The 249,631-nt window shown below is 44.8% G+C and overlaps 1 protein-coding gene and 1 long non-coding RNA gene across 2 annotated transcripts; one reads left to right on the forward strand and one right to left on the reverse strand.

Annotated features, from left to right (window-relative positions):
• The first annotated feature begins 15,672 nt into the window (after window positions 1-15,672).
• Window positions 15,673-225,746, forward strand: LOC119174024 (plexin-B). Its single transcript, XM_075894819.1, has 39 exons — window positions 15,673-16,387; window positions 52,725-52,779; window positions 93,535-94,133; window positions 95,102-95,583; window positions 95,959-96,358; window positions 96,453-96,629; window positions 98,020-98,148; window positions 103,662-103,762; window positions 130,470-130,617; window positions 139,746-139,905; window positions 141,548-141,644; window positions 142,398-142,506; window positions 147,990-148,118; window positions 149,828-149,920; window positions 158,532-158,616; window positions 159,681-159,853; window positions 168,048-168,193; window positions 170,815-170,920; window positions 191,716-191,852; window positions 196,426-196,602; window positions 197,390-197,486; window positions 198,365-198,418; window positions 198,518-198,751; window positions 201,407-201,583; window positions 206,666-206,909; window positions 208,882-209,024; window positions 209,432-209,562; window positions 209,678-209,737; window positions 209,884-209,958; window positions 210,186-210,252; window positions 211,129-211,275; window positions 215,213-215,366; window positions 216,527-216,688; window positions 218,654-218,838; window positions 220,419-220,579; window positions 221,815-221,962; window positions 222,402-222,542; window positions 222,635-222,709; window positions 224,039-225,746. Exons 3-39 carry the CDS (start codon window positions 93,705-93,707, stop codon window positions 224,144-224,146), a joined length of 5,841 nt encoding a protein of 1,946 aa, XP_075750934.1. The 5' UTR covers window positions 15,673-16,387; window positions 52,725-52,779; window positions 93,535-93,704; the 3' UTR covers window positions 224,147-225,746.
• On the reverse strand, window positions 198,143-231,638 carry LOC142817656 (uncharacterized). Its single transcript, XR_012895281.1, has 3 exons — window positions 231,479-231,638; window positions 229,182-229,359; window positions 198,143-198,524 (listed from the first exon to the last, which is right to left on the reverse strand). It is a non-coding gene; the product is annotated as an uncharacterized LOC142817656 (long non-coding RNA).
• Window positions 231,639-249,631: the final 17,993 nt, after the last annotated feature.

Below are 249,631 nucleotides of genomic sequence, written 5' to 3' on the forward strand. Positions count from 1 at the left end.
GACGATTTTGATGATGTTTCTAGATGCAGATATCACAAGACATCAACCTCTTGAACTGCGCCGATATTATTGAACTGCGCCGATATTATATATGACTGGGATGAGCTCATTCCTGTAGCGTACCTCATGACACTAAAATATTGCATCCTTCCTTACAGCGGGGCGTTAACATATTCTGAAAAAAAAAAAAACGAAAGCTTTAACAGATACGGTACTCTAATAGAAGGAAAACGTGCTTTAATCATTTTCTCCACTACTTTTCTGAGATTTCTGCAGCATGAGTTAGTCAAGAAACACCGAGGTTGAAATTGCCATGGTATTGTAGCTGAAGCATTGAAACGGACAATGGTTGTACAGTAAGAGAACATCGAACAACACAGAAATAGAGTGTTACAAGGAGTTTAAACAATGGAAATACAACTACCGCGATGGGCTTATGTGTTCACAGATTCACAGGGAGGAGAGAGGATACTGACCAAGCTTGCTGTGCAAGGACGCTCCAAGACTACAATGGGCCTTCGCAAAACAGTGCTCGAGTATTCCCAGGCGTTAACGAATGGCCGAATACAGACATTCGTCATCGCCACGTTTGCGGACTGGCGGCGCCATTTGTGCAAGCCGGGGCACTTAGTCATCGCCTTAACGATGACCGAAGGCTATAGCCTCAGGGCACCAGAAAACAATCTCCCGTTGTTAAGAAGGCTGCTTACGGGGCCCTCATCACTCCAGTCGCAACCCCATCACGTGACCAAACATGCCAAAAAAACGAGGTCTACCACGCGCTCTTTTGGCGCTAGCCCCGCAATACACATAGATAACGGCGTCTAACGAAACACACAAAGCGAGGGTCCAGAAGGGGCTCGAATGCCTCGCGAAAGTGCGGGGGCGTCGCGGCAAGGCGATGCTGCTTATCGCCGTCCTCCCGCCTCCGGGATTTTTGTCGACAGCCGTCGATGATTTACGGGACCGCGTAGCTTCCCGAAACGAGGAGAAGGGGGGGGGGGGAGAGCAACAGAGAGAAACGCGCCTTTCATAACTCTATCATTAGTTGTAGATAAAGATAAATCCCGAAGAGGGAAACTATGACGGCCCGAGAAAGCGACGGTCGAGGTTGAGTAAATCACGCTTCGACTTGCCTACTTCGTTGTGTCCCGATCGGGGGGCGGAGGAGAAGGCAGAACGGCCAAATAGCGCCGGGCTGGGGATCGCCTAAACGCGATGGAGATGGCCAGAGGGCGCCCCCGGCATTCTTTTGATAAATAGCCCCGGTCATAATTCAGAAATAAGAGCGCGGCGACCATGGGCCGACTTTTCAGGGCTCGTACAGAGGAACAGTGACACGACTGGCGAGCTCTCTATTCTCCCTCGCGACGCCAGCCGAAAGGAAGATCTGCCAAAGTGGCGGGCGGGACCGGGAGAAGGCAAGGAGCGACGATATGGGATTGGAAAGAGATGCGAACTGCACTGTCCCTCTATCGTCATCATCTCTCTTTCTTCTCCATCCGCGTTCACCGCCTCTCATTCCTCGGGACGGAAGGGTGGAGATATGCGCCCTCGTGTCCCCCTTTATTCTGAGGCGTTCCGCTTGTCCGAATGCGGTTTCCGCTTCGCGCTTGGCTACGTCTTTGCATCTGCATATCATTTCTCAGTGCGAGCGCCAACAGAAGCCAAACTTTCCCCTTCACTGTTTGTATTTTCCCGCAAGGTAGTAAACTCGTCTTTTCTGTTCAGCGTTTTCTCCCCGCATCCCGTTCCTATTCAATACCTCTTGTAGACGTTGTTATTACTGCGTTTTCGATCTGCCTTGCATGTTCCCTCAGATTGACCGTGTCGGAGGGGCCACGACTTGGCCCAATCTCAAAGGTTCCAAGTCGGGGTTCGTGGACGTTATTGATATGCTCCCGCTTTGTAACCGTGTCAGAGCTGGGCGCTTTCATATGGAGATTGGACTGGCTAGATAGCGGCCAGTGATTCCGAGGCGCCATGATTCCTGACGCCGCTTGTTTATGACAGGGCTTGCGTATGGCGAGGCCCGATGTCAGCGCCCAAATATTTTTGCGTATTCCGCGGTTTTGAAGAGGAAAATGCCAGCATAAAGTAAACAGAAAGCGCCTACGGTTGATGTCTGCTTTCTATTCCGACTGAGACACTTCTTGTGTTAAAACATTAACATAGCGGAGGAATATTATGCGAAGTTGATTGTTGCATCAGTGTGATATTTTTTCCCACTGAATATGCCGCGTAATAGAGTTTAGAGCATAATAACCTGTGCAACTATAATTCAGTATAACTCACTGATGCCAAATAACTTTGTTAAAAGTTGTTGACACAGTTTCCTGTCTCTATGCGTCAATATTATCTAGTTAAGAAGCGGGAGTTAAATGTTATATTCTTTTTTTACTATAATAGAATGGCTTGATAAAGAAAAAGCTGAAATATCTGAAGGCTTTCGCGTCATAGGAAGATGCTGCCGTTTGTAACGTATTCACCCTTTACACTTTACGACGCATAAACGTGGGTGTCGGGAGTTATGCTCCGGAGCCACAAGTAGTAGACAAATAGTACGATTTATGACGACGGCATATCAGTTACGCAAGTTTTTCTCATCGATATCGCAAATGTCACAGCGCCTGGAGTCAACAAGCTCTACAATGATGACCTATATGTGTTCGTTTCTTGGCAAAATATGCTCGCTAAAGCACATAATGACCTAACAAACTTTATGTAGCTATGCGATCAATGGCCCGGGGTCTAAAGTCATGAAGCTTTTAGCCCGTCAGTGTGATTTTCCATTAGGTTGGGTGCTTCCTGTATCGAAGTGTAGGACATGAAGATAGACTTTGATTTGCTCTTTTAAACAAGCCTCTTGTAGATTTGAGCACATAGTTTCCTATGTTCGCAATACCTTAATCACTGAAATATTACGAATACAGACAATTAGTGAATAGTACAGTTAGTTCATACAGTCTACGAGGTGCATTTGAAGCTTTATTGTTAAACGATTATCTTCCATCTGATATCATGTTTCGCAATCATCCACACTGTCAGAAATGCAACCAGAAGCATCTGTAGCGTAAGGTAGTAAACTAACAAATATTACTTTTGGCATACTATAAAGCAGCTCGATAAAGTGATGCAGAATAAAATTCAGCACTGTGTACCGCCTATTTTGTGTTGTTTATTCTCGAGCTGTTTTAAGTAGTGTGTCTTCGTAACTAATAAGCTTGGCTAACCACAATTTTGATGCATTATTTGACCTAATAATCGCCTTTGAAGTGTATACGTATCCCTCTTGCGTTGTAGTGACACACTTGTTGAATATGTAATGATGTCGACACAAAAATCGCCAAAAAAGAAGAACTTTATTTGTAAGGGCTTTGGACAAGGAGTCATGAGCTCGGTGGGTGGAGCCCCAAAACCAGGGCTCCACTGGCTGCTTCGACCTGCATGATGTGACCCAGGAGCACGAGCTGTACATCTGGCTCAGCGCTCGTGAGCTGTGCCTCCCATCGCGCGAAAGCATTATAGAAATCCCAGGTATTTTGTTATAAGTGACCAATTTCGATAACCCGAATTTTCTTATTAACTTGCTCTTTTTCTTTTTGTCTTTTGTGAACTATTTCTTCAAACTTGCAAGATCTGAATTCAACATTCTCGTTCATAAGCGTGTTTCACCATTGTATGGTAATGTTTGTTATGACATTCGCTAGAATTTACAGTTGCGAACAAGTTCTATATATGAAACTGAAGATCGTTCCAGGTGATCACTTCGTAAACACCGGTTGCATAAATAGCATCGTCGTCACGACTGACCATGGGTATATGTACTAAACCTTTCTACTGATTCTGCCCTGGGACCTGCTTGCTAGCTTCACGCAGAAAACCGCAATATCACATGCTTCTTAGAGATACCACTTTTTCTTGATATACAAATGACTCGCTTCAATGTGCCTTTCACCACCACCTCCTCCGGTTCCTCGTTGCGTGGTTCGCAGAGGCGAGGCGACCAGACAGCGAGCCGTGGCACTGATGGGAAGCAGACGATCTGTCTCCAAGCTCTATTCGCGAGCGGGAACGTCTTCATTTCCTGCACGACGACTTTATTAATGACGTAACGTCAACCCACAAGTGGCACTTCCCTCCTTTTTTATTCTTTTTGTCTCTTTTATCTTGGAATGTTCAATGGAACTTCGAGGATATGAATCCCCTCCATGTGCTATTTCTTGCCTGCTATTCTACAAAATGAACAGCCGCTCGTTGACCGTTGCGCTGCTGCTTCGTACTAAATTGGGTGTCAGGCTCTCCTACCACGTCCCCTACCTCCGTGTTGACCTCACCCGCACGGGTATAAGGGCCACTTTGAGAGCCCTCTGTTGGGTGCCTGTTGTACGAGCGTCAGGGTGACGCATTTCGCTTTTTTTTTTTCGCTATACTTCTCCAGCTTACGTGTCCATGATTTTAGGAGGTATAATATGTTTCTGCGGTTCAGTCGCTGCTGTGTGCCACGTGCTGCATTCTTTCAAGAGATACTGGCAAGAATCGAACGCTTTTTTTTTTCTGACTGTCAACGAGATATCTCCTCTTCTCTTTTTTATTTTTATGAGATTCTCTTGGTTTTTTTTTTTTGGCGCTTACTGCAGCACGCTTTCTTTTTTTTCCAAGATTTCTGCACACTCACTGTAAAATTTTGTGCTCGTGTTAGACCTTTTATTTCCCGATTTCCGTCTATCGTTGCTTCTTACTTTCTTGACATTTTTCACTCGAAGACCTTTCGCACAGCCCTTTGTCTTGAAAAAGCATGCACATTTTGTGCTTTTCTTTTGTAACAGCTCACTGCTCTCGTTCAGAACCGTGCGGCTCACTCGCAGGCGCAAAGAGGGCGGTCCCTTTCTGAGTGATACGTGATGCCTCGGCTGCTCGCTGTTGTCGAGCGCCTCCTGTCAGGCGTATATTGCTTTCCGGCGTGATTTGTTGGTGCTCGAACGTTGGCGCTGTCGAACACTTTGTGAAACAGAAGAAAAATGCGGAGCTTGATTCGCTTACAGGACACTCACCAAATACAGCGCCAAAATAGCCCAAGAAAAGAAAAAAAAAATGCACGCGACCAAGAAGTAGAGAGGAAGGCGAGAGCATTAAGCGAAAGAGCCGGGGAAAACAGGAAAAACAGGAATAGATAGCACGTCTTTGTTTTTTCATGAACCCTTTTTAATTTTGTTTATTATTTGGAGCATTACTTCCCAAAACCAAGCTATGATTATAAGAGACGCCGTAGCGTATAGTGGAGGGCTCCGGAAATTTTGACCATCTGGTGTTCTTTATCATGCACTGACATCGCACAGTGCGCGGGCTTCTAGCATTTCGCCTCATTGCCTCATAGCCGTCATTGACTCAAGATCACTTCATTATTGACGGCTACACCCACATCCGGTATCCAGCCTACCCTTATTGATAATCGCCTACCTTGCTGAAGTTCGAAAAGAGCCTTGTCATTCCTGCTTGCTTCCTTGATTTATTATACCTAAGTTAAGGGCACAAGACGACTTACCTAATCAACACTGCATTGCATGTCATACGAACTGCTTACCAAAATTCATGAATGCAAGAGTTTTGCAACGCACAATATTGTTTATCATACCCTAGCTTAGAGGCTATGCATGTCATGAGCGGTAATTCGCATTCGTGATGACGTCAATCAATATCTAAAAAAATTTACACATAGATAGATAGATAGATAAATAGATAGATAGATAGATAGATAAATAGATAGATAGATAGATAGATAGATAGATAGATAGATAGATAGATAGATAGATAGATAGATAGATAGATAGATAGATAGATAGATAGATAGATAGATAGATAGATAGATAGATAGATAGATAGATAGATAGATAGATAGATAGATAGATAGATAGATAGATAGATAGATAAAACTCACCGGCCTTGGATCCCTAACCACTGCCGGTGACTGCCACTTAGCCATGGCATGTGTGACGTCATGTGCTGTGTAAACAGTACAGCGGCGCCGTATTATACAACCTCAACCAAAGCTTCAGCTTGCAATCAAAACGTTGGCATTCGGAGCCTACCTGATCATAAACTTAAGATATAGCTCACTTGCAGGCGCATCTGAGACTGGAACAAAAAAATTCACTGTAATGCAGACGCTGGCATAGCAAGCCGCTTGTTACGTCATGGCTCGCGAGCATCTGAGGCAATGAAATGGTTTGTATTAAAAGAACATTGATACTTTAGAAAAATATAATATGAAAATCTGAAAAAAAATTACTTAGTTTCACCCCGTATTATAGTCTGTGCACAAGGAAAAGATGCGACTGAGAGATGCGAGCGGAGCGCCAAATGAAGGGTCAAATGCGTCGTCAGAGGCCAGCGTCCAAGAAAAGTCTTCCTTTGCCGCCGGTGGACCCTTTCTCCGGTGTATTGGACAACGTACGACGTTGTTCGTCGCGACATTCGCGGTCCATTTATCGTCGGCCCATGTAATTCGATTTGTTGTCCGCAGTGGCCGAGACGCTGCTCGCCTATCGATATCGGCCCCGCCCGGCTGGACTGCGCCTTGTCGCACAGACTGATCGCCGCTGTTTACGGCCTGTACTGCAAGACCACGACAAGGCTCCTTCCGTTCTCGTATTGGCCGCCCTATTTCATTCATTCTCCTTGTTTCGTTTCTATCGTGTCCTGTCTAATACACGAGCTCTGCTCTTCTTTCGCTCGCTCGGGTATCTGGTCTTCGACGCCCACGCGTAATGTTGTTAGCCGATGTTAATGTGCGCGTTTCCGGCATCTGTCATCCTTCGCCAAGTCATTGATTGCCTTGACCGAGTTCAACTTCCAGCAAAAAACGGGCAACACGGTCGACGCCTACGTGATGACACGATACTATCCGAGAAGCTGTCATCTGCTATTACTTTAACCTGTCGTTATTTCTTATTTTCTTTGCGGGCCCAGCGACAAATGGCGCGAGATCGTTTTGGCTGAATGCAGTGCGATGATGTGGCAGTGAATGGGAGCGGTAATGATTCAGTTGTGTTGCCGTGGAATTTGTGCAAAGAGACTCAGATTACGCGCACAGCAATCTCAAGAAATAATTTTTTACTGGATCAGGAGTGTGAAATACTTTTCATAATGATACCTAGGATTTCACGTGCCAAAACCACAATGCCACTGAGGCACACTGTAGAGCAGTGCACCGGAAATTTCGACCGCTTATTCTTTAACGTGCACCCACGTGGCGCAGAATACACGGGCGCCTAGCTTTTCACCTCCATCGAAATGTGAGCGTCGCGACCAGCATCGAACACGCTACATTAGGGTCATTACAGTCTGCCTACTACTATTGTATCTACTGATTTTTTTCTTGTTTGGTTTGCAAGGTGTTGCAAGCTGCCCATCACAAAAGGCGAGCGCATTGCTCAGAGTGAGTTTTCAGTTATTCCTTCTTCCTCTTCTTCTTCCGCCAGTTTCACTTTTTTATTTTTTTAAAGTGGAGAATTTCTTAGTCACCCTCTCCCCCACTGCGCATGCTCGCGCCTCGCGTATCGTGCCGCATGCTTTCATCTCTCTCTCTCTCTCTCTCGCCCCGTCGCACTGGTCTAGTGGCTAAGGTACTCGGCTGCTGACCCACAGGTCGTGGGTTCAAATCCCGACTGCGGCAACTGCATTTCCGATGGAGGCGGAAATGTTGTAAGGCCGTGTGCTCACATTTGGGTGCACGTGAAAAAATCCCAGGTCGTCGAAATTTCCGGAGCTTTTCACTACGGCGTCTCTCATAATCATATGGTGGTTTTGGGACGTAAAACCTCACAAATCAATCAATCAATCATTCAATCAATCACTCTCTCTCTCGCCTCGCAGGGCGGACGCAGTCAGCGTCTACAGGTATAAACTGACTGCTCAACCGTTCACTGGCCAACCCGTATATGTAGGCACTGCGTTGCACACAAGCAACCCACCACTCGTTGAAAGCAACGCTTCACCTTCATTCAATAAATAGGAATCATACAGACGAAATAAGAATTAGGCATTCTCAACCCGCACCCTATTACGCAACACTCACACGACAACCCCCCCCCCCCCTCCTTCTGCGACACATTTACTCGAGTTGCCCCGTAGGAAGATGCGGGTGGCCTTTTTTTTTCTTTCTCGTAGCTAACTCTTATGTAGAGCGGCGTTATACGGCATATGGCCACGCACACCAACGGGAATTATATATACAAACAGCAAGTGATAACTCGAGCGCGTTGTTCAGTGCTTGTATTGTACCTTGGTGTTCGTGTTCGTCTGTTCACCGAGTGTGCGCTGCCATATGCCGTAATTATTTACCAACTAGCCCACAAGTACATTTTATTCTACAAAGTTGAGCAGTAAAAGACGTTGAAAAAATAAAAAAAACGAGGAAACAAAAGGAGCTCAGAGCTATTATCTCTGAATTTCTGAAAGTCTTAATAACTCATTCAGTGATTTCTCTTTCAGCCATTTCGCGCCAGTTCAGAGACACGTTCTCATGTGATTTTTTTGCACCACTCGTCTCCGATGCCGGGAGACTGTCATCGCCAACGGTGGAATTGCCCATTTGACGAGGCATCTAAGGTGTTGACTTTGATACTATAACCCTTGTATTTACAAATGATTGATTGATTGATTGATATGTAAGGTTTAACGTCCCAAAACCACCATATGATTATGAGAGACGCAGTAGTGGAGAGCTCCGCAAATATCGACCACCTGGGGTTCTTTAACGCGCACCCAAATCTGAGCACACGTGCCTACAACATTTGCGCCCCCATCGGAAATGCAGCCGCCGCCACCGATATTCGAACCCGCGACCTGCGAGTCAGCAGCCGAGTACCTTAGCCACTAGACCACCACGGCGGGGTGTATTTACAAATGCTTCTCGACTCTAATTTCGTCCTTCACTTGACTGAGTAGATATACGGCGCCGCTGCTCGACTGGAGTTGACGCTGCGCTTTAGAAGAATCACTGCATATTATCGCCGATATACAGTGACTTGGTCTGCCAAGAGACGGCGCTCCCAATGACCTTTTCAAGTCAAGGTGAAGCGTTGAGTGAAGGGGCGTTGTAGAATACGGCTGTGGGGCTTTCTCGCTACGAGAAATCAGCTTCATAAAGTATTATTGTGTTATTAGCTGTGCGCTTGCACAATTTTCGTACTTAATTCAATTATCATCTTTTTACTTTACTGCCTATGCAGAAAATTGACCGGATGCTGATGTATGAGTAACCTTCCGGCCTTCGTCTTTACGTATCTTTCTTTCTAATTTGATATGCCTTTTACGCACGTTAGTTTACTTAGGTTGGCTGTAAGCGCTTATACGATTAGAAAAAAAAACAAAAGAGAGTAAGAGAAACCGAGCGAGGGACACGAATCGATAAATGAATTGGTTGATGTTCGGATGAAACGACGTCGACTCGTTTCGGGACAAACATGCGAATGGCCCCTTGAAGGAATTGAGCTGATCTCTCTACGGAGTCAGCACTTTTCTCTCCCCGGCGGGAATGGCAAGTGCTCATGCTGAAGTTACTTCTTTTTCTTTTCCTTTTATGAAAATATCGCATAAAACTCTTTAGTCTAGAAATACGGAAACGCAAAAAGCTAAGAGCTAAGCTGTTTTTTTTTTCATAATTTCATCGTGTTACGCTGTTTCTCCAGTGGGCCGGATGCTGCGTCAATTCCCTCGGGACGCCTCCTGACATCGCGATTTCTGAGTTGCTCATCAGTAAGAGTACAGAGAAGCGCTACAACAGTATTTCAGGCGACGCTATATATAAAAACGAAATCAAGCATGCACTCTCTTTTTCTAGGAACATGATGCAATTTAGTTTCTATGCGAGAAAATATGCGCGGAGGGAGATGAGTTTGTTTCGGTAATCAGTAAGTGGATTGCTGCGACGCGGCCCCATATTTTCTTGTGTGTTACAATTTGAATACGGCTGCTGCATATATTGTGAACACAAACTCTTTTAGACAATTCGAAAGTCGTGGTTAGTGTTCGTTCGAAGTTCCCGTACGACAACTCCACTCCTGTGGTAGCTCAGTCAATGAACAAGCATGCAAATATTAACGATCAATGTTTTATCGAGCAACGCCAGGGCATGAAGCTTCTGCGAAAAAAGTTTAATCGATAAACCTTGCCTTTAACAAGCACATAGGGAAAGAAGTATTAGCGAGCACACACGATAAGCCAGCGTGTGTGTTCGAAGAAATTTCTCCTCTTGCGTACGTGTCTTTCTAGGCTGGATTCATCGAGCATTTAGGCTATATATCAACAGGCCCAGTATCAGACTGTTGTGCGAAGAAAGACCCTATTGCGCGCAAGCTATGGAATAATCTCCAGGGTTCCCGTCTTGTGCGCTATCTTAACAGAACGATCTACAATAATCGAAAACCTTCTCGAAGAAATTAATGGTGCGCAGTTTTCGCTGAGCATTCCTGACAGGCTTTGTGGGCGAATACCGAATCCAACAAAAGAAAAAAAAAGAAACATGCGTGGTACCATGCAGTCTCTTCTTGAAAGTATATCCGTATTATCGATGTAAGACTGCGTGTAAGAAGCGTGGAATCGCACCAGTCGTCATGCCACGTGAATTGCTTTACTGGTAGGTGATTAAAAACTACCAATGCATTACAGAGGGCTAAGCATCATCAGCTACAGCTTCAACAAAGCGGGTTGCTAGCCAGTTGCGCGTATTGCCTCACATACGTGTCAGGGGCACTACGCAACCATGATTGGTGGAGGGTGTCCTGATAGCAGCTAGTTACCTCACCGATAAACAGGCAAGGGTGCGCTGGAAAGTGTGTACGTGCGCACGGCGCATCGACATACCACTCGGAATAGCGGCGGTGAAGAAGCGAATAATCGAGCGTCCATGTACGCTGTCGTCTTTTATGAAAGGGAACACGCGAAACCGTGGTCTGTGCTCTGCGGCGGCTGCCTACAGCGCCATCAACTGACAGCGAAAGAAAACAAGTTCGCTTTCAGCGTCATCTGTTGGAAAAAAATATTAACAAGTTATGGCCGGTAGGCAAGCGCTGCTAGATTGCACTCCATCTCGGCTCACGCCTGCAGTGCGTAGTGCACTGCCAACATATCCAACGTTGTGCGCGACCACGGCGCAAGCTGCAGTAATCGCCCGATATCGCTGAAGGAACGTAATCTAGCATCGCTTGTCTACCAGCCATGACTGGGTTATCTTGCTTGGCCATAAATGACGCCATAAGCGAACGCACTTTCTTCACTTCTCGGTTGATGGTGCTGTAGGCAGCCGCCGCAGAGCGCAGGCCACGCGTTCGCGTGTTCTCTTTCATAAAGGTTGACAGTTTACTTCAGATTGCAGGCGACTGCGCAAATACGTGAAGGTGCCTGAAAAGGAAAAGGGAGCACAGGAGCTGTAGCCAAGCGGGGCGAAACTGAAAGTCAGGGCGCTCTATCGGTAGATTCACTGCCGAAAGCGAGAGTGCATCGGCATATCCGGTTGACCCATCCCGATATCCTGATGCCATGGCTTTATCACCAGCTTCAGCAAAGCTATGCTGCTAGCACTACTCCTCGTCAGCGTCGCTTTCACCACTTTATGCATTTGCAGCCACACCGTGGTGGTCCAGCGGCTAAGGTACTCATCCGCTGACCCGCAGGTTATGGGATCGAATCTCGGCAACGGCAGCTGCATTTTAGATGGCGGTGAAAGTGCTGTAGGCCCGGGTGCTCAGATTATGGTGCACGTTAACGAACCACAGGTGGCAGAATTTTCCTGAGCCCTCCACCATGGCCTCTTTCATAATCATGTGGTAGTTTCGCGTCGTTAAACCTCACATATCAATCAATCAATGCATTTGTTTGCCCACGTAGTGAAAATACTTTCAGATGCATGCGCTTTATGCATCGCCTAGGCTACCACCACTTTCGCCTCTGACAAGCAGTGGTGGTAGAAGCACGGCCAGGAGGTGGAAACTCTCTATACCTCCCATGTATATTTGCCCTCGGCAGTGGCACCGCCGCCTTTACCACTGGCGGTTGCCGGGCATCCTACTAGACATAAATGACGAGCAGCAAATTTTTTCATGACGTCAATGGTGACGTTCTAAAATAGAGGGAAAGTACGAAAAATCGAGGGCAGGAGGGTTGCCGCGGAAGCCATCATTTGACACTTCGCATGCAAGTGGAATACACTCATGCCTTCTTTCAGGTCTGCTTGGGCAATGCGGCCATTCGTAAAATCTTGTTAGTCTTTTTTTTTTTTAATTTTGCTCGTGTTTCCCGAAGATGCGAAGGTTAAGTTGACTGATTTCTCAGTAAGGCGAAACTTGATCAGCACAATTAAAATGATGAAAACTGACATACGGACGTAATGAGAAAACGTTGAACCCAGAATATCCCAACGAATGCGAAAACTATCAAAAATCGTAAGTAGGGCACGTCGTATTTGACTCAATCACGTTTGTTATGATGGCGCGCATAGTTTTCTTACAGAACTTGAGCAAGTTCAGTCCGAACTGAAGTTCAGAGGCACGGAGAGGCTTGAAGCAATCTCAGAAGTTTTTTGAAGGACGTCGCTGTAAACAGTGTTTCGTCAAGTTCGCTTCTTGTCTTCGTGAGAGAAGCAGCGTTCCTTGACGAAGTTAACATGTCAATGGCTCCAGCGACATTCTCTGTAACAATTTTTAGAAGCATTCAGTCCATCACGTGTACTTGAGTGACGCTTTTAGAAGTAAAGACTCAGATATTTTGAAACCGCGGCTACAAGAATTTCGCGAGCAGGAAGCAGTCTTTAATTACTCGACATCATTTGAACTACACGATGTAAAAGAAACTAAAACTATGTAGCCGAGCCAACTCGAATTCAAGCCTTTCAATAAATGCATTTTCCCGACAAGAGTTCGGCTGCCGTCTTCACCAATCAGTCAAGCGACACTTGACGTCCCTGTCCTTCCTCATTTATTCCTCCTCCTCCAAGCGACACTGCTCTTCTGTCAGTCCAGTCAGGCTTCCAGACAACTGGGTTCAATCATATGTACTCAGGCAAAAGCAAATACGTGCTCAAATATTAGACCCAAACTCTTGTGCTCACCCGTCGCCTTTAAGAAATGCTGAAAAATCTCCGCGTAATTAGAAATCTCCAGGTAAGCACACCGCAGAGCCGTGGAAAACATTTGCTGCCCGATGAAGCCATCTTCGACAAATGCATGGTTGACTTGTCCGGCGTAGCTCACGGCGGCTTCCCTTCTCTGCCCTCCACAACTTGCTGTCTTTATCTTTCCCGTGGTTGACACGCCAGCCGAACGAGATAACTGAAGGAAGGAAAATTGGGAGGAAAAGAACGGCAGGGAGGTTAACCAGCCTATAGGCAGCCGGTTTGCTACCCTGTGCATGGGAGGAGATGGGGGAGGCGAAAGATAGAGAAGAGAGAGGGAAGAGAGATAAACGCAGCACATTCGGCAGCACAGGCGCGCACACTCAGTCATAGTCCAGTCTTGTCTTTCGTGGTGTGTGACATTGCTGTTACAGCAGCTTGTTCAAGTCCGTGTCGCGTAGGAATTTTAACAGAGCTTTTGTCGCCTTCTGTTGCAATGTCTTCTCTCGGGCATTTGAAAGAATAGTGGCCACAGACGTTTGGCTGTTGTCGATGCGCGCAAGGACGGACGCCAGTGAGTGTCTCTGAATTTGATACAACGGACAGTCACACAGGATGTGGTGTAGCGTCTCTTCGCAACGACAGGCATCGCAGAGAGCGTTGTCGGCCATTCCTATGACAAATGAATAAGATTTTTTAAATGCGACCCCAGGCCATAAGTGATGAAGAAGGGTGGCTTCTCTTCGGTCGAGCCCAGTGGGCATGCGGAGAGCCATCAAAGAGGACAGGTGGTGTTGACGATTCGTCTCACGTGATCCAACTTCTATTATTGCTGGTCGAGGGGCCCGAAGGAGCGGAGGCAACCGCAACGAACGCAAGTCAATCCCTTCCCGCGCTTCTCTTTATTTATAATTCGCAAAATAAAGAATAAGAAAAGGGCATATAAAGAGCAAAGAGGTTATTTACAGCGGTATTCATTTTTTATTTGTAAAAACTGGTGAAAGCCAATAAATAGGAACATTCACATCAACTTCACTCCGTTCAACCGGATCTTATGACAGCCGGAAACCAGTACGAGTGCGCATGTTTCTTAAAACCGAAACCAGCGATGAGTTTCCTGCCCCACCATAGTGGTATAGGGACTAAGGTATTCGGCTGCTGACCCGCAGGTCACAGGATCGTTTCCCGGCTGCGGCGGCTGCATCCTCGATACAGGCGAAAATGCTGTAGGCTCGTGTGCTCAGATTTGGTTGCACGTTAAAGAACCCCAGGCGGTCGAAATTTCCGGAGCCGTCTACTGCGGCGTCTCTCATAACGATATGGTGGTTGCGGGATGTTGAACCCCACATATCAATCAAGCGATGTCTTTCCGGAGCCTGGCACGGCTTCACTCGAGCCAGCGATAAAGCGAGCATCAGTCGGATACACCGATGCACTCTTGCAGCCTGCAGTGAATATCTTGATAGAGCCCACTGGCATGCAGTTTCGCCCATATTGGCCTCATCTCACGTTCTCCCTTTTAATTTCGAGGCCACTCCACACCATTGCGAAAGAAGTTCCTACTGCTGCGTGTGCCCCAAAACTCTGCAGATGACAAGCGGATCCTGAATTTTGGACGCAGAGCGTGAGAAAGGCTGAGAAGTTAGCGATGACCACAAAGCCTTGAAAAATAACTGACGTGGCTCTTTTGCATTTGCCTAAGCCGAATAGAAGGTGAAAGCCGTGTTTTTTTTTTCGCTCGACTAAATCAATCATAAATTTCCACGCTCTAAAATATTTCTGCACCTAACGTGATTTTGCACTTCCTTCAGGGTGAGATGCATTCAAGTTAGACGGGCCTCACGTGATATTGGGCTGTTTCCGTGCTCGGCGCACTTTTGACCAAGCGACGATGTCTTCCGATGAGGTCATCGCGTAACCGTGTTATGACTTCATTATGACGTATGGTATATAACTGTCAGTTCAAGCGCATGGTTAAACAGAAAGAAAGAGAGGACACTAGCCCAACTTTCGATTTTCTTGCAATTCATTATGACGGCTGAGATTTTGGTGATGTGTGCCTTCGCGACGGACGTCACAATGTTACGGCACTGACGACGTCATGTTACATTGTGGTCACAGGAGTTTTGGTACGCCATCGGCCCATGCACATGCGTATCACGTGACTTTTCACCAACGTTTATTATTCGCTTCTTTTGGCGTCATTTGTGTTTACGCCATCGTTTCGCGATTCCTGGCTTAATCTCAAAACTTGTTGACTCCATGAGAGATTTGACCTTTAAAAACAGACAAAAGTCCTGGAGTGAGGTGTTAGACAGGTTGATTTTAATGCCAAGCATATGTACTTACTCTTTACAGCTCATTTGCCCTAGTGAGTGCCACCAGTTTTTCACCTTCTTTTGTTATAAGAGTATATCACCTGCCGAGATTTTCTTTTCTATACGCTACAAGCGTACTTGAAGTGGCGCTTCGGAAGTGTATTTCAAATCTGCCCCTCGATTTTGTCCAGCCACGGTGCACTGGGCTGATTAACCACTATTACTCATTGCTTAACTCTCTCATCATAAATAGAAGAGCTGTGCCTGGCCTAAATAAACGAACTCTATGCCTCAGCGAAACTTTATGCGAAAAGCATGTTCCTTACTTGGAAATCATCTGCTTTTATTATGCCTCAGTGTGATGAAATGGCCGTTCCACAATACTTCGAGCACTCCAATCTCTTCTCTTTAATGTGCCTGCAAATTATAGTTGCTGTTTCATTTTCCTGCCTTAGCTTTATCGTCATTCGTTTGTTTCGCCGCCCTATACGCCTCACCACAAAATGTCGCGAACACGCGGCCTCCGACGCTTCAGATGCGCGGAGTGTAAAAAGCGAGGCCAAACCTCCTCTCCCATTTGGTCGGAGCCTCTCCCCAGCAGCTCCCGTCTTCCCTAGGTCAGTTCCCTAACAGGGAATGGGATTGATCCCGTCCCACTCGAGGGTCGCTTTCTCGCCCGAAAGCCTTCTGGCGCCGAGTCAGTTCGCGCGCGCTGTCCACACGGGGAGCGCGGGTGCCTCGTTCAGCTAGTCGTGCTATTGCCACTATCGTCGCCGGCTCGCAACGGGACCACGCCGTTCGGTTATCGAGCGCCTACCCTCGTCGCTGGACGGCATTTCTTTTCTGATCACCTGTGCGGTAACGGACAATGCTTCGTCGCCAAGCGAAATGCCCGTGATGAGTTCACAGAGATCGCCAGAGGCTTCTACTCACCGGCTGAAGATGCCGTAGTCAAGCGGTACGTACGCACACACTTCAAATCGCTCTGGTGACGAACGTGTGCAAAAGACTATCCCCGCACTCAGTCTATGTGTAAAGAGTCAAGTGAAGCACAGGCACAACTTGGAAATCATTACTTGATTTAGTGTTGCCGTGAAGGGGTCTATGCATTTCCGAAGTGTGTAAAAAGCGGGATTCTCGAAGAAATGTACAAGTACATGCAAATTACACGCGCTTGTTGATATGTTTTTATTCAAACTGAAAACAAGCCTGTCGACGCTGTTTTATTTCTTATGCTTTCTTCCATTGTAAGCGGTGTAAGCTTCTCATCAATTGTCGAATATAATAATAGTTCAGGCTTCTTTTTGATAAAGTGGCTGAACACGAATTCTTTACTTCCGCATGTGTGCCATAAATCATCCTGATACCAAAAATATATTATCGTGATTATGGTTCACCAAAAAGCAGCATTTGTACATCGCAGAATTTCTCTTTCTCACGTGTACAGTACAAAAAAAAAGCTGCAGATTACTGTCCTCTCGTAGATAAAGTCGTTAAGAATATAAACGGGTATTATAATTGGACATGTAAATGACGCGATTGCTTACTTGCACACAACGCCATGTTCGTAAAATAATTACAGCATTGCCATTGGCCTTCTCTCTCTCTTCAGTGTGGTTTAGTTTGGACCATTGAGGACGTGTTTCTCGTCCTCAATGGCTCGCTATTTCAAGCGTACGCTGTCTTTCGTTCTTCCAGGTTGTTTTCATTGCGTATATTGGTGTTTTCATTGCGTATAAGGTGATAACGCTAGGGACATCGGGCAACGCTGTATAATGCAGACTGCTTCGTTACAATTCAAACTGAACTTTCGAGGCCACCTTGTAGTTCCCTCTTGTATCGCGTTCCGTTTGACGAACAAATCAATGGATAGATCAGCGGTCATGTGGGCCACATACCAAGGATTCGTAACTCGGCCACCTTATTTGCGTATTCTCTTCTTTTACGAGCCTGCTGAAGCACGGATATACAGATTCACGTGGCGACTATCCATTTCGCGACAACGTCTGGCTGGCAACTCAGTCAGGTTATGATTCTAGCGGGACCGAACGATTTGTGTTGCACAATATATGCTTCAAACCTTGAGTTTAGCATATTTCATTTGCTATTACATAGTAAAAAGTCATGAATTTAGAGTAAGGCTGTGAACCATGCGGGATTCACACACATTTTGTCCATGTTGAGTTTCTGTGCACGATCGCCTTCCGGTGAAGCAAGACACGGTGACACCCTGAGCACATGTTGACAAGCATAACGACTGATTATTCACTATACGTTTGCGCTCGTAAATTTCCAAAATCTCCAGAAACGGCATGTCCAGATTGTCAATTCAAAGGAGACTTCTGAAAGCAGCCGACCATCTTGATTGCTGACTTCCATGACAGAAGAAATGCCTTTAAGACATTAACTCAAATCAAATAAAATTAGGTTTATTTTCTTTATGTCGTACAAGGAGAAAGGACTGTGAAGAAAAAATACTGTGTTTGAAACAGCCTCAATAGTTCAAAGCCCCCCAAAAAGCAAAAAAAGCTAAATAAAGAATGCGTGGGTTCAAAATGTTTTTAAATAAAAGGGGTCTATTACACTGCGCAATGGTAAGACGGTGTGAGGCGTCTGAGCTAGCTGACAGTAAGCCATTCCACAGAAACTGAACTCCGTTTTTAGCTATATATCTGAAATGCCTAACGGCTTAAGCGTTGAGCTTCATGAACACCTTGAAGTAACCCTTCATTCCAAGAAAATAGGCGAATATTACGGGGTCAAACTACTGTGCAGATTCTTTCTTATGCTTTTTGGGCACCGTCAAGTACTCTGCCAAAAATTACAGCCTTGAGTCTGACAAAACTGCTCTTCCTTTGCCGTATCTTGGGATCTACGTCGCTTAGTGATTGAACACTTTCTTAAGGAGCACCGGAATCTACGAGCGCTTATGAAGGAACAGCGTGAGACCGTGCTGTGTAATCTCCAGCTGAATATTCATCCATCTCTTCTTTACTCCTCTTCTTTTCTATTTCTTTCTTTTCTATTACTCCCCCTTTCCCCCACCCCAAGTGTAGGGTACCCAACCGAGCGAAGCCTGGTTTACCTCCCTGCCTGTCCTCTCTTTTTTTTTTCTCTCTCTCTCTTTCTCGAGTCAAGTAGCCGGAACATTCGTCTTGAGATCACATGTGCCCAATCGGATCGGCGAGGCAATGCTTAGTACTAATATTGCCAAAGTAAGGCTTCAAGACATTAAGCGTTTTTTTTTTCTACAACCACTCTGGAGAAGCAATGACATTGTAAAGCAGTCTACTGTCTTCTTGTGCATCAATTATATTAAGAAAGCCTGACATCTTCTTTATGTCTCCAAGCATGAACAAATTTTAGTACCGTTTGTGCACATTAAACGGGAAAGAAGAACGACTACTGTCCATGGTATCACTTATGGTTTCGCATTTATTTAGCACAAAACAAAAGAACAAAAAATGACTTATTTGTAGCCCTCACAGCCACAGCCGAGATGAAGCGTGTCATCCCATATTGAGGCTCAGTGGTGTGCCGTAGTCAGAGATAGGTCCACCTGTTGAAAAGTCAGCATCCCGGAATGCGGCACTTTCGTTCTGTTTACGACTGGCCTCGAGATCTCGGAGTGGCGCCCTTTCGCGTGTGACGTCAGTTTGTGGACTCCGCTCTCAACCGCGCTGCAGCAGCCACTGCTGCTGCGCGCAGATCGTCTGCTTCTGGCGGGAAGTTTGTCGAACAAACAGGCTCGCGAGGGTCGACTAACGTTTTTGACTGCAACTATGATTTTTTTTTTTAGTTGCGGCCCAGTCTACAGGGCCAAGAAACCTCCCAAGTGGCCGACGAGCACGCCGATGTCACCGACCGCATTGCTGATAAGTGGAACTATGTGTGAGTGTTCTCACTCACACATAGTTTCCGCCATGCAGTACTAATTAGTTCGAATGCTTCTTTCAGAATTTCAATAGGCATCTCTTTCCCCATCGTCTACAAGCATGTAGAAAACAGCTTCCAAAATGTCGTGGTGTCTGATCGAGGGCACGCTGGTGTATGACGCAGACCACGTTGTTGAATGCGTAGTCGAGGCCGTAAATGCAGATCGCATCACCGTCTCGGCTCTGGTCCTGCAAACACGTGGGCTTGTCAATTCACCACACAACGTCCCCGTGGCAATCGAATGCTGCGCAATGGTGAAGTACTGCTTCGTGCCTCAGTGGGCTGCATCCGCCCGTTAAAAAAGTCGCGAGCTAGGCGCTAGAGAAGGGCACGCCTGCCCTTCTCCTCATTATATATATTTTTTTCTGCAGTGCAACGATAGTGACACTGAACAAGAGGTTATGTTTGATAATCACTGATTTTGCCCACTATGACATTCGCAAATAACACTCGAGATAATTACTGCAGAGCAGATGTTTCAATTGCTGCTTCGGCAGTCAGCCGTTCATTCATGGCTTAAAATTCTAAGCGGCATGAGATTACTAAATTTCAGATAATCGCGCTCGAATTCTAGCTATGGGCGTCGGCAGGACGCAAGCATGCGTGCTGTACCACAGTAACGGGAGTCTTGAGTGGTGACTATAGTGTGACTCGGGGAAGGCGCAAAGTCCGCCTTATTGCACCCCTTTGCCGATGTCAATGACTGCTGTTTGTCTCAGTAATGTTTTTTTTTTTCAGTGAGAGTGACATCACAAAGCAGTTTGTAATAATACCGCACATGACCGTCACTTGGGTATCAGAATATGACAAAAACTTGTTGCTGATTCTATGTACTGCGCACAGGGCCACAAATATTAACGTGGCCAAGGCAAGCTGGGGGAAGTTGCGTTCACCCACGTAGCATACCGAAAAGCTTAAGGAGACACTGTATGCAGTGCGTGCACTGCCTTATGTGACAACGTTTAGTGAATGTGCACTAAACAGTGACAGTAGGTCTGCCTTATGAATTTATGGCAAGCAGTGCGCTAGGTGCGCGCTTGTCTAGATCAGTAAACTACGTACAATATGTGTGTACACCAACCAAATAAAGCCCTAGTCTCATATGTCTTGCGCTGTTCAGCTGCGATCATGAGGCGCGCTTAGGGTGCGTTCACACTGAGCATTCCGGCTGCTGAAAGAGCAGCGAATCCGATTCGGCGGCGGGGCACTCACTCTCCGCGCCGATCGTTCTCGGACCAATTTTCGTGGCGTTTGCCGCCGAATCGGTCGCCACGGACCAATAGGAGCACTAGTCAAGGAATTTTGAAAAATGGTGGCCCTGCCCTACTCACTTGTCATGTCGAAGTGCACGTAACTGAATGTTGTTATGAACGGGAGTTTAACCCACTGTGTGCCTACTTCACCCCCCTAGTACTGAGCTTGTCGTGGTCTTCATGCAATACAAGACAGCGACTTGCCATAAAAGTAAGCATTACTGCTTCTTCTTGCTTCTGCGCATGAGAATCATCGAAGACTACACCACCGGATAGCTTAGTGGCGTTTGCGAGCCGCGACAACAAGCGGGTGACACTGCATTCATTTCGTGTTCGCCTCGTGGTAAATGGTATATTCGGCGTTGTGGGCGCGTCCAGTGCGAACGACTCTGCGTTTCGGCGGCAGGAGAATTTCGGTGCTGTAGAAAGTGGATGCTTCAGCGTGCGGCATTTTGTTTAGGGACCTTCGCGGTAGGTTTCGGGGCTGCACCTCACTCTCGCCCACGCTTGTTGCCTACATGCAATGAATGGCTGAAGTATGGCGAGGCACTGAAACGCGGCTGCAAGCTTACCTAAAAGTGGCGCGTTGGGTGGGTATAGCAAAAGTCACTGTCAGCGAAATGCTTGCTGCACATGGTCGATGAAGGCATGGGGCACTATCCCTTTCTGAGTTCGAAAATCCACTTTTTCCATAGCTTCAGGTCCTAAGGATAGTTGAGAAAGCTAACGCCCTTCTGACGGGTGGGTGATCATATAGAAGTACATAACAGTATTTTGCGCATCTCGCCGCAGAGACAAGCGGCCGCAGTTTTAAGAAACAAAGCGCTGTGCTTTTAAAATGAACGTTAACAGCGGACACCCACGGTTAGAACAGCGTCAGTAGCAAAGATCATAGAGTTTCATAATATACACTAGAGGGAACTCTGGCGCTAGTGTCTATGGGATATGCAACGCACGGCGCTTCAGCGAGCATGGGGATGATGGGTATTACACACATTTGTCTAAACTTCATACTTCCGGCCTGATTTTGGCTCCGTGTGTGTTCGTGTGGCTTGGAGCTGTTTTCTCACGAAAAAAAAAAATCTGCAAATGTTCAGCGACTGTGCTTTACGACCACATTATTTTAGACTTACCCTTCCAAATTGGGTAACAAAGTTCAAAAGGTTTGAATCTTTATTTCAAAACAAAACTAAAACACAGCAATGAACGAAGCCACAAGTACGATTCGCCGCCCGCAAGTACAAAGACTAGACAAATGTGCGTACTGCCCATCACCCCCATAGTCGCTGAACGATCGCAGCGCCAGAGTCCCCTCTAGTCAATTTTAAGAAACTCTATGGCCAAGATAACCAATTGAACTGCTTATTTACTACGATGGTGGTTTCTATACAGCGCCACGATTCGAAAACACGCGAATCCCCGAACTGGGGGTCATACAAGCGCGGTTCGCTGCGCCACCATTGGTCGCACACCAAGCCAATGCTCACATGTCACATCCCAAAAATGTTTTCATCTATCGGCATGCGTCCTCATCACCGAGTCCTTGCTTACTCGGCGAGCATGCTGCTATATTTATCTTGTTAATGCTTTTCCGTCGCACACACCTACAACTTTTCCTCAAGAACTAAATATCCAGAAGTATATCGAATTTACAGTGTCGCTTCCGGTGTTACATTTTAATTACTTCATGAAATCAGTGCGTTCGCTCTGCGGCGTGCACCTGCAGTGCTATCAAAATTATATTACTTACCTTTATCATCTGTTTGGCTGTGAAGTGCAAGCCTTTTTTCATACTCTTGATGGGAAGCCCTTCCACAAGGCTTTAATGCTGTCTGGCACCTCCTCGCTTTCTCAAAGATTCATATTTTTCTTTCTTACAGAACAGACTCCTCGTGCCTTAGTTTCTCCTGCTAGAGATGCGTCGCTGAGACGTTCTTTTGAACTTTAAAGCCATGAAACACCATTTTTACCCCAGAGTGGTCATTTGTAGGTGCCATATTTTTACAGCTCTTGCCTTTCTGTATCTGCACCGCCGACCGGTTAGAGAAGCGGATGCTAAGGCAAAATTTCGTCGCCTAGCTTCCTCAAAAATGCGCATCACGTACACTTTCGTCACAAACTCTGTTATTGCCTCTGAACATTTTCAGACTCTAGTGTCTTTGTATTGACACTGCTAGCAAAACAATGAGTCAATAATAATTCCTGAATTCTGTCACTTCTGTAATCTGCATGGCCAATCTTTATTACAAAGAAAATAACACAACCTTTCGTGTCACATTTAGGCGATGCCTCTAGCACTGATTAAACTGGTATATTATTGACCTGCTTCGTTGGGAAGTATTCCACGTCTCCTTGGTAAAACCCAGAAGTATGATAAGCCTTCTTCAAAATGCCTATTTCACGCATTCTGATCTTCGTCTCCAGTTTATTCACAATTATGCGACCTCGCTTCATAAGTTGATTATTTATATAAAATGGGGCAGCCTGTTACCAACATGAAGAAATTTCTCTACCTGCCCATCATATTCTCTTGCTGGAATATATCTTAATGCGTAGTCACTTGTATTCGGAAAATTGTGCTACAGTTTCGTTGCGTTCTAGGTCTTGGTGGGGCGGTGGGTAGAGGCGTCTGTTCGTTCTGTACCACTGCAGAAAGGCCCGTAGGACGTGATGAAATACTCTTCGTCTTCGGCATCGGGTCGTTCCGGTTCCGAGGAATGTGCTCACAAAGACCGGCGGCTAGTTAGCGCGTTTGCCTCTGTATCCGCCTCCTCGTTCTGTATCTGCGAATAGGTTGCTGCTCCGGGACGTCCGAGCACTCTAGAGTCTTGCTTTAATTTCCCCACCTCTTCCCCCTTTATGCAGGACCAACAATAAAGTTGTTTCAGTCACTCACGCTGCAGTTTCGTCGCACTTGGTTGCTTTTGCGGCATGTCTTGTTTCTGTTCTAAAACTGAGGCTTCTCTCGCATCCGAATATTTCTTGTTTGTGCAAGACACGTGCTCGTTACAACAGTGCCGTCACGTGTCCGAAATTCTGCACAGTGAAAATTTACAAAAGTAAGCAGCAATACTTTTTCCGGTGATTTACAGAATAGAAGGAGGAATGAAAACAACAGGCAGGGAAGTGAACCACGCACATGTCTGGTTGGCTACCCTACGCTGGGGGAATGGGAAAGGATAGTAAAACATTAGAGAGACAGAGAGAGAAGAACAAAAAGATACATGAAAATTGTCAGTAAACGGGCTGATGCGTATGCAGCGGTGGCACTATACAAAAGTAAAATGCGTTCACTTAGGCCCCTATTTTTTAAGGGAGAGTATACAGCGATATTCAGGTGGCAGTGCTTACAATATCTTGGTGGGAGTTTGAGACTATATCGCAACAGTCAGCGTACACTGAAGAGAGGAAAAAGATATATAAGGCAGGATATTGGAAATGCTCTTAATATTTCGATTTCACAGCGCCTGTGTATTCAAGCTCAAAATGCAGTTAAAAAGACACTATCGGAAAAGTTAAGTCGATGTTAATTACTGAAATAGCTGTTCAGAAACCTCGTAGTGCTAAGAAAATTTTTATGTTGAAATAAAATCACGTTGTAGTGGTCTGAATCACGTCAGCACACTTTAAGTATACCCGCCTCAAAGTGAAAACTTTCATGGCACTGTTACCGTGCACAACGTTACCCAGCTTTACTGCGCAGCCGCTAACAGTAGTAGCAGCAGGGCAAACGCAGCGGGAGCCACAGTAGCAACATTGACATTTGAAAAATTTCTCGCATGGCTTCCGAGGTGGCCGGTGTGCTAGGTTCAACTGGGCTCCGTTAGATGGCATGATCTGTCCATTTTAACCAGGCGAAAATTGAATGTTTGAACAACTCGCGCCATTCCCCATAGTAACGTCCGGCTCTTTTTTCCATTAATAACAGAAACGAGCAAGCAGCAATTCATCATGTCTCTTGATGCACGGAAGTTTCTTTATTCAGTGTAGCTGGTTCGATTGCAAATGATTAATCGTATGCGGTAACTCTGACGTCATTGGAATCACTTTGCGAATGTACTACTCGTGGCGGATGCATTCTCGTGCATTTACTTCACTTTTTTGTTAAGCATACGGCCCTCCTATTGATAATATTGTCGTTTTAGACGTTGTCATACATTAACCTTTCACTCTGACATAAACTGTTATTTGACTTCGGTGGCCCTTTAATGTTCCTTTTTTTTGTCGTAATTAGGAACTTCCGAACCGCTGTCCTGTCGCGGGGAGGCCATGAGAATACGATCACCAGCACTGCCAGTGATCTCACACGTAAACAGCCAACCTGTCGTTAGCAGCTCGCGTTTCGCAACTGATAGTTTTGGTCTCATAGGTCTTTTATGACTTCGTGGCTCATTATAGCATCGATAACTGCTCATCTTCAGTAAGTTTCCTTGTAGTGCGCGTAAACAACAGGAAGAAATGGGGGCACATGCAGACAGACACAGCGCTAACTTCCAACATAGTTTATTCTCAGAAACCAGGGAACATCTCATTGGTGCAGCAGATTTCCAGACGTCTACCGGAAGAATAAGGCATGAGAATGAACTCTGAGGGGGTCGACGTTCTCAAGAAATGTAAGCCTAACCATTCAAAGTTACCGGTTGAAATAATGGCTTCATACCTTCGTGAAAATTCTTTAGCCGTAGTACCAGCAGATAAAGGGGGATTTGCAGCGTTTTCAAATGGTATGTACGAAGAAAAAGCTAGTAATGCAAATAAGGCTGTGTTCATACACCTTTGTGTTCAAACACCGCTTAGCTTAAGCTAAGCGGTGTTTTGAAAGGAATTGGAAAAAGTAGAAGTACCACTCTGGATGTATTTTTTAGTGCCAAGACGCATAAAAAAGGCATTCCATTCAGTGTAATTGTGTCAGAAAAGGGCACGTGGCAGAAGGCTATTGCAAGTTATCATTTAGACAAGCTAAAGATAAATGATCCTTTCATGATTGAAGATTCTAACAGAGTTCTTACATTCGTAGAAACCAACTCTGGTAAAAGACTTAAGGCCTTTTCAGCTAACATAAAGAACTTGTACTACTCTTTGCCGCAAAATGAATTGTTGAGTTGCATTCAGTCATGCACTCATACATTTGGGGACGTTAAAATTAGCACGGAAGCGGGCACTACATCTGACCATTTTTTTAAACTTTTAAGCATGTACCAAAAATCGACCTTTGTTGAAAAAAATGACATCCTGTACCTACAGAAACAAGGGGTCTGTATAGGATCCAGCTTAGCGCCAATTTTGAGCAACCTATATTTAGCCAAGATAAACAAAGACTTGTGTGTTCGCCTCAGTAAGGCAAAAGTTGTTAAAATCATTAGATTTGTTGATGATTATTTGTATTAGTAATTGTTTATTAGATGACTTTGACGCAGAGTGTTCCAATATTTCTACTCTCATACGCGAGTGCCTTTGTCCACTAGAAGTTACATTCGAGATTCCAGTGCAGGGAAGTATTGGGCTTTTAGATGTTGATTCTACCTTCAGTGATGACCTGTCATGCTGGTGCTACAGCCCCAGGGCAAATAAACCATTGTTATCATATCACTTAGCCCATTCAAAATTAGTTAAGAGAGAAATTATCAAAGCGTGTTTCACAAACGCACTTAAAAAATCATGCGTTCACTAGCTGTACCGACGAAGCGTTCAACTTGCGGGCTGTGCGTCTTCAGGATTCCGGTTATCCCAGACAGGTTTTGGTGTCAGTCGCTGAAGGAATATTGAATGAAGTGCGAAAAGATAGTAACCCTGAAAGGAGGCAAGAAACCTGTGAACGAGAGAAAAAGCGAACGGCAGTGATTCCTTATATCCACCAGTGGTGGCACATTCCAACAAAATTCAATGGCGTAGGGAAGCTGATGTTAGCGCCTTATAAGCTGATAAGTCTTTGCAGACAGTCAAAACCAGCGAAGGAGTTTGTTGCCAACTGCCAAGTAAAACACAGAAATAAGTTTGTCGAATGTGGGACATCAGGCATCTACGCCACTCCCTTGACTTGTGGAAAATGGTACGTAGGGCAGTCAGGGAGATGCATCAATGACAGGTGGCTTGAGCACAAAAATAAAGTAGGAAAAATTGCTAGTGATGGTTTTCTCGCGCCACATTGTAAACAGCATCACTTTTCCCTCATCTTTAAAAAAAAAACCAGAATAATAGCCATAAGCAAATGTGAAATGTCTTATAAAAGCAGCTGAGCAGATTGCGGCCCTTGGCGATATGTGTGTCAGCCAACCGTCGTTAGCACTGCCAGAAAAAGAGTTAACGTATCTGCGCAAGACATGAGATTATCAGTGTGTGTATGTACGGCTGTACTTATATTTTTTATATTGTTCCTTTGTTCACGTGCTCACATCACTGTCACTCAACAGACAAGTACATAAATGTTTTCTGCTTTCTTAGAATAAACTATGTTGGAAGTCAGCACTCTGTCTGTCGGCATATGCCCTCATTTCTTCCTATTGTTTACGTGGGCTACAAGGAAACTTACTGAAGATGAGCTACCAACAAACCCGCATCGCATCTCTCGTGATAACTGCTGCCCGGCTCGCCCTATTTTTCTCGCTATTGTGAATAATAACGCGTTTTTCGGGTAAACTACTTCACCATGACTGGTTTTAGGCAATGTCTTTGTGAGGCAACCTGTGTGGTCACCTTGTGTTGAAACATAGCCGCGCAGCAAAAAACTTTAAACCTCAAAATCGGCTTCGAACTTTCAGTCATTGTGAACATCGGTATTCGTATGCTATACTCTAACCCTGATATAAGATTCCGTGCAGAATTGACCCTTACATTAGATATGGGAAACAGCTTTTTTTTTTTATGGCAAAATGCCAATGTTAGCTGACGTGAGATTGTGAGTATGAGATCCCTGGTGTAAGCAATCCAATTTGCACATTCACCAGCGTATTCCTGGCATAGCGATCGATCGATAATCCCGTAGAACATTATGTTGGAGGTCATACACGCCATTTTTTTCTAACGCTACGCTACCCATTTCCCACAACTCACTGTTCTGGTCCTTCACGGAACTAAATTTCAGAACTGCGGCCCGCTAGTTGCTATGAGTTGGAAGACTCCTGGCATGAGGAATTGCAGGCGCTGGACGTTTTCTGCACCTAAACAAGGTTCCTTTGGTGAAGCGACAACATTTATTGGCGTCGCCATGATGACGTCACATATTCTGGCATCTCGAATGTTGTCACACGGTGACGCCGTCACGCGGTAATGGCTTTTCGCATAGTCTACAAACCGACGATCAATTTTTGCAACTTATGAAACACTGACGGATTTCCTCTTAATAAAACGCAGACCACTGCTCTCTATGGCGGTGAGGGATCATAGGCTTAAACGGAGCAAGAACGTGAAGCTCGAATCAGACGTATTTCTTAGTGACTACGATCAAAGATTCCCATTGGCGGGAACGCAACTTAAGTTTGCAGCAAAATACATATGTCCGCATACTGCATGTGCTTGCGCAGATAAGTTCTCATGCCTTCTTTCTTTTCTGTCTTTGTGCGCGTCTTCAGTTGTTAGTAGGCGCTTCAGTCTTGACTTCCTTCTCGCGTGCGTTTTCGGATGCCCTGTCCTTTTTACAATGAGTTACACGTGTTTTACTTTTCACTCATCACTTTCGGAATACATTAAAGAAAAAGGAGCATTATCTCTGAATAAAAATGCTACATATTTTGTTTGCCGCAGAGCCCGTATTAGCAGCAAATGAGTGACAATTCCCAGCATGAAGAGGCTGTAAAATTTGGAGCCTTGGTGCTGGCATAATACCTCATTAGTGGAGCCATTCATGAGGCTAAAGTGCCTCTCTAATGCATCGAAGCTGCGCAATGCTCGCAGACTAAGATAGGGAGCCATGCGAGATAACAAAGACAACATCAAGCAAGAACAGCGAGAAACAAGAGAGCATTTCAGTTCAAAGACAATGGCTTCTAAAAGCACGCTTCTTTGCTGGCGGGCTTGCACTAAGCGTTTCCATCTGGGCCGGACTCCCATAGACTTCCAAAGTTAATGTGCAGCGAGCGCAATCAATTGCCGGGTGGAGCGAACGCATCTCGCAATGACAAGACTCCGCTGCAGAGCAGTGCTGCTCTTAGTGCGCGGTGATTATGTTTCGCTGATTCAATTACAGCGCAATATCGGTGCTGCCGGAATTTTTCCCTTGCTGCAACCACCGCTCTTCCTTTTCCCGGTGTTTCTGTTGTCTTTGCTGCTATACGCCGTTCCTGTGCTACATTGGCTCGACTAAGGGGATGGTCCGGCGATAATAGATCTGGCTTAATGCATTGCTTCTCGTTTTTGCTCTAGCCTTACCCCATGGCACTCTTATGAGGCTCGCTAAGTGAGCATATTTCATTTCGCGAATTAACAACCCTCCCTCATTTACGCAAACCTCCCTCCACGCTCCCGTCTTCACCCTGTCAGCTCTGGCTCTTTGCGAGTGTCGCTCTCCTAAGCAAATGGATTCGCCTAATACAGTGGTGCCTTGCGGGGGAAAAAATGAGTCAAGGCTCGCTTATCAGGCTTACCGTTTTCTTGTCGTGGGCAGTGCAGGTGATTGATGTTCATTAACACCATTTGCAACTCGGAATGAACCCTAATGAAGAAGTTAAAGTTGTAATTCTAAAGGGTGACATACACCCATTATTGTAGTACGTCGTATTGCTAATTGGGAAGGTAATGGCCTGTCGCGGTATATATATATATATATATATATATATATATATATATATATATATATATATATATATATATATATATATATATATATATATATATTACTTCTAGTTGAGATTCATGTTCGGATTAAATTACTAAGTTATCGCGAAAACAGAATAATTCATATACAAGCACAACAATATCATAATGACTATATATAGAGAGATTTGAAGTCGTTGGTGAAGGCAATGTTGATATAAAAAGGTCGTTGTTGACTCCTTAGAACAAGTACCCGGTTCAAATCACCATGGTCATCCATCAGTTACTTTCTCACGATATTATCTTCTATAGCACCTGCGCATTTACTCAAGTCGCTTAGCAGACCTATAAAAATGCTTATTCATGATCGCACTGTATAACAAAATCATTGCGTATTTTATGACGCAATCGAGAGTCTCAATCGAATATATGGTAACTTTATTTATCCGCTCACAAGCTGCGGGTTCATTTCAGTGAGCGAACTTTGAATTATTCGCCTTTATTAAGGCTTCACTGACAGTTCGGTTTGTTCCTGCAATAACAGCGTACAGCGGGAAATTGAAATTTACTGGACTGTTAGCTAATACATTGTGCGTATACTATAGGCCCTTTTTTAACGTATTTCCGTGGTGGTGGATCTATAGTTCTTGTAGAAGTTTTTTTAAATAGCCGACTAAATGTCTCATTTTTTCAAATATTGCAGCTGCAGCCCATCATCACAGTCCCAATCGTTGCGAAAAGCGCAGCCAGGAGGAGTCAGGTTGGCTAATCTTGAACAGCAAATTGTACGAAATGACGCTAAAAGCTTTGGAATTAGAAACGCTCATAATATGCACGCTCATACGCACCACAGAACCCTTTCCCCATTCAGTTCGTCATGAGCGTTCACGTAGGCCAGTGTCTCCAAGGAAACGAGTAAAACTCATTATTTGAACTTCCACAGCTATTTTTAGCCTTATTTATCTACTACCAGAACGTGCTAATGTCAACTGAAAATAGGCTGTGCCTGAAGAAGGTTTCGTGTCACTCGCAAGAACATGTGAGTCGTGAATGCTTTATCTGTCAAAGAGAAACGGAAAAAACATAGCAGACAGAGCATAAACAAGTTGGCTAAGAAACTTTCATTTGTACCTACGGGCGCTGCAGCAAAGCAAAGTCGTGTACCCCCAAGTGCTGTACCCGGTAGTCGGCGAACGAGATTCAAGCTCTTCTGGCCAATTTATCGCATAATTATGCATCCTCAAGAGAAACGCACTTTCAAGGCCCCGAGTAAAGAATAAAGCAAGCCTGGTTACAGAGCTAGCAAAGCGTGCAGCCTTGACGTGCTCGACAGCTTACCCGAAGGTTCAAGTTCCGGCTGAATTTTGGTAGAGGCCAAATACCAGGGGCCCACGTGCTTAGGGGCACGTTAACGAACACCTGGTGGTCAGAACTTGTACTATGCAGCTCACTTTCAAATACAGTGTGCTCTTGCTTATTTACCTCAGCCTCTAAATGTTTCTCTAATGCCCTATATTCTAAGGCACGCGACACGAAGTTTCAAATACCATTTTTTTTATTTGTGAGCATATCACCACCTCTGCATCAGATCTAGTTTGCTGGACAATCAAAACACCATGTGACTTTTCCTACGAATGTTCTCACCGGCAAAGGAAGCTTTATGGTAGCTTTATCTCCTTGTCTCTTCATTAGGTATAGGTTTATTTATTTATTTGTTTATTTATTTTTAGGATACTGCGCACAAGAGGCCTAAGCAGGGTGAACAATATACACACGATTCACTCTAAATAACAGTGAAGCAAGCTTAAAAAACTACTTTTGACTCCATTTAACTCTTGCTATAGGGTGGAGGCTTACGACAAAAAATAAAGTACAATTGAACCACTTGGTCAGAGTATAATTCTAAGAAAATGAAACAGGTATTTGCGTTATTCGAATTATACACGAGTTACAGTCGTTCGACAATTGTTTTGGTTAATACCCCTTCCTTTTTCCCAGCCTATACCAGGTTCACCCGTGGATAGCCTCCCCGACTTTCTTCTTATTCTTTCTCTTTTGATAATTTTGTTCCAATCAGCTACTGTGTGTGGGAAAACTTGGCAAAAATTTCAGTCTTCGCAGATATTGGCGTTACAGAATGAGGATAGTGGTGCCGAGTGGGTCTTCTTAACAAGGGGGGTATGACGTATGCTGTGGGGTCAATCTTATAGTTAACTGTGTCTGAAAAAAAACTCTAGTCGAAGGCACCGCTTTCACTCCAATCAGGCTGTACTATGTCGTTCAAATATTATTCATTAAAATGAGGACATGAAAGTCGAGCGTGCTAGTCGTTGCAGAATAATCACTTTCGGCCGAGATGAATTCGGCCTCAACGCTCGCGAGTGCACTCCGGCGTCCTCGTCGTGGTCTACAACACCGAGCTGCCGACGCGGTGACGTCGTCTCCTGGGTAGGAAATTATACGGCGCGGCCTGTGCGCATTCGAAGAAGCGCATTAAATCTCCAGCGCCACGATAAACCACCGCGTCGCCTCGGAACGCGGCCAGATTCGGCACAAGCGGAGATGCTGCACAGTTTGTTCTGGCGTTTGCTCCCTTCTCACCAACAGAAAGAGCGAGTCATCTACGCCGTAGTAAAACGAAGATGAATGTGAGTGCGAATACGTAAGCCGGCTGCAGTTGAGTGTGCAGTTGTCGTGAAACGAGTTTGCAGCCCGTTCCCCAAATCACCGTGCTGGGGTGAATATAAGCACTTTGGCTCTGGGCTATGCCCAACTTTTGGCAGCGCAGTTCTCGGGCAGAAAGGTATTGACAAGACTATGCCTTTAGCATCGATACCACAATTTGTTTAACGTGGTAAATACGAAAATTAATAAAATAAAACTTGACAAATGCATTCGTTAGAGTATAAGCTTATGTTCAGTGAGCGAGACTAACATTGCTCTAACTGAAACAAGCCATGCCCAATGCTTCTGATAAAAAGGAACAGTGTTTCATGTTCAATTACAGCCGTGTTCACTTGGCACTCGAAAGAAATATAATCTGCATGCAGTACATTTGCAAGTCCACAGTCAAAATAACACTTGGGCATTTTCAATGGACGTCTTAAAGATAGCATCATCAAATTGAAATAATCAGATTTGACGAATACAGACTCAGATGTGTGCTTTCAGAGCTATGGCTTTATCATTGTAATTATTTACGGTGGGGTGCTGGTGATTTTTGCCTAGATTGCTTTGCTTAAATGGATCAATATATATTTCCTTTCGTGGGAATTTCATGTTTGTTTTGTTCAGGATGTGTTATCTTACTCTAAAATGCTGTATATGCTTAACAGAATGCGTTGTTGGCTGAGAGGGTGCATTTTATGAAAATAAAAGCAGAGCGAAAAAAGCCGAGACACAAGCAACAAGAAGACGGAAGGTGGATGTGTATGCGCCTGCGTTGATCTTTCTGAGTGCGCGAATGACTGTGGCATAAGCGGAAGTATTTGCTGTCAAATATATTTAAAACTGATAAACTCGGTAACGGGCTGTACTAATATGTTACGAAACAGTGCAAACGACGGGATGAAGGATATACAGGACATATCGCTGTGCTCTGTAGATACTTCGTTCGCGCCGTTTTGCCACAATATTCATAAACTAACTAGTCCACGAAAAAGCCCTAGTGATTTGCTGAGACTTAGAACATTCTTAAATCTTATACGCTCTTAGGTGCCATGTCCTTGCTTTGTAAAGTTTTTATTTCTCTAACAAAATAACAGAATCAATTCAAAATAAAAAACACTGCCAATCTCTAGCTATAAATAGTCACTGACAAACGCCAGTCATTACAGCACCAAAATAGCATTGCTGTGGCGAAACAATGTTTGAACAGAACGGCAACTGTTCCGACTGAAATCGAAGCCTGGAGGTGGGGAGGGTGATCTTCGATGAAGTAGAAGGATGGCGAAGTGGGAAGCGAAATCTGCTCGCACAATCTTGGGAAAAGCGTTTGTTGCTTTCCCGCTCTCTTCACATTGCCGCACTCCGGCTGGACCATTCCTCGACCATCTGTGTTTGTTTACCATATAGCTTTTAGTGGGCCGGCATGACCAGATGAAAACAACACAACCAGCGGCCGCGAACCGAGATCCTCGGCCCGGCACCAAGAGCAGGCCGCGCCAAAGGCGGCCTGCTACCACTCCGTAATTACATCGCACCCGACCGCGGGATTTGGGATCGGAAGAATAAAAAAACGAAAACGAAAGAGCAGAAGGAGCAACGCAGCAGCCACTTTGCGTGGGTGAACGAGCCGCTCTCGAGACAGCGCTGATGGAACGTCTTTTGAGGACGAAGCAACTCCTGCCTTCTGTTGCCAATTTTCTCTCAGCCTGTTCTAGCTTTTTGCAGGCCTTCTTTCTTGGCACTTTTCGCGCCGACAACCATTGTTTCTTCTATTCGTAGTTCGTGACTCCTTTGCGCCCTCTACGGCTTCTCTCCGTCTCTTCTCCATTCGTCCTTCTGGTTCGCCTCGCCACTTACTTTTCACCGTTCCATAGTCGCGCCTCTTTGTTGCTCCGCAGCAAAGTGGCATCCTTTTCTCTAGACTGCAACGCTAAAGCCGCGGTGCTCGCTAGCAGCACATTCGCCCTTTCGGTTTTTTGGCACATGTTAATGGCGACGCTCAATGGAAGGCTCTCGTCGCTGGAGTACTGGCGTGTTAGCCCGGCACCGACAGTAGCTCGTTGGCTTAATTTCATTAACAAGGTATCAGTGAATGAGACTGATGGCCACCTAAGCAGTAAGTGGACTTCGTGAGTGGTTTCGAAAGCGCAATAAGCCAGAGCGAATCCACTCCCGGTGAATTATATGATGCAAATCACGAGGTACTGATGATCATTATTCACAAAGAAGCCACAATCAATCGATCAATCAATATTATCATTTAGCCCTATGTGAGCTTCGAAGGTATAGGTACTATCCTATGGACAATGAGCAATAAAATTGGAAAATTGGTGACCCGTAATTCTACATGTTGTCCTCCCAGTGGATCGGTGGACATATCATGGATCGGTGGACATATCATTACATAATAGACAGAGATAGAAGGAAAGAGATAAAAGGTTGTAACGAGGTACTACACATCTTGATATATATATATATATATATATATATATATATAAATATATATATATATATATATATATATATATATATATATATATATATATATATATATATATATATATTTGCGGCTGGATTCGCCATGGGAACTACGTGCCAGTCGTGCACTATATAGCGCAGCTATTTATGAAGTGGATCTGCATGACTGACCGTTCGTGGCCTCGGAAATCCCACCGCGTGAACGCTATGTTCCCGCTCTCTTGTTCCGCATTTACAGCAGCTGTCTGACGTTTGTTTCGCGATGTAGACAAGTAACGATCATCATCATGCCAGCACGGGCCCTCTTCGTCATCTTCTGCTTCGCTCCACGAACACGTGTGCCCAGAGTAGGCTTTCCCGTGGCACTGATTAGTTTGGCGGAGATTGCAATAACTCGGACATGTGGGAGAATGAGTAGTGAAGGAGAGAAGACGAGAGAGAAAAAGCAAAAGATGCCTCGACAAAAAAAAGTGAGAAATATAAAAAAACAGAGCTAGAAATAGACACAAAGAGAGCTAGAGATGGTAAGAAACTGACACGAAAAACATAAAGAAGAGACATGGATCGAGAAAGAAAAAAAAAACAAAACAAAGAACGACAGAAAAAGAAATAGAGAGAGAGAAACGAACATAAAAAAAGTAAGTGATACATAGAGAGAAAACGAAGGAAGCTTTTTGGTGCTGTGACTGCCAAGTGATCTCCAATCGAACCCGATCGATACCTGGCCGATACTCCAGACTTACAGTGTGATCCTGTGAATACTTCGTGCATAGGCGTGTGAAAGTGCGTGTGCCCAGTCAAGCCAGAACCAGCAAAGTGCCGACCAGATGTGATCTGTCCCAGCCTTGCGTGACTTGGAGCACGGTGCGCGAATTTTTACAGCATGGCAGAAAGAAAATGAAGACATTCGATGGAATAAAACAAATATAAACAAACGACAGCCTTTAAAAGCAAATGTGTAGTCAGAGGGCGTCACCGTGTACGACGTTGATGTCTGATATCCATGTATAGAAGCAGAATACACCTGGACAGAGATACATTAATGCTTTGTTAGTTTCCACTAGTGTCATTGGCGACACACAATATGTGTGTTTCACAGCCGATAGTTTGCACCACACGTTTTACGACATGACGCCCGACTATATTGCCACGCCGAGCCACACCTCTGCGGTAAGTTGAAAACTCGAATCGCCGGTGCGTTTTATTTATTAATTTTTTTTATAATCCAGCAACTGCCACTTCGCGACAACAAGGCTGAACTACTTGTCTATAGTGACCGTCTGCGATATACCGGCGGCAGATGGCGGCGCCTGAATGAAGACAAAGCTGTGCTCAGTGACTAATTTGAAATTTCGCTGGTACTAATTACTAGTCACTTAAAGCAATTCATCATTATAAAATGGCACTACAGAATGACAGAAACAATGACCATGGCCAAGGAACGCCGCACACATCTGTTGCAGGTGATAACTGAGATGATTTTTCCGCTTTGCGCCGTATGAGGGTCGGTCTATCTATAGAATACCTAAATTCATTGCTTGCGTGTGTTTAAATAACCACGTATTAATCTATTGGTCGAAGACTCGATAAAAAAAACTCACACTCTTACGCTCTCATATAGGTTCCTTTACGTAAACTCCTATAGTGTACCGATAACACTAAAAAAAAAACATCTGTGCTTCCTATAATGCACCGTTTTAATGTTTAGTTTATCCTTAACTACAAATATATGTTACAAACCTTAGCTGCGCCAGACGATTATTCTAGGTTTTTATTTCGCTTCTACAGTACTTCGGCCTTTGCGTTGCATGTAAATAAAAGAAATCATCACTGAGATTCCATGATCCTCGCACAATATCTGGTGTCTAAGCTCCACAAATAAATGTTTACAAGTTTGGCGATGCAGTCGTTGTCCCGGGCCCCACTTTCAAGCATATAGCAACAGTGAAAAACGCACTAAAGATCCCCCGCACTAGGGGCATCACACCTGCAAGTAACGATCGAAAGGCGCACGCTTCAGAGGGGAGACTTGAAAGTTTGCGAAAGACTAATAAAGAAAAGGGCACGCGGCGCTGGCAAACAAAGCTGCAATGTTGCGACATCGGGGCGAACACAGTAAGTCCAGCACAGAGAGCGCGCGCTGAAGCTATCACAAATATAAGATGATTTTTTATATGTTCTATTCATTTGTTCGTAAAAGGATTTGAGTAAAAAAAGCACAAAAACCTCGGAGACTAAACTCAGTAAACGTCCGAGAATAAAGGGAGAAAAAAATAACGTCACTCGCAATGAGACAGCGACCAACAGTGCTTTTAAATTTTATTTAATGCTGCCTAGTTTATGATTTTAGAGCTATTCCGAGGTTTGAGGGATTTTCTTTCGGTAGCCAACCATGATTGAGTTATAAGCTTCGTTCAATTGAACATAAATGTGCAATAGTGATAATATTGTTACTCTTAATCACCTGAAAAAAAAATTCCGCCATATCCACGAAGTGAATGATGATGAGTGGGCGAAGCTCCGGAGGTAAACCTGGTAAACCATGAATCCTCTGTACATTTTGCCCACTCGATTTTATTACATCGCTCCCCCTAGCGTACGTCGCCGCACTAAATCGAACGATTGCCTTCAACCAATGACACGCGCCATATGTGACATCATTCCTATTTTATAAGATCTCGCGTCTTTCATCAACTACAAGTACCGCTTTCTAGTTTATAACATCTTGCATCTTTTCATCATCAGCTACAAGTACCACCATCTAGTAAACACTACAAGAACTAAACGAGAGGTGGCTAAATACAGGAGACGGTACCGCCATCTAGTGAACACTGCAAGAACTAAACTAGAGGTGGCTACATACAGGGGACGGTACCGCCATCTAGTGAACACTGCAAGAACTAAACTAGAGGTGGCTACATACAGGCTACAGGGGACGCACAGCCCACGCCCTAAGGAGCTTCGCCCCTAAAAAAAGGACACGAATTTGTGTGTGCTGCTAAAAATGTCATTGAAAGACTACATATTCCTGCCGGCCATACTACATGAGTCCTGGTATCATCTGCGGTCACCTGTGGCGCTGTTATCGTACCATTTCCGTCCTGCCAGATTGCAATACCATATCTCCAGCAGAGGAATTTTGAAGACTATAGTCTTTCTTCGAATATTTCAAAGCAGGAATTTTGGTCAGTCTGTTTATCTATGTGTGTCTTTTTGCTTCTGTCATCCAATGCAGTAGAATGGCTAAAGTTTAACCCCTTCCTAAATGACCAGCCTTTTGATCAGGTTTTGACGTTCATACGTGCTGGCGTTGTCAATAAAAAAAAAACAAATATTACGCACATTTTGGCGCATCAGTACGGGATCATTAGGTAGCGTGTTACTTTATTTCTCAAATGCATAGATACGCAATTATAAAAATCGCGGTGCTTATTACGCTGCGCTGCCAATGCTATATGACCGAAAAAACGAGCGTTTCCTACGATTCACTAAAACTACATGGTGCTGCTACCTACCAATGACTTTGCATTCTAGAAAAACTTTGTTTGTTCGAATGACTGCAAGATGGCGTCTATATCTCACTAAGCGCCTATTCGCCTATTTTCTCGTGCACAACGTCAAATAGACATTTTATTCTCCCTCTCAGGACAGAACTCTATCGTCTTTCAATGACATTTGCCAGTGAAGCACGCTAGTTTTTTTTTTTTGTGCATAGCGTCCCATTTTCAGCTCAGTGTAAGAAGCATTAGTCTTTGGCCTTACGTATCTATATATTTTCTCGTAAGGGAACACACCACGCTGTACTTTTATATTGATGATGTGCCTCAGATATGCGTAATATTTGCTGTTTGGTCGGTAATATTCAATAGTACGAACGCAGCCACCAGTTCAAGATGGTTGGCTGTTCAGCAGGTGCTTAAACTTTAATCGGATGGTTGAATGGTGTGACAGGCAGACAGACCAAAGTCTGTGTTCAAGTATCCCCCCCTCCTCCGCAAAAAAAAAGAAAAAAAAAACTATCGCGTTTTAAAAAGATGGCATATCTACGGGGGCGAAGCGTCCGTCTATCTGTGTCTGTCTTTCTGTCCGTCCGTTTGTCTGTCACTCACACTAGTGCCACCTGCTGAGCGAGTCACACAACTAGCAGGTTACGACCCAGTCAAAAAGACATGTACAAACATACCCACGACTTTAGAAGCTCCGCCCCTAAAAAAAAGAAAATTGTTACCTTTCCAGGAATATTCTGGGGATGAAAGGACGTATATCCTGACCAGGTCCAATGAAATCGATTCGTACAACATGAAGCTGTAGCACGTACATCCTGTGAAGAAAATAAAGAAGGAGAGAGCGTGGGAAATACGGTTGGATTCATTCGTTAAGCTGCGACTGTCACGTGAAAACCCTCTTTATTGTTGTTGTTGATGCCGTTGCTCCTGTTGTTCAAGGTGATCAACCGCATGCACTTCCATCTTGCTAACATGTATTATACTGCTCCAGGAATAAGCTTTCTTCGCCATAGCGAATTAGCTGAGCGATCTTTGTGCCACCTACCACTGGTCTACTCTGAAGATTGGATATTGCCGAACTGCGTTTTACTGCTGAACCGACCAGATTAGTGTTCCGAACAAGCAAACCAAAAAACTGCATTTACAGATGTTCTTTTTTTAATGAAGGAACGGTGCTCTTGACAAGCACAGCATTTGTAAAGACGGCATTCAGATACTTTTGTTATTTTGCTGAGTTTGGCGCAGAGAATATAGTGTGCATAGAGCCTACAAAGAGGTATATAGCTTGGGTAGGCATACGATTAAAAGACTGCAGCAATCGCCGTCACAGATGATGACGAACACCTCAGAAAAAGGTTGCGACAATGCTACTACATGACAGGAAAAAAGCTGTAAAGAATTCTCATATTAACCAATTCACGTATTTTGATAGATTGTGCATTTTACTTATCCCCCTGGCTTGCAAATTTTGCCGTGAATCTTGACAAATATAATAGGCGGGGGCCTTAATGTATACCATTCAATGTGCATGAGGTACATAATGCAGACGTTCTTTTAGAAAAGTGCCCCGATAAAAAAATACCAAGCGAATCTCAGCTGATCATTAGCCAAAAATACATTTAATTTACCCTTTAGGTGACAGGTTGTCGGCCTGCTTCCTCCCTTTGTCATGGGAGCGTGTGTTTTACGTGCATCTGAATGAATCAATAAATCAGTGAATAAAACATTATTAATTATTAAGGTAATAAATATTTGTTGATAAATAATAAACAAATATTTAGGTTCTTATTAAAAAAATATCATTTTGCTGGTAATGGTCATTCCGGGAGAACAATTCTGTAATAAGTCGTTGGCTTATTCTCGTTACGTTTTTTGATCACAGAAAATCTTTTTAAGTCAAATTGACCGGATAAATAAAGCTGCTTTCACACACTTGGCCATTGCTTCTATAAATTAACGCCTTCCTATAAAGCAGACAGCAAGCTTGGATGTCTTACAGGAAAGATTTTAATGTCAGGAACGTTGCAATAAAGCAATGTAGTTTATTTACTGGTAAACGGCGTTGTTACTCGCAGCCACCGAGTCATAAGATCTCAACACATCAATCAAACATGAGGTATCAGTACATACATTCTACAACAACGAAGCACACGCAATAACAACAAAAAAATAACTGAAGGTACTATCGATATTTAATCATATATGACTATGCGCGTAATGGCGTCCGTGTAAACAACAGAGAAAAAAATTACACGCTCCTGTGTAAAAGAACGCGCGTGGCACAATGTGAAGCCTGTCGTTTCGCGCATCGCCCGTGTTGGTTCTTCCGCCATTTTCGCGCTCCAGTTCACCATTCTTCAGCGCACTTTGTTTTCGAACTCTTTCACTGACGTGTATAGGCGAGCCTCCGCTAACTTTTCATTTCTCCGAGCACTGAACGGCAGGAGCTTGCGGGCGTCCATGCGGGAGGCTTTTGCAGCGCGCGTCGAAAAGTCGTTTATTCTCGACGCCTGCTGCTGCTGCTGTTGAGGGCTGCTCGTTCTCGCAGCTTGGACGACCCCCGCGTGAAGCCGCAACCAACGCTCGCTCTTCGAGAACTTCTATTTACCTATCGACTTTGCGTCTCCTCGGGTTCCTATATTACCGCCCTAAGGGGGGTGTGAGTTCGCGTCTTGCGCTTGTTGTCGTCAGCCTCAAGCTTTTGTGTTCCTTCTTTTATTATTTTCAGCTCAGCCCCTCCCACTTATTCCTCTCTTCTCTAAGTTCTCTCCTGTCTGAGACACGCTGTTTAACCGAGCCTCTTGTTTTCTCTTTGCTGTTTGTATTAGTGCTTTTCTTTTCTCTCGTTTTGCTTGGCCAGGACGGATGTCTTTGATAGCGCAGTAAACAAAAGTTCGGCGGAGCGGGACCTTGCATCGAGGATAAGGCGGCGACCACGTCGTGCGTTTGACGTGAGCCGTATTGCGGACGCCTTAGTTTGACGGCATTCTCGCCTCGTGCCGCCCTCTTTCTTAATACTACTGCGAAGCACTGGACGCCGAAAATCTCGGAGAACTTAAGCGTGGAAGCTTTCACACTTTCTTAATTCCGCTCGCTCCCAATCTGTTCTTGATCCTTCCTTGTTTACGTCATGTCTCACCAAACTTAAGTGGCTTACGCGGCAGGCGGTGCCGCAAATTTCTGTTGTTCGCGCATTATACGCGTAATTCTGCCGTGTTCCTTGCTCGCACAATGTTAGCGAAATGTTGTGCAAAATGTTTGTTCTTTGTTGGCGCGGAATTCACGAAGCGTTTCCTTTGCAAGTGATCGATGCTTTAGCCACGGGAAAAGCGCCTCTACTAGTAACGTGATAGCGTTAGTGCTTTCGTTTCGCAGCAAATGTGGCGTCGGTGTCTGCCTCGTTCTTTGTGAGTGAAATCACCATGCAGATGAACGAAAATTGGAGAAAGATGCGAATGAAACAAATGACAAGAATTTTTTGGTATGAAGTAATAATCGAACCCATGCCGACGGCGTGGCAAGCAGCCCCGCCGCGGTGGTCCAGTGGCTAAGGTACTCGGCTTCTGACCCGCAGGTCGCGGGTTCGAATCCCGGCTGCGGCGGCTGCATTTCCGATGGAGGCGGAAACGTTGCACGCCTGTGTACTCAGATATGAGTGCACGTTAAAAAACCCCTGGTGATCGAAATTTCCGCCGCCCTCTAATATGGCGTCTCTCATAATCATATCGTGGTTTTGGGACGTTAAACCCCACAAATCAATCAAATCATTAAAACTGTATAGCCAGCAGTGCAACCACAACTGACATTTAACGAGCACTAGAGTCTACCTGAAAAGTAGTTCCGAGAACTGGCGTCACTTTGACGTAGAATGCTTGATTGCCACGCAGAATGTAAGGGTTCGATTCCTGCTGGGACGCTGACATTTGTTCTTTTCATTCGTCGGGTCAACGCTGCCGATGTCAGCTTTTCCTGGCACATAGACAGTGGCACATATACGCCCGTCGGTATGTCCACTGTCTGGCGCGAAGTGTTTGACGACGTATGCGACGGGAATGTGACATTATTCGTGTGGAAGCAGTAGAAGCTGTATGTAAGCATTAGGTAGAAGCAGTACGACGGAAACCTAGCTGCAAGAAATCAAGCCATCGCCGGCAACTGCGAAAGTATAAAAGCTTATTGCGAAGAGTAGCGCAAGAACTGGTTTGGAACAAATTGGGACAGGAAAAGAAAGATGATCACCTGCAACTGAATTTCTTATAAAACGCACTTCTCCCCGCGAACGTTCAGAACTCTAAGCATGATCCGAATACCTTAAATTTCTTCTAATACAGGTCATAAACATTGTTATGTTACCGAAGTGAAATAGAAATTTTATGGTAGGCAAGATTAGCAGTGATGCAGATTATCTATCAGTGCGCCGTGACTGTGTTTCAGTGTCAAGAAACTCGAATTCTTTTCTAAAAGGGGAAAAAGTCCCCCCCGCCGCCTCTTCTAGAAATCTTATGCATATAGTTTTGTATGATTTGTGGTACTTTGTTATCTTACTTCTTAGAGACATGACACTAGTCCACAGAGTGAAGATTAAAAGTCTCCGCCCAAATACTTCATACGCGCAGATGATTAACCAGCGAACCTCAAACGTATGGGCCACAGGTATTCGCAGACGTCACTACCGAAGCCGAAGTGGGCTCGAAAAATTCCTGTCAAAAGCGGGAGTAGGAGCCGCCGAACGCGTTCCCGTTATTTCTCCGTTGACACCATTCTGCCCACAATGCCGTTTCCTCGGCTCGCCGTTGATGCCTGCGTTCTGCTTCGCAATTTAGCACTGCTAGGAAGTCTGCCATAAAACCCAGTAATATAGAAAGTAACGACAGTCTCGTGCACTGCGGGGCTTTCTCCCTCCATATATTCTCACGGAAGAGGCCAAGTATCCTTTCCAAACATCCTATTCCAAACGGCCGCCGTTGTGACACCGCTGCCGGACGGTTTTTCGGTTCTCCTAGCCATACACAGCTTTCACTGAAAAAATATCCAGTGGGTTTAGGCTGTCAAATCCTCGGTGTGCAGTTGCTGATTGTGCTTGACAACCCGGATGTGTACATGTGTGCGGACTACAGCATCGGCCTGGCGAACACGAATTTCATCACGTGTGAGAGTTGAACTCTGATCGCGAGCTCGGCTGCGAATGGATGCACGATGACTCGGATGGTGCAGCCAGTGGCGCGAGCGCGTGGCTACGACGTGCAGAACGACGCAGCTGGCGGCGCCGCCAGGGCAGAAGTTCCTAGTAACGTCAGCCCAGAGACACTTTCGTTCGGTGAGCCATATGTACAGTTTTCGCTGTAAAAAAATATTTTAATGGCACTGGCGCATGAAGCTTCATTGTGGAAACGTTTCACAACGAACTCAGTTGCGAGACAGCTTCTTCTTGTCCTGTATTCATTTCTTTCCAGTGGTGAACTGGTATAAAGAAAATGTAAAGAGATGCCCAAACCATCAAAAAAAGAAAATTAACCAAACAGACTCTTTTAAGAACAAACGAACTTGCCGGATTCTTAACACAAGTTTTCTTCCGAAACTTGCATAGTGCTGGCTTCGCAGGATCTAACATGTGCAACAGCTGATTGTTTTTTCAGAAAACTCGCTACATATGTCGAAAACAATTCTAATCGCAAAATACGCGCGGTCAGTTAGAGTGTCATACAAGTACAGCCTGCCCATTGAGTTCGCGTGGTGCGAGCGGCCTGTAAGTGTATGTGCGCTTGAGAGGGCTTCGGTAAAGGTGGTGTTCCGAGACATTTTGGGGGCTCGTTATTATCTTCTCGGAGCCTTCTTTCTTTTTCTGTGCACACTCGATGGCCGCATGCGCGAGCGAGTACTCAGCAACCCATGGAACCACCACCGAGGAAGCTCGTCTCCTCCCTCGAGACCCCTAATTCTCTCTACGCGTAACTGCGGGTGTCCGGAGTGAGGGAAGCATTCGCTGCGCATACGTCACACTGCAGGCACGTGCGCTCCTTCGTTTTTCAATTATGCAAATAGCTACGCGCCGCAAGCTATCTCCACATTCTTCTTTGCCAAGCTTTACTGCGAATGAAAAAAGAGAAACATTAGCGTACGGTGCCACGCCCAGAGTTTTCTTCGTAAAGCGTAAGCTATCATCTCCTAGTCTGTATACCTTCGCGCCTAAGCAGGCGTACACTTAAGATTTACTTTTGTGCAAGATTCTGCTCGAGTCTTTCGCACGTGCATGTTTGCTTAGCCAAGCTCTAATGTGTCCTGCCTAAACTTTCTTTTTTATTTTCTGTAGTTCTTTCTGCAGTACAGCTCTAATGGAGGCTGTTAATAATTCATGGCTATCGAGATAGGCGCTCTGTCAGAGAACGTTAGCTGCTGCACGTTCTATCCTTCCAGAAGTTTTTCGTACTCGCGGTCCCAATTTCGCTTTCTTGACGAAGATTCATTTCCTAGAGTTCTCGTCTCTTTTTTTCTTGATATAGAACCTAAATGTTTGTCTTTCATGTTTGCTGCGCGAGCATAGATTTGCACAATAGCTCCGGCAGATTTCGAGCCAGCCTTAGCAAGGTGTTGTCCCCACAATATCGCCACAAACTTTCGTTTTGCTCTAGTCCTTTGAGGAATTCCCACATCAGCCGTCGTCGTGTTGACACTTCCACCACCCGAAATCGACTCGGTTTGAAAGAGTTTGCAGAGCGCAGCTTATTCAATACCCTCGATATTCCTTTCACACCAAGGGCAGAAAACTCAAGCCCAAACTCAAACGCTACGGAGGAGATATGCAGCTTTGGCGTCATCGTGATCCAAAGTGTGGGTACTGATCGATATATATTTATATTACGTGGGCGTGATGTATCTGCAAAGATTTAACGATTCTCCCAATGTTTCAGCAACCTCTTGATTTTGAACGCTAAGCGTACTCGCAAACAACTACCATTACTTAGAAGCTTGAATCCTTTCATCCCGATGTTTCGTAACGATGTCTCACGCACCAACGGTAGTGATACAATCTGCCGCCAGGTTACAGTTCTCGTCTTGCGACAGCAATATAGTTGTTTTTGTTTTTTTTTCTGTTACGTTTCATCACCGTGAACGGGGTTTCTTTAAGAAGACAGCCTTGAAAAAGCGGGGACGGGCGCGCGACAGTGCACACACGAATAAGGTTGTTTTTCGACGAGGACGTCTTTTGACGAGTTTCCGCACCGTGAATTGTATAGCGAAGCAGAGCGGGCACAAAATAGTTTCGAGTCTCAGATGCCGGTGACATCGGCTTCCCTTTCAAATCAGCTCTGACAAGAAAAGCGCGCCTCCCGAATAGGGAAGGGAGAGCTTTAAGTAATGTTATGTAAGGGCGAATTTGTTTCTTTTTATTACATTCCTTGGGCTTTGCGTATCACGAAACCTGTATTTGGATTTCGTACTGACCCGGGTGAGTTTTTTTTTTTTTCGGTGAAACTGCCGTCGCATCGAGTTCGTTGCGGGGTCAAAGCCGCCTGCCTACGAAAGAGAGCACGGATGAAATTGGGCCCGCCACCCATATTCTGTCTCTTTGCGTGCTTTTGTTTTGCTTTCTTTGCAGGTTTGTTGCTTTTAATGACCCTGTTTATGGTAGCGTAGGTCTCACTGAACGCAGTACAAGGGCTGAAAATGCGTTCGGCAATTTTGTGATGTCATGTGCAGTGAGGAATTTTTAGGTGTTTGTGTGAGAGATACTTCTTGCTTTCTTTTTAATCACCAACCACATTAACAGAACAGGAGGACAGCTTTTTTTGTATCCTAGCTATCAAAAGTGCGCCATCAATAACTTTTCCAAGTTTGGACAACGAACACCTATACTCATCAGTAATGGAACAGTGGTGAAATGGTGACGGGAATACTGAAAGTTTAGCTGTTCCATAGGAATTAATCGGGAAAGTACGGCATGGAGTCATGATGATGAAACAAAACAAAGAATTAGAGAACACATATGCCAGCGTACGTTATTTGCAATTTTCTTGTGCGTGGCATTGTAGACCATTCATTGTGTCGTGAGGCAAGAATGATGCTCGTTTTGATAACTTCAGCATCTCACAAATTTGACGCAATTTGAGTAATTTGTAGAAAGTGTATTATTTGCACATTTCATTGAAGTTTGTGATCCGTAATTCGCTTGTATTGACCTTAACACTCCATTATTTCGCCATTCCGTCCTAACTTGTCATTATATTCAGTGTTATTTCTTGCTTGGCAAGTGGCGCAAGTGCAGAAATCACGTCGTGACTAAACTAAACCTCGGCTCGAAACACGACGGTCTTTTCGTTCTTACGTAGGCTGCAAGATTATGTGTATTCCCGTCGTTTCCAAAGCAGTCCAGGAATAGTGTCGCAAAACTTTTTTAAGGGGGTTGAGGCACTCTTGCACAAAAAGACAAAGAAATGACAGTGGCGTAAAAGAAAACTTCTGCTTCCCTCTTCAAGCTACGTCTTTGACCTGTTTTTGTAGCTACTGTAGGGCAATGTGGGGCTTCGCTCTCCCTACCAGCAGGTTCTATTACCGGCCGATTGTGCCCACACCTGCTCGTACCACAATGCACATTAGCCGTCCCATTGGGTGGACAATGACAGTGGTAATGTCACACACCAAAGCTTGATTGATATGTTGGGTTTAACGTCCCGAAACCACCATATGAATATGAGAGACGCCGTAGTGGAGGGCTCCGGAAATTTCGACCACCTGGGGTTCTTTAACGTGCACCCAAATCTGAGCACACGGGCCTACAACATTTCCGTCTCCATCGAAAATGCAACCGCCGCAGCCGCGATTAGATCCCGCGACCTACGGGTCAGCAGCCGAGTACATTAGCCACCAGACCTCGGCGGCGTGGGACACATCAAAGCTGAGGCTTCCACATGACATTGTCCCATTTACATGTAATCATGGCTATATTTTTTTGCTTTTCGTTTGCCTTGCTTAAGCACCCCGAGCTGCTACATTGTTTTTCAATAAATTCGGACCTTCTCGTAAGTGACATTTCTTTCCATTCAGACAGTAAGGGCGACGCGGGTGGCACTACGAATTTTCAAAAATACACGAGAGCAAGCCATTATATACGCTAGAATGTTCCATGATGCATTTAAAAAGACGGACTCCTGCAGCAATTGATCAGATTGTCATGATCGATCGACGACCACACTTGTTGCTACACAACGAATGCACTTATAGTTTTGCACAGCGCAACACTTCGCCCTATAAAATATGCCGGCTACTGATGCCGTGTTTTTCATCACGTTAACAACGTGACCGCAGATTTCCGAAGTATTCCTCAGTTTCAGACATTCACTAGGCTCAGTAGAGTGCATTACTTATTAGTAAAAAGTATTTGGTGTTAGAAACATCACAATACATGCACTGGCTCATAGCCAGAATTTCGGTGGAGAAGTGGGAGAGGGGCACATGTTGAAGGCTTTGAAAAACACTGATTTTATTATTTGTTTTCGGTAAAGAACACCCGACTATCCAAATTGGGAGGGGCGGGGGGAGCGCAAGTTACTAGGGCACTCTACTGAGCCCCACTCCCTCCGTCCTGACTACGGGACATTTGCGATATACATGCTCTATAGAATGCAGCCGCAATTGAATGCATGATATGGCGCTGAATAACTTCAACGACACGGGAAATCTCCAGCGATCTGTGCCCTTCAACCAGTTACTGTTATTCTAGCAGTAGTATTTTAGCGGTACACCTCGACCCCGACTACTTGGAAAGAAAAAAAAACATAACAGATTACACTCAGTTGCAAAGTAAATTGAGAAAGAAAACCGGCCACACTACAGCATGTTTCTTCGAGCATTCCAACCACGTTATAGATTCGAAAGGCTAACCACCGTATTCACAAACGCTCCTCGACTCGACTTTCACCCTTTCCTTGACAGAGTTGCGCACTGCGCCGCTGCTCGGCTGAGAATGACACTGGGCAACTCAAGAATAGCAGCTAGTTATCACTGATATGCAGTGACTTTCCCTGTCTAGAAAGGGTGCTCCCATCGGCTTTTTCAAGTGAAGGTGGAGCATTGAGTGAAGGGGCGTTCTGGAATACGGGGGGAAATGTTCCAAAGAGTGAACTCGCTGGACGAATACAGTGCAAATTTTTAAAGATCCTTGAAAGAAAAAAAAAGCGCTGCGTAGCCTTTATGTCACAGTGACTCTTGTGACATCCGCATTCGACATAGTCGGCTCACCTTTAAGGGTTGCGTCACAGCTCTCAACCATTATTGCGTCATGTGCCTTGGACAAGTATTTGCAATCGTCTCTGTTACACCTTCAAAAAACAACAAATGCTAAATCGTTTGTGGGTTGAAATCGAGCCAGTGGCCTTGGCGAGCACACGCAAGGTATTGCGCTCGTTCACTGGCAGACAGGCGCGCAGCGCACGCATGCGTGTGCACAACGGGCACCGATCGCCTGCTGGGTTAATATTTATGCAAGCTACCCATCACCATATGGAACCCCAGTATTTCGCAAATGATTGCGTATGCAGCTGTTCACCGAGTATCGAACGCGCTCTCTTTGCACGTATGCCATGCGCTGTTCAGTATAGGATCCGCAGGGTCAGAAAAAGCACAATCACAAAAAGAAGGGAAGGTCGTTACGCGAAGCCCACTTAGTTCACATTGTTCTCAGTGTACTTTAGGAGCCGCTAATATTTTTTTCCATTACATATGTTTAGTTAGTCAGTCCAAATTTGTGGGGTCTCGCACGGAGAGCGCCATGCTCTTGGAGTGAACGGACACAGTATAGACGCGGTCGAAAAGACGAAAACAACACACATTTATTAAAGACGATAGTCTTTCTTGGGGTACTTCAATGCAAAAGTTCTGGTCTGTCTGTGTGTACTATTGTCTGTTTGTCCACCATAACGATACCCCAAACGGCATCAAACGCTACCATAAACGGCCAACCTCATTTGCAGTGCCCACGGTTATTGCTCAAATTTCAGCAATCATATTTGTGTGATTGTCAATTAAAAAGCAAATATCGCGCATATGTGAGGCACCATAACAGCTAGTCAATATTTAGCATGTATGTCTTTACACTAGAGAAGGCGTACATGGGTTGATTTGATTTATATGTGGGGTTTAACGTCCCAAAACCCACCAGGCGCGTACATGGGTAATTCTAAGGCCCGTAGCGTTTATCACTCTGCGCTGACAATGCAACGTGATGCTCAAAAAGGCAAAAGTTTTCAACATTTTGCTAAGACGGCACGGTGGTGACATCTATCCGTCACTTTGCGTTCTACACCTTATCGCCTCCAAGACGGGCGCGCACGCCTTCCTTCGTTTTCGAAGATGACTGCCAGATTGTGCTTGTGTATAACATGCCTCGATGCGCTCGTTTGCCTTCGCTGCACGGATCAAGACTCTCTAATGCAGCACCTCCAGTACACAATTCAGCGATTTTCTCGCGCAGAACATCAAACAAATGTTTTGTTGACTCTCTCCAGACGCAAGGCCATCGTCTTTCGACGACATTTGCAGTGAAACATGCACATACGGAGCCAATTTCTAACTCCTTTCAGAACGACGATATCACCAACCGAATTAATATACATCAACTGAGATCAACACACTAAAACAACCTTATACAATTTTTCACAACACTCAACAACACAAGGCGGTGAACGTCTGACTAACCACGAGGGCCCACGGCAGACGATCCGCGGTGCCGTGCACCGCGGACCCACCGCAAGACACAACTGCTCACGCCACCCGCCAAAGAGGGCCAATAATTTCCCATGTGCCGCAACCCAGGCTTTCCGCCAGGCGTCACTGCCGGCGTGACTGCGCTGTTTGAGTGAGGCCAGGACGGGAGTATTGCGAACCATGAAATATCGGGCCAAATACGAAGGGGTAGACACGGTATGCAGTGCATGTGGAAAGGAGGAGGAAACTGCCGAACACTTGATAATGTTCTGTAAAGGGCTTCACCCTATAGTTCAGGATGATGGCGCAGAGTTTTTCAAAGCACTGGGGTTTAGGGACAGGGAGGGCAAAACAGACTTTAAGCGGGTAGAATTAACTAAAAGGAGGTTATCTGATTGGTGGCTAAAGTCAAGGCACGAGTGAAAATTAAACCCTTCACTGCAAAGTACGAATCCTCAACCTCACTATTTAAGGAAAAAAAAAATAAATATTGTTTTTAGTTTTTTAAGTATTACAGCTTGGTGGCGCTAACCACCGCCCGATCTAAAGGGTACAGCCATATCCATCCATCCATCGCTCACCATGATGGTTGTGATACGCTCGCGAGTGCAACGCCACCTACCGCTTGGTAGTAGTGATCCCTCAATGCGGCCTATGCGCGCGCTATTTGCGTTACGAGGTGCAAACGACCTTACAGGGAAGTGTTAGCACCCCCACAAAATATGTTTTCTTACTCGACAAGAACTTACCTAATCAATAATAGGTATATTCTGGCATGACTCAACTGCGCTATTTTCAGCGACGTTGCTATTACATCGTCACTTTTTCCCCAGTCATTAAAGAAAGCACCCTAAATTTGAAAGCGAATGCTCAGAAAATTTTGCCATACAGGAAATAGAAAGAAATAAAAACATGTTGTGTCTATTAGCAAGTTCTCAATGTACAAGGGGGAGAATACTAGTGGAATTGTGCTTTTTCCTCCTTGCCACTCAATTAACTGAGTCTTTTTTTTTTGAACAAAAGAAGGAAAGAGGAAAATTTTCGTAATTTAGATATTTCCGCTGTTTTTCACTCATAGTGAGTGTCTCGTTCAGCAGACTTGATGCCTTCGGGTAGTATCCGAGCGAAGATTCATCAGCTGCCAGCTGCTAATCAGATTATGTGATAGTTCACGCCAAGAGGTAAAGAAGAAAGTTCCATACTCGCCATCACGGATACTAGCGGTGCTATCTGACACTCCCACGTTTAAATGCACATGTATAACCCATGAAGTGGATGAGGGCGAGGGCGCCACTGTATAGAGCATCGGACGCGTTATTATAAAGTCGCAAATTTGGTCCGTGCCGGAGGCAAGTTATCTTTTTGTCCACTTTCAGTTTTTCACAATTACGTTACAATTACTTCTAATAACGCCTCCTACACTTACCTTGACATCATTATCTGTCATTATCATGATGACAAAAACTTTATTAGGTCCAGCAAAGATGTCAGGGAGAACCCTCGCCACCCTGCTACTGCCACGTAGAGGCCACATTGACATTTTTCCCAACGAATAGGCGTGAAACAGACACCACGAAACACACATACTTCACTGTCTTTCGTATTCAATGAAACTTCCTTTATTTTACTGCGTCTGCGTCAGAAACGTTTCTGTCATTTATCTTTATATTACCAGACGTGGAAATCTCGACTAGTTCATGGCGGGCCGGCAACGGGTAGCCACAGCGTCATAGTCAAAACACGAGTGCCCGTGTCTCTTCTTCACTGGCGAGACGATGTAATCGAGAGCTCTCAAATCCTCCCCTCACACTCGTTAGCCCGTGCTGCGCTCTCCGCCTCGGCAGAACGCCTTTTCCTCCGCGCGAAGCGTCGTCTGCGAGGCGGTTTCTCGCGCCGTCTTCTCTTTCCTATCCGTCTTCGGGGACGTTTAATTAGCCCGAAAGCCGAGAGGATCGGCCAGCCATGACACCCAGCAGGCTCGTTAGCGTGTGCACTGCGCGAGTTTCCAATGCTCGGAGGACTGGAATTCCGACAAATTAGGTCGTCGCCGCGTCTGCACATTTGTCGTCGCCCACACCTTCTGGCTGGCCTGGTGTTCTATTTAATTCTTCACAACCTTTCGTTGCCTTTTATACTGTTTCACTAGCTTGCTTTTCTCTGTCCGTTTTTTTTCTTTAGTCTTCTTTTTATCAGGTGGACAATTTCTTTTATTCGAGGACTCCGATTCCCTGCTAGTTATTTGAATTTTCATTGATGATGCTACATGAATGTGCCGGTACTATTACCTGCTAGTCTGTACTAGTCCATACCCCTTCATACTTTTTTTCTGGGGCTGTTATGAGAATGCTGTTTTCTTGCAAACTTGTCCCGCATTCATTGCTTCCACTTGAGCAAATACAACAGCGGGTACAGAAAGGCGACTGCAAGAGGTCCCTCACGTTGCGATACTCCCTCTGCTCAAATTCCTTCCTGTAGCGCAAGAAGGAAGTTTGAACAGCCAACAACTAGGATTATATATCACTCTCCTGGCCTTCTTCTTCGCAAGTAGGCCTCCCTAATTATGAATATCTGCTATCAGTATATGAAAACTTTTTTCCGGCATTACAACAACACAACGCATTGTCATGGCGCAGCACTGTTAGAGGCAGGAATGATATCATAAGATAAAAGCGGGTATGATGGATACTTACTAATAAAGTTCTTCCTTCTCAGTTTTTCCTCATTTCTGCTAATAATTTTTATAGCCCTTACTCCTGACCCTCGCAGTGGTAGCTAGCTTGCTGGAGAATACAGTAACCTGCCGGTCTTTCCACTTTGTATATCCAGTGCCGCAGCCAATTTTTTTTTTTGGGGGGGGGGGTGAGGTTTATACCTATAATTTATGTACATAGAATTTCGGGTACATTTTTATGTGTGCGTGCTTATATAAATATGCAGAATTGAAAATTATCGCGGAAGGGCGGAATTAAGATGTGAAGTTTCTAATTTGTGTGTTTTTATTTTACAGTTGCGAGAATTCGTCGGAATGCTTTCCACCATATCGTGAACTGCTGACAAAAAAGGTAAAACACAATGTTAATAAACCAGTCTTGTAGAACAGGTAATGTGTTGACTTAGATTATCTGTATGTAATCGGTTATTGTATGCGTGTTTATCCAGTAGAAAAGTCATGAATGTCTGTTGAGCATGTAGAAATAACGTAAAACCAAATCATTCGGCAACTGATGCCAAAGAGAGGCAGTAAAGTTGGCGAGAAATAATAACACCACTACACATCATTTAGAAAGTTGCAAACTGGAACTTTGAGTGCAGCTTTTGAAAGCGTTCTTGAGGGCAACACCTGAAAACAGCCGACGTATAGAAGCGATACTCCGCGCATACGTCGATGAAGTCCTGGTAGAGGTTGGAGTTGCAGTTTAATTAATAATGTGGCTTCTCGGGTTAGTTAGTTCATGGCATTCAGTTTTCTAAAACTAACTAGAGGGGACTCTCGTGCTGCGACCGTTCAGCCACGATGTGAATGATGTGGACTTGCCTAGCCTTCGTGCTGGTGGCTTCGAACACACCTGGGGCTTTGTTTATTGGTGTGTTTGGTTTCGTTTAGAGTAAAAGAACAGACTATTTTTAATTTCGTGCCCCGATTCAGATTGGTGAGCCTAAAATGTTAAGATGGTGAAGTATAACTGCTGCACATTTTCTGACTGTTATCTCATGATGAAGCGGCTTTAGGCAACGCGAACCCAAACAGAGCTGAAAGAACGAAGATTACGCAAGTTTGTGTACCGCCCATCGTTCCCACGCTGGCTGAAGCGCTATGCATTGTAGCTTTCATAGACACCTGCACCAGCGTTCCCTCTAGGGAGGAAACTCTCATGGTTCATAGCATAAGATGAAGACTCAGCGAGGTGAACTTCCAGCTGAGATTACGCTTGGCTCTATGTGCCTTTGTCATTCGTGTCTGTTCACGCTGCGACACCTTTTTGGTCATCTTTAATTAAAAAAATGCGTAGGCGGTCTAGTTTTGTTGCATCCATGGAGCTGATTTAGTCCATAACGACACCACAAGAAAGCGCTTTCTTGTGGTGTCGTTTTGCTCTAAATACGCACTATGGTATCGTTAATTAGTTGTGTTCAACTCTGATAAAGATAATGGGAACGTTACGTGCCGATAATAAGTGTGAATGTCAAATAGGCATTCACAATTGTAACGTTAAGCTGTTGCACTCCATGTAATACCTTAGAGGTGTAGAGATAGCCTACGTGTGAGGAGGGCATGTTAACCCTTCCACGTTCACGGTAGGCAGCAGGGTGTGTGGCCTTCCATACCCTCCCAGCTATTTCCCTCTATCTTTGAAAGGACAGCCTTTGTCAAAGTTGGCCTTGCACTGCTGTGAGTATAGATCCATTCCATGTTTGTAAACACAGGTAGGCCGATGTCGACATTATGGGGCAGAATTAGAGCGACGTCCGCACGTAGCTTCCGCCATAAGCGCTGAGGGCTGCGATGTGCGCCTACAAACAAATCTAAGTTTTGAGACACGACCCACATCCAACCGTGACGCAGTTCGTCGGCATACCGTTTTCTTTTTTATCGTTGCTTGACTGAGAACACCACATGCACCATTGAAAGCCCAGCAGAAACTGCGGTAGGCAGAGCGTCTTTTGCCTACCAAGACAGTGCGACCGCATTTTCGTGAAGTAAATCCGGTGAAATTTGTCTATAGGTGCACTTCTCTTCCGTAAGAAGCCAAAGTGCTCCTACTTTATAAGAACCAGATGAGACACGTGAGCTCGTCAGAGCTGTCTTATTTTTAGAAGCGTAAAGGCATACTTCCGAAAACCAGAACAAAAAAGCTGGTGATAAATGTTTAGCTAAACCATCTCTTGCGCTAAACAAGACAGAGATAAGGTACCTGGCCGCGCAGATCTTTATTTTGTTCGCTCATCGTGTGGTCCTGCTTCATATTATATATATATATATATATATATATATATATATATATATATATATATATATATATATATATATATATATATATATATATATATATATATATAGAGAGAGAGAGAGAGAGAGAGAGAGAGAGAAATGCCGGCACAATCATAACCCATAAACTAGATGGGGGGAGGATAGCCGCCGTGGTTTCGCTCAGTTGGTAGTGCATCGGACGCGTTATTCGAAGGTCGCAGTTTCGGTTTTCATTCTCTTTTTTGTTCTAATAATATCGTCTTTTTCCATTAGCATAATTATCTATCAGTCCTCAACAATATTGTTTCTAACGAAGAAAAAGAAGCCCTTAAGGTCACCCTTCTTTCGTGTGTGTGTGTGTGTGTGTGTGTGTGTGTGTGTGTGTGTGTGTGTGTGTGTGTGTGTGTGTGTGTGTGTGTGTGTGTGTGTGTGTGTGTGTGTGTGTGTGTGTGTGTGTGTGTGTGTGTGTGTGTGTGTGTGTGTGTGTGTGTGTGTGTGTGTGTGTGTGTGTGTGTGTGTGTGTGTGTGTGTGTGTGTGTGTGTGTGTGTGTGTGTGTGTGTGTGTGTGTGTGTGTGTGTGTGTGTGTGTGTGTGTGTGTGTGTGTGTGTGTGTGTGTGTGTGTGTGTGTGTGTGTGTGTGTGTGTGTGTGTGTGTGTGTGTGTGTGTGTGTGTGTGTGTGTGTGTGTGTGTGTGTGTGTGTGTGTGTGTGTGTGTGTGTGTGTGTGTGTGTGTGTGTGTGTGTGTGTGTGTGTGTGTGTGTGTGTGTGTGTGTGTGTGTGTGTGTGTGTGTGTGTGTGTGTGTGTGTGTGTGTGTGTGTGTGTGTGTGTGTGTGTGTGTGTGTGTGTGTGTGTGTGTGTGTGTGTGTGCTTTGAATTAACGCGCAGTCAGTATGCGCTTGTCTTGCAAATTTCCTGGTCTTGTCTTTTTTTCGGGCTATTTATCCTTCATTATTTCCCAACTCAACAACACAGTGTCCTTCAAACTCCGTCTTTCTGTCTCTTAGTTACTTAGCCTCGAGCAAGTTCAGCTTTGTTAGGTGCCAAGTAGCTTAGTAAAGAAGCTTGGATGAGTAGGTTGGGAGGGGGTGGGGAGGGGGTAGTGGAGTAGGTGCGAGTTCGAATCGGAGCTCATGATTCCGGCATTAGTCATCGCCAGCTCGTTCCCGGCTTCGAGGAATGTGTGACGGGTGCACTATTGGATCGATCGTTTCACCCCGAGCTCTATCGTGCCCTGGCTTTGTACGTTCACGTAGCCAGGATCCCGCGGAGACAAAGGGCAACTGTTGGTGAAATAGGAAAGGCCCCCGAGATGAGAGAAACGGGATAACGCAATAACGAAGCAGGAGTAGGGATAGGAACAGAGTGCGCCTGCAGTCGCCGTGAAAGCGAAGGCGCATAACGCGATCTGCCGGCATCGAGGGGAGAAGGTCGAGCGAGGGCGCGATTCGCTTCGGCCGGCGGCGTTGCTTTGGCGGCGTCTCTCGGGAAACGCCGTACGCGCTGGCACGCGCTGCGTGGCGCCGTAGCCCGCTGGTGAGAGCCGGATAAATGGGAGCCGAGTGAAAAAAAAAACTACATAAAATAAGAGCTTACGTTAATCCACCCACCAATGAGGCCATTTTCTCTTTCGGAATCATATACTTTCCTCGATATTTCTTTACCCGACCCGACTAACGTGGATATAAAGTTGCTTTTTTGTTTTGACGTCAGAAAGCAGGCCCCATTAGCTTTGTGTGTTATGCAAAAGCTTGAATGTGTCACTTATGTACCCGAACAGGCAGCAACATACTTTGATATCGAATATACCTATAAAAAACTACGCGAAATTTCACGAGCGTACCACCTTACCACAAGTACCCCTCTCCCGAAAACTTGTACTGATGTCAAAAAGAATATTTGGAAGCGTAAATATTTGAGCCGAATCTACGTTTGCATACTCAAGAAACATTTTATTTACGTAACAATTGTTCGATCTAATCATCTATCAGATAATAACAAATGAACTGCTCGCCAATTCAGTGCATGAAAGGCCCTTGTCTCACAAAAACTTCCCTTCTTTTCATATAGTCCGTCTTAACATACTTGACTGCTCTACATATGTATACAACATACTAACCTAACCTAATGTGTACATGAAACAAATACGCACAAGTGCTGTGTGCATAAAATGTGTTCTTCAATATTATATTATTATGAAAAAAGAATAAAAAACTTGGAACAAAACGATATGAAACAGCATTACTAACGCGCTAACATTAAAGAGCTCGTTTCGCAAAAACCCAGTGTCGACATCATTGGTGGTGAACGAAAAGCCATCTAATGTATGGCTGAAAAATCGAGTAAGATAAACATAAAATAAATAATAAAAACATTCGGCTGTAAGCGAAAATCGAAACCAGGTTGTCTGCGGGGCGAGAGGGTGTTCCACCACAAAAGTACGTCATTGCGTCAAAGTGCACTTTAACAAATGAAAGCGCTCTATGAATGGTATGTAATTTAAACAGTCTTCCTAACGCATGTAATATTTTGGAGCACAATCTTAGAACCACACAAGGCGTCAACACATGTCATGTGCGCAACAATTGCCCACCCATAGCAAAGTGTTCAGCTGCGCAAGTGCACGTGACACCTTACAGAAGCCTAGTGGGCATTTCGCCTATTAGCTAAAGGACTATGACGTAGTGTGCACTTGGCAACTGTACGCTGAGTAGACCAGAGGCGTAGCTTGGGCCCCATGGCACACTGGGCCTGTGACCCTCCCCCCCCCCCTCTGACCAAATTGTTTTCGCGCTCTTTCGCCCCCCCCCCCCCCCGTCTACGCAAAAAAAAAATGATGCCTATGGGCCTGCAGTAGACATTCTGGGAAAGCTTATAATGACCGACGTTACGCTTGAAGGCAACGCTGTCCGATTATGCTGTCCCGTTTTAACCTTAAACATGGAGCTCAAGCGTACTTCAAGTTTTATGCCTCAGAAGTTCAGCTTCGTAATGTTGTAGTAGAATAAGCATTAACCGCGCCATCGGGAGACATTAAATGGCCAGAAAGTTGTATATTTTTTTATTCATATTTGGCAGAATATAGGAAGGTAACTTCACATGTATTCTAAGTGACAGTTATGGCCTCGGACATACAGATTTACTTAATTACTTTTATTTATTTATTTATTTATTTTATTTATTTAATTTTTTATTTATTTATTTATTTATTTATTCAGGAGCCTGCTTGAAGTACAGGCGGAGAATATTAGCACTGCTGCGATAAAGAGGGTGTGTCCCAGCTCCCTAGGAACTGAAAGAAAATTTACTGTGAGCACATCATTTTAATTTCACGCGCACAAACCGATTACCGCCCCATGTATGGATGTTTTACGACACGATACCCCCCGAAACATCAGAAATAAACTGCCGGGACTGATGCGGAATCGTGCAACCCGCATCCCCCTGGCCTCCAAGCTGGTAGATCATCAGCCACACTCGGTGGCTTGACGGTTGGACCTGTGTAATGCTACCGGCCTCGGTCAAGGGCAAGATGACAGCCGAGCTCTGGGCGCGTCGGGTTCCCTGGCATATCCTCGCGGGGCCAGAATGATTGCAATAAGGTGCCACATGGGGAAGCCGGCGCGCCGCAACATTTTCGCTTAGGAGCTCTACATACTTCTGTGCAGCACAGCAGATGCCGCGAGGCCGACGTGATATCCGCCTTGTTGCCCGATGGCGTCTATGCCGTTATAAGGATCGCTTCGTTGGCGACATGAAGCACTCACGATATCAGAATTCTTACTAAGACGCCCACTCGAGACTTGAAACAAAAACATTTTTCTTTACCCCTGGCATGATTTTGACAGCTATTATATTCTTTCTTCCAATCTGCAAGTTGACAAACTATTTTTAGAACATTTGTTTGACGTGCTTCATAACCACGTGTTATATACGTCACCACGCAATCGCAAAACCGGATAAGAATAAGTCTCCATCGTAAATCCCAATCGGGCGAGCTAATTTTATTTTTCTGAGGTATTTAGAAGAATACCACGACATGTATAATTATGCTGGTCAAACACACTGAGTAGAAGTGTAACATTCCATGGCTTATGTTTCGCATTGGCAAAATATGAACTCCAAACTTCCCCTGAGAGAAATGTGCTTTTTTATTGGGTGGCGCAGTGGGCTAAGTTATATTGTTTTACGACGAATATGCGAATGTGCTACGCTGCTATGCAACGATGTAACATGACACTTGCACCACTCACTGAGCATTGCACGAAACTATACGAAACAAAAGGCTACCCTTCAGCTCGTCTCGAAGTAATGCCAAGTGTGGGTCGCATACAGAAGCGTCGTTACACGTTGTCTGGCAGGACGCCTGGAAGCCGTGAGGGAGGGTACCCTGGCAGATGGAACGCCTCCAAGCGTCGTGCATTGGGGCTGTCTCGCCAGCTTGATGGCTGTGTCGCGCCTTGTTCAAGCCGGTGCACCAGGACGGACAAGGTGGCGCAGAGCTGGCGGGGAGGCGTTGGACCAAAGAGAAAACAGGGTTGGCCGACACCCGAGTGGTTTGCGGGGAAGCCCAACACACCGAACCAGAAGCGACAGGCCGCTCTCGCTAGACAGCAGAGCGACAGCTTTGTTTTCCCTGCTTGAGAAGGCCAGTGCTTGTAGCCGCGGATTCCAATCCCAACTTGAGCGCTAAGCGCCGCACAGTGGTCAGGATAGAAAGACGGGAAAGGTCCGTGTGAGGTGGTTTACTGTTGCTTCTTGTTTTCTTTTTTTTATGTTTTATTCCTTTGAAGCTTAGTGAAGGGCAAGAAAAAGGCAAAACGTGGGGCAGGGCTTAGTGCAGAGATGGGAGAGAGCCCTCCGAGATGACGTGCCCCCGCTCGGACTGCAATCGAATGAATCAGGACCTGGCGTTTCTGAAAGGTCTGCGTGGGCTTTGTCAAAGCCTGGCTCGGACGGAAGTGGGCGCCGCGAAGGGAAAACAAAAAACGTGCCCCTCACCGTCTCGTCCCTTCTCGCCAGTTGAGCTCAGCTGGCGCACGCTTCCGCTTTTTGGAAAGAATTTGGTCAGTCGCTGTCACCATCTCGGTTTCAGAGGCGTTGAGACGAGGACAGCTTTTCTTTGATAGATGCGTCCTATCTCTTGGGAAAACTCTCAAAACTTTCTCAAATGTATTTGTAGTACTTTATGTGCAGGCGACCGACGAACAGGCAACTCTGTCTCTTTCAATACACTTCGCGTTGTGAAATACCGTTCGAAATTGTAATTTTAAGCTTTTTTCCTTGCCTAAAAAATCATCTTCCTTTTGTTTTATCTCTGATAAAAGAAATAATGAAGCTAGCTAATATAGACATTAATATTTTTGTATTATTGCGCTTGAAAAAAAATTCAGAAAAATGTACAATAGTGACTCTGCGGAATATTTCATTTTGCCGGTCCTTCATATTCTCAGAGAAAAGCGCACGTAGCCCACTTCCCATGTTTGATCTTCATAGTACGATTGTATATTGATGAATAATTTTTATCTCAAGATATGCGACGGGGATCGCAGTGCATCCTGTGAGCCGACGATATTCCTTCCGCTAGTTGTTTAATAAGTAAATGCGCTTCTTTGTTGTCGAGTGCTACGCTAACATTCCAGCGTCAAAAAGAAGGCTGTAAGGACAGATCCTCACAGCCTCCTGCCCCATCTTGGTGCACGCTTAATATAAATACGATCGCCTTACCAACCTCCCTCACGAGATGCGCATGGGCGCTCATCCTGAAAAGCTGTGACCACTATCTGGACTGCACGCATGCTGGTCTATAAGTCTCGCCTATACCGGGTAAAAGCGACGTCATTTTCACCCTCGCATGGCTCCTCTTTCCCGCCATCTAGATCTCTTTCGTGACTGTAGAGCTTCGAAAGGCTGTCTGTTTTCCCGTTATATTAAGCTTCACAGTCAAAGATGCTTTATTTAGAAGTGAAACCTTTAGTGGCGCTTAATTACCAGGAAAGGAAGTCCGACCCAGCGCTCAACTCATTGGAGCAACAGCGTAGCGGAAACAGGGCGGGCACGTTACAACGTTACCCTTTCTTCTCTCCCACGTACTCAATGGTGATGCTCTGGTGAGCTGCTGCAGCTGCGTGCGGCTACTAGGAATAGTCGCAGTGTCTTTCCTCCCGCGAGTCTCTCGAGACCATATTCATCCCGAGGCACTAACGCCGCGTCCCTTCACCGATGGATGAATGCATAGCGCTGCGCCAGCTTTCCCGTCCAAGCAGCCGAGAGAGGTGTCCACTGATGACGCACACGCTCTCTCCTTTAGCGCTTTAAATGCTGAGTGGTGTAGTGTAGTAGCGGCCCCGAGCGGCGTGGTTGGAAAACTTTCACGCACGAGATCGCTTAGGATGCGTGTGTCCGAAGCCGTCACGCGAGAGGCCGGTTTTGAATTTCCGGAGGGCGGTAGCACAATGCACGGCGCTCGCGCGTGTGCGTAGCTGGGAGAATCACGCCATGGCACCGCGCCTCCTGCATTCGCAGGCTTCACTGCGCACCCTTCCGTCTCCGTTCTTCCGCGGCACGAACAAACCCGCGCTGGAATCAACGACACTGTGGCGGGAAATTCGCTTCCGTTGCGCTGCCTTCGCGCGCCACCCAGCGTCGCTTCCTGCCGGTCTCCAGAGTAGGGGAGATGGTAATCGCACCGACTCCTGCTCCAAATGCTCCGGCGTAGAGAGGTTTTAGCGCCAAGAGATGCTCGCCATCACGGTGTTTCCGTGGAGCTATGGTGCGCCTGTCGAGTGCCCCGACGAAGTGAATCATGCGGCACCAGAAAATGTTTGAGCGTAGTTTATTCCTTTGCTTTTGTGTGTCTCATAATCATATCGCAATTTTGTGGCGTAAACATCTGTTTAATCAAGTGCAGCACCAGGTCGAATCGAAAAAGAAGTGCCTGCTTCCACGAGCAAGTCCGTGATCACGAGTACTTACAGCCAGCAATCGACCAAAACGACTGAAAATAAATATAGTTCGCGATGTAGAACAGAAGTAGAACAGAAGTAGTGATGTAGAACAGAAGTAGTCAACAGAGTAACAAGAAAAACAAGAACCTTGCTTTCAATTGCATAGAACGCAGTTGTCTTGTCTCGTCTCCTTAACATTCGCGCTTTCAGAATGGTCAAGTGTGTTCGATCTCCCGATGAAGAGACCACTCGCAGTCGTCGACAATAGTCGTGGGAAACAAGCTTACGCACGGCAAAGGCTAATATGACATTAGAGTACAGGTGCTTAATGCGGCGATTGGCGGTCAGATAACTGAAGATTGTCTTACCGGAAACATTCATGACGATGTTTTCATTGGCGTGCATCTAAAGCGAAGACTTCTAATAACAATAAGTGATGGGGTTTACGCCTCTGCGTAAAAACAACGCCATGATTTTAACAGACGCTGCTGTGGAGCACCCCGGAAATTTAAAGCACTTGGGTTTCCTTAACGTGCACCTGAATATAAATACACGGGCTTTGATCACTTTCGCTTTCATCGAAAATACAGCCACTGGGACCTAGATTCGACCACGCCATGATTATTGCATGCTTTGTAAATGTGTCAATAAAAGTGGTACGGTCAAAACGCAATGAAACTATACTACCACATCAAAGCTCTGCAAAGAGTGTTCAAATATGAGGATTCATAAAAGCTACCTGAGTACCTTGCAAAACAAAAGAAATACCTGACGAAGGGAAGGCCACCAACTTCGCTGTTTCATCTGCGTACGGAACATGTTGAATTTTTTCCCTGTAGCGAAAATCTGAAGGTGGTGTTTGGATAATAACATAAACAAAAATACCAACACATAACACAACCGGAATTGATTTATTATCGTATTCATAATGCAGCCACACAATGCCAACTGAATATTCTATCTATGTGAGTGCCAGCACACACTGATATAGAGAATATCAAGCTCTATAACTACTGACGTATGCTTTTACACCCTTTCTCCGGAACTGTTAGGTCTTCCGGAATAAAAACATGAGTCTCTCGACAGTTTACAAACGACGTTTTGAAGACATTGACGACATGAGAGCCCTATGGACGCCCAAAAATAATAACCCCGCTTTTTACAAGTAAACCCAACACAAACGAGGCAAGAGAAAATACAAAAATAAAGCAATGCGGAGACCGGAGGACGACAATGGAAAAGCAGGCAGGCGCTGCCGTGCTCCCAAGAATTTCTTCGCACGGACACTCGTAGTATTTGCTCGTTCATCGTCGCTAACGACTCCTCTTCTCGCGGGCTCGAGTCGGCTTGCTCGCAATTTGCGAACTTAGAGGGTTTCTATTTTCTCTTCTTTTTTCCTTGTACAGGAGAAAAAGTGAGAATGACGCAAGATAGAAAAAAAAGTATAGATGAGTTGCCTGGAGGTAACGGGCGCTGATAATGACGCTGGCATATTTAACGCCGCAGGCTATTCGTTGCACGGTGCACGTGGCAGAAGAGAACCTGGAAGCCATCGATGTACTTGCGCTCCTGTAAAATTGATTCAATCTCCACCATCACCGGTCTTGACGTACAGCTTTCTTTCCTCCTTCTTTATCATTGATTTCCTCTTTGTACAAGTTTTTTGTTCACGGTGCCGCCTTCAGAGGGGTAAAAAAAACATTGTGTTCTTTACATTATCTCATTGCCTGGTGGCGTAGTTCGCACCATTAATTACGGCACTATCATTCACCGTGCTTGGCCGATTGCGCTTAGTAGTTTAGTGGTTGTGAGGGCCTTGTGTTCATCTGCCCTTACACGTTATTCTGATTCTTTTCATTTGATGCGTGCATTTTTTTGTATTAGATACACTGTATCTGACGAGTGCAGTTTTTGTTCAGTCCACTTGACTTTTGCCTCGGGGGTTTCTTACAAGACGTTCCTTCGTATAGCCGGGTGACTCGCTTACGTTACATATCCCAAGACGTGCCCCCGTTGTTCAATACAAAATGCACGTATTTGTACGTTTAAAGCAGTGTCCTATACATAATCCGCTAAGGTGCAGCAGTGCTCAGCTGCTCGCCAAATAGTCCCGGGTTTGATAACGACCATGGCGGTAACCCTTTAAGAGAGGCGAAATGGTATAGGGCCGTGTGATGTGTGGTGCGCGTTCAAAGTGCGCGCCTTCGAAAAGTGCGCGTCACGAAAAAAAAAAAAACAAAAGGAGAAATACCAGAGTGCACGTGCGGGGCTGCTTAAACAAGAATGACGACGTTAAAGAGCGTCGAGCACGAGGATGCGTGGCAGGACGTGAAGTAAACAAAAGGTAAAACCTCCAATGGGCAGCGAACACGGAGATTTCAAGGCCCAATGGCTTGACCCCACGAGACAGCAGTATCTCCAATGAGAACGAGACAAGTGGGCCAGAGCTGAAGCAGGAGCCTGAGCAGACCAGAGCAAGGGGAGTTCGAAGAAGACGGGGCAAGCGGAAGGTCGTCACCGGACCGGGCGCTGAAGATGGGCCGTCGGGCGTAGGACCCGAGCCTGCAGGTCTTCAACCGGCCGGGGCCTCCTGCCGTCGTGTTCCCGCTCCAAAGGACCGTGGCCATCCGGTCCTGAACTCCTTTCCAGGGCCTGCGGACTTTGGTTCCGGCAGGCGAGCTACAGCCGTCGGGCTCCGGGCCCGAGCTGTGCGCCCAGCTGCTTGACTAGGTCGACCCTAGTTCCCGGACGCGTCGCCACCAGCCTGCGTTCTCCCGTCTCCGACGTGTCCACGCTCCTCAAGCCGAAACCATCACGATTTGGTAGGGCTTTTCGACGTGTCGCCAGCAGCCAGCGTTCCCTCGTCCTCGTCCAGCCCACGCATTGACGCAGGAGTCACGGCGTTCCGGTTTCTCATCACCGCCGAAAACCAACTTGTGGGTGAGACTGCACCGATACTCTTGCGCTACTCCCATCACTCAGCCCCTTTCGAACGTTAGGTTTAGTTACTGACTTTGAACGTTCTTGTTGGGTGTTTACAGATGTGTTTCGTCATGTCCAGTCAACTGTTTATTAAGTGTTTTGTTTTGTGAGGAATCTTTGCCTTTTTACTTTTCCATTAAACTTTTTGTGTGTTTCTTGGAAACCGAACGGCTTTGTCCTTATTAGAAAAACTCTCTGAGGCTCAGCCCGGGAGAAAAACAAATCAGCAACAAGAACCTCGCATCACAAATTGGCGTCCGCGGCGACAGGACAAAGTCGTTTGTTTTTCATGTAGATTTTTCGACGCGATGAAAAGCACTTCGGAATTATTAGATCTGGCGGAGAGTATAAGTCTCAAGGGAGCGGAGTTCAAGGAGTGGTACGACAAGCAAATGGCGCAAGCGCAAGAGGAACGGGCTGCGATATGTGACGCTAAAAAGCAGCAGATTGCATTGCAAACACACGCTAAGAGAGAGGAGTTCGAGCGAGAAACACGGGCTAGGAGAGAGAAGCTCGAGCGAGAGACACGCGCTAAGAAGGAGCAGCTTGAGCTAGAAATGCGTGAAAAGAAAAGGCTGCTCGAGATAGAGATGCGCGAAAAGAAGAGACTGTTGGAACTAGAATATGAGGATTTGCAGCAGTGGCTTGAGAGGGAAAACGCTGAATATACGTGGTCTGAGAGCCAGAGTAGTCAACCAGTGGATGAGGTGTGCTCTGAAAGCAGTTACATCGGGAGCGATTTGAATTTACGTGAGACTGACCCTGTACCTCGTCATGACCTTTCGCTAGAGAAAGAAACTCTGAAAGAGTATGACAGGGAGGTAAACAGCCAAAAGACTAGGAGACTCGATAAGCTTATTGAAGCGCAGGAATGCTTCGTGAGCATGGAACAAGAACGTTCCATTCAGAGTAAAGGGTATTTTGAAACCTGTGAGAGGTCAAGCGCACTTTATTCAGAGGTAGGATTGCCTCTGAATAGCTCCGCTGAAGGAGCAATAAAAGGTCTCCTAGGTAATGCCGGCGAATGCCATAATGAAAGCTCTGATGTAGCAGCTACCTATTGTTTTGGGCCACTGGAGATAGCAACAGACGCTACGGACATGGTTTTTCACCATGATTATAACTTGCCCATACAGAGAGATGGCTTGTGTTCTCGGGAAATTGTAGATGATGCTTTTAGAAGAATATTGGAGCAAAATGCAAAAGCACTTGTTGAAGAACAGAGAGTAGAGTTGCAATGTAGGTCAGCTATATGTGACAATGAGGGTAATCACGATGACCCAGGCAGAAGGGTTGAAAGTATTGATGAACAAGCAATACAGAAAGCTGAAGGGATGGAAAGTGAACCAGAAGGCAGTAATGGTCCAGCAGGTTATTGTACGAGGAAGGACGCCGACTGGTGCTCTTTGGCATCTTCGGTTGAAGAGGTCGCTTCTGTTAAGATGTCTCAACGATTAGCGGCTTACGAGCTCAAGCAAGGCGTTCGTGGGAAGGATGAAATGATTCAGGCGTGGTTGTACTGGTGCGCCTGGAGGCAACGCCTCCGACTGGCATACAGACATTCCAGCGTGTATGCTTGTGATTTCGAGGTTGGGAACCTGGTGATACACAGCTTTAGGTTCATACGAGCTTACGGTCGAGAATTCTTCCACTGGCTTCCGATTCCTTACTCTTGTCAAATGGTTAGAGCAGTTAAACGTCTTGTACGGGACGCTATAACTTAAGCGTCAAATTCGATTTCCCGCTGGTTTCTTTTGGATCTTGCTTGCGGACCATGGAAGGGTGTTGCTTGTAAATATTTGAAGAAGTTACATGCAATGTAACATTAACATGATGTATAGTTTTTGAGATGATAGGGTATATATGATAAAAAAAAAAAAAAAAAAAGGGGTGGTGTACTACTAATTTGGGGATTTTCACAATCCGCTAGATGTGTCCATACTTTTTCTCACTTCTTGCGTATTTTGAGGTTAGTGAATGTGGACCTTTGGGCAATGCAGTGAACTGTGTGGCGGACATATGTGGGTAAATTGTGGTGCAGTGCGAAACGTGCACTCAACGGCAGTTTTTTTTTTCTTCTCGAAAAAAAAAAAAAAAACTTTTCTTATTGTTGTTGGTTGAATGTTACGTTCTGTGGACTCGGTGTTTCGACGTGAGACATGTCAACGAAGAAGCAGTGTGGTGCCATCGGTGTGATGTGTTGAACTGCGTGGTGCAAATATGTGGTGTAATTGTGACGTAGTGCAGAACGCGCACTCATCGGCAGTTTTTTTTTCTAAAAAAAAAAACTTGAATGAAAGGGGGGCGTATGTGATGTGTGGTGCGCGTTCAAAGTGCGCGCCTTCGAAAAGTGCGCGTCACGAAAAAAAAAAAAACAAAAGGAGAAATACCAGAGTGCACGTGCGGGGCTGCTTAAACAAGAATGACGACGTTAAAGAGCGTCGAGCACGAGGATGCGTGGCAGGACGTGAAGTAAACAAAAGGTAAAACCTCCAATGGGCAGCGAACACGGAGATTTCAAGGCCCAATGGCTTGACCCCACGAGACAGCAGTATCTCCAATGAGAACGAGACAAGTGGGCCAGAGCTGAAGCAGGAGCCTGAGCAGACCAGAGCAAGGGGAGTTCGAAGAAGACGGGGCAAGCGGAAGGTCGTCACCGGACCGGGCGCTGAAGATGGGCCGTCGGGCGTAGGACCCGAGCCTGCAGGTCTTCAACCGGCCGGGGCCTCCTGCCGTCGTGTTCCCGCTCCAAAGGACCGTGGCCATCCGGTCCTGAACTCCTTTCCAGGGCCTGCGGACTTTGGTTCCGGCAGGCGAGCTACAGCCGTCGGGCTCCGGGCCCGAGCTGTGCGCCCAGCTGCTTGACTAGGTCGACCCTAGTTCCCGGACGCGTCGCCACCAGCCTGCGTTCTCCCGTCTCCGACGTGTCCACGCTCCTCAAGCCGAAACCATCACGATTTGGTAGGGCTTTTCGACGTGTCGCCAGCAGCCAGCGTTCCCTCGTCCTCGTCCAGCCCACGCATTGACGCAGGAGTCACGGCGTTCCGGTTTCTCATCACCGCCGAAAACCAACTTGTGGGTGAGACTGCACCGATACTCTTGCGCTACTCCCATCACTCAGCCCCTTTCGAACGTTAGGTTTAGTTACTGACTTTGAACGTTCTTGTTGGGTGTTTACAGATGTGTTTCGTCATGTCCAGTCAACTGTTTATTAAGTGTTTTGTTTTGTGAGGAATCTTTGCCTTTTTACTTTTCCATTAAACTTTTTGTGTGTTTCTTGGAAACCGAACGGCTTTGTCCTTATTAGAAAAACTCTCTGAGGCTCAGCCCGGGAGAAAAACAAATCAGCAACAAGAACCCTGCATCACAGGCCGTTAATTGTGCAATATCAGTGCCCGTTAACGAACACCAGATGCTCGAAATTTTCAGAAACCTCCACTACCGCGTCTCTCCTAATCATAACATTGTTTGAAGATGTAAAATTTCAGACATTACAATTAGTGCTATATTTATTATTGTTCCGATGCACTGCGTTCGTCAACTCCAAACGTCGTGAAACTGATACCTTCCTCGGCGTTGCTACCACCTCTTAAATTGGCGGATAATTTGTCTCACGCTGAGAATAGTTGCAGCTGAGAAACAGAAGATCAATGAATTAGATCACATGAAAAGAATCGCTACACTTTGCGGTGCGCTAATGTACCGTTAACTGACGTTCTTGACATACGTGATTGAACAAGTGTGGTGATATGTACGGCGTGCGTATTCATGAATACGTGCGTGTGTATAGGTGCAGGTGAGCTAAATGAGCACTAATGCACAAAAAGAAGGAAAAAAAGGAAAGATGGAAGTGAGTGAGTGTGAGTGAGTGAGTGAGTTGTCGTAAAGACACACATATATACGCGTGTAACGTGGCTTAGCACGCATTACATATACTAACACTCTTATGGTTTTTGAACATTAAGCCAAATATCAAAACGCTAAGCAAAAAAAAAAGCAGTAAGTCATCTTCGTACGCGAACCGGTTAACAGCATAGAAGGAACAAGTATAACAAAGCAAAATAAGCTGTATAACTTCCATTCACCAAATAGTAGCAAAATTAATTAAAATTCTCCCTTATTAAATGTTCTAAACTCCTGTCCTACATAAAATAGGCCTATATAAGGTGAAGGTGTTGGTAGCTTAACGCCGAAAAAAACAAACAGAAACGTGTAGTATTTTGGTGCCAGAGCAAGCACAAATAACTTCCCACGAATGAACTGGAATGGGGAGCGAAAGCTAGAAAAATAAACCCGCTACGCCCTCGCTTATCTCTGCTTTTCTGCCTCACGGCGCGATACGATTGTTCTTTGAAAGATGCGCTCAGCTGTGCTCCACATCGGACTCACGCCTGAACGGTGAGCGGAGCAGCTCGGTGATGGAGCGGATCTGTCGTGCAGGGACACGAGCCGACTTCTTCGCCAGCGGCATTTCGAAGCAGTCGCCTTGAGAGGACGTATCGGAGAGGAAGAGAGAAGCTCCGTGGAGCCCTCATCCGAAAGCCACTGAACACACCCCGCGGCACCCGCAAAACTCACGATCGTACCACGAGCTCCTCCCGCCTCTTTCTTTTACACCGCCAAGTAAACAGAGCTCCGCGAAGGGCTCACCCTTGTCTCCGTGTGCGTATATATAAACTACATCAGCTGCCGGAGCTCACCGCACGTTGGGGAGCGTCCCCCAGCGTTGTCTGCGTGGGTTGCTTGTCTTCGTCCGCCTCATTGGACCGCTTCCCGAATGTCATCCCCGCAGACGCACCGCAGTGAACTGTACGGGTGGCACCGTGGTGAGACGGCTTTTGAGGAAGTGGCAGCTAAGCCGAAAATAATTTGAAGGATAACTGGGTGGTTGTCTCGCTGTTTCGACGGGAGACGCGTCGGTAGCGGCTGTCGACGGCGAACGAGCATTATCGCGCGTCGTCGCTCTAGCTCCCGCAGCGTTCTTCAGCGAGTCCCTGTTGACGTTTCAGCCGTCGGTTCGCCATTCCTTCGTTGCTCGAAACGAAGAAAAAAAGGAACGTTTTATTCCTCTTCATTACTTGTTTTTTCGCAGATATATACGTTTTGAGCGCAGCAGTTGCGTTCCTCGGCTAAACTAAGATGCGCGGTTTCATTTAGCGGTATAATGTGTATAATATATGAAAGACAATCGAGGTACACAGTACTGTTAGATGCTTTTTACTTTCTTTTTAAGCAGTTCGCTTGTGGGAGAATTGCAAGTTAACGTTTGAGGCACTCAAAGGACGTTAGCCACGCGACGTTTCCGGGGAGCATTCTTTACAAGGTTCTTGACTTTCAATTTATTCTGCCATCCCGGGTTTTAGAACCTGAGTGAGAAATGAATGGGCTCTGGACGTAATAAAAGAGACGTGGAGCAAGCGTCAGTGTGATCTTTGCATGGGACGGAGTTCGTTTCTTTCTCAGTCCCGTGCCGTATCAAGTTCGAGGTGCATTAATTTGTTGCAAAACATTACGTGTGTAAGTGAACGCTCCTGAACAAGTAAAAAAAAATGAAAATACCTGTAGGGGAGTAATACAACCCAAGGTTTATAATAATGCAATCACTACCTTAACTAAGCATGACAGTCTAAAATAACCCGGCCGAGTAAAGTACATGCATTCCTTATTTTTTTCATCCGCGCAACCATGAAGACGACACGATGGTAATTCGACGACAAAGCCGTTGGTGCTTCAGGATGCTTCATGATGATCTAGTACCAGTGCGCTAGCCATTCAGGATGACCAACAACATACAGCACCAGTTATAAATTATTCTTGCCTCTGCGTAAATTGCTTTAGGAAACCGACAGCTCATAAGCTGGCATCAACGTAAGCTTTCTCAAAACTGCACACATCTAAAGAGCCCATCCGTGCATGTGAGGGAATAGAAATGCGGAGGGGCAATACTTCGGAAGCTGAGTAGATGGAGCAAATGGGTCAGCCACCCTGGAGCCACATGAGGCTGTGTCTGTCGCGTAATCGTATTCGCCCATAGACCATTAACAAGGGTGTGGACCCCTAATGAACACCGCTCCCACTTGCGATATTAGCGCCCTTCTCGTATTAAACGCTTTACTAATCATCGCTAGCCCCACGTACTGTGGCAGCGCCTAATGCGTGAGGGCCTGACTTTCGAAAGCTACGCCTCCTGCTGTCTTCTTCGCCCGACAGCTTTGTGCCAATTGTTTTTCGCTTCGTTCGTATATACATTGTCGTCTGCGTTACGCATGACATTTTCTTGCTAAAAGACTCACACTGCACCAGATGCTTCTACAGTCTTCTAGAAAGAGTTTTACATCTCGTGGCCACCTCTTGATTTCATCTAGGGTGTCGGTCACCGTCGTTTGTTCTCTAATCCAATTTTCTCTATGTGACCTATTACGTTTATCGTTGTCCGTCCCGACACCCGCTGCATGTTTCTTAACCTCAGGAGTTTCTCAGTTATACTGCAGATTTCTGCCCCACATGATAGTACTGGAATACAGAATAGCTGTACACTTTCTGCTTTACAAACAACAGAAAATTATCTGTAGTAATTTTAGCAACAGGTACCGTTAGTGCTCAAGCCTATCTTTATTCTTGGGCAATTTTCTTTCGCATGAGAGAACATTTTTGCTATAGTAATTGACTCAGTTTTACATATTATTGTGCAAATTCAAGGGTCTGGTTCCCAATCAGGGACTCTCTTTCGCATTACCAAGATCTTATATCTTAGATCCGCTATCTCATTAAGATAAGATTGCGACAGCATTCCTAATTTAACAGAAAAGAGGTGCTAAAAATTATGCAGTTATGCCTCCACAGTCTTTCGCACGTTGTTACTCTCAACATTCAAAATAGCCAATAAAAAGGATATTTTTAAAACCCACCATTTCAGCTATAACAACGAGGCGATAGGTAATAACAGTACGAAATAACGGAGCAACCATCAGTACACAATTCGCAACACTGACATCATCAGAATGCTTCAGTAAAAATAATTTTCTATCAGATATGCATGAACTGTATTTGCGCATCCACTAATACTTTTTAATACTTCCGATGCTTTCTAGCGTCTTAAAGCAATCAGCGTATCATATTACGGCTACGACCACGATGATGTCTCAGTAAACCGAAGGACCTTTCATCTAACGTAATTATCTTTCAAATTAGTCGATGTACCATTTCAATGCCGCAAACACATTCAAAAATGCTAGTGGAAGTGGAATCATGTTGCCCGCTTCTTTATATCCTCTGTACACAGAAGCAACCTTTCCCTTCGCATGCGTTTCTCTAAAAGTGCACTCGAGAGACCACTATTATTGTTCGTTTCTAGCAATCGCTGTAATATTCCAGGGGCTGTTATATATGATGCATGTGGGAAATTGGTGCTAAAACGAGAGGGCGTAGACATGTGTACGCGATGCAGGACTTCTGTATTTGTACGTTTGAGCGAAATTGGCGCTATAGAGACACAAACTGGACGTTAACGACATTCTACTCTTGTTTGATAACAAGATTAAAAGACGCTGCAATAACACGCCGTTCTGTCTTATAAAAACAAAACAAAATGAAAACGAGAAATAAAAAGTTTGAGAACATATTTGCTGAAAAACTCGCTTAGTTCGTGACAATTTTTGTCGCTCTTGAGCCCTTTCGTTTCTGTTTCTCCTGCAAACCATGTCAGAGATAACAGCACGACACGTTGAAAAACAATACGTTGCCCGTGTGACGCGTCTTAGCAAAAGAAAAACAGAAAAAAAACTCGTGTTTCGTTTTGAATTTTCGGGGAGTCCAGAAAGTGAGACAAAACAGCAGTTCCTGGAAGGAGAAGAACTCACGACGGATGTTTCAGGTTGATAAGCACAGGCTGGCCTCAATGAGAGCCAGAATTGCGCTTTCGCTCTCTAAGGTATCTCTGCAGAAAGGATGTTGAAGTTTGTGAGAAAAGAATCACAATTTTCATAACAAGGTGCGGCAAACCTTTTATTTCACAAAATTTGTTGTTGTTTTTGTCGCTTAAAGAAGTTTTTCTTATTGCAAATCTTTGCATTTTTTGTTCAGACAATTAAATCATCGTCTTTATCTGTCTGCTAGAAACAGCAGACGACAAGTTAACGTTGTCTGTTTTTTTTATTGCGATACAATTGTATGGACAATTTCAGCTGATTTACGTCGCTGTTGCCGTGTCCATCACCGTCATGTCCCGTATATATATATATATATATATATATATATATATATATATATATATATATATATATATATATATGTGTGTGTGTGTGTGTGTGTGTGTGTGTGTGTGTGTGTGTGTGTGTGTGTGTGAAAAATAAATTAAATGAAGAAATCTAAGGCAGCCACCAATGGTTCGAACCAGCGACTCCTCGCTCTCAGCTCGCTGTAATAACCAACTTGGCCATGCCGCATGCCACTCATACTGTCCATCACACTAACGGCAAGCTATCTATATACAACATTCTGCACTGGCTTACTGTCAATGGACTTATAAGAAGATTCTTGAACAAAGCATGTACTTCGCTTGGACAAGTCTTACTGCTTTCCCTAAACAACGAAACCGATGGCTTGATTATTGGAGGGGCCAATGGGTTCACTGAAGCAGATACAGTTGGATGAAAAGGGCATTATAAAATGTCTGCAGTTCCACTTTCACTCAGAGGCGACAGGCAAAATTACTCGCATCAAGTCCAGGACTAGTCGAAAATGCTGGTCCTGTCAAATGCCTGTGAATTCAGTTCGCATCGAAATGCGCACTGCCATTGTCACTTTAGACCCACAAAATGAGCTTGCGGTCCCGGATGAGTTGTGGTGGCGCTTGCCCGTTAAAACATCGCATGACTTCGTCGTCGCAACAGCGAACGTCTCATCAGGAACCTAACGGAGTGACGTCATGAACTTCTTGCTGCCCAATTTCCGTACGGTGTGCCTACACGACGTGCCGGTGATAGTCAATGGATACTTTAAACATAATGTGCTTCGACGTGAAAACCAGTGGCTTGTCACGTTTCTCGATGACAAACTTGGACTTCGCCTCCTCACGGACGTCGCGAAGTCAACTACTCACAAAAACACCTTTTTAAATACTTCAATTATTGCATCACAGTGAATTCAAGCACAATCGACTATGTTCACTACAATTCGCATGGTTTTTAAGTCTCCTTGCCTTGTTTCGTATAATATCCCGGTGTTCCTATCACATTAATTACTTGTAAATTACTATCACATTGTTACTTGTAAAGGTCAGCTGCCTGATTTTTCTCTCGTGCCCTTAAGCATATACTTAGAAGTACTCTTTGCAGCAGAAAACTCATCAACTTCTTAACTACAACGTGGTCGAGAGACAGCTAATGAATACACACATCAATGCAAACTTGGTACTCGATAAATCACTAGTCACTGTGGCGATGAGCCTACAAAGCGACGAGTTTAGCGATATGCCAATTTTAAAATAATGTACAACTTTCTTCACTAGTGATAGGTGTAGAAAAATGGAAGCAGCAAGTAAATAGTAACAATATAAACGCAACGCTTCGGCACATGCGGTGTCACTCTATGGAGCCTGAGATAGCTTCCTCGAGAAGGCCACCGGGTATCAGTTTAATAGAACAATTGAGGTAAGCAGCTTATGCGTGAGTGATTATAAAACAGCTAAACGAGAATGGCTTACTTTTCATAACTACTCTTGATAAGGCTTCTATTGCTGCCTTTACAAAAACGTGGACGCTGTATTATGTTAGCCATGGTTTATAAGTCATTGATGTCAGCAGTGAAAGCTTAAAATAGGAAAGCAGAAAGGAAAAGGAACATTAAAATGAAAGAAAGGCAGGATGGTCCACCAAACACGCGCCCGGTTTGCTATCCTACACTTGGGGAAGAAGACCGATGGATTAAAAGGTGGTGAGATAGAAAGAAGGTAGCATAGAAAAAACACTGCTGTGCATCACGTTGCCCTATATGCATACGAGTAAAGGTGCCTGCTGAATGCTTGCTAGTACTGGACGTAGACTGTCCAGCACATGTTGTACAGAATGAGCACATGCCGACGAACATGCGAACTGTGTATAGGAGACAGGGGCGGTGCCAGGAACACACGACAAGCGAGTTCGTCCTGGCGGACTGGAATGCGGATATCTCATGCATTCTCTTTCTGAATATGTTTGCTCTTGGAAGGGGGGGGGGGCGTAGAAAGAAGGGTGATAGATAATCCTAGGGGTGTTGAGAATTTCTGGCGGGTCAAAATTATGTGCGCATAAAAGCATTCATAATTCGTCACAGGACAAAGATGTGTTTGAATGTTATTATATAAACTACTTCTGGTAAAATCATTCACCCCCTCTGTACCACCTTTATGCACACTGATGGTAATGTAAATAAATAAATAAATAAATAAATAAACAAGAGCTAGCAAGCAAGTGCCACAATTCAACGAGTTGGCCACAAAACGCAATGCAAAGAAAGAAAAAAAGAAAAAAAGAAAGAAAGAAAGAAAGAAAGAAAGAAAGAAAGAAAGAAAGAAAGAAAGAAAGAAAGAAAGAAAGAAAGAAAGAAAGAAAGAAAGAAAGAAAGAAAGAAAGAAAGAGACTCGTGCGCTCAAATCATGCGGACTCAGTTACCTGTCAAATTTACGTCGTCAGGCCCATTTACTAACTCAGCACGTTGTTCCACTGAATGCTGGCCGTAAAGAAGTTGAGAAGATTTTCATGTCCTTCACCGGCAAGTCCACGCGATGTCAGCTGGAACGTCGCTTACGGTTTGAAAAGCACGATAAGGAAGGCACAAGAGACAACAAGGATAGCGTGATGTGTGCAAATAACGTCAGCAGAGAAGTGCACCGAGTTTTGGGCAAGGGAGTGAAAATCTAAACGACTGATTTGCACGATCAAGTTCTGTTCAAGATCTTGACTTCTATGGCCTAAAACGCAAACTTATATTTTGATACATCAAGACAAACGGCAGTCAAAGCGCCTCCAAGCCGAATGTCGTGACTATAAATAGTCCGTCAGAGCAGTTTGTATAAACTCAGTGGGAAAAAAAAAGAGTCCTTTGTTTCTACGTTGTGACTCGTTCGCGGAGTGTCAAGGCACGCAAACGAGGACGAATACAAAGAAGTATACGACGCATCAGAGGCGGCATTCGAAATGAAGTCGCGCCATTGCCGCTGCTAGATTATTTGTGCTTATATGAGCTCGTGTGTATCTCATTGAGGATTAAATTGCCTTTTCCTGTAGTTGCCATGATGAAAAAAAAAAGGCCGGCATAAAAACACATGAACCACTTTGTAATGAGGGCTCAGGGCTGCACAACTTCCAGAAAGCATTCCCCGTCCTGTATGCCGACGTGTTCATAATGAATGGGACTTTAGCGTTAGCCCCTCGCACAACTTTTCTATGCAGAATTGAGAGCGACAAGATTCAGTCACAGTGCGTCAGCAGGATGGCCAATATTGTGCATGCAAATTCAGCAAACATGAACAATAGTAAAGAAAATGAGGACGTTAGTTTTATAAATTCTGGTGGATCTTGTTTATTCAGTTAATATGTCAATACTCATCAGTTCATAACCGTCTGTATAACTTTCTTATCAATGAACATTAGTGGGTCGATGACAAAGATGAATAACCCCATAAAAAACAAAAATAAAATCATTCGGGTTTCTAGCTTCTTCCTCGACGTCATCATTGGCAAGCTTTATATGTTATTTACTATTTAAGGTGTTGAGTTGTTTTACTTATCATAATAAAAGTAAGCTAGAGGCTTGCTTAAAAGTAGCGTAACTTTCCGGAATATTCGAGAAATATTTCACCGAAGAAAGGTGTGCAATTTAACAAGAAAAATTACCTGTTGAAGAAGCACTAGAAAGCGTGCAATGCAGGCGCTTGTACTGTAAAAATAAATAAAAACAAGCAAGGGCCCAGTGAACATTACGCTCAAATACCTTCCCGTTTGAATAATGTTGAATGATTGACGAAGAATCTTACTGAACGAAGTGTGCTCGAAAGACATACAAAAGATCTGGAGGGAAAGAATGAATCAATTTGCCTGATTAACACATATATTGAGAAGGTAAAATCTCACTGACAGCGACGGCAGATAGAGGCGCGGTCACGAAGTTATTTATTTTTAAAAGCGAAATTTGTAAGAGGCCTTACAGTGAGTCAAGGCTGAAGATCATACATGTTATAATAATTGCGGCAGCAGCAGTGACCATTTCTTTATCACTGAGGGAAAATTCGTGCTCACTACCACGAAAATAAAAAAACAAAGGGGCATACAACACAGTCGGACTGCTTAAGGAGACAGCCTATACACTATCATTGTTTTTTTTTTCCTTTTCCTCACTTCTCTTTTTCTCTTATGATTGTGTTAACAAAAGTACTCCATGTTATTTCTACGTTAAAAGGAACTGCCTATTGCTGGATGTTCGCGTTGTATGAATCCCGTGGTCACTAGAGTAACCTCTTTCTTGCCGGATTCAATTAGCACTAACGTAAGATACGAAAGGTGACCCCAGCTTTGTTGCAGCCAGTCGACAATCCCGCGCTCGGATGTGAGTCGGTGCTGGCAGAGAAATTATCAGAAGGCTGTGTTCCGTGCGCTGGAAAAGGAAAAGAAGAAGAAAAGCACAGTGAAGCTCCCAAGACAGGAACGGTGAGCCGAGGAAGAAACGAAACCGCTGATAAGGGATCTTTTGCTTCGCGAGCCCTCGACCGCGAAGCGGAAATGTCACACCCGTCAACCGCAGATGGCTTCTACCCAAGCAGAGCTGACGGGCGCGGTCTTCGGCTCGGGTAGAGCCAGCTCATCTCTCCTCGGAAATATGAACGTCTGCGAGCGGGTGGTGCCATTTCAGGCCTCAGTCCTCACTCCCGCCACACACAAAAAATAATAAATACAACATACCAGCTGATATCATTTTCGAGAGAATTTAACGTCTCTATAGGAAGCGTATACGTATAAGGCCGCACGGAAGCAAAATCTAAACAATTTCGCGAGTCACCTCGCTCCCAGGCGCTATCCATTTTATCACCACCAACCATTCGTCGACTAGACTGTATATGAAGATCATATGAGAGATCACGGTCAATCAATGATTGCTTCGTTTTTATTCACCAGCTGCTTCGTGAATGGAGTTGCAGAAGAGAATGCACCTGTTGCAAGTGCCATGCAGTTTTAATTAAACACATGCACACGCCAGCACGCACAGTAAGAGATAGACCGAGAATGAAAGAGCTGCTTTCCAAACGTAATACACGCTTGGAGGAACACGCCGCTTGTCCGGTCCGCGGAGCTGCGCCCCGTCGTCCCAGAGCGAAATCGCAGAGAAGATTCCACCCGAAAACGTGGTCGGATGATGGGTGGCGTCTGTTGCCGACACTGCTCACGCAAGAGTGCACCAACGGGGAGACGGCAGCGGTTGACGTGCTTTGAGGCGGCACGCGGCTTTTATGCTACTTGATTCCCACGTGTCTCTTGCTTGATTATATAAATGAAACGTTGTATCCCGCGCGGTGCAACTGTACCGTACGCAGCAGAGCACTACGTAAAGGTTTTTTTTATATTTTGATTTACACGCTCTTTTTCGCGAAGAAGGCTTCGCATATCGGCCCCCACAAGTACAACAAGGACCAGCCAGGCTTTGTTCATACAGGCGTTATGTGTGCGTATACGGCACGTGAAAGCGCGCGTGCGAGCATGGTACGCACGTGGTTTTCGGTGTCAGAAACACGCAATATTGCCTTCTGTGTTGCCTAAGCTGAACAAAAAGGAAGCGAAGCACCACACCAGGCGCTCTACTCGGGAGAGAGCGCAGGGAAACCGGAGAAAAGGATAACCGGAAACGAGAAATCGCGGGAGAGCGCGGGAGCGGAAAATTGGTTGTACCGCAGCAAGACTTGGCGCCACCAATGGCGTGTGCGCACGGCCGTTATGCGTTCCGCTTGTGTACCGCTCCTTCATTTTATCCTTTGCCCCTAGCACAAGCGTAATGTCGCTGCTTTGGTATTGTTGCACCTTTGGAATGACGAGGTCGAGATGGCTGCTGCTGTTGCCGACGCGTGCTCCCGTATCAGCTCAGTAAGCACTCCAAGGAACAGTTGTAATAATCTCATTAGCGTTCATCATGGCTTCGTACGTTTCTGTCTGGGCTCACCAGATATTTGCCTTGTGTTTTCAGAGGCCGTTCAGGCACGTGTGTGTCGACGGCAAAGACAACGCCCTTGCGTCTTCGACGTGCAACGAAAACTCTTATAAGTTTTATCAAATACATCATCAGAGATTTTGTACTCCAGGCGGGCCACGATAAGCTATTGGCTTATCGTGACCAAGAAACGAACATACCGGCGAACTTACAAGAAACGAACATGCCTGCGACTAGTTTTGCTCTTTGCTAACGCATGCATGAAAGTTTCGAAACTCCATAAACATGACAATAGGCGTGCATGAACATTGATGCAATGAGTGATACGGAACAGTGAAACATGGTAGCGAGAAACTTAAGTTAGTAGGATTTCAAACTGGACAAGCTGAAATGCACGATTTTTATACATACCGGGATGAATGAAATAACACATAAGATGGGTTGGCTAATAAATAAAGTATTCAGAAGTAAACAGCAGATTATATGTCCCTCAATCTCTCTCTTACACATTTACACACGCCACTCTTGCAATCCTCAGCCAACAAACAGTCTTCCACTAGAGATCGGATACCAAGAATATTGCCCAGAGAGTGTAACTTTGCATCCAAGGTCAAATCCTCAATATTTAGGAACTGTCACTTTGCCATCACATAGATCAACCAACGGTTCGTTTGCACGCGCTTTACCACATTTCATTAAAATATACACACCTGCTATATGCAATGTTCAATTTTTTTTCTTTTTGCATCTGTTCTCCTATTTCTGCGAACTAGATTACACCCGCAATTGTGATCAAGCACGTCATAATCATGCAAGATGTATGTGTCTGCGTGGTCTCTTCGAGTGAAATATATCATGTTCCGCCAACCACTTTTAGCCCATTAATACGCTTGCCCATGTAATAAGTGGCGTTGTTAATGGTTGACAATAGCGAACAACGCTTGTCCAGTTGGCGCTGCATGTTTACTAAGTAAATAAACAGCCCTTAAGACTCAGACAAAAGGCGAAAGACGGTGCTTGCTGCGTTTGTCTTTTTTCCCGTCGGACGCGCTGCTTAATCACTTCGTAAACAAGCGGTTAACGAACTATGGACCCTTATCGAAAATCCGCCTTGGCTTCAAATAGTATTTCCTGCCTATAGGCTAGTCTTTGTCGCCTTAATCTACGAAGTGTAGTAACTGGTCTATTAACAAAAGTCTTGTTCATTTGAGCCTATGCATGTGAGCTCACAGACGCTGCCTGGACGTTTCACCAGCTACCTTATACTTGGCGAAAAGTACGGCACTCCACTGCCTCATCCTTCGTCCAGCCAAGAACTAACGCCGTCTCCGGGCATTAGCACGGTATTCTCACCGAACAAAGACCCGCGATGGCTGCTGGTATACAACAAGCGAGTCGTTTACAGGTTGCTCTCCACATTCCGGGTTGCTTAGAAGTGTTTGCAAGGGGAGTAATTTGGCCCGCTCGAGGCGACGGTTCGGCATAGCCGAGTGTGCTAACGACTGCCTGTTTCGCGCACGACAGCTTCGCTCAAGACGAACGCCCACGGTGGTCTCTGCGTTCGTGTAAAACGGCCTGTTTTACCGAACCAAGCATCACGGCGTCGTATATACTCACCCGGAATCTTCTTCTCTCATCTGCATAGACGGCAGCACTCTTTTTCTCAACGGCCCACCCTCGACCGTGGGCGCGAGACAAGCGTGGTCGTTAACCTCGGTTCGCTCGCCCAAGTTTGCACTCTATCAGGCAAGCAGCGCGCCCCGTTAGCCGCAGCTGCTGTACAGCGGCGACTGCTTTTTGCTAGCCCTTGCAGCTCTCGGCGTTGATGGCATGCGCTGCCCCGCGCCGACCGGGGAGAAACAAAGAGCTCTTTTTGTGCGCGCTCTCCCGCCGGTCGGTGAAAGCGCCTATAGAAGCGAGAATCTGTCAGCACGAAAAAGCGTCGTCCTCGCTTACGCTATGCAAATGCGACACCCACTCTTCAGAATGCCTCGCTACGCTGGGCTCTATAGCGGGTGCTGCCGTACTTTATCGCATGCTTGTCTCCTAGTTTGTGCGCCCCGCCGCGGTGGTCTAGTCGCTAAGGTACTCGGTTGCTGACCCGCAGGTCGCGGGATCGAATCCTGGCAATCTCGTAGTCGTATGGTGGTTTTACGACGTCAAACCCCACAAAGCAATCAATTCAATTAACGGCACCGATAGTTGATCCCTTTGTTAACGCTACACTCTTACTTTTGTTCCACATATATGTTCCAGATAAAGCAGTCGTAAACATACGTTAACCGTAACCGTGACATATGTTTACCACTATTATGCATGATTTATAAAGGTTTGGGGATGTATGACGTTCGGTCAGCATGTGTCAGTTCATCTATAGCGTTAGCAGACTATGAAAATAAACATCTGTGTCGCCATACTCATGTTCTAGATAAGGAGTGCATATTTATACCCATGTGATCAGATAGCTACGAGAATAGAGGTCGACCATTTTTTTTCAAAGTCTTAAATATGAAGTTGGGTGGTCTACGTCAAGCGAAAACCGAAATGAGTTTCACCAGTTATGTTAGGACAAGCAAGATATCAGACCCATTGTGGCATGGTTACATGGAGTTTATGTTCTGGCTGTACCTGTAACATAAACCATTGTTTGTCGCGTACAGCATGTGCCTTCAGCACTGATTCGCTGAAAATCTTTTTTTTTAAATATGGTTGGGGCGAAGAAACAGCAGAAGTTGGATGCAGGAGCGCTCACTGTATCTATTTGAGAGACACTGGACAGAGGATCAGGCATGAAACTTGCACCTTCCTTTTTTTTTTTTGCTAAGCGAGCTCTTCGTTGATGCAGGGCTGCAGGTTGAATGGGGCATTTGCCTCCCTCCAGGAAAAGCATCGCTCAGTTGCTCTGCTACAAAATGCGGCCTGGAGTAGCAAGCTAGACGATAAACCAGGCTACATATCCGGGAATATCTTATTGTTATCTCTCTCTCACTTCTACACTGCATCATTTGCTATAAAATTGGGACGCTCTGCAGACAACGTGCCAAACGAGGGGCACTGGTGACACAAGCTTCTCGCTCCGTTTCTCATATTCATAGCCTTATTCTACGAAAAGCTGCCCATGCGTAAAGAACTCACCGTGGAATTATACTGAGCACGCTACAGAGCCGCTCGGGCACTTATACATTCCGGAGCTTTGCGCCTTTTCGGAACGTGCCGTTCGTTCACCTATTCTCTCCCGAAATTGCAAGAATGACGACTGTGCAGAGAATGTCAGAGATTGCGCTTCGAGAGGTCTCTGCTATGTCCTCGCAAAATCTGATTGTGGTGGATGAACGCGCGCGCTGATTCTCCTGCTGGCTTCTTTTCAGTATGTGTTTTCTTTTCGCCTACGTTGTTTCGTTTTTCTAAACGCATTGAAAGAATTTGGGGTGTAACCATACACTCGTGTGTCCTTTTAGTGAACGATGGCTAGCATGGAAGATTGCGAACTCAGCTGCTGCGTACTGTTTTTTGTCATTTCACAGCTTTTCTCGGCTCTTTATTTAATGTCTTTGCTTGCTTCGAGGCTCGTAACAGAGCGTCTATGGAGAGGATAATCTCATTTTGTATTTAAAAGCATGCACCTGCGACAGAAAGATTGAAAATATTCTGAAAAACGCGTTCGATTTTGTCTCTCACGCTTCAAGCCCAGCATCGCAGCCATTCTGTTTTCAAAGGCCGTCGGTCGGTGCCTCTCTCCTTGTTCAGAACACGCATACGGGTCTCCTTCGTAATTGCACGCCCTACAGATGTTGCGCTAGAGTAATGAGCACAAGCTTTCTTCTACCACTGAATATTTTAAGTGCTCGTTTGTATGTATGTATGTATGTATGTATGTATGTATGTATGTATGTATGTATGTATGTATGTATGTATGTATGTATGTATGTACGTATGCATGTATGTATGTACGTATGCATGTATACATGTACGTATGCATGTATGTATGCATGCATGTATGTATGCATGTATGCATGTATGCATGTATGTATGTATGTATGTATGTATGTATGTATGTATGTATGTATGTATGTATGTATGTATGTATGTATGTATGTATGTATGTATGTATGTATGTATGTATGTATGTATGTATGTATGTACGTACGTACGTACGTACGTACGTACGTATGTATGTATGTATGTATGTATGTATGTATGTATGTATGTATGTATGTATGTATGTATGTATGTATACGCACGCATGCATGTGCAGTTTTTTATGCAGAAAGAATAAAAGTATATAACAAGAGAGACAAGAGGGCAAAATCCCAAACAAGGCGTGGAAATAATACTTCAGTATGACGTTCTGTTGGGCCAGTTCATGTTATTACGACCAACGTTACTAGATACTTTTGATTACAACAGTGCTGACTTAGCGCAACTGAAGCAGTAACAAGATGACGAGTTCCTGTGTGGTTTGTCCTTTTACGCTATGGAATAATTTGTGCTGCATCAACTTTATTGTGATAGAACAACTCACCGTGTGTGCTGAGCATACTTAAGGAAGTCTAATTTCTATTAGTGGTAAGCTTGCTTGTTTGTTTACCGCTTTAAGCTGTGAACCGTCTAAATAAGACGAAGCCTAATCGATACGAAAACTTTCTACAGAATGACGAAAATCGACTAGCAGACATGCCCGCCTGTAAAAATCAATAGAAAGGTGTGCAGGAGAATCAAAATAAGCTTTAAACTGGGCGCTACGTAGCCCCCCTGAGCCTTTTCTCTCGAGCGATGTGCTTCGTGTCCGTGCATTTAAAGCAAGTGGCGGAGAGTTCTTTGCTCGTTTGTCAAATGCGAAGTTATGTTTACAGGCTAAATTACGCACTGATCTAAAGACACTGCATCACAAGTTATACGATTATTGCAAGTGAACTTTAATCGAAGCAGCGTTTCTTCGAAAAATTCACTTACAAAATGTATGTGGCAGGGTTAGAGTGTACTTGCGTTTTAAAGCTAACGTATTCCTTCTTGTAATCATTTATTGTTTAAAGCAAAGTAACAATATGTACGACAGTGTGCAAGCACAAAGTAAAAAACAAAGTACTGCAAAAACTGTGTGCATAGTTGGTGTGAACACCTCTGCAGAAATACTTACTGCGCGCGTCCATGCATCATTGAAAGTTATTTAGCTCTGTTCTCTGTGTGAATGAAATCCCGACGGCAAGGGAATGTGTTTCATAATACAGGATTCATCCGTCATAGTGCGCAAGCAACCTTGGGCAATGGGTTCGCTTGACGCAACCATCGTCTCCTTTGTTTCACTTAGGTTGTTTTTAAACGGCCACGTGCCTGAGAAGCATTCAGGTTGCGTGTGCGGGAATCACCACGCGGGGCTCCAGGAGAAACGTGTTGTTCACCTAATTGGCCCTCGTGACTCCCCACAACGTGCAGTAACTCGGATCCCTAATTTATCTTAGCGTTGGTGTTGCAAGCGTTTGAGGCGGCGCATTCCCAGTCTCGCTCAACGTGTCACTGTGTAACTCGCCCCGGCCGTGAACGATTGTCGCCCCCATCGGGGCACACATTTTTCCAACCCTACTTACGCCCAGTGGTCGGCACCGCTCGTGCATTAAGGTTTCATGTTATACTGTCCTTGAGCTTTTTTCTGCCTCTTTGACGACAGAGAGTCGGTGTGGCTGCTGAATTTCGCCACAATGTGGGCTGGCATTTGGTTACACTGATACCAGAGTGCAGATTGGGGTCATTGTTCACCGAGCAGAGTGCAGATTGTGTACCTAAACATGAGGCAGAGACTTTCGTTATCCTTGCCGAAAGGAGAAACAGTAATGGACCTAACGCTATTTCTTACTAATAGCGTGCACTATGGCCGAGAGATGCTGCATTATTGCAGGTAGTTACATTAAAGGGGCAAAAACGATTAGAAGAAGGCGTTGTCAATTACTGCGATGGCACGTAGTGATTTTGTAACAGCCGCTGGAAGTGCGTGAATGGTGCCATATGTTCTCAAGTTATTCAGTTTTTTTTTTCGTTTGTTTCGCCACCAGGTTTTCAAACCCACGATATGAGATGAGAAAACAGGCGTAGCCGCTGCACAAAAATGGCGTTCACTGATATATGTTAAAGTGGAAGCTCAAAGTATGCAATGATGGCAAATCGTGAGCCGCGAACATTTAATACAATGGCGAGAGCAGAGAAAGATCGACAGTGTGCCAAGATTGTGCCCTGTATATATATATATATATATATATATATATATATATATATATATATATATATATATATAGAAATTGGCTTGAGCGGACAAACGTGCGAAAACTTTTATTGCTCCTACGTTTCGGCCGGGGTCCGGCCTTCGTCAGGGAATACATTGCAAATGTCAACGTGCAGTCCGTAATACGTGCATATGACGAATCTTCGCTAGACAAACCTATTGACAGCTCAACGCTAGCCTCTCTTTTAAAACTAATTCTGCAACTAAATAACTTCGAATTTAATCAAACTCACTATGTACAGACGAGTGGCACCTCGATGGGCACGAAGATAGGACCGAATTACGCCAATATATTCATGGGCACATTGGAGGACAGGTTTCTTGCCACGTGCACCCTAAAACCGTTATACTATAAACGCTTTATTGACGATATCTTTTTGATATGGCATCACGGGGAAACTGAACTTTTGTCTTTTCTGGAAAGCTTTAACAATTTTCATCCATCAATCTCCTTCTCGCTCGCCTACTCAGCATCAAACATAAACTTTCTGGACGTCACGGTATGCATATCAGGTGGTAAACTAACGACAAAGCTTTACAGAAAGTCGACTGATAGACACCGCTACCTTCATTTTGAAAGTAGCCACGTAAGACACAACAAGACAAGCATACCATACAGCCAGGCGCTCCGTTTTAAAAGGTTGTGCTCCGCACAATCTGACTTCAGGGATAATTGTGACAAGCTCAGTGATGCACTAAGAAGACAAAAGTACCCACCTCAGATAATTGACGATGCCATTAAACGTGCTAATGAAGTGGACAGGAGCGTGCTCCTCCCCTCCAACAAGCCTGCTCAACAGCGACCATCTACAAACCTCATATTAGCGTATTCCGCATCAGCACCAAACGTTAACCACATCCTACGAAGGCACCACAACATTCTTATGCAGAGCGACCGTCTCAAAAACATATTTTCGGAATCGCCACGGGTAGTCTATCGCCGGTCAAGAAACTTGCACAATATGCTGACTTCATCTGTACTAACTCATCTTGCCCATTCAGGTTGCCACCCTTGTGGCAAACCACGTTGCAAGGTTTGCGTACACATGACCACCTCTATTTCAGCCCACAGTTCGGCGTCAAATTTCACAATGAAAATTAATGGTGATTACGATTGCGATACAAGTAACTGTGTGTACCTACTTGAGTGCTCAGTCTGTAAGCTTCAGTACTTAGGCCACACAGCGACACCATTCAGACTGCGGTTTAATAACCACAAGGCGCATGTCACAACTTTTCCTAACCTACCCCTATCTAAGCACCTGAATGCGACAGGACATTCACTCGATAACCTAACAGCAACCATATTAGAATCTGGTTTTAAGTCTCACCATGAACGGGAAGCACGCGAATCATTTCTCATCTACAAATTTAAAGCACTGTCATTCGGCATTAACGAAAGCGCAGGAAAGCTCACGTTCCTGGGCGCACGTTCAGCAACGGGATCACTATGTCACGGACAAGGCTAAATTCCCTATCACATGTCTGCAGCTTTCATCAGTTTTCAGCCTGTTACATACAATTCTGTTATATTTCGTTCTCATGAATGCCATGTATCTCACTTTTACCAAAGTTTTTTTCAAATCACCATCGCCACATATTGCTGTTCTCGTTGCTTTACATCTGTTTTTTTGTTAATTCTTTTAGCGCATTGTTGCTGGTTGTTTACCTATGTTTCTTGTTAGTTCATCAAGTTGTTTTAACGCAATATTGTTAAATGCATTCGTGGTACATTATCACCCTTGTTATGTTGATCCTTTCCGTGACTATGAAAAACGCCTTTTTTTGCTGCGCAGACTTCACCGTATGTTATCATTTCGTGATATAGTCTTGTCATTATCACATCGTGCTCTTCCGCATGTTGATTTGTGTGCCACTGTCATATATGTGACATTTGATATTAAATAGACACGTGTTGGGGGCCCCCAATGTATATAAGCAGCACGTTGACATTTGCAATGTATTCCCTGACGAAGGCCGGACCCCGGCCGAAACGTAGGAGCAATAAAAGTTTTCGCACGTTTGTCCGCTCAAGCCAATTTCTATTCATCACTGGATTCACAGAAGACACTCGCTGGATATATATATATATATATATATATATATATATATATATATATATTCATTCATGTATTTATCATCGTTTCGTTCCTTGTCCTAGTGCGATGATTGATAAACACTAGCGTGCTCATGATTCAGCTAACGGCAAGGACATCTACAGCGCTGTATGGTTTAGAGAGATAACAAAATAAAAGCGAATAGGAAAGTAGAAATGTAACACAACGTCGTTAAACGTGCAAGTTCCGCGCCTACATGTCTACCTCTGACTCAATGATGGGTGAATGGCATAAAAATGCCGAGAACAAAAGCCGTAGTGCATGGAACAAGAGATAACGACCAAAGAAATAGGAGAATTGCTTTTTGAGAGTAGTGTCAGGCGTAGTTGAAGCGCTGCGCCCACCCGCTGTTGCAAACGTGCCGTGGTTGCTGAGCCGCAGCTCTTCGGTGCGCGTTGCACAAATCCGACGATACGAAAAAATTGCGCGCGCGAGATTCCATTTTGCGCGGGCGACATGAACGCAGTGGCAGCGCGATAAAAACCACTATGGCTAATGGGTTCCCGAGGCTACAGTTTACGTCGGCGAACCTATACAGTCTCCGCAAGACGGTTTGCTTCGAGTAACTCAGATCCTCTCTTGGCGGCAGCGTCTTTTAAACGTTCTTGCGCCTTTCTGGGCCGAAGGAAAAAAAGAAGTGGTGCGGCTCCAAGGTGCGCGTCCTATCTGCGAACACTGTGTCACTTCGATTTTTCCTTGCCTGCTGCCCCCACATGCCCGCATCTTTCTGGGCTCGAAAGACCGTCCGAAGGGGTCTTAGCTCCCGCTCGCATCTCTTCCAAGACTCTATCCCGAATCGATTTATATATGTCTTTCGTTTCATTTTGCGTTGCTTCAAATGCCGTTACTTGCTTGAACGTATATACATCCCGTTGATCAGCACAATAGACGGGCACTGCGCAAACACACGGGCAAACCATCGGAGGTTTTACGGCTCGGAACGTACTTATAGGCTTATTTCGCCAGAAAAAGTATTGCAGCTATTCCCGTTTCGCAGCGACTATAGGCGTTCTATACTGGAAGGGAAAAAAATCAACGAGTGGGGGACAGAAGTAAAACAAACAGAAGCAAAAAAGTACACACGAATATGCTTGGCTCTTGGAGAAGATAGCGCTTTTAACGGAGTCGTTTCCCGTCCAGGAAATTCGAACCTGCCGCGGAAACGCCCAGCCACACTTCAGAGGAAAACCATCATTGTGTTTTATGGCCATCGGCAGCGGTTATTCTCCGCAATTCCCAACGCTAGCACGAAAAAAAAAAAAGGCGTTGCAAATGGCAAAACGAAGGCAAGCCCTGCTCAGTTTGCATTATCACGCCTCGCTGCCTCCACCGCCATGGCTGCATGGTGTAACGTGCACAGGGTAGCGCTATGAAGCAGCGGTTTGTTACTGTAAACAGCGCAATTTATCGCCCCGTGCTGACGCAATTGGAATAGATGCAAGCTCACGCATCCAGCCCACCGTTATTCACTTATCTCCTTCCGCGTGTTTCCCCTTTGTTTATGATAAGATTATTATTTGTGTTCTCCGGTTTATTCCGTATTTTGATGGTAAATATTAAGTGTTTGATGAGGCAGCGGGGTGGCTCTTGTCATCGCTGCTGCGCTAGCGTGCGTTGTTTACGAGACTTTATTGCGCCGTAACGCTGGACAAGGTCTTCAGGCTGGCGCGAAAGTATATACCTTCGACACAGTAAGGCTTTTTCAGCAATATTTTACGTGCACTATTATTCTACTTGGACTCTCTCGAGTGGGCTTGTTTGGCTGCATGGACACGTGCGGAGCGCCATCTCGGAAAAAAACAAAAACAAGAGAGCGGGGTTCATCATTTATGGACCTGTGTATGCACTGCATAAGAAGGCAAAGTGAAAATGCGACCTAGTGGTGCTTTGTAGTGTAAAGACAAGACGCAAAAAAATAGAAACTTGAAAGACAGCTTCGCACAAAACTAGTTAAAAGTAAGAGAACGAGGGCCAAGAGCTCCTCACGCTGCCTACAGCAGCTTTTTTCTTGGCCCCTACCATTGTACAAAAAGTTTGCAATGAATATAATGAATGAGTGAATGAATGAATGAATGAATGAATGAATGAATGAATGAATGAATGAAGAGTGGAACTTAGTGCTCTTCCTTGTTTGCGTATACTTTAGGTTCTAAGCACATTTAAGGGTTCTAGGCCTGTCCTTATAGTAACGTTAGGCCTGTCGGGGTCTTCTGTCTCCACGGTGTGTCATGCAGTCATGGTTCATCATATCGGGTAGGCGTCACAATGGGTGCATCCCACTACTATGTCAGGCTTATTAATGCTTTTCTGCTATGTCATTTTGCATATGTGGCGGCAATGTATGTTTGGAAGAGACCGGAAAGAGACAAGCTTAATACAATAATTAGGAGAGTGGCAAAGAATGTCATTGGGCTCCCCAACTACACCCACACAGGTCGACTCCTGCAGTTGCGAGTTCATAATACATTGGAAGAAGTCGCGGAAGTGCAAGAAAGCACACAGGTAATTAGGCTGTCTGGCTCAAAAGTAGGGAGTATGATTCTCGCGGATATGGGTATTCCACCAGCTCAGATTGAGGCTCTGTACCAAGGTTTGACGAATGATCAGAAGGAGAATATCATTGTTTCGCCTGCCCCACGGATCACGCATCCTCAACGAAATGTCGGAAAGAGAAGAGCGCGCGTTCAAGCCCTTCTCCGCCATATTGCGGATCTCGATGGAGGTGCCTGTTTCATAAACACCGCGCAATATGATGATCAGAGAGGCCGATTCACGGTAGTGGCAATCAACCACAAAGGGGTTGCCAATTAATGCGGTGTTGGGTGGGTTTGATCTTGTCAACAATTTGCCTGTCACATGTTACCAGGCATCTGTCTCCTAGGACCCGTCAGCTTATTCCACAAAACTTCAAGCCTATAATTCAGCCAGGGCATCTTCTGGTAAATAGAGATAGTTCAGTTCAATTGAATATCATCATGCAGTTGAGAGCAGAAGGCAGTGAACAATACATCTTCTCGTCATAACCCAGACATATTCGGGCTATAATCACGTTGTACGGCCACCTGCAGCTGTTACGTTTAAGAAGATTTAAGGTTTAGCACTAACTTGAAGTTAAAACGCGAATCTGTGAAAGCGAGGGAACGGAAAGAAAGTGCGGTTTTATGAAAGCTGGCAACGCCTTTTAAGAATTGTTGTAGTGGGCCGACAAAACGTCGATTTAGCCCGAGATGTTGGTTGGGTATGGGAGAAGCGCGCGAGCAAGTCGATGCACGTTTTACGTGAGCTGAAGATAAATAGGATGCAGAAACGCAACGCGCCCAAAAGAGCAGCAGCTGTGTGATCGGAAATACAGCACAAGGTGAAAAAAAAATCTGGTGCAGCACATTCAGCGGAGAACCCTAAGACGTAGAGGAAATTGGGAAAAGTACAGCCAAGTTTGGCGCAATGGCCGGACCGTCTTTCGATCGGATATTAAAAATGCATCAGTCGTTCGAAACAATAGCAGCTGTCGTGCTATGTAACCAAGATAAGAAAAATTCGATCTGTGGTGCCCAGTTATTCTGAGCTGGGTCTTTTGATTCCTTCACTTTCTTTCCCGCAAAAGAGTCCCGCCTTGGTCGGAGTGAAAACGACACTAGCACCGTTACTTCTATTCGAAATTTATTTCCGTCATCTCATATCGCTGACTTCTCACTTTAAGAGCAACTCCTGCAAACTCAGTTTTTTTAGATATACATTTATTTCTATAAAATAAAAGGCCATACCAAGGCAGCAAAGTGGTAACAAAGTGACCATTTCACACATGAGGACAAAACGTGGCTGTAGGATTGATATCTCACTGACTAAGGTACCCCGGTAGCAAGATTACGCTTACACTATGCCTCGTACCAGGGTTAACAGAGATGCTACATATGTGGGCCTTATGAGAGCAGCCTGTGAAAGTATATGTGCAGCCAAATGCGTCTATGCAGACTACCCTTGCCTTTCCTGCGTCACATACAAATATATAACCTTCGTTAAAAAAAAAAGAAAGCCGTAGTCGTGCCATGTTCTTAGATGCCTCATCAAACGGTATTTGAGGCGGCAGAAATGCTATACCATATAACAGAGAAAGGGCACTACGTTATATTTCAGTGGTTGCCAAGTCACTGTGGAATTATCGGTAATGAACGGGTCGATCAAGCTGCCCGCTCACCCATGGAGAAGACAAAGAACATTCAATACCTCTCTCAAGGACGGACGCTGCTAGGAAGCTCCACAAGCTTGCTCGCCAATGCTTCATGTCACTTTGAAATGAACCTCTTTATACGCATAAAAGATTACAATCCCTTGATCCTCCGTTAAGCTTACGGCTTCCAACAAAACTTCGACGAGGTGACGCTACTGCTATGTGCAGACTACGATTCGGCGTCGCGTTTACCCGTGCGTACGCGTTCCGCATTGGGATGGCCGACACCGCCACTTGCGCACACTCCGGAGATGAAGAGACGATTCGACACGTCCTGTATGACTGCCCCGAAAATAATTTAGAAAGACAATACCTTTCTAATGCACTAAACAAGTTAGATGACCAGCCGCTGTCAGAAGAAAGTGTACTGCGCAATCGTCATGACTCATCATCACAGAAGAAGACTGTGCAAGCGCTACTTGGCTTCTTGCGAACTACTGTCCTGTCGAAACGCCTCTGCGTGGATTGATTTTGTGTGTGCGTGCGTCTCCGTGTTTTGATCTTATTTTTTATTTTTCTCTCTAGCGTCTGGTTAACCTTCTTACCTCTCTTTTTCTTATTTCTTTCTCTCTTGACCGTAAGCGTCGGCAACTGTTGTCGTCACGATGGCACCATAATAATGTCACAGACACCAAACTTTGTGACGTCATATTGACGCATCTTGAGTCGACTGTAACGTCACGTGACGCCAGTCTCATGATGACACCATCACATGGCACCATAGCTTGGCGAAAGCTGGTATGATCCAGGAGACAATTCGAAGCCCCGTGAGGTGTCTCCGATCTCATGGTAGCGCAGCGCAAGGTCACATTATATGCAGAGAGCTTTCGAAGTGTGGCGGAGTAGTATCAATACGTAGACTGAAAAGACTGTGGCTTTCTTTTACCTTCGTATCGTATTTAGTGAACACATCAGGAACTCTGCAAGTTTTTACCTCCTTTCGCTTCTATCTCTTATTCTCTGCTGTCCTGTGTTAACCTAGAATTGTCCATGTCACTGTGTCAACCTATAATTACACATTATGTGGATACGGACACCAGCGGCGGCGGCGGACAACATGCAACTGCGCGTGACCTGAAAATGGATCTCATAACAGCTTTCGATGTAAAAGAGTAATAGTTTTCGCTATACATGCGCAAATTGTATGGACACTTTAAATACGCCCTATGAACCTTTTCTACTTAACGTGCGCTGACAGCCAGCATGAAACTACTTGCTATGTACGCTTGGCTTTCCGAAAACCTAATATGTTGGATGAAGTTCAATAAAGAAGATGAGCTCAGAATTTTAAATCAATATAATATAGGTATTTGCCGTGAAGTGCGACCGAAAGAGGTAAGACAAATCCTGCCGGCTTGTTCCTCACCAACTCAGTTTTCAATATGGTGAAGCTCAAAACACGATGAACTGATTTAAAAAATTTAGAGAAGCATTGAATTTCGAGTGAAACGTACTCGCAACTGCCTCCTGTCTGCAACATCTATGACGTCGCAAACATGTCACAGTCAGCTGTCACCTCATATGCGGCTGAAGATTGAGGTTGGGGGCCACGAGTCTTTCTGTAACAATAACGTGAAGGCACATGACGGGACAATTGGAAAGCAAGTAGTGGAGATATAAAAGTGCGTATTGAAACTTGTATTGAAAGTAATGCAATACTTAATACCTCTCAATGTGACCTGTTGCATTTCTGCCATTTGATATACTACTTTTGCGGACGGTGTAGCGACCAATATGTAGGTCTCGCATGGAATAGCAAAATATGTGCGCCGGTGTATAGATTACACTATTACTGCAGAAAGTGACTCTGTTTCGAATACCGAATAAATAGCCTCATTCAAAATGTGGCAATTTCTAGATTTTCAAAGTACGTAGTTCATTCGAATCCGAAAGAAGAACTTCGATTTATATTACATGAAGATCTAAAAGGAAAAAAAACGCGTTATTTTATTGTCATATTCTCTTGTACGGAAGAGAGAAGCAAATAATACGGGAAGTGGTCTAACTATAGTGCAAACAGTCTATTTTTGCAGCTATGATCTGACCGAAAGTCTTACGGCGTTTTGCGTTTAAACTGGTGTTTTTTTGGAAGACTCACTCCCCCTCCCCTTTCCCACTCATCCTTCGCAGGCTGTTCACCGACAGACCTATAGGTGCACGAAATCAAAGGCACACACCACTTGATCACGTGGCAAAATGCGTTCGTGCACCAGCGCTCGACAATTAGGCGTCGCGGGCAAACCGCCGGAGTGAATTGCGGAAGACAACTCGTGCCTATAACGGCCCCTCGTGTCCAAGACATGCGCTCCGACGACAGCCCTGCGCGCCGCAGGCGAAGTGCCCGTCACGAATGTCGACAGTGTCGGGTGACGCCGTCGTTCTTCCTAACAACGATCGGCTCGACGCTAGCGGTCTCCCTTATTGTGGCTACCGTCGCTGCCGCGGCAGTATTGGCGCCACCGGGCCTTAAGAAGCCATCACCGCCGCAGCAGCTGCCCAATGTGCTGGCGTCGTATACCACGTTCAACGAGACGGTGAACTTCACACACTTCGTGGTGGACACGGGCACGGGTCGCGTCTACGTGGGCGCCACCAACTGGCTGTACCAGTTCAACGCTTCGCTCGAACTCGAGGCCTCGGTGCAGACGGGGCCCGTCGAGGACAGCGTGCTCTGTTCCCCATCGGACTGCAGTGGCGTCGAAGCCGAGCCCACCGACAACATCAACAAGGTACGCTGGAGATGCTGACGCACTCAGCTGGACACATTATGTGGCTAAAATAAATTACGCATCGTCGCACTAAAGTTGCCAAGCCTTCTTTGTTTCCCGTCAACTTCTTTCTTTCCTTTCTCCTCTCTTTCTTTATTTTGTAGGTATTTACTGGTTTCTTTTTTATTTAAATATTTTTCCCTAGATTCGCCTTCCCTTTACTTCCTGCTTCTCGCTTGCTTCCTGTTTTCTTATATAGGTAGTTTTGCCTGCGTTACTCCAAGTGACCACAGCATACAACAGTCCGGTGCACTCACGCGAAAGAGAAGTTTTGTCTTCGAAGCGAGCGCATGCTCAATGCGACAGACTGATATATGCTACACGCACGTGGTTTATATTTGCTGGCCTTACGGCAAGCGACGACGAGAGCATACGACTGCATGCGAAAGCACACGACCACCCGACGCCTTGAGGCGCTTCGCATTTAAAAAAATTGCCACCAACACCTTAAAGTTAGTTGCAGTGTGACACTACACATGCACGCCTACGAATGAATAATTGATGACTCCCAATAAAAGTTTGTGGTAGAGAAATCGAAATAACGAGGCCACTCCTGAAGGTAACTTATGTAAGCTTCTCTTTATTCAGCCAGGTGGCGTTAACATACTATGGCATGAAGCTTCATACTTCGAATATGTGAAGTATGATAAGATGAAGCAGATATTTACTCGAAGAAATGAGGAAGGAAAAGGTCTCATCAATATCAGATTCAGATACTAGTGCAGTACAAAGCCACAAAAAATAACCAATTTCCCGAGTGGATAGGCCGAGTTTTAGGGAGACAATATAAATCAATATTTTTTGTCCTTTCATCAATCGCAGACGCGTGCATGCCCCCTGCTTTTCTTTAACAATAACTTACCGCATGAAGGCACTTTCTTGTCATCCCTTTATTCATCGTACAACTTCATCTGTTTGCCCATTACCAGGTGCTGGTCATCGATTACAAGGCTCGCAAACTGATCGCCTGTGGTAGCATACACCAGGGAGCCTGCCGCCGGCATGACCTCGATGACATCACGCAGCAGGAGGCCCTCGTCATCATTCCCGTAGCGGCCAACGACCGAAACTCGTCCACGTACGCGTTTGTGGGACCGGCGCACTACCACGGGGGTCGAGGCCCGTCTCGAGTCATGTACGTGGCCACGACCAATAGTCGCCAGGGCCCGTACCGGGACATGGTGCCGTCCATCTGCAGCCGGAGCCTCGACGTACCCGGTGGCCGTAGGGGCACCCTCGGGGGTTCGTCAGACCAACCATTATTCGCCATCATCGAGCAGTCCTTCTCGGCAACAGCGCGCGTCGACATTGCAAATCACATCAAGGATTACTACCTCGTCCACTACGTGTACGGCTTCCACACAGAGCACTTCGCCTACTTTGCCACTGTTCAACGGAAGAGCCACTTGAGGTACGTGCGTGCGGTTCTGTTCAGCGTGACCTCCATCAGGACGCCGTTTGCAAGACATAGCAACAAAAATACTCTTTATTGCTAGTTCGCGTACAAGTTTGAAATGCCAAGTAAATTACGTGCTGTCAATGCGGCAGATTCAATATTTGTTGATGGTATGACGGCGTTTTGCATTGTGTGCAAAAGGCATGGCAATGAATTAGAATTGCAACATATTTGGGTCATTCTTTTAGGCATAACGGGCAAAGTGAGTGAGCAATCAACTAAAGTGAATGCAAGTATTTAAACGACACGTCAGAATGCATTGTGTTTTTTGTTGATATTTTGAGCTTTTATAGCACATACGCATGCTCATGTTATCCCGCTGCAACGCAGGGCATCCGAAGAGCTGGGCTACGTCAGCCGACTAGCCCGCGTCTGCACCTCGGACCCGGCCTACAGCACCTACACCGAAGTGACTCTCCAGTGCCTGGGCCCAGAAGGCACTGATTACAATCTTCTCACCGACGCTGGTGTCATGGCGGCCGGTGAAGACGTTGCCGATGAACTGGGACTTGAGCCTGGTTCCTCGGACTCTCGAGTTCTCGTCGGCTTGTTCGTCGTGAGCGCCGACCACACAACGAGGCCCAGCCGTCGGTCCGCCATTTGCTTGTTCTCCATGACAGACGTAGAGCAGAAGTTCACCGAGAATGTCCACATGTGCTACAATGGCAGTGTCCTCACCAGAAACATGGACTATATCGCAGGAAGCATCAACCAGTGCCCGGAGCCCGGGGTGAGCGCATAAAATGGTCACACAAAATTATTTTACGAAAACCAACTTGCATATATTACTCAGCTATAATGCTGTTTGCCTTCTACTTTTACAGAAAGCAGGAAACATCCTCAACTTCTGCAACGAGACAGTAAAGCTAAATGGATCTGTTCCAATTTCTGCGAGGGCTGCCATCACGTATCCCAACGACACGCTGACATCCCTTGCCACTGTTCTTGTGGGGCACCATAACGTTCTCTTCGTTGGAACTGCTGAAGGTACTCTTAAGAAGGTACGCTTTACATCTTGTACATCTAACTCGAAAACCCATCACCATTTTCAATGAACACCAGAATAGTACGGGTGGCACAGAGTAAAAATGCTTCATGTGACAAACAAAGTTATATGACATTGAAGGGACACTAAACAACTAAACGATTTTAAGCGTGTTAGTAAAATACGATTTCGCAATCCAGAAAACTCCACTCTTACCGTGACACGATTTTTAGTAAGCGAGAAAACGTGAGAACGGAAAATGTGGTTGGCGATGCCACTTAGCGATTCCCGCACAAACACAGGGATGTAACAAATTTCGAAGTTGTCCACTGGGTCTAACGTAGCTTCAAATCGAAAAAAAAAAATAACTACGTCGTAATCTGCGGCACCGAGAGACCTAACATACCAGGTATCGGAACATTTCATCTAGCCAAAGTTGCGAACATACCAAAAATCTATTTTGAATTTTTTGACGTCATGTGCGGTCATTTTGGCGCAAAATATTTAAAAAAAGAGCCCTCAACCTTGGTTATCACGGCTAATAATGAACCTATGATAGTGAAACATATGGCATACGAGTTTCCAGAATGCAGTTTGCCAGTCTAAGCCAAGTCATTATAACTCTTTAGGGTTGCTTTAATGAAACCGCTGCTGTTATAGAATGTGGATGAACTAAAGTTTCGCTGACAACATTTTTGTTACAGTGATTGCCTGTTCCACACGCACTCTTCCGCTGTTATATTAATTCAACTTTTCACAGCCTATTTATTTAACTGATCTTTGTATAACGATATAGGCATAAGAAAATTGTTAGTATTTGTTATCTAATTAAAGTTAATCGAATTGTTTTAGCCTTGAAACATTGACTGCCACCAAATGATAGTAGCAACCACTAATTCAACAGAGAAACGATGTCATTTAAGCTCATCAGAGAGCAGGTTATGTTGGTTTCAAGCTAGTGCGCGGAAGTGCAAAGCCATTGTTTTGGGACGTTAAACCCCACATATTAATCATCGAAGTGCAAAGCCATTGGAACTATGTGACCATACGTGTGTTAGACCACGCAGCAAACTGAAATTTCTGCTGCTCAATATTGGCTCAATACGGAAACAGTCAATTGCATTCAGCTTTTGCACATCGTGTTACCGCCTTAGTTCCACGTTTTATTCAAAGCACGGCATTGAATACTCGTGCTGATTTTGTTTGCGTACAGTGTCACTACATGCTGGTGCACTTGGTCGTAAACGTAAATTTTGAGTGCTACTATACACATCAAATATTAACAACAACATCTATTGACTTGCACATATATGCTGTCTTGCCTTCGACTCATGATGTGGTGCTTCTGTGGTTATCCGCTTTGGAAAGCAATATTTGACAGCGCTCATTTTTCTTCTTTTTCTCAGATTCTTGTTACTGGAGCCACGGCTGCTGAAGAGTTTGAGCAAGTGCCATTAGATCCCGGGCACAAGATTATTCCACAGATATACGTGGACGCTACTCAGAACTTTCTCTTCGCTGTTTCTATCTACAAGGCAAGTAAAGCACGACCATGGTGACCTACTTTTTCATTTGATAACGAAATGAAGGTGTTGTACGTTACAACAGCATGCAATAATTTGAGTAAGAGGAAACACAAACAGCCCTTGTAGCACTACATGCTTTAAATTACCAAAAAGACTTAAACTTGAACATTGTACCACGCAGCTAACTACAAAAAACAAGACGAAGTGTGTAGCCTTAAGGAACAAACAACAGGGAAGTTGGTCCAGGAACTAACGCGCGTTAAAAGCAACTTAGTCTAAATCAAGAGCAAATAATGGTCATGAGCAGGGCACGTACTAGGAAGGCAAGATGACCACTGGTTGGGAGTAACAAGATACACTCTTGAGAAGGAAGCGGGTGACGAGAAGACAAAAAGTTGGGTGGGCAGAAGAGATTAATAAGTTTGGAGTATAAAGTGGCAGCAGCAAGAACAGAACTGAATTGACTAACGGAACATGGGAGAGGCAGTTAATTGTCCTGCAGTGGGCGTTGTCACGCTGCCGATGGTGAAGATTTTGTTGAGGACATTAGGATTTTAGTAACAGTGTGGAATGTCAACTCGAGGAAAGCGAATTATTACTGTACGTGAGAGCTAAAAGTATAACGATACTGAGAAGCTTAGCGTAGACTTTTAGCAAGTATGAGAAACCCAAAAAATTTGACTTACCCCTTCTGAAAGCATGTATGCATACGCCCGGCGCATGTAATCTTTGGCTGAGGAGACATTACGAAAGTTTGAAAAGCTTGCAAGATATAGAAGTACAGCCTTGTTGGTAGCGCATAGCAACAATCTTTAAATGCTGAAGCAAGAAAGCACGAAAAAGGCGGAACACAACACACACTGTTGAAGACGAAAGCCTGTTAAGCAGTTGCCTCAGTTTAAAATTGTGGTGTTTGTTTAGCCCATGTGTTGTGTCCTTTTAGCGCTTTGGTGCCTAAAATGTGTTACCGGAGAAGCCCGCACGAGGAACTGCGACACATAAAATGCTTGCCAATAGAGGTTAGGCATATCTGTAATCACTCCGCAGTCATGAAAAGTGCCTATAGAAAGTGAGAATCCGCATCTGCTGCTATCAGCATAATATAAAGGATCACGTGTATTCATCAGTTGTTTCAATATCTGACGAGAGCCTACCTCATAGAAGCAGTTCAACTGTGCAAAAAGAGTTATCATTAGTAACAGGAGGAAGTTGTAGTGTGGAGCCCGCTTAAGGTGCATCAAAACATGAGAAAACTAGTGGTGAACAATAGGGCAAGCTTCGTATATTCGCACAGGTATCATCAAAACTCGCAGTAAGACAGCGAGTTGGACCAGCTGTGCAGAACGACTTGTTATTGGGCTAGTTGGCGCCGGATCAAATTTATATTGTAGCGCAAAAAACGACAAGACGGACACAAAGAACCACACACTACAACCTAATGAGGTGTGTCGTTCTTTGCGTCGTTGTGTCGTTTTTTGCGCTACATTATGGATTTGGGCCAGTTGGCTGGGATTCATCGTGAACTTGGTTTACAGTGCAACGCTGGAAACACGGACACAAGAAGGACACAGCGCCGTCTTTTCTTTTTCTTTTGCTCCTTCCTAGTGTCCGTGTTTCTAGAGTGCGCTGTAAACGGAGTTCATGATCATCGAATCTTACTCATAAGCAGCATCTGCCCACCTCCCAAACCGGGTTGGTCGAGTCTGACAGAGAAAATAAAACCAAATTAAACTCTTCCATTAATATAACTATGCAAATGAAGCGATGGCATGCTTCTCTTAATGACCTTCCATTGATCTCCGGCTTTCCGGTGCTAAAAGTGGTATGCAAACAGTTTCTTGAATTTAACATACGGCTGTACTCCGTCGACATTGTCGTCAAATAGCATGTGTTTCGGGCGGATTAAAATAGTTGGAGATGTTCGACTCATTCTACATATTGGTAATTTTGCCTCCCCCCCCCCCCTCCGCCCATCCTCATTTGCACGCCTGTGTCGTAAGCAGTCCCACTGACCACACTGCCACTATTGTAACGAAGAGTTTTTTAAAAAAACTTACTAGCAGAGCCTACCCTGCAGATATTTGTTCAGCCCAGCCTACTCAGCAAACTTTGCGCGCTCTGCTGTGTTTAGGGAGCCTGCGTCTTGGGGTCCGTATCTTCGAGATCAATTTAATAATTTTACCACCTAAATTTCACCACCTGAGCCAGAACCCAGCGAATGCATAGCCACGATAGCGCAATATGAGAGCGAGTGTGCCGCTCGGAGAGCTTAGGTGACGTAAGTTGTCGATTGGCTACCATCAGCCGCGACTGACGTAACACTGCACAGTTTTAGTGAAGGAAGGAAGGAAAGAAGAAAACAGGAGAAAGGGCAGGAAGGTTAACTGGGCACATGCCTGGTTGGCTACCATACGCGGGGCGGGGGGGCATAAAGATGAGAGAGGGGCAGAAAGAGGAGGGAAGGGCAGACAAGAAAGAAATGCTCAGTAAGTGTGCTGACTCGTATGTGTATCGGTGGCACGACACAGCATTCAAACAATATTCCAAAACCTATCATAACGCAATATTGGGAGCGCAAACTAACGGGACACAAAAGAGGAGACAAACTAGACCACCTATCAACCCTTGTTCAATTCGAAAACTACTCGAAAAAGTTCAAGAACATTCAGCCAAGGCGCGCACTGAGTGATAACACGTGCAACGGCTTTAGTCAGTGAAGCCTGGTCACAACGAAAGAAAGAAAAAAAAGTAGTACGCGTGTCAACAAAGAGACTGCGTATGAGGGAGAAAGAAGAACTTGTGAAGGGAAGCAAGGTGTCCCTTTAAATCTGGTGCGCGACTCCGGCGCAGTGCAGCACAAAGCGCTTCGCTGACCTGTGTCCAAGAGTCCAAGGAGAGCGCCGACAAAGCGCCGCGCGGCGCCTAATGGACGGCCTCCTCTCTTTCCCTTCAGCTAGGTCCGGTCAAGCGGCGAACACTGACTGCACCGCCCACGCGAAGCGTGTCAGGTTCAACACGGCTCTGCTCTTAGCCGCGGAACACACTGAGCGCAGCTCCGTTTGAAACTCCACTCGGGGAATGCAAAAGTTGCCCGCCTCTCACGCTTCACGCGCTACTTGTATTCCTCTTTTTCCTTCATACACACGCGTGCGATAAATACGACCTTTGCAGCACTTCTGCCGTATTTTTTTTCCCTCAGATGCTCAAAGTACCACGCTTTCTTTCTTCTTGTTTGAGGTTTCTCAACTTTGGCTTATTTCGAAGCGAAAAGCATGGTTTGCCATTATCTTATATCGACAGAATTTGGCGATTCAAGTATAAGGAATGTGGAGAACCCTAATAACCGAAGTATATAATAAAAAGCTATGAGAAAAAGAGGCGCCCGATGCAACAAAATTTGTCAGATCCTTATTTTAAGATTTGCCTATAATGTTTTTTTTTTACTGGATAATGTTTTTACATGTGCTGTTTGCATTGAATACGGCTCATTCTTTTCAATAGTGAATGATGGCAAGGGGACACAAGGTTACTTACCAAAATAATCAATTCACGGTCCCTTGACTACATACACACGTGGCTTGTGGCCCTGCACAGAGGGAGAAGAAGCGAAAGGAAAAGCTGCTACTTATTCATTGTGGTCCATATGGAGAAGAGTCAATGAGGTCACTTGTCAAATACTGCATGTAGACACACTATGTCATATGAGAGAACCAATCAAAAATAACCTTATTTACACTGCCAGTCCAATTCAACATCTTTTAGAGAAAGTTGCAAGCATATTGATAAGTTGACACCCTTACTTAGTAAATTAGTAGAAAGGGAGACGTTGAACGATCTTTGGCAACTCATGTAAAAACATGACTCAGCACTTTCCTTGCTTGAAGAGATAATCAAAAGTGTTTCCTCTCTACATTTATCATCGCTAGTGCATCTCTCCGTTCGACCTAAAAGATAATAGATGAACTAGACAGGTAGCAAACGGATTCACATTTAACCACAGCAAAACAAGGATTGTTTTAAGGGCAGTGATCATACAAAGAGAGTGGTCGCTGTAGCTTGAAGCTACGTATAAACGTTTCTTTTATTTTTTTTTTTCGTGAACGCCGTCATTTTGTTAACAGGCGGCCCTTTTCTGGTCTGGCAACCCATCTGGCATGCGGGAAGCTCGCTGTTTGCATAGATGTTAAGGACGCTGCGGCGGTATTACCATTGTTTTTAGTTTTTACGTGGTGAATTTCGATTACAATGATGCAGGTTCTCTAGAAAATAAGTCTATGAGACGTTCTGACAAGTTTGAATTCATTGAGGGTTTATTATACTGTACCGCAAACAAGTCTACCTTTGCCGATGCAGTATATACAGAGCACCGACTTTCTGCTCAAAATTGCGCAATATTTTGTGGTCTTTATTTTGCAGGATCAGCAACAATACCTCGAGAGCGTAGCGACAATCTTTCTTGAGCTGTAGTCCTCCACTTTTCTAACAAGATTTCTTTACGCCACGCCGTCACATCGGCCGCCGCTCTTGCATGAAGCCGTGTGTTGGAGTGTAGCGGTTCGTCTTTATTTCGAGGCATTTATGGTTTTTGTTAACTGCGCACTAACTGTTGTCTAAATTGTGTCTCCACTCTCAATACAGTTCTTGCATCAAACGGCGCTGACGGGCCTGCGCATCCCCCATTTATATTTTTTAATCACAATATTTGAGTGACTCCCAGTGCCGTAGTACATTAAACTGCGATTGAGAGAAATGTTACGTAGGGTTGTTTATTGGGGAAAAATTTTTATCGTTAGAAAAACTGTAGGCTGCGTACCTTCCGTTCATAGCCAAGGTTGAGCATCGGTGCCGAAGTCGTTGCGGGTCTTTCGCGTGAGAAGAAGTGCTCTGAACATACCCGAGTACCCGCGGAAGGTACAAAGTTTTTACTGTTCAAGTTTACAAGCCATAGAAGCCGCCGCTCTTCGTCAACAGGGCAACGATGCAAATTGAAGAGTGCACAGCCACAAAAACTCCGCGTCTGGTGATGCACATGGCATATTTCTTCCAACAGCAGTTTCCTTTCCCTGTAGTTGTTACTGCACCCAAAAACCGTGCAGTGGTTCCCTGATCACCAATTCTTGGCCGCCATAGCAATGAAGAAAAACGAAATCCGCTGATTGGCTTAATACACGGCAAATTGCCCGATAATGCCACACATACCAGCATCAACCCACACACTCCAAGCCGTCACGCGCATGCCAGAGAGGAGAAATGCATTTGTTGCCAGACCAGACCTCCTTTCCCGATGCAAAGGTCTATACAAGTGTGTGCTATAGTGCCTCAATATTTGAATACTATCCAAAAACATTTTGAGTCGCATCTCAGAAACATTGTCATTCTCGAGGGGTGAACAGACATGTTATTTATTTGTCTCTCTCTTTTAGCCGAAAAGCCACATCACTTATTATGTAAGACACATTGTTCTTGATGTTCTGCCTGTGTGTTACAAGTCTTGTGGTGACGGCAAGCGATTGTTTTAACAGGTCAGCAAGGTTCGCATCGAGAAGTGCCAGCAGTACGAGACCTGTGAATCTTGCCTCGCTTCCCGCAATCCCTTTTGTGGCTGGTGTTCTCTGGAAAGGAGGTCAGTTTCAGATTTGCCGTATTTTCAGCTTTTACGTTTCGTGACCCAAAATGTCATATTCAAATGAAGAACCACAGCATCGGACAAAATACAGCACTTGTAGGTCGCCTGTTACTAACTTGGACATAAAATGTTGCCCTCACATTTGATATGGACGCTAAGTTCTACACCATTAGGGGTTGTACATGCAAAAAGCATGGTATTATTATGAGATACGCCAATGTGAAAGATTTGTGATTAATAACAGTGTCTTGACGCTCTGGAACAACCGATTTTTATGTCAGTCATTACGTCGATCTATGGTCCTTGATGTTCATTGCATTCCGGCCCAATAGACATAAGGCGGCCGAGACCAGGTTGAACACTCCCCCCCCAAGTGTTTTTTTTTTTTTACAACAAAAGTGTTATATGGCAAGGAAATACAACAAACCGCCCGGCAGCGGTGTCACGAGTAGTCTCCATTGCCTTTGTTATCAGTTGCGTCGTTCGCTGCGTCGTACCGAATGTCGCGCGCCAATGAATGTATTGTGAGTGACGTCACTAATCCCGTCGCAGCAGTGGCACCGAGTGCGCGTGTATTAATTTCTCCTTCCGCAGGGGTATGTCACGCACAACTCTAGAAGAGTGCTGACAGTAGAAACATTTTTATTGATATGTGGGGTTTAACGTCTCCAAACCACCATACGATTATGGGAGACGCCATAGAGAAGGACTCCGAAAATTAGGCCACCTGGGGTTCTTAAACGTGCACTCAAATCTGGGTACACGGGCCTACAATATTTCCGGCTCCATCGGAAATGCAGCCGCTGCAGCCGGGATTTGATCCCGTGACCTGCGGGTCAGCAGCAGAGTACCTTAGCCACTAGACCACCGTGACGGGGTGACAGTAGAAACGTGATAGTGCTCGCTCTTGCCGGGCCAATGGTGCAGCCCGGGCACAAAAGCAAATTGGCAGATCCCACGTACTGTGAGAATCGATTATACGCGAAGCACGAATGAAGAATGTTAATATGTCGCTTTAAAGACAGCACAACGTTACGAGGCGGACGTAATTTATGCCCCACGCGACTTCCGTGTCATAATTATCATGTTTGGACGTGCATTTACCTTCGTAGTCTATTAATGTCACGTGATACCAATTTTGGTATGTGGGGACCTAGCGAAACTGCCATGAGCACGCTATCAGAATAGCATGCTGTCATGTTTTACATGACACGCATGTCATGATCATCCTGTTTGGACGTGTCATTTAACTTCGTTGTCCATTCACACCACGCATTACCAAATTTGATACATGTGAAGCAAGCGAAACAACTGCAAGCGCGCTATGAGTGTAGCTTGTAGTCATGTTTTACATGACACGCATGTCATAATTATCACGTTTGGAAGTGTCATATACGTTCCTCATCCATTAACGTCGCGTAATACCAGATTTGGCATAGGTGAAGCTAACGAAACAACCGTGAGCGCACCACGAGCGTGGCGTGTAGTCATGAATTACAAGACATGCATGTCATGATTTTCACATTAGGGTCTGAACTTTTATGTTCACCATGCAGTCATGTGATCCGATGTAAGTTTTGCAATATGTCATGTGAACGAAACAACCGCAAGCGCAGCAAGACAAATAAATGTGAATCATGACATTCATGACATACATGTCACGATTTTCATATTATTACTAGTCACGCGTTCGCCGGGGCGAACGGCCTCTTTCAGTGAGAGTTTCTCCAGAATCACATTGACTTCGGCTGCGTCGTCTCTCACCGCCTGTGGTTCGAGTATAACCAGTGTGATTAGCCCATAGCGAGACGCATTTGACCGTTTATACACTCCTCCATCACCGTTATCATGCGAGCCACAATTCGCTGCATGGTAAATAAACACTCTGGTAAACCCAAGCCAAACGTGTGTGAAACCTGATTAAAAAGTACGAATATGTAACCAATAATTGTGAAAGGGTTCAGTGCCACGTCGGGTTGAACCCAATGATAAACACCGGGACTACACGTTTCAGCTTTCGCTGATTAAACATTGAGAGAATAAATTTATAGACAGGCAGGGAGGTCAACTAGAATTGCAGCATCCGATTTGCTTCACTGCTCTGAGGGGAGGGTGAAGAAAGAGGAGAAGGTAAGCGAAAAGTAGACGTGCAAAAAAAAAAAAAGAGCGGGGATTTTACTAGAAGCTAAAGTCTCAACGTCAATAGCTATAACATACATAACCTGAAAGCTCGAAATAACTGGCGATATGTTTTGCGGTTGTTTTATCACGAAAGCTATCATTTTAAAGAGTTGTACCGAATATAGACAGCACGTATTATACTATCACAAGCACAGCCGAGGGGAGTTGGGATAATTCAAATCACTCCCCTCACTTCCCTCCCCTGGTTGTGTCAAAAAGAGGAACGAGGTAATTGAATGTTGTACCATTCTCGCTACCGGGACAACTTTTGTTTTACGCGAGAAATGACAGTAGGGTAATTATTTAAAGTTTAATGCGTGAACGGAAATGTGTTTTGTGGTAGGAATAGTATTATTTTATGAAAGCGATAATCTTTAGCTTCATCAAACACTGGCCTCGAAAAACATGGCGTGCAGTACAAAAACCCAGGTTACCTTAAAAATATTAGATAAATATCAGCATACGACAAGGAATGATAAAATGATAGCTTTCGTGATAAAATCCAGGCGTGGTAGTTGAGCGTTCTGCCACGAAGGGACGCCACTGCTTGAAACTAATTTTGAAAGATGCATGAATTGTGTTCGGCGAGGAGCAACGTTGACATACGCTATAGTGCTGCGTGGCCGAGGTTCAGAATTGGACCAGGTGTCATGCCATGTGAATTGCCTCACTGAGTGGCGTTAAGCTTCCCATCCTTTACGAAGGGCTCAGCCATCATTCTCCTTCTTCGTCGTCATAATCATAATGTCACTCAAAATCAACACACTTCACATGTACGTAGGTGTGCGTATTGAATGACATATGGGCAGTGGGTACTTCGCTAAAGGTACATGTTTGTAAAAAATAAAAAAAAAACAAAGTCAAAAGTCGCCACATCAGATGTCCACAAGGTCAGTTTATAGCATAACGTATGTATTCGCTCGTTGTGGCTTATTTTCGTTGCGAAAGTACAGCGAAGTTCTGCCTGCGTGTTTTACAAGAGGTTAAGGTCTACTGAAATTGCGCTGTGTTAATGTATTCCAGTTTCAGTAGATTTTCGCTTAATATGGCTTCCCTCATTGAACTTTTTGTGTTCTTGGTGTGTACAATACGGAACAAATATGATTTGCGCTGCTGTTTCGCAACTGTCGGGTTCCTTGAAATATTTTCAAGGAGCGATTTTAGGTCTCTGGATGACAAGACAGCAACCACCAGTGCCACGCTCTGGGATATAGTGGTTTTGAGGCGTAAAATGTCACATGTTATTATTTTGGGATCACGGTGTATACAGGTGGTTCATCACATGGCGCTTCTTTCCTAAGTGCTGCGAATAAAGTGCATAATAATAATTCCTCTTGTACAAGGGAAATCCTACCTTGCTGCAATAAGAATTCCAGATCATGTAATGTTCTGAGAAATACTCAGATAGATATTTTAGCACGCAAAAAAAAACATCATTGCTGTCGAAATGATGCTAATTGAAAAAAAAAATAAGAGCACCCTTTATATTCGGTACTCACTGGGGTTATAATTTAAATATATATTTTCTTAGTGGGGCTGAAGAACATGCATTGCAGCAAGTGTAAATATCATACTATTTTTAATATTGCGGCAACATATGAATCTGAAGTATATCACCGTTATGCTTTTTGACCTCACTTTTCCAAGCATACTTTCATCAACACAACAATGACGTGTGTACCCAAACCTTTGCCTACAACAGACCTATTGTGCGAGTGTCCGCTTTAAGAATTCTATTGTAAAGAAGATGCGGCTTGAAAACACAAGAAGCCAGTCAGGACACAGCCTCAGACGACTTCCTCCTTGTGTCCGTGTTAGCACGCTCTGCCTCGTTTAGAATGAAAACGTATACTAACTTCCTCAGCTCCCTGTTATTTGAAGATTTCTATATTTAAATATACTCGTCTCCTCGATGGTTCCGATTTTCTGGTTTGATGTCCAAACTTGCCTTCGACTTTGTACTAGAAAATTAATTAATGCACATTACCCCATGCGTTAACACAAAGTCGCGAGTATTGCAGTGTACCATGCCATATAGTTAAACGTAAAAGATTAACGCGAGTGTCCGAAATGTATGCCCATTTTTATCACTAATAGATGTACAGAAAAGAAAATATGACCGTACTGGGTTAAGATGCAACTTGTATCACGATAAAGTATCGCAGTTCGCTGGCTTATCTTCAGACAGCGCACTGACAATCACACTAAGACCCGAGAAATGGGATAATCAGGGTTAACAGTGGGAGTGCCTCAGACTGGCTGGCCGACGTTTCGATAGGCAGTCTTATCTTTTTTTTCAAAGGCGCTGTGTCATTCTTGGCGTGTTAGTTTTAAAAGGGTTAGTGGTGACGTCAATTCCTGGTGGTGGCGCATGTCCCTGTTACAGGGCACCTTTGAAAAAGTTAGGTCATCGTATCGAAACGTCGGCCAGCCAGTCTGAGGCACCTCTACTGTTAACCGTGATTATCCAACTACGTTGTTTCCATCTTTCGGCTCATATCTAGACTTAAGACGCTAGAAAGAACTCACAAGAGCTCGTGTCATAACTCTTCCTTGTGTCTTCGCGTTGTGCTTGGTTTTTAAATGAGGCTATGCCAACTAGCCTAAATTGCTGCGCCGTGTTAACTGCCATCGAGCATCTCACAAACAACGCTGTTTGCGAAGCAATCGCTTTCTAACATGACCTCCACAGGTCGGTCTTTCTCCTAAAAGCAGACAGGAGCAACCTCTTTCGGTAACTAAAGTTAAAACGTAAGGAGTTGGGCATGAGACACAACAAAACAGAAATAGAGAGAAGGAAACAGAGGGTGAGAATGACATTAAGCTTGGGGGAAGTGCAAACACCTCAAGTCTGGTGTGGCATTGCGCCACAGATTGCTCTTCTTTTTCTAGCTTCAAATGATGCACCCTTTCGTTTTTATTTGCTTTCTGTTGTTGTTGTTGCTGTTTTCTTTTTTTTGGGTGGGGGGGGGGTAGCATTATAAAAATGTAAACTTTCATTTGCTTGGGACATAAGATTCAGAGTTGAATTGTGGTCGCAAGTGATGCGCAACACGCTGGCAAGTTGAGAACGAGGGGTCACGCAGGACGGCCTCGTGTTTTTACAGCCATCATTTTACGCTCGGTTTACGACCCTATAAAAAGCGGAAGCGGCCGGCTCTGCCAATTTGGTTATAAGCACATTCCCCCGCAAAATGCCACCGCTTTGTCTTCCTACCATCTCTGCGGCAACACTTGGCAACCGCGCGTTCAGCTCCATTGTGGGCCTTGCCACATGCGGGGCGTGAAAATGTGCCCTTTGTGTGTGCAGCGAATATTGCAACCGCGCACCAAATACGCTTCAAGTGGTTACAGGCGCGGGAGCGAGCCTGGGCTGCGTGGTTATTCTTGCGGCTGGAACACCGCAGGAAGCAAAGCAGCAACGCGCGGACAAGGAGACAGAATCGCGTAAGAAAAAGAGAAAAAAAAAAGAGTGCAAGTAGATCCAAAGATTGAGTAGTGAAACGCAAGCCACGTTGAGAACAGCAGCGCCCCACATGGGGAAAATAGCACGCTCTTACGACCTTAGCGTGCACGTCCCTTTCCAGTAGCGCTGCTCATAACATCACGGCGGCAGTGATAAGAGGTCTGCTTGTTTATGCACAGCCAAAGGTCAGCTATGAAAATACAGATCAGACGAGGTGCGATATTGTGCTGAGAAAGCGGGAGGTTCGAGGAGAAGCAGCGGTGCCGACTTCTATACTCTGCTAGACGGGGCGGGCAAGGTGAGTCGACGTACTCAAAGGGCGAACCAAGCAAGCGAGCAAGGAAGAAACATGCTGAAACAAATGAGGTGAGTAAAGGAAGAGAGTAAGGAAGAGAGCAGACATAAGAGAAATTCCATCTAAAATACAACCGAGGCCACAAAGAAGGCATTAAACGCGAAGAAAACAGTGAATTGCGTGGAGACGGAGAGGATGACCAAATTAAGGAAATAAACAAAGTCCTGCCTTCCAGCGTGCTGTGCACTCAGGGAAGCAAAATCGAAGACTGCGCAACGCTGGCGAGTGGATTGAGAACGTTAAAACAGCGGCTCGTCTTCCCCACCCGAAATGTTGCCTTCGGGCTTCTCGTTTGGGCGTTGCTTGCTCGTCCATGAGGACCGGAACCACCGGGCGCAGCGGCACAGTAATCTCGACGGAGCTATTCCGAGTAAGAAGATACTTGTTTTCCTCCCGTCTTATAGCGAACGAGAGAGAAAAAAAAAACGTGATTAGATATCGACTAGCGGCCGCTACTTGGATGTTGCGGCGCTTTACGTATAGATGGGGAAGTCATCGGAGCCGCAGAGAGGAATGCTTCCGAGAGTGCCTCGTACGAAGCATCTGCACTGTTTCTTCTTTCTTTGTGGTTTCACACGACTCAGCCGCTGGCCAATTTGCAGACACCGCGTCGTTACAGGAGGCTGCGCTCTTGGGAATCGGTTTGGAACGTTGCTGCGCTGCTTCTTTCGCTCGCTGTCGTTATTCGTGTTGTTGCTTCCACACTAAACGAGGGCGCGGGCAACCACTTGTCGTCTCGTGGGTTCTTCAGCATTTCGAGCCAAGACTTGAGGAGATAATGTTTTCGGCCTGCCTTTTTATTCAATTTGCTTCAATAACAGCCACAAGGTTTAAATTTTAAGAGAAGTGCGCAAGAAAATTGACGGTAAAGCATCATCGCCTTTTTACACTTTATGTTTACGCAAGTGAACGCGCAGTTAGACTCGTGTATGTGTTTCTTGTTCCAACCTCATGTACCACACCTTGTCTGCTAGTCAAACAATGTGCCACCTATGTACTAACGTTTGAGTACTGTTAAACCCGAAAGACGTATTGTAGCTACGTAGAGCTTGGTGCGTATGAAGGGTTACCGACCTTTGCCATGACAATTGTATTGCTTTTCTAACACACATTTTATGAAGAAAAAAAAATGCTGCCTGATTCAACTTTTTCTTGATGCTCAGCTAGCACCCAGTAAATCAAAGACTGTTGATTCAAAAGCAAGGGAAATCACTACATTCAAGCGCTTTTTGCGTATTCTTTCTGTTTCGTACTAAGCAGATTAGGCCCATCACATTACGATTGAAAGAACATAAAACTGCTGGCGGACAAGGTTCATGAAGAAATCGAATGAACGGGCCCGTATCATGGTCCCGAAATTCAGATTAGGAGTAATGTTCTTCCCGAAATAGCGCGTCATCCGAGAGCGTCGCCATTCCTCCCACAATTCAGCGCGATGCGCCAACCACGAGTCCTCGAGAAGAATTCCCGAAAAACTCTCATGATTACATTTGAGGAGAACCTCCCGAAGATTGTTGTGCCGTCGAAAGAAAGCACGCATTTTAAGCGCAGTGCACAGCCGCTGAAAGTTAAATAATGGCCTTTCTGTCTTTCTTTCTGTTTCCCGCGTGACCGTCCTTTGTCTTCGAAATGTCATCTCGTTTTTGTCCGAAGTGGTTTCGCTTAAACATGGACTGTTATTAGAATTGCGATTGGTGGAGATGTTGCGTCCTTAACATCCGATTGGTCACTAGATAGAGTGTACAGAATTACGGACATGGTTTCGAGACACTGAGCTTTTTTTTCCCTTACATAAGGCACCACCATGCCATTCTATATCGTGAAAATGGTGCAGCGCTGCTGGTACTGCCCATTAAATAAAAGAGGCTGTACAGTGATATTGACGTAACCTACTTTTCTTTTTCTTTCGTCATCGCAAGTAAATCCGCTCATTAGAGTCATGGTATTATGATAGGCATTTAGTACTGTGCTTAAATATGAGATTGAGTAAGATTCATTTTTTATTTACTGTAAAGCAGTGCACATTAGAACAGTAGCTCAATGTATACTGACTTGAGGTCACAGTCTTGTTGTAATTAACATGAAACATACTGAGTGCGATGATCACAATATTGAACCTCGGATAGTTTTCTTTACTTTTTTTGCACGTGGAATATGAAGATTGCTTTTGCAGAGGTGGCACCAACGGTGTTATTTTGACCGACAAGTGGCCGACAGATGGCTGATTCTTTGTTATGAATATGCGTCACGATAACCCAATCAATACACGTTTCTCCTGCAGAAACATGAGCAGAATCCCAGTGAGCCGTGGGAGAACATAAATGGACTGCGTGGTTTTCACTTTCGTGTAAAAAAACACTCTTTTGTGGTCCTTGCTTAGAATTTGTGCTTTGCAATGTCACTGCAGAATTTCATTTAGTGTAATCACAAGATCATAGCCGAAGTAAAGAAGAAGAAATTGATATCGGCAGGGCACGTGGCGCGTAGGCAGTTTAACTGCTAGTGGTTAAGGGGGACTGACTGGATTCCAGTAGAAGGGAAAGGAGTGAGAAAGTTGGCTGAGGAGATGAGATCAGGCAGTTTGTGCGTACACGTGGCAACAGCAATCACAGGACTGTATTTATCGGCAGAACAAGAGAGACGCGTTCGTCCTTCAGTGGGCGTAGTCAGGACGGTGATGATGACATTGAATGTTCGATATTACCCACTTACCCTTCCTGGGATGGACAGAAGTCGAGAGTCGGACGGAAACCCGTTTGATCAAGAAAAGGTACGGGGACGATTAGAATAAACATCGATCATGAATGTTCACAAAAAAACACAAAACAAGACGTCCCTGAAGTTTATGACAAGTTGTACAACAAACTGGCGATCCGTGGGAGCTAACTTTTGAGAAAAGCTGCACAAACTGCCATTGTGATTAGTATCACGATCCTTGTAGTTTGTTCTCTAGTGCTAGAGTCTCTCAACGAATGTAGAGATGACACAAAAAAGTCCTTGGGCATGAAGTGTTCCCGTAAGTTACGTTAACATGTGGTAGCATGCATACAACATGTCAGCTGCTTGTCGGCCAGCAATGAAGCGAATTCTCGTTTTAACTACAGACCTCGCAGAACAGAGAAAATGCCGCCATGCTGGGCGGTGCACGGTATAGTACAAATGTGGACGTCACATTCTCTGCAGTGCATTTTTGGAAGGTCACGCCAATTTAATGCAGCCAAGATAGGATAATGGCGGCACCCAGGGGGCCGTCCGGGGAAAAGCCTATAAAACTAGCCCACGCATAGCGTGTTGTTTTGCCCCTGTAGCTAACTATTAGGGTGATCTTTTCGTAAAATTTGAATGAACAAGTGCGACACTATTATATTGTAGAAATGTCAAGTGGCACTTTGGTTCCCGTGAACTCTCGCGCCATCGAGACCGCACGCAGTGCTAGCACGAGAACAGGGACATGTCAAATGGTGGCACGACTTGCCATCGCAAGTGAACGGGAGAGGGAAGGGATCAGCGGAAAAGATGAAACCTTCACGCGCAGGCTTTGGGCGAACCTCGAATACCCTCAATATTTACGCGTCATCTATAAACGATTTAGACGTTGTTGTCTTTCAGCATTTTTTTAGCTTCTTGAAAGATGCACATAATCTTTTAGAAAACCGTGAACCAACTTATTCGAAATGAACTCGAATCGCTCCGTGAAGCTACAGCTGTGGCCAATATATCCGTGCAGGCGTGCTCTCGGCTGTAGAGCGGAAAAGTGGCATAATGCCTACGGTTATACCGACAGCGTCTCAGGAGTTCTCACGGTCACGTTCTTTTTCAAAGTCGGGAATCTTTCTTGAAATACTTCGACGCAAACATTTTGGTCTGTCTCGCTGTCTCTCTGTCGGTCGGTCGACTTGTCTGAGTCTTCCGAAACGACACTCGATGCGGCTAAAATACACGGACCACAGTTGGAGCGCCCGCCAATATGGCTCAAGTTTCGGCATTCATACTTGTGCGAGTATCGATTAAAAATCAATTATTGCGCATATCTCAATTTTAATATAAACATGTTAATATTCTGTGGTCTGTTTTTTATACTAGAGAAGGCACACATAAGTAATTCTAAGGACCATAGCGTTTACCACGCCGCGCTGACAATGCAATGCTCTGCACGAAAAGGCATGTATTTCCTAAGCTTTACTATGACGACACGTGGCTGGCACCTACCTGTCGTCTTGCTTCCTACACATTATGGCCTCCGAGACGGGCGCGCGCACCACGTGCTTGCTATATTAGAGGGCATCCTTTCGTTTTTGAAGATAACTGCCATATGTCGCTCATGTCTCGCGAAGCGTAGAACGCCTCGACGCGTTCGTTCACCTCCACTGCGCGCATCGAGTCCCTCCAACGCAGCGCCTCAGTATATCATTCACATATTTTCTCGCGCAGAATATCAAATAAATGTTTTGTTAGCTCTCTCTAGACGCAAGAATATTGCCTTTCGAAGACATTTGCAGTTAAACATGAAGATACGGGGTCAATTGTTTTCTTACGTTTATTTTGTTTGCTTTTGTTCCGCTTGGGTTTACATGAGCTTTTTACTCCTGTCCTTGATAGGCTTCGTCGAGCAGCGTTAGAGAGGCGCTTAAATCTGTGCCCGAGTTTATGCCACTTGGGGATCGTTAGCTTTCATTGTTTCTTGGACGCCGGACGAAGAACTCGCGTTTGCAGGCTTGTTTTGCAATCTGGACGGTGCACACTCGAGACAAAAGTGCGTTACATAAAATTTACGTCACATCCTGTCTCCTTTCATTAAATCGGTGGTAATTGTGTGGTGCAAAAGGCTGACTCAGCAGTGGAAAGTTCTGACGCTGGACGAACCAACGCTGCACTATTACGTGCCAGGAAAGCGTTCAAATAAATTAAAACTAAGAAACGCTCTCAAGGGACACCATAACGAAAACAGAAAGGAAATGGGCCATTAAGGAAGGAAGTGTGGCAGCCCATTATTCGCCCCAACAAAACAAAGGGATTTTCTTCCGAATCTAAGTTCCCGTTGTTAATCACAAGCCGCGCCAAGCGGCTGTAGCAGCGGAGAGGAGCAATACCGAAACGAGCGGACGACAGGGTTCGTGAACAAGCTTTAAGCACCACGCGCAGCGGCTGGCTGTCACCCGGCGACGCCGCTGCTGGCGAGAGTTATTCCTTCGTTTGCACGTGCTCCAGTTAGCCGCAAAAAAGGAAAGCCACTCGGTAGATCTGTGCAGCATTCGCGTCTGGAGGCTACGCCCTTGCAACGTGAGCGAGCTTTGCAATATTACAGGCCTATGTACAAAAACAGCTCGTGAGCGGCACATCGTAATAACTATTGATGTTGTTCTGCTTATGTCTTTCAGACACGTTGCATAAACTAAACCATGATTTTGGCTCCTCGTCATTGCACTGGCTGTTTTGTTTTAGCAGAATGCGTTTGTTAGTTGTAAAGTATAGAAACTACAATACGTATGTGAACGACGCCGTTGTGGAGGGCTCCCAAAAAATCGACCAACTGGGGATTTTTAGCGTGCACTGACAGCGCACAGTGCACTAAATCTACCATTTTGCCTCCCTCGAAATGCCACCACACCGCCTGGGCCAAGATTGAACCTATTACCTTTTGGGCCAGTAGCTCAGAACCATAGCGTGGGGGATTAGCATACGCTGAATTCAAAAGACACGTTCTGCTCCGATATTTGAGACTTAGTTCGAGTTCTGCTGATCGGCTTTGGTTCGAAATTCCGCATCACCTTTGCGTAGCGAACTAAACAGCTTAGCTGGTCATCCACGTGCGCGTGTTGTGAGAGTTTTTTTCTTCTGGATCGTCATTGCAGAGGGCATGGCTCTTTGCGGAGTGACATCACTGTATTCGTCTCAATATACGCGTAATTAATTGTGATCTTCGTGGAACACACCTTGGCATTTCCAATAAAGGAGCATCAGATTCAAGTAAGGTGTGAAAGTGGGCTAGTTGGTCTTCATTGACATTTTGACAGAGCCAAAATTAGGCACGTTAGGCTAGTTTAGACAGAAGCACCACACAAGTTTTCTCCTCCTTGCACGTTATTCGTCTCATTTCTAGTTGTATAGAAGCATCGTCGCATTTCAGTTGTCTTTCCACTTTTGCTCCTGTTAAGTCTAGCTGATTATTTTGCGAAACCATCTAGGACACCCACGTGACAACCCACAGTATAATTTAATATTTCAACACAGTTCACACAACAATATGTATACACATGCAAGCTTATGAGGCCAGGACACATGTGGGCGCCTGTTGACCGACTCCAATGACAGTGAGGCCCACTTACTGCCCTTGTAGCTTTTGTGAATCCGTCTAGCTCTGAATTACGCGTGCCAAGGTTCCAGAACGCGGCACATGTGAAGATGACAGCGCTGTTTGGTACGTCTGAAAAGGGGTTTATTGGCGTGTATTGCGACGGCGGCCCTACGACGAAAACACGATCGGGACAGTGCAACGGTCAAGCAGATGCCGGCGACGATCAGCACGAGGCGAGCGAGCGAAGCCCAGGACCCAGTACCCAAGCGGTGGCGATGATGCTTGCCATCGATGCATTTTCTTCTTCACACTTGAACAATTGAATTGCTGCACAAACTTGAATTCACAATTTTCCCCCGCCAAAAAAGAGCCATCCTGGTGACCTAGGAGTCTGGAGGCAGAGGGTTATAATATGGCTTAAGGCGGGCGACGTGGACGATGTCACGTCCACGCCGGTGCATGTCGTCAGATGGGGAAAGTGGCTCAATGAGAAAATTCACCGGCGAGGTTTGCTCCAAAACGCGGTAAGGACCCTCGTACTTCGGGACGAGTTTTGAGGAAAGGCCGGGGGTTTGGTAAGGAACAGCCAGCCATACAAGTGATCCCGGGGAATAGCTGTGGCTTCGTGAAGAGCCGGCGTTGTTTTCTTTCTGGCGCTGCTGTTCTTGTGACGTAAAGCTGCGTGCGAGTTCACGGCACTCTTCCGCTTTTCGGGCAGCTTCGGACACAGATGGGCATTCGGATGCGTCAGGACGGTATGGAAGGACAGTGTCGATGATGTGGGATGGTTCGCGTCCATAAAGGAGAAAGAAAGGTGAAAATCCAGTGGTGGACTGTGCCGCGGTGTTGTATGCGAACGTGACGAATGGAAGAATGCGATCCCAGTTAGTATGATCAGATGTCACATACATCGCGAGCATATCGCCGAGTGTGCGGTTAGATCTCTCCGTGAGCCCGTTAGTCTGCGGATGGTATACCGTGGTCTTGCGATGAACAACATGGCATTCAGAAAGCAGAGCCGCGACGACTTCTGATAGGAAGGCTCGACCTCGGTCACTTAGTAGTTCTCGAGGAGCACCATGCCTTAGTATGAATCGATGGAGGACGAAGGACGCTACGTCCCGCGCAGTGGCACTTGGAAGGGCGGCGGTCTCAGCGTAGCGTGTTAAATGGCCCACAGCGACTATGATCCACTGATTTTAATCTGATGTTGGCAGTAGAGGGCCATAGAGATCAATTCCGATTCGATCGAAAGGTTTGCAGGGCACGGAAGCGGTTGAAGCGCACCGGACGAGTGAAAAGGCGGTGATTTGTGGCGTTGACAGTCAGGGCAGCCCATAACGAATTTTCGAACAAAATTATACATTCCGCGCCAGTAGAAGCAACGGCGAATGCGTTTGTAAGTTTTGAAAACTCCAGCATGGCCACATTAAGTATCGTCGTGAAAGGTGGTACATATTTGTGATCGCAAGCTGCGGGGGACAACCAAGAGCCACTTACGACCTTCAGGGGCGTAGTTGCGTCAGTGTATCAGCCGATCACGAATGGCGAAATGAGCAGCTTGACGTCGGAGAGATAGTGATACCGCAGTAATTGACGATCCAGAGAGACAGTCAAAAAGGAAAGCGATCTATGGGTCCTTGTGTTGTTCACTGGCAAACCAGTCGAGGTCGAGAGATGCGACGGAGTTGGTACCAGTAGTTCCACAGGCCGCGTCGGGAGGTGAAGGCGAACGGGACAGGGCATCGGCGTCAGAATGCTTGCGTCCGCTGCGATAGATCACGCGAATGTCGTACTCCTGGATTTGCAGTGCCCACCGAGCTAGGCGGCCAGAAGGATCTTTCAATGTGGCGAGCCAACAAAGTGCATGGTGGTCCGTTACCAGGTCGAATGGGCGACCGTACAAATAAGGGCGGAACTTTCGAAGCGCCCACACTAGCGTTAAGCACTCTTTTTCAGTGATGCTGTAAGTGGCCTCAGCTTTAGTGAGCGTGCGACTCACATAAGCGACGACGTATTCGGAGTAGCCCGGCTTGCGCTGGGCGAGGACAGCGCCAAGACCAACCCCGCTAGCGTCTGTGTGAACTTCCGTTGCAGCTGTTGGGTCGAAACGCCGTAGAATGGGAGGAGATGTTAGCAGACTACGGAGCGTGGCGAACGCGACGTCGCAGTCAGGAGACCAGGATGAAAGGTCTGCATCACCGCGTAGGAGGTTGGTCAGTGGTGACATGATCGGCGCAAAATTTCGAACGAAGCGCCGGAAGTACGAGCATAGCCCGATGAAACTGAGTAATTCTTTCAGTGTAGTAGGTTTCGGGAACTCGGCGACTGCTCGCAGTTTTGCAGGGTCGGGTAGAACACCATGCTTGGACACGATGTGCCCTAAGATGGACAGCTCTCGCGCGGCGAAGCGGCACTTTTTAAGGTTCAGTTGGAGCCCAGCGTTGGTTAAACACGTCATAACCAGTTGGAGCCGAGGCAGATGTGTAGGAAAATCGGGAGAGAAAACGACAATGTCGTCGAGGTAGCATAGACACACAGATCACTTCAGTCCACGCAGTGTGTTGTCCATGAGTCGTTCAAACGTGGCAGGAGCATTACAAAGCCCAATAGGCATTACGTTAAATTCACACAGGCCATCTGGTGTAATGAACGCAGTTTTCTGGCGATCAGCTTCTGCCATAGGAACCTGCCAATATCCACATCGTAAGTCTAAGGAGGGGAAGAATTCGGCTCCTTGGAGGCTGTCAAGGGCGTCGTCAATGCGCGCTAATGGATAGACGTCTTTCCGCGTCACCTTGTTTAATCGCCGGTAGTTGACGCAAAATCGAATCGATCCATCCTTCTTTCGAACTAGAACGACAGGAGATGCCCAAGGACTGTGCGATGGTTGAATAACGCAACGACGTAGCATCTCTTCGACCTGGTCGTTGGTGACGTGACGTTCTGCAGCAGAGACACGGTACGGTCTTTGACGCAATGGCTGGTGCGAACCGGTGTCAATGTAGTGGTGCACTGCGGAAGTACGACCCAATTGCGGCTGAGAAACGTCGAATGAATTCGCGAAGTGCTGGAGGAGATTAAGAAGCTCGGCGCATTCTTGAGCACTTAAGGTGTCGGCGATGAACTCTCGAAGGTGTCACTCGACGAGCATTCCAGTGGGGAAAGGGCATGAAGTGCGGTCGAGGCACTACTGCACAATTCGTCTGGCATGTTAAGGAATAAAGAAGAATAAAGGTAATCCACTCGACTGAGACATTCGCCGGCAAGTAGCGTAAGCGGTGCAGAAAGGGGGTTGTGGACAAAATTATTGCTTCGGCCAGCAGTGACGTCAAGTGTAGCGAAAGGCAATGAAATGGCTCTGCAGCTCATGAAAATGTCGGAAGGTGTAAACATTACCGTAGCATCGTTATGGTCATCGCAGCAAACAGGGACAACGGCAAGAGAGGCTGGCGGAATTTCAATGTCCTCACGTACGATAAGTTTTGGCGACCGCTCAAGGGTTTCGTGCAAAGGTTCGTCACACAGGTGCGAAAATTGAACCTCAGCGCGTGCGCAGTCGATGATGGCATGATGATTTGACAGAAAGTCCCACCCGAGGATAACGTCATGTGAGCACACCGAAAGGACGATGCACTCGAGCCTTGGATGAATATGTGGGCCGTACAGGTGCTGAGAGGTCGAACTGGTTGTGTGCTATCTGTACGAAGCGATAATCCAGAGAGTGGCGTGGTCACTTTGCGTAGGGAGTGGCAGAGCTGGGCGGCTACAACAGAAACGGCAGCACCTGTGTCGACGAGGGCAAAGGTAGAAACACCATCGACAGATATGGCGACGACGTTAGCAGGTGAAGTGCGAGGACTTGAGCATTTCGACGACGGCGCAGTTCTTGCCTCTGGAACTGCGGCGTTCAGTTTTCCCGGTTGGAGGAAGCGGGTTGAGGACGCATTGGGGACAGTGATCGCCTGCGAGGAGATGGGGAGCGGGGAGAGTGAGTCTGAGGTGAGGGCTGGGGTGACCGAGACTCGGGAAGGTTAGTGTATCCATACTGCGGTGAAGGATAGGGAGAAGGTATGTGTATGGGCTGTGGGTCATACGGTAACGGCCGAATAGCGTCGTGGAGTGGTTGAAAGCGACGGCGACAATATCGTGCCACGTGTCCTGGAGTACCGCAGGCGTAGCAGATCGGTCGATTGTCAGGAGGGCGCCAGGAATTGTTGACTCGCGGTGCGGCCCATGGTGTCGAAAAAGGGACGGAGTGGGGAGCAACTGAAGACATGGGTGGCAAATGCTGCTGGCGGGGTCTGCTGCGTACCACCGGGGCATACGTAAAAGGCGCGGCCACGGGCTGCATAGCCGGCGCATGGGCAACAGGCATGGCCACAGGCTGCTGGTGGGCAGCGACGGGAACAGCCTGAGCTACCTCTTCGGCAATAACGTCGCGGAGTGGTGAGGGCAGACGAGAGGACGGCGGCTGCTTCGTGAAGGGAATCAACGACAGTTGCCGAGCTACTTCTTCACGCACGAAGTCTTTAATCTCTTGCAGGGTTGGTGAATGGTCGAGAACGGAAGTGAGACTGGAGAGCGAGTCGGCGTGTGAGGAAAATGGCCGAGACAGGGCACGCTGCTTGCTCAACTCGTCAAAACTTTGACACAAAGTGACAAGTTCCGCAACGGTGGCAGGATTACGGGCCAGGAGCATCTGAAATGCGCCGTCATTTATTCCTTTGAGGATGTGTTGAATCTTCTCCGACTCGGGCATGGTGGTGTTCACATGGTTGCAAAGACCAATAATGTCTTCGATGTAGCTGGTGAAAGATTCCGTTGGCTTCTGTGCGCGAGTCCGCAAGTGTTGTTCGGCTCTGGACTTGCGGACAGCGGGTCGGCCAAAAACGTCAGCAAACAACGTTTTGGAGATGGACCACGTCGTAATGTCGTTTTTGTGGTTGTTATACCACATTTCGGCCACGTCAACGAGGTAAAAGATGACGTTAGTCAACTTGTCCGCGTCATCCCACTTGTTTTTTGCGCTCAGCAGTTCGTAGTTGGTGAACCAGTCTTCCACGTCGGTCTCATCAGCTCCGCTCAAGACCTTCGGCTCTCGCAAGCGAAGAACGCCGGGGTTGCTGGAGGATGGAGTGGAAGAGCCAGGTTGCGCATTGTTGGTGGCCATGGTGGGACGTAGCGTTCGGTTGCGCAGCTCCAGGTTTAGGCGACGGTGAATGGCAGCACCCAGGTTCAAGCGACGGGGAATGTCAGCCCCATCCACCAATTGAAAAGGGGTTTATTGGCGTGTATTGCGACGGTGGCCCTACGACGAAAACACGATCGGGACAGTGCAACGGTGAAGCAGATGCCGGCGACGATCAGCACGAGGCGAGCGAGCGAAGCCCAGGACCGAGTACCCAAGCGGTGGCGAAGCTGCTTGCCAACGATGCATTTTCTTCTTCACACGTCCTTTAAAGAACGTGCAAAGTGAGAGCGGCACTCCACTTTCGAGTAGCTGTTGGCAACGAGAGCGATGGCAGCGAACGCTGTCACGGAGCTCCTACGGCGACACCGGGGATCGTCGCCGCGGAAGTGACATTTATCGCACCGACGAGAATGGATGCCGCTAATACGATGATGCATGCTCGGCGGGGTTACGAAGCGAACGCGGCCGAAATTAATAAGTGAAAATAAAAAGAATGAACGCAGTGAGGCGAGAACGTCCCGAGGCCAGGTTCCTCTTTCTCGCCATCGTCTTATAGAGGCTGTGCGAATAACGACCACCGTCAAGAGCACGTACTACTACTACACACACACACACCCCATAGACTCACGAAGCGGTACTTGGAGATACCCAGCTTTTTTTTCTTTTATTTACAGTGTACTCGCTTAAAATGACAATGTGCGTTACTTACTTTGCGCGTTCCTTTTACAGCTTTACGTTGAACGATGAGAGCAAATCCTCGTGCTGAGGTTGCCAGAAAAGAGGGAGCCCAGGGTAACACGAGGAGCGGCGAAAAAGCATTAAGAGTAGAGAGAAGATGAAAATTTATCGCCATCATACAGACTATAGGCTTTTCGTGGTGCGTCTATCGCCTTATATACAGTCCCGGCTCGTCGTCATTGTTTCTAGCTCTCTCTCTGTGACCGCGCTTCTGCGTTCTTGTTTTTTTTTTCTGCTTTTTCACTTCGCAGCGATGTCCCCGCTCTTGCCTTTGTTTGCGAAACCTCCTCACTATAGCAACCGAAACGGCTCACGCAGTCTCGGCGTGTTTTTGAAGAGAATAAAGTAGAAGCGACGCTAAGAGCGAAGACTAATGGCTCGCTGACATGGCTCTGATATTGAAAGAAAAGAATTCGCAGTAGGAATGAGATTGCGACATCACTCATGAAGGTTCATATGCCATGGCTTTATGGGGCCGCTGGAACACATCGTTGTTGTCGAGGGACTCTTGCGTCATTCCAGTGATGCCAAACATCCCAAGCTTATTGACCCTTCACCCTGGTTTGTTACACTAAAGGAAATGAGACAAGGGCTATGTCCGGCGCTGATGGAGAGAAGCAATCGAATAAAAAAAAAGATAGATGGACAAAGCAAGCACAACTGATACATCTTGGCGGACATACGGCGTCACCCGTCTAAGGAGATTCGAACTCGTAAATTAATCATTCTCAAGAAGCTCGCAAATGTCGTCAGTGCCTTGAGGACCGGCGAAGAATAAGCGTTGTGATCTGGCCTGTATAAACAGTAATCGAACGTTTTTTTTTATTGCACTGACACACCAGTGAATTCTGGAGAAAAACATTTGTGGGAAGCACTTGCGATGAGAAAGAAAGGGTGCTTCAGCTCCAGTGACGTGAAACGTCGGGAGGGACAAAGCATGCACTGTGCGCTCGTGTTTCCCAGCACATCATATTCACCATTAGCTCCCAAGTTGTTTACTACTACTAGCCACCTGTGCACTAACACACTATAATATTGCTTATATGTTTTAAGAAGCGGTGTTTTAAATAGACGAGTTCATTGTAGAGGCACACGTCTGTGTCTCTAGTTTTAGATATGAAACTTGAGAGCTTTTGTAAATTGAATTGGAGACTCTAACCCCACTGCTAAACCAAATATACCATTGTGTGCAATAGCGACAAATGTAACTGATAATGCATGGGCTAGTGGCAAGTAGTAAGATTTACCCTATATTTATGGCGCATACCCGATAATGATCGACCGGGACAACGACATCACACGCCGACAAGCCAAGCTTTGTCCTAAAAGAGAGGAAAAAAAGCAAGGATCGAAAACGGAACCGGAAAAGCCAGCCTCGCATGCTATGCTGCCCTACATTAGTGGCGCAAGATGGAAAAATGGACAGAAAAAAAGTGGCAAGGCATGAACAGCGCGGGCAAACAGGACAGTCTACAAGACGAGTAACTCGGGCTATGCATGTGTGGTTTCAGGCTTTGTACCAAAAAAGTGATGCCTGACATTGCGTAGTACAAGAATTTATTTGTGGCCTCAATACAAGTATCAACCCTACGGACAGGTGTGGAGGGATCCGATAAAACTGGGTCCTATTTCATATATCTTTTGTACTGTGATTTAACGCCCTCCTATGCTCTGGCTGTGAGTGTCTTTGTCTTAGTCACTTTCTCCTCCCACGTCTCGTATAGATGGACGAGCGAACTTTTCTTTCTCGTATTGTTTTCAAGCACTCACTGGCTGTCGGTACTACTCGCCTTAATCAGATTCTTGAATGTCTTCTTTGTCCGCAGTGAAGAGTCTTTTGGGTTCGCGTGAGTAGGCGGCGCCTTGCCAACCTCACCGTTCAATTCTTTCTTCGATGTTTGTGTTCTTCGTCGTACTTTCTTTGGTTTCACCTTCATGGTTTCTTCCTCTTTGCTGCGTAGCTAGCTTACTGTTTACTTCTCATCCATCCGGTACTTTCCTGGCTCATCGGACCGAGTCTGGCATCGCTGGGAAAGAAAGCGTCTGTAATTAGGTTATTTTTGGCACCGCAGTACCTAACAAAAAATTGGGCATATTTATATAACGTTTGATTCTTTATCTCATTGCTTACTTTGATAATAAGGTGCTTTTGACAGATTTATTTCACTACTCGAACGCGTTTTTTCTGGTTATCGCCGTGTCAGCTCAACTGGGTGCAGTACTCGAAAAGCGTGCTGAAAGAAATGACCTTCAAGGGCACACAAAAACCTTGGAGGATCTCGAGCTTCGTCTTCAATGGTAGAATGCGATAAAGTAATCGGGCCCCATGTGCATCACCTTTTTAAACATAGCATACCTTCGGTTGTCACTAGATGCATCAACCTTGCTGCTAGAAAACTAACGTCTGTGGACATAGCACAAACCATTTGAAACTATCCAAGAATGACTACTGCAAGTACAGTTGAGGTGTGGCCACAACACGTTAATAATTATTTTTGCGAATCAGTGGAGGGCCCATAATGCATCCGTAAGACAACACGTCGACATACACTGCTGATCACAATTTTTTACTGTTGATTACTATTAGCCTACATACATCTGAGCCCTTTCTGATGGGTGGTCTTTTAAAACGACTCGTTGCGCAATTCGAATGTGTTGACGGATGCGATTCCACGACTCTGCCACGCAATACTACATGGGTTAAAGAGACCCTTCCCACTATCTGGTGTTTATATAGTTTCTTTTTTCGAAGTGCTTCAAGCAATGGCAGGCCACTATGGTAGAACACATGCCTGCTACGCAAAAGAGTTTGCTTTTATTCTAACACAAATTGAAGATTTTTACTATTTATTTTTACATCTTACTGGAATTTTTTATCACGCCCAACAAAGCTGACATTGTAATTTTTTTCAGAAACGAGCGCTGTAACGTTACTGCGTTATTAACGCAATGTATTCAATGTTAGTTAGGTTAAGGTCATGCCCAGTGTTACATTACACCACACGCATTCGTTTAACTTCGAACGGAAGAGTCATGACCGCGAATATTTGAAAGGCAGGTTTAGAATAGGAACACGATTTTCAAACACGTAGGCACTTCTATGCCACGAGAAAATTGTCTGTCTGTCCCTCTGCCACTAAGAAATTTGTTGCCTTCAAAAATGTATTTTAAAAAACCAAGGCAGCTTTGCACTGTCCTGGAGGAAGTGTGGAGCCTCCTCTGTTTCTCCTCGGGTTTCTCTTTCTTCCCTCTTCTCTCTCTTTGCCAGCTTACTCGTTCTATTTTTTAATTGACTTCGATAGTCATCAAGGCACTCGTAGTTAGAGAGGAAGAAGACTTTTCAAAAGCGCGCTCTATGCCTGCGTTTCGCCATTCTACGGCGGCAGCGTACGGCGATGTCAGAATATGACAGCCCGGTCCCTCAGTGAGCCGAATATGAAGAAAGCAAGCGCACAAACTTTTTTGAGAGTTGTGTAAATGATGCCTAAACGTTGACCCTTCTACGTTTCTACGTAATCACCTTCTACCTCACTATGTATTGGCAACCTTTCGTGCAATACTGCTTCCGGGTGGCACCCACATGGTGTCTTTTATGCTCTCTGTAGCGTTCGTATGAGTCTAGAACAATCACAATTCAAGTGTATCAATTGACCACCCAACTTCTTGTTCTTCGATGTGTAAATTTTCTTGATATTTCCGATACGTGTCCACTCAAAGTCTTATCTTGAACGAATTTGTCAGAGACACGATTTTACACTTGTTTTCTCCCGCTGGTACAACGCATTTATATATATTTCAAACATATGGCATGTATTTATATGGCTCAAGCACCGGTATGTAGTCCAGTAGTTAAGACACTCATATTCTTTTTTCAATCATTAACGCGATAGCGTTAAAGAGCTCGTGTCGCAGAAATTCCGTTGTCGGCGTCAGCGTCGGCGTCGGTGTCGGCGCCGCTGTTTGCAAGCAAAAATTTATCCTATGCGTGACCGAAAAATTGAGAACGATGCAAATAAAATAATTGATAAACAAAGCCTGGAGTAGAATGGGTTTGAACCTGGGTTGTTTCGGTCCGAGTGGGTATCGAACCTGGGTCGTTTGCGTGGCAAGCGGATGTTCTATTACACGGACTTACTTCTGCTTGTTGGAACAGTGAGAAAGGAACTTCCTCTGCTTGGAAATGCAGTGAAAGTAGCTTTTATGCTTCGCAAACAGACGTGTCCTGTATAGATGCTTCATAATGCAACAAATATTGCAGTAATAATGCGTGGTACAAGCGTCCATTGCCAATGGGCGTCAGAATATGTGATTATCATAATGACTCCACGGTTGAAAGTCGGTACCCCACTACAAAAGGCCAACACGCTACTGCACTTATTCCCTTAAGGCCACGTATAGTGGGTGCATATAGCAAATTCGAATAGGTTTCATGCTCTAAGTGTTTGAAATACACACTAGAAAGAGGACGTCGCTAATGCGTTCAACTCCTAAAAGCGAAGCTTTAGGGTTTCCTATTTTTTTCTTTTATTTTTTCTTGCAGCGAAAGCTGTTATGAGTTGCAACAAGGGTGCCGTAGTCGGCCGCTGCCGCCACCTCTGTCCGTACATGCTATCGGACGAAATAAAACAAAAACGAAATAGAAAAGATATCCAGGATGGAACGGGGTGAAAACGTGAGACCGCTCCGTGCCAGCCCCGCATTCTACCACTGAGCTTCGGAGCTTTTTTTTTTTTACTTTATTTCCGCAACCTATTATGCAACAAACAAGCAAGAGTAAATTTTAATTACAATACAAACATTGGTTGCCTAAAAAAACAAGACAGAAAGAAAAATTGGCAGATACCACGTACAGTGGGAATCGATGATATGCGAAGCACGAATTAGAAATGTTGATATGCCACTTTAAAATCTGCACTATGTTACGAGGTGGAGGTGAATGATGCCGCACATGTCTCATGATTATCATGTTTGGATGTGTCGTCTACCTATGTCATCCATTCGGGTTGCTTAATACCAAGTTTCGTGCATGTAAACCTAGCGAAACGGCCGCGAGCACATCATAAGCGTAGCATGTAGTCATGTTACATGACACGCATCTCATGTTTATCATGTTTGCACCAGTATTATACCTTCGTCATTCATACACGTCCCGTAATACCTAATTTGGTATAAGTAAAGCTAGCGAAATGGGCGCCAGGGCATCATGAGCGTGGCATGGAGTCAAGTTGTTATATGACACGTATCTCATGATTATCGTGTTTGCACCAGTCACATACCTTCGGCATATATTCACGTACTGTAATACAAAATATGGTATATGTGACGCTAGCGAACCGGCCGCGAGCGCATAATGAGCGTGGCATGTAGTCATGTTGTTACATGACACTCATGTTATGATTTTTATGTTAGGGCCTGTCGCTTGTGTTCGCCATACAATCGTGCTATACCATACCAGTTTTGCAACATCACATGTGAACGAAACTACCACAAGAGCTGCAAGATCATGAAATGTAAATCATGACATTCATGACATACACGTCATGATTTTCTTGTATGACTAGTTAAATATGTTCTTCATACAGTCACGTTATGTCATACCAAGTTTGGTATCGATACCATTATCGAAACGGCCAGGAGAGCTAAAAGTCGTAGGCGGCTAGATCGAGAGATCAAAGGCTCAATGTCGCCGAATTTCGCTAAGCAATGCTCCGCATTTAAAACGTGAAAGTCACACTGCGCACCAGCATGGCTCAGGCCGGCTTAGTGTGCCCACATTAGTCGCAGTCTGGACTGAGCCATGACAGTGCTCGAGCCTCTGCACGAAAAAACCTACACTAGCGTTGTGGAGAAAAGGACCAGCGTTAACATGCGAAATATAACGTAGTATAGGAGTAAAAGATAACTGCTAATTAAGTGGTTGTTACCTTGCAAACGTACCTGTATAAGCCTCAAGAGAGGTTGTAGCAGGCTCTAGAAATGGCGCTCTTCCAGTTTTCGATGGAACGGCACTGTACTTTCCGCGCAGGCCTGAAAGTTTTTTTTTTCATTTTTTCATGTTCTTTTATTATTTTACGACGGTGATGAACTTACGTGTGAGAGGGGCAGATGGGCACTTTTTCTACGGAGTCGCCACAGAAATCGAAAGGTACAAAGAATTTGAAAGAAAGTTTTTGAAGCTCTGGCTTCAATGCTCAGGTCCCCACCATGCGAAGACAAGTGTGTTACATATTGGAAAGTACGCTTGCAGAATTCGAATGTGTCTGAACCATATGAATGCGCCACGCTTATGCTGTTCAAAAATGTGAAATAAGGATTTCTATAAAGAATATCTTGAATTGTGTACCTAATGTAGGACTACATGTAAAGCTGAATTAAGGGTTGTATGCATCAAAAAAATTCTAAATGTGCGTAAATACTACGTCAAAAGGCTTATTCATATCTGGGACTACCACACATCACTTGGACAACGCGTCACTTAGACGACAACCGCGGAGATTCGTCGTGAATATTTTCCATGCGCGAGCGTTAATACCCTATTTGTCAAATGGCTGTCGTTGAGTTTGTCAAGTCACCCTGGTTAACGTAAACAGACTTTCTAGAACAATGCATAAAGGGACAGCACGTATTCGCTCGCACGTCACCCGCGTTCACGCAGTAAAAAGTCACTGAAAAATGTCTTCATATCCACGAGTTGATGTTACTTGTGGAACAGCCCAAAGAACTACAAGAAAAATAAAATAAAACGCGCAAAAAATCACTTCCACTGTTTTTAAAGCAAATATTAAACCGTAAATTGATAAAGGCAAGAACTCTGAAAAATATACAGTGGTCTTATCGCTTCGTTATGCGCACTGCAAGTTGTCAGCGTTACAAGAATAACGTGAGAAACTAAAGAATGCCCTGCAAATAAAGAGAATATTCTGGCACCATGATGAGAATCAGTTTTGTTTGCTTTCCTATAATGTACCGCTTGACGATATTTTTTTTTATCTCTCTATTTATAAGCCAGGCCACCACATGTTTTTTTTTTTATTTTGCCATTCGTTCAGCGAATTCGCTTCAATGCACCACTTCAGTCTCTCGGATGCCAAACTCGGTTACCGATAATTTATGGCGAAAAAGAAAGAGGGTGAATTGAAACATACGCCTCAGTCACTTTCAGCCCGCACTACCGATCGACGTTCTGGCTATTCTTTCCAGCCATGACATCTGCTCTCCTTGGCAAAATATAGAAACCTCGATTACTTAAAAAACAAGCAAGCGTCGAAACAACTTCGTCTAAGGAAGCCAAGTACTTTCACCAACCTGGCTTGAATAAGCGCGAAATGTAATGCACTCTTATTACGTTCTACCATTTTTTTTCTCTTTCCCTTCAGCAACTTGACGCAACACCGGCTGGGATGAGATAATGAGTAAAAATATGTGCGCGAGGTCTTGAGCGTAGCTATTTTCGGAGAAGCAATCGAAGCGTGGAAAGCGATAAGCGAGTGCTTCGACGCTGGACAGGCTCTCAGTGCCTAAATTCAGTTACACGGACTTCACCGCTTAATATTGTGCGAAACTTCGCCGATAAGTATGAACCGAGGCTTCTGAAAATAATAAGGCACGTGTGGATCTTCTGCACAAAGGGAGCAGAAATTATGGGGTTTTACGCTCAGTGACAGTGACGACCGTTGGAGTGAGAACAAGCTGTTGCACGAAATAGGGGTAGCGTTAAAGATAGACTTCATTGTTGAGCGGGTGTATATGGGCCGGTAATAGGATCGTCTAAATATTATTTTGAAGTAATCTTTCTTATGTGTACTTTTAGTTCTAAGTATTTCTTGTTAAAATTATACTGAAGAAGCGGGACGAAAATTTAGAGGCCATCTTCAAATGTGGAAATGAAATTCGTCGAAGCCAGTTGCTCTAGGTAGGCATATTTTGAGGCAGCGGCTTCACGTAACACCCCTTAGAATATAGCTTAGGCTTCTACATATTCTCCTATCCCTAGCGCCTACATCACAACACTTCGACAGAGATGCTTTACAGGCGCTTTCGGGAAACGGGAGAGTGCGCGAACGAATAAGCTCGCAACAAGCCATACGTACACAGAAAATGAGCACACAGCATGCGTGCATTTCTGCTGAGAACGCGTTCTCCGCGCCAGCCGTAATGTGTTGACGCCGCCAAATCATGGCGAGGCCTTAAGGCCAGTCTGGAGGGTGTCGCTGCGCGGCTTTGTCACGCCCGTTCGAGCTCTTGTGCGCATTGGCTCTCCTTTAGTCCCCGCGGTTATGTCATACCTTGTCCGCGTTCCCAGACAATTAGCGCAACTAGTCCGGACATGTCTCGCTGTACTTATGCAGTCCACGCATGTCGTGATACAATTTGTGGACATATAGCACATCTTATGACAATATAGATGATATAGCACATCGTATGAATTTAAACTATCGCGCTTCTTTTTTTTTTGTGGGCTTCAAACCCCCGCAGGTGCACCGTGAAGGCCCACTGCCAGAACGCCACCGGGACGTTGGCTGAGAGAAGAAGCTCGGCGCGTTGGCTCTCCCTTGGCTCGAATAAGTGCATCGACTTTCTCGCTGTGCGGCCAGACCAACTGCCCTACAAGTCCATGTCGATGGTGAGAACATTTTTGCAAACACGCCACTGCGATAAAAATAATAAATAATAAAAAATTATTAGGGTAGCTTCTCACTAGGCGTGCCAAGCCCGAAGGAAGTGTGCAGCTGGGAACCCTTCGTTGTTTCTCTTCAGTTGTCATTTACTTTCCTAATCTTTCTTTTTTTCCTTATCTATTTATTTGTATTTATTTCTTCCTCTTGATTGCTCTTTCTACTTTTCTTACGCCTTTTCCCCTCTGGGCTTCATGGTTTTTCACACTTGCTTCTTCTTTCTTTTTATTATAATACGCCATTTTATTTGTGCTACACCAAGCTCACCAGTTCTTTTTTATCTTTTTTTCTGCTCCTGATGATAAGTAATGATCATCAAGGTGCGTGATGAACAAGAGGAAAAAGAAATTCTTAATGTGTTGCGCCAAACAACGACGACCGCATACATGACAGCCCGGGTCATGAAAGTGCTCCGCACTCGGGAAAGCGGCATGCGAGATCTGTTGGCTGGTTGCAGATGAAATGCACGTCGCAGCAGCTTGTAGAGCGTGTTCTCACACTGCAGAAATTCTATCGTCGTCCAGGAAAAAAACACGGTTGTTGCCGAGTTTTACTGACAATTTGTTCAGTGTGCATGGATATAGCAAAAAAAGTACGTTTGGGTGCGTCGCATGTTAGAAGAACGTTAGTGTCGCACGCTGTTCACCTTTTTTTTTCGCTTAACTGTTGTAATCAGCTTTACTGTCCATCATATTTCTTAGGTTTCAGTTCTAATTATTGTTCTATCAGGAGTTAGTCTTCCGCATTTCATTTCTCGTGTATTTGTGGTCGCTGGTTATTTAAAACACTCATGGATCTTGTAGCAATATTTGTGTATTTATTGTCGTGTTAGCAATATGTACTTAGAGCGCTAAACTGCGTGAAATCTCCCAGCGCGCATGAATTACGACATTCGGTGCACCGCCACAGAAACGCACATCGTATACGTCATGCCTCAATGGGCGCATATAGACTGCTCATTAAAGAGCTTTAAACTACACGGCTCCACATGAGTGCGAAAGGGTGCATGACCCCAGACAACACCGAATGCCACATTGAATATTTATTCTAGAAATGCAAGCCAATTAGCCTTTCTAATTTAAAAGACGCTGTTGGCACCTGTAACACGACAGCATCAATTTTTAACAGAGAGGGCTAATACAAACGCCTACAAATGAGCAGGCACTGCACATACTAGCGCGAGAGTCAGGAGCGCTTTCTTTTTTTTAGGTTCTTAGCAGGTAAAAATTAGCCAAGTTATCTCACAGACATAAAAGTAGAAATTACTTAACATTCAACCACAAAGCATTGCTCAGAGGAAGAGAAAAGAGCTGTTTTCGGTAGCTAGATGGTCAACCCGCTGATTCAGGTATATTTAGTGGAAGTTTAATACAGCGAAAGCCACCATACCTTAGCCAACGAGTCATCATCAGCCTAACTACTCCCACCGCAGAGCAAAAGCCTCTACCCTGCTCGGCCAATCAACCCAGCCCTGTGCTTTCTGCCGCCACGTTATATCCGCCAACTTCTTAATCTCATCTGCCCACCATACTTTCTGCCTGTCACTGACGCGTATGACTTTTCTTGGAAACCATTCAGTTACCCTTAATGAACAGCAGTTATCCTGCCTACGCTCTACGTGCCCGCCCAGGGTTCATTTCTTCTCGATTCCAGCTTTGATATCCTTCACTACCATTTCTTCCTTGGCCCGCTCTGCATGCTCTCTTCCCGTCTCCTAAACCAGATAGTGCAGAATACCAAATGGTCACGCCTGTTAATACTGCGTTTTCGGGAGAGCGAACAAGCTTTGTACTATTTGCCAGGTACTCCACCACAAATGCACTAAAGTTGCGAGCAGACAACGCAAAACACAAACGAACTTTCTGTGCTCCGGTGACATTACCTTCCCACACTTGAGCAACAAGGTAAATCCACTCTGACTAGCCTATCAAGGCAACAAACTTTCACTGGCGCAACAGCGCTAAACTTCTACGTGATATCGGAGGACTACAAGAGAGCAATTCACCGAGCAATGCAAACACCCCAAGCCAAACAATAACACTGCCGATATTATAGCACAGCAGGAAGTGCGCAATACAGGATCCTGCACTCGTAGCAGATTATGTATACAGCGCAGCAACAGACACCAGAATGAACGAGGCGGAGCAGAGCCGGCGGGAAGCCCCTCTCCTGTTCTCTTCAGATGTGCAAGCTCCTCCAACCGGCTCAAGTGGTCCCGTGGCTCAGTCAACTCGGCCAGCTCTTCATTTCTTTGTACTTTCAGATTCTGCATCAACATATTAATTGAGTTAAAGACTCGGCAAAAGCAGGCGCTCCTTCGCGGCTCGCCGCTCGTCAAACCACAGCCAGCTAGCGGGCGGCTTCTGCGTCTGCTTGCGCCCACTTTCGCTTCACGCGCCATACTTTCCGCTGCAGTTATGTATTTCGACTGCAAGCAACGCGGGATATATATGCGGAGGCCTCCCTCGACGTTATTTGTCTTTTTTTGTTTTGTTCTCTTGTACTTGTGTCGTAACACACGCATGTACTTTCTTTGTTGTCACCTTCCGCCTCTCTGGCTCATAAATATTCCCCCGATTATCATCAGCCCATGGAGCGAGCGAAAGAAGATTCGTGTATTTTTCATCCTCTATCCACCCCCCCCCCCGCCCCCCCCCCCGGGGCCCCGATCCTAACAGAGCATCGGCCACCCTATGGCAATGCATAGAAGAAGATTCAGCGTTAGTCGTTCCTCCTATTTTTTTTTCTTTTGTGCTCTCGGGTGCCGAGACTTGTTCGCTACTAATTCAATTGAGTCTTGTTATGACAGTGGTTTGGGACCTCTCGCCAAATGAAAGCAGCGTAACCTCGGCTCCTCTGGCGGCCTTCGTCGTTCATTCGTTAGCTTTTTTTTTTTCTGCGGACAAGCTAGGGCTTCTGAATCCCGCGTGCTTCTACCCCTCGAAACGCCGCGCCCAGATTTCGGTCGACTTGTTGAGTGCCTGCAGGTGCGGACGGCGAGTCCTGTCTGTGCGCAGAGCAGCAAAACATTGCTCGAGCCATCCGCCGAGTGAGAGGCTCCGCTCAAACTCAATAACGCCACCAAGGCGAGCCGAGACAACAACCGTGGGCTTCGTGCGGCCGCCGTACACCGAAAGCATGCGTTGCCCAGCGCGAAACTTTTTAGAGTAAATAAAGAGCATTCCGGAATTCCGCAGCTTGTTAGCAAGAAAATGCGTGGAGGGGAGTGCAATCGCGCAATGGGACGCAGGTGCGAACGCTGTAAGTTGTTCACGCGTAGCGTCACACTGAAGGTACCTCTTGTTCATCACTTTATACTTTGCCCCTTTTATCAACCACCGCAAGCTAGTGATCTGTTTCTTTTTATTGCAAGCCTATAAGATATAATCTTTCTAGGCAGATATTTGGGTGGCGCTTTTGATACAAAAGAATAACTGTTAGGAAGCTAAAGATAAAGCATTGCCTGTCGTTATACTTGATCCCACTTCGCCCATAACGCTCTCGCAAGTAGCCATGCAAATTTACTTTCGTTTTCATTGTTGAAGACGGGAACCACTACAGAATACGTTGCTGTTCTCATGTACAGATCCGAGTTTTTGTAATCATAGCTATTCAGATAAGTACACCCTAATAACTTGAGGGAATACTGAAATCACATTTAAGAATGTTTTTAAATATATAGGGACGCTCAAATGCTTAGAAGTCGAAAACTTGTAATGTAGCCGCAGTCGTATACGAATCTTCAACAAACACAAAACCTCAAAATTCAGTTTTTTTGTTTTTGTTTTCAAGCGATGCCGTAATAACAGTTTTCAAATCAGTATTTAGTACAGATGATGGTACCAGTCCCGCTTTCGGTCTTGACAGTACATTGCCTGCCTTCCCAGAACTACAGATTAGTTACGCTGGAGTTGTTAATCTCCTACTGAACATCGACACAAATAAGAGTGCCGGCGCTGATAACATCCCTAACACATTTTTAAAACGTTACGCTGAATGGAATGCGAGGTATTTAACAGTCATTTTTCAGAGATCCCTTGAAACAGGAATTGTATACCGCAGATTTGGAAAAATGCGAAAGTTGTTCCGGTGTTCAAATCTGGCGACAAACAAGTAATTCCAAACTATCGACCTATTTCATTAATCTGCACCTGCTGTAAAATTCTAGAGCACATTATTCACAAACATGTAGTCACATATTTAACTGAAAACAACCTCCTCTCCCAAAATCAACATGGCTTTCGTGCAGGATTTTCAACAGTCACGCAGTTGCTGGGGTTTACGCATGACATCGCTTCGACTTTAAACGATCGCGGTCAAGTGGACGCCATTTTTATTGACTACTCGAAAGCGTTTGATACTGTTTGCCACAATAAACTTCTCCTCAAATTAAAAGCCTTTCTGCGCGGCACTCACGGCATTCGCTTGTTATCTTGGCTTTCAGATTACCTAAATTTAAGGCAGCAGTTTGTCGCGTTTAACTATTCGCATTCGTCATCCCTCCCTGTCACATCAGGTGTGCCGCAGGGCTCGGTCCTCGGGCCTCTTCTTTTCTTAATTTATCTCAACGATGTTGTCGAAATAACAAAAAATACAAAGGTCAAACTCCGTCTATACGCCGACGACTGTGTCCTCTATTCTTGTATTAGTTCCTCCCGTGACCAAATACAGTTAAATAATGTTTTTTCTTCTTTCCGTACCTGGAGCTCAACGTGGCAAATGGCACTAAACCTTAGCAAAACGGTAAGCATGACATTCACAAACAAGAAGGAACCCCTACGTTTTTCCTATGGCCAGAACATGAAGCATGTCAACGAATACAAGTATCTTGGCGTAACATTCTCACCGAACTTAAAATGGCATAAACATATAAACCTAATCTGCTCGAAAGCGCTCCGAAAATTGGGCTTCTTGAAGCGAACGTTAAAAGATGCAACTCACGAATGCAAACTAACAGCATACAAATCCCTGATACGGCCTGTTCTTGAATACGCCTCCGTTGTCTGGTCACCTCACTGCGCATGCGACATAGCACACTTGGAAGGTGTTCAAAAAAAAGCAATAAGATTCATATATCACCGTTATGATCACAATTTTTCGCCTTCGTCACACGCTGTACGTCTATCACTCAAATCACTTGAACACAGACGTACTTGTGAGCGTATCGGCACTTTACATAAAATCGTGAACAAGATAATCACCATTGACATGCCCTTTTCCTTTGACAACTCCGTTGCAAACACTCGCAGGTCAAACCCCATTAACATCACACCCTTCATGCCATTTCTAGATTGTTTTAAGTTTTCATTTTTGCCTTTCACAGTGGAATTGTGGAATAATCTGGATGTTTCTCTCCGAAAGTTGCCTACCAATAGTTTTTTGAATGAACTCCCAAACCATGTGTTTTGTTAGTTTAGTGTGTATTCACTGTTATGGACCCACTCCTGCAATGTCTCGAACTGTGAGACAGCAGTATTTGTAAATAAAATATGGAGTAGCCGAGGCAATAGGCACCTCAACCTCTCCACAGCAAAACAGTTAAAACAGAACAGAACAGAACAGTGAAATGCCTTCGAGGAGCCAGTTCTTGGGAAAGAGTAAAATAATCGACAACGCGTCCGACGCTCGTTGCTCGCTTTGCATCGCCACTCTCACCTCGGTCGGTCACTCGCGCTGACCTTGAGCTTTCTTCAGAGGGACGTGAACACTACGTCAGCGCCATTCTCATGATCGCATTTTATTCTTGTTTCAACAAAAGACAGGGTAGAGTTATTTCGTTTATTCTGCAATCATTAGCACAAAGAAGAAACGCACCGAAGACGTAGTAAAGCTCCACTTCATGAAGCTTACTTTGGGTGCTCGTCTACGAACGATTAGGTATTCTGTTCTCGAAGGGTTGCCAACTGAACCATAGGAGAAGAGAAAAATAAAACGAGAACCATAATCTCTGTGACGAGGCCATGTCTGAGGCCGACAAGCGTGTAAACGGAAGTCCTTATTGAAAGAGTTATACTCCCTGTCCCTCAACTCTTTCACCCCTCCTCCTGCACTCCCGTTTAAGCTCGCCAGCTGCATTCCCTATTCTAGCACACTTCACACAGGAGGGCGCAACCTTCGCAAAAAAGAAATAGAGAGAGGAAAAGACACGCGCTGCTTCGCTCACTCAGTTACGCGTCACTCGAGCAAGAAAGCTTGTAACGCACGCGTGCTTTTCTGCAGCAAGGGGCGAGCCGATCCAGCCAGGACTGATGGCTTGGTGTGGCTCGGCTCGAGGCTCGCTGCCGCGCCGGCGTGCACCCTTAATTGGGAGTGACAGTTTCGCAAAAGCGTGCATAATCGAATTTGATTGGACGAAGAGCGCCCGCCGACGCACGGAGATGAGGATGACACTGGCGGTGCCATATGTGGAAGCACTGTCACGATGCAGACAGCGTTGCAATAAGCTTCGCTCTCTCTCTCCCACCGCACACTTCCCTTCAACTACATTACCCTACCTCCCTCGCTTCGCATTCCACCCTTCAGCGGATGTTCACGGAACGTTGCCCTACGCAGCATAGAGCGAGGGAACGACATGCAAAGGGTAAACGCCTGCCTGACTTTTAATGAAAAGGACGGGCTCGCGCGCGACCAGTGTGCGGAGCCCTTTCAGGCGTGCATAAAACTGTCTGAAGACGCGTACTTCCGCGACCTCGCCGACTCTGCGGAAAACGGCGCGCGGTTTACTTACGAAGGTCCCTCCTGAACCAACTCATTGGCAATGGCGCTGTCGCTTGACTTATGCGAGCACTTGAGCAGTCTTAGGGTTGCGAACAGCTCTAACAGTTCCGTGAGGAAATACAGGCCTGAAACATGCGCGCAAAAGTGTTAACCGCAAGGGTCTACAAGTGTTCATGCTATATTTATAGCATCTCTACATACGTTTTTCTCTTTTGTGGAGTGTATTGCTTGCGATGCCCCGTAGCTGGAATACATACGGTCGTGTTTCCAAAGTTGAAGCTCACGTTTCATTGTTCAATGTGCAGCAGTGCTGCGCAACCAAATAAGATGGTCGACCACTGCAAGAAGAGGAAAAAAATGGTAGGGAAAAACAGGCACGGAGGTTAAACAGTTTAGGACAAATGTCTTGCAACCCTGCACATGAGAATGGGATGAGAGATATTGAAATATGTAGAGCAAATAGAAAGAAGAATGGCACATAACACAGAATACGCAGAGTCAGTAACTTTTGCATGGTACGCTAAATCACTGTCACAGCGACTTGTCCAAATCAGTTTTTGTTAAAAACTTAAGTAGCATCTTCGCCGTCTTCAGCTGCGGTTTCTTCTATCGACCACACGTAATAACTGCTTCAACTGATCCAATGTGAAAGTGCGTTAGAGTGGATGCCAGGGAGGTCCTCTCAATATTGAATTCTAGACAGCCGCAACGAATGGGTTTCATTGTCTCCTTGCAAAGACAGGCATAGCAAAGAGTGTTACCGACGATTACAATGAAAAGTGAATAGGGTTTTGTGAATTTCACCGCTAGTCATAAGCCATACAGAAGAGTGGCTTTTATCCAATGAAGCCCACTTGGCTTACAAAAATGCATGAAAAAGGAACGGCAGTGTCGATTGCTCCAGTTAGCCTGACTACGTGGCGTGCACAACAGAAAGAATGAAATCTCCTGTTGAACACTCGAAGTCTGCTGCTAGCATCGGACCTTGGAAGTAGTATGGACTCTTCGTGTGTGCTTTTAACTGCCCGAGTCTCTCTGCAACTGCAGTTGTGTCAGCATGTTACAAAAACACTACTATATGAGTCGAGGTGCACTGCACTTAATTATTTCTAGACAAGCACGAACATCGAGTGAAAGCTCATCAATGAGCGCATACATGTCGTACATTGGAAACTGAACATTGCATATTGTCTATATACCCCCTTTTCAACAGAAATTGGGAACTGACGAAAACGTTTCTGCGCAGCTTGAGCTCGCCTGTAGTGAGAACTCAAAGTTCACAACAATCAGTTCCGAGCTAAACAAATACAACCAAATAGAATGGATTAACCTCATCAAAGCCTAAAGTCACAACAACAGGAGCGTTTTGGACATGATTGTCGACAGTGTTTTCTCTTGAGGGGTGCAAACCAGTGTTGCACCGTGGCTGGGGAAAAGGGAGAGCACCGGTGTAGCCTGGGCGGCGGCAAGTGCTACTGAGGCTTGAGGTGGGGAAGTGCCCCTTTTGCGTCCCCCAGCCGGCGCCCATGGTTTTGGGTGTTTGGCTTCTTACACGGTTGTTAGTAACTTCCTATCAGCGCCGAAACACACAGCCTTCTCGAAAAGTTTATGAAGCACAGTAATTGACAAAAACCTTAATATTTGCACATTATTGGTGCGCGTCATTGGGTTGATACAGCTTGTCAGAACACCATGCATGCAGATGTCCTTCTTACGGTTGAGAATAGCTAGCAAACTCAATGTTTTTTGAACTCCCATGGTACGCAAATTCTAATTGTTCCTATGGGTCTCACGTAAACAAGTGAGAAGCAGAAATTTCATACTCGTGTGCTCACACAGTGCTCGCCTTCTCTCTTTCACTTTCTAGTCCCTATCTTCTTACTCCCCGCGATGGGCAGGGAACCAAACGCTCATCTGTTGACTATTCCGTGTAGGGATGGCTGACAGCGCTCTTTGCGGCACCAGTTGTGCCGAGGAGACTTAACAGCATACCTTGTGCAACTGTCCTCGCTACGCTGTTAAGAGACAATCCCACTATGTCACTCTCGCTAGACTTGGCAACAAAAAGGTGTCACTAGCAGCTATTCTACAACATAATGCTGAAAACTCCTCAATAATTCAAACAGCAAGGCATTGCTAAAGTTCCTAAGAACAACAGACTTGCAAAAGCTGCTGTAGACTCGTGATGGTGGCGTATACCACACTAAGGGTTATGCCAAACTGGTAAACATGCCGGCCTAGCCTCTGTCTTGTTTTCCTTTTTCTTGTTGTCCCCCCATCCCCCCTCTCTCTCTCTCTGCCATTATTCGTGAAACGGCGTCATAAAATGTCCCGCGTCACGAATCATGAAATGTTGCAGGTGGACTTGGTGATCAACCAGCTTCCGCAACTTCCCTATGGCGCTCACTACCTTTGCGTGTACGGCAGCAGCGCTCCGATTCAAGCACGCGTTACGCACTTGGGCCTCGCCTGCATGTCTCCGCTGGTTGCAGCCAGACCACCCATCCCGCCAGGAAAAGGTGCGTCGGAGTCTATGCAGCACACGCAAGGCGAAAATCGCTTGTTCTTTTAGCTACTGAGAAGAGGAAAGTAAGCACTAGAATTGTTCCCAGTCACCATTGTAAGACATAATTAACCCCTTCAGCAGCGCTGGCTACGCTTGTGTATACAATTTGTTTATGCTAGCTGTGTCGACTTATGGCCAAAAGAGAACGAAACACAATGTTCGTTGGACCAATTAAACCTTCTGCACAGTCAATATGACTTGAATTAAATCAAATCATTTCAAAATGAGTTTATTAAGTTGTGTATACAAAAGATGCGTACAAAATATTTAGACCAAAGGCCTACGTGGCTAGTAGCTGGTACAATACAGAAAATACATAAAAGCTAAGCAGCTCACATGATTCGTCAATGAAATGACTGATTTTTTGAGTTTAAACGATGTACAATCTACGTATGGTAGGTGATTACAAATCGCTAGACAAGAAAAATCATTTTCAAGAAAGGTTGACGTTACGCATAGTTTTTATTTCTAGAAACACAGTGTTCCAGGCTTGACCTCCCAAGAATTCGAACAATCGTTCGCCATAAACATTGTTGCAGGGAGGAAGATTAAAGTTTCACTGACTTGTTTGCCTAGTGTTTGCACGTGGTAAGGTAAACGTGGTGTTGGGTAGGGGGAAGTTTGTGTACAGTAACGTGGCATTTTGTGAACTTAACCTAAATCTGCAGCGTATTACTGTAGCCAATCACTTTTGTGAAGGCACTACATTGTTAGACGTGTCGTTAGACGTGCAGCGTTTCAGAACCAACGTCAAAAGTATGGAGTCTCTTCTCGCGAAATTAATGCAACTGAAAACTAATTGCGCACGCACAAAGAGCCTATGACTTCATTTTTGTGTCAAGATTAAACTTGACTGACCATATAATGAGGAATATTTAACTATATACAGATTACAGTTAGTTAGACTCACAGAAACCCCTCTACGTCAATTTTTTAATTATAATATTGAGAGGCTTAGAATTGTGTTATCTAAATTTTCGCATTCGTCGATAGTGCATTACAATTCGCGTCTGAAGGAAATAAAGAAATGAACAATCGTATGGTTGGTGCTTTCACGTTAACATAACTAACGGACGAGAAGATAAAAACAACAAAAATGCCCACGATTGTCGTTCTAGTAGACCCCGTACGTTTCCGGGCTGCCTGTTGTTGAACCATGATTTCCTATCAAAATTTTTAGCTTGATGTTGTTCCTGGTGAACAATACTTTAGCTAACATTCACAAGACTCTAGCGTAACAGCGCCCAGTGAAGTAACAGCGTGCTCAATTGAGACAACTGATGGCATTATCCTTTTGCAAGTGATACTACATCTTTCATCATACCATACTAATGATTCCATTTAGTAAGGTCGAATACTACTGGTGCCATCACCCATATATAAATGACAAAAAAAAGACGTCTTTCCAACCATTCCAACTATCAGCTTTTTAAAGGTATACATTTATGGGAGCTCTAATCGTTCTTTATATTTGCTTTCTTAAGGCGTGTGAAGAAATTACATTTTTGATGCCAAATAATAGCTAAACAATGATTCTCCGTTAGATTGATGCTGATTTATTCGTCGCAAATTTGTTTTTATCTGTTTCCACTCAGATCACGTCGCTGTGGACTTGGCGGTGCGCTCAAGTGAGACGGACACCGATTTTATTCACAGAGAGTTTGTCTTCTTCGACTGCAGTGTTCACAAGACGTACGTCCATCCAACATTTCACGATCGTACAAGATAAATAATGCCGATTTCTTGATTTTATGTTTGTGCGCGATATTTTCCAATTTTGTTTATTTCGTCCGACAGTATTTCGAAAAAAAAATACTGAATAGCGCATATTCACCATATTTAATAGAACAAAAGCATCTAAACAGCTTGTACACGTTAAGCATCTGGTTCAGGAAAAAAGTCAAATTATGCAGTTCGGTAATGTAACCCGTTCTATTCTAGTGCCATAGTTCTGCGGGTTACTTCCCTGATGTCAGCTTTTCCAACTAGAATATGCGCACATCATTTAAAACGTAGTTAAAGTATCCGGTTAGCTCGTGTTGTTTCTTGAAAAAGGCATTTACCTCGATGAACGTGGCTACAGTGATTGTTATTATTAGTGCAATCATGCAATCTAAAGCGTGCAATCGACCAGTTTTCTATTTCGCTTACATACGAAGTCCAGAAGAGTGGTAAGATGGCCGAGTTGATGATGATCCATTATGTGACTGCCCCCCCCCCCCCCCAAAAAAAAACGAATGGAAACACATAGGAAGAGAAAAGTACAAACATGGGCAGGTGCTTTTTGCGGTCACTTGAATTGCCTTGTTCTTGGAATAAAGCTTCAGTTATAGTCAGCACCTGGTTGTGCTTTTTTCTTTCTCGGTGTTTCCGTTCGTTTTTCGCGCAGTTACATAATGCAAAACAATTCCGCTTCTAATTGTCTCGAAATCGCCGTTTTCCTAGGTGCAAGTCCTGCGTAATGAGCTCATGGCCCTGCAACTGGTGCCTCCACGAGAATTCGTGCACAAGCAACGCAACGGACTGCGCACGTCGCGTTATCATTGGAGAAAGCGTACGTTTCTCTATTTACTTTCTTAGTTTTTTTCTTTAGAAATTCCAATATCAGTTCTCCAGATTAAGTAAGAAGGCCGTCGTCAAAGCCCACATTAAATTTAATGTCAACAGATTTGTTATTGTCCAATCTTCAAGTCTGTGTTATATAAAGATTCTAGCGTGCTAATGTAGGGTCTACAGATAGAGTAAAAAAACGCACATGTGCATGTACTGCTTTTACTTCCTTTAGAGCCCCTGTATTGACGCACCAATGAGCCCAACTTGGTGCACTGCTGCACCAAGTATCTATACAGCCAGCATTAGGGAGGAGGTGAAAAGAAAAGAAGGTTCACCTTCTCATCTTCACGATTTATAACCTGGCTAACGTATCACCACTGACAATGCCGACCCTACTTTATGAAACGTGAATTAGGGCTGAGGCGGTCAAGTAAGCCGTGAACTTGCAATGATCAATATAAATTGGCTGCTAAAAGGCGAATTCTCGGCTATAGTTTACAGCTACGCAAACGCACATTGGAAATCAGGATATCGAATCGAAATATATCTACTAAAAGGTGGAAACAATTTATGCCTTGTTCGCTTCGTTACAGCGGTTTTATTTATGTCCATGATGACGCAGTGCTAAGATAAAGTATCGTGACTTCAATCTTTCTAAACACCTACTAACTATTTTTCTGCTAAGTCCATTGATAAGATGTGTTTTTAGATAAGCCACCAAGGCAGAAGCGTCGATGCAGCGTTATTGATGGTCCCTCGAACACACCTATAGTTAAAGTACTATCCAAAGCTTCCACAATACAATTCATTGCAAAAGCAGTGCCTGTTCTGTGGTCCATACCCCTTGGATAAACTCCAGCTTCACTTTATGAACGAAACTGCAAAATAAACCACAGGTTTATTTTGTGGACTACGCCAACAAAGACTTTTCTTGTAGATCATGTGACTACGCTGCACACGCAAATGCCTGTACTACATAACCACCTCTCTCGACGACAGTTTCTCTCACGAATGGCAAGATTTGTTTGCCGTGATGTAAATTAGACCGTACCAGAGAGGTTATATCCGTACAAAGGGCACCTGCATCCATTGATGCGAGATTGAAAAAAGACGTGGAGCAGAATTGTATGCGTGAAGAATTCGAAGGGCGAAGCCCACCTGTGTGGTTATGAACACTGTGGTTGTGGAACACGTATTCAGTTTCGCAGACTCACCGGAACAACTTCGATCGCTCGCTTAATACGAAGTTGATTTTTTCTTATAGTTTATCTGACATGTATAAACGGATCTCGCGATCTAACCCAATTTGCCTGGGAGACTTTCGGATTTCGAGCAGTCCTCGCGAATTGGTGCTGCCATAAATTACCTATAAAACAGCGTCTGCACCACCGCAAAAAAGATAATAATTACGACAAAGTTCAGCGTTAAAACATTTTCTGGCCATGATCCATAGACTGCTGAACGTTAAAGTCACTTTCACCGTTGCACAATAGTGTCGTGCAAAAACAAAAAAGCGCAATAAACGCGGTCCGGTCTTCTGGTTGACAAACACGGCACATTTTGCGTCTGAATTACGCACGCGTGCACCCACCACCATCAACGTCATCGTCTGAAAACTTAGCTGAAACGTCTGAAGGTGTGCTATATCTTGTGATTAAGGTCTGTTCAAATAGGTCGCGAAAGTTCAGGTGAAAAGCGGTTCGGAACCTAGTGCCAGTGTCATCAGCATGGCGAGTTATGGAAGCCGCGACTGAAGCGTGAGTATGGGTGGAAGGAACGTAGAATAATAGTGCAAAACCAAGTTTGATTCAAAGTCGGAGCAATAGCTATGTTTTACAAATGACGTTTCTATCTGCCAACAATATTGTGCAGGTGTGATGAGTGAATAATTAATGGCAGTTTCTTCATTATTACGAAAATTATTTTTCCTTGTGCCTTGTGCCCACGCAATCATTACTCAGTGCAGCCCTTGCATGGAAAGGCACACTCGTAAACTTCGTCCACAATGACATTCTCCCTCACGTGTCTTAGTGTGCCACACTTGCTTGCGTTCTCTGCTGCGTGTGGAATAATGAGATGCGCTTTGTTGTTGGTGAACGGCTCGAGTGCAGTGTCCAACGGGCAGCGGAACGATGCACATTACGCTTAACGCCGAGTACTTTCCTCGGTACCTGCGGAAACTATATGCTATGCTTCGCAACAATCCAGTAGCAACAAACGCATGCCTGGCGCCCCAAGTCAAGATAAGAAACAAGGGCGATGGTTTCGAATACAGTGCTCTTTGGGGATTCATTCATCGGTATTCCTGCAGCCCGGTTTCTTTCTTGAGTATGCAGTTCCTACTATTATTTGCGTTATCAGTGAGCAGATTGCCAAGTTGTCTATCACGCTACAATTCGCATGTCTGCATTCGCTTACGTAGCGGCATTTTATCGGAGCACAATAAAAAAAAAACATGGCGAAAGTAGTGCCCGCAGACTCTTGTGTGAATAAACATTGGGTGTAGTGTAATAAATTTGAGGTATTGTTAAGATTGAATAAAACTGAAGTGTCATATATTTGGTGTGATTAGGCGTCATTTATTCTTGTTTAAACAGAAGAATACAAGCATTGTGCATGCTAAAGAACCTTGGTATGTGTGAAGGAAATAAGCAACGCTGCAGATATGGCAGTTATACGCTGTTCGTTGCTTTTATACGTCTGCAGAAGGTGCCACGAAGGCCTATTAAAAGTTTGAAGATCAGGTTTCTTGGTAAAACAAAGGCAAAGTGACCAATAATATACTTGAATAGCACAATCTAGTCATGAGTCGACGTTAGATTATCTGGCGTTGACTCGAAGCGCACTCGTGAAGAACTCGCCTGTGATCACCTTAGCGTGAGTCCTTAGCGTGAGTCTTCAGCGATGAGGGGTCTATGAAAAGTAATTTGAGGTCAAATTTTGCAATAGTGCACACAAAATGACGTGACTTGTTTACCAACTATTCCGTCAAATCTGCTTTATTATTTGTTCCACAGGAAGCGTTCCCTGCTCACATAGATACCTCCAAGCCCCATAAACCATCGAAAAATCAACCACAATTTTCTGAATGTAGGACTTTCATGGAGCCTTCGACACTAGTTGTATCTACCTTGCCATGATAGCTACAGATGCATCATGTTAACCTTAGGACGCTTGTTTGCATTACATTAGCGTACTGCGGCAAAAACAACGCAATTTGAAAGTGATGAATTCAGGCTACAAAATTTTAAAAACGCCATTTTTGGCCCACAAGTTCCCATTCGGCAGTGGCGTTGACACTGTTTTTTTTTAATATATACGGATTCACCCATGCAATCGTCATGATTACTCGAAATTTGTGTGTCCCGCGGAAATCTTGGTGCTCTGTTTTACATAACAGTTATGTACTGTGGTGAAAGCAAATTAAGTGTCTCGCACACGATAGATTAGAGTGAAAAATTTTAAGATAGCCGTATTTAGTTATTATTATACGCAGGATTACTTTTTCTGCTTCAGTTCACAACTACAAGTTTCTCCACTGCTCATAAATAGTAACCGCACGTGTCAGGTAACAAGCACACCAAATTTGGGCTCCACCTTTGCCTTTCGAACCTTTCACGCATATGTGTCATATCAATTTCACATCACTAGCTGTACACCGATGTTTTATGTCTGCGTACATAACCTCCTTAGTCAGGACCCATAACGGCAAAGTAATCTTTCGATGCGCGAAAGCAGCCATCGACAAGGAAGGAGGGCGCAGTGCTTAATCTGAGGGCCTGGCCACAGGCTATAGATAAACTCTGGAACAAACCACCGCATTCATATCATTCATGACAGAAAACCATCCTCAAGAGAGCTAGGTGAGCTGTTTGGGCTGCGGAGGTTACAGCCAGAGCATGGTCTACAATGATGAATTTGATGTGGTAGCCTGGTTCACAAAATAAAAGTTTACTTAATTTCGTGGTCTGGTCCACAGAACAAATTGGAACTATAGTCTGTGGTCTAGTGCACATAAACCGTCAAGAAAGGTGGGCTGTTTATACTGCGGCTACAGCGCGTCCATCACGGCCCACAGCGCCCAAGTACATTGTAAAAAAGAGCGCCAAAACAACAAGGAAGAGACAGAAGAAACAGGAAAGAGCACTGAAACGCCGTCCTTTGTTCTAATAATTGCCCTTAAGCGATGGCGCTGGCACTGTTTTTTTGCAATATTTATGGCTGTGCGGTGGCATAAAATCGAGAGGATTACTCTAAATTTGAGTTTCCTGCGCAAATCTTGTTGCAGGGCTTTTAGATGCGGAGCATCTTATACTCGCGCCTTGTAGTGCGCCGTCCGCACCGCTTCTCGAACATTCGACAGCTGACGCGCGCGCATGCGCCGTCGCGCCGTCGCCCACTCTTCCACCATCTGTGCATCCCTTCCTCCTCTACACACCGCGCGCGCTTCACTCCTCCACCATCTGTGCACCCTTCCTCCTCTACACACCGCGTTCGACATCTACAATTCTCCTGATTCTCCAGTGGACGCGCATGTGGCGTCGCGCTTCGAGAACATTCAACAGCTGACAGTGCATGCGCCGTCGTGCTGTATATATACTCAAGGTCGGCGCTCGCTCGCTCAGTTGCCGCTCGTCGGTTGGTTTGTACGGCGCGTCGACGTCCAAGGTCGCGGTGAAATGAATTCCAACGAATCCACAAACACAATGATCGACGTCCCTTCGACCAGCGCCGCCCTTTCGCATACGTGTGTACGTGTTCACTCATTTAACACCCCCTCCTACAACCACGTTAACCAATTTAGCCATCGACCCAAGTAAGTCGCAATTTAACACCCCATTTCACAACCACGTTAACCAATTTAGCCATCGACCCAAGTAAGTCGCACTTTAACACCCCGTTAACCAATTATATGGTCCGCATCCTCCTCAGTGTTCCCCAGAGGGAAGCTGCGGGCAATTTTTTTTTCTGTTTCTTCTGTCGCTCCCTTGTTGTTTTGGCGCTGTTTTTTTTTTACTGTGACTACGCACCAAGAAGCTCAAGTTCACACACTTCTCTCGCACTTCGGGTGGTGCATAAAATAAAGTTGTAGTTTATTTTGTGGGGTGGTCAACAAAATAAACGTGAAGCTTACTCTGTGCTCTGGTCAACAGGATAGGCATGCACTGCACATTGTAAATGTTCCACATTAAGCGTTAGTTTTTATTATATTTATCTTTAGCTCATCGAAGGCGCTCTTTGTTCTACTAGCAGTTATGAGGTTATCAAAAAAAATTTTTCTATCCTTGTTACCATAGTTTCTACATACGAATAGGCACTAGATTTAGCTTTGTCCTTTCTCCACCTCTCTCTGCACCCTTGCTAGCATCCGCAGTAGTAATCCAGTATTAGATAGAATAATCAAGCTTGGCGCGTTGACCTTCTTATTCATCTCGAGTTAAAAGGAGAGTTTTATCATCCATGACATTTCATGTCCTCTTGCAGAACTCACACAACTCGCTCATCAAAGGTCGACAGCACTGTCCAAGTTTCAGCATCGACGATGAAATTCTCCTCCCACATGAGGCACGCAAGGAAATTGCCGTTGAAGTAAGAAATATACTGACACCCCTGGTAAGTCAGTTTTTTAAATGTTCTGCTAAATTCGTTAAAGTAGTACCCTATATACATATTAAACTAGAGTAATACGGTGCTAACGTCTAGTAGGCACACCGCAAACTTCACTGCTTCAAACCGCGGTGAGAAGTACCATGAACATAATGAAGACATCATCACTCGACAGTCACTTCAGGCGAGTTCCAAATTAGAGAAGTTATCATTACAGTCAAGGCGTTACCTGTAGCCAAAAGATGCGATTCCGATTTCAGGGAAAAATAACGAACTAGCTGCGGCAGTAGATCGGGTGAGGTCACTGAAATTGTATGACAACGCTTTCCTGGACATTTATGAGTAGTCGACAGTCGACCATGCCGTTGCAATGTTGAGTAGGTTATTCATGGGCATCATTTTCATTGTTTTTTTTTTGCAGGTGTTGTCTTGAACAAAAACTGCAAAACTCACCATTTTCCGTAGCTATTGCACTCTCCCCAAACTCTCTGCCAATGCGCGAAAATTTCAAATTTCTTGCCAATTAAGAATAGTGTGAACGAGGCAAGTTCATATCTAACCCTCTCAATAAGGCTTCATTACGCCATCGAGAGCTCAATATACGTAATAGAGTGCTTCCCAGAACTCCCTTTTCGAGAGCGTACAACGCGGATAAAAGCCTACAAATGCGTTCAGAGACATAGGAGCCGTCATTTGCGTCGCGTTCCTTGAAGCTTAAATTGATGCAGCCGTTGTTTCAAGGGTATTGATTCATTCCTAGCGGCAAACCGAGCTAATGGCCTGGAAGGAAGTCATTTATTCTCTTTATGCATATAAAAATTTACAAGGCCACTTTTCTACGCGAGTTTCCCTACACGCCGTTGTACGTTTCTTTTCTTTATGGTTTCGGCCGGAAGCGAAGAAGAAGATGTAGGAGAAAAAGGGTGTTTGATTAATGACGTTTTTCACGCGTTCCGTGCTGGGGCTTCTTCTAAACTTCTTCGTGTCATTTATAATAAAAGAACATTCGCTCGAGGTACTTGAGATCGAAAGATTTACCAGACAAAAATAGGAGACGGCGAAGCATTCATACTATTGGATCAGTTCATTTTGTGCCTTTTTTGTATAAAATTTCTAACTATAGACACCATTCAAGGAGCATCGGTGACCTTGTGAAACTGAAAAACGCTTAAGCGAAAAAATGCTGAAGTTGCCTCACAAAATTATCTGGCTACATTATCTGAGTTTTGACAACTTAGTGCCTGAATTGCAAGTTCGCCGTAGTATTACATAAATCAGTGCATTTAGGTCAACCAGCTAATCTACTGTGACACCTAATTACTTTCTGGCAGTGGTATTTTATATTGACTTGTAGGTTACGAGAAAAGTATGCATGATACGCGGCGTGATGCTGATTTGTGCTTGTTATCTATGTTACGAAATGTATTGCGCTCAGAAGAAGACTAGGATTGGGCGGGTCGGTACGACATGATAATGAGTGCAAATCAGTGCAATTAATCGACACGACGAGACTGAACAAATGACACAGAACGTGAAGCTTCCAACAGTTTGTTCTGCTCAGAAGAAACCTTGTTTCTTCCAGTAAATTTTCGTAAGGGATTGATGAGTTTTTAATATGATGGAGCTGCGCTGGCTGTCGAAAAAAAAAACTCGGTGAAATTTGACTGGATAGAAACTACTTATAGCTCCGTTTTCTTTTGCATTTTTCACGACAGGAAGGCTTTCAATGTATTGTCGAAATTGAAGGTGCCAGAGAACGAGTGTTTGCTCGACTCCGAGACAACAAAGTCATCTGCACGGAAAGCATGGTAAGCATAATGGAGGGAGGCATGTGTCCGCTTTCGTTCGGCGACAATTGGATCAAAGCGTGGGCCTACGTGTATACGTGTGCATGACAACGCAATCCAAGCATATTTTATTGGATAGCTGAAACGCTGAGCTTTATGAAGCCAGTGGGTCTCCTGCAGAATGTTGACTACTGCTGGTTGTTTGCGATATTTGTGCATCTCTTGCTGAAGTAAGACATGAAATTTAGTGTTCACTACGCTGCAGCAAAATGTCTTTAGAGCCCTTTCACAGCTACTCTGTAGGTTATATATCAAGCATATTTTCCTAATGTGTAGTGGTGGTAACAAAGCTGTCTACGAAATAGATGATATGACACGTTGGATAAAGACGAAATTAAAAATGAGCAACAGTTTCAAAGGCATGAATGTCAGAAGCGTGCAGGCACCTAATAGAAACAATAAAAATAAATAAAGTGCGAATGCTTGAATCCCTTTGAAAAATTATTCTTCGATCGTTATTCTCAAATGGTACACCAGGTTTTGAAAAGATGGCGGGGGAAAGAAGCGGAGAGGCACGTTAAGCGAAGTGCACGTGAAAGTACATGCTTGCTCTCAACGGCCATCGAGCAGAGCCCGCAAAGACTAGCGCTCCATATTGAATAAAAAAAGAAGAAGGAAAGTGAGGCATCCGCCGAAAAAGGAGGGCAGCAACATACAATAACTGTGGTAGCAGCTGTACGGCACAGTCATCAACTGCAGCAGCGTCTAGGGCTACAGCGTGCACTGTTGTGACGCCACGAGGCCAAACTACTCTGACTCGCTACGGAGCGGCGAAGAGGGAAGCTCACTAAGGAATGAGCTGCTTGTACTGGCGGAGGCATCCCGTTGCGTCTTTGTGCCTCATCATTGCCTTTATGCAGCGCTGCTTCTTGCTTCCACTGAAATAGTTTCGCCTTGACACTGCCCCTCGTCCCACACTCCCGTGCAACTCTCCCGTTCCAGAACGCGACCCGAGCCGCTCAATGAACGGCAAGGCACCTCAGGCTTGCATCTCGCTTCCTCACGCTGTATCACAGTCGAGGAAGCAGGAGCCGCGCGCTAAGGAGATCAGAAGTGCGCTCTCTGAACCGATAGTTCCGTGCAGCATCACTTTCCCGATTGGGCACAGTCATGCAAACTAAAATCGCAGCCGTCATTCTTTATTCTCTCTTTGTGAGCTACCAGACTACAAAAGTACAGCAACGAATATATCCACGACTGTTTAAAAGCCGGCTACTTTTACAAATGAGGACCAAGACGATCTAACAAGAGGGAAACCAGGTAAAACAAGGATGCGGGCTGCTTTCGGATGAATTTGATGCTAGCCAGGAGTCGTGTGCTCTCAGTACCGCATTGATATGGCAAACTTGGAAAATCATACATGGGCTGATGTCTGGTCGAGTTTCAGAAAATGGAAGGAAGTAAAAGTAAGAAATCAACAAATTCTGAGTTAACGTGCGATTGCGCAACAAAGTGGCATCATCGCATTATAGGCATCGTTCTCTCCCTTTCTTCTCTGTCTTTTTTACTGCTTAGCACGTGTCGGCAGCGTTTTACTGCGCTACTTCGAGCTCGCAAAGTCCACGTGAATTCCAAGGCCTGCTTTTGGCCGAAATAATTCGCGCGTTCGCACGTAGCATCGGCCACTCTTGTAACGTTCGCTGACGAAATATGTAGATGCAAGCGAAAGAGTGAAGGTAGCAAAGAATAGAGAACGCAGGTCACGTGATATATATTGGCGCACGCTGTCACACCACAAAGCCAGCTCGGTGGATGGTTCTTTTTCCACTAACTTTGTAATACTTGGGGAGTCACTCGATGAAGGCCTTCGTACGTAGAAAACGAAGTAATGCAACAACGGTGTGCTCTTGTAAGGAATCGTACCAGCAGTGAAGCGGTGCACGCAACTCGCTGACAGGCATTGTGTCAGAAGAGGGTGGCGAAGAGAAGACGAACGAATGAGGCAAGTTAGAAGGGGTTAAACAGGAAGAGGAGAGGGGCGTGTCCCTGTTGCCACATTCGCCCAGCGCGCTCACGACAGCACAGCTGGCCCGAAACGCTGCCCGATGGATAATCGATACGCTGTGTCGCAGAATGTAGTTAGGGAGCCATTCTTCTTAGCCGCGAGCGCCACCACAGGGCGCCCTTGTGGCCCGAGCTCTCGCCCGATGTCGCGCCGCTATTTGGTCCCCTATCAGGCGGAGAATGAGCGAGCCTTGCTTTCTTGCCGTCGGCTCTTGACTGCGCGACATCGCGCTTGCCGAGAGCTCGTAAGTCAACCTGTTCAGTATGCGCGCAAGGAGAGTGCTTATACCAGCCGCCATTGGCGGATCTTATCCAAATAAAGAAACAGGCCCGTATCTGCATCAAGGCCAATGATCTGCTCTGTGCAGGATAAACAACCATGCAATGTTGTTGGCGTCCGGACATAAGAGGAAATATACAACAGAGCCGGGGACTGAAGTTAGCTTCACGCCTTAAGTGTCTCGAAGAAAAGAGTGGACTGAAGAAACCTTAGTAAACGAAATGAGGGCAGATAGCAAGTGGTTAATTAATTGATTCATTACTGCGCTCGCTTAGTTAGCTTAGAGCCTAACAAGACGATTATGGAAAGGGCGTTAGCTAAATACTTAAGAGCAATCACTCGAACAGCATTTGGTAAGAAGGGAATGCGGACACTCCCAGGTAGAAGCTCACACCAGCAAAAAGCTGGGAATTAATAACGGCATTTCCTAATTGCTCATGCAGAAAGACGAGGGGAAAGTTACTAAAACAGTTATAAACATCTAGGATTTCTAAAAAATGATGCATTCCGAAAAAAAAAACTTGTAGGGAACCAACAAAATATTATAACTAATATATGGTTATACGGACGAAACTTGCGAAGTTCAGCGCAGAACGACGATAAGTTATTTATGGTGCAATAATGCCCCGCCGCGGTGGTCTAGTGGCTAAGGTACTCGGCTGCTGACCCGCAGGGCGCGGGTTCGAATCCCGGCTGCGGCGGCTGCATTTCCGATGGAGGCGGAAATGTTGTAGGCCCGTGTGCTCAGATTTGGGTGCACGTTAAAGAACCCCAGGTGGTCTAAATTTCCGGAGCCCTCCACTACGGCGTCTCTCATAATCATATAGTGGTTTTGGGACGTTAAACCCCACATATCAATCAAATCAATGGTGCAATAATAAAACCCTGCAGGACGAAAATTGATCCCGATGGCTCACCAATAGCAATAAAAAGGCGGGAACTAGATGCTTAATATTTCAAAGCCATGCTTCTCGCTTTAAGCGTAAAGCTGTAGCTCTGAATCTGTTCCATGTTTTTTTATAACATTTATTTTCCGTATAGGCCAGCTTTGCTCCTACGCATTGTTTTATATCCCACCCAAGTGATTCTTTCAGTCACCTGGACACACATATGAAGTCCCCATAAGTTAATAAGTTTTTATTAGCACTAAGACAATCTTGACACGACCAGGCAGCGTCAAATATCTGAGCACGAATCCCATAACATATTGTCGGTGTTGTTCTGCCAGCACCACTGTGGCCAGCGCAGAAGTTAAAGTAAATCATGGCGTTTTATGGGTCAAAACAGCAATATGATTACAAAGTATGCCATAGTGCAGGACTGCTGATGTCTTTCGAGGACACGGTCTTCTTTAATGTGCACCCGAATCCCAAGCGCACCAGCGTTTTTAGTGCTTCATTCATTAAAATAATGGTGCGACGACCTTGAACTCAGCGGAGCTGCGCCATGGCCATGACTGCCACATCAGCGGGTGTCCTTATGGGAAAGCTGCGCCGCAAATACGAGGAATTCTTGCCTACCAAAGCTTTATGAAACACACCGTATGACTATTTTGGCGCCTGATCGTCTTTATTCCACCCCCACAGCAAGTTGTGCTCTGATGAGCAGCTCAGTAAATACCGCGAGCTCCTGCTGCTACCACGCTCGAGATGGCGAGCGTTAGCGTGTTATTTGTGTCCTGGACGGTGCTTCGATTGGCAGCAGCTTTCTTTCACGCCTTCATCCCTGCAGTAATTACGGGGAACGCACCAGTACTCGTGGGTGCCTTTCAAACAAGCGTACCAAAGTGTGCGGATAATGAGAAACACGTCAATCTGTCGCCACGTCGTCAAGCATGTAGCCACCGGAGGACGGGCGCAGAAGCCCCCTTGGCGTCGTCGAGTGAACGTATGTACTTCGGGACCCTTAAAGAGTGCAATGCCGTAGATGGGCGCGTTGACCCCAGCTAACCGAGAGAGGCAACGTACCAGGTTGAATGCAGAGCCAATACTGAGCGCAAACGCCGGACTCTGCTGACATCAACAGCATACGTGGGTCATTATAGCCAGAAGGTGCTGTCCCTGTTACTTATACGTAAACATTATTCCTCGAGCTACGTGTCAATTATGGACGAATTTTTACTGATTAATGAAACAGAATGTCGTACACACTCATACACACAGACATGATATATATATATATATATATAGTTACCACATCAAAAAATGTGGTAACAAATAAAATGTGATGACACATTTTACTTCCCAGATATATGCGTGATGACTGCATATATATATATATATATATATATATATATATATATATAGTGCAGGACTGCTGATGTCTTTCGAGGACACGGGCTTCTTTAATGTGCACCCGAATCCCAAGCGCACAGGCGTTTTTAGTGCTTCATTCATTAAAATAAAATATTTCTCATTATATATATATATATATATATATATATATATATATATATCACTCTTAACTATTGCTACCTTCTTACGTTACAGGATTCCCCCTCCCTCCGAAAGAATGCGCGCGCTGCTTATTACAATGCCTGATGAACAAGCAGTCTTAGAACACACACAAAAAAAAAATGTTCAAATGGGCTGTAGTTCCACATCAGACTGAAGTTCCGTAAAGTCGCACAAAGATTTCACAGGAGAGGGCAGCAATCCGCGGTTAGTACAGCTCTGGTGCGCGAGGCCGACTGTTGCGTTCTGGAAAACACAAGTACATCTTGAGCGTAGAAACTGATGAAATAGCTGCCATTATTGCGAGGAGTGGACGCTGTTTGAAAGCCTTGCAGTAGATCGGTCTTCGGCGTCGCTGTCTTTGCTGCGTGCGTGCTCGTTGTCGTAAACTAATGGGATGGTGTCTGAACCCTTGCGTGGTGGAACTGGTGACTTCTCGTCTTGTTCGGTGTTTCCCGAGGTTTCGAAGCTGTAATCTTAGGCGCAGGCTTGATCTTTTGTGCCAAATGCGTTTCTCGCGCTGATTCCTTATGCGAAGATGCCTGGCTTCTTGAATTTGTTCTAAGAGGCTTGCTTTGCGTCGTCGTCCTTGTTGGTGTGTCCGTTAGAGTGTCTGCGATTCACGGACTTGCTTTTGCTGGCGCTGCTCAGGAGATTGCTGTAGTGGCGCCCCTTCTGGAATCGGGCATTCATTTCCTTCGAGGTTTGACGCGTCCTGTAAACAGCTGATGCATGGTGTACTGGTGTCTTGCTTATCGGGCATAGTTGGTAATGCACCATCATCGCTAGCATGCTCTTCAAAGGCTTCGGTAAGGTGGTCCAGTATGGAAGCTTCTGACAGACAGCTGCATGCGAGGTTTGATGTATGTATTACTTCTGCATACTTTCGGTTCTTGGAGCTGTGAGCACAGCATGGGGATACCACAGGTGACGTGGCATTATTAGGTTCAGACTGCACAGTCTGCTGAGCCATCAAAATAAAGTCTTGTGATGAAAAACACATTTTCGAACCGTCATGGCGTTGTTGGGTATTTTCCCGATGCGTCGATGGTTCATTTATTGTAAACACGGTGTCCTTACGAGGCAGACGGTGAGCGTTAAGAGCACCTGAGGAGCCGCGTGATGTAAAACCGGGTGGCGGGCCATGTATGTGAGACGAAGAATGGAGAGTATCAAGTGGTTGAGCAGCGACTCGTGTCATATGCTTAATCGATGATTTTGGAAGTGCTGTCTTGCGTGCAGAAGGGAGGCCCGCTCGATGGCTGTGTTTTTCCCGAATTACGCTTGGTCACCTGTCAGTGTACTCAGGTTCCACTTTGTGTTGTCGCAGTGGTCGATTCTTGCTGGGCGTTCGTAAGCTTGAAGACTGCTTGTGAAATTGTCAACTGAGTGCGATTGCCTGTTGATGGCTGGTTATAAGCGAGTCTTCTTCGTAGTTGTCATTGTATTCTTGAAATCGGATGGTCATTTCTTCTTTAATCTTTTTCCATGACTCATCATTTTGAAATATGTGGGTGAGGTAGAATTTGAAAGCCTCACCAGAGACGTAGTCGGTAAAGTTGATGATCATCTCCCGTTCCGACCATGATGCAGCGGTAGCGTGGAGCTCGAACAGGTCGAACCAGTCCTGCACAGGTCCATCGTCTGCTGCTCCGGTGTTTTTGGGGATGGGAAGGCCAGTAGATGCTTCTGACATGATGCTGGTCGATGCGTATTGCTAGGCGCTTGCACGGTGGTCCATATATGCTCAGGGTGTCATGCGGAGAACTGCGTAGATGATGAGCGACTGATGAAGGGGCAGGCAGGTCTCCATCCTGTCGACTCGTGTCAGGATATGATGAATGGGAGACGTTGCCTGGCTCATATGCTATGTTTATTCCGTTCTCCTTCTTCCTCATCTACTTCTTCTAACTCCTAACCATCGCTACCTTATTACGTTTGCAGAGAAGTACGACTAGGGATATGCAGCAGACATTGTTTTTTTTTTAAACTCTCTACCATTAAACACGAGTAAAAAGCAGAACCTTGCCAATTTTATTACTTTTTTCGTCGCTCACATCCGCACGTATCCGTGCAGTCTATAGTACAACTGAAGGCCTCAAATATATATTCTCTTTTCAGCCTTCGAAATAGAGAAATAATTTGCGAAACCGCGTGCGATTTCAACCGATTTCAGTATTGGTGAAAGTGGTAATTTTAGCATTAGAATGGTGGTATTGCATACGCTCACAGACAGAGGTTTGAAGCAGCCCCGAGTTGCCGAGCGTATTTTGCTCTTTTACAGCTACGCGAATCACGCCGTTATGCGCCATGAGTTCTGCCTTCTGTGCTGCTGCACGCATTGAATCAGCTGGGGCGGAAAGATGAAAACCTGCACAGAGCCCGAGTGAAACCAAACGGCTGCCGCTGTTTGCCGACAAGTCATAGACGCACACGTCAGCCGATATTCTCTGCGAACAGATAAAATAGCCAGTGAAACCTGGAACAAATGACAGCGTAGAAAAGAAAGGGCTAACTCACAAAAAAAAAACTGGATATTGCTAAAAGTGACACCAGAGTCAACCATCCTGTTTACGCCGCTACAACAGTTAGCTGGTAAGTTGCGGTCGTATGGTCATTGTGTTGTGCTTCACGAAGGCCTTACTACAATCAAAGAGAGAGGGATGGGGGAATTGCAAATATATTGATCAGGTTGCTTCTGGTTCGTTATCCTACGACGTCAAGGGGCGAAGTTGGTGGGAGAAAAACAAGTAAAAAAAGAAAAAAAAGAACCTAGGACATTTGCGCGCTCACAACTGCATTCACCTCACAATCCCAGGTGATCACAGAGTTCTGTTGTCGTCACTTGGTAGAGCGGTGCTGTTATGGAGGTCAAGGCCGGGGTCCCAATATTTTGTTGAAGAAACATTTTACTTCCCAGATTGTTTAAAGAGGCACATCAGTGTCTGTTGTACTCTTGTTGAAAAAAGTGCACTTTCTACTACTTAAGGGAACCATGTGTATATGTGAAGCAGTGGGCGCTAACGCTCACACTGGCGGTGGCTTTGACGCTGGCGCTCGTTGCGGCTTTGCGCAGAAGAGACGCCTGGGGCGGCGCTAAGCGCGATGTGATGGGCCAGTGTCTCTTACTGGAACATGCCATGGGCAATGAAAGACAGAAGACTCTGATTGAACACACAGCCCTGCAGTCTGCTTTTAGTTAACGCGCATGCTGCAAATTGTTATTGCTCATCAGCGCACAGAGGAAATTTCCCACCAGCACTACCTTGGAGGTCAAGATCCAGTACTTATGGTGTGGCCAATAAACGGTTTTGTTACATAAGCTGTGAATGTTTTCAATCAAGAAGCTCGCTAGCAGATGCTGTCGGCGTTGCGAGGCGAGAGAGGAGAACGCGTAGGAGAAGGGAGAAAAGGGTACGCGCATTCACATTAAGTGCTCACGCCACACACCGAATTGAGCTCGACCATAAGAAGCTCCGCATCTAAAACGGAGCAGTATTCCAGGATATAACACAGCCGCTGCATGAAGCACTGTCCGTAAAATGCATGACGTGCAAACAGAGTGATGTATGTGAGCGTGATGTTCTTTGGGAGCACTGAATAGACGAGGCTACCGAAAGTGAGTTTGCAAGATGTCTCTCATTGGGATGCCCTACATCACCTGCTTTAATGGCTAATGCTGCCTACGGGCGTTCTGTTTAATACTCTTATCACAGCGGCAATACAGAGAGTGGCGGATGGAAACATAAGAATTAACATTCTGTTACATAACTTACAGCTTTAGACGAATATTTATACTGACTTCCCGCGGTACGATGGCTTTTTTTTTTTCTAGTACACGTACCAGGCGGAGCAAGGTGAACTGCAAGCTTCCCTGACTGTGCTGTGGAATGGTGATACGTTCATCGACAAGACCAACGGTAGGCACTGTAACCTTTCTATTTTGAGTTAGCACGAAGCCAGTTATTGTCATAGCGATTTAACCACTCCATATCTGTTATATCAACAACTGCGGAGACCCTATGTCTCTAGGCGCGAGAAAAAAAATATGCCTCAAGGCCGGAGCAATGAATGCGATAGGAAGAAATCGTAATGTCAAATGAAGAACGACAAGCAACTCGAAACTTACACCTTACCGCTGAAGCACAAAGAAAGATCCGGAGACTCAAAAATGACGCGGAGGTATTGACATAACAAACGTGAACTAACAAGTGTCAGTTATTACGCTTTTGGGTTTTAGCGGCACGCTGCAAGTGTAGACAAAGCGGACCCCTACGCTTTTAGATATTCTGCGGCACGTGGAGCAACCCCTCTGTGTCATCCTGCCACGGGGCGATGTCCGACGCAAGGTGTGCCTAAGGTCCCTAGATAAGAGAATAAGTTTTTATACAGGGACCATAGATGTGCCCGATGTTTTTTTTTTGTTCCTAATCATGAGTGGGTATACAAAAGGGGCCACTTTTTGTGGTCGTCTGAAGGGCAGTTTCCAAACTGAATGAAAATGCAGGAGCGTTGCGTGATAAAGTACACGCTCAAGCTCGTTCGAGATCTGCGCACCGGCAGCGGTAAATTTTTGGTATAAATAGGTCGCAGTAATTGGATGCGAAGCATCTTATGAGCGAACTTGATCCAGTGGCGTCCGCGATCCACTCCGCATGCATGTCCCCCTTCTCTCTTCTCCTACGCTCGTCCTCTCGAGCCTCGCAATGCCGATACAGGCAAAGTCTGCTAGCCTATGCCTTCTCTCCTCTCTCTCTCCTCTAGGCATCCCTCCCCGTGGAGTATAAACCTCCAATCGGCATGCGCGTCCCCCTTCTCCCTTCTCTTTTATCTTGCCTCTTTATTTTATTTTTATTTTTTGCCTCGCAACACCGACGCAGGCAGCGTCTGCTAGCGACTTTCAGTGACACGCAACTCAGTGACATGTAATTCAGTGTATTGCACAGTTGCACGAAGACGAATGATCCCGACATGCTTTGCGCAGTGACGTTGTACAAGTGCCTGTTGCTGGGCAGCCACGGCGGCCGCCAGGACTGCTCACTGTGCCTGACGCGCGACAAGCGCTACCAGTGTTCCTGGTGCGGAGGGTCGTGCAACTACGGACCATCGTGCGTCGAGCCAGTCACCACTTCGTGTCCACCGCCACGGATCGACTGGGTGAGCGGACGCTAGATGGCCTTGAAATGTTGATTACGAGCAAACGTGATTTTAAGCACGCACAGAACAAGCACGTCAGAAAAAAAAAAGACAGAGAGATTGACCTGTATGAGCCAGGTTGGCTACCCTGCACGGTGGCAAAGGTTATAATTCATTAGATATGCCTGTTTGGTACTAACGCAGAGAAGTGAAAGTTCAAAGGCTTATTTTTTTTCTTGGGCACAAGATTAACTACACCTAACATGCAAGAAAGAAGAAACGGTATAAAAAGAAAGGCAGAGAAGTTAACCAGCCCAAAAAAGCCAGTATGTAACCCTAAACGTGGGGACGAAATGGGGAGGCAGTGTTTTCATGGGCGAAATACCTTAAGAGCCCGCACTGTCCCTCCTCGAAAAGCCGTCCGGTGTCTACAGCAGATGTAGCGCATGTGCACGTGAACAAACAAAAACCTATGTGAACAATAAAAATGTTAACAGAAGGCTGTTAACAACAACAAAATAATACTATTTTCCAGAATATAATAGAAGGCCACAACAGCATAAAAGTGGCTGAACGTTAACACCAACAAGATAATTCGAAGTTGAAGGCGCAGCAAGTGACGACTACACACTAGAAGTGTTCTATACCGGAGGTGTTCATTTACAAGCGCGACTGAGCAATATCACGGGTGATTTAGGCTAACACCGAACGACCCTCAGTGATTCGCCTATATTCGGTATGATTCACTGCGAGGAGATGCGTGGATGTTTTTTTGTAGTCATAAAAAGAGTGATACGCACTCGCCGAGTGCCGTAATGTCTACTAGCACCGCTAGTAGCTTTTTTGACAACCGTAGCTGAGAAATGCAGAGAAATTTTACGATATTTTCTCGTCGCATAATATTAATCTACTTTAGAGCGGTATAAGCAACACCTCAGCACAGTGCATTTTACCTGTCTGACATTTGAATTTATCGCATATGTAACACATCTTTTTTCCTTTCGTCATCGCCCCCATCATTTTCTATTTTAGGAGTTTCAAAAAAAAAATGTGCGGATATTGGCACCTGTATAGAGAAAGTCCTTCGCACATTCACTGTATTCTAACTTCTTCCGTAAATATGGAAAACCTCCGATTTCACACAAGTTTGTTATTGCGGAATGAAGTAGCACACCTAAGTAGCACACCTTGTACCACACCTAAGAGCTCCCGGTTTAACAATACTTTAGTTTATAAATGGGTTGGTACTAAACTAAATCATTATTGCGTTTTCGCAGCATAGCATTTAATTTGCCTATCTTCGTTTATTATCTTTGAGACAGCTTTCTAAAAACTGTCACTTTCAATACAAATATTCGCCCTAACAAAACCTACTAGGGACACAAAAGAACTAGCAAAGCATTATTCACGATGTGGCAGCAATTGACAATGAGCCGACGGATTCCTAATAGGGCCACTGTTCACTCATTAGCCATGCAGGTAATGGAATTAACGGTATCCGTGACACGCGTAACACGTTTTCGTTCAACACAAAGCACTCTTCGCAACTTTGTTTCGCGGTGTGATTCGCCAACTCTATTTTCGTTGTTTCTTTACGGCGAGCGTTTCGTTTCGATGCGAATACGCGGGAAAGCAACTTCTTTCCGAATGAACCTCCATGAAGTAGTAAATAGTAACAGATACAACCATAGGTAAGCACACAGCTTTTATTTCCTGTGCTTTCATTTCTAGGTAGCTATCTTCACTGCCCATAAACGACTTATTATTGCGATTATAAGGTAACTATCATGGTTTAAAGAAGCGTGTGGTGCGTTATTATATTTCAAGCGTTAGTAAAATATACGAGGGCAAAGACCGATCACTGCGTTAGCTGCAGTCAGACACTGGCTGCGCGAATTGATAATAATTAGATGAGTTTAACGTCTCCAAATTGTGATATGATTACCAGAAGCGCAGTAGTAGAGGGCTTCGTAAATTTCGACCACCTGTGGTTTTTTTCACATGCCCCTGAACTTCACGGGCTTCAAGCATTTTCCTCCCCATAGAAAATGCAGCCACTTTGGTCGGGATTCAATCTCGGAACCTGCGAGTTTACCGTTGAGCACCACAACGCCTACACACTAAAAATATATAAAAAAGGAAGTATAGGGTTTGGACTTGCCAAACATGGTGACTCTCTTGATGGGTCCGAGTCAGCATGCTCAGGAGAGTCCCCTGAGGATCTTTAGAACAGTGAAAGGACTCTTTCTCGAGGGATCACACCACCACGTTTTAGGGAGTCAGGCGACTCTTGTCAGGGCCGCTTCTACGTGGGTCCAGCTACTTTACGGCTATTTTTATGGTCATCGCAGACGTAAGCAAAGCATGAAAATAGCAAACAGAAACAAGTAAAAACAGTGCATGGAGGTGGCAGAAGAGTAATTGTGGCCAAACTAGGCAACAGTTTGGCCACTACTACTCTTGTGCCACCTCCATGCGCTGGCAACAGTTTGGCCACGATTACTCTTCTTGTATTCCATAAAAGTTCATCATGAATATCTGATCATTTGGAGAAAGGTAATCAATGTACTGAAGTAAAGTATGTGATTGGGCTAGTCGGTACTGCATTATTAAACTTCTCTGCGCAAAAACTGCCGACAAGTAACACAAAATCCTGCACTCGTCCTCGTCTTTTGTGTTACTTGTCGGAAGTTTTTGCGCTGAGAAGTTCAATAACGGTTATCAATCGCCGTGATTGCCGAAACCGAACACAAGCTGATTCAAGCAACTTGAAACAGATCGAATGTATCTGGCCCTAGATGGCAGGAAGCTTTCTGAGCGACTTCTTCACGAACCGTGATCACACATAAAGCCCTTATGCCATCAGCCCTTATAACATTGCGAGTGCGTAGCAATGCTTACGGTGGACAGCAGATTAGACACCTAAATTGCGTGTCTGAAGCCTAAATAGACAGTGTTCATATGAAATATTATTGCAATTTTTACGAAGCGTGGTGAATACATTATGGAAGACAAAGGCTACGCAGGCTAATGTGTCGTTCAAAAAAAAATGGTGGCTGGACAGAATGCTTGGATCTCGGTCTCCGTAAGGTCATATGCTTACTTGAAGTCATAGACGCGCTCAATATAAGATATGGTGAGTTTCGCATACGTTTGCCACAAAAGAAGACGTAAAAGTTGATTATTAGCTTTCTGCAGCTTTTTCTTGTCAACATGATATGGCCTAACGTTGCACAGATACAAACTTTATGTGCTCTAACGCGAGACTGTTTCCAAAGTTTCGAACGTAGACTGCCCACGATGCTTATTTGAATTGAAATACTTCCTGCAAATGTTGATGAGGACGTCAATCGTTATCGAGAATGCAGCTGTCTTTTGGTCTTCGTCCTTTTCAAATGAAGATTTAACTCATGGGAAACTTTGACTCCCCTGTTCGAACATGGGTTAAACGCAGAAAGACTTATTGGATGACTTCTGGACCACTTTGAAATAAAGCTTTTATGTCTAAAAGAAAGGAAAGTCACCATACTCAGTAAGTCAATACTTTGACTTTAGGTCGCAACTTTTTTACAATTCAGAAAAGCCGTTCAATTCAAAATAAACGTAAGACAATATTATTCACAAGAATATATAATTCATTAATATGTGGGGTTTACCGTTCTAAAGCCGCCATACGATTATGAGAGACGCCGCAGTAGAGGGCTCCGGGAATTTCGACCACTTGGGGCTCTTTAACATGCACTTAAATCTGAGCACACGGGCCTACAGCATTTTGGCCTCCATCTAAAATGCAGCTCCCATAGCCGGGATTCGATCCCGCGTCCTGTGGGTCAGCATCAGAGTACCTTAGCCACTAGACCACCACGGCGGGGCTAACAAGAAGATATACACATCAGTTTTGTTCCAAAATCAGGGCCCCATAACTCGCAGAGGAGTTGTGAATAGGACAATTATGCCGTATCCAGTTGTACAAACACTATAGGGCGGTGGGGATAGAAGTGGGGTAGAATTGAAGAAGTGAATATAGCATGAAGCCAGTATATAATAATTTCATAACAAGTAAACGACTGACATTCTGTTAGGTTTGTTGGTAGTTTGTTCCAAAGATAAGATGTGGTATGTGTGAATGTAAATGATCCTTAATTCATGCGAGACTTTGAAATGATTAATGTTTTCGGGGTAATTAATCGTATCGGGTACGGCGTGCTTTGGTTACTAATTTTTACAGAAGGACACAGCACAATTTTATCCATGCTGTCTTACAGCAGTACGAGAACATAGTAATCAATGCAGCGTTTCACAGGAAGAATATTAAGCAATGGGTAGGCAAATGTAATTTAAAAGGTTTGTTTTAGGAAGAGGATAGAACGGAGCGCTGTGTTCTGTGCTGAGATAATTGTCAATAAAGTGGTGGGATATGCGAGCCCGTATATGGTAATGGCGTATGTATTGTGTGAATGTATGAAAATTGAAGAGAGCAAAGAGTGTGCGGACGCCAGATCAGGTTTTAAGTTATACACTTTGACGTTTGTAACTCTGCACCACTAGCGGATGTCATAGCTTTGTAATAATACGCCTTTTAAAACAACAGAAGCGGAGAGATGCAGTTTCGTTATACTATATAAAGAAATTACAATACAATACATTAAGGCGCTGGCTGCTCTGAGGCTTCACAGATCAGCCAGCCAAGTGAAACGTACAAGTTACGGAGTTGATAAGTTTACATAAGTAGCACCAGACTGCCAAAATTGTATGCTGCCTGCACCTTACAGGTCTGGTGCCACACGCTAGTTAAACATTTTGAGGACATTGCGAAAAAAAAAGTGTAACGACAAAAGAGTAACGATAAAGCTAGCAGCTAAATCGCTTACACCCGATCTCGTGTAACTCCTCTTGGCGCTAATTTAAGCTTTATGCAAACACGAAGCCTTCAGGGAAAGACGCGGTTTTGCTGCTGTCTGTAGGCTCAATATGAAGTAAGCGTTGAGGGCGAAGACCAAACAAATGTAACAACCGCCTACGGACATTTGTTGAGATAGCACGCACTAACGTGCCGTTTTGTTCCAAGTTTACAGTAGTTCAGCAGTTGCTAAGCTCGGAATGATGCTCGCGCAACCAGCAAAGCTTGCCGAGAATCATCGTGAATTCTTTAGAGATGTATACCCTGTCTTCAGGCAGTTAGATCGAAGCCACAGTTGGGAACGCACACCGATTACATGGCACCTACTTTTACTATATCTTATAAGGAGGCGAAGGTGATTGCATTATGATCGGTTATGTTTTCTTGCACTTAAGTGCTTAAAAGAGTTGATGACTATCATACAGCAAAGAATCCTGTTGTCATGACCCGAAGCCGGCTGCCTCGATAGATGTGGTCATTATTTAAACGATAGCTACAGTAATGCGTCCTATTATAAAACCTTAGTACCTTAATTATGCATGGTTCGTATAATCTTTCACCAATTATCAACTTGAGATGACGAACCATTGACAAATTGCGACAAGCAGCATTGCGTGGTCACGTCGCTGGACATGCATTTTTTCATGGAAAGATCGGGCAGAGGAATAAAAACTGCAAGAATGTAAATCATACCACGGATTCACTAATCAAGCATCCTATGGTGACAGCCTTCGATAAGCAAATTGGTTCTCTATCATATATGAATTTCGCGGCAATGTACGCTGCTAGTGAGGTTTTCGCGGCAATGTACGCTGCTAGTGAGGTTGTCGAGAGGAAAAGAAGCTTTCCGGCCGAGCACAGTGACGTGTGCAAACTGTTTCCACGGTCTAATAAGTTACCGGGCTCTCGTTGTCACGATCCCACTAAGTACGGTGCCTATAATACGTCTATGGGGCATGTTGTACGCGTGCCTTGCTTCTGTGTTAATGTCCGTTTCGCCTTTAGTGGCTGTAGTGAATGAAAACGTTTGTGCCGTTACATCACTTATAGAATGACGAGCAATGTCAAGAAGATTCTGACGTTGATGACATTTATCGCATTCGCGTTGTAGTAACCTAATTTGGATTGGCCGTGATTATCCGAAATATCACCGCACATTGCAAAAATGAATTAGTACGTTCAAAAAGGGGGCTGCAATTTCAAATTTTAGGGCACAGTTTTGATTATTTGCGTACCCATTGCACCTTGAAAGCTGAAAATGTGCTTGCAGAGCTATCCTAGTGGACTCCTACATCTATGCAGCGCAGCATTTTGAAGTCGTTAGATGCGGTCCCCACTTTGCCCCTTGCGAACCACAGCACTTAAAAGCCATTCAACTATAGCCCAATATACTTCATCGCTTCTCAGCGTAAACTTACAGAGACCATGCTCTATAGAGACTCTTTTCCTTCTGATTGTACTATTCTTCACTTATGGTCATCCATCCTGCCTGCGAAGAGTGAGCCGTTTAAGAATAACAGTAAGAGAATTTTTTAAAAATTTAAATACCTTCCTGATAATATTTTTTCTGAAAGCAGTCTAAATAGCTAAAGTGGCGAGTTTTGCTACATATTTATTATTTGTTCACCTTTCATGACATTTTCTATCAGATAAAACCATTGACATGGAGTAGATGGCGCAAAGGCGTTGCCCTTACGTCTATTTAATAGCTTGCATGACATGCAGAACTTCAAAACAAGTCTGGTTTACACAGAGGGAAACAGCGAGTTAAGACAACGTAATGATTTAAACTGATAATAATTACACGACACGGCTGACGTGCAGATTTGCGGGTCTTGCTCGTTAACTCCCGCTATTCACCAATCCACTCCTGTCCCAGCTCTGCGGCTGTGTTTATCTCGTCAGCGCTGTTCACCACATCGTCCACCAAGGGCTTTTTTTTTTCTATTTTTGTTCATTCCGGAAGCCGTTTTGTACATATTTTCTCATTGTTTATACTTGGAGCAGCGAGCCGCTCCTGTCCCGACGACTGGCTGAAGCTCATTTTGTGCACACGCAGCTATCTAATCGGGTCATCGTAAAAACGTACGTCGACGGATATTCCGGGAGACGTGTTTTGACGACGCGTCCCGCACAGCCGAACGCCGCCAACTTGGGGGAAGTGCACTTCCTGTTTTCCCGCGATTTTTCCCTGCACTAATTTTCTTGTGTATTTCTTGATTTTGTTTTTTCTTTCAAGAGACGCTCTCCCTATATCACGCTGTCCCGCGCACTGGCTTTCTCTGTTTACCGAGTGTCATTCGACCGGCTCGACCTTGGTCGGCTTTTTAGTGCCCCGATGGATAGATTAAGTTGTTTTCGCTTTACGTCGGGGTCACATTGTCAAACAGTGTAACCGCGCTTTGGCTGATGAAAAAAAAAAAAGATCTAGGAAACTTTCCCACGGAAGTCGTTTTAACCTGCGAAACAACCGTGCAGAAAGCGTACGTGACACGCATAACTGACATGGACATTACCCGTTTTGTCATGCCTTGTGTTGTGTGCCTTGGTATAATTCCAAAAGGTCGGGCGAGTATAGCATGTAACTGTCATTTCTTGAATAACACATTTCGTATGAAGCGTTTAGCGATAACTAGGTTTCTATAAGGTGCCACAATTATTGTCGAAAATACCAGTGAATTTGTTGAGGCAGAACACTATTGTCGCAGCAAAGAACGAGGACACACAGTTGGACGGATGAGACGTCTCACAGCTCAATATGGTATGCACGTTCTCTCACGTGTGAGTCTGTACTGAATAGTATTCATGCTGCTGTTGAAATCTTGAAGTTAGCTGCACTTTTTGTACCTAAATTTTTCTCTTCACTCACCCAGCAGAGGATAGCCGATCAAACGCAGCCTTTCTTCCTTCAGTGATTTTCACCTTTTTTACTAAGTTGTTTTTTAAGCCTGTGTACAAGTTTCTTGAATTAAATTAATGAAATGCAAGATAATTCAAGTTGCCTCATACGATTTCTTCAAATATCAAATGGAATATTACAAGCTTCATGGGCTTGCTGATTCTAAACGTCTTTTCGAAAACGAGCTCTTGTTTAGTCAGTGCAAGCTAACCACAGTGATGAATCGCTGTTGTTTGCTTATCTGCTTTAGTGATAACAGGTAATATCAGTTAATATCAGTTAATAACAGTTATATTGTTAATAACAGTTAATGAAACAGTTAATATTATGCGCAATGGTTCCAACATCTGCCAATAAACATTTTTTGATCAAACTGCGCTCGACCAACTTGTTTTTATTATTCATCTCCCGCACAGATACATCCTCTTAACGGACCCGTGGAAGGCGGTACTTTGGTCACTATTGAAGGTAGCAACCTTGGAACGAGCGAGGAGGAAATAAGAGACAAGATCCTCGTTGGTGGCCTGCCTTGCGTGCCTGTGGAGTACAACGTGTCTGTCAGGCAAGTACCAATAATGTAGCGCTGTCACTGCGCTTGTAAGTCCTTCACTAAGCCCATATCGTAAGGAACAGCGAAAGGTAAATGTGTCCTCTCTAAGGTGCATAAAAACAAAAACGATATCCCACACTCAGCACCACGTTATGTTAGCTTCTGTTTGTAATATGCAGACAGGTAAGTAGAACGTGTAGATAAACTGTACGAGAAAGAAAAATTTTACATCATTTATCGATCACATCACAGCAACTGAGCAGATGAGTTTGAATAACATTACTGCGTATGTTATTGTCATCAATAAATTTCTCACATACGAACCGCACACAGCACTAAATACATCCATAACAAGTTCGTCTGTAATTAGGTATTTTAAAAAAATACAGGTTCGCACCAGAAATATGTAAACACTTAACTGGCTTAATTCTCTGGGCTGTATCTGTGGAAGCGTATAGAGTTAGAATACCGGATAGACTTTCTTATAACACACAGTGAGTCTTAGATACAGACGAGGTCACAATAGTGTTTAACACTTCAGCTAGGTATTACCAGTTTAAACTCTATGTGAATGCATCACATTTGTAAATTCAACACGATTCGCCCACTTGAAACAACGTGATTACTGAAGGACATTGGCATAGAAGTAGAAAGTGAGTTTGAAGTATCGCGCAAGGTGACATCGTCTCTTCTGTAAGAAAAATGAGCGATCCCGTTCAAGGAACACAGCATGATCATAGCTTGTAAGTAATTATGTCCCACTTTCCCGCTTGTCCTTTATTTTATAAAATCATGCGCTCACGCTGTAGTTATCTGGTTACCAGGAGTAGCACTCATGATAAGACTAAATTTATTGTGTTCTTTTACTGCGAGCCTTATTACATGCTTGAAAAGCCATAGCCCCGGAAGGCATTGTCTTAATACATAGCTCAAGGCTGATAACTTGCTACGTCCTTTTTTTTAATTAGCTCTAGAGCAGAAAAGTCTTCATCAGTGAAGGTGCGTGAGAACAAAGACGCTCAAGAGTGCCTTGAGTATGTCACGAACATTAGAAAAGTTCACTGAGTAGGAAAAAAAAAACAGGATAGCCAAAAGCGAAATTTGAGAAACACTGTGCCCTAAGTTTAATGGAAGCACGTTATACTCACTCAGGAAGCCCGCTTTCTTATCTGCGCAATTTTCTCTAAATGGCTCGGCTCTATGTATAAAGTAGAGGACCGAGCACACTTCGGAACGAAATAAAGAAGGCAGTATTTAAGAGAAAAAAAAAGAGATGGTAATAAAGCGAAAACAATACAAAAGGTCACAAAAGTCTGACAACTAAGGTATCACTCCTTTGATTTTCATCCACTTAGTTTTTGCTTGTTTGTTTCTTTGCCCGGTTAGAATTGAGGGCTCTTTTGTGGGTGTCAGAGCCTCGATTGGTCATCAACGCCACTGAAATGCCCTGCGGGCAGAAACACTTTCTTTGAGAGCCATGATTTATTTACTCATTTATAATCATTGCAGCAGCGATCTTTTTTTTTGCGTTGTTATCAAAAACTATCTCTTAATAATCAAGGCAACAAGAGGGTCATCAAGCTAATGGGTACACATGGCATGAAAGTGTGACTTTCAGGGACATTTTGTCCAAGAGTAGCGCTCGCTTTTTGGCTTCTTTGTTTGACATTCCTGTTACTTGAAAGTAAGATAATGTGACTCTTTAGCAGGATCATAGCAAGAGTGTGCCCTATGAGGCATTAGTTTAATGCAGCTTTGCAGAGTTTATAACCAGACCTTGTCACTAAGCCTGCAAATGCCTGAATAATGATCAGAACATTTAGTGCAGAAGTCTGCACACAACTTCCATATACAAAACTTCTGTGATTAAAGGAGGTACGTTTGGACTCACAAGCGGAAGTACACAGCTTTTGTTTCCAACAAGTGGTCCACAAATGGTCGAAAATATTGAAATCTGCCGAATAGCTCTTAGAAGGGTGCCCACAGTTGCCGCTGAGAAAACAGCTGCTAAGGACATCTAGCATAACGCAGGTGGGAGAGGGGCGATATTTCACAATTCAGTGGGCTGTGACCGAGGCTCAGTGTTAGTAGGCATTCTTAAATTGCACATTTAAACAAAATAATAATACAAACAGAAATGTCAGCAGACGTTTGCGACTTTTAAGCATCCCAGCGCAATTCCTACAGAAGCTCTCCTTTTAAAGTAGTTGTGCTTGGTATTTCGAGTTTCCTGCCTTCTATATATTGAATTTAAACACACACAAAAAACCTCATTATGGTATGTTTGTAATTCTAATCTGTACATAAAATTCGAAAGTCTGCTGAAGAAGTACCACCACCACCACCCCGTTTCGCGATGGTTATTTATTCACACCCTTGAAAGACCTTTACAATCTTTTATGGTCTCGCAAGTTCCGACACCTCACGGGAGGGAACGTCAATACAGCTACTTAAAGCTCTCACATTTAAAGGTCTTGCAAAATACTAATCACGTACGTAACTTACTAAAGAGACACCAGCTTTTCGTTCTATACCGACCCTTTCGAGCAGAATATGGCAGAGTTTCCGCAGACGTGGTGTGCATGCGATATTGTGGCAGAAATATGATACAGGCGTCCGTTTCTTCATCACAGGGTTGTCTGCCGAACACAACCAAGTTCCCATGGTGCACAAGCGACGTACGTGGTCATCGGGAATCGTGCCGGCATCACTAAGGCACAAGAAAAGTTCCACTACAAGGTACCATGCGTCTTCCTTATAGCACACCATGCTTTTAACTTGCTGTTGCCACAAGGGCCTCACAGGTCTTTCCATACAGCAGATACGGATCCCATTTGTTCTTTCTGTATGCTAATGCGGTTTCCGTAAATTCCGTATCAAAGTTTCTATATATTCCGTATTGCCGTATGGCTATCCGTATAACAGATACGAATTTCGTATGTTCGGTAAGACTACCCTACATACGCTCATATGTAATTCTTCATGTATCATGTGTGCCTTGCAATACCTTTTACAAAATTTCCGTGTGCGTATACGTTCGTACAGAATCTATACACTTACCACTCATCGAAAGTCGGTCCTTCAAGAAATATATCACACGGAGCATCTCTCATTCTTCCTGTAAACGAACGAAAATTGCGACCTGAGTGAGAAGCTTGTTGCCAGCCAGGCATAGTGCATGCTCACGAGAATCAATAATATTGATTCATTGTTATCCAGCCATCCAGTCGACGAAAAAACTCGTCATTCAAGGTAGAAGTTTAGCTTTATTTTAAAGGTTGCTACCTGGTTTCAAAACAAATCACGAGAAAAAATAAACAACTAGCTGACTTTGGTCGAAACAGATGAGGCAACAAATAATCTTTCTATAGCCAACATAGCGCGCACAGTTCATCATGTATGAAAGCTGTTCTCCATGGGCCACTCCGTTATCGGCGCAGCCAATCCTGCCCGCCCGGCGCGACGTCAGAACGAATATGCGGGCTCTGCTGCGGAGCTTCAGCAGCACTTTCACGCGCCCGTCGTCAGAAAGTTGTTTTACACAATGAAAGCTTTAAGTTTCAGGCGGGTGTCAGTCGGGCTGAGCATGGTAAATGGGCTAAATCCATCTACGCTGAAAAGCGTCAGGCAAGATCCCAACTTCACCGGGGAATATTTTTTTTTTCATTGGTTTGTGTACACACGCGCGCGCTTCGTCGGGGTATATAGATTGCAGCAGCGTGTGTCGCGAGCAACCGTCGTTTGCATTTCGTGTAGAGTGGCCGATTATTGCGGATTAGGCCTGCCGCAAACTTCTAGAAGGCATTCCTTGTTCGTCAGGATGGATAGAAAAATGAAACGCGATGCGACGGCACGGGCGGCATTGAGAAACGCTGCCATATATATACGATACGTATTTGCGACACGTGAGATTAGAAGAGCGATCACTGACGTAGCGCTCGCTTGACGCTCAGCGAACGAACGTAATGAACACCGCATGCGAGATTTTTAATCCATTGTCGCCTATTCTTGGCTTAGTGTCCCACGAAGATAGGCAGGGTAGAGGCCTTCGACATATAGCCTATACAACGCAATTTTTAAAGCAACAGTGACAGTAAAGCAATGCGCATGATTTTGACGACATTAGGCGGATTTGGAAAGGCTTCCGCTATATATGCCCTCACTAACGAGATTCGAGCTTATCGTTCAGGCAAGGTGTGACAAGTAGCAACAAAAAACAAATAAAAAGGAAAGGAGAAAGACAAATAGTAGAAACTTATGACAATAATGGTAAGAGAGAAAAATTCACAGCATTCACTGAATGAATGATTGTGAGTGGGGCGAAGCGTCCATCAATCCGTCCATGCTTCCGTTCATCCATACGTGCACCCGTTCATGCGTCCGTCTGCTTGTCCGTCTGTTCGTAAGCTTGTCTGTCTGTCGTCCGTACGTCTGTGCCTCCGTCCATCCACCTTGTGCACACTTCGAGTACCACCATCTCGCTTCTTTTTATTATATATTCATCACATACAAGTACCGCGACCCACCGGAGAATCCAAGAACTAAACTAGAGTATGTACCCCCATTCTGCTGTCAGCGCTTTGTTAACACTGTGAGCGTGATAACGATGCCGTGCTACGTTTTTAGTAACATGTGGACACGCGGATTTGTGCCTAAGGCCGGGTATGTGCCACTGGTATGTGGGTATGTGCCACAGGTTACGCACTACGAAAACGGCGGACGCAAAACCACGCCATAAGAAGCTCCCTAAAACATGAATGCAAACCAAGTTGCACCCGTTGTGCTACCCTACACTGGGGAAGGTGGAAAGAAACGAAAGAATAGAGAAGGGAAGAAAGTAGAGGTAAAGTAATACGACGCGTAGTAGCGTGTACCGCCCACATGCCCTGAATAGAGAATTTTAGTTGATTGTACGCAAGGCTGTACGTCCACAACGTGCTGCGCGCTGCGTACACTCCGTTTAAGGCTGCGTCTTACAGCATTAGTTTACCGTGCGCAACTCAAACGTGTACTGCACCTCGGCGTCAACAGGCCCGACTTTAAGGGTTGCTTCACGCCATCTCGTGGAGAGGCAAGAAGTTGCAATAACCGATATTAGTCGACAAAATATACAAATCGGGACATGAGACAAGGCAACCTTTTTGGATGACGACTAATGGTTTGGAGTGTTGAGGCTAGGGGAACTAGCAGCATGAGGGAGAGAGATGGCGAAGACAATCGCTTATTTCCATTTTAACATTTAGAGTTCGCTACCGAGGTTTTCCAAGATTACCCGACATAATTAAAAAAAAACCAAACTGGAGTTACTCAACACTAAATACGAAAATTCCCCCATTGGTGGCAGCGTCTTCACGTGTCATTCTTTATGTCGTGATAGCTGCTTTCACATAGATGAGAGCACCATGTGCGAGAAAAATCACCTGAGCTTCACAGAATACGAACGTCCATCTACATGCACGATAAATGCATGACCAGAACTAATCTTTACTTTATAACACCTGGAATACTTTTGCAGGCGATCATTCAGACATTTTTCGGTTAGACACACGCAGCAATCACCACAGTTCTAAGGGATATCACACACACGGCGGCCGCGCACACCTCACGAAACCGTCGCGGTGCTTGTCAAGATCACGTTCCTGCTTCTTCATAAATGACTTTGTAGAGTCGGCCAAAGTTACACTCCAGCTTAGCAGCAATCCCAATTCACTGCACCTGCTCACTTATTGGCTTCAAGCTACTTATTTAAGTTTCAAGTTCACCGAAATTCACACGGGCTTCGTTCGCTGCCACGACCACCGTAGTGTCGTCGGTCGCAGCCATCTTGTCTGTTTTGGTCTTGGCTGTTCGAGATCTCACGAGACCCGCTTGTAAGGTACGCAATGCCCGTAGCGGGCGCAACGTAAGCGCCTAGATGTGGTGTGCGCATCCCCGGCGTGCGCAAACGCACGCATCTTAGGTTCAGCGCATGCGCAATCTTCTCCCTCTTCCACGTTCGGCCTTTGCGCACGCTAAATTGAAACTCTCTGATGTCATAATACTGCAAACTGTCGCAGAGCATGGGTAGACTTCGACTGTCTTAGATGAAGTACACTGCAATCCATGATATTGAAGAAGGCTTCCAAGGTCTAGCTCCACTGTATACAGAACTTGCAGTGCACTTCGAACTGATAGGTTTGTCCTCCCGGTGAGGAGTGTTTGCATTGTGCTTATAATTACCTCAGCACAGTGATAGCACGTATACGCAATTGTCACAGAATTACTCAGTATAGAACCTTGTGTGGTGTCTCTGTGGACGCGCAGTGGCGGTAAGGACGGCCACATGACATCCGCCGACGTCGCCTTCCTCCCCTTTGCGTCTTTTAACACCAGAGCGTTAAGCTCGTGTCGCAGAAAACCCGCCGCCGGCGTCGGCCCTGTTGGTTTTTTCACTCACAATTGTGAGTGAAAAATCGTCTGCCAGCGCGTCTGTGACCGAGAAATCAAGTTGTCGAGATAGCCGCGGGAGGCCGCTATCTGTTCACGCGTGCGCGCGCGCGATAACACTGAGAAAGCCGCGCATTCGAAGAAAAAAAAGTGCTCAAGGTCATCAGGCGCGGTAGTTTCTTCACCCTGCCACCCCTCCCTACTTAGCTTCTAGCGCTTTCGTCGGGACGAGAGAAGAGATAATGTCATTGCAGCATGCGACAAACCTTTGTAACTCCACTCGCACTGGACGTATTTTTAAAAATTTTCGCGGCGTTGAACTTGTGAAGCAATAAGCTATTCTGGTGAATTCATTTCGTGGTTACTTGAAATTGTGTTTCAGGGCCCCTTTAACGCATTTTTTTTTGACAAATGTCACGGCGAAAACGAGCCCATTTGGCGATAATAGGGCGCAATGGTCCAATCTACTGTGTGCGTGTTTGTGTGCGTGCGTGTGTATGTAACGAAACACATAAATAAGCGTGCACTTAGCTGTTAAAGGGTGCCCTAGGGGCCGGATTTCGCTATAGCGTTCAACTCTTAAAGGCGAAGTGAAGCTTAAGGGTCCCCAATTTTTCTTCTGTCCGAATGTAGGGCGTTGGTTGGTTGTGGTGGAGGAACAGTCCACGGAGGTGGAGCTGTCTGGAAACAGGACTCAAGTGGTCCGCTGTAATAGGACACCGTGGTGATGGTCCTGATCGGGCCGCAGTATTCCTGGAGTTTTGCAGGTGTCGGAACGTCGTTATCGCTTTCTGACAATATCAGCGCCTTATTTGTGTACTAGGTCATTTCTTACCTTCTATTTTCTGGAAGAGTGTCTTGATAAAGCTTCACGCGATTGATAAAGCTTCACGCGATGCGTGGAAACTGGGACACTTCAGGGTAGTTTCTGGGCAGGATTCTGAATTGTGGGGTTTTGCACATCGGGGGCAAACCACCACGTTCCCGCAATCTGCGCTCACATCGCCCGTTTTCGGACACTTGTGGCATTGCTTTTGGTGTAGATGGATGAACCACATGTCGAAAGTTGCCTACCTTCACGCGGAATGGCAAAGTGTCGCTTCTCAAAATAATCTTCACGCAACGCGACTTACCGAAGTGTAGTACGTGGACGATGTCGGCGGGATTACTCGCTTCCTTGATTAGAATACGAAGATCTACACAAGGAGTGGTGATGTCAACATGGTGTATTACACCAACCACCAGGTTAGCTCATATTCCACCAAGCACAGTGAAAAATGAGCTTCTGCTCGGATATCATCCATGTCTGTGAAGCAAGATAGATATGATAGATGACTGGTGTATACTATGTCTACAGCCAATAAATTCTTTAGGAGGCTCATTTCTGCATCTCTTGAATTGGTTAACATCCCTGCCTTTCCTTTCCTTCCTGCCTTCCTTCATTTGGCGCCAAATACTCGGGTTTTTTTTTCCAAATGGTCTGCCCAAGCAGGTGCCTAAATTTGATGGCATGATGAGCACAAATAAATCGGTATAATTATTTGAGGTCACCCTCTGCTGCACATTAGATGTCGCTGAAGGTAGCGTTTCACCCAGCGATCTTCGTTCTGGTATACGACTGTAAATGGAGATGATTAGGTGTTACAACTTAAGTGTAGGCTCGTCTGACCGCAGTGATATGAAGAAATTTCTATCTTCAACAAGACAAGTACACTTGTCGAAATGTCGACTCTATAGGCACAGTTCATGTCCAATTATTTTTCACCTTATTCAGGTGATGCAACATCACACTGACACATTTATGTTGACATTGTGCGTTTATATACTGCATCACCTTCTCAAGACGCATATGGATGGGTGTCCTAATATTTGTCGAGAGTATACGTTCGAAACCATGACGTGATTATGAAGAACGCCGTAGTGGAGGGCTCCAAAAATTATAACACCCGCGATTCTTTAATGTTCGCCTAAGTCTAAGTACACAGGCCTCGAGCTTTTAGTCGCCATTGAAGTGCTACCACGACGGCCGAGTTTCGATTCTGCGTCGTTCTGGTAAGCGGTTGAGCACAACAACCACTAGACTTCCGTGGCTTGTCTGTACGCGGGCTCGAAGAAAACGTTAGCCAAGCAGTTTTAAAGGAGCCCTTCGACACTTTTCCAGCAAATAGCCTGTTTCCTTACTTTTAATTTACCGCCCTATGAATTAAGTTTCACACAATTTTTGGGGATCCGTTAAGTACGACTGCAGTTAAAAAAATTACACCATCTCCTGCTAAAGAAAACCATGTGTAGATGCGAATTAGCGGGCCCTAACGCTTACACTGGCTTTGATGCTGGCGATCATCCGAAGTTGCGCAGGAGAGAAACCTTATTGAGTGAAATGTGGGGTTTAATGTCCAAAAACCACCATGTGGTTATTAGAAACGCCGTAGTGGAGGGCTCCGGACATTTCGACCACCTTTTCTTTAACGTGCACACAAATTGTTTGACGTTCTTTAAAGTTATTTAACGTGCACCCGAGTCTGAGCACATGGGCCTACAGCAATTTCGCCTCCTTCAGGAGAAAAACCCGGGGAAGCGCAACGCATGCAGTGATGGAGCAGTGTTTCCTACTGAAAAATTGAATCACTGCTAATGGGCAATGAGAAACAGAAGCCCCCGATTGCACACAGAGACCCGCAGTCTGCATTTACACTTGGAATTTTCATTCAACAACGCACAGGAGAAATCTCCCATCGGCACTACCTTGGAGGGCATGATCTAGTGTCTATAAATATCTGGTGGCCAGACAACTGTTGCGCAGCGCGAGCCGTTGGTTTTTCAATACGAAAAATTGCTTAGCGAACTTCGGCCACTTTGACCGTATCTGTCTATCTAGCCACCTACGACTTTGAGCTCTTCTGGCTGTTACATAAAAATGGTACCTATACCGAAATCCGTATGGCAGAACATGACTGTATGTATCTTCACATATACAAATTCTTGGTATTACGGGACGTGAATGGCTGACGAAGGTATATCACTGGTGGAAACATGATAATCTTGAGATGCGTGTCATGTACGAACATGACTACATGTCACGCTGAAGATGCACTCGCGGCCGTTTCGCTAGCTTCACATATACTAAATTTGGTATTACGTGATCGAACGGACGATGACGGTAAATGACACGTCCGAAACATGATAATCACGACATGCGTGTCATGTAAACATGACTACATGATACGTCCATAGTGCGCTTGTGGCCGCTTCGCTGACTTCACATATCCCAAATTCGGTTTTACGTGACGTGAATGATTGATGAAGGTACATGAATACATGACCGGCGCAAACATGATGATCATGACATGTTACATGTAAGAACATCACAATATACCAAGCTAATGATGCGCTCGCAGCCGTTTCGCTAGCTTCACATATACCAAATTGGGCATTACATGATGCGAATAGACGAAAAAGGTAAAATACACATCCAAACATGATAATTATGACGTGCGTGTCATGTAAAACATGACTGCATGCTTCACTAATAGCATGCTCGCGGCCGTTTCTCAAGCTTCAAATACACCAAATTTGGTATCACGTGACGTGAATAGACGATGATGAAGGTGTATGACACATCCGAACATGATACTTATGATATGCGTGCCATGTAAAACATGACTACATGCTTCGCTAATAGCATGCTTGCGGCCGTTTCTAAAGCTTCAAATACACCAAATTTGGTATCACGTGATGTGAATAGACGATGATGAAAGTGAATGACACGTCCAAGCATGATAATCATGACATGCATGTCATGCAAGACATGACTACATGCTACGCTCATAACGCACTCACAGCTTTTCGCTAGCTTGACATATACCATATATATATATATATATATATATATATATATATATATATATATATAGAGAGAGAGAGAGAGAGAGAGAGAGAGAGAGAGAAGTCGTGTACGGCATAATTTACGTCCACCTAGTAGCATTGTGCTCATTTTAAAGTGCCATATCTTTTTTCCTTTTTTTTCTTTTTTCGTGCTTCGCATATAATAGGTTCCCGTGGTACGTGTGAACTAGCATTTTTTTAAAACAAAAAACTCTCCAGCAGACGCTGCCTACATCGGTATTGCAAGACGAGAGAAGGGGGAGCGTAGGAGGGGAGAGGAGGCGGTGCGCATACGCAATGGTTACACTCTACAATGGTGGTGTAAATGCCGCGAGGAGGGATGCCTAGAGGAGAGAGGGGGAGAGCTAGTGTAAACGAGCAGATGCTGCTCGAGTCAGCGCTGCGAGCCGATAGAGGGGACCGTAGGTGAGCAAGGAGGAGGTGACGCGCATGCGCAGTAAAGGTAGTCACGCTGCACACCGGATCGCGATCAACCATAGTGTACTTCGCATCTGAAGAGAATTCGCGACGTGTTCTAAGCGCCTTCTCTCCTTTCACACCAGCGAGCCCACTGAACCCATCGAAAGAGGGAATTGACAAGAAGGCAAGATGGTGCATCCTTTCAACAGCACGTGTGACGACCTCGAGCACTTTATTTTCATTTGTCCTGCGAATGTGCGGCTTACTTCCAGTGTGATCCCCAGTGTGCGTACGCGTGCGTGGCGGCATCTCGCCGTGAACACAGTAACTAGGCGCACGGCCGGAGTCAAGTCCGGCCGCGCTCACGACGCTGAAATCAGGTAACAGTCATGGACTGCGGGGATATGGCGCAGTAATTTAGGTATGAGACATCACAATCAAAAACGTTGCAAAAACACAAGATACAATTGAAGAATCGACAAAGATGCATCTGTTGTGTTCTCGCGCAGTCTTCAACCATGAACTCGCACAATTTTGTCTAACTATCAATGTTATATGACATAATTTGTAGAGAGAAGATGAAGTCATTTCTATAGTTGACTTTGAAAACTAATAATAAACTGTAGGCCCCATGCTGCGCTACAGTGTTAGCTCGCATGTTCCCAGGAGCCTCGGCAACCTGTCAGCAGCGTTTCTTGAACCATGCTGAAAAAATGTTGCAGGGCTTCTATAAAAACATGTCAGGCATTGCTTGATATCCACCAAACAAGCATATCTGCTTCTTTTCGACGCATAATTGTTCGGCTTAGGTGTTGCCGGAACTCGCCTTGCAGTCACCTGCATAACGCTGGCTGTCCGTTTCCACGTGGAGCGAGCTTGTCGAGGCAAGGTTGGTAATGTGCAGTAGGTAGGTCTCCGTGCATATGGCACGAATTCAATTCCCGCTACCTTCTTATTGCCTTTGGGGCGGAAGGAGATGGGGGAGATCGGATTAGCATACATTTTAATTCGATATGCCATGGCGGCTCACTGCATGCAGCCTGATTTTGTCTATCGCATGCTTTTGCTTATGTGATTGCATATAAACCGAGCTACGAGGGCACGCAAATTTGTGCGTGCCTTGACTGGGGAGGGGAGTATGCTTATGGAGGTAGATGCACGACTTACTCTGTTTTTTTACTCGTGGGTGAGGAGCGAATCCAATTTTGACAACGAAGACAGTGCAAAATTACCCAGTGCGTATGCGTTATTCAACGTCGTACAAAATGTAATCTCTCGGAAGAATTAGAAAATAGTAATACGGAGCGGAAAACGATGCCGATTACATCTTCCTTACTCTGGCCTCTATTTTCTTTCGCTGTCTTCATAATTTTTTTTCCGTTGGCATATTGGTTCAAGAATATATGAAGCCACTAAATATTTAATTCCCGTTGAAAGCAGTATAGAAGAACGGAATGAAGAAAACGCGCTGAGCGGCAAAGGTGGCCTGCGATGATTTCGTGATATGAAGGACTAAGGAAGACTGCCGTGGCCTGCACTGATCTTTCAAACCTAATCAAGATGAAAAGGCGCTCAAGCAAAGATACCTCGCTAAATGTGTCAGGAATCTGAATACGTCAGTACAATTTGTCTTTTTTTTCTGAAAATGCCTGCGTAGTGTCTCAGCGCAGCATTTGCATTAGCGGAGCATTCGGCCGAAAAAAAAGAGGACATTTGTTTGCGCATCTATATTCCATTATTAGGTGATTGGTTACCGCCTGATTTGTTTAGGCCATGAGAGATTGGAATAGTCATTTGAATATATGGGGTGCGCCTAGTTAGAGTTCATAATTTTGTCAACGTCCTCTATGACTACGTGACCGAATAGAGGTTGTTGACAGTAGCCTGAGGTACGGAAAGAAGTAGAAATCTAAGAGGTCGTTTTTCTCGCTCATTGAAACTAAGTTAACTCGAATTAACAGTTAATTCGAACTGACGCTCAGGTCCCGGTACGGCCCTGTCTACGGGGAATACCTTCCGATAATTCGAAAGCGTCTGTATGCACAATCATTATTTTAAACTGGGGGCCTCTGTTTTTCTCGCTTCTTGCAGAATTAGAGCGCAAAGTGATCACAACGTGTTGCAAAACCAGACCAAGTTCACTAGAGATGCACAACAACGAAACAGCAGCACTTCTCAGCAGCTGAGAATTCGGACACCACGCTGAGCTGCTGGAAAGGGGCAAACAACTATTATTGACTTGCGACAGAAGAGGCGCAAAAAAATTCAACTTGCTGATTACTTTTATTGGTGCTAACTCTGCCATTTAAAGTAATGTGTTTGGGAGCATATATAACGTCATATATTTTTTATTGGGGCTCACTGATCGCATGAGATGCACTTGCGCGTGCTTGTTTCTGGCGTATCACCGACTGATAAATTATTTCGTTCACTGTTTCAGCGCCACGAACCAAACAAAAACGTGTAGTAGTGCCGAATTCGCAATAACGAGTCAAGAGATGTCTTCATCCCGCGCAGTGCGGAGTGATGTCCGTTCATTCTAACGCCCGCCCGCAAAGTCACACTCCGTTTGTTTCGAACAATCTTTAACAATTTTTCGTAAAGTGCTTCGAGTTCGAGCGATTGATATTTTACTGTATTTGTTTGGTACAATTTGTACAGTCATTTCTAGTCGAAGCTTATGTGTTCAGAGACTTATTGCTGGCCGAGAATGCAGGAGAACGGGCAGTGGTCAGCAGCTTTCGGCAAAGCGCAGCAACCACAAGCTCATGCCAATGGTGATGCATGTTATTTGTTGCATCTACGTGTCTATTGGACAGATTTTGTGCAGTCTGCAGCGTTTTATTCTTGTAAACGATGGCTACTAGAGTGCCGAAATCAGTAAACGCCATCACTTAGGCGTGATAGCCAAACACCTCAAGTAATCCAAAGTTTACACGTAATGACACGTTCATAAACTTAACTCGAGAACAAATGCCAGCCTCACTCGTGCAGCGCTGCATGCATGGTTTAGGCTTAGGTTACCACCAGTATGAATTTCTGTAACACCAATTCTGCTAACAATTTCAGATGATTCAGCAAGCGCTAACAGCAATAGTACTACCTGAGTACTCGTACACTATTCCACAAAATGAGGGAACGGGTCTTGATCATCGCTGCTCAGTATTATGCGTGTACGGAGTAGTGTACGAAAGCCGCGCACTCCATCGTCTGTGATTTTCGCGGGTAGGCAGCTCAAAACACCCAGGAGCCCCAACCAAAGAAGATGCAACGCATAGCCACAGATCTCCTCACGCATGAGTGGTTTCAGTGTGCTTTGATAGTAACCTAAGAAAGAAAAAAAATGCGACCTAGAAAGTAAAAAAAATTCTCATCAGCTCTCTCCCCCCCCCCCCGCTCTCTCGGGGGGGAGAGAGCGGGGGGGGGGGAGAGATTTTGATGTACATACCCGCTCTCTCGTGTATGTACATCAAAATTTCCCTACCACGCGATCTAGGGTCGTTCCTATGGAAACTCTCAGCCACGTTCTGCAGGGTTCGGAGGTTGCAGGATGTTGCAAAGGCCGGTAACGGGAGCAAAGAGGAAAATGCCGATGGGGGATCTTCCGGGGTCTCGGGGGCCCACCGGAGGCTTAACTCTCCGCAGAAGCCAGTGTGCCCAAGGGATCTGCGGCAACCAGCGACGCTGGGAGAACGAGCCGCGGAACACGCGGCCATGATAAATGGCTCATTAATTGTTCCTGTCACGAAGCGCGGAGAGCGAGAAGAAATTTCCTTCCCCGACGGCGCCACGAGAAAGTTGCTTTCACGCGCCGTACGTGGCGTCGTTGCTACAGAAAGTCAAACGAAGCTATGTAAAAGTAATAAACACTGCGTACGTATGATATATCCTTGCGTCAGGGAGCATTACTCCTTTCGGGACGCCATGGTGAGAGTTCTCGAAGTGACTCGAAGGTCGCCGTGTATATTGGGGAGGCGTTGCCGGGCGGCTCTGAGCCGATTCGCCAAGTGAACGCTGCAGTATTTTACTGGCTTAATTGCGTTGTTCATTACCATACCGTATGGTAGGTATACGGGTGCCATAACTTGTCTACTATAACGATTTTGAGTTTGTCTGTAAATGATGGCAACAATTCTCAGCGTAGGTTGTTCATAAAAGAAAGCAGAATTGAGAGAATGTAATATAGTATTATAATAATTGCTGTGGTTCGATGTCCCAAAACCACCATATGATTATGAGAAGCGCTGCAGTGGAGGGCTCCGGAAATTTCGACCGCCTGGGGTTCTTTAACGTGCACCCAAATCTGAGCACACAGGCCTGCAGCAGTTCCACCTCCATCGAAAATGCAGCCGCCGCTGCCGGGATTCGATCCCGCGACCTGCGGGTCAGCAGCCGAGTACCTTAGCCGCTAGACTACCGCGGACTAGTTTTGGAAATAAGCGAAACGTTGCACTATTTAAAAGACAAAAAGCATGCCATTCTTTTGCAGTGGCTTCCAGGCCACTGTGGCATTGACGACAACGAACACGCACATAATCTGCCAGGAATGTTCAAGAAAGTGGCATTCAGGAATTCATTCCATTATCGAGAACCGATGCTGCATCAAAGATGTGCTTCCTCGCACGTGATGTAACACACTCAATGTGGAACACAACCCATTTTCCGCATTCCCGCCTACGCCGTTTGGATCCGGCACCTCAACTTCAAATTCCATCCAACCTATCCCAATCCGAAACAACCATACTCTGCCGTTTGTGGCTTGGAGTGTAATTCACGAACACTTTTGCTTATCGAATAGTAATGGCTGACAGCGCTGCGTGTGATCACTGTGGCAGTGTGGAAACCATTGCCCACGTCCATTGTGACTGTCTTCATTATAGCTCCTGTCTAATTTTCCTACCCTCTTCCTTTTTCCCCAGTGCAGGGTATCCTACGGGGCTCAGCCCTGGTTAGTCTTCCTGTCTTTTATCATTATTATGTCCCTCTATATATAGCTCCTAAGTACAACAGCTTTAGGCAGCGTTAGCACGGCTCGATTGCCAGCTGCTTTCGGAGCAGTCAATTGTGGAGTGCTGGAACGTTCGACCTTTCAGCCAGAAAGCGTCGAGGACGCTGCGGAAGTTTCTGTGGTCAACCTGACTCGCAAAGCGAATCTGACACTCCCGTGGTTGCGTGTGTGCGCGTTTTCTTTAAGCATTCCTTTTCATTTTTCCCTCCTTACCATTCTATATACTTTACCCATACCCCAGTGTGAAGTAGTGAACATGAAATTTTCTTCTGGTTAACTTCCCTGCCGTTCACTTAACCTTATTCTCTCTCCATGTTTTTCTTCAAGTATAGAAGCCCGTACGCTCGCTTGCATGTGTCGTAGAAAACCTAAGAGATGCTCGTCTCACGGCTTGAAGCACACTTGAAACAAGTCGCACTGGAGCCAGCCGCATAGCGTGGATAATGCCTATTTGGCCCGGTAGATTACGTTGCAGCAAAAGCTTTGCAGCCACCGTAAAGACAAGTGGAAACATGAGCTTGATCCGCCACTATGCAACAAGATTTTCTAGAAAAATTTTGGTTTTGAGCTATAGTCGGTACTGATTGAACACTGAAGAAATTTTCCGGCGCAAACTGAACGAGGACGCATGCTACAAGCGCCCATCCTGTTTTTTTTTTTTTGTTGTTGTTATGTATACTCGTTCAGTTAGCGCTGAGGAGTTTCCTTAGTTATGTACTGTAGGTTCTGGGTACCTTGGAGCCAGTCCTTACAAGTCTTCTCTGGCATCGCGCATTGCAGTGTACTTCAATCGAGACAGTCGAACTTCGACTCGTGCTCTGTGAAAGTTCGCAGTTTGATGACCTTCTGGGCATGTGCAGTGGACGTTGCTATGCGCTCCTATTTGTCCTCTCTTTCCTTCTTCTCATCTCTTTCCCTTTTTCCATGTGCGGAAGCTAAACGGGTGCAACCTGGTTAATCTCCCTGACTTACCTCTCCCTTATCTCCTCAATATCCCTTATCTCTCTTTTCGAAAATCTTTTTTTTTTCGGACATGCATTTCACGCACTCCCTCACCACCTTTTGAAAACCAGTTTCTTTTTCATTTTTGTTCAGGATCATTAGAGCGTAAAGAAGAGGGGTTGGTTATTGGAGGGGGAGCGGAAACGGGTATGTCAATTCATGCCGATATCAACGGCAATATCGCACTTCTTATACACAATAATCGCTTCCATGATCCAAATAATAAGTGGAGCCAGTTGAGCTTAACCCGTAATTAAACCAAGCAGAATATATACTGAGGTGACGGGCCATCACTGCACCGGATTCTCGCAGTAAATAAATGGGGAGCATGCATAACGCCGTGTTAGTGGATGAAAGGAAGGTCATATGAGCAGTGGACAAAGAATGAAAGGACGATTGATGGAAAGACCGTATGAAAGTTCCATAAAGACGCTGGGAGACACTGGTTGCCCAGCCTCTGTCGGGGTCTCCATTGTGTACGCGTAAACCTATTTGTCCAGACTCGACAGCAAATAACGGACTCCATTATTCACTCCACGTGTCATCAGTCATATGGAGCATCGGCCAACGTCGGCCCGAGACCAGTCGGGGACTACATACTACTTTTACTTGACCTTTCATATTCCTTTCCACGTGATAGACACGCTGAAATAGTAAATAACTTGTGAAAAACGAGTTGAAAAGCCGTTTTCGTAATTGCATAACCCTTGATAAAGCCACACAACGTAGCTAAGGCTGCACCAAGGTGAAACCTGTGGTGGTAATTAACGCATAGTCTTAGCACGAACCACTATCTCATTGGCGGACAAGTTCGCAGGCGGCCGACCGTGATCGTCGAGAGCTCATCAAACATGCCAGCGATGAAAACCAGCGTGCCTGAGCAGCGCCATCTTTATATAAGATAGAGGAGGCATTGGCCTGAGCGTATACCGCATACCCTGCACGCCCCTCATCGGCAAATCACAGGCTCCGCTGCGTTCCCGCCCCTGTGGGTGCAAAGGAGCAGCTATGAGGCGAAGTTCGACAGTTGGGTAAACAAAAAAAAGAAAGAAAGAAAAAACTATTTAGACCCGGTGATTCATTTTTATTGATATAAACATTATAATTAATGCTGTGCAAAGCAGCACCATAAGTTGTGCATGGGAAAGAAAGAGGGGAACAGTGCAGTGGAGGCTCGGCGTGGTGCCGTCCGCTCATCGGCGAAGCACTGCCGCCATTTCCCTTCTATTCGGATCCTTTCTTCCTTCATACGAACCGGTAATAATAAGCTCTGTTCCCTCAGTGCAGCCAGCGGAATGGCTAACTCATTCGTGAGAGCGAGTGGAGAAAGAAAAGGAACGATCCATCTAGGTCCTCATCCGTCATCCACGCCTGGGATTCGGGCGAACGCCCCATTGGCACACGCCCCAAGCGAAATAAGGCGCCTGCGGCCAGCAGGCAGTGAACGAGAAAATGCTAAAATTCCTTTCTTCGACTCCCACACTTCTTTAACGCTTTGTTTCGTTTTCTGTAGATGCACCGTTGGTGCAGTTCCAGCGCGGGTTAGGGCCGTACGCTGTTCGCCGATGGTCGCTGAGCTTCAGTATAGATTAGAACAGAAAGCCACTCCGACATATCTGATCTACCTTTTCTCTTGCTGTCGGACTGTTTCGATGGGCCGTGTACCTTCAGAGTGCGGGTTCCTTTGTGTTTGGCGCTGTATCGGGATGAGCTGTCTTTCGGCCGCACAGAGCGCAGATCATGAAAGGTCGATTTCGATTGTGAGAAAAATAGGTGACTGCGGTACACTGGGGAAGTATTGTCCATGCAAAATATGCTAACTTTGGAGTTACCTGTGCCTGCGTACAGTTTTGTTTGTATCATCGTAGTTTTACTCGAAAGTATGCTTGCGTTGTTCTCGTACTGATCCCGGAGCATGCGCACCTTGTTACGCATTCTGGCGCAGCGCTTCCAGCTGAAAGTGTACTGCGCTCTATTCCAATGCGATCACTATTTTCTTCGATCACCTTTTGAAAACTCAAACTTAACTCAAGTCTGGGTGTGAGAAAATGTGTGGACCATACACAACCGTCCATCGCTGAAAACTCTTCTCAACAAGTCGACACATTTGCTGTGTAACAGCACTGTGTGATCACAATATTCTGTACTCTAATCTTTCTGCCGTGAGAGTGCCTGGATTCAAATCCCGCTCGAACCCTGTTTGCTGATTTTATCTTCAAGAGTGGAGCTCTTTAAACTTTTCGTTGCGCCAGGTAGTGTGAATAGGAATTATTGTTATGAACAGCCACCCTCTCGCTTCGTCTTCTTCAGCTCCTGCTTCACTCCCAGAATGCGTCCGCCTGTTATGAATGACAACAAATGTGATGGGCGGAGTCTGTTACGCCCCGCAAAATCGCCTAGCATCACTTAACAGCTACTCACAGGACTAACTGTCGCGTAACATCGTGTAATAGCTATAGTCCCGCTGCTAAAACAACGTAAAATGACGCAATCATTCGCATAACTGAAATCACGTAACGTCGCGTTGCTAAGCATGTGAATTGAATCATGTCAGAACACATAACTACTAGCGTGACTAAAAATTTACATAATATAACGCCACATCCTGTCCCGAGACTAAATATCGCTAACTGGTCGTCACGCGATTAAAATCACGCAACAACGCGTAATAGCAAGTAACTAAACATGTTCCCGCCATAAACCACGCAACAGCTAATCGTTACATGACATTTCTTGGCAATTCTAGCCAAATTTAGCTATACTTAGTACTTCTAAAGAAAGCTTGGTCTTACTAGCAAAACAGCCAGGTCGAACACTGATGGTTCCAGCCTTACGCCACCAACGCTGCTCATTTTTTTCTTTTCTAGATGCGAAGCATTTTATGGCCGAACTCAAGCTAATGTGCTGCCTGACCACTCTTACTGCGCATGCGCGTCCCCTCCACTCTTTCCCCTCTCTCATGCTCCCTCCTCTCTCGCTGACGACCCCGACAACGTCTGATATCTAGAGCTCTCTCTTTCTCCCACTCTAGGCATCTCTCGCCGCGGCGTTTACACCCCTATTGCGCATGCGCGTCCACCCCCCCCCCCCCCCGTCTCTCGCCTCACAACGCCGACACAGGCAGCATCTTCTAGCGAGTTTCTTGATTTTAGAATTCGACTGCTGGCGCTGCACAACCATTCGCTAGCCACGCCGTATGAAGGTATAGACACTGGGTCTTGACCTGCAAGGTATATATATATATATATATATATATATATATATATATATATATATATATATATATATATATATATATATATATATATATATATATATATACTGCCGGTAATATATCTCCTCTGCGTTGTCGAACAATAAACAATCGCAGCAAGCGCGTTAACTGCTGGTCTCCGAGTCTATTTTGAGTTTTTGTCTGTCATTGCCCATTGGCAGTGATTGGCATGTTCCAGTAAGAAACAATGGTACATTACTGTGTGCCATGGAGAAAGGAAAAAGGTAAGGAGAGGGCATGCCCAGCCGGCGCAGGGCGTAAAAAATGTGGCGGAAATGACATCATGGCGGCCATATTCAGTAGGCACAATGGCGGCGTTGTTATGGTTACGTGTTGCGCAGTGAAGCTGGTCTAGCAGTGAGCGGCCGCGGCTGGCGGCGGAATGTGTGCCTCCCCAGGTCTCGTGCTGGGCCGTGGCGGACAATATCTGTGCTCTGCGCCGCGTTATTGGTTACGCAGTGTTCGTCTGGCTGTTACATTACTCTTAGCAACGTTTACAAATCTCTTTGTCCATCACGGGGTTTCAACAGTGCGTAGAAGAAGTGCATATCCATGTGTCGTGCGGCGGATGACGCGGATGAAGCAGTTAGTGTTCAGCGAAATGGCGTTGGGCACCATGACGAAGCTGAATGACGACGAACGCCTTGCAGGTCAGTGACGGTTGAGCAGTGCTCCTGCTTATGACAACGGACGACGCTGTTGAGCCTAGCAAGACGCCGTGAGGACCATGTGCACATACGTAGTTTCGTGTTGTGTGTGTACAGTAACAACTTGCATGTGCGTATTAAAACACCTTTTCTGTTCCGCTTGGTACACTCTCCACCAGCATTGCATGTAATCTCAACGTAACAGCAACCACGTTCAACTGTCACTAGCACCGTGCTCAAAGTCACCACGGTCGCAGAATGCTGACGCAGGTGAGTTTCACGCGGAACACGGACACAGTGGCAGGACGCTGCGTCAGTCGCGTGGCGGAATGCAACCGTAGAAGGTGCACGACCGATCGTGTTGTCTGTACAGTTGCTGAATTGATGACGTGAAAGCACTCGCCGTTGTCAGTGCATCTAGCGCGCGTTCTTTCGTAGTTGCTTCGTTGTCAGCGAGCTGTTACTCTTTGTTATTACTCGGACGAAGCGATTTCGCTGAAGGTGTCCTGCTGGCTCTGAGTGATGAGCCCAGTTCCATTAGTTTCGGATCGTCACGACACACGCGCTGCGCAGCCCACGTGCTTTCCGAGCCGGAGAGGGAGTCGCGCCTTCTGCTTCGCATTCATATGTAAACAAGATAGGAGAATTTGCCTACTCAATATGCCCGACTTCCGGCTTCATCGCGGCTTCACAACGAGTGACGTCAGGGCCTCTCCTTACCTTTTCCTTCCTCCGTGCTGTGTGCTATGTGCATTCCCAGGTTTCTCTTATGCGCAACGCCATGATAAGCGCTAGTGTCTTATCCACCGTGAGTGCAAGCGTTAGCGCCTGCTGTTTCGCATCTACACGTGGCGCCCATTAGCGGAATATAATGTAATTTTTTGTGATTGTGCGCGATAAATGAGATGGACGCCTGCCACGGCGCACAATTACACAACCCATATCTTGACTGTTGTCATGAGGTCATAAAAGCTTTCGCAAATGAAACAAGATCACCCTGACTAATGCGCCTGGCCCATGCCCTCGAAAGCCGTGACTTGATTTTCACAGGTGCTCTGAAATCTTCCCATCGCTTGTGCCACGCGTGCATTGAGGCCTCGTTCCATTATCGACCGGCCCTCGCCGCGCCAGAGTCGCGTTCAACTGGGAGCCGCAGCCGTGCCAACGAGCGCAGAAAAGGTGCCGACTGGAGCGCATGCTTCGCCGACTCATTGTTGGGCACCGCGCTATGCACGCTCCTCCGTCAGCGCGCGCTGCGTGAACGAGGTATCGGTTGAAGGTGTGACTGAGCAGTGCTATAAGGGGGTGCTGTAAGGCATTGCTAGAAACGGGCGCCTCCTAATGAGCGCCACTCGTAACTGACACTACTTCTTTCTCTTTAAGCGAAACTGAGAAGCCACGAGGAAAGACATTCTTACAACGAGAGACAGGAATACAGTGAATCATTGAATTTACAGTACTACAGTACATCCGACCAAGTTCTGCAGATATAATAAAAGCCCAGAAATATCGCGTTTCATGTCCACGAGTAACCAAGTCTATTCCATTAGAGAAATGAGGGTGAAATATTGCGCGTCACTTAAAAGCTGGGCGTGATTTAAATTTGTTAAATTTATTTGTTCAAGAAAAACTCGCAACAGCAGTTGCTCAAATGCTTGTTTCAGTCCAAATGTCAGGTTATCTGAGGAGCTGTAATAGACTACGTGCGGAATCATCCTACGTATATATATACTCTTTTTTTCATGTGGTGGAAGCTCTTGCCAGTGAAGGCAAAATAACGAGCAATGAATGCAAGTATCGGTGACGCTTCCTCATGATGCAGCCATTTTTACTTATCTCTGGCAGAGAAACATTCAATTGTATCATGCAGTTCCGGTGCGCCGGGCATTCGCTTTCGTGGGCGACGCGCGCTCCGAGCTGAAAAAGCAATCCCCCCCCCCCCCCCCTGATTTTCTACACGAACCTGGAACTCGTTAATGCTGCCTCACCAAGCGTGAATACGGCCTCGTTAGCAATCGGAGAGCTGCTTCACGCGTTCACAGCGTGTGTCACGGAGCGCTCTTCCTTTCCGTGATGCTCTTCCTGAGAGGGCCGTCGTTGGGTACCGCCGCGAACAGTGCCAATAAATATGAACGCAAACAACTGCGCCAGCCATTTGAGCTGTTCAAAGGTCATCAAATGTAAAAGTCGCTGTCTTAATATGTCTGTCCTTGCAAGATCAAGTAAACCCCAATTTGTCAGTTTTGTAGCAATTAATTCTGAATAAATTGGTGTTCTTTGCCATAAGGGCTGTCATGCATGCTGTCTACGCATTGACGCGAAGTAAATACATCATGTAAACCTCGTGCGAGCATTCAACAGTATGCTTTCTGCGATCTGACTCGATTGGGAAAAGTAGAATATATGTCATAGCCGAGTTATGATGGAGTACATCAGGGGGAAAGTGTAGAGGAGGGAGCTGAGGGTTGGGGAATCGACGAGAAGGGAAGGAGGCAATAATCGCCACTGCATCACAAATGCAGGTTGCCTTTTCCGCGATGGACACCAACCAAGCAAGCTGCAAGTTTCCAACGGCAACGCCGCCTGCTTTGGCGCTCGAAACTTGCAGCGTCTGCAATACTGCTCTGTCCTTCTTGCAACATCCATGTTCAGTGAAACTAAATATTTGTTTTTTTTTCTCCTTCCGTCTTCTTTTCGCTTCGTCGACAAAGAAAAAAAATGGGGGGAGGGGGGGGAGCCACTAACGTAGTGGCTACCACATTTTTGCAGGTTGGCAACTTCAAATAACTTCAATGCTTGCTATATTCCCGATTTCTAATTAACACGTTTTAGGTAACACTGTTTGAAGCATGCGCAATGCCATTCGTCACAGCCCGTGGAGCTGACCGGAGTGCAGCCCCGCGTGGGACCCCAGTCGGGTGGTACTCGTCTGTACCTGAACGGAACCAATCTGAATGTCGGCAGCCACGTCAGCGTTTACCTGGACGACATCGCATGCCACGTCGAAAGGTGAGTGTTTGCACCAAACGAATCCCACGCATCGACCTTTGATGCGCAGCGAAAACATCCAGCGAAACCTTTCGTAGAAATAAAGGACGCGCGAGACAAGCGTTTAAACCAGTAGGCTTCATGCTCACATTCAGAAGGGGCTATAGCTTACCTGCGACGCTTGTGAGTAGGATAATGCAGCAGCGGTCATCTTTCATGGCAATCTAGCAACGATAACCGTTTCAATCGTACATAATACTTCAATTCCATCCACCTACAGCACCTTGACAATTTCACGTTGCGAGCACATATGCCACTCACAACCAGCAGCCGTCGCGCACTACACTGCCTTTTCTCACAGCGGTGACGAGTTCCGGTATTTAGGCTGATAAGCGAACGCCGCCAGATGACACTGCACATTATATCGCATCCTAGCAGCGGCTGCGAAAATCGGCGCTTTGTGAGGCGGGCATCATCCAGTTAGCAACTTTCCTGTATCTATCACGCTGCCGGTTTCAGGCTGCATCTGCGCAGAGCTTTCTGCGTCGATAAAAAGGCTGTTACAGGGTTGGCTAATGTACGCGTGCTGTTCTCCGTCAAGTATGGATGGTTGGCACTGAAGTCACTGGAAAGGCTATGTTACAGAGCCAACATGGCGTGACGTGAACTTTGGGATCTCACTTTAATGCTATCACTACATCGCAAGCTGGTTTTTTTTTAGTTTCCATCCACAGAGCCCTAATAACTTAGTAGAAAGTACAGCACAAAATGCACAATGGACGGAAGGAACACAAATTACGACGACGATTGATATGTGGGGTTTAACGTCCCAAAACCACCATTTGATTATGAGAGACGCCGTAGTGGAGGGCTCCGGAAATTTCGACCACCTGGGGTTCTTTAACGGGCATCCGAATCTGAGCACACGGGCCTACAACATTTCCACCCCCATCGAAAATGCAGCCGCCGCAGCCGGAATTCGAACCCGCAGCCGAGTACCTTAGCCACTAGACCACCGCGGCGGGACGAAAAAATTACAGCGACGAGAGGTGAACTTTCAAAATCTTTATTTGAAGTAAAAGTTGTTGTCGTCGTTTGCATTGCTTCCTTTCGTGTGGGTGCTTGCGCTGTATTGCGTGCTGTAAATATATATGTACGAACAAGCCCAACTCGCTGCTTTAATCAGGCCCAGTGATGTTCCAGCTGCTGCGATATCACACTGTCCTAGGCTAGTCGATGTTTGATTATACTGCCTTGATGCCACCTAAACTGCCATATTGAAGCCATGTTGTGCATCCATAACATCACGTGCAAACTTAAAGTTCTGGAGCCCGATTTTGAAGCTGCAGCACGATTTTGATTTCCGGACACAGCGGCTGCATTTCGAGGGGAGATGAATGCAAGATCATAACATCACTTAGATTTATGTTCAGGTTAAAAAATAAAGAACACCTGGTGGTTAAAATTAAAAATGGACCCTTCCCGACCGAGTGTCTCATAGTTATGAAATGGCTTTTACTCATAACATGTCATAATCAAAATATTGAATGTACTTTAGCAGCACTCGCTGTCGTTTCCCATTTCCTTGTAGTGATTCTGAGTCAACGCAGTTTCATCACGCAACTATTTGGCATACGCTCAATTAGCACAGAACGGAAAATTATGTCGAACGTAATTCACACTGACATATTTGTCTTAATTTGCTGTTTCAGCAAAGGCACGTCTTTTCTTTTTTCCGGTGCTTACGCTAACGCTGGTAACGCTGGTCAGAGTTTTTTCTTTTTTTTTTTCTGGTGAAAACGGCTATTACATGTAAGCGCTTCACCGCCTTACTTTTTCATGCACCTCTTGAAAAGGTTGTCGGTTCATGGACTTCTAATTTCGTGGTTTACTCTCGTGATGATCCAAATATTTTTTACCGCTTCAGTGCATGGCAGAACAATGATTTGCACTGTTATTATGACGGAACCGTGCAGCTGGTCATCCATTCTGCAATATGAAGTTGAGGAAAATTCAGCGCAGATCTAGATTTATCGCACACAGGACAGCTGCAAGTCAAAATACGAAGCGTATTTCTTGGTCACTAGAGGGCGCGGCATATTCCTCACCCTTTCAGTCTTTTTAAGATGCTTTACCAGACAGCCCCACAACCCATCCGTGAGAGCTTTCGGTGCTTAACCAACTGCGTCTATAGTATGAAGTACCAATGTTTTGAAATTAAGTGTTTTTATTGCTTCTGCGCACTGTCACTCTGCTTATAAATAAAGGCAGAGGTAAACACACGTCGCTGGATAAAAAAGAATTCAAAAAGATGACGTCGTCCAATTTCGTTAAAAGGTTTCTTGCCTCGTGCTTGATGAGAAGTCTGGTCACGTAGCGTCGAGAATCAACAGCTGACTCAATGAAAGCGTTCTCTCACTGTGGGCAAGCTTCCCTAAGAAGTAATGCACTGCGAGAAAAAGATATAAAGTATGGGAGTTAAGATTGAGCAGGACACTAGGGACACTTCATTGATCTAAAGGTGCACCGCTCCAAGATTTGATTACGGCTTCCCAGTGAATGGAAATGTCCCCCTGCACGTTTGTTCATGGTCGGGGGCAGCCCACTCTAATTCTTATATATATATATATATGTATACTTTATCCGACACCAGGTGGGGCAAGTTCATTGCTCTGCACTTTGCTGACTAAGTGTTCACGTAAAAAAAAACTCACCCCTTGCAATTTTATTCTTCCCTTTCATTGTTTTAGGTATGAAGTCAGACAAGCAAAAAGGAAAGTGAATACGTTTGATTGTAGCACCAATGTAAAAAGGCAAGCCACACTTGCGAATGTGTGAAAACATAAGTGAGCTCTCACCGCATCCTCGACGTTCCGTCACCCGAAAAGTGGCCCATGCTCTCCTTAAAGGAGTGTCTAAGGTGCAGCTTTTGTTGGAAAATATGTGCTTTATAATATATTTTCTTTCTGTCATAGCTAGGTTTGTGTCGTCCGCCTCGGTGGAGCAGTGTTCGGCTACATAACCGAAGGTCACGGGTCGCATTTTGATGTAGGTGAAATGGTAGAAGTCCGTGTATCGTACAATGTCAACGCACGATATTAAAGAACACCAGTTGGTTGAAATTTATATTTCCGGAGCTCTTCACAACGGCGTCTTTCATAATCATATCCTGGTTTTGGGACGTTACACTCCAGTTATTATTATTATTATTATTATTATTATTATTATTATTATTATTATTATTATTATTATTATTATTGACAGGGAAAATGTCATTCAAGAGGAAGACCAAGGTAGCATTCGAACGCATAAGAGTGGAAGCAGCTTTGAGCGATGTCCTAGACTTTATCAAGCATGACACCCTCCTGCGGCGTTTTATAACGCGTGCATGTGACCTGCCTTCTTTTTACCAATCTTCATAGCTGCTTGCAATCCATCATTTGTCATTGTTATGTTTTGAGGCATCAAAGCTTAAAGCGCAACTTTTTAGATGCGGAAGCATCTTATACTCGCGCCTTGTAGTGCGCCGTCCGCGCCGTCCGCACCGCTTCTCGAACATTCGACAGCTGACGCGCGCGCATGCGCCGTCGCCCACCATCTGTGCCGCGCGCGCTTCTCCTTCGAGAACATTCGACAGCTGACGCGCGCGCATGCGCCGTCGCCCACCATCTGTGCCGCGCGCGCTTCTCCTTCGAGAACATTCGACAGCTGACAGCGCATGCGCCGTCGCGCCGTCGCCATCTGTGCCGCGCGCGCGCTTCTCCTTCGAGAACATTCGACAGCTGACAGCGCATGCGCCGTCGCGCCGTCGCCATCTGTGCCGCGCGCGCGCTTCTCCTTCGAGAACATTCAACGCGCTGTATATATACTCAAGGTCGGCGCTCGCTCGCTCAGTTGCCGCTCGTCGGTTGGTTTGTACGGCGCGTCGACGTCCAAGGTCGCGGTGAAATGAATTCCAACGAATCCACAAACACAATGATCGACGTCCCTTCGACCAGCGCCGTCCTTTCGCATACGTGTGTACGTGTTCACTCATTTAACACCCCCTCCTACAACCACGCTAACCAATTTAGCCATCGACCCAAGTAAGTCGCAATTTAACACCCCATTTCACAACCACGTTAACCAATTTAGCCATCGACCCAAGTAAGTCGCACTTTAACACCCCGTTAACCAATTATATGCTCCGCATCCTCCTCAGTGTTCCCCCGAGGGAAGCTGCGGGCAATTTTTTTCGCTACTCGCGTGTATACAGTGGCAAGCGTGAACAAAGCAGCGCACGATATCAGCGACTCGTATATACCTATACAAACACGAAGCCCTGCGTATATGCGGTTTGTTCGCAGCGTGTTTATTTTATCAGTGTGGGCTGAAATGACACGGTGCACGCGATGGTGCCATAACCTCGCTGCTGTGCAGGAGCCACCAAGCATTGTGTTAATGCGTCCTTGCCACCACCATGTGGTGCGCACTCCCGCGTTCATGCTAAGAGTGCACGTTAAATATAAGTCGATCAAATTAGCGTGATTCGCAGTTTGTGCTGACACATCGTCGACAGAGCAAGTCGTGCTTATACCATGTGCAATGCTCGCAGGTCTCTGGCAAGTAGCAGCCAAATCAGCTGCCGGACGTCCAGGTCTCCGTACCCGTCGTACCAAGTTTCGCAGCTCATTCTGCGCATTGACGGTGCCAACCTGACCCTGAGCAACCCTTTCTTTTACACCGAGGACCCTTCCTTGCACAGGATTCAACCACTCAAAAGTTTCCTCAGGTGCGCAGTGTAAATGAACTTTCGCGGATAAATAATAATAATGCTTGGCAAAAATTAAGACAGCTTCGTATTGGCGGTGCCATGTCTGAAGCAAGAGCAGAGCTAGGCGGCCCTCTTTGTCCGCCATTATTTCTTTTTCTTTCTTTCTCTGTGTTTGTTGTATTTTTTTCTCTTTCTCTCCCACTCTATTCACAACTTCCCCTCTCTTTCTTGGTCTGTCTTGCTCTCCGCTTTTCCCTCTCTTTTTTGTGTCTGCTTATATAGCTTTGCCTCTCTCCAAGTATTCCTCTGTCTTTCGATCTTTTATGTATTTATTTCCTTTACATATGTCCATTTCTCTCTTTGTCGTTCTCTCTCTCTCCCGTTCACGACTTTGTTGTGTCTAACGCTCGCATGTGCTCTGCTTGGTGGCGAAGCTTGCCAACTTCCTGTGGCGCATACTCGTCTAATTCCTTTTTAGTTCTATTTCGACAAATATCGGCCGGCTTAGATCAATCCACTGTTGAAACGGATGGTGCCGCTACATTGCTTGCGATCGTAGTCAAAGCAGCATTGTGATGAATAGCCATATACTACGCTTTCTAAAGCTTTCGGCCGAAAATAGTAGAACAATAAACATTTGTTCATGTGTTATTTCACGTGAACATGTGTTTTCTCGGAACTAATATATCGTAGATAAAAAATGACAAAATATTTGTTTAGCCTCATACTGCCGGGACGTTTTAAACATGCCGTTAAAGTGTGGCGTGAATTACTGAGAATTTTTTTCATGACACTCACTTTACAGTGGCGGCAGACACATCCATATTTACGGAACTAACCTGACGTCTATCCAGCAACCACGCATGGCGGTGTTCAACAGGTTTCGCCAAGTAAACGAAACGGTGAGCTTAATCTCGAGCTCTCTTTGATTACGCGTTGTTACGTTGTTAGTCTTGTGCACGCCGAAGTGCACTCGCACTCTGAAATATGCTGTTTGTTGAAGAGACCCACCTTCATGTCCATCTTTACTTCAAGTATGTGTTGAACCCAATAGGAGTGCACGTTAGCTTACGGGCGTGCGCTTCCTGCAACAAGAACCTCGCGAATGGCACTGACCGACTATTCTTAAGAAAATTACTCTCACAAACTACTCTCATAAACTACTTGATCGTGTCCATAAACTGTGTTCAGACTGGAAAAAGAACTCCTTGATCAACTCAAGAATACCTGAGCTTCAATATAAAGTACTAGCAACCATACATTTTAGGACGCCAAAAACCCAGCTAGAAAAAAACGTGGACAAGACAAACGCAGTTCTTAAAACACAAAGTTATGACATTGCAAGCGAGTCCGTGGGTTACTCTTTTTTGTAGAAAGAGTTATTGCGATGCATGGAAGATCTTTTTCACCGTAATTGTTTGTTTTTGTTTGGAAAAAATAAAGTTCTTTGATTGATTGAATAATTGATTAATTGAATGATTTTCATTGGTTATTGTTGTGTGCCAACCTAGTGATCGTGCTTCATTGTGAAGGAAATGTTGACAGAGATGACATGTGATAAGTGGTCCCATGAGAATTTATTAGAACTAAGTGCAGTAATGTGGAGAACCTATCACCTGTGCAGCTGGGTTTAGTTACCCGAAACTCCATTCCGTGTGCATTTGGGGTACACTTGTGCAGAGTAATTTATTTATTTACATTCGTTAGGTTACCAGCTGCCTCGATTATGCACAACTGTGAATTCATGCTATCTTTAAACCACTTCTCCTGATTGCCGCAGTCATGCCACGTGTTGAACGCCTCCGTCATGGTCTGCCCTTCTCCGGCGGTGCTTGTGAGGAACCCGGGGCGGGACAGCAGCTTCGATGACGACGAAGGACAAGGAGACAGTGCCGACGTGGTTGCGCACGCCGTGGCCAGAGGGCAGCACCAGAGGAACACTGCAGTGAAGACGAAAGTATTGTCTGAGACTGGATCCGAAGTCGAAGAGCTGGATGCTGTGAGGCTTCGCATTGGCTTCATAATGGATGATGTTCGATCGGTGCAGGAATTGAACAAATTCTACCCTGATGTGGCCTCCGACCTGACCTACGTTTCTGACCCTCGCTTCTTTCCCTTTGACAACGACGGCGTAAAACTTTACAAGGGAGAGCCACTCGTCATTGAGGTTCGTGGAATAGTGCAGTTATGTATATTTCACAGATATTTCCTTCCAACTTTAAACTTTGTTTCTAACACACACAAAAAAAGGGGGGGTCCGCAACCAAAAAGCTGTCCAAGACAGATTGAAGGGAGCTGAGGGACCTTACAGGCAGCAGCGATAAAATGGTCACAAAAAAGCCATGTGACTTAATCACTATAAATAACATAGCTTAAGTACAAAACTAAAAAAAACACGTGAACGATAACCGAAAAATGCACAAATACAGCAAGGTGCGCATTATATTAAGATACGCACAAAAGTACAATAAACCTATATAAAACAAAGTGCACATTCAATGATGCTAACGTCACTCTGCATAGCAAACAAACAAAGTGTAACAACGCAAAAACAATGTTGTAGTGGCGTAAATGAGCTTTTGTTATTACGGCTCTAGGAAACGCTCAATTTGTTATTTACTTTATAAAGCGGAACATCAAAGTGGATTTTGAGAGACAATTTATTATGGTGGGTATCTGATACGTGGAGGTTGACCTTCCGTGGTTCGTGGTATGGGTATCTGCTTATAGCGTAGATGATATTGCCCTCATGTTTCATGTGCCATGTTTAGGGGATTATGTTGTTGTGAGTGCAGAAGAAGTTAGTAGTCGTATAATTTGCTCGCTTTAGGCCAATTGTGCTTAATAAGTGAAGGATTTGTTGGCGAGTCTTTTGGTTCATCGAAATATTTCTCACTTAGCATAAGCACCTTTTCGCATTATTCCCACTTTGTTGTGATTCGTAGTCGTTGTCATGCCTCAAACTAGTGTAGAATAATATAAATGGGCGTTATATATCGCCTTAATATTAGGAACGTTTCCTTATCCCCAAGTGCGATTCTCTGCTGTGCAGTTTGTCCTGGTAATGGCAGCTAGCCTCTTAATGAAAGCAGTTTCCGCGCACAGTTAGCTTGTGTTATGACGCGGAGTATGCTGACCAGGCTGCCTTGATATGGACACGAATAATTGACAAGGCCCAGCACAGACAACTAATACCTCGTTCCCACTTAAAGCATCACCAGTGCTACCATTAGTATGGCGAATATGCATCACAGAGAATGGCACTTGCGGATCAGGAAAATTTTCCTGAAAGTTAAAGGAACTGCTCTGCTCAGTTCTAAGGTAAGGTTGTTGATGTGTGTATTCCATGACATGCTTTCTACAAACTACACATAACAATTTTTGACAGCTTACGCGTTTTAAAGTCAATGTTACAAGGTTTGCTAGAGGGCTGAAACGATGATGATGTGTGGTGCTTAATGGCACAAGGGCCAACTGATGGCCAAAGAGCGCCAGGTCATAGGACAGGAGCTGGGAACAATAAATATGTTGAGCGGCTGTATAAGGGCCTTAAAATTCCTCGCGCTAAGGCAGGTAAAACATATAAGTGATAAAATCATGACAGTGACGTGAATTGTGTAGTGAGAATGTATGGCGAAGGGTTCTGTTAATAAAAGCAGAGAGCTGAAACAAGACGTAATTGCATTTTTTATATATTTATGCTAATTTATCTGCATGAAACTAACTATACAGCTATATATCACTTTCTGAAGATGAATGAAGGAAAAAAATATTGATTTCATTGCCGCACATTACCAACTTAAGGGAGTAGGAATACCCAGGAGGTCATTTTATATATTATGAATAACAAAGGCCCAGAAATCAACCATGATTACATATATCTATAATGGTACCATTCTTCGAAGAAGACCAATTAGGCTTACTAAAATCAACTAAAAAGCCCTTAAAACTAGGCTGGGGAAAATATAACGTGTTCCCACGGGCACACCTCCCATCACTTATTGAGCACCCTTCAAACATCGTGAACTTCTCTGAAAGCTACAGTTTTCGGTAGCGTTGGAAGTGCACCCATAAAGACGCAATGTTTATTAGCAGTAGAACTTCCTCCTTGGTGTTTCCACGTACACTTTATGGTATATGTAACAAAAACAGGTCTGTAGCCATGAATTTTCTTTGGCGAAGCCCTTGATAAAGGTCTTGACTATTTCAGAAAAACGCCGATTTTCATTATTCGTTTAAGGTGGAGTACGCCTCCATCAAAATTTTGGTGGGTGGGTAGAGGAGGTGCTAGGGCTACGGGCCTCAGTCAGCATCTAGAGGGCGTTTAGACACTTCAGTTGATAAGGTCTACTCGACAGTGTTTAAGCGAATTATATAAGTGGGATATCCCTCGTACTTGTCAAAAAAAGTGCTAAAGCAGACGTGAATTTTAGAAGTTATTTCGCGTTATTAAGTAGACCGCAGTATCGTAGTTTCTGTATCCCCAATAAACCTGCTTATCTTGGTCGGCACTTGCGTCAGAACATCCGTATGAGCCTTATTTTCTCAAGTAGAGACGGTCATCCATTAGAGCGAATTTTTTTCCGAACTTCGCCTATTGAAGCTCGTTTACAAAAGTCATGGTATCTGAGGCTTTTCATGTGTGTCATAGTTCAACCTGATAACAACCTATGAGAAAGAAGTGACAGAACGAGCCAACGAAAAGTGACTGTTCACAATTTCTTCACTCGTTTCATTTGACGAAACCATTGCGACGACGATAAGTTTATTTGTTAACTGAACAGCAACGAAATGTGTCTGCGTTTTTCATTTTTTTTTCTAGGGCGAAATGCTTCGGTTGGCCACTACAGAACCTGAAATCAATGTTACCATTGGTACACGACCGTGCAACTTAACATCCCTCAGCATGAGTCAGCTGGTCTGCGTTCCCCCGGATGTTCAGCCACCAAGCACCGATGAAATCGGCCACCGGACAGAGATAGACTTGCCTGTGGTTGTGGTACGTTTGAGCTGTCTACAAAGTCTTAATAATAATAATAATAATAATAATAATAATAATAATAATAATAATAATAATAATAATAATAATAATAATAATAATAATAATAATAATAATAATAATAATAATAATAATAATAATAATAATAATAATAATAATAATAATTGCCGGTGATTTTAATCTCCCGAACATCAACTGGGCAAAGTTACGCTCTCCATGTTTTAGCGATCAAGTTGTTTTTGATATTATGTTGGCGTGTGATCTAAATCAAGCAGTAGGAACTCCAACACGCGTTCAGGAAAATACGGCATCCATTCTTGATCTCGTTTTTCATAGTAAAAGTTTCTCCAATGTATATCTATCTGTAGAAGACGGTCTGTCCGACCATAAGCTTGTCCTTTTCTCATGTTCTGCAGTAGATCTATCTGACCAGGTGCCCTTACAGCGAAAAATGTTTAAAGACTTTAGTAGGGCTAAGAATGAATCTGTTCTCGACTATCTTGATTTGTCTTTCGACGGTTTTTCAGGCAATGATGCTAATTATCTGTGGAAAAAGTTCCGGTCGCTGTGTGAGTTTTGCCTCGAAAACTTCATTCCAAACAAAGCTAAAAAGTCAAACCACAGAAACCCTTGGATAACCAGAGAAATTATTCATTTAACGCGCAAGGTTAAGAAAACGAAAAGGCGGCAACTGAAAGGCCCGCTGCTTCAAAAGTTAAAAGATACACTTGCTAATAATATACGCGCAGCTAAACTTCATTACTTCTCGGTGACCCTGCCACAGTTCCTAAAAAGTGATCCGGCAAAATTCTGGCGCAAACTTCAGCCTAAGAAACAAAAATCAGTCGAATGTATTAAGCTCGGAGACGAGATTATTCGAGATTCTAAGCAAATCGCGATTGAATTTAACCGCTATTTCCACTCAGTGTTTTCTGACCCGTCCGTGTGTGCCAATTCAAATGATAACTGTATTAAGGTTGATCCAGATTTCATAACATTTGAAGGCATATTTGCCATGCTTCTTAATATCAAATCTAAAACATCATGTGGCCCGGACAACATCTCTAATGCATTTCTTCGTCGCTACGCCGAGTCACTCGCACGTTTCCTGGTTGAAATTTTTCGCTCGTCCTTGTCGCAAGGCATTGTACCGAAAGACTGGCTCATCGCCCGGGTGGTCCCAGTGTTTAAAAAGGGAGATAATGCCATCATAAAAACTATAGGTCCATATCACTAACTGTGTCGTGTTGTAAACTCATGGAGCACATTATTTCGAACTACATTTTGAACCTCTTAGATGAGCGTAATATTCTGTCACCATTTCAGCATGGGTTTCGTAAGGGCCTTTCTACCACTACTCAGCCTATTACTTCTATTCATTCGTTCTCTGCTGTAATTGACAATCAGGCCAAACCGACGTAGTTTTCATAGATTTCAGTAAAGCCTTCGACAGAATTTCCCATTCAAAGTTAATTTTTAAGCTTAATTTACTGGGTCTTCAATCTACAATCGTGACCTGGATAAAATCTTACCTGCATTCCCGCGTTCAATTTGTAGATATAAATGGCTTTCATTCAGACTTCCTTCCTGTAAACTCCGGCATCCCCCAGGGAAGTGTTCTGGGACCATTACTTTTGCTGATTTATATTAACGATGTAGTATCATGTGTTAAAGAAGGCGTTGAAATACGATTATTTGCAGATGACTATTTGTTATCCAGCACAATTAATTCTTCTAATGATCAGCAAATTCTAAACGATAGCCTTGACGCAATAAATAATTGGTGCGACCTTTAGGACATGAAACTAAATACTGAGAAAACCGTATTTATGCGTATTACTAACAAAAAGCAACCATATGAACATCAGTACACAATCAATGGTCTTCCTATCTCGCGAACTGATAGCTTTAAATATCTTGGCGTTACAATTACTAGTAATCTAACATGGTCCTCCCACATTCTTAAAGTATGCGCCTCAGCACGACGAAAACTAGGCTTACTAAGACATAAACTGAAAAATTCGCCTGCGAACATAAAGCTTCTTGCGTATAACACAATAGTACGACCATGCCTTGAATACGCATGCATAGTCTGGGATCCACATACTACAAAAGACATTGACAATCTCGAAAAAATCCAAAGATTAGCCGTCCGCTTCATTTACAACCGATACCGCCGTTATGACTCCCCGACAGAACTAATGCAGATGAATAAAATCCATACTTTGGAATCTCGACGCAAAATAAATAGGCTAAAATTTCTTTTCCAATTATCACACGGGAATATCAGACTCAAAACATCGGCCTTCCTGACTCCGTTATCATCGCGTCCCACCAGGAATTACCATTCTGCAAAGTTCTCGCCTATCACAGCGTGCACTAACAATTTTAAGTATTCTTTTTTTCCCCGCACTATAACCGACTGGAATAACCTCCCGCATGAAATTCTTTCATGTGACAATGTGCTGAAATCTATTGATCAAATGTTTGTCTTGTAAAAATTTTGTATTAATATTTTACAGTGTTTTCAAAATATTTTGTATTGTCCTGTTTATTGTTTTTACCTCGCTAAAGATTGTATAATTGTTCTAACGGCTCTGTAACACCCCCACTCCTGCTTGGGCCCATTTGTGGCCTGCAGTATTGTATAAATAAATAAATAATAATAATAATAATAATAATAATAATAATAATAATAATAATAATAATAATAATATGATAATAAGAAAGTGATGCGTCTAATGTCCCGAAACAAAGATATGATTATCAGAAACACCGTAGTGAAGGGCTCCGGAAATTTGGACCACCTGGGGTTTTCTAGCGCTCATAATGTCGTCTGTGTTTTGTTTTTTTTTTTTTCCTTTCTTGACCGTATATCATTTCTTATTTTCGCTCAAACTGAGCTGTGCTAAAGTGATATCATTTTCTTTAGGAAGTACACCTTTCTCGAGCATGATCTGCAAATTTTTTTATTTACGTCCAACTTTGTTATGTGTCAAAACATTGACATGTGCTGCACATAGTTCTTTCTGGCGCACAATTTTCATTCTGAAAACGGTACAGAGTATTTTCACTGGTATAGCGCACCACGACAAGGACACACACAACGGACAGATGCACACAACACATCTCTCCGTAGTGTGTCCTTGTCGTGGTGCGCTATACCATTGAAAATGATGAATCTCAACCAACTAGCCCGGCAACGTGCCTTAGCAAGGTACAGAGTACTTAGAGCCAATGAAGTGCCTGTCTTTCTACTGTGTATCCATCGCACCACATGCACGTCAAGTCGAACAATACTGGCTAATTTCCACAAAAAGTTTTTGTTTTTATATATATAAAACTTCTCCCATGGTACACGTTGGGGCCTACATGTTTAACCTAGCTTACTGGCTGTTGTTATCGTTGTACTTTAGGACCGCTCAAGTAATAAAGGTAGACTAGTAGTGTAGGCTCAGAATAGATGCATTGATGCTTAGAAAACAGTCTCAACGCTGATGAATAGTAACCTTCCATCACAATCCGATGACTTAATAACGCGATAACGTTAAATAGCTTGTTTCGCAGAAATTCCGGGGTCGGCGTCATTTATTGTGAGTGAAAAACTATCTTGTGCATGATTGAAAAAATTGAGAAAATGCAAATAAAATAAGTAGCGAAAATCATAGGGTATGGTTGAGGATTAAACCTAATCTGTGTGCGCGGCAAGGTGTTCTACTATGCAGATAAAGTATGGATAAAGATAAAGTTCTACTATGCAGATAAAGTATACTGAATATAACATCACCTGCTTGGAAATGCAGTGAAAATAACTCGTATGCTTCACAAACACATGCGTTCTGTATACAGGCTGCACAATGCAGCATGTGATATCGCACTAATATTGCGTGGTAGAAGCATACTTTGCCATTGGGCGTCAGAACGTGTGTTTATCTTAACTAATTTGTGGTATGAAGCCGGCCACCCATTAGGAAGGCACATACGTTACTGGGCGTGTTTCTTAATTAAGACCGCGTAGTCGGTGTACATAGCCAGTTACAAACCATTTCACGCACATAATGGCTCATGGTTTAAAGAATGCTACCAATTACTCAGAATGCAGTCATATGCGAAAGCTTCAGTAACACAAGACACTTTTAACCTTTCTTGATTACATTGTAGTACTCCACAATTTAAGCTTCTCTAGCAACATCATACAATAAAAACCATGCACTTAGTAATTGAAACGGTCTAGGGACAGGGTATTCCTATCGCATACAATTCTTCAATGCAGTTCTCCAATTTTTTGCCTCACCATGCCTCATTTCGTGCTTGCTGAGCTTCCTCCAGTGTTGCATACTCACGCGAGCACAGCATTTCATTTTTTTTAAGTATGAAACACTTTAAGGTGCTGGGCTGTAGTATCCCGTCGTATGATATCGTATACTGTCATCGTAAGCTGCCGACGTTCCATGGTGTAACGCAGCAAAGTCACGTATAAACTTTGAAAAAAGATTTAGCAAGCAAGGATCAGAAGGAAACAAAATACGAGAAAAATAGAAATAAACAGAAATAAAGAGAACAAAGAAAGGAAAACTAGAAAAGAGAACAAGAAAGGAGGAAAGAAAGAGAAACAAACAATTCTGCCTAGCTCCAAAACTTCCTTCAGGCTCAGCCACACCGGGGCAAAGATGCCTATTTTTTTTTTCAAATTAAATTGCATGCTTAAGGTTTTATTCTGAATAGATTAAACTATACAGGCTGCACTTTGATTCCACCCATTAACCCGTGGCTGTAAATATATTCTACCAACGTATTGTATGTATAATTTGCTTGTGCCTAGTTGTTTGTACTCTAATTCCCAGCCAAAGCGTTTCTTTTGTGTGTTATTTGATTCATTTTTGTTGTCATTTTTGACCAAACTACTATATTAGAACTGTACTGTTTATAATAATTTGTTCAACTTGAATTATACTCACTCACAGCGTATTTTTTGCCCCCCCCCCCTTATGTAATGCCCTCGGGCCTTTAAGGATGCAATAAATGAAATGAAATGAAAGACAGCGGCCTAAACGCATGCTGGCGATTTCTTCTTTATTTTAGGTACGAGTGGGAAACAATCTTCGCTATGAAGTCGGCTACTTGCGCTACGAAGTGGCTAAAATCTACGAGTTCCCGCCGGAGACTGTTGGAGCCATCGCAGCCGGTGGAACAGTGCTGATGCTCCTAAGCCTCGTGACACTGGCCATACTGAAGCACAAAAACTCACAGGCTGAGAGGGAGTACAAGAGGATTCAACTACAAATGGACACGCTAGAAAACAGCGTACGGTCCGAGTGTAAACAAGGTAGGATGTCTTCCGCACCACAAGTCGCAGTTTACATACATTGTGCACAAATGAAACTACGGCAACACATGACAATGACATGAATTCACTGTTGTAAAGTTTCACGGTGTATTTCAATGACTGATTTGGGTACTAGGTTTGATTGTTGTTTATATTATTATTATTATTATTATTATTATTATTATTATTATTATTATTATTATTATTATTATTATTATTATTATTATTATTATTATTATTATTATTATTATTATTATTAGCCACAACAAGGCATCCAGCAGGGGCGTAAGTTTACTGCCCCCGTGTCTTTTTAACGCGAAAGAGTTTTTTGCCGCGGCCCATCAAAACTTCAGTGACGTATTTTCTTCATAGATATGACTTTGTAAATTGATGCTAACAAATGAGAAAGGTCATTTAGAAAGCATTCCCCGTCGGTCGTTGACCCTCTTACTGTTTGGCCCGCGACGAAAGGTCCCCGGTGCTCTGTCGACTGAGCTATCGTGGAAGTTTCAAGGCTCGGAACAAACGCGCCCTATATCTCTCGCACATTATCTCTTTCTCTGCTCACTGTTGGCGAAGTGGGTCAGTGCCACCCTCCGTGAGCAGTGACATGACACCTACTAGCACCGACAGGAAACAATTCGCCGACGATGCAGATAAAGTATGGCGTCTGAGATTGGGCGCTGGCACGCAATCTTGGAGGTCATGGTTAAAGCAGCGCCGAACCCTGTTCGCGGTAGCATCAAGGAGTCGCCGACGCAGTTACGTTCTTTGTCTTTCGCTTCGTGTTAGCGTGTGAGAGCTCTTTGTCGGAGTCGTGCAGCTTCCAAATGCACCAGTGGTGTTTCGTCGCCCATCTTTGTGCGCTATAGCACCGACTAATAAAACTGCTGCAGTAAACACTGCAACGATGTCAACGGGTGAAAGTCCTGCCTTGGTGGAGCGAAACGGAGGCCAGCTTGAGTGGGGATTCAATCCCGTGACCGGTGGGTCAGCAGCCGAGTACCTTAGCCACTAGACCACCGTGGTGGTGCGTGCAGTGTAGTAGTGCGTAGGGGTAGCCTACCCTATCGGCACCGCACACTTACCAGAGGAAGCAGTGTTTCTCGCCCTGTCCCGTCCCAAGTTTGCTGGCATTGGCCGTATGGGGCAGGCGAAAAACAGACGCGCGCACGCATCGCCCGTGTAGCCCGGCCCACGGCCACAATCTGCCCACTCGTGCAGGACGGGGGACGCGCGCGTCGCGTTCCATTTTCACGGACACCATCTCAATCTTGCTGTTTTCATTCGCTAGGCTTTGTTTTCTGGCGCTGCAATCAGACTGGAAAACTCAATTGCACGGTATCTATAGCTCAGAAGCGCATGCCGTGCCGTGTCACTTCTGAACTGACAACGCTTTGGAGACGCGTGTATCGAGCACCAGTGATATAGGTCAGTGAAACTTGTTGTTGGACTAGTTGATTATGTGCTGTGTGAGTTACTAGGGTGGATGTGTGAGTGTTTGTGTGAGTGTTTGCGAGTGCCAAGGTTGCGCCAAACATCTTACAATATGACGAGCACCAGTGCTATAGTGTGTTCTTGTTTATGTCATCGTCGCGCGGGATTGACGATAAGCTGCGTTCATGCATATGTAAGAGTGCAAAGTTTTGTTAATTCACGCTGTTGAAGGCTTGCTGGCAAATGACCTTCACTGATCGCTGCTACCTCAATCACCAGTCAATGAAAATAATGGACTTTCAGCCCACGTTATAGCTGCGAAAGCCATAAACACCTTCGTTTCCAAATGGGCCTCCTTGATATAAGTCTACAGAGTGCTACAGGACAAATACAAATGAAACAGACGCAGATGCGATATTCGGATTTCGTTCAGTTTTGATGTTGGCCCTTATAGCACACGCGATAAAACGGCGCATGCGTAGGACATGTTACGTGTGCTCTAACAAGTTTCTTGTCGCGTTTGTATTTTGCGCAGCGTTTGCGGAACTACAGACTGACATGACGGACCTCAACAACGACATTCAGGCGACGGGGATACCAACCTTGGACCACAAAACATACATTATGAAAGTGTTCTTCCCAGGTGTACCAAACAGTCCTATTTTGCAGGAAGTCAAAGTGAGTGCGAAAGAAAGTTACGACACCAATTTATAACTGTGATATGAAACTTCAATTAGAGAAATATTATTTTCATTACCTTATGTCTCTGTTTTCTCGCTAATATTTTCTAAACATGACAAATGGGAAAAGAAAACGCACTTTAGACATATTTTTATTGCCTTCTGTCATTCGTTTCTGAAACGCCTGATTATTTTTCATTTTGATTGTGCATAACTAATAGACACTAACATTGGCCGCTACATGTCAGCCAAGATTTAATTGTACAAGACGAGTTTAAAGTTTAGTGCGCCATTACTGACACATGTTGCAGAGATAAGACTTGAAACGCACCATACTCGGGCGATATGCGTGTTTGTGAACAATATTGCTGCTACCTTTTTACTATAATCATTTTTTTCTCACAGCAAATCAATGGTCCTTACAACAACTATGAGGTTGCGATGACGAATTTCGAGATGCTGATCAACAACAAGAATTTCCTACTGACGTTCATCGACACACTAGAAAACCAGAATACATTCAGCATAAGAGACAAGTAAGTGTACTTGTGTGCGCATGTTCTGAAAGATTTGTCGGAGCATGATCTTTTGCAGCGCACGCACTGAACTTTTTTTCTGAACGAAGTGTCTGTCTCTTCCTGTCAATTCCAGGGTGAACGTAGCGTCCCTTCTCATGATAATATTGCTTGACAAAATGGAATATGCCACAGAGTGAGTAAATTCAATTGTTAAGGCCCGAACATGTTTATTACGAACAGATCAGTGGTCTAGAAAGGGTTTATTTCATTGGCTAGCAGGTTGATAGTTACGCCGTATAACACTGAATAAATGGTTGTGTTCCTCTATTCTTTTTTCAGCATACTGAGAGAGCTTCTTACCCGGCTCGTGGAAAAGTATGTGGGCACGAAACATCCTCAGCTTATGCTCAGAAGGTGAGTGAACTAATTTACGGCTATGCAATCTAACCTGCGTTAGGGCGGCACAAGAAAGTTCACACGCCTAAAGGAACGGAAATGTTTAGCTGAGAGCTTGAGCCGATACAGTGAACGTAACAAGTGCTAAAAAAGAGACTGCAGCGCAAATCACACTATAGAAACCATGCGCCGAGCAGTATGTTGTAAGCATGTCTAATGGTGTTTTCTTTTGTTTGTCCTTTCAGGACCGAATCTGTCGTTGAAAAGATGCTAACAAACTGGATGGTGCTGTGCATGTATGGTTACATAAAGGTAGGAGAGTGCAACAACACCGCGTAAATAAACATATATCGAATGAGGATTATGAAGGGGTGTATATGTGTGGGGAGATATAGAGATATCAAATGCCAGGCAGTCATGTTTATTACACGGGTCATAATAAGCTATATTAAATACGAAAATTTAAAAAAGTGATTTTTCTATGCTTTCGATACTATAATATTGCCTTTAAATGTTTATGCAACCGCTCACATGTTTGTCCATGTACGATTTCAAGAAAAACACACTTTACAGCCAGAACATAATTTTTCTCGTCAAGTAGAGAGTGATGTAGAAGGATTAATTGCGTGTCTTAGTTTTTAATGCACCTTCAAGATATACACTACAGAGCTTATATTGAATGACTAGTTGGCTCATTCTAATGAATTATTGTTGAATACGCAAGTCAGAAAACAGCAGACAATACACGCAAGTTTTTGGGCGCCTGATTTACTATGTTTCGTCTTGGTTTAATGAAACGGTTGGTAGTGCATGCTACATCTTCGTGGGGGCTGTCCATGGCCACATTTTTTTTATTTTTGCACATTTAACATTAACCAACATACGGGCTGTTAGGATGGAAAATACAAACCTGTCTATTTACAAATACTATTACTCTCTATGAATGAAGCAAGCGGCGGCGGTCCACGTGCATTCGAACGCATATTAATAAAGATGTTTGTTTTACAACTTGTACTCTTTGGCCATAAGCAATTGCACATTTCAAGTTGTGACAACCAATTGAGCAAATTTTCGACGAAGTTCTTTCAGTGGCTACTGAATAAATAACTATGAAGTAATTACTTGTGCATCAATATAGAAAATTCGATGTTGCGCAGCCAACTGATGGTGCTTGTGTGCTTCTTCTAGGACCACGCAGGAAGGTCTCTTTTCCTTCTGTTCAGCGCAATAAAACACCAAGTTGAGAAGGGCCCAGTGGACGCTGTGACGCACGACGCCCGCTATTCACTCTCCGAAGAGAGACTGCTGCGGGAGCAGATCGAGTACTCCACCGTGGTGAGTTCTGCAGCGACGATATTTCAACAACTCTAACGGGACCGAAAATTGCAATAGACATAAAAAAGGTGCCCACTCTCGCCGACAGCAGTATCGCAGGCTTAAACTGACTGAAATTGAAGTTCCCATCACCTGAACCAAATTAAACCCTTCGTGAAGAACAGAAAAAAAATAGACAGACACTAACCAGACAGCTTTAAGCAAGACACACTACAAATGCCGTATATTGTTACAATTACATGAAATTGCATTCATGGAATACGTAACTTGGCGTATTCGCTAAATTCAAGAAAACATTTTAATCTTTGGTCAATATATATAAAGCTAGTTGGCATGTAAAAACCAAACCAAAGTATTACAGCCAAAAAGAAGGATTGACTTTTTTGAACTAGTACAGTGGCTTATGCCTAGTTTCGGGGTTGAATAAACAATTTTTCTGTAGTCTAATGACCAGCTGTGCCGTCTAGAAAAAGCAACTAGAACCCAACTAAACACAGAACATTGTGCTAAAACTCTTAACTCATTCAACTGCGCGAAAGCGTTAGTTCACTGACCGCCAGAAAGCTAGCATTGTTTCAAAAGATGCCATAATGACGCTATCTATATATCCTTCTTCCTGCTTGTGTGGCTTCCCAATGTCACATTATTATCAATACTGTCTGAGTGCCGTTATGGAAATGGCTGCTTTTTACAAGCAGGCAGTCTTGTTCCCTTGCCAAAATTCTAAAGCCTTTCGTAAGGGTCGATGAGTTCTGTAATTGATCATGTCCGGCATTAGCAACGTACGATACCTATATTTAGCAATCATTAGAGCATGTTACATGGGTTCAAGAACTAAAGGTTTTTGATCATCATCATCGTAAACCAGCAAAAAAAAAACTCACAAGAACAAAAACCAAAGGTGAAGCTGCCTAGGAATTGCCGCATCGATTCGCACTTTGTTATGTTCATAGCCTCAGAAAGTGAGGAGCGCATCATACTTTATTAAATCATAGATTCAGCCTGAATATTTCTGCACCTCCTATTACGGAAAAACTGCCGAAGTGAGAGAAGTTCTTAGTACACTTTAGCGTTGCACTTACGACACGGCTCTCTGTTCTGGTAAGAAATTTATAAAAGCGATGTCTTTGCTTTATACTTTCTGGCAACATATGCCGTCCCATAAAAAGAATGTGGCATACTACTTATCTGAAAAATTGACTACACAACGTGTATAGTCCGAAACAGTAGGTAGAAAATGACTAAAGCCAATATACACGTAGCGACTATGTTTGAAGTGACGTGAATAAGGTCAACATGATGTCTCATATAGAAGCAACGTCTGCAGAAGGTTAAGTAAATAGTTTCAGGCACAGGTGTTCTTGTCTAAAACAATTGTTCTGTGCCCGTGCCCGTCGGTAGCACAGTCCGACAAAGTCGATGCACCCTGCAGGGGCTTAAGGCATGCGGTATACACAGACTGAAATCTTGACTTCGGCGACTCAGGGAAATTAAACGTTTTTAGACCTAGCTCGAATGAAACCTGAACAGCGCTAAGCGTTCGCAATGGTATAGTGCGCGCCGTCTTGTTATCACCTTTGACAGGCGGGCATATATGCGCAGTGGTGGTAAACCGGATGCGCGCCCCTGTCAGTGGCGAGGACCAGAGAAGAAAGGAAGCAGACAGAAAGAGAGAAGGCAGAAAGGTTAACCAGAAATACATTCGGTTGGCTACCGTGCACAAGGAGATTAAGGAAGGAGACAAAAAATGAGAAGGATGGAATAAAAAGAAAATAAAAAGGGAAAGAGAGAGAGGGAGAGAGATACAGTAAATTCACTGCAGCGTGTAGAACTCAATCGCAAATCAGAGACGTTCACACAAACCCGTCGTCCTCTAAATGCACAGGGGTGCTTTCACTGCCTTGAAGGCTATCGAGAGATATAGACGGTGCTGTAATAGCACCTGCACAGAAAGTTGCCGATGATCCAGTCACTGCAGTGCGTTGGCAAAACTTATATCTTTGAGGCTAGTCGAGTACAGTGACACGGCAGGTGTTCAATATTTTCGTAGGTGCCGCGAACAGTGCATACGACACTGTCAGTCATTCAATTGTCGAGTTATATGCTTTCGTGAAAGCAACTCCCAGCCAAAGGCGATAGAGAAGCGAAGCTTCACGTCGATGTGGGCCGGATGAAGACCGGCGTTGTACAGACCGGTCAACTTCGTGTAGTCTGGTACGTCGTATGTTTGGTGTGTTCTACTGAGTCAGTGTGGGGCAGCGGGCCAGTAGACAAATGTGCCTCGCAGCGTCTGTTCTTAAAAGAGAGATTAGAACGATGCTTGCTCCCTGGTGTGACGCGCGAGCAGGATGATCTGCGAAATCTTTTCGGCTGATACCAGAATGCCCAGGCAACCACTAAAAACAATGTTGGGGCCTTTTTGTATTAAGAATTGGTGAAGTTTCGTGGTTTCATATGTCAACTGGTCATAACATCTGCGTCGGAAAACTGACCACATGCACTAGAACGCCGCTTTTGAGTCGGAAAACACAGCTCATTTACTTAATAGTTATTCAAAACCGATGAGTTTAAACCAGTGCACTACGCAGAGCCGTAACTTCTGCAACCGTAGGTGTGGTCGCACGTGAAGTCTTAAAATACCAAGTTAGTCTTTGTGAAAGTATAACCACTTCTCCACCAGACCTGGACGACGTAGTTGAGCCATTTATGTAAATGTGCATGTGGTCACTGTAGTTCTGGTCCAATAGGAATGGACTCAATTGTTTTAGGGCATATGTCGGTAGGTCTGATTTTCTCTGCTTTCCTGGAATCGTTAAGTGGACCCATGGCCGGCTCAAGCCCCAAGGAGGAAGCAGTATCTTTCACGCAGGAGCGCACGCTGTGGTAATAGATTGAGCGGTGGTTGCAGGCAGTGGCGCCTTATGTTGTGCGGGGCCTTTCCGCAGGGAGGATCGCCAGGTGGCGGGATGGGTGGCGGGATGGGTGGCGGGATGGCTTTTATAAATTAAAGTAAACAAAGCTTGGAAGGGAAGGGGTGACGGGGTTGTATATGGGTTTGGCGCGCGCCCAAATAGAAGTAATTGAAGAAAGAGGGGGGGGGGGGGGTATTTGCAATTTCTCATAAACCTTCTGGCAGCTAGGCTTCACACCGTCATTGTGCTTCGCTAAGAAATAAAACACACGTGGTCAGCAACTGAGTATGGAAATTTCATGATTGGAAGGGTTAGAAGATCTTTGATTGGTGGCTTAAATCTTTATGCTTGTATTTATCTACTTACCATGTACTTTTTACCCACCATATATCATACCTATCATATAGCTACCATATACCCCCCTTATATATATATCTACCGCATACCATATGCCTCGCGCGGGTTCGAATCCCGGCTGCGGCGGCTGCATTTCCGATGGAGGCGGAAATGTTGTAGGCCCGTGTGCTCAGATTTGGGTGCACGTTAAAGAACCCCAGGTGGTCTAAATTTCCGGAGCCCTCCACTACGGCGTCTCTCATAATCATATAGTGGTTTTGGGACGTTAAACCCCACATATCAATCAATCATAATGCCTGAGGTGCATACACGTTGTGTTGGTAATATAACTTGCCTTGATTGTTTATCTCGGGCGATTTCAACGGTTTCAGCCGTTGAAGCACTGCAGGGTAACTCAAGGCCTATGTTAAGGACCACAGGACACACACTGTGAATGTTTGCTGCTGTTCAGGTTTCATTTTAAGTCGATAGTTCATTACAGATCCTGTTTCTAAAAATGTATTTACAACATTTGCTGAAGTTACATGTGGCCTTGATATTTAGAGATATATTATTTCAGATTTTTGTACAACTGCATTCAATCAATATTTTACTGTATACATTATAGCGTTTCGGAAAGTTGACATTGTCTTTTTGAACATTTCTAAAGCTTCAATGTCCTCATTCAGGTCATTCAGATTGTTCAAGAAGATCAGGACGAAAAAGTCTTCTGTCGCGTCAACGACTGCGACACAATCAGCCAAGTAAAAGCCAAAGTATTGGACGCCCTCTACAAGAACACACCTTGCTCAATGAGGCCGCTGATATCAGAGATTGACCTCGGTGAGCCAATGACACTTCTTTTTTGTACATAACAGGTCCTACAAAGAGATTTTATCAAAAGACAGTACGTTTCACGAATATTAGGGTCTATTTGGAAAGTAGTTCTGAGACGGGGCGTGGCTGTTTGTAGAATCTTTGAATGCCACGCAGAACTCTAGGGTTCGATTCAAGCTGGGACCCTGACATTTATTCTTTGCATTCGTCCTGTCAACGCTGCCGATGGCAGGTTTAGGTTTTTCTTAACGCTTACGCGTTAAAATTACCCATGTGCGTTCTCGTCGTTGCTTGGTAGATACTAAGTGTCAATCCCCTGTGACACATATGCGCATACCAGCGGCACATACTCGCCCCTGGGTATGTGCCTCTGTTTCGCGGGAAGTGTTTGACGACGTACGTGACGTTGTTGTGCCATTATTCATGTTTTTGCCAGCGCGTCATATTCGTCAAACCATCTTACACTCCCATACTAATTTTAGTTCACGCCAAGTTAAGGGGGTGATCACGAGAGCACCCAGACGTAAGCGGCTAGGTAGACAGGTACGCAGAATGACGCCAAAAGTGCTTGCCACCCGCAAAAAAAAAATGCTTTGCATTTGAAAGGCTGCTCGCCCAGCTTTCATTATGACAATGTTGTGCGTTCCGCGAAGGCCTGGCGTTCTTTTTTTCGTTTTTTTTTTCCATACCGCTGGAATATTTCTACCCTATATGCGGTTGTGGGTAAAAAAATTGCGCCGAATAGCCTGCAGTCAAACGAAGACTTATGATACAAAATTCACAGCTAATAATTGTGGTATAAATATTGCCATGATTATATGGGCTAAGGCATGACTAAAAATTTACATTTGCTTTCTTTGGTACAAGGACAACATATTTTATGCAAGAACGTAAATATTCGTACAGTGGTTAGTTTGCAGTCAGCAGTCCAACAAAAGCTCTTCTGGTCAAGGAGTAAATGAGATGAATCCCAAAAACTCATTAAAATATTGGACATTTCGGAACTACAAATCCGAAAGCCATATGCTTTTTCGGAACGTCAGATAATCTCATCGGACTGTCAGCGACCCTGTTTCATGTCAGCGGTAATTTTGGTCACGCCGATGAAAAGTGTGTTTGCATGATAATATCTGGGACCATCGACTGAGTCGCGTTTTTGGTTGCAGAATGGCGGCACGGAAGAGGCGGTCACCTTATTCTTCAAGACGAGGACCTTACCACGAAGACGGTTAGCGGATGCCAGAAACTGAACACGCTCGCCCACTACGGCATCCATGATTCTGCAATTATGAGTCTCGTCAACAAAAAAAGGCGATACTGCAAAAACGGTAAGTCTATGCGTCTTGTTCTATGACACATAAGGTCCATTTCCCTTCACGTTTTGTTTTCGCATCCTTCGATTTCAGTGGTAGCATTCAGTTTAAGCCGGGCACTAACTTCTTTGTCCCAGAATGACACAGCTGGCCAAGCTTGTTTGGCTTTGTAATCATGGAAAGTCTGCGCTTGAACGAATACAAAAAAGAGCCAGTGGACAGGACATGCGCCGAACTATTTTCGTCTGCTTCCTTTTGTATTTTTTTATTAGCGTTGCCTTTCCGTATTTATCCAGCTCAACTGCCTTCGAAGCAGGCGAATTGCTTAGCGCCTGTGTCGTTCTAGTTTTGTGTCTTGTTTGAACTGGTCATCATGAACATATTCTAACTCATTCAATTTACTATGTTATCACCAATAAGCTAACTTATACGCTTTCAATTTAGGCAAGTTAAAAGTAATGTAGGCAAACAGCTACGCTTAGCGGACACTTACGAAACAGAAAAAAAGCTGGTAGTGTGCAACGGGGTTGACCGACGTGACTGAATACAGTGTGAATAAATTTGCGTGAAGAAATTGAATAAAGGGAGACAAGCGGCGGGAGCAACAGTGGGTGTAGTGGTGATTTTTGGAATTAGTGAGAAGTGGCGAGTGGTGGAAAAATCGGCGCACATCCATAGTGGAATCGACGCACTTTCTGTGAGTAAATCAAACTACGATATACGAAGATATGCGGACATGAAGGCCTCAACCAAGAACACTTTCCATGCTAAGGAGAGAGAGAGAGAGCCAGAACGACTTATAAAAACAAATATAATGAAGGAAGCACTTCTGTTTTTTTAATGCTGCCACACCACCCCAATTTATATGCTTAGATTTGGGTGCACGTTAAATAACCTTAGGTGGTCGAAATTTTCGAAGCCCTCAATGTCTCTCACAATCAAATGGGGGTTTTGGGACGTTAAACCCTACATATCTATTCCGTTTTATAACATCCTGATGGCAACATTGAAGCACGACTGTTTTATGCTGCCCTAAATGCTCCACTTCAGTAGATAACTGGCTCTTTGGCTCATTTTTAATCTGATCAGGCCAGCGCACCTAATCGTGTTACTACGACGTCGCAACTCTGCACAGATTAGTTTTCTTTTTTCTCGGTGCCTTTCACGCACGAGGCAGTGTTCACTTTTTTTCCGGGACTCGTAGCCACCGACCGTATCGCCAGCTGTCTCCTCCCTCCTCCTCGCCTTCATTGTTTTGGCGACCGCCCTTCGTCGCTGCGCAGCATGCTAAATATGCCAAGGCACGCACGCACCACCATCGAAGCTAGCCTGTAGAAAAGCACGCATGTACGCTAGGCCTTGAGTGAACTGAGTGATAAGTTCATAAACAGAAACCTATGCCTGCTGTCTCACTGCAAACAACCAAACTTATACACATGGTCTTTGTTGCTGGTTGGCCGGTACGTTGCCCATACTAAGACTGAGTCAAGATTTCTTGCCACATAACATAATCAGGCAAGACCCACAAGCCATAACATTACACTAGCCATTTTTTTTCACCTCACTTTAGTTTGGTGCTCACACAGGTGAAAATTTTCCATGTCGCGAAATTTTGCGATGTCAGAAGCTAATCAAAAAGCAACTTATATGAACACGCGAATATAAAGAATTCACGAACACTTCAGACCTGCATATCTTGCCGCTTTTGATCATCGATGTTTTGTCGGGAATTATGTCGCAGCTGTAGCATTACACAATTGTGTCCTTTTTGAGCTCTTCCTTTACTGCGGTGACTACTAGTCAGCTGAGTCACATCTGTAGCCTACGTAACCGATGCAGGTTCTTATGATGCTTCCTAAGCTTCCTCTAATATAGCTCACAATAACTAAGATAACACGTGCAAGCTTAAGCTTACTTCATTTCTACGTACTCCCGCTTTATTTACGAAATTAACTGTCATGTTCTTGCTTCCATTCAAAGGCACGTCTACGTATGGGCCAATCAACACGCTTCCTGCACGGAACAACAATTACGAGGCTCAATACGGCAGCACTGTGAAGTATTGGCACTTGGTTAAGCCCCTCGATGAGCGTCAGGAGTCTCTGCAGGACCAGCGGCACAAGTCCATTCCAGAAATATTCCTCACCAGGCTGCTCTCCACAAAGGTATAATCCACTATCCGCCTAGTACTGCAACACTAAGTTTGGTGACGCAACATGAGGCATATTTTTCATTATTGACTCCTCTTTTAAATGCAAGACATCATTTGTCAACTTATATTTTCCTATTATCAAGCTCGCTCCGTCTGCGTAATGTGAATCTGAAAGCTAGGCAAATATCAACATCACTGTTAGCAAAAAGTGGCTTAAGAATGCTTATTTGCATCAAACATGGGCGAAACTCACGACACGAGATAATTTGCGACACATGGTTCGAAATTGCTCCTAAATAAAAATCACTGTGGCAATTCATCACAGCGAAACAAGGAGCCGCTTCGAACTACCGAAAAACCGTTGTGCAAGAAGTCATCCACTGAATTGAAGGGTCACAGTGAAGCAAATTGCGTTTACTTATTTTTTTTTTGAATATGCAATATACATTGTGTACGGTGCGGCAGGATAAAGAACGAGAGAAAGAACTTACTTCTGACGTGGTATGGTTATCCCGTACAACAATCGCTCAAATGACACGAATTACAGCCCTGAGTTAATAAACATTTCTACGAGTGTCCTTAATGCCTATTTCAGCTCAAAAGTTATAACCGTGCGGCGTTTTTAGGTATCCCTCAGAATTGCGTATTTATTTTATTTCACCATTGAGCACTGGACTTTAAAGTATGACTGTACGGAATTCAGCCTATAGATGTTTCACTCAGCAGTCTGTCTACATCAGCTTATTGAATTCTTACTGAACCTTTCACTCTCATTTTCAAGATTATGTGCGATATTTGATATCGTAATCAAGCAATTAGCCCAGAGTAAAAAATTGGAAGTATTAGGAAAGGCAAAATAGACAACCACCTGATTGTATCACGAAGCCACAAGACAATCCGGATGGAATTCTGTCTTGAGAATTTGTCCTGGTCCGGGCATCGAACTGTTACCAACGCCTTTCAGGGGCGGTCGCTCTAACCAGTTGAGCTAACAGGAAGCTAGCGATTGGCAGCGTGAGAGCGAATTCATCGAAAAGTCTAAACATGGCCACAAAAAATGCAATTGAGTTCTGCGGGAACTCACAACATAGTGGGAGGTGTATATGTCTACGAATTCACCCTGGCGCTTCCAATCGCTAGGTTCCTGGTTGGCTGACTTGGTATAGAGCGACCACCCTAGAAAGGCGTTGATCCCGGTTTCGATGCCCCAACCAGGACTAATTATCCGGCCGCTAAGAAGCTTTTCTCTCTGAGTAATTCATATGGACATCATTGTGGCTTTGTGCTACAAATGAGTGGTTAATTGTCTACTTCCCATTTGAACCTTCCGGCATCTTGTGGCGTTCCGCAGAACTCTTTTGGAATAAATGAAGTACTAATTATACGCCTCATATACCTAGACTGAAATATGCGTCTTTGCATTGAATATAGGCTTCACAAGTAAACTTTTCAAACTTCCACACCTTTAACTGACCTTTCAATTAAGTTATTCGACGTGGTAAGAATTATCTTATCTACACGGTCAATATTAGTAAGCCCACAAAACATTTCTGAAGTAAAAGTTTATTCTAAATTGCGTGATATGTTCTGCAGGGGACTATACAGAAGTTCGTCGACGACTTCCTGCACAACATTCTTACTGTCAACGATGCACTGCCTTGTGCCGTCAAGTGGCTCTTCGACCTGCTGGACACAACTGCCTCCACCTACGGCATTGTCGACGCGGAGGTGTGCCACGCGTGGAAAAGCAACAGGTTGGCACCTTATGTCGCAACTTCGTGTCATATAATAAAAAATTTAATCCATTAGAGCATAGCCGCACACGAAAATAAAAAAATTATATGCCACTCTGTTTTTCTCACTACGGTCAGGAAAGCTCCCACGATGGGTGAAGGCAGAGCACGTCCAAACGACCGTCATTCTATGATTTATCAGGCGCGTACTCAACGAAGCGTTTTCACGTATTTAATGCGCATATTCAACGAAGCAACAGACAACAACTGAATGCTTATTATCACATACACACACATTCATATAGAATATGTGAAGCGACATGGTTAAGACTTCAGGTTGGCGTCTAGATAATCTGAAGTGTATATGAGTTGCCAATGGCAGTGACTCGTGAACGTAGAAGGCCCCAAAAATTTATCGCGCGGTCCTATCTCCGATCCTCGACGACATTTTAGTTTCATTCAATGCAGGAAGATAGTTCCAATCTTTTAAGATGTAGACAATGTTGAAATAGGTTATCCTTTCAACTAGGTTCTGTAGTCTCTTACAAAAAAAAATGCCAGTCACAGCAAAATACCAACTCACTCAGCGCTCTGTTCTTTTATGTAAGATGTAATATTAGTGGTATAGAAAATGTCATGGTAGGGGGAAAGTCGACGACAAATTGGACAGTTTGGTGGCGATTCATCTTTAAAAATTAAAAACCATGCAGACACCCACACAGGAGCAGAAAAAGTAACGGTGTTTGTGTTCGTTTTGATTATTTCTTTTCATGCATTCGCACTTAACATGTCTTACTTCCTTTTTTTTACGTCCTTCACGTTCAGGTAAATTCCCTGTATTCCGCAGTTACTGCCAATATAGATAAATTCATGGTGATACTTTATTGTATTGTAAAAGCGAGTTAGCAATTACGCATTACGTTTCCACCGGCGTGTTTGTAATTTTGTAATTCGCGTTTTCCACCACATCGTGTAGCTAAATAAACCGGACTTCGCAAGAAGCTGAACATCGCAGTTTTGAAGTCTAACTATACTTGGCACGAAATTCTTTTCATTACCCTGTGTTCCCTTCTTTTGACTGCTATAAAATAGTTATATTGAGTCCGGTGCTGCACAGACGACGTCAGTAGTATATTCTACAACTATGACAGATGGGCTCAAATTCATACATTCTTGTTTGAAAGTCTGTGTGCGTCCGATAAAGAATTATTAGGATAATTGAATAACATTCTTTTCTGTGACATTTTTTTTTTCAGCTTGCCTCTGCGATTCTGGGTGAACCTAGTCAAAAATCCTGACTTCATTTTTGACATCGACAAGACGCCCATTTTAGACGCTTGTCTTTCCGTGATTGCACAGACATTCATGGACGCCTGTTCAACGACAGAGCACAGACTTGGAAAGGTGCCGGACCTCAATTTGTATACTTCATTAGTTGGGAATGTGAATGCTGGAAAAATACTGTTATGTTTTGTTTGTAAATACATCTGCGTAGTTTTTTAAATAACGTAAGTGGCTCTATTAAAAAAAAACTTGTGTATTTATCAAAAAGTTATAAAGGAGAAATTGTATAAAGTGTCCCTGGAAGAAATAAACACAGTGAATTTCAGTGTGTATGTCAACTTCAGATATGCATTTTTGTGTTTTAATCACCTTGGCTTTTACTAATGGCGTCATTCGCAATGTTACTGCACAAATAACAACTACTCTGTCGCGTTGCTTGAGGCATCGTGCAGGTAGAATCCAGCCGCTTCTAGAGACATTTTGCTCTAATGCATTCAGTTGTACTGATACTAGAGTCTAATGGAGACATGTTCAACATCGACTTTTTGTCATACTTTAGGATTCTCCTTCCAACAAATTATTATTTGCAAGAGATATTCCAAGTTACCGAAGACTTGTGAGCAAGTTCTACCAGGATGTGGCGGCCTTGCCTCAAGTTTCTGACCAGGAGATGAGAGCTGCCATGCATGCGCTGTCGGTGGTAAGCGTTCATACTTCCATGTCCTCCCCATGCACATTTTATGTGAGTGGTGTTGTAAGCGTCTACTTATACCTCTTCTCTTTCCTATACAGGCACATGCAGGAGAAGTTGATGTCCTGAATGCCTTGAAAGAATTGTATATTTACGTAACAAAGTATTCTGAGCAGGTAAGCTGTCTAAGAGACCACTAACGGTGCAACATAAAATAAGAGAAAAAAAAACGAAATATCAGTTTACACTAAGCACGTGCACTGAGTACGCCAACGTGTGTCTGAATCCCGAAACTCCTGCCCATGAGTACTATGTGCATGGCTTCCAATTAAGCAATGCATAGAATGATACACTAGAGGGAACTTTGACGCTAGTGCCTATGGGAGCTGCAGTGCATGGCACTTCCGCGAGTGGTGCAATTTTGAGTAGTACTATTCGGATGTGTCTGAGCTTCGTTCTTTCGGTTCCGTTTGGCTCCATGTGCCCTGTAACCGCTTTGTAGAAAGACGAAGTTCAGCAGATGTTCAGGAGCTCCACTTTATTACCTTGACCTTTTAGGGTCATAAAAAAATTGGCTCAAAAGTTCACAGCGATCTATTTCTTTATCCGTAACAAACGCCAAAACACAACAATAAACAAGGCAACAATTTCGGTAGTGGCTGAAAAATCACATCAGCGCCCAAGTTCATCGTAAAAAAAAAAAAAAAACTGTGCGGGTACTCGGAACCAGAAAGAGGACAGGAAACTGTTCTGGCCTCATTTAAGCTACATTTCCATTACATCGAGCTCTGTTCCTTCCTGTGGCCTCTTCAACCCCACGATGTGTTCTGCCAGTGCAAAGTCTTGTTATATTTCTTGTTCCATGTACACGCGCATAAACAAGCTGAAGTTTATGCTAAGATTGTGTTTTGGCCGTGGTAGGGAACTCTTTAAAGCAATATCCCCAATGAGCCTGCTATCTATCTATCTATCTATCTATCTATCTATCTATCTATCTATCTATCTATCTATCTATCTATCTATCTATCTATCTATCTATCTATCTATCTATCTATCTATCTATCTATCTATCTATCTTTCTATCTATCTATCTATCTATCTATCTATCTATCTATCTATCTATCTATCTATCTATCTATCTATCTATCTATCTATCTATCTATCTATCTATCTATCTATCTATCTATCTATCTATCTATCTATCTTCCTATCTATCTATCTATCTATCTATCTGTCTATCTATCTATCTATCTATCTATCTATCTATCTATCTATCTATCTATCTATCTATCTATCTTCCTATCTATCTATCTATCTATCTGCCTATCTTCCTATCCGTCCGTCCGTCCGTCCGTCCGTCTGTCTGTCTGTCTGTCTGTATGTATGTATCTCTAATATCTTGATATCATTTAGCAGCTCTTTTCACGAATTATTTATTTAGTTATGTGCATCCACTTGGTTTGCAACAGATGGCAATAATATTTTTCTTGATATTGTTTTTCTAGATTTTGGAGGCACTCGAAGATGACGAGGTGTGCCAGGAGCTCCAGCTGGCGCAAAGGCTAGAAACTGTTGCGTGCACATTGAGCGCTGAGCGAACTTTGCCGTGCTAGAGACCAGCATTGGAGTGACCTGTTATAAAGCATAAAAGACCCCGGCTATCCTCGTTCCAAGGCGCACAAATGATTGTCTCCTACATCTCGGGGCCTTCGGCGAAAGCGACCGTTGAAGTAGCAAGCGTCGGACACTGTCAGTGAAGCCATGTGATCAACCTCCAATTGTACAGAACTCGACGATGATGTTTCTCATTGTGGTGCTTGCGACGTTGACTTCGTTTTTCACTAAGAGGGGAATTTTTGAACACTGGTGGAATTTACTTCCCGCTCTAACAACGGAGGCCAGCGGCATGGTGTCACATAGAATTGTGCGTGCGTATATGTGTGAGTTTTTTTTTTTTCCAGAGAACCCACATTCGTGCCTGAGTGTGCGCTTAAGTGCCAGTATCGGCCAAGCTGGCAACTCTCTGGCTGATTCAGAGCATGAGGTGCATTCCAGCCACTGTGCACCACACAAGGAGGCAGGGTGTTTTGTACATTTCATAGCACGCATAGCAATGTCACGTGCGGTTCAAAGCAAGCAACTCGCGTTGCAACGTTGTTTACACTCGAAGGGGGCAAGTGCTTCGGCTCTCAATTTCGTACCTGGGTAGCACTCTTTAAAAACATTAACAATGTGGTATTAACGTACATATTTGTTCTCAATTCCAGGTTTTCCATTCACAGAAACGTACTCTTTAAGAAGCAAGATTTAGTGTCCAAAAATTCTTCATTTCTGAAGCACAGCAGGAGTATCTCCTACAAAAATGCATGCCATCACTGATAGAAAGGAGCTGTCATGGTTTCACATTACCTTCTGTAAGCTCTCCAGTACTTATAATGAATTTATTACTCTACATCATATTCCGTCACAACCATTTGTATATATTTAGTTCGTTGCAGCAAAATCTAAGCAAGGTACAAAAATTACAAGCTCATTTGAAAAAAGTCGACAATTCAGAAGAATCTTGGTCGTTTTGCTGTTGCGACGCCGTGAAAACGTTTCCGTGCCTGCGGACATCTATCAGTATTGTATCAAGGCATCAAGTCTTATAATTATTACCATACGAGGCTCTGAACCGCAAATTTACGTGTATCAAGCACCGTGTCGTCCTTAATGATTGACGTGGGAAATACTTGCGGTGCTGGCATTCCTCAGTACGACGAGAAATGAGCGCAGCTCATTACAAACGCACGATGCAGGAGTTCTCTTTCGATGAAGAACAACACCACGTGCAAGACTTTAGGCGGCGAGCGTTTCATTGCCAGAAACAGGGTCCTACATGTTCTGTTTGTGCATGTCCTATGCACCTGTAATTTATCTCACGGTTCAGCTGCCTTGTCGATGTTTGCTGTCGTGACCGCGTCAAATGCAGCCATGAAGATGCGAGTGTTGTGCATGGCTAAGGCGTAGTGCTCTATCATTTGTTTGTATAGGGAAGAGTGCTTTGTCTTCTCACAGTCACCTTCGTCGCATGCGGCAATGTGGGCGAAGATAGTTTTCATTTCGAGGCTATTTTTTTACGAAAAGTAAAAAGAAACCTAAGCACATTTAAGCCTATGTGAAATATGCTGTGAATAAAGAGTACGAACGCTCTAGGTACTACTGTAAATCACAGATTGCTTGTTGTTTATTTTCTTCTTATCTTATTCATTTGTGCAAGTATAAAAGATTGTCGTGGTGCTTGTGGAAAAAGTTCATTTAGAAACGTCACCTGACAAGTCCTCTAGCAGCATACATGCATTCACCGCACAAAATATTCGCATGCTTGTGGTAGATATTATACACAAAGTACTAGCACTTATAAAAAAAAACATTCGAAATGACATGCAAACAGTGGTGAAATTCTGTGACAGAAAAATGCGACTGCATCTTAGCACAAGATACATTATATCCAGAAATAATACAGAAATGATATAGGATCAATGATATGAAAACAGATTTATCAAGCTATCGACAGCAATGGCTTGTCGACATACCACAAATTATAACCAATAAATAAAGAACTACATAATAAATAACTGAATGAAGCTCTATATGGGGAACCATAACTCAAATATTATAGTTATAAGTTATCCTGAGCAACACAGTCATGGAATCATCTTTGGATAGCTTGCTGAATGTTACCAGCTTATGATATGTAGTAAAATGATATTGAATCCTTGTGGGTATTTAGAAGGTTTGGAATTTGTCAGTTTAATAACTGTATCTCGTAATTAGGTCTGGTCTTTGGCATAATGAACGCCGAATGTGTGAAATGATACAGGTGGGGAATCGGTGCGATAAGTGAATAGGAACGTTTGAAAATCGGCTGTATATTGAAAATAAATGAGCTCGGGGAGTCAATGAGTATACATTGCACAGATACTGTGCATATGATTCACGCTGAAAAAGGAGGTTACGTGGTCATGATATAATGAATTATGAGGAAAACAAAGAGCTTTTTGCGTAACAAAAAAGTCGTGAGTGTTTTGATATGCAATCCCCAAACAACTATGCAGTAATGAAGGTGGGAACATATCAGTAAAGTAAAACTGTCGTTTGGCGAATGTAGGCACTGAGTTGTGACGTTTGTTTATCATACTCACGGTTTTAGAAATACCATGTATTATGAACTCTACGTTGTTTCTCCGATAATCCCATAGAATTATTGGGTTGTGTGAACCATTTTTTTTTCTTGATGCGATTAGAATTCTTACGAATCATCTTGATAACATATAGCCAATGTAAAATGTCTGGAAAGTGCCACCAACAAGGCCATCACATTACGATATAATTAAGCTGAATGAACTCAATGTAGAAACAAGAATCGGTCAACCTTACAGTGCCTCATTGCAAAGAACTTACAATGCGGACACATAGGCGAGCAGCTTCTGCAGAAGTTTCTCGCTTAGTGAACAATTATTAGTAACTCGTATGCAAACCTCACCTCTGCCTATGTGACCAACCACTGTGCAAGTTGAGTTTACCTGGTATGTCACGATGAGAGCTTCTGGAATGACGGCGGCTGCATATCTGTGAAGATGTGAAGAGAAATTCTTCGCATGCCAAAAGCTAGCGCCACCGAAAAACCTCAAATTGTCAAAATATATCCAAGACACTAGAAGTATTCAGATGTAAGCAGCAAATTTCTCCCTTAGGACTTTTATGCAATGTTCGTGCAAGACGACATGACTGAAATGGCAAGCGTAACACGCTATCACTGCGGGGCGGAAAGAAATGGAATGTTGGATGCGTTGTCGAAAGCTGGCCATGCTTATTCGGGAAGCTGATTCATTAACATTCCAAAGTACATAGAATATGCTGCATCTTATGAAGACAGACACAACAGATGCATCGGTCATACTGGAGGGCACAAAAAACGCGATCTTTTGCGCAGTTCACTCCTACTTTGAGCACCAAATGGGCTTGGCTCACACAACAAATCGGCACCAACGTACATCGTTTCCAATTCGTTTCCAAACGCAAGGCATTTCAATTCGTAATGAACCGTATTCGTAGGCATGACCTGACACTCGTGTCTTAGTTTATCAGGTTAAATTATCACAAGAAAACTTTCAAATGCAATGAACCCTGTAGTTTTACGCTGAGCTATCATAAAATAAATTTGAAGGGACACTAAAGAGCAACGAATACTTAGTTTAGATTCATAAACTGCACTCTTAGAACTCTGGTGCCATATGTTTCATCGACGTAAGTTCATCACTAGCTGAAAAATTAGGCTACTTAAGCTTTAAGTTTCACTTTTGAATTTCACGCCGAAATCTGGCAGCGTAAAGTGCCTAATTTAGAAGTGTACTTTTTGTATTTGACGACGTTAGCTCGATGAAATTTTCTTAAAATTTTTTTTCTAGGTCCATGGGACCCATAGATAGCAATGTATTATAAGTTTATTGCTTACAATCTACGTAGGACCCTGTATATGCCTTCTAAACCTTCTACGTCGCCGTGTCTGGGGCGGAAGTTTGAAGGTAGCGTTTCCACCCGCTTTTCGCATGTTTTCTCGGTTACCAGGCGTCGTCTCGCGATAAGAGTATTGTTTTTATGATTGTGAAATTGTAGGTGACTATACCCTGAAAATCATTTTAGGGGCGAAACTCCTTATTCTGCGGGCAATCGTGGTAGCCTCTACACAGTTGCTAGAAATTTTCTACAATTTTAATGCAGTGGCTGACGAAGATGAATAATTTTGTCTGAAGTATACGTACGCCCCACAGTTAATTAGTGATGAAGTTTTTTCTAATTGGCGGGAGCATTAAGCGACCCACTCGTTACGCCATTCGCATTGTGTGATGCCTGGATTTTTCTTTGAAATTCTGAAATGCTTTATTATTCATATTAACTCGATTCCTTTCCCGACATCAAGCCTTCCTAAGGCCAGTTTAGAAACGAGTTCCAAGCATCGGCGTGGCTCAATGGTAGAATACTGGGCTGGCGCGCAGTGGACCCGGGTTGGAATCCCATTGTGTCCTTGGTGTTTTTATTCACTCAGTCTTTTTTTTTTTTGCGATTCTGGTTCCAGACACCAGTGGCGGCGGCGGTGTGAAAAGCTATGGCAGTCGTGACCTGTCATCGTCACCCACTAACTCTGGGTCAAGGCGCAAAAATATTGCCGTGGCTAAATGTACACTGCAAAAAGCTTGTCAATTGATTTTCAGTAGTAGGTAGTTGTTCATATGCGAAAGTTCTAGGCCATCACCAGTGCAAAATGGGAAGTTCTGCTTTCGAAAGTTGAAGGATATAGAAACATTCCACGTCATTCATTGATGGTAACTTTGGCTTAGCCACAAAATAAACAAATCAATATGCTGTTCATCCTGTCTGCGCAGTCCTAAATTGAATCGTCTTAAAAGTTGTCACGGTGAGCGCATGCATTCGTGTGCATTAGCTTTATCAGCTCCACATTTTTGTAGGCGAGTATACGTGTTGACTTGGCTGTCGTTCCCGCATATATTAACAATAGTTTCTTATCTGGCACATCGCGCTCTTGGTCTAAGTCCTTCTGCTTTTGGGGCCAAATAGCGAAAAGTTCAAAATGGCACACAAACTCACCTTCAGACGAACTAGTTTATAATGCACTCTTGACACTGTGGTGGGCAAAGAGTTGGATTCAGGCATTCTTTCTTGCAGTAGCTGGGGCACTTCTTTGCTGGAGCTGCCAGAATCAGTGCGAGCAGACACAGCACTACCACAGCAACGAATATTAATTGGCGAAGCGTATACATAATGCCTGCAACAGGAAAGCAGTCGTACAATAGTCAGGAATTCATCAAAAAAAAAGAAAAAAGAAACAAGACGTGTTGGGCTACCACAAATTGATTTAGAAAAACACCTGAATCCTTTTCCAGACGAATTCTTAAGAGCTTCTGCATCCAACAGTTTTTACAAAAACAAAAAATGAAGTCAGCCACCGTGAATGAAGCAGTAGTTGCGGCGCTAAATTGTTGACCCGAAAGAAGAGGCTTTGATCCCGGCAGTAGCGGTTGCATTTCAATGAAGGCTAAATGCTGAAAAGCCGCATAATCATAATTGTTGGGATTTGACGTCATAAACCCACGATATGATTATGAGGAACGCCGTAGAGCAAGGCTTCATAAACTTCGACCACCTGGGGTTCTTCTAACATGCGCTTAAATCTAAGTACACGAGCCTCAAGCATTTTCGCCTGCATGGAAAACGCCGCCGCTGCGGCTGGCCTTCAAAACCGCGACATGCGGGTCAGCTGTCGAGCCCCGTAATCAGTCAAGGCCACCGTGGCGGGTAGAAACCCGTGTACTGTGCGGTGGCAGCACACCGTAAAAACCTCAGGTGGTCGAAATTTCAGGAGCCACCAAGCCTCATAATCATTACCAGGTTTAAACATATAAAAACAAAAAATGGCATCCCACAAACTATATTTTCCAGTTGCTTAATCTCAGTAGATCTTCTTTTGCTTTATCTTCTACATGCGGGTCTTGAATAGTCTTAACCTCTGCTGATATTAAACATTGAACGGTTGTGCCCTGTGTGTCACTGCTTGCAGTGAAGACTATGTGGCTTCATCTGGTGCTGAACAGGTCAGCACAGAAGACCATTGAGCTGTCGTTTACTAGCAATCATTTTTTCAGTGTTAATGCTTTTTCGTTCTTTTCGCTCCTGGCCAGTTACAGGAGTGGTAGTCTGCTCACGGCATCAAAGGGATGAGCCGGACGTGAGGGATGGATGATAATAGGTTGAACAGAATCGTGAACAAAGCGTCACTACAAAATACCAACCTAGAGAGAAAGAGCGAGAAGTGATGCGGAAAGTGAGGGAGGTAAACTGAAAAACAAATATATAGTTGGCTACCCTGCAGTGGAAATGGGGTAAGGAGAGACATAAAAGTTGTTGTATAAGTGCCATAGCCAGTAATGTCTGCAACATACATCTTACTAACAATAAGAGGCCAAAGTTTAGGCAAGTGCGTGTATAATGCCTCTGGCGTTCCTATCACCATATTTTGATATATGAGCATGAATTAGAGGTTAAGACAGGCTTTTATGGTTTTTAGTTTTTAGTGGCTAAATATATGGCCCCTCCTCATAACTATGCATTGTTTCCTAGTACCTGATTTCGTAGTTTGCTCTGATTTTTATCAATTCTTTGGCCTTTGTTACGTTGTCTGGTGTTGCTTCTGCTCCTTCTCTTGTGCCAGCTTTGGTACCAGATCTCGCAGTTCCGAATATCACTTATTGCCTCCCTCGTTGTCAAGTTCGACAATCGAATTCGACAGTTCAGGGAAATATCTCTAAGCCCCAGAGTAAGGCACGTCACCCTTTTTTATTTGTTCATTACGTGGTTCTTTACTAAGTAGACAATATTTGTTTCTTTCGAACCATGCTTCCCAGATCAATTTCTGTTCTGAAATCAGTTTAGTCACCTTACAACAATAAACTTAGTGCTCCTTTCATTTTCCCATTTCGAAGAAGCATAGCTTGTTTAGATAGCAGCCTCAATTATACTACTTTTACATTGACAGCTCCTAAAACCACTTCTATCTCTTCATACTCATTAGTCTGCACGTAATCAAATACACACGGACGTTTTTCGCGTTGCACCTCGACCAATTGTGGCTGCTGCGGCATGTGTTAAGCTGGTATTTGGATTTCGGTGGCGTAATGAGCTGTAGCTCCTCAGGTATCTTTTCGAGTGCGCTTGTGCTGACATGAGGATTTCAGAGCATTGAGCACACATTGCAGAATTAACAAGTTTCAAGAAACACAAAGCCACTCATGGCGGGAAGAATGTTAACGTGATGACTTCATTAAAATTGCAAAGCGCCCTCTACCACTGATCGTTTGCTACAATCACATAACGAGAGGTGCACCAACCTTGCTGGCGAGCCTTGATCACACGTGGCAGACTGGCAGAGTTCCAGAAGAGATGCAGAGGCGCGCACTTATACGGTGGCGTGTGCCGCGGCAGCGAGCAAGGGTCAGACTGATATCGCTCGCTGATTACCGGTGCTTGCGCCGTCTTTTGTGGAAAGTACAGGTGAAGATAAAGGGCGCACAGAACAATGGTTGATCTCGCGTGAACCACACGCTTTTAGGAAGGCATTTACGACGGCATATTTACGTTGAGGAGTAGCGGGGCGCTTAAGTATATCCCGAGATCAAATAACAGTAGGCAAACATTTTTTTCAAACGAAGCTTCGGATTAAAGTTCGCGTTGCGGCTCGTGGGCATGAAGTGCTACGGAAACAGCTGTACACTGCAGAAACACGGACAGAGAAGAAACCGCGCCGACGAAGCGCATCTATCAGCTGTTTCTTCCGAAAAACATGAGGTGCGTTCATCGTGGGCAAACAGGCGTGCGCTGATGTTGAAGCGTGGACTAAGCCTGATATATAAGCCTATAGTCAAGCCCGGCGGTGTGCACATAAAGACTGGGGGGGGGGGGGGGGTGCGTGTAAGCTTGGGCGAGTTATCAGTCAACTTCGAAAGAAAAATTACATCATATCCCGCTAAAGGAAACCGTCTGTGGATATGAAGCAGAGAAAGATGGTTCGCTTCAGCTGGAGATGGTGTATTTTATAGAGAGCCTGAATGAGAAAATATCGAGAATGTATAATAGACGAAAGAGAGACGTTTTGTAGATGGTGGTACCGCACCTGTACGAAACCTTACTGACGAGTCTTCGCCTCATGTGCCCGTCAATGGCTGCGTCGTCGGGGACGTTTGTGGTACTGCCCGTTGCCGTGCTTGAGACATTCCAATGAACAGCAGACGCGGCGACCAGATTCACCTCGGGCAGATGCTCGGGTTTCGGTGGGTAGCGGTAGCCTTCGCTTACGCTCATCACGGACCCCTTGCCCGACATTAAGGTCCCCTTGCAAGTTGAGCACACCGAGAATTCACCGTGACTGCTGTCGTCGTTACTCACCTGTCCGAACTTTTGTCGCAGCAAGCCAACGACCGCTTTGCGCTGTTCGTTGTGGATGCTGTCGACCTTGGTCAGATTTTCATCAAACCAAAACCGATCAAACACATTGCAGCTGTGGACGACGTTCCAGTTGAGTAAATATTGCTTGACCCGCGCGTTTACGCCATTGGCACCTGCTTGCATGAGTTGCTGCAACTGTTTCGTTGCCTTTGCCACCAACTCGCGTTGCATCGTCGTTTCCGGATCCGCCACTTGATGTTTGCGTTTTGATTCGGCTCCACGCTGTTGCACCACCTCCGGATCCTATAGGGGAGAGAAAGGGGGGACGCGCATGCGCAGTGGGGGTGTGGACGCCACGGGAGGGATGTCCTTCCCATGTATGCTACGGGAGAGACAATGCCCTCGCCTCCAGCTGCTTCGAATCTTAAAGTTCACCCAACGATTACGATACTAATGTGAATTCTGAAGGCCGCACCATGTTGAGGAAGCACCTACAGTGCTTTAGGTTATGGCCCACAGTTTTAGCAATGTACCCTTCCTTAAATATTGCCACAGCAACTGCCAGCGCTCTAGTGCTGCGCACGCCACTGTGTGCATGCCAGGCGTCGTGAACCAAGAGAAACGGCGACAGCCACGTTACGTTAACCGAAGCACGTGTCAGCTCTGAGCGCGCTCACGAGCTTCGACCGAAGGGCCAGCGTGCGTGACGGAAGTAGAAAGCGAGATTAGAGGCCAAAGGCATTCGCTCTCTTTCGTTCCATTGATGGTAACAACCGTGCAGATGAAGCAGCCCGAACTGCTCATGATGATGCCCCTTGTGTAGCTATACCATTATCAAGAACGGACGCCGCTGCAAGGCTTCGACCACTTGCATGAGAACTGACACTCGCTCAGTGGAATTTACCGGCATTCACCAACGTCCGCCTTCATAATTTGGACCCACACCTACAGCTCCGTCTTCCATCACGAATAACCAGAGCAGAGGAGACACTTACGTGCCGTCTGTGGATTGGGGTGGCCTTTACGAATGCTTATTTGTGTCGAATCGGAATGGCCAGAAGCCCGACATGTGACAACTGTGGCTGCGCAGAGACTTTCTCCCATCTTCTCTGCGAGTGTCCCCGCTTCAGCGTGCCAAGAAAAGAACTGTCAAAAGCTTTAGATAGAATAGACAATCGCCAATTGTCGGAAGAAAGGGTATTAGGACACTGGTCAAGACCGTCCTCTGCACGCAAGGCATTGAGAGCGTTGTTATGCTTTCTGCGGGCAAGTGGTCTTAGAGACAGACTGTAAACAGCGTCGTGGATCGTCTGATGACCTTCTCTCTCTTTTTTTTACAACGTCTCTTTTCTTTCATCCTTTATCCCTCTTACCCCCTTCCCCAGTACAGGGTAGCCAGCCGGTCTGAGAACTGGCTAACCTCCCTGTCTTTCCTCATTTATTCCTCCTCCTCCTCCTCCTCGTTCTCGTTAGCTCTATCTAGTCTTCGATAGCTCTTCTACCCTCCCCAGCTCTTCTACCCTCCCCCAGCTTCACTAACGAAACCTGGGAAGTGGTCAAGCATGCACTGTGTGCCGGTGTTTCCCGCAGCAAAATGTCTGATCTTTACTGCTTCACTCGCCATCGGTCTATTAACGTACATTACTTTGCTGACATCTTTCAAGAAGAGGTGTTTCAAATAGATAGCATTACCTTAGAGATCCAGGTTTGTGTCTGATTTTATATAAGAAACTTGAGCGCATCGGTGAATTTGTCGCAGGTTCTGACACCTCCTCGAAGTAAACCATATGTTTGGGTAGTAACGATGAACATTCAGCTCTGAATAGTACGAACCGGTAGCGAGTAGTGGGAGTTATCCCATTTTTGTGGCGCACACCTGTTTATGAAAGGTCCCTACCACGACATGACACGTCGACAAGCCGAGACCCTAGGGTTCATCATCATCATCTCCATCATCATCAGCCTAACTACGCCCACTGCAGGACAAAGGCCTCTCCAACATTCCGTTATTCAACTCGGTCCTGTGCTTGCTGTTGCCGATTTATACCCACAAACTTCCTGATGACATCTGCCCACCTAACCTTCTGTCTCCCTTTACCCGTCTGCCTTCTCTTCAAATCTCGTTTATAAATCTAGTTTGGGGTATATCTGAGAATGCTATCTAAGTGAAGTCCATGCATAATTAAATCTATGCGTATATTTCTACTTTGCAGCGCCATTTTTGATGTACAAATACCACTTTTTTTTGCAGCGTTCTTGAATGGAGCGTGTTTGATCCGGAAGATTGGTGGCAATGATGTCAAAAGTCATCAGGGTTAAAGTAGTGTCACTTCGCGTGGAACTCACCGTGATAAACGGGTGGAGGACTTGCGGCCTTCTGCGGCTGACTTGGGGGGCCCACATAAATTGTATGCACGGGGAGTCGTAAGAGCAGGGAATCCACGTTTCTCAAATCTACCAATGTGAATCGAACGTCGCTCTAACGTAGTCGGTAATTACACGAGTATTTATTTTTCTCAACACTGCACCCTGATAAACTCCCAACAAAACACAGAGAAATTCTATCAGTTCACCCCACCTATAGCTTTATTTGCTTATAGCTACTTTACGCTAGTTATTTCTGGGTTGTCTTTTTATTTATTTACTTACTTATATATTTAACATTTATTTACTTGTTTGCCTACGCTTAGCACTTTTTGGGGTACTCAATAGGGTAGAACAAACAACGCATTCATCGTGAAAAGTCAATAAAATCTTTGACATAATTACCAAATCATACAAACATACGTAAGTATACGAGCCACGGGAGTCTAATGGCTATGCCACTCAATCATTGACCCGCAAATGACGGAATCGAATCCCGGCCACAGCGCTCACATTTTCGATGGCGGCTACAATGCTCGACACCCGTGTAGTTAGATTAAGGCGCACATTAAACAGCCCTGGCCAGTCAAAATTTTCGGAGTCCTCCACTATGGCCTCCTTCAAAATGGTACTATGGTTTTGGGACGTTAAGCCCCATCAATTATTACACGTAAGTATATGAAGAATAAAAAAAACCACCTGATAAATGTTTTTTTTTTGTTTTAGAATCTGTCGCCGCTCTGATATCGAATAGTGAGTGAAGCATTTCGCTTTTTGAACTCTGGCCAGACGCCATTTCCCGCCGCAGTGCACCTTTATGTCCATCATTACCCGTTTTTAAGTGCAGCCACCAAACCTCAGCTAGATATATTTTTACACACTTTCCTTGATGAATTCGTCTTATTTTTAGTTCGCGCTTAATCGGCATTTACGGCGTACTACAGGTGAAGGCAATGAGAAGGAATGCCGCATAATTAAGAGATAAACAGATTTTATGGCGATCATCAGCGTCCTTTTGCCAGCCTTCATCGCAATTACCGCTACCGAGAGCCCAGAAACTGGAGCCGCACTGGCGTGGTGCAGGATCGGATGTCGAGGTCGAAGCGAGAAAGGGGTGAAGGGTGCCTCCGGCGATACAGCGCGGCGAAAGTGTTTTAGCGAGCTGGAGCCACGTGGAAACGAAATGCGCTGGAGAATTTCCATGGGCACCTGGGCACGCTGTGCTCGCGTACCGTCGGTTTTGCGCGTTTTTAACGAGGATCACCGTATGCGAACTATAAAAAAGAACTTTTTAAAGACTAATATCAGTGTTCACTGCTTGTCAGAAACGCGCGAGAAAAAAAAAAGGCTGGTTCGGGGGTGGTACGCTACGCGAACTTCACTTCCTTTTTAGGGGCGGAGCTCTTTAAAGCGGCACCCGTTCATCCCTCGTCGTAGTACGTAACACGTCTTACGCTTTGACCTGCATGCAAGGTGGTGCCGGTGGGATATTTCTCCTGTGCGTTGTTGAACAATAAAAAATTCGCAACGTGCGCGTTAACTAAAAGCCGAATTCTCCTGTCTCTCATTCTCCATTAGCAGCCATTGACATGTACATTGAGCACTATCTGACAAGAAAGGGTTTTATTTATTTATTTATTTATTTATTTATTTATTTATTTATTTATTTATTTGTTTATTTATTTGTTTACAAAATACTGCAGGCCCATTTAAGGGCCCCAGCAGGAGGGGCAAGATCATAACATTGTACACAGTGTAAAACAGCAAGAACAATAAAAAGATACATCAAATACAAAAGATACGAAAACATAGGTCATGGTTAAATACGCTCAAGTTACGTTACGTTATACTCGCTGGGCGTAACCTCCTTGGTTTTAGAAAAATTTAGCGAGCGTTGGGCCGCACTGTCATGAATACAGGGAACTAGTATATACCATGAACTCGAGGTGGTTAAAGGTGGGAAGTAGACACGAAGCGCAAGCCGTAAGAAGGTGTGCTTGTGCCACCTCTCGTTTAGTCCTTGGAATGTCCGCTGAATGGCGGTGCTTCTATATGCGGAATATATGATGAAAAGATGCGAGATGGTGGTACTTGGAGTGTTGACTAGATGGACGAACGGACACACAGACAGATGCATGGACGGACGCAAGGATGGCTACACAGACGGATGGACGCGTGGATGAACGCAGGGACAAACGCACTCGATGTGCGGACGCACGAACAGACGCACACACGGACGGGTGGATGGACGCACGGATGGTCACACAGACGGACGCATGGACGGAGGGAAGCAAGAACGAATAGATGGCCGGACGCTTCGCCCCACTCTCTATCATTCACCCCGTGGATATGCTGCCATTTTTTGTTCGTAACTGCACTTACAAATCATGCTTTTTTTTTCTTAAATATAGTGCATATGCCACACTTTACTTGGTCCCAGTGCCCAACATAACTTCGCCTTCAGTGCTGGCTGTCAGTGTTACTGTGTGTAAGCATGATGATGATGATGATGATGATGATGATGAAAAAAAATTATTCTGCAAGGTATGTGCACGGAGGATACAGATCGGTCTTTAGGTTGTCACTCAGTACAAACACTAGGCAGGAACCTCCTTACGGAAGCCTATTTGCGTCGGCCGCGGCCCGGGGACGCTCAACCAAGGCCCGTTGGGCCCGTCAGGTCAGAGCAGCCGAGCAGAGCTGTCCCCTAGTCCTCCTGGAAAGGGCTCGGTAAAGGGGTGAGCGTGCATCTCGGAGCTTGCAATCATGCAACTATTTTAGTAGTTTTCTATTTATTTTTATGTACTTTTGGTTATGTTAGTTTTTTATTTGGACAATACTAGCGAAGGTTTCCGAATTTCGAAAATCAAGGTAGCCAAAAATCCTGCAGATCCCGCTCGCTGTGTGTATCGATCGACGTGATGCGTGACGGTTGGCTGAGAGCTACTCACAAAATATTGTTTGGCATTGTGAGAAGGCACTCACGAAAGTACGTGATACAATATCTAATGTTAGCCAGGCGTGACATAGATAGGCGCACACAAGTGATAAAGGTCGGGGAGATCGACCACAGTGAAGCTTGTTGCCCTACATTAGGGGCACTTGGAAGAGAGACGTTAAAATTGACGCGAAAGAAGTTGAAAGGGCACACCGGCTCGGTCGTCACAAGTCTGGCCAGCACCGCCCAATCATTGTAAAATTCACATCGTTTAAAACTAAAGAAACGATTCTTTCTAACGGCAAAAAAACTGAAAGGCACAACTTACGCAATAGGTCAGGATTTCTCTCGTTCCGTCCAAAATGCACGGAAACACCTCATTGCCTTCGCTAGGAGCAAATTCATCGCTTTTTCATGCCCCTACAAAACGTTGTTTCTTGGCTCCAACCGGTACGTCGTCGATGAAATGTCACAATCCATCAAAGAAATGGCGTAGCGATCCCAAAAGCAACGCCAACTGTCACACCACCCATGCAATCGATTACGAACAAATATTTCCACCTCCGTAATCTACACTAACGCCCGTAGTTTTGTTTCTAAGCACGCAATTATCTAATCTTGTTTTGTCATCCGACAGCAATATACTCGTCCTCACCGAAACGTGGCTGTCAAATGACGTTACGGACAATGAAATCCTGGCTGATCTCCCAAATTTTGACGTTTTTCGGAACGACCGTAAAGGGGCTCGAGGGGGAGGTGTTTTAATCGCCACTAGCAAGTCGCTATCGTGCTCAGTTGTCGACATTACGTCTGACATTGAAATATTATGGCTTCGTATTCGTTCTACGCCAGTAACTCTGCTGCTTGGAGTGTGCTATCGTCCCCCACAAAGCAGTCCAGACTTTCCTGAGAAATTCAACAATATACTGAACTATCTCACTGTTAAACAACCCAACGCGCATGTCCTACTTTTTGGCGATTTTAACTATCCCGATATTGACTGGAAAGACCAAGTCGCTTTGGCAGGGAGCAGTGTTGAAACAAAAGAATTTGTAAACATCTACTTAAACTTTAACCTAACCCAGCTGGTATCGGAGCCAACCCGCGTGACAAACAACTCAGCCAATATACTAGACTTGATTCTAACAACGCACCCCGAAAGTTTATCGTCACTTACATACCTTCGTGAAATCAGCGATCACAAGGTAATACACTCAGTCTTGAATTTCGACCACTTGTCCCGCAAGCCTCATCCTAAAACTATCAGTCTGTATGATAAAGGAAATACCAGGCAATAAATAACGAACTTCAAAATTTTTTTCCGGACTTCGAAGCAGACTTTTGGAACAGATCAGTAAAGGACAACTGGACGATTTTCAAAAACAAAATATGGGAACTGGCAACAAAGTACATACCGAAAACCACATTTCGCGCATCTTTTCAGAAACCATGGTTCACAAAAACCCTGAAAAAGCTATGTAATAAGAAGAAACGATATTTTCGGGCTGCCAAGATAAAACCTATAGCTCAGAACTGGGATAAATACTACGCGGCCGAAAAAGCGTATTTTCTCGCCATACGCAGCGCAAAACACTCGTTTATTTACACAGATTTACCCAAGATTCTAACCAATAATCCCAGGAAATTTTGGAAAATCATTAACCCCCAGGAATCCCATACGGTTACATTGAAAAATGAAGCTGGCGATGACATGAGTACCACTGACGTCGTTGAACTTTTCAATGCTGCCTTTTCATCTGTTTTTACCAACGAAACCCACATATATACCATTTCCTGCGTTACCGAAATGTATCCAGTCTTTTATGTCGCCTATCACATTTATTCTACCGGGTGTTTTGTCTGTTATCGAAAAATTGAAACTGTCTTCCTCAGCAGGTGTGGACGAAATCAATACTCAAATTCTTAAGAACACGAAATCTATTTCTTCAGTGATTTCGTCATTATTATTCTCACAGTCACTTCACACAGGCATCTTACCAGACGACTGGAAGGTGGGGAAGGTCACTCTGGTCTTCAAATCAGGTAACAAAGACAGCCCCCTAAATTATCGCCCAATCTCTATAACAAGCGTACCCTGTAAAATCATGGAACACGTCATCTACACCCAAATCATTCACTTTCTTGATGCCAATAACTTCTTCCATCCTGCCCAGCACGGGTTCCGCAAGGGTTACTCTTGCGAAATCCAATTAGCCCTTTTTGTCCAGGATCTGCACACACGTCTAGATACTAACCTGCCGACTGACGTAATATTTCTGGATTTCTCGAAAGCGTTCGACAAGGTACCTCATAAGCGACTGCTAATGAAACTTAGATCTTTAAATATACATCCCGAATGTTTTAGCTTGGATTGTGAAATTTCTAACTAACCGCTCCCAGTTTGTTTCAATTGATGACGTGCCCTCTAACCCCCTTCCAGTAACATCAGGTGTCTCCCAAGGCTCCGTTCTTGGTCCCCTTCTCTTCTTAATTTATATTAATGATTTAGCTTCGCATGTCTCCTCCAGTATCCGTTTGTTTGCTGACGACTGCGTAATCTATCACTCAATCAATAACCCGACAGATCAAACCGCTATTCAAGATGACCTTAACCACGTGCAGGACTGGTGTGAAAGCTGCCTTATGAAACTTAAACCTAACAAATGTAAAACACTCCCTTTCCACCACCGTAGCAACCCCTCTTTGTTCCCTTACTCAATCGCTAACGTCGCCCTCGATCACGTGCAATCATATAAGTATCTCGGTGTCACCCTGTGCAATGATCTTAACTGGCGCCTGCATGTTACCAACATTATATCATCTGCAAACAAATCCCTAGGTTTTCTGAAACGTCACCTTCGGCACGCCCCGCAGGACGTCAAGTTACAGGCCTACAAATCCCTTATTCGCTCTAAATTGGAATATGCCTCTGCAATCTGGAACCCACACCAAGCATATCTATTCGACTCACTTGAGGCAGTTCAAAACCGTGCTACTAGGTTCATTCATTCTTCGTATTCGTATAATATTAGTGTATCATCCCTCGAAAAAGAATCTGCTCTTTTAAACCTTGACGTTCGCCGTCGCATTTCCAGCCTCTGCCTGTTTCAGCAAATTTTTCACAGCCCATTCCGTCATCTCTACTTTGTTCCACCAGCCCGCATATCTCACCGCACTAGACATCCACTTCAAGTTGCCCGTCCATGCATTAGAACGACCACTTTTTCTATGTCCTTTTTTGTACGGACTGCAAACGACTGGAATGATCTTCCACACGACGTCGTGGCCATTTCCTGTCCATCAACATTTTTCGACCAACTGTCTGCACGTCTTTCGCAATGAAAACCCGTGTCAATAAAAAAATAACAGAACTTTATTTGTTAACCCACCCCTTATGTAATGCCCCCTCGGGGGTCTTTAAGGAAATAAAGGGAAGTGAAGTGAAGTGAAGTGAAGAAGGATGTAAAGAGGTGTGCAGAGAACAGCAAATGAGCAAAATAAAAGTAAACGCGAGTTCCTAGAATACCATAGTCTGTACAATGGCAATGGGTCATTGCCACACGAAAAATTTAATGAAGCCTTAGTATATCGATTTTCAGGGCCCTAATCATTTAGGTCACTTTTCTGATACGGACTGTTCCGACAGGGTCTTGTCGCTAAGACAGGCCAACACGGCTGGTAGGGGGCAGCCTGTGCGTAATGTAGCAAGAATATCGACAAAGAATGTGTTGTATATATGACTTCTTCTCTGCCACACTCGTTAGAATCAAAACTTCCCGTCGTGTTGATTTAAAAAGCGATATACTTGGCGAAAGTCCCACAAAGCCACAGTTGGCATAGCACCATTGTCTCAATTCGAGAGAGTCTAGACACGAACCGAAGTCAACGAGATGTGCCTAGTCGGTACATCTGCGTCTGCCGTGAATTTGGCGCGTTGCTTAAATTTTTTCCGGCTTTATTTGCAAGCATTATGCTTGGCAGTGTATATAATGCAAGTTAAGTGACTGCAATGACTTCACGAATTTCGCATAATCTCATTTCTGTTATTTATATTATGATACAGATGACATGCATGTCATAAGCAATTTTGTCCTCACATTTGAAAAAAGCTGAATGTTGGGTGTCATAATGAATGTTGTTTCACGTCAGATTGAAATATCAATCTTTAGGAATGTCTAAAAACCTCAATATTATCGAGAGAAGTGTTCTACTAATTGAGAAATTAAGGCGAATGTACGACACTATATAGGCCACGACTGGGACACCTTTTAAATAATACCAATGACATCAAAGCCTCGAACTACAAATATTCGCCGGTTGTCAAATGAGGTACTGTAAAAAGAGAACCCTTCGTGCATCACAACACGTTATAAAATGCTGTTTGTCCGTTTCTCTTTGAACCACTGAAAAAATGAAAACTGCCAGGTGTTACTATGGGGAATAGTGCGAGTCATAGAATTACCATACTTTTTCATAGAGCCCATGCTATAAAACCTATAATCACACGGGCGGTGCCATGATAGACCGATACTCAGCTTTCGGGGGGGGGGGGGGGGTCTCATTTGCACTCGCCAATGAATGAGGCAATCAACTCTGGCAATTTTATATGTTACTTGGCTCTCTGGTTCATCGCTGTTAGAAAATGTTGCATACGGTGGAGTTGTTGGCTCACGGAAACAAAAAGTACGGATAACGAGAGATTACGATTCACACGACGTCCGAGCAAGGCAGCGAAATCGGCCGCACGGCAACGTTCTCGCCCTCATATACTAATACGGAACGAGGATGATAGTGTAATCTAGTAAATAAAACTTCAAATGGTTCTTTCCGCGCACAAAAAAATTGCATATATGACCATTTCATCGTTCCTAAAAGTAGTTGATATAAACACTACTCACCTTTCGTCCGTTTAAAATACATGAACGTGCTTGTTTATGCCTAATACAGCGAGAACTTCAGAGTTCAGACTGCACCATTTAGCACTTCTCTAAAGTATCATATCAGGTTATCGCTTCTAGTGTTTACGATACTCATGTTCCTATTGGCACCGTCGTGCAAGCGCAAACAATTGGTGATACATACATCTGCAACTGTTCCAATATGTCTGAGCGTGCAATATATGTACATATATTTAGCATCATTTCATAGCGTGTCACTCAATAAAAAAATTACACCATGGTCACGTTCCCTCCGCATGCTTCGAATAACGTCTATACCCAATGTACGTGGGAACTGCCGAATTTCCTAACTCTATGGCACGAGTTGTTCAAACGTTCTGTTTTCGCCTGGTTAGCCTTATGGTGCCTGAATGGTTTCCCTCGCCCACCGCTCCGTGCGGGCGAGCGAAAACCATTCAGCTATCGTAGGTAGGCTAGATAAATGGTGCCATCTATGGGGGCTCAAGTGAACCGAGTAAGCAAAAAAAAGCAACCAAAAAATTTTGAACGGCCGTTATTGCTGTTGCGGCTCTCGCTACTTCCACTGTACAGTTGCTAGTGTCGACTGCCGCGCTGTTGAAACGGGCAATGTTGGGCACGGCAACTGCCGCGTTAGGAAGTTCGTTTTCAGGCGGGTGATTTGAAATGTGCTGACACCAAAAGAACATAATTTTATTTCAATGTAAGCATTTCCTTGGCACGAAAGAATCGCTACGACGTTTCTGTACCACTATTTCAACAATCAACATCTACTCCATATTTCCCTTTACTATCCCTTGAAAAGCGGCACATAACTAACAGGCACCACTGCCGATGTTCAGCTATTGATTTTGCGTCACTTGCGATACATATGTTCCAAAAGCAGAACATTCGAATACGTTATGAGCTGCTGTAGTGATTTGCCCAGGTAGCCCGGTCGTTGTCGACTTTGAACAGTGAAGCTGTTTGAGCCAGAGGTAAAAACATTGCTGCATGCAAAAAACTATCATCATAAACTGGTACGTGCCACATAAATTGTGCTAATCACACTACTCACCAGCATTCCACTAAAAATGAAGAAAGTAAGGAAACGGCGATATACAACGAATAACATTTCGATATCGATGTAATCAGTGATTGAGAAAAGCTTTATAGAAACGGGGGGACTAACCCAGTCAAAAACACCTTGGCTAAACGTTCCACCTTCGTTAAAGCATGTTCATAAAGCGCTTTCATAGTACGTTAAGCGAGGTAGTACTACTAGAATGCTATTATACTACGAGAGAACAGTGCTAACGGGAACGGCAAGGGCGGCTGCGAGAAGTATCCGAAGCCATGAAGCCGTACGAGAGTGAGAATGGGCCCTTCGATATATGGAACGTTTCTTTTCAGCGAGAGTTTCTGTCTCTGGAGTTTGGATATCTGTGTCATGCCTGTTCCCGGCTTGGCTCGGACCTCTTGGCGCTAAGAACCAACCTATAGAAATGACCCGGCATCAAATAGCTGAACCCTAGCAACAACCGAGAAGCAAAGAAATTAGGCTTCATAATCGTCCAGCGTCGGCGTTGCGCACCAGAGCGCAATCGCTGCTATTTTTTTTACTTGACAATGACTTGCGGGAGGACTATAAGCACTGAAGGCAGAAATTAGAAAAAAAAGCGAGTAAAACGTTTTTTCAAAAACTGACAGTGGCAGAAATGACAGTATCAAAAGAACAATGGGAAAATGAACCACAAAAGAAACATCTATCATGTCAAAAGCATAATCTACCGTTCTAAGTCAAAAGCGGCTATGATCCATACGTTACAAGCAATAACAGTGCAAGAAACGTTTGCAGAGAAGGACCATCGAACTGTGAGCCCAGGGCACACTATGGGCACAAGCTGCTCAGCTTGATGATCTATTCCATACTTTTATTTCTCGGAAAGTGTAACTGTACTGTTGAAAAAAAAAAGCATATGCCGTCAAATATTAGAAATAACGCGAGAAAATTGAGCATGAAACTATCAGTGCGATGGTGAAACTAGAGCAACAACGTAGCCCTTTAATTATAAAATATGATTCCAGACTAATTGGAGGGCAATGTAAGTTGATGGTCAGACTGATTTCAGAAAAGTTATAACTTTTTTGATATCCCTTTCATTGTATGCGATTTTACTTGCCTCTCATAAACTGAATACACATATTTAGGAAAGGTTCTGCCGAAAAACCTATAGCGGCTTATCTCTGTTGTCGTGATCGTGATTAACGTAGATCAAACGAGATTCTTAATAAATGAATACGTTTTTCTGTAGCATAGATATTACTAAATACATCTGGCAGGTCAGAACTAACCAGCTTGCAAAGCGTGATGGTTGCTTGTGCGCGACACGTCACTACGGCATGTTAGCTGTGACAAAAACGTCTTCACCTGGGTTAAACTTTGTACTAGGCTTATGATCATACACTTAACGTGTAACGTACTGAAAAAAGATCTTATGACTTCATTATAGCCGTCAATTACACGAGGATAACTGCAGCTTGCAGCAATTTATTGGTACAGAAACTACGTCTAAACAAATCACTGCGTTAATTCCAATGCTGCCATTAGGACATCTCCAACGTATCTTTTAGAAGTTAAGCTTCTAAAGATAAGTGTAAATTTGTTGCGCAAAGAAATTTGTGCACATTTCTCAGTTTCTTTTTCTCATGTGGATTAGAGATGTTTCCAGTCAGAAACGTCACAACGGCCACAATGTGCGTTGTGAGGTTTCCCCAGACGAAACTTACATCCTATGTAGCTAAAGGTATACGTTGTGGAGTGTGAACTCCGCCTAATTTTAAACGACAAGACAGTTTTAATGCAAGACAGCCATTTAAAATACATTTGTTTCCAACAGTTCTACAGGAAGGTACGCCGTCCTTCAATTGGATAACTTCTTCAATAAGAAGCTTCAACGTTGTGCCATGGTTTTGTTCAAGCTAGCAGTAGTAGCCTCAGGGAGTGTTACTTCAGAATACTAACATGTGGTTCGATTGTGTATGTGTCAAATGCGATTTCGTTTGATTATCTACTTCATTTTTCCTTGAAAAGTGGCTTCACCCCCACCACTGGGCTGTGAAAGCATTTCACAGTTTGTAAGCGTTATGATTGAATGATCGGTCGCTTGAGTGTTCACTCTCCATCGGAGATTCCCTCCTTTTCATCCTCATTACAGCTCTCTTCCTCACCTTCGCTTTTCTTTCCCATCTTTCGACACTTACACGGGTGCACAATTACAGCTCTTCTCTCCTCTTTTCTTTTCTCCTCATCGTCACGTTCACTTCCGATCTCTTTGCTCCACTATACTATACATGGCTATGCTATAGATGGTTTCACCTGCGTGGTTGTGCTTCGCTTTCTCTCCTCCTTTTCCTCCGTCTCACCCTCCATCGTGTTTCCCATCCCATTGCTATAGAATATTATACATGGCTATGTTATGAATGTTTTTTTTTTCTTATTGACACCATTGATTCATTGATACGTGGGGCTTACCATCCCAAAACCACCATATCGTTATGAGAGACGCCATAGTGTAGGGATCCGTAAATTTCGGTCACCTGAGGTTCTTTAACGTGCACCCAAATCTGAGCACATGGGCCTACAGCATTTCCGCCTCCATCGAAAATGAAGCCGCCGACGTCGAGACTTGATCTCGCAACCTGCGGGACAGCAGCCGAGTACCTTAGCCACTAGACCACCGCGGCGGGGCCTCCTTGACACCAAGCGACAAGATGAGACGACAGGTGAGAGTATACGACAGCCCCGGCTCCTAAGCACCAGCTACTGCATAATGATCACCATTGTTCTGGTCAAATTTCAGTTATCGCTCACCGGATTGCATATCCCGTTCCCTTTGATGGAATAGTGATATGTGCATTTTGTCTTCAACGTGGTATGTCTTTTGACACCCCTCTTTCTTGCCCCTATTTCCCCACCCCAGTGCTGGGTAGCAAACCAGATGCCAATATCTGGTTAACCTCCCGGCCTTCCTTTTCTGTCTATCTCCTCCTCCTTTTTCGCATTTGTTTCTATTTTTTATTGCTGATAAAATTACGTGATTGACACTGATATTTATTCTGTACCACCGGAGCCCTAGCTTCCTAGCAACACGTTCATCTAACTGACTTTTTAGCCTGTCATTCTAACACCTGAAGTTCCATTTTATCAAATTCTGAGGCCACACACAATGGCTCTTCCCACAACAACCATTACAAATCCCGCACGGAAGCACCCGAAATTCTACAGCTGCAATCACTGCTACAATCCAAATAAAAAACACGGACTGTAGGTTTGCTTTCATTTATGCACATTAAACCACATGCTTTTTTTTCCTATTTCTCTCCCCACTACACGCTAAAATGAATGAATGTTTCGCACGGAATGTAAACCCAGTGAAATCATGCTGCCAAGCCCACGTTAAAGGTATGTGAACTCCAGAACAGCAGAGAAATGCTTCTTTGTAAGCCTTACCATATCTTCGCATGCTCACCCTTCTAACGTTGACTGTTCTACTTTACTTCCTGCAGAAATATCAAACTCAAACTTTTACAGCATGGCTCATTGCAGGATCAGTCCAGAAACAATTACAGCCGCCGGTGTTGTCCGCCGCCCCCTCCACCACAAGCGTGGGTCACGACTTTCACCGGGAATGAGAGAAAAACAGTCAAAGTACCTTCAGGATATGAAACAGGGTACCTCATGTGTGACACAGTCTTTGTAGCACCGTGCCACGCAAGTAATTGCAATCTTATCTGAAAATATACCCTTCAAGGGCGCCATCAGGCGATGAGTGACATGTCCAGCTATAGGAGGCCAAAGCAACGCATGGTGGCGCTGCATGGATGGATGGATGGATATGGCTGTACCCTTTAAATCGGGCGGTGGCTAGCGCCACCAAGCCGTAATACTTAATGAACCCAAAACTATATTTATTTTTTTTTCCTTAAAAAGTGAGTTTGAGGATTCGTACTTTGCAGTGAAGAGTTTAATTTTCACTCGTGTTTTGACTTTAGCCACCAATCAGATAACCTCCTTCTAGTTAAGTCTACTTGCTTAAAGTCTATTTCGCCCTCCCGGTCCCTAAACCCCAGTGCTTTGAAAAACTCTGCGCCATCATCATGAACTATATGGTGAAGCCCTTTACAGAACATTATCAAGTGTTCGGCAGTTTCTTCTTCCTCTCCACACGCACTGCATACTGTGTCTACCCCTTCGTATTTGGCCCGATATGTCTTGGTTCGCAGTACTCCCGTCCTTGCCTCAAACAGTAGAGAACTACCCCGAGTATTATCATAGATCCTTTCCTTGGCAATTTCCTGCTTAAAAGTTCGATAGATCTCTAGTGCGGACTTCTTAATCATGCCCATTTTCCACATGTCAGTCTCCGTTTCCTTCACTTTCTTCTTAACCGATAGTTCTTTTTGGTTTGGCCACCTGCTGTTTTCTAAGTATTTACCAGTCAACTTCCTGGTTCGCTTCCTCCATTTTGTATCGACATTCTTCATGTACAAGTAGCTTAAAACCTTCCTAGCCCAACGCTCCTTCTTCATTTCTCTCAATCGCTTCTCAAATTTTATCTTGCTGCAAGCTTCCCTGCCCTCAAATGATTTCCATCCCATATCACCTTGTACTCCCTGATTTGGTGTATTCCCGTGAGCTCCTAAAGCAAGCCTACCTATTCCACGTTGCTTAATTTCTAATCTTGCTTGAACTTCTGATCTCATGCACAAGACCGCATTGCCGAACGTCAGCCCAGGAACCATGACCCCTTTCCATATTCCTCTCACAACATCATACCTATTGTAATTCCACAGTGCCCTATTTTTCATCACTGCTGCTTTCCTGTTACCTTTAGTCGTCACGTATATTTTGTGTTCCCTCAGGTACTCGGTCCCATTGCTTATCCATACGCCCAGATATTTGTATTTATCTGTTATCTCTAGCGTGACCTCCTGTATCCTAAGCCCACTACCTTCGTTGTCATTGAAAATCATGACTGCTGATTTTTCCTTACTGAATCTAAAATCTAACCTATCTCCCTCATTACCGCAGATGTCCATCTATCTCTGCAAATCTTCCTTGTTGTTGGCCATTAGCACTATATCATCTGCGTACATTAATGCTGATAGTGCCTGATCAATAAGTTTTCCTTGTTTGACTAAAGAGAGGTTGAAGCACAGCCCACTTCCCTCTAATTTTCCCTCTAATCCTTGTAGGTACATCATGAATAATAAGGGTGACAGGGGGCACCCCTACCTAAGCCCCCGTTTTACCTCTGCAGGCTTGGATACCTGTTTTTCCCACTTTATAACTACCTTGTTACCTTTATAGATACCCTTTAAAAGATTAGTGACTACATTTTCCACGCCTAGTGTGTCCAGTATTCCCCACAATTCCTCTTGAACCACGCTACGTACGCTCCCTTGATATCCAAGAATGCTAGCCACAGGGGCCTGTGTTCCTTTTCTGCTATTTCAATGCACTGCGTCAGTGAGAACAGATTGTCTTCCAACCTCCTGTGTTTCCGAAACCCATTCTGCAGTTCCCCCAGCACCCCCTCATCTTCTATCCATGCCTGCAGTCTCTCCTTTATAATCTGCATCGCCAGCCTGTAGACCACTGATGTCACTGTTATAGGACGGTAGTTGTTTATGTCAGCTTTGTCCCCCTTTCCTTTAGAGATCATGCTCATCCTGCTAAGTTTCCATCCATCGGGAACTTCACCATCGATTATTAGTTTGCTCACTGCCTCTCTCAAAGCCTGCTTAGACTTCGGGCCTAATGTCTTTATCAGCCTAATTGGAATGCCATCTGGGCCTGTTGATGTACTAGTAGGAACCCTTTTCTCAGCCCTTTCCCA

Source organism: Rhipicephalus microplus, chromosome 5, assembly GCF_043290135.1.
Source record: "Rhipicephalus microplus isolate Deutch F79 chromosome 5, USDA_Rmic, whole genome shotgun sequence".
NCBI classification, from domain to species: Eukaryota; Metazoa; Arthropoda; class Arachnida; order Ixodida; family Ixodidae; genus Rhipicephalus; species Rhipicephalus microplus.

Coding starts and splice junctions, on each gene's coding strand:
- LOC119174024 (XM_075894819.1), top strand. CDS start 93,705: ATGCGCTCCGACGACAGCCCTGCGCGCCGCAGGCGAAGTGCCCGTCAC. Junction 209,959..210,185: donor CCTCAGCTTATGCTCAGAAG/GTGAGTGAACTA, acceptor TTGTCCTTTCAG/GACCGAATCTGTCGTTGAAA. Junction 210,253..211,128: donor GCATGTATGGTTACATAAAG/GTAGGAGAGTGC, acceptor TGCTTCTTCTAG/GACCACGCAGGAAGGTCTCT.